This window comes from Epinephelus lanceolatus, chromosome 8 (assembly GCF_041903045.1).
Source record: "Epinephelus lanceolatus isolate andai-2023 chromosome 8, ASM4190304v1, whole genome shotgun sequence".
In the NCBI taxonomy this organism is placed as follows: domain Eukaryota; kingdom Metazoa; phylum Chordata; class Actinopteri; order Perciformes; family Serranidae; genus Epinephelus; species Epinephelus lanceolatus.
The window spans coordinates 14,761,916-15,050,273 of record NC_135741.1 but is presented as its reverse complement, the minus strand read 5'-3'; the positions used below and the strand labels follow the sequence as shown (position 1 = coordinate 15,050,273).

General features: G+C 41.4%; 11 protein-coding genes, 3 non-coding genes and 1 pseudogene across 32 annotated transcripts in view; 4 read left to right on the top strand and 11 right to left on the bottom strand.

Annotated features, from left to right (window-relative positions):
- The window catches only part of LOC117258019 (MYND-type zinc finger-containing chromatin reader ZMYND8-like), a 26,055-nt gene extending 6,502 nt beyond the window's left edge, over window positions 1–19,553 (bottom strand). The window contains exons 1-17 of one of the 9 annotated variants that reach the window (XM_078169893.1): window positions 19,387–19,553; window positions 17,316–17,559; window positions 16,987–17,222; window positions 16,535–16,749; window positions 11,767–11,837; window positions 11,042–11,196; window positions 6,682–6,903; window positions 6,125–6,238; window positions 5,886–5,978; window positions 5,438–5,525; window positions 5,301–5,356; window positions 5,139–5,216; window positions 4,927–5,042; window positions 4,341–4,816; window positions 3,350–3,490; window positions 2,761–2,922; window positions 2,007–2,519 (exon numbers count right to left, since the gene is read on the bottom strand). In XM_078169893.1, the coding sequence (XP_078026019.1) occupies window positions 2,007–2,519; window positions 2,761–2,922; window positions 3,350–3,490; window positions 4,341–4,816; window positions 4,927–5,042; window positions 5,139–5,216; window positions 5,301–5,356; window positions 5,438–5,525; window positions 5,886–5,978; window positions 6,125–6,238; window positions 6,682–6,903; window positions 11,042–11,196; window positions 11,767–11,837; window positions 16,535–16,584 (2,335 nt within the window). In that variant the 5' untranslated portion in view covers window positions 16,585–16,749; window positions 16,987–17,222; window positions 17,316–17,559; window positions 19,387–19,553. Of the gene's footprint in view, window positions 1–2,006; window positions 2,520–2,760; window positions 2,923–3,349; window positions 3,491–4,340; window positions 4,817–4,926; window positions 5,043–5,138; window positions 5,217–5,300; window positions 5,357–5,437; window positions 5,526–5,885; window positions 5,979–6,124; window positions 6,239–6,681; window positions 6,904–11,041; window positions 11,197–11,766; window positions 11,838–14,050; window positions 14,176–14,987; window positions 15,857–16,003; window positions 16,461–16,534; window positions 16,750–16,986; window positions 17,223–17,315; window positions 17,560–19,386 lie in introns of those variants that run through there. The other 8 variants (XM_078169894.1, XM_078169892.1, XM_078169895.1 and 5 more) reach the window with 8 other exon arrangements.
- trnak-cuu (transfer RNA lysine (anticodon CUU)) lies at window positions 18,757–18,829 on the bottom strand. Its single transcript has one exon. It is a non-coding gene; the product is annotated as a tRNA-Lys (tRNA).
- A 2,848-nt stretch (window positions 19,554–22,401) lies between the features above and the next one.
- On the top strand, window positions 22,402–35,241 carry LOC117258464 (translocating chain-associated membrane protein 1-like 1). The gene is made up of 11 exons (XM_033629411.2): window positions 22,402–22,665; window positions 23,573–23,633; window positions 24,742–24,860; window positions 26,990–27,106; window positions 27,191–27,249; window positions 27,525–27,609; window positions 28,968–29,038; window positions 32,855–32,959; window positions 33,049–33,192; window positions 33,365–33,525; window positions 35,025–35,241. The coding sequence occupies exons 1-11, from the start codon at window positions 22,546–22,548 to the stop codon at window positions 35,096–35,098; spliced, it is 1,116 nt and encodes a 371-aa protein (XP_033485302.2). The 5' UTR covers window positions 22,402–22,545; the 3' UTR covers window positions 35,099–35,241.
- Window positions 35,242–54,791: 19,550 nt separating this feature from the next.
- On the top strand, window positions 54,792–149,526 carry LOC117258217 (nuclear receptor coactivator 3-like). 2 transcript variants are annotated; one of them, XM_033628861.2, is made up of 23 exons: window positions 54,792–54,949; window positions 110,927–111,016; window positions 125,527–125,634; window positions 127,861–128,021; window positions 129,924–130,024; window positions 130,116–130,290; window positions 132,167–132,343; window positions 133,856–133,942; window positions 134,104–134,244; window positions 136,005–136,152; window positions 136,452–136,981; window positions 137,069–138,189; window positions 138,331–138,463; window positions 139,022–139,180; window positions 139,467–139,697; window positions 140,760–140,865; window positions 140,978–141,149; window positions 141,467–141,793; window positions 142,969–143,067; window positions 143,973–144,225; window positions 144,542–144,719; window positions 144,849–145,053; window positions 146,856–149,526. In XM_033628861.2, the coding sequence occupies exons 3-23, from the start codon at window positions 125,546–125,548 to the stop codon at window positions 146,865–146,867; spliced, it is 4,605 nt and encodes a 1,534-aa protein (XP_033484752.2). In that variant the 5' UTR covers window positions 54,792–54,949; window positions 110,927–111,016; window positions 125,527–125,545; the 3' UTR covers window positions 146,868–149,526. The 2 variants fall into 2 exon arrangements, with proteins under 2 accessions (XP_033484752.2, XP_078026017.1); XM_078169891.1 differs by lacking the exon at window positions 54,792–54,949 and adding an exon at window positions 78,072–78,263.
- A 3,727-nt stretch (window positions 149,527–153,253) lies between these two features.
- rbm38 (RNA binding motif protein 38) lies at window positions 153,254–182,533 on the top strand. Of its 2 annotated transcripts, XM_033627988.2 has the most exons (4): window positions 153,254–153,760; window positions 155,156–155,279; window positions 158,641–158,695; window positions 180,940–182,533. In XM_033627988.2, exons 1-4 carry the CDS (start codon window positions 153,539–153,541, stop codon window positions 181,289–181,291), a joined length of 753 nt encoding a protein of 250 aa, XP_033483879.1. In that variant the 5' UTR covers window positions 153,254–153,538; the 3' UTR covers window positions 181,292–182,533. The 2 variants fall into 2 exon arrangements, with proteins under 2 accessions (XP_033483879.1, XP_033483880.2); XM_033627989.2 differs by lacking the exon at window positions 158,641–158,695 and having other exon boundaries at window positions 153,268–153,760.
- Window positions 182,534–186,277: 3,744 nt separating this feature from the next.
- On the bottom strand, window positions 186,278–188,255 carry LOC117258064 (lens fiber major intrinsic protein-like; annotated as a pseudogene).
- A 6-nt stretch (window positions 188,256–188,261) lies between these two features.
- LOC117258929 (lens fiber major intrinsic protein-like) lies at window positions 188,262–191,273 on the bottom strand. Its single transcript, XM_033630173.2, has 4 exons — window positions 190,449–191,273; window positions 189,978–190,142; window positions 189,816–189,896; window positions 188,262–189,733 (listed from the first exon to the last, which is right to left on the bottom strand). The coding sequence occupies exons 1-4, from the start codon at window positions 190,806–190,808 to the stop codon at window positions 189,548–189,550; spliced, it is 792 nt and encodes a 263-aa protein (XP_033486064.2). The 5' UTR covers window positions 190,809–191,273; the 3' UTR covers window positions 188,262–189,547.
- A 6,338-nt stretch (window positions 191,274–197,611) lies between these two features.
- On the bottom strand, window positions 197,612–207,736 carry LOC117258043 (aquaporin AQPAe.a). 2 transcript variants are annotated; one of them, XM_033628508.2, is made up of 6 exons: window positions 207,605–207,736; window positions 207,095–207,286; window positions 205,248–205,409; window positions 204,993–205,157; window positions 200,679–200,759; window positions 197,612–199,226 (listed from the first exon to the last, which is right to left on the bottom strand). In XM_033628508.2, exons 1-6 carry the CDS (start codon window positions 207,617–207,619, stop codon window positions 199,011–199,013), a joined length of 831 nt encoding a protein of 276 aa, XP_033484399.1. In that variant the 5' UTR covers window positions 207,620–207,736; the 3' UTR covers window positions 197,612–199,010. The 2 variants fall into 2 exon arrangements, with proteins under 2 accessions (XP_033484399.1, XP_033484398.1); XM_033628507.2 differs by having other exon boundaries at window positions 207,095–207,289; window positions 207,605–207,714.
- Window positions 207,737–214,310: 6,574 nt separating this feature from the next.
- baz2a (bromodomain adjacent to zinc finger domain, 2A) lies at window positions 214,311–233,527 on the bottom strand. Of its 4 annotated transcripts, none has more exons than XM_078169888.1 (30): window positions 233,440–233,527; window positions 231,980–232,103; window positions 230,975–231,862; window positions 227,599–229,665; window positions 227,159–227,434; window positions 226,702–227,076; window positions 226,508–226,571; window positions 224,920–225,028; window positions 224,666–224,767; window positions 224,302–224,524; window positions 224,096–224,157; window positions 223,939–224,004; window positions 223,453–223,836; window positions 223,110–223,364; window positions 222,202–222,416; window positions 222,021–222,095; window positions 221,735–221,909; window positions 221,588–221,650; window positions 221,358–221,502; window positions 220,537–221,246; window positions 220,101–220,431; window positions 219,761–219,916; window positions 219,483–219,643; window positions 219,199–219,264; window positions 218,780–219,063; window positions 218,560–218,695; window positions 218,275–218,421; window positions 217,815–218,047; window positions 217,546–217,689; window positions 214,311–216,185 (listed from the first exon to the last, which is right to left on the bottom strand). In XM_078169888.1, exons 2-30 carry the CDS (start codon window positions 232,101–232,103, stop codon window positions 216,026–216,028), a joined length of 8,196 nt encoding a protein of 2,731 aa, XP_078026014.1. In that variant the 5' UTR covers window positions 233,440–233,527; the 3' UTR covers window positions 214,311–216,025. The 4 variants fall into 4 exon arrangements, with proteins under 4 accessions (XP_078026014.1, XP_033484298.2, XP_033484299.2 ...); XM_033628407.2 differs by having other exon boundaries at window positions 233,333–233,496; XM_033628408.2 differs by lacking the exon at window positions 233,440–233,527 and adding an exon at window positions 233,043–233,176.
- Window positions 233,528–235,189: 1,662 nt separating this feature from the next.
- LOC117258911 (prostaglandin E synthase 3-like) lies at window positions 235,190–242,659 on the bottom strand. The gene is made up of 8 exons (XM_033630141.2): window positions 242,484–242,659; window positions 240,456–240,569; window positions 240,217–240,286; window positions 240,002–240,100; window positions 239,791–239,880; window positions 238,068–238,124; window positions 237,851–237,878; window positions 235,190–236,249 (listed from the first exon to the last, which is right to left on the bottom strand). Coding segments are annotated over exons 1-8 (480 nt in total). The 5' UTR covers window positions 242,486–242,659; the 3' UTR covers window positions 235,190–236,229.
- Window positions 242,660–246,769: 4,110 nt separating this feature from the next.
- naca (nascent polypeptide associated complex subunit alpha) lies at window positions 246,770–255,313 on the bottom strand. Of its 5 annotated transcripts, none has more exons than XM_078169887.1 (10): window positions 255,218–255,313; window positions 253,619–253,693; window positions 249,281–250,866; window positions 248,956–249,238; window positions 248,344–248,429; window positions 248,017–248,094; window positions 247,776–247,922; window positions 247,310–247,438; window positions 247,085–247,207; window positions 246,770–246,889 (listed from the first exon to the last, which is right to left on the bottom strand). In XM_078169887.1, exons 2-10 carry the CDS (start codon window positions 253,686–253,688, stop codon window positions 246,875–246,877), a joined length of 2,517 nt encoding a protein of 838 aa, XP_078026013.1. In that variant the 5' UTR covers window positions 253,689–253,693; window positions 255,218–255,313; the 3' UTR covers window positions 246,770–246,874. The 5 variants fall into 5 exon arrangements, with proteins under 5 accessions (XP_078026013.1, XP_078026012.1, XP_033484760.1 ...); XM_078169886.1 differs by having other exon boundaries at window positions 248,956–249,844; window positions 249,884–250,866; XM_033628869.1 differs by lacking the exons at window positions 248,956–249,238; window positions 249,281–250,866 and adding an exon at window positions 251,652–252,443.
- Window positions 246,960–247,033, bottom strand: LOC117259001 (small nucleolar RNA SNORD59). Its single transcript, XR_004501803.1, has one exon. It is a non-coding gene; the product is annotated as a small nucleolar RNA SNORD59 (small nucleolar RNA).
- Window positions 248,199–248,272, bottom strand: LOC117259002 (small nucleolar RNA SNORD59). Its single transcript, XR_004501804.1, has one exon. It is a non-coding gene; the product is annotated as a small nucleolar RNA SNORD59 (small nucleolar RNA).
- Window positions 255,314–257,260: 1,947 nt separating the features above from the next.
- Window positions 257,261–262,942, bottom strand: prim1 (DNA primase subunit 1). The gene is made up of 13 exons (XM_033629667.2): window positions 262,621–262,942; window positions 262,237–262,394; window positions 262,037–262,143; window positions 261,879–261,952; window positions 261,647–261,783; window positions 260,103–260,161; window positions 259,842–259,951; window positions 259,623–259,714; window positions 259,376–259,508; window positions 259,217–259,286; window positions 258,045–258,157; window positions 257,632–257,730; window positions 257,261–257,539 (listed from the first exon to the last, which is right to left on the bottom strand). Exons 1-13 carry the CDS (start codon window positions 262,727–262,729, stop codon window positions 257,520–257,522), a joined length of 1,281 nt encoding a protein of 426 aa, XP_033485558.1. The 5' UTR covers window positions 262,730–262,942; the 3' UTR covers window positions 257,261–257,519.
- Window positions 262,943–269,593: 6,651 nt separating this feature from the next.
- On the top strand, window positions 269,594–283,558 carry LOC117257826 (rho-related GTP-binding protein Rho6-like). The gene is made up of 5 exons (XM_033628160.2): window positions 269,594–269,849; window positions 271,835–271,922; window positions 278,289–278,398; window positions 278,983–279,117; window positions 280,378–283,558. The coding sequence occupies exons 1-5, from the start codon at window positions 269,730–269,732 to the stop codon at window positions 280,621–280,623; spliced, it is 699 nt and encodes a 232-aa protein (XP_033484051.1). The 5' UTR covers window positions 269,594–269,729; the 3' UTR covers window positions 280,624–283,558.
- Window positions 283,559–288,358: the final 4,800 nt, after the last annotated feature.

Here is a 288,358-nt window from a genome sequence, read left to right as displayed (position 1 = left end):
GCATTTGAGCCAATGCGTTCTGCCTCTCCACTCAAGACTGTTTACCTGCTGCTCAAACATGATTGGTGAAATTCCCATTTACCTAAATTTCCAAAGTCTGTTCACTGAATATGTGAATATGTGAAATTGTCTGCACCAAGTTTTGACAAGGAAGAAAAATGCAGGAAGTTAGACAATATCTCTGGGTCTGCTGCAGCAACTTCAATCATTTTTAAAAATTGTCCATCGTACAGAAAAGACGTATGCATTCCAGTAGGCCTCTATGTATCCTTACTTTCTGTACAAGAAAAAAATATATTGCTGAAATAGATGGTCTGCAAACCTCCAACAATAGCTGGGTGGCATAGGGTTATTTTTGATAAGATACCTACAAAATGTCTGACACACAGGTCTAAATGTATGATTAAGATATTGTATAAGATTTGGCCCCTGTTATTGGAGTTTATTGGTAGTAGCCTGGCAGTACCTGTGCTGAAAGGTATGGTGAATCACAGGAAACCACACAATGTACTAATGCATAACTGATTTGCTATGGGGTTACAACAGATTACAAGACTTGGATTCCGTCTCAAATCTGCCTTTTTGTTACTGGTTGATTTGTGGGTTTATCTTTTTATATGTTTGAACCGATTTATGTTTGTTTCTGATGTTGTACTGCATATATAGGAGAGTGCAACTATGATGCTGTCTTACATCTCCCTTTCTATTACTGGTTGATTTGGTGGTTATTTGATCGTGTCTGTTTCTGGTACTGTACTGCATATAGGGAGCTACAAAACTGTGACACTCTCTTGATAGGAATGTGATCTGCCCACTAAGTTTCTTAGTGTGCGACATAGCCTTCCTCTTTGATACAGTATGGTCTGTTGGCCTCTTTTGTACATGTCTGTGCATTAGAAAGTTCAATAAAGATACTGAACAGCAAAACTGTCCACCATAATTCTTAAGGGAGTGACGTGGTCAGGTGCAGACACTGAAATTAATACGGGTTATCCATTAATGTTTAGACACTTAAGGGATTTCAGTATATTGTGTTTATGAACAGAAAATCCAGCACACTGCACACTTTTTCTGTTCAGAGACTTAAGTGATATTTTCCAACACACCTGCATCTGAGACTACTGGATGTGCAAATACCTTTCCTCAAACTAGTTTACCATGTTTGAGAAATGTTTTTAAATAAAAATTTGAATAAAATGTGTCACATTGTACTGAAAAGTTGACATTTGATGGGTTAAGATGAAAACTTGTATATGATAACTTCTTTAAAAAGCAGTTGTAATTTTCTTTTTAAGTTTTATGTAAGTTTTGTATCTATGGTACTAATCATTCATTCATTTATTTATTTTCCATAACTTCTTATCCTGTTAAGGGTCGTGGGGGAGCTGGAGCCTATCCCAGCTGTCATTGGGCAAGAGGCAGGGTACACCCTGAACAGGTCACTAGACTATCACAGGGCTGACACATAGAGACAGACAACCATTCACACTCACATTCACACCTACGGACAATTAAGAGTCACCAATTAACCTGCATGTCATTGGACTGTGGGAGGTAGCTGGAGTACCTGGAGAAAGCCCACGCTGACATGAGGAGAACATGTAAAATCCACACGGAGGGGCTCCCCCACCCTGGGTTCGAACCAGGAACCCTCTTGCTGTGGGGCCACAATACTAACCACTGTAACACCATGCCACTATACATTTCCAATAATAACTTTTGTAATATTAATTTTTAAGTAGTACTTTTAAGGAAAGGGTGAAGATAATGTTTGTGTGCGTTTATGGTAATATATCTCACACATGACTGAAATGACATTGATAACAAATACTGGAGAAGAGTGATGTGTTCTATTTCTGACTGAAGCTCACACTGGCCTGTAGTTTGCTGTGTGTATGTTCTAACATCATAAGGATATTATTTCCTTCCAGTTTTCCTTCTGAGACACAAGTCATTACAGGAGACAACCACAGGAGAAAATGGATACAGTAAATCAAAGGCCTCACCTTCCAACTTGGCAGCATTAGGCTCTTTGAGAGTTTTGGCGGCAGAAGCCCCCGGCTCTCTTCTCACCCTCTTTGAGTCACGGCCTCCATGTTCGTCTCCCAGGTCGATCACCAGCTCCCTCTCAGAATCAGAGTCTTGCTCAGTCACTGATGTGGCAGCAGCTGTTCTGCCCTCCTCTGCAGCTTTAGGTTTGTCAGTGACGGACTGAGACTGGGGCGTTCTGGGCTTGTCCTGCAGGTCCCTATCTGGTCCATTGGTGGTCTGCTTGTCTTTGAGCGGGGGTTCAGAGGTGGCTTTATCCGCTGTCCCCGCAACTCCCTCCTTATTCTCTCCCTCTGTGCTTGCTTTGGGCCTTTTTCTCTCTGCTTTGTCCTTGTCGTCCTGGGCGGAGCTCTTTGGCTTGTGTTCGTCGTCGCTGAGATACTCGCTATCACTTGAGTCTGATTTCTCAGAGTCCTCAGAGTCGCTGTGATCCACACCTTTATACACGTCTTCAGAGATCTCATCTATCCCTGTGTGGAGAAATATAAATCCTTGTTTACATGTTTTTTAAGAGTTTAAATGCTTTTTGTCTTACAGAGCTGAATAAAAAAAACATGATAATTTACTATATCAAAATATAACATGTAATCTTCTTGCAAACTGGCTACACAAAAAGTAAAACATTCTTGAAATGCCTAAAAGATTTTTTTGTACAGTTCAAGAATAAAGATCTATGACAAGTCAAATAGCCCAGGGTGATTGTGTACATACCGAGCTGTGCCTTGCAGCTTTCAATAGTCTTGTCCAGGCTCCTGATGGGTCTCTTTGGGGTGGGGACTGAAGCGGACGCTCCCTGTTGTTGCTGTTGTTGCTGCTGCTGTTGTTGCACGGTCTCACTCAGCTCTTTCAGATCCATCTCAGCTTTCACCCGATCTGAAAGGAACATGTAAATGTGTCAAGTATAAGTCAACCTTATAATGATAATGATGGTGTGGAATTTTTTTTGTTTCACTAAGTTTGCAGGCGTACAACTTCTTTCAGTAACATAACATCCTGCCATACCATTATGACCAAGACAGCAAAAGATACAGAAAAGTAAAAGACTTTTAACCTGCAACTTTGACCATCCTCGAACTGTCTCTGAATTCCAACCAACAGTGTGTTGCAAAGTAAAAAAAGGAAACAAAATAAAAATAAAAAACTATTAATGAGTAATGCAGCTGATGAATAGAAAGAGTGTGTGGTGGTAGCCCATTGACCGGCAACATCTTTTTAGCAGCAGTGCACGCTCTCTTCTTGTCTTCTGTTATTAGACATCATGACAACATCTTTACAGTGTATCTGTGCTGTTGGCACTGACCAAGGTTGAGGTTAAGGATGCCACCCGTGGCTGCGGTCCTCTCCTGCTTGAGCACTAGTCCAGGGCTAAAGGGCTTTGGGCTGCCTGCCATGCTGCCTGCCACGCTGCCTGCAGGACCCATCTTCCCTGAGACAGGAGATGCTGTAATCACAATACCAACAAAAAGTTTAGGGATTTAAGCCTTGTTATGTTTTGTTTTACATGTCAAGATAAAACAGTTTTAAAGATGGCATCACTCCACTCATGGCTACATTGCCTGAGTACTGCTAAGTTTAAACCTGCAATAAGTGATTTGTTTGGTCGCTTTGGGGCAGCAGAAACAAGTTGTGAACACAACATTGATTTATAGTCACCTTTTAAGTTGATAGACTTTTACTTCTATCTTTCTTGATTGTATAATTTAACAGTTGTTCCATTTAATGATTTTATGATTTCATGATTTATAGTTTTGCTGATATTAACTATGATGCCGTCCATTTACTCTATTTTCATCTTATTTTTTTGTTTTTAAATTGTATTTAAATGCCTTTTTAATTGCCTTGTTGGCCTGTTTTATGACCATTCTGTCTATTTTCACGTACAGCACATATGATTCCCTTATTGTCAAGCACTTAGTGCTGTATTTCTTGTACGAAAGGTGCTATAACGTTTTTTCATTGTTAATATATGGTAAAATTCTTAGTACACAGTTGCCTATTTATACATTCAGCCGTTATAAGCAACATTATCATTCTTTTAAAGTTGTGTTTTTGCCCATCTGATGAATGTAAGTCCAATTTTCACCCTTCTTTTAGCTCTTGTTTGGTCTCCACCAACTTCTGAACAAGCTGGACAGCTAAACAAGAGCTGAAACTCACTGTAAAGCTCCATAAAGACAGACAGTTGTAGATTCAGGTGTAGGTTCATCTGTATAAGCGACACCCTTTCATACGGTTTCAACATCATTTGATACGCCGCTTTTATAAAAATATTGATTATATCGTTTATTTACCGGTACAGTCCATAGATTCCTCTCCAGTGCTGTAGTGGAAGGCAGGATTCCTGCTGGCCTTCTCCATATCCTGCTCCCCATCAGACCCCGTGTGAACTGAGGAGTTGGTGCTCATGGGAGACCGAGGCATGTCTGTCATCGAGACCCTCCGACTCATGCCGCTGGGTGTGGAACTCTTGCTGAGGACCATCTTAGGAGATGCAGTTATATCGAAATTGAAGCGAAGTTTATCCGGTTTTTCTGTTTTCACTGTCCCAGCGCTGGGGTTGGAGGGGTCCACTAGCATCTGTAGCTGGTTGTTGGGTGTGTAGGGAGTGCGGAAGGGTGCATAGTTAAAGACCCCGAATTTCTTGCGAATGTTTTCCACGTAGACTTCCATCTCTTGCATGGCACTGTTGAAAATGCTCTTTGTCTTCTTCACAGAGAAAGGGATCTCTTTGGACATGAGGTAGCAGTTGTTGATGGGGACCCAAGCCCTACATAAAATCACAATGAAACCAAATCAGAATAGGCTAGATAGATTAGGAGATTAATCTTGGTTTAGTTTTGGTAAACAACGTCTACAATGCTCACAAGCTTTTCTCACCTGTCATGTTGCCCAAAGAAGCGCGCGTCTACCTGCCCATCCTTTTCCCGAAGTGCTTTTGCTGGCCAGAAGGGAAAACCCTTGAGCTTAGCCCAGACCAGGGGGTGGGGTTGACTCTATCAGGGACAAAGCAAATCAATTCAGTGCCTCACAAATTTAAAATCTAAACCAAAATGCATAAATTCAGTATTTAAGATCATGTAAGGACCTACACATGGCTCACAAAACCAGTTGTCCCTTTTTTGACATGACGACAGGTAACACTCTGGACACACCTCAATCTCATTCATCTACAAATACATGACCAAGATGTTATTAATTTAGAAATCAGACACAGGATATTTGCCATTTTTAAGTTAGCAGAGCACCTTTACCTCATGTTCACAGATCTTGACGATGACTTTCGCAGTTGCTGTTAATTTGTGATTACCTGGAATAAAGCCACAAGCTTCTTTAGATTTCTTTTAGAGTACAGCGATTATTGATAGTATTGTATGTGAACGTGGCCTACCTCCATTGTAGATGATGCAGTTGTGTAAGATCCATTTCATGTCAGCAAGAAAGGCTTCAGTGCAGCCGTACATTTTCTTTTTGATATTCTGTGAGAAAGTGAAAACAACAAAATCAAAGATAATTTAGAGAAATCTGTTGACAATAAAGCTGTATTCTATTCTGAATATATATGGTAATACCCATATTAGTTTCCTGCAGCCTCACTAGTGTTTAGATCTGTTAATTTTTTCAGCAAATCCCATACTTAATGTGTCCTTAAAGTTGCTAATCTGACACTCAGAGGGCCATTAAATAAGACATTGTGGGTGTTTGTTGTCTTCTCCTGCCCGTTCCAAAATGTTTTTGTCTACATTTAGCATCTTAAAGACTTAATTTCTTTTATTTGACTTTGTGCATTCTGTTTTAATTTTTCTTATGTGCAAATCAAAGCAAATAAACAGTGTTACCTTCTCTAAAGTACACAGGTCCATGGGGTGGAAAATGTACTCTGCATAATCTGGGTGCTGTTCCAGAGACACAGGCTTCTGAAAAGGCTCAGTCTGCTCAGTTTAGACAAATATGAGAAAAAAGAAACAGATGCATTAGCCAAAATGTGGATGTCTTTTGTTGTATACATATTTCCTGGTTATATAAGATTATACGACGCCTATTAAATCAACATACAAAAGGTCTTTGCAAGTCTTACCCCAGGCTGTTTAATCTTTTGGAGTGCGAATTTGAGCAAGTAGGACAATTGGTCTATTGTCAGCATTGTCATAGCCTTGCTCTGGGTTTCAATGCATTCAGCAACTGTTATTTTCTGCAAGAACAATGAAAAGTTTAATAATAATTAATGAGATTAATGAACATGCGATGAAAACAACACACAGGACACTGATGCTTATATAAACTTAGATTTTGTTAAGTTCACATTACTTTTAGCTTGTACATACAATTAAAATTGTGCCAATTAAGAAAACAAAATTTCTCTAAATGTTAAGACACAAATCAAAACTTCTTCTCTATCGTTTAACATCTCTCAAACTTGCAGTGTGAGCAATTAGCTTGCTGGGGTGTCACACCATGTGTCATCAGGAGCCAAGAGGTCTGCAGGTGATTTCACTAAACAGTTCTTTCTTTCTGGCTGACGCTGCTCATGGCACAGAGTCTGACACCCCCTTTGTCAACTAAGCAAGCCAGATTGTGCCTTGCCACACAATCACTTGTCTACAGCCACACACATACACGTCTTCAGCGAGATACCTCACACTCTGGACAGAACCAGTCGCCCTCGGGCTCGGCTGGTAGTTTGAGGCACTTGGCGTGGTACACCCTGGGGCAGAGCTCACAGCAGAGCACCTGGCCCTCGCGGTGGCACAGCCAGCAGTAGAAGTCATTCCTGCCGTCCTGCGGTACAACATCAACAGGGTCTGTGGTGAGTGCTGGCTGCTTCATATAGTAAAAGGGACCATGTCTTAGCTCTGACTGAAATGCAGGCAAGAGAAACAGGGGGGCAGGTTTCAAAAAACACGCAGGAACACAAAAAGGTGCAGTGCAACAGAAACAAGACACCAATAAGGTGGGGTAAGCAGGGTAAGCATAGAGGGCAGTTAAGTCTATAAACCCAACACAGCACAAAAGCAAATAAGTAAACCGAACTGGTCATGTGACTGTTTCAACTGTGAGTCTAACCAGACTGAACCAACAGGTTTAAGGGTGTGACCTTGAGGATAACTGCTGTTTTTAATGTTATAATTAAACAGCTCATCTTTCACTTGAGAGTAAACAAAATGCATGATATGGTTCTATGGTAAGTACCCAACTGGTACATAGCTGATGGACACTTTAATGGATGAATAGAAGCTGATGCATCTGCTTTCACGGCTCGAGGCGATGTTTCACAGTCCAAATCAGTGTTAGGTATTAATTCACACGTTGTGATAGCATTCAATTGCAGCTTATTTGCCAATCAAAGCATATATAACACCGGTCCATATATTACACAAAAATGCTAGAATTATCTTTTAATGTCATGCAAGTTTGACAGGGGACAAAAGGGCAAAAGGGAATCAGTCAGCACCACATTTAGTTGGCAAGCACAAACTGAAACCATATGCATCAGAGTCATACATCAAAAAAATGCATAACACTTGGATTCAGCCAATCAACAGAACATGACCAGAATTTAGGCCTGTCACGATAACTACTTTCGTTGGACCACATTCTGTTCCAGAAATTATTGTAATGAACAATATTACTGTCATTTTGAGATTTTATGCCACTGATATGACTATATAATAACATAATGATGCAAGTACACCCTTTTTATGAGCAACAAACTTTGAATTCTAAAGAAATAAAGACGTGAATTTATACGAGAAAATATATATAAAATTGGCACTAACCACAGCATGGTGGTGCCGTGGTTAGCATTGTCGCCCTTCTGTACGGAGTTTGTCTGTGTCAGCGTGGACTTAATTTGGGTACTCCAGCTTCCTCCCACAGTCCAAAGACATGCAGGTTAATTGGTGAGTCTAGTTCACATTACAAGATTTTCACCGCAATTTTGACGTCGCAGAGGATCTTGAGAGCCACTTTGGGTTGGAGGTGAGTCGGCAGATAGTCTGCCATGACGAGTCCTCATGTGTGAACAAGCCTACGAGCAAGTCGCCCCCTCATCTGTGACTGGGACTGGATATCTGGCATGCTAGAAAACTAGAGAAGTCTGACACGACTGACAAAGAGCATCAGCCAATGAGAGGCGGGATATGTCCCATGTCAGCACGCAGGAGGACGGAAGAAATGTGAGGAGGACAAGCTGCAGGGTTGCCACTTGTCAGGTCTGCTTATTAGCCGCGACTTTGAGCTTGTTTCTAAAGTGGAGCTGCTTATTTGGGCTTGCTCTCTAAACGGCATCTTCCTCTACATATATCTGTCTAATAAGTTATTTAAACGCATGATAGTATGTCGGACAGCAGTCGCTTCTTTTGGGCTTGTTTTCATAGCCCTCTCCCAAGATCTGGCAACACTGACAAGCCGGCCGGCAAGCAACAACAACAATGGCCGCATCCACAGGATCATGGGGAGCGCATTGTGTTTGGACCCAGGATAATAAAGAATATCCATGCCTTTACAATGTGTTGTCTCCAAGTTTGGTGACGTAACCGCATTTTCTGGGGCTCTGTCGGCGAGGGCTCACACAGGTCGTAACGCAGTTGGTGAGACTCCCGCTGACAGAAACACACGTCGCCAGGTATGAAAACTCAAAAGATTACGATAGTCTCCGTAATGCAAAATCAGGGTGAAAATCATGTAATGTGAACTAGGCTTAAATTATCCGTAGGTGTGAATGTGAGCATGAATGGTTGTCTGTCTCTATGTGTCAGCCCTGTAACAGTCTGGTGACCTGTCCAGGGTGTACTCTGCCTCTCGCCCAGTGTCAGCTGGGATAGGCTCCAGCACACCCGCGACCCCTAACAGGATAAACAGTTACGGAAAGTGAATAAATGAATACATAAAATTGTAGCACTTATATATGAGTAGCCTACAATTTGGCCAACAAAAACAAAACCAAGTGATGCCTCTTACAATTAGTAGACAAGCTCAGCTATTAGCAGGTGTGCTGCAGTCGGCTACCGGGGATGGATGGTCTTGGACCCGGGTGGTTTACTGGTGGATTTACGGAGTGGAGGATTAAATTGTTTGAGGGTAAAACCCCAAACTACAGGCTTTTTGGCTCATTGCCAGGTATTGGCAAACTAACAGGATTATGTCTCTTTCAATCCAAAAGTGCTGCTGCCGGCTACCAGTAAGCTATGCTGTGTTGTCTATGAAGTTTTCAGACTCGCAATTCAGCGGGGTTGGAGAGAGGAAAAAAAAAAAGAGAGAAATGCTGCACCCAATCAGGTAATGGTCGGGAAAACCCTGCTGTTTATTCTGGTATCATGTTGGCTACAATGTTGGAGACATTCTTATATAGGTAAACATGCATGTAAACACAGTGGCAGTAACAAGGTCAACAAAATGATCAAGGTTGTGTCCATATATTGTGCGAAAAGTTAACGTAATTATCGTGACAGGCCTACTGGGGGTGTTTGATAAATATATGCAAAACATCTAAAAATAAAGTAACTGTGAGCTGAACATGCTCCAAACCTACACAACATTACAACAAGACAGAGCAGGAAACATCCATACATGTTTGCCCATCTTTATGCTGACAGTATAATACAGACAAAATCAAAAGTGGCGTGCTCTCACAGGCAATGTGGCGTCTCTTTTGACCAAGAAAGAAGTCCTGCATTGAGTTTTCATCTCAGCGGTGTGTGGATGCCTCCAGTCAGTTTGTTCCAAAATATTGTCAGTCTCGTTCAACAATGTTTTAACAGTTTCTACAATCAGGCTTCCACCTCACCATCTGCATCGCCAATATCCCATCTCCAGAATGTTCGTAAGCATGGTCACTACATAGTATTACTACCTTTCAGGCAGTCTAGGTTAGAAAAAGACTAAATGTGCCAGTAGAGCCCCACCAGAACCGTTTATTGGATGGCTGTATAAACAGTTTGTTATTTTATGAAACCAACAGTCTGACATTCACACCCACTTCACGCCATGATCGGCCAGTTATGTGGAGATGAGAAAGAAGCCACAGTTTAGCTCCTCTCTCAAGCACTCATTTTTCTCTTTTAGCACAACTATTTGTGGCACTTAACAGGTGTAAAAAAGGAGACACCATCTGAGAATGAGCAGTTATCCCCATATAAAACATCTATCATGTCTCCCCCTTCTCCATGACAACAGGCTTTTCACTCCACCTTTAATGCAGCCATTCAGAACAGCTATACACATTTTTTCCGCAGAGGACAGACAAGTCAAACTAACTACTCTTTTTCAAGCATAACCTGGCCCTTAACATTTTGTTTAAAAATGTACTGTTTATTGCCCTTTTAATGTGATGAATAGCTTTGCAACGTGGGTGGAAGACGAGGCAGTCCAAACTCATGTCGCATTATTTTTCCTTCTTTGCCTGATGGCCCTCTGATCATTTTCTAATTAAATGTGAAATTACACTGATGCACAATGGAATTTTTGTTTTGTCCTCTGACTGTAAACAAGGATCCTTTTCCTTTTGTGGAGTGCATGAAAAAACATCAAAGAAACGCTTGGTTATCCAAAAGAAAGTGCCAGGGGAGGAAACCCTGAACCCCGCAACAGAGATCTGGGCTAATTCCCAAATGTCCTCAATCCCTAGAAACATCCCTGCATGCACCTGACCTGTGGGGGGCTGCTGCGATTGGATTTGCCTCTTGGCAAAGACAAGTGAGGACAGCAAACGTTGAAATGAAAAATGGATTGATGAATTTCCCTTAATTTTGCTACTACAGCCAATTGTAAACCACTTAAAATGAAGATAAAGAATTTCAAAGAAAGATGAGTTATGGACCTTTTAATGTTGATTCATTTTGTCCGATAAATGTTATCAATGTTGTTTATTAATTGTCCCTAGCCTCCTGTTATTTTGCAAAACAGGCCCCTGGGCATAGCTCGTTGATTATCCCTGGAGCACACCACACGCCACCAGCCTTTGAGGGCACGCCTATCTTAAAATTATTACACTTACCTGGTCTTTGTTGTTGCAGTTGACGGCCCCAGGCTTCTTCTTTTTCTTGAGAGGGCTGGGTGAGGTGTCTGGGGGAGAGTGTCCATTGGAGGAATGAGTGGGACTGGACACCTTTCGCTTCACTGGTCGTTCCGCTGACCCCGGTGGATCAGGGACTGGAAGCAGAAAGACAATCAGGTCATCACACGATGGGAGACAGACTCGTATTGTTCACTGCACTCAAGACGTTGCACAAGCTTAAAGGAGATTAAACATGGGTGCCATGACAGCCATGGATGGAAACAGCCACAATACATCATCCCCATCTTCCTACATGCTTAGAGCTTAGGGAGACCGAGGAAGTTAAAATGAGGTCAGTGTCAGCTGAGACATTCAATGGTCAGATGTAGGATTTTGTCATCATGATAGTGTAATCCTGACAGCAATTCTACTGATGTAAAAAGCAATTATTGAAGAAGGCACTTCTACATATTAAATTACCACTTTATAGTAACAAATAGCTCGAGGGCTCCCTCTGAACTAACAAGACCCTGTGTTAAGACTTGACACAAATGCTACACAGGCAGGCAGCCAGGCATGATGGATTATCTTTGCAGTCCTGAGAGACCAACAAAATGCATCACACTGCTCTCAAAACTTACAGTAAATAACCTCTACATTTTCTCAAACTAAGATGCCTTAGATGTTAAACTCTTAACGCGAGGTGCTCGGCCTTAGAGACTTACCTTTGGATCGTACAGATGCATCCATCCCCTCTACCACATCAGACTCTGTCTTTATCTCCTCCTCAGCCAGACTGCAGAGCACCGAACAAGAGCACACAGAAACACGGAAAGAGAGGCAAACACAAAGTCAGAAAGGGTGTTCAGAAACCACATCAGCATAACAGTAAACAAGTGGAACACCACCTAAGGCACCCGGGTCCCAGAGGATCTGTCAATAGGGATTCTGTAGGTTTCCATTGTTACTGTTTTCATCTAATTTCAGCATGTCTCTGACACTGTGCAACCAAGTTCAAATCCTTTCCATATCATCAGTGACAAACGAGTCTGAATATGTTCTTTATGTTCCAAGAGGAAGAATGGTAACAATCACCATGGCAACGCTCCTCTCCGCTCAGCACAAGTTGATATTCACAACAACACATAGGGCCATTTTAGTACCCTGCACCTCTGTCCTTCAGGAGACATTGCAGCTATAGATTGTAGTCTGATAAGGTCGTGATAATTGCTGTGCTTTCTTTATAACACATGCTGAACAGACCTGTATTAAGGAGATAGTCAGAGGGAGTTGGTCTCTACTACGAAAGGGACAGAGTCTCATGACGATTAACAGTATACCTTTCTGCAACCTCTTAAGCCCCTTCAGTAACAACAGGGTGACCCCGAAGGATTTGAGCCCATTCTTGGAGACCAATAAAAAGAGATCTATCTAAACAGCTTTAACAAAGGTTTGTGTAAATATTGTTGGTCCTAATCTTCACAGCATGTATATTTAAAGCAGCTTTCTTGGCCAAATTCGTGTTTATATCACTATCCATCGCCCAAAATGTAAATTTGGCAGCATCATATTTTCTATTTAGGAAATATTCACATACATAGTTGTTTGATTACATAAAAATACATTACATACATACATACATACATACATACATACATACATTAAAATCAAGCCTTTTCTACAGCTCTGTTTACGAAGCTGATATAAACAGACCAATATCATAGATTATTAAATCCATAAATTATGGATCAATCCAAAAGTGAAAAACAGTATCTCTACAGTATACAGCAGGGGAAAGCCTGATTTCCCAGGTCTCCAGTCCCACTCTCATCTCATTTCCTCTGAAGAAAAAAAAAAGGTTGAGAATAATAGGGATCTGGCAATAAATGAAAGTCTTTGGAGTATTTGGTTCCTCTTTTGTCAAAGCAACAGAGGGCCTCGTCCCAAGGATGTAGCCTTTATTCCCAAGCCCTGAGAAGAAAACCCTCCCAAGGACCCCTGACAGGTCACACACTTGACCAGTTCATAGCTCTGGCCACAGCTCTGGTTTCTAGCTAGGATGATGGGTTTACAGGCTACGACTCAAAGGTCAACCACATTTGTGGGATAAGCTTTTCTTTCTCTGGTGAAAGTAAAGGAATGTTCTTCGTGTCCCCTCCTCCACCCTTAAAAGACACATTCCGACCAAAGTTGATCAAATGTCACGTCTCATGATAGACACAGGGAGGTTAAAACACATATCCTTAAGGGTTTAGGCGATCAGATACAACAAAAAGATAAGATGTGATCACATCAGCTATTAAACCTATACTCATTTAAACATCAGTCAGCTTAGATGTTTGCTTTACAACTAAGTTTTAACAATGATCTTCTTTCTACCGGACAAAATACCAGATAATGTGACCAAGCAACCACTTACAATCAACAAGGGTACACCAAATACATTCCCTGTTATCTCAGACTGGAAATCACAGACAGCTCAAACTGAAACTGAAGAGAAAAAAATGCATCCTAACCTGGGCTGTGAGGAAAATGCCAAACATGGGCTGAGCAGAGTTTCTTTAGAATTATGGCATATGAGTATCTTGTTTCAGCTTGCCAACAGTCACACGCACGCACACACATACACACACCCAACCCCTCCGGGGCCTTCCTGTTCCGGACTGAGTGAACAAACGAGGCCCACATGAAAATAAGACAATGTTAGCCAAGCCGCTCTGCTACGTGTACCACAGCCCTGAAAAGAGAGAACACGGCATCACTAGGCAGAGCTGCTCAACAAAGTGCCACAACCCTATTTTATATACACACTCAATTGCAAGACACTGCTGCAACTACCAGGAAAACAGGATGACCAATAGTAAAAAAGTATGCTGATCCAAAGGACATTTTCATGATCCATCACACAAGAAGAGTTAAGCAAATAAATCCTCAGCAGGTTCTGGGATATATTCCAGAGAGACGCGGGTTCAAGAAAACACTGACAGCATTCCCCTCTGCAAGTAGTACCTGATGGACAAAAAGGAAACAACACTGACTCAATGCCTTTAGATTCCACTCCTGTGAGAGACGAGCAGGGTTCTCTCGTCACAGAAAATGGAGGCCACAGCTTGCTCCCCTCCCCCCTCTCCCCCATCCCCCACTCCGAGGCTCAGACTCAGGCACTGGCACATCCATGCAGGAGGACCAGAGAGATCTGTGGAGATTACAGTCCAACATTTTAAAAAACACGGCTGTGTCAAGACAAACCTCCACAGCCGATCGCAGAGATAGAGGAGCAAACACAGAGAGAAGGAGAAGCGAGAAAATCCTGTAAAAATGAGAAGCAGTCAACTCTCTCTTTTTTTTTTATGTCTTCGATCTTGGCTTCCCTCCTTCCCTGAACACTGCTGTCATAGAATAATTAGATTTCATTTTGAAGAGAGACCATCACTGTGAAGCCACCTTGAGATCCTGGCAGAGCTGGTGTCTATACTTAAAAAGAATGTGTGGTTTTTACACATCAATCAGACAAATATCTGAATAAATGGCCTCTCTGTGTGGCAGCCCAGGAAAAATATTCGATGCAAACATTATTGTACTCTGTGCACTGGAGCTGCCATTAAAGACAGTCGGGATTAATACCATTGAGTGCAAAACATCCTACTCACCCTGCTACACAAAACCCCAGAGACATTATTAGGATTTAGAAAATGACAAGAGACATTTAGCTTTCACAAGACCAACAACCACATGCAGAGAAATTCAGAAATGCATACCATTAGCTTTTCTTGACATCAACAAAAACATAATTAAAAACACAAGGTTAAAATGTCTCAGTTTAAATTTAATAAAATGATTTTAAGAAGCCTGTTTTAGCATGACTGCTTTACAATGTTAAAACAACATGTCAACACCAAACTACAATACAAGTACACACAGAAACTGTATTAAAGAAAGATTTGACCTGGATTTTATATAAGGCTGTAAAGGGTGAATCAAAGATGGCTGTGGAATTTTCCAGAAGGCCCTTGCACTCCCTGCTGCTCTCCCTCTGATTGTCAATCTTTAACCTCAACTGCAGCTGCAATTGGCTGTAGGGCCAACAGGGTGGAACATTATTGGTCGGCTGTGCCATGCCACACGGATCACAGTGTGCAGGCTCCCCTCTTCCTCTTAAAAAGCATTTTTTGCTGCAATGCAGAGATTTCCCCCCTGCATAAGACGGTTTATATTCCTTCAGTTTAGCTTGCCCTTCTTGACTGTGACAGTAGAAACCAGAGGGGATTTGAAAAAAAGCCTTTTGGGAGATTATATTTGTGGTTGTGATGCATAACTCAGTGGCTCTGCTATTCAACCTCTGCCGTCCTGTTTAGCAGCTACGTTGCCTCAGAAGCAGGCCCACGCAATTTCTCCCAACACCACGTCGTTACACATTGCTGACATTTCTAACTGGCGGTGTAGCATGTATGTTACAGACTCAGTCAAGCACTGTGCGGTAACTCATTACTATTCAGAGATAAAACTTATCTCCTGGTTTTTGGTTTTACACAGAGAGGGAATTAGCCTACGAAGAAACACTGATTGTACTGTTACTATTTTCTGGCTGTCGTGTAGATGAAACATGCCTCGTGTCAGGCCACAGGAGGAAAAAAAATATTCTTTGCTTCCCCCACGCAGTTGAGGCTGCTAAAACGGAGATATATTATGTAACACAATGTACAGTCAGCGCTGCTCTGAGAGATATATAATGGCATCAAACAGTGAAGCGTTTCCTCATACGTCTTTGTGTAGATTCCTCATAAAATATCTTGATAGAAAAACTGCTTTTGTTAAAAAATCTGTATCTCATGTACATGTACATGTACATGTGTCACTTGACATTCCTGTTATGTGTAAAACAGAAAAGTACCATAGAGAAAAAGGAGAAAATATCGCATTGCATGCAGACAACATGTACAAACACACACGTCATGTAAAAACCTGTTAGGTCTTGTGTTGTTTCTGTATCCCTGCTGTCTGATCTGTGAAGAGAGGACTGGAGTTCTCCTGAGAAGGGCTCTCTAAACACAAAATGGCCACTGTGTGTCTGAGGATCAGAGTGGAGGAAGCAGTTTCACAATAGTGCTGCAGAGAGGACGAAGCCCCGGGCTGTAAACTCATGGCCTGTGGCTTTAAATAGAAGTAATATGTGTCTTATTTTTGAAGATTTGACAAGAGAAGACTTGGAAGAATAGGATCACCCTCCAACAAAAGGTTAGTTTCATATGAGCTCTTCCTCTCATCAATATGGAGTGCAGAAACCCCAGTAGTGTTGCCTTGAACATGTACCACGTCATGCAGTTTGCAGTTTCTGAGAACATATTTTTATGTACAATACTGAAACTGAAAACCAGCACTGAGTTATGCCCTGCACTCCTTGTCCTCCTTACAAGCACATCTGTTGCCCCCCACGTCTCTTCCCCGGCCTGGCATGACACACACAAGAAAACAGCACAGAGCCAATCCACTTACAAAGGGTACATAATACCCCCCCTCCTCTTCCTCCATTGCCCATCCCCCATTCTTTCTCTGCCAGGCTACAACACAGGACTGCCACAGCAGAAAGGAGATGTGGGTGCCATTTTTAAATCTAACTCTCCTTTGCATTATAAAAAAGGAAAAGGATTTGCCATGGTCCACTCTGCCTCCTGTATGGCAGCCTGGTTGTCTGGGGCACCCATGTGACCCTGAGACACAGAGAGAGAGCAAGGGTGAGAGTCGTTACCCAACCCCCCACCCTCAGCACTGTGGAGCAGAGAGGCCTGGTGAGGCCTCCAATCCACCCCAGCTCCTCCTCCTCCTCCTGCACACTAAACTGATTTTTAAGGTGTGCACATTCATCATGAGAAACCAACAGTCACCACAACGACAAGAAGGAAGCCATGTTGTTATCAGAGAGTTGAGATAAAAAAGACAGAGCTTACCTCTGTGGATGCATGGCTGCCTGACACACTGTTATGTCAACACTTATAAAACATGGAGGACACTCTCAGCCCTCAGCCGGGGAAGGCTCCGCTCTTCAGGCAAGGCGATCAGGCCCCAGTGTTGTTAGCCAGATCCTGACTGGTCGCTTTCCTCACAGGCAGGATACAAGGCCGCGTCTGATTGGCCGAAATGTTTCCTGAGTAATTATCTTTGTTCAGTGCAGGCAGGGGCAGCACTGTGAGTGTCAGAGACAGGGGAAGAAAAATAAGCAGAGTGCTAGGCCTACAACCACAAAATAACATGATTAATATGAGTATTTTTGACATACAAACCCCGTGTGACAACCTTTTGAAGCTTCCAAGTGTAGAAACTGTCGGTAGTTGTCTTATTTGAAGGCTTGAGAAGTAGAAATAGCAGCATGTAGACTGTGAGGAGCAGGACACCATGGCTTCTCTGCACAAGCCTCCATTTTTTTTATGTGGAGAGGGCCTTTGTTTAAACTCCTCCCTCCCTCTTGGCTGTTTCTAGAGAAAAGAGAGGCTGTAGCTCCTCACCTATTTGGGCAATTCTGTCTGCAAACAAAGGAAGAAAATTAGGCAGATAAAATGAGAAATCATACAGTCAAAACACTTTTATTGTGTGTTGTAAAAGACAGGGGAAAAGACAGAGTTTTGAGGAAGTTATGCCTTTCTATGTCACACATTACTGTTGTTACTGTACTTAACCTTAATGTATAATGCCCCAGTGAATGTTAACCAAACACACAAACATATTTCCAAGCCTAAGTTCAGCAAAATGTAGAAAATACAAATAAAATAAAATAAAATAAATATGTATCTTGCCATCTCCCCCTCCATGAGAAGGACTACCAAAACTGAAATCTGAAAAACACTGGAAGACCTTAGTATAAAAAGTACGCAGGGGTTTGTTTGTTTGTCTGTGCTGTTACAGTAATCATTAATAATGAAACACAGCTGGATAGAGCACCTGTTTTTGTTGACATTTTAAAATCAGCAGCAGTGAAATATCGGGTGATAAAACACAAAATTAAAATAATGTGGCATAATGGAGTCCTATATAACAACCCTACTATGAATACAATTTTTGGTAAACTAATAATGTTCTTTAATTACTGAGACAAAATCATTTGCTAACTCAACTCCTTGGTAAATTTTAAGGGTGTAACTCATGGTGTTAAACTGGGCTCCATGGTATTTAAAGGGGTTTACTCCTACAAACATGTAGGAAAAATGTGTAATATAATGCAATTCATTACAACACTAACATGAACCACTGTCTCTAAAATTGCCATAGTGTTAAGTCAACTTTGTAACACACTTTACATGCAATTACTGTGTTAGATTATTTTTCTAACGCAGCACATCTGTGTTAGAGTTTTTTATTTTTCAAACAAACATGACTGTCCTGTTTTTTCCAACACAAACTATAGTCCCAACGTTGTAACACACTTTACATGCAATTACTGTTTTAGACTATTTTCCGACACACATGGTTTGCAGCCCTTGTGGTTTGCAGATGAGACTGAGTCACTGACAGTTGTTCCCAGTGTCTCATGTAAGCAGGGGGTTCAAAATATTGAGGGAAAACATGGATAAAACACAATGTAATTAGCTTGTGTTTTTTGTTGAGCACTCCTGCTTAGATAACACAGTCACTGAGTGGCGCTTAATCGTGATACTATTGTAGAGAATGCATATGAGAGCCATGTAGCTCTCATGAGGTTGTGGCAGAGAGGAAAAAAAGTTGATCGCCCAACGTGGGGCTCGAACCCACGACCCTGAGATTAAGAGTCTCATGCTCTACCGACTGAGCTAGCCGGGCGGTGTTTTCATGCACGATCACTATCCTTTTTATAACTGAGTCGGCATATTATCATTGATAACATTTTATGAATGTTGCGTCATGTTGTAGACCGACTGGTATGAAAAGGGGAGGGTTACCTCAGGTCCTGTCGTCCCGCTTCTGTCTCATACTGACCTCTAGCGGCAAAGAGCAGGGAATATTTTATTTAACTACAGTCAGCTGAAGGTCTTCAAATTAACGTTTGACTACTAATACTCGAGTACATCTTTCAAACTGTCATCGTGTTAAACGGCCAAATTAAAGCCACAAAACACTACTACTACCACTTACACAACAACTAACTAAATTTCCTGCAGTTCGCTCATGTATTTTGTAAAAGCTTTAGACAGTTAAACGGATAGCACCGCCCCTACAGCCCCCCAAAATACTTCTAATAACGGTTAATAACGGTTAGCCCAATTAGCTAGCTTAGCTTCAGTGGCTTCAGTGAAAACGTTAGTTAACGTTAACGTTCGATAAGTCGTGTCAAAGCAATGACGGGACCGTGTATCTTGAACACTGTAAACGTTAGTTACCTGACGGTTGGTTTCCTCCGTTAATTTTTCCGTGACTCACTGTTAAATTAGGGTAAATGAGTTAAAGCTGCCGTCATAATGACATGTCACCGCTTATTAACAGTTAATTTACTTGGTTTGCCTTTTAAACGGCATCGAATGAAGCACAAAAGGGGCTACTTCCGGTCTTCTTCTTCTTTCTTTTCTTTCAAAATAAAATGCACCTACGAGAAAGCAGCACTGTTTCCGGTATTTCTGTCTAAGTGGTGAAAGACGGCATATTTACCTAAATACGGGTTGTGAGTTCGATTCCCAGCTCCTTCATTCTTGCAATCTTACTTTGGTACAAAAGCACGGTTAGAAAAATGCACTTAGCATATCCTCCTGAGACCCTGTGTTCTCATATGAGGACATCACATTTTGGGTTTACTGCACCTTAAACTTCATTCTGCTTAACCTAGATTGTTGTCCTTGTTTGTGGACACTTTTTTGTGCAATCTAGTGGTAGTAAGAGCACAACACACTAATCCAAGTGAAAACAAGATGGCAGCCGTCTCTGCCAAGTCAGTCTACAGCTGTTCCCAACTCAAAACTGTGTTGTCCAGTTCCATGTTAAGTTTTGCCAAGACTACCGTCATTCCCTGCATCGTTAGGTCCTTCAAAGAATCAATCTTAGTGGTTCCCACTTCACTGGACACAAGCGTCAGTGTAAAATTGTCCTGTGTCATGGGGCTCTTCAGTCTTCTACCAGCATCAACACTCTCCTGCTGAATAGAGTCCACACTGAGTTTGAATTGTGGGATCTGGGTACCATTTAATACATTATTCCATTGCACAAACTACCTTTTAATTTTTAAAATATCCAAACAGACTTTCAAGATCACTTTGTCTTTTCAACACTAACTTTGGGGGCTTTTGGTGATGCCAGCCTACAACAAAATTTTATAAGTGATTAAAAAATCCAATAAACAATCTTTATTTTTCTTTCAAGACAGAACAGATTTCCCTGGAACAAAAGCATTTTAAATCCTTAAGTGTTCACACATTAAAGCAAAAGAGAAAGTAATAGAAATACTTTATTTCCTGCTATGTTGCATGGCCAGATGCCTGTTTGTCAGGTCCCATAATTCCTATGCTGGTATCAATGCGTCAAATAGTCTGTGGTCTTTTAATGAAACACTTTATTCAGCGGATCTGAGGATAAAAACTACACAATAAATACACATTGCAGCTGAAAGGATTCATTGATAAATTAGTAAATTAATTGGCAATTATTCTTATAACTGTATAAGTAGTTTTTCACACAAAAATACTTAATTATTCCAGCTTTTCAAATTTGTGGACTTGTTGCTTGTCTTTTAGATCATTTAATTATTTTTGATTTAGTAAACTGATGTAAGTAGTTCTACATTAAGTACTTTTATGTTTTGTACTTAAACATATGTTCCTGATTGTACTTACATACGTGTACTTAATTACAAATTCAAGGTATGTTTACTTTACTGGATTATTTTAGTCTCATGCCACTTACTACTTCTACTCCACTACACCGCAGAAGGAAATATTGTAATTTTTTCTCCTCTGCTTTTATCTGATAAGTTTAGATACTAGTTATTTTACATATTTAGACTAATGCATCTAAACCAAAACATACACTGCAGCTGAAATGATTAGTTGATTAATTAGTAGATACATTGGCAACTACTTTGATAATTGTTTAAGTCATGCTTTTCAAATATGAGAACTTGTTGTTCTTCCTTTTGACTTGTTGCTTTTCTTTTTGATGGTGGTGATGATGATGATGATGATGATGATGATGATGATGATGATGATGATGATGATGATGATATTGACGGTTGTTGTTGACGACCACTATTGTTTCAGTTCACTGTATTTGGGCTCTCAAATATGAGGACTTGCTTCTTCTTTTTTTGATTACTTTTGATTTATTAAATTAACATTTCTGCATTGAGTACTTTTACTTTAACACTTAAACACATTTTCCTGATTGTACTTACATACCTGTACTAAAGTAACATTTACAATGCAGGACTTTGACTATTAACAGAATATATTTTTACACTGTGGTATTTGTAGTTTTAATTAGTAAAGGATCTGAATACTTTGTCCTCCACAGCATCTAAATTCGCTGCTACTATTAATCCAAGTAAATATAGGAAATCTATATTTACAAACAAACTGGTTTGAGAGAAAAATAAAAGAGAAATAATGTATGCCATGTTAAGGCAGTATTATCAAATCTACTTACTGAATAGTGTAACTTATGTGACAGGAGATGTTACAACAAGTTATATAGTACTATCTTGAAATCTAGAGTGTTGCATGATTCTTACAGAGGGTCACATACACTGGTCCCAGGATCAATGACCTTATCTACAATGGATAAAGCATATTCTAAATTTATCAAGTGGCCTGTTGCCCCAAAAGGATCTGAATACTTCCTCCACCACAGCATCTAAATCCACTCCTGTTTGTAATCTAGGAAACTTGGGTGCGTGAGTGGAGTTCGTGAAAGCACCACGGGTCTGCAGGACTATTTTCACACTGAGGTATTTGTACTTTCAATAAGTAAAAGATGTGCACACTTCCTCCACCACAGCATCTAAATCCACTCCTGTTTGTAATCTAGGAAACTTGGGTGCGTGAGTGGAGTTCGTGAAAACACCACGGGTCTGCAGGACTATTTTTACACTGAGGTATTTGTACTTTCAATAAGTAAAAGATGTGCACACTTCCTCCACCATAGCTTCTAAATTAATTTAGTAATTTAGGAGACGTGGGCGCTTTAGTGGAGTCCGTGAAGGCAGCACGGGCCTGGGTTCTCCTTCTACGTCAATGACACTGGGCGGTTCATGAATGGGGTTCTGGAGTGGGAGGGCCCGTCATCTGACTTTACCAGGCAGTAAAAAAGTGGGTGTTGTGCTGTAGTGTTTGGTTTGGTGCGATGCATCTTCATGACTGTTTTTAAACCCACGGGCAGCGGTTCACGGTGCGTACGGACTGCAGCGGAGCCATCAGCCGACATCCATCCGTTGAGACGCGCAGGCCAACGGCAGGCGTGCAGCGGGTGCAGCGGGGGGGAAAGCTAGCTCCGACCCAGCGAGACTCAGTGACACGGCAGCCCCGGAGCCAGAGGAGGCAGAGCCGCGTCGGTGAGCCATGGGGTTCCGCAAGAAGAACAAGAGCCCGCCGGTGCTGAGCCACGAGTTTGTGATCCAGAATCACGCCGACATGGTGTCGTGTTTGGCCATGATTATCCTCCTCGGCCTGATGTTCGAGGTACTGTGTGATTGGACAGGAGCTAGTGATGTTAGCCGCTGCTGCTAGCTGTCGTTAGCTGACATGACAGCAGCACTCCAGGGGCAGGGCGCTAGCGTGTCTCTCTCCTTCCCTTCTCATGTGTCTCACTGATTGCCAAAGAAGATGGCGAGGAGGCCCACTGGCACAGCTAACAGGTCATTTTACCAGTCGGCTAATCCACTGCCTCCATAGGGAATGAAAACATGTATATGGCCTTTGGCAGCAGGATAGTCAGGCTATATGTCTGCAGCATGCTACACCTCTCATAGCTGACTAGCCATGACTGAATGAAACAATATACTGACCTGTCCCCACCCACACCAAGCCATCAGACTTAAAATATTATAATAACTGATCAGATTTTGTCTCTATCAACCTCTACACGTGTAGATAAAGCTGGTTTCATAAGCTTGATATTGAATCTTCAATGCCTACACTCAGGGGGAAACTGAAGCCCATGATACCCACTCATCCGGACACAATGAGAGGCATTGTAGCACTGATAGTGAACTTAAAATATACCTCAGTTTTGCTAGAGACCCCTGAGAGCCCCTGCAGGCAGCCCCTGGAAGTCCCCAGACCCCAGTTATGGGACTCACTGAAATTAGGATATAACAGTGACACAGCAGTCCTCATTAATAGCATGTGCATGAAATGATGACTGAATCTCTCACAGTTGTTTGGCACCTGTTGTAAAAATTTGTCTGAGAGTAAGGTTCACTTCCATGGGGACAATCCAAGAGGATTATACACATTTATTGTAGTGTTTGTTTATTAACTCAAAGGCTTGTCTTCCTTTGTACGAAATATGCCAGTGGTCAGTGACCAGCTCTTTCCTCTGACTCAGAATCAATCCATTGATCCTGCTTCTTTCTCTGTGTTCCAGGTCACAGCCAAGTTTGCCATCATGTTCATCACAGTCCAGTACAATGTCACACAAGTTCTTGGTGAGCTGAAGTTTATAGGTTTAGTAATGCTTTCAGCGTCTTTAAAGTAACAAGTGTGCAAGATTAAGGGGGAAATAGTGGCATCTACTGGTGAGGATTGCAAATTGCAACCACTTGAAACTTCTGGTTAGAAATGGTTAGAAATCCTTAAGGGTGCTTTCAGACCTAGAGTTGTCTCCTTTGGTCCGAATCAGGGACTCATTTTGTTGCAAAGTCAAATAATTGCCAAAGTCGACGTTCTAACGGCACCATTTACAAGCAGACCAGATAAAATGCCCTGCACCAGAAAGCTGCTCTTGATTGGTCAGAATTTCCATGTGGGAAAAATCCAGCAAGTAAACAAAACATTGAAGAAGAGTACACTTGCAAGATAAATGCGACACTTTCTAATGTCACAATGGAGGGACAACTACGCAGGTTGATTTTAGCGCTGGTCATCGTGGACTATATTGCTGTCATTGTTCATTTTAGTCAAACCATACAGTTTGAAAACGAGGCGCAGCTCCAACTAGAAAACAATGTTGTGATGCATTGGATGTGCTGAATGTGCATATTAAGGCAGTACAGGAGGAGGTGCACATTAATAATCCTCCAGGACTGTAACATGCTCATGTTTAACCCAAACAATGTGTCATATGACTGCAGTTGGTTCGGACCCAGATCGGAACACGTCCCCACAAACGAACCACACCAGAGTTAGTTTGTAACCTCACCGAGGCCACCTTTAAGAAGGTCTCGGTCCGGTTGTTTTGGTGCACCAGTACTTGGTTTGTCCATTTTGGGCTACTGTAGAAACATGGTGGCGCAACATGGCAATCTCCTTGGATGAGGTTTAGCTCCCTATGGCGATATAACCCGCTCATTCTAAGGTAACAAAAAGACAACAATTTTTTTTCAGGTGATTATACACTAAAGAAAACATACTTATTATATGATTTTCTATTTCAGCCAATATATCCCCCTAAACCACACACTGAACTTTAAAGATAACTCAACTTAACTTCAATTCCTGCATCGAATTACTAAATAAATGCTTGTTTGCTTATTCTGCCTTGTAAGCCATTGTTCAGGCATTTATGTTTAACTTTATGTTTCTCTGCTGCTACAGATGAGAAGAGTGATCCAGTGAACCTTTACCAGTATGGCCCTAAGGATGTGGCCACTGTGTTTTTCTACCTGCTCATTGCGGTCATCCTTCATGCCTTGATACAAGAATACATTCTCGATGTGAGTACATCAATGTCCAAACTCAGCAGCTGTCATATTAGGTCACATTGTTACCAGTTGTTTGCACATAGCAGTATATTATTTTCATCTCTTTACTTACGTGTACAAACACGGCATGCAGCAAACAGAAACTGTGCTGAAGAACGTCTCCACCCTTAATGTGTCAGCTTGAATGCGATCAGATGCGTCTGTGTGGTGTTTGATTTCCAAAGCATCAGATAATGCCTCATGTGTTGGCTCTGTTCTGGTCCATGATGACTAAGGTTTGGATGGCTGCTTGTAGATAATCGGGTCCAATCCTTCCAGCTGCATGTGCACTAAATCACGATGACTGAAAAGATGTTTCTTCTGGCATGTTTTGCCTTTGATGTCCCGCTGAGGTATCATTAATAGAAAAAATATTTTGATATATTTTCATTCCAAAAATAAAAAGCTTTTGGGGATCACGCTCAACCAGGATTTTTTTAAAGGTATCTGTCACTCTTAAAAGATATTACCCACTTTATCATGTCTGTCTGAAAGCATTGAAACAGGTTTGCTTGCTGTAATTCTCCTGCTGTTCATACTTCTCATTACTAATGCACTTACAGTTTAAGAGATGGGCGATGAAATCCTCAGTCCTTGTTCTGTGTACTGAATTTGTACTTCAGTGTCTTGTTCAAAGGGAACTTGGACGTTTGAAACACCATCTCTGCTATTATCAAACGAGCTGCTTTGCTCCCTGAGCCGCTCAGACTAAAGATAGACTTAGAAAAAATGTGTAACCATCCTTTAAAAACTGCAACATTTGTGCAAGAAGGAAAAAGTAGAAACTTGCACAGCGGCCCTGTTTATGCTGATTATAATTTATGTTAAAGACGTGACAGTTACAACTCAGTAACAGGCAGGGTTATATGCTTAAAAGGACAGTTCATCCCACAATCAAATACACATATTTTTTCTATTACCTGTGTTGCTGTTAATCGGTCCAGATTGTTTTGGTGTGTATTGTACAGTGTTGGAGATATCGGCCATATAGATGTCTGCCTTCTCTCAAATATAATGAAACTAGATGGCACTCGGCTTGTGGTGCTCAAAGCGCCAAGAACAATAAATTTAAAAACTCAACAGCAATGTCTCATTCCAGAAATCATGACATGGTTACTCAAGATAATCCACAGACCTTGTTGTGAACAGTTTCATGTAGAAACTATTTTCTTTCTACCAAACTTCACCCTCCAACTGTATCACCTCACAGAAGGAAGATTGTATCTGTAAGTACTCTTGAGTTGTGTAGATAAAACGATGACCCACTCTCAGTCACTGTCCGGCTTGAGCACACATTTATTTCGGCACTGGTGGATATAAAACAAGAGCCACAGCCAGCTCTCATTAACGGTCCAGAGACAGCAGACTGTAACAGAGGATGGGGCTCATCTGTGAAATCTGTAGGGGCTCATCAGTGTGGCGTTCAAGTACATACACAAAAAAAGTATCTCTATGGTAACTTATACATCTCAACAAACAACATAATAATGACACAGTTTAACAATAAATTTGAAATCAGTGCATCTTCCCTAATGGGAGAAAGACAGCTTGTAATGGTAAGTTTGATCACCAACTTATTAACTCTGTTACACATCTCCTGCTAGCTCACCTAGCACCACTGATCTAGCTCACGTCACAGCTCAGCCAAGGAGGGCGCTTTTAATGTTTACATCTCGCGGTGTCACAAGCACAAACGTCTCATCTATTAGTAAGAGCACGCCTCCCTCTGCGGGGTGATACAGTTGGCAGGTGTAGTTCAACAAAAAGAAAATAGTTCCTACATGAAACTGCTCACAACAAGGTCTGTGGATTATCTTGAGTAACTGAGTCATGATTTCTGTAAAGAGACATTGCTGCTGAGTTTTTCAGCTGTATTTTTTTGTCACTTTGAGCACCACAAGCTGAGTGCCATCTAGTTCCTTTATATTGGAGAGAAGCCAGACATCTCTACGGCTAATATCTCCCAAACTCACACCAAAAAAATGTGTGTGTGTTTGAATTGGAGGTGAACTGTCCCTTTAACCTCATAAATCAAGTAGTGAACATTTATCTGCAAATATCACATCTGAGTTCTCTCTGTGTAATATTTTGTTCAATTTCAGAAAATGAACAGGAGGTTGCACCTGTCGAAAACCAAACACAGCAAGTTCAACGAGTCGGGACAGCTCGCGGTGTTCTACCTGTTCTCCTTCATCTGGGGCTGCAGCATCCTGACAGCGGTACGAGGGTCAGGGGTCACAGAGACACACTGTCCTAACCTGCATTAGGCTTTATCTTACGCCATGTCTTTCTGTATCTCACAGGAGGACTTTGCAACAAATCCTACCTTCTTATGGGAGGGTTACCCACACACTCACATGGTGTAAGTAAAGTTTATAGACTCCTGTGCATCAGATGCTCATATTTTACATTTTGGTTTTTTAATCCCAGAAAAATTGAAACAAAACACTTAATTACAAGTTCCAAAATCAGGCTAATAATGTGTGGTTATCACAAAATCCCACAGCACACCTGGATTGACATCACGGCACACCATTTCAGAACCACAGATCTGTTGTATATTAACATTATATATCTTCTGTCCACGTTGAAATATCACCCAGGCTCTCACCTCTGCACAACCTGTCCTCTGTCTAGTTTTCAGGTCAAGTTCTTCTACATTTGCCAAATTGCCTATTGGCTCCATGCACTTCCTGAGCTGTACTTCCAAAAAGTACGGAAGGTAAGGATCATTTCTTAAATGTCGTACTTGAAAGCAGCTTATATATGTTCACCAGTGGTGTTGCATTGCAGATGAGAGGTGGCACATTGGCTCAAGTGAAAAAAGCTTTAATTTGGGTTTTACAACAATGTACAGTGGAGCAGTGCAGGAATGAATCCTAAAACGCAAATATGAGTTAGCATGTTAGCGCATCTGGTTCTCTTGTCTCAAAGTCAGTGGGTTTTTTGGTTAGATACCTGAAATAAGGTATGTTGTTAGAGGTTTACATTTTGTTCTACAACATAAAATACATCAGGAAATACCCCACTTGTGAATTTTGAAGCTTTTACGTGTCTTAAAAAAGATGGTTGCTAACAAGTGGCTAAATGAGACTACAGAAGACAGCTTTACAGCCTCATTGTGGTAGGCTATGAACGAACTACACAACATTTGCATGACTTAAATGTCAGTAACGTTAGCCTTTTAATACTGGCGCTTGCATTTATGCTTTAGAAATCATAAATGTGGTTCATTTTTTCGGATTATTTGCTGTCCAAAATAAATTTTAGTTTGCCACAGAGCATATTTTCTGCAACAATCCAAAATCTACTGGTAAAATCCCACTGGCTTTTTGTCAAGGGAAACAGGGGGATGCTTACTTCAGAGTTGGCCTCCAAAAAATGTCATCTGTAACCTCAACAGATGAAGTGGTGAAGAGGTTGTTGTGTTTTGGCCTCTGCATATGATAAATGCGGTGTTTGTACCTTAAAGTCCTCTCTGACCACTGCTAACGCCTGCCGGTGTTTTCACGTGTCTCATGAGGAATCAGCTGTCAGTATGGAGCACATACAAACACCTTAAACAATCACACCTTTGTTGCTGCACTTACACATAAGCAGGACTCACATGTTTTCTCTTGGTTGAATCAGCATGAAGAAGCTACCACACATTATCACCCCCTTTTTACACTCCATTGAAAAAGCATTTTCATTTGCGCTTTGCTGAGTTAATGCATGTGTGTGTGTAGCTGGTTTGTTGATATGTTTTGCGCACATACATTATTTTAGAGCCAAGCAGATGGCGAGACTTAATTTGCATAGAAAATGTATCACAGTTTCAAAGCTAAAAGCTGGTTAATGAGTGCTGGCTGCGTTTTAACGGTTGTTGAGTTTAAGGAAAATAATTGCTCCTCAAGAATCTTAAACTATACAGTAAACAAAACAACTAAAATCTACAGGACACATAAAATACTTAATGTCCAGACTTAAAAATACAAAGAGCCTTCATGATACCTTTCCAGCAAACTGTTGTTTGTGGTCATTAAAGCTGCTGCTGTTATTAACACAGTCTTTCTTTCCTGCTTTGTTTTATTTCCACAGGAGGACATCCCCCGCCAGCTCTATTACATTTGCCTTTACGTTGTCCACATCACTGGTGCCTATGTCTTAAAGTGAGTGAAATAATTCATTTTTCTGAGCATATCCTCTGAGGATGAAGTAAAGAGGCATATTCTTGTTATATCTCTCTCAGAGATCGAAGCTAACCAGTGCCTGATAAAATGGTTTGAACTTTTTACTGCAGAGACTACTTATAAATAACAACTCCTTCAAAATTTTCCCCTTTTTAGTGTAAAGAAAATCATTCTGAAAACATTCATCCATTTACAAAACAAATGATGAACGACCCACGATATCCTTAGAAAAATTATTTGCAAATTCAACAGTATGTCTCAATTTTTCCACATTCAGTCAGTCTACTACTCACTCTCATGTGACGTTTTTCATAATCTTTTACTAAAGTGGAAGCTGTTGAAGAAGCAGGTTTATTCATTCCCTGCCTTACAAACCATTTACAATCTGAAGTTTTATCAGTGTCTCAGCAGCAGGGTTCCACCCATATTGTTTTAAGATAGAAGTCTGATACAGATTCTTTTGTACTGAAGCTGCTGATTGACAATATTTTGCACAATGTTTGATATCTTTAAATGTGACCACAGAAAGTATGTATTGTTATTTAAATCGCCCCTAAAACCTCTCAGCCTTCACATGTGCATCAATTTTAGGTGTGCAGAGTCATGTAGTGGGCCGGATTGGACCCTTTGGTGGGCTGGTTCTGCCCCCTGGGCCGTATGTTTGACACCCCTGCTTTACTGGGTAAAGCTATCTCAGGAAAGTGCATAGAAGTAAACTCAGTACACGATTATACAACAAATAACTCAGATCTGACACTAACCTACTGCACAGTATCTGTGTTATGGAGTGTGAGTAGTTGTTACTTGCGCAGTGTGGTGTGACGTATATCTGTTGTACGAATTTCACTTCCTGTCAGCTCTACAGTCCAAGGAAACTATAAAAGATGATGATGATTATATGGGGAATAGTGGGACTTGCCATGACTGCCCTATTAAAGGCGCAGTATGTAAGAATGTGGCCAAAATGATTACTGCACTCAAATTCAAAATACTGCCGCGAGTTGTGTCCGCCCCCTGTTTGAGCAAGTTGGGCTTCTCTGCTGCTAACGCTGCAGCTGGGATACAGCGGAGGAGGAGCCGGCTGCTGATGCTATATGCCGGGACACTGCTAATGCTGCTTCCCGTGCTGCTAACGTCTGTTTCTCAAAAAAATCAGTCGGGTCGATGACCCACCTGCACATGGGCTACAATGTATGATCGAAAATTAATAACAGTTGAAAGTATTCGAATTGTCCATCCCCGTCTAGCTATGATGCTAGTTAGCCAACTTTGGCTAACGTTAAAGCTTACCTGTTGAGGAGAAGAGTAGCCACTTCGACATCCGATTTCAAACTCTTCTCCGCTTTAAACCGTCTCCACCGTTCAAAAGCATGTCCTATATAGACCCTTGCTTTGCCTCGAGTTTTGTCTTGGCGTTTTTGGGAATCATAACGAGGTCGTTTGGGTTTAGTCGCACCATCAGCCATTGTAGCTCAGTCGTAACTGGCAACCCGGATGCTGAGACTCTACTGACTGCGTGACTGGTAGATGGCGGTGGGTGGCGCAACAGGCCAAAACACAAATTCAAAACATAAACATGATTTGCGGACCGTAATTTTTTTTTTTTAATGCGAATATTCTGGCTATACTATTGTTGTCAGTGAGATCAGTATGTTATATTAACATTATTCCTTAGTCTCTGTGACATATAAGGATGATTTTACAACTATTTGCTTTATATTTCTTACATATAGCTCCTTTAACTTAAACAGAAGTGGAACCAATGCAAAATCTCAATGCTGTCGCTGATGATGGGCTTTCTTCTTTTATAATTTCCTTGCTACAGTCATGTTATTTTCGCCCCTGACCTTAGAGACCAAAGTGCCTTTTAGTTTAGTTTAGTTTAGTTTATTATTAGCTACTGCATTGTAGCAGCTGTTCTTCCTGAGGTCCACAACAACTTAACATTTGTGACAGTTTACAAAACAGTTCCATTGAAGACTAGAACATTGACACAAACAAGACAGTTCCTGGTAATACAATAATAAAGATATATGCTTTTTCATGATTTAATTTGGAAAATAGACGGCCAGTTTGGGCTAAATTTTGTTGCGATTTCCTGATGATGCTCCATTATTGTAATATTAGACCATGTATTTACATGATACTATACAATCACATTAGTATGTTTACATACACACATTACATGTGCATTAAATGGAATAGTTCCCAGGGAAACAATATTTTACCATGCAAGTTAATCACAGAGTATGAATCATATTATATAGGTCACCTTGTCTTGTAGTCTCCTTATAGTCCTTAATTCACATTACCTCTCACAGTTAGCTTTGTGCGTGTTGTTGATTGTATTTACTGTTCATGTTTGTATGTAGTGTTATTGATCATTTTCATAATCACCTTTGTCTTTAAATAGAAAAGTTAGCCTGTCTGCAAGTTTATGAGAAGGAAGGTCACCTTACAGAGCTTTACTGCTAGCTTTCGAAAGACTGTGTATGTCAGTCGATTTAATATTTTTTGCAGCATTTCCATGCACTGGGTGTAAAAACAAAAAACTCTAGCAACCTAACGTTAGCTAAGCTCTAAAAATCAGGCTAATGTTAGTGCTACACTGAATGACTGACGTTAGCTAACGGCTATCTTCTAAAACTCTAAGGTGAATATAGGAATGATTTAAAACACGACACATATTTGAATGGTAAGTACTATTGAAATATAAGTTACAAAGCTGACTCTTGGGCTGTTGATCAAACAACAGATTGTACTTTAACATTTTCGTATGCTCACCACCACGGACACGAGTATAGAAGAGAAAGACTCTCTTTCAAATTCAAAACAAATTTAGATCAAACTGTAAAAACAGGCAGTGCTGATCAAATACAAACCAAAAATATGTCACTGTGTTGTGTATTTCTGTCCCTAAAATGTCAGAAACATATTTTAGTGCACTGTTTGGCTGTAATATGAGAATTAGTGAACAAGAGGCTGGTGCTGGTAAAAAAAAAAAAAAGTGAGCTCAAATGCTAAAACTTGGCAACACTGATCAAATATGAACCAACATTCTGTAACTGCGTCATCTATTTTTGTTTAAAATATTTTCAGACACATACTTTAGCTCAGTCTTTAACTGCCAGAGATTATTATTTGTTATGATCCGGCTGCCATATTGTTTCTTGTGTCAAAACAGCCAAGCTCACATTACATCACCCACCAGCGGGAGCGTTTATCAGTCCGGTGCGTCACAGTGCATTCTTGTAGTTAGAGGTTTTTCATCTCTTAAGCAAAAGTAAGTGCTTCAGAGCTTTTTCTCCGTTTTCTCTGGTCATATTACACCAATTTAAAAAGTATTTGCAAGGAGTCTTTCTACTGCTTAGACATCCTAGTTTTATGAAAAGCAGTGAAATACTTCTTTAAGGATGAAAAAGCTCTGGGATTACCAAGGCTGGAGGCGAAGGTAACTGTAGAGGCTGAGCCAATGCTTTAAACCACTGAGGTGCTGCACTGAGATGACTTAATTGACGCCCTGATTGTTACTGTGTCTGATGAATCAAAGTCTGATTCAAACTTGCCAATTGAAGTGTCTATTAAACTTGAACATGTTTCCAATAATACTCAAAAACATCCACACGTCTGACTTCCGCAGCAACAAGCTGTTAAGTTCAAAGGTGTTATCTCCTGGTTCACAGTCAGAAGAGAACATGTGATAGTGTTCAGTGTTGTCTCCTCTCTTTCTTCATATGCTAAGTTGTCCTTAGTTAACTCTGTGTTGCCGTCTCGCTCTGCGTCCCGTCTGTTCAGCCTCCACCGACTGGGCCTGGTGTTGCTGGTCCCTCACTACCTGGTGGAGCTTCTGTTCCACGCTTCACGCCTCTTCTACTTCAGCGACGAGAACAAGCAGAAGGGGTATTGCTTTCATTCATAAACAAGTTTGCGTGTAGCGTTTGTGCCTCCCTGATCCCAACAACCTGACGCAATCTGTTTTTCCTTTACAGTTTTACTCTGTGGGCGCTACTTTTTGTCATCGCCCGCCTCCTCACCCTCACACTCTCAGTTCTGACGTTTGGCTTCGGGCTGCCCCGTACAGAAAACCAGGGCTTTTCCCTAGCAGAAGGCAACTTCAATGTGCTCACCATAAGGCAAGTCCAGATGGCAACTGACAGGAAAAGCCTTTAATGTCTCCAACCGAGCTAATTTACCAACAGCATTAAACCTAAAAACAACCAAATGGCCAAAGTTTTGTTTTCCTGTTCACAAGTTAAATCACTTAAACGGTTATTGTTCCTTAAACGTGTCCTCCCAACCTCTCAGGATGACTTGTCTGGCAGCTATTTGCCTGACACAGGCTTGGATGATGTGGAAATTCATTAACTTCCAGTTGAAAAAGTGGAGGGAGCACAGCCAGAACCAGGCCTCAAAGAAGAAGGCAGTCAGCCCAAAGAGCAAGCCTCACAAAAGGGAGCCTGCGAGGGGTGAGTGTTCATCAACCACAGCATCTGGTCATTTAACCAAAGAGACATAAAAGGCGTTTTCGGGCTGCAGGGACTTTTTCATAGTTCTCAGAACGCTGTTTTGGGGGACTTTTTAGCTCCTATGTCAGAGTAGGTGCTCTCCCAGCACAGGAGGAAACATGAGTGACTAAAGTGTATGTTTATTGGTCCACACATTGTAAGTGTACATTGATTGATTGAACACAGCAGTAGGGCTACTCCCTTTATGGTCGAACACACATAAGTCGACCATAAAGGTTATATATACCATAATGGTTGCTTAGTCACAGAAAAAACCCACACTTATTTACACACCTCTAAACAGCTCCTGGAAGAAGATCAGCTCTGCACTCAGGATTTCAGGTAAATAGGCTATACAATGCTTGTTAAATTTGCTTAACAACCTCAGACGCAACCTGCCGCAGCGCTCTTGAAAGCTGGCAAATAAAGGCACATGAGTAGCGCCCAGTGCCTGACCTCATGTTTTCCAGGCGGTTAAAGACGCAGCATGTGTACGGCCCCTAATTTCCAGGGCTGGTACCTGTGGTTATTCCACAGGCTAGTTAATAACATGTCGGGCAGGAAATCCAAAGTGTGGGATCATTTTGAGAAGGTGAAGAACAAACCCAAGGCGATATGTAAACTCATCTTCATTGGTCGACTACAAATATGACATATCATCTGAAACATGGAAGTTGCTACATGCCCATTAACCACTTAGCACGTGATGCTCTGTAGCCCTAAAAGGCTTTTTCCCATAGACTTGCATGGCAAAAGAGATGTATTAGTGTAAATGTATCAGTGGATGCATTTTTTTGAGAGTCACAACCCCTCAGAATGACTCGATTTGCTATCGGAATATTGACCCATTTGGTACGATGACACTGCAGAGTCTAGGAGAGCCACACGATTGAATCAGTCTGCTTGCCTGCTCCATGGGTGGCACAATATGTAATCAGTGCCAATCATTCAGGTAATTTTATATGTTGCAGTTGAACTTTTTAGGCTTCATGTACCACTGAGCAACTTTCCTATGAATGAACAGGGTACCACCTCCAACACTGTATCCAGTTCTCTTTATACATCCATGGAAGACAGCTAATGCAACACAGACAACTGCCATTTTAAAAACCCGTCAACCGTGTAAACAACAGACAACACAAACAACAGCTTGTAACGACAGAAATGGAAGAAAACACGAACAAATGAACCGACAGTGAAGTCACGATTTTTACTTGTCACAGCGAACGTACGTCATTTTGGTGTTCCTATTGCTAGTGTGAATGAAAACAGAGATAAAGCACTAGAAGGTAGTCGTGGGCAGTTCTCTCAGGGATTCCCCAGAACTGTTTGGTCTGAAAACGCCTACTGTAGTGTTTCAGTTAATGTCTCATTTCAGATTTTTTGCAGTATTTCTCACTGTTGAACGCACACCTGAAATCACCTTCATCAGTATTGTCTCTAACCACTTGTCTCGTCAGGAGGTGCTGTCAACGGGGTCGTGAAGTCCGAGGACAAAACATCACCACGGGCGAGAAAAGCCAAAGCTTCATAAAGACGGAAGAACTGGGTGGAGAAAAGAAAAAACTGAGTGAGGGAGTTCTGACAGTGTGACATAATGTCTTTACACAACTTCAAATTTTGTCTACTGCTCTCCAAAACAAGCGTTTTAAGCGCACTAAGAAACCTTACCTTACAACTGTCCCTTCGGGGGTTGAAACTCCTTTTTGAACAAGTTCAGTGTTACTGTCTGCTAGACATGTTTATTGTTAATTTGGGTTCTCGGCAGATGGGATGTTGGCGGGATGAGTTTGATGCTTTAACAGGATAGATTTCAAAGTGTCCTTTTGTGTAAAACTACGATCACTCACCGGGTACTTTTAAACTGGGCTGTTCTTCACTAATCTGAAACAGTAAACGTCACAGTAAGTTCAAAAGCAGAAGAATTTTTGACTTCAGGGCAAGTTAATATAAAGTGTTAATGTACAGAATAACTTTACGGGGTGTCATTTTAAGTTTGGGCCTTATTTAGTTCACCTTACAAACAGGCCACTGGCTCATGTCCTCCAGATAAAGCCTTTTTTCTCTGCGAGACAGCACTCGGATATTCTGCTGTCGTCAGGAAAAGATCCTAAATGAATCGCTCCAGAGGAATATTTGTGCTATTTAGGTCTTTGGCATAGCTGCAGCCAGAAAACTGAAGCTTGTACTTAACTCCTTGATCATTTACTGCCATTATTTGACAGCCTCTGCCTTTGAAATCCAACACGTTAACAGGATTGAGGCACTTTTGTATTATTGTTTGCTTTTATCACTCAGCCTGGTAATCGGCTTCACCCTGTTTCTGGGGCTCGTCCAGGTTTGGGTGACCTACCAAGAGGAAGCTGCACTGTAACCTGTGATGCTGTACTGTATGCATACAGTTAAATCTTTATATCGGCATGATCGGAAACTTGAGCAAGAAACTGTGTTCGAGGCTGCGATTCAGTCTTTTCTATGGTAATGTCAATGCATGATGGTTTAAGGCTAGTTATGGCTAGTTTCCTACCTGTGCTGTTGAGTTTGCATCTCTCTCACACACACAAACACACACACACACAAGCATTCAGTGGCCTTTTTACAACTGCTGCAAGAGGTTTGAGTTATTTATTTTTGCCATATACTACAGATAGTTATTATTTTCTATGCTTTTGACGAGCTATAACCAGCAAACACAGCGGTACATAGCAACTGCGTTTAGTTAATCCAAACAATACAATCTTTCTTCAAGTGTCCTTATAATGTCTGTGGTTTGTTCTGCTCGTTTTGCGTTCTGTTTGCCTTCTCCGTTTGCTTTTTTTTATTCTCGGGTATCAGGGGACAAGCTACCCACCACTTACACTATAAGATGCATCCCATGGTGCAATGGGAGGTGTGTTTGTAAGGGGATGTGTTTTGTATGCCTGTGCACTTACTCGTGCGTGTGCAGTATTGTTTTGCCTACTGTGTATGTGAATTAACTGGGCGTGAATGATGGTGATGATGGTGATGACAACGATGTTTATTGCTTGTCTCGTAAAATAATTATTGCCTGTGTGCAGAGCATGAAATGTGACAATCTGTTCATTGACTCCTGCCCCGTTTGTTGGATTTCACGATCTTATCCTTTAGTTCACTTCGGTTGGGCCCCGTCTCAGCTCCCCAACACGCTTCTGTGTGTGTGTGAAACACTGAGTCGTGGATCGGTGTGTGTTCTATAGGTTTACTAAATGCTTATGTGTTCACTGTCTCCGCCCCTCAGATGCCCCTTTTTTTCCCCGTGTGAGAGAGATTCTGTGATTTGCGTTTGCCAAATGTGGCATGTTTCGTCCTCCCTGCTTCACCTTTTCAATGATCCTGACATTGCTATGGAGTGCCTGTATTTTACTGTTGGCCACACTCGTTCCTTGCCTGGACGTGGAGTCCTACTCTGCTACTAAAGCACTGTGCATGTGACGCTCCGTGCAGAAAAAAGACTGTACTACCTGTCTGCAGACAGATGGAGTTTGGAATCTAAGTCCAGAGCAGGGATGAGATGAAGATGCCATTCATTTTTGCTCCCTTTAGCGCTCCTTATTGGGACTTTGGCGTTCTTTAAAGCCCAATGTCTGTGTATGGCAGTGTCATAGGAGGGAAGGAGGAGCAGAGGACTTACGTACCAGCCTGTTATTAAACTGTCTCAGATGTAAAAGAGAAAAAAACTGACTAACCCTACACTGTACTAAAATATGTGTCAGATTTTTAAGCTATTTTTATAGAGGGGGAAACTGTTGAAATTCACTGTTGTTCAGTACACACGTGTGAATATTTGTTTTGCATCCATATTGATATGAATTGTTTTTTATATAAGAATGAAGCTTGCCGAACTGTTAGCGTGGATATACATTGTGGTATGAGTGTAAACATTTATTTAGCCTAACGGTTTATTTAACTTCATGGCCTTATTAGAGCAAAGTGAACTCAATTGTATAACAGTGCTCAGTTAACACTACGCTGCAGGTGTACGCTGCAGCTTTCACAACTACATGTCTCATGATAGTGAAGTACACCGTCATACCGACACTACTCATCCACACACACAAGTTTAAATATATAATGAGAGGAGCAAATGGTCAGTATGGTGTTTTATTTGTTCCAGTCCTGCAGGTGTTTTTCAATACTTGTGATCGCAGGACGAACATTTCTGCAGAGTGAAGCCATCTGTAAGCGTTTCTTGCTCATCAGATGTCATCCTGTGCAACAATCAGCGGCCGTTTTAGGCTCTGAAACATGAGCCGCTCTTGCAGTTCACAGCCCCCCTCGCTTTGAGACACAATAGCCTGTATAATCCCACAGGAATGCACTTTTTTCTTTTTGCATAATATGCATTATGTCAGAGCACCATAACACTGCTCACTTAGGCTGTTTTCTGCATCGATTCTCGGTGAATTACAAATTAAGAGTTGCTCGATTTCAAACTGTGTGCATTTTGTAATTGTTGAAAACTTAAAAAAAAAAAGGCTGCAATGATTTAACTGTATGAGCAACCTCTAGGTGGCAACAATCATTAATGCATCTGACCATAAGAACACTAAAAAAAAAAAAAGACCTGCACAGCAAAGACACACGTTTATTGTATTGTATTAATTCATTCTGCATTTGTTCTTGATTTGTTCTTATGTTGCTGCTTGTTTATAAATGTTGCGGTATATTTCCTTTACCAATATGTTGTCTCTGAACTGCTCTGATGGTATATATTTATGCAAATTTCTCGTGAGTTCTGATCATTTCTCTCCGTCACTATTTTTTTATTTCATGTTTGAATAAAGCTTTTATTCATTACACGCAACTTGTTGAACATATTTTTTTTAACGTACTGCCCACAGGTTGAGTTGCAGGACTGTTGCCATGGAAACTCCTTGTTTAAAAAAAAAAAAATCATGTGAAAACATTGCACTTTCAAAGTGCACTGTGAATTATGAGAGCTGTAGATAATTACCCACTCCTGAGGTGAACCAGCAGTTAAAATGTCGTTGACAAAGCAGATTCATGCATCAGATATTGTTTTTTTGTCCTCTACCTCCTGCTCATTACACCTTTCCACCTATTTCACTTAAGGATATATTTGGAAACCTGCTGGATTTAAACATTTTTCATCTGTACTACCCATTGGGGGTGTTGTCAGGAGACATGAGGAAATATTGGACAAATCCAACTTTGTGGCTAATTACCACCAGGGGGCAACGCTGAGCTTTTTGCCTGAGGGACAGAAGCAGTCTGCAGGGGCATAGCTGCATACAGACCTGCATTAATAAATCACCAGTCAGAGTGAGAAAGACAGAAACATTGTCTTATCACACAGTGTGCAGCTCAAAACTCTCAAACAGACTTGAATGTGAAGCAACTGATGGGTGTGTTTATCCAGATATGGGAGTGTGTTTCACATAAGAGACCGCCTGAGCTTTACTGTTGTGCAATTTGACTGGCAGGGCACTGTAAACATGACATCTGCAATCCACGGATGGTGAGGTACGAGCACAATACGGAGGAGAGACACCTGCAGCTCACGGCTAATGCGATGTGTTGTTTCAGAGTAATGGGTTTTCTCTGGGCAATCAGACAGCATGATGGATCAGAGGGAACTAGGGAGGCAGGCTGGAGCTCTGCAGGGTCAGCACAAGGACAGGAGTTCACACACACACTCTCCATCACACACACACACACACTCACACTCACTGATGGCTGTATCCCCAAACCAAACATATACATGACCTGAATCCTCGGAGGGGGTGCTTCAAAAGCAAACTTGCAGAAAGAGTCCAACAGCAGGGACCAGCTAAGGCGAGGAGGGGGGGGAAAAAAAAAATCACTATCCCTCTCTTTTTTTTTCTTTAATTCCTCCCCTTCATCCAATGAGGATAAATCTCTCGCTGAATCGTCAGTATTATGTGTAATTTCCATATAAATTAGCTTCATTAAAAGGGGAGTACTTTCTTATTTAACGAAGCTCATTTGAAATTCTGTATTTAATAAGACATGCAATCCCAGACTTGCAGACTAATAGCCAACAATTAGCAGGACTGGAGCATGTATGAGTGTGTGTGTGAGTGTGTGTGTCCGTGTAATCTCTCTGAAGTATTGTCGTCCCTCTGTGTTATTTTCATTGATTGTCTCAAATGAGCAAATTGGGCAGCAGCTGCTCTCCCAGCCAGGTTTACTTGCATTGACCCATGAAGCACGTTGGAGATCTGAGACGCTCGTGACCTCACGGCTATTTGTGAGCGAGCACACGAGAGGGGAGTGTGCAGTGAGCGGGGTGAGCAATAGAGCAGGTGTAGACCAATGAAGGGCAGAGTGTAGCAGGGGTGGAAACATCTGGAGGGATCAGAGGCATGGGAATGAAAAGCAGACGGAGGGAGTGAAGACAAAACGGTGAAGGAAGGGAGAGGCAGAGGAACAGACAGATGGAGAGCGATGTCGAGCAGAGGGCTGTGATTTACAGTAGAACCAGGCAGGATAATGGAGGGACGAGTGTGTGTGAGTTGGGTGGAGGAGAGTGGTGCCCTATCAGTGTCCATCAGAGCCTGCTAATGCAAATTAGAGTAGACTCCTAAATCCTACAGATGAAGAGAGCAAAGGAGGGAAAGGGGCTATGGATAGCAGTGAGATAAACAAGAGACTAAATGACTGGATGGGAGGAGAAAGAGATAGGAAAAGGCAAAAAAGGAGATGTTAGAAGATATATTTTCATCCAGCATTACCCCTCATTAAAGGTCCAGTTAATCCTTCCAGTCCTTCAGTGTATAATCACCTGAAAATAAGAATAGTTGTGTTTTTGTTACCTTAGAATGAGCCGTTTATATCTACATGGGGTGCAGGTCTTCATCTGAGATCGCCATGTTACACTGCCATGTTTCTACAGTAGCCCAGAATGGACAAACCAAACACTGACTGTAGATAGGGCCATTTGCTTTTTCTTGTTGGCCACCAAGGTTAGCAGCCCCTCCATGATGAGCAGTGTTGGAAAAACACTGATTTGTTACATGAAACTTCTTTATTCAGTGTTTTAATAACCTTGTCTGTTTGCTTTGTAGAGGAAGAGACCTCTGCAGATAATTTAGCTCACAGTAAAAACCTCCTGAACGTATGGATTATAAGTTTTCAGAGAAAAAAGGTGAGCACACATGGGCTAGCAGCCCATCTCTGACATGCCAAAAGGTGTTGGAGAGCACTGATTAGTAACGTGAAACTGCTTAATGCAGTGTTTTTGCCGGTTTAAATCACCGGGTATGTTTGTTTTGGAGAGAAGGAGACAGGTACCAATAAAAACCTCCTGAACTTCTAGATCAGAAATAAGGTGGGCATATATAAAGTTACCAGAAAAAATAGGTGAGTACAGATTAGCAGGTTCTAGCCTAGCGGCCATCTGCAACATATCAGAGAAACACTGATTTGGAGCATGACATTGCTTTATTCAACGTTTTTACCAGTTTAAATCACCTGGATCGTTTGTTTTTGAGACGGAGAGACATCTGCAGACAAATCGGCTCCCAGTAAAAACCTGTTGAACATCTGGATCTTAAGTTATCAGAGATATAAGGTGAGCACGTCAGTGTGCTAAGCTAACAGCCCATCTGCGACATGCTAAACAGTGTGGAAGAAACACTGATTTGTAATGTGACACTGCCTTATTCAGTATTTTTTTTAATCAGTTTTAATCACCTGATCTGGTTGTTTTGGAAAGGAAGAGACAACTGGGGATGATTTGGCTCCCAGTAAAATCCTCCTTGAACAATAAACATTGAAGGAATTCTAACTGGGAGAAGTTTCAGCTGGTTGCAATCTGCAGTCCTCACCACTAGATGCCACTAAAACCCCTGAATCTTACACACTGGACCTTTAAATGGATTTCCCCACCTTACTTAATATCGAGCTTTCTGCTACTTAGTGTGTGCATGTTAATGTTTGTGTGACTGTTTTATTCAAGTCAGTTGAGAACAAATTGTTTTTGGTAATAGCTCTGGCAAAAAAAAAAAAAAACACTTGATGTGCAATTGAGGGAAAGTTGAAAAGAAGATTAACAATAGGAGACAAAAAATCAAAAGGCTGTGAGGTTAAACATTGCTGCTTGTGTGTGGAAGTTCATTAATGGCAAAACAACTGAAACTACATAACACAAATTTAAATGGAAATCAGTCTTCAAGCCAAGATTTGAGTGAGCACAGAACAGGTTGTGAGAAAAAGCTGGGACAGAAATGAGTGTAATAAATGTTTGGCAGACAAATGCTGTCACAGGACTAAAGAAGCAGGGACTTGTTTGTTTGGTATCCTGTCGTACACTCTCAGTTTTGGAAGTTTGTGTCCCTTTAAGCAATTTCAACCTGAGAGCAAAATAAAATCCAGTGGACTTGATATGAATGTAAAGTGTAAAGGCTCACTCACACCAGCATTTAAAGGTCCAGTGTGTAAGATTTTGGGGGCAAAGATAGCATATAATATTAATATCTATGTTTTCATTAGTTTATAATCACCTAAGATAAGAATAATTGTGTTTTCGTTACCTTAGAATGAGCCATTTATATCTGTATAGGGAGCAGGTCTTCGTGGAATTTTTCCCATTTAGTTCAACTCTAATGAACAAAACCTTCAAAAAAAAAAAAAAAGGTGGAAAATGTTTATTTTCTGTGTTACTGTTATCTACTTTGAATGTGGACTATGTGAGGGTTTATGCTATGGTTCCATTGTGTTTTCCAGCTAATACCTCCTTCTTTTTTCAAGAATATATTCAGGCGATGATTAAAAAACAACTTTTATATCAGTGTGTTTAAACTTATATAGCTCAAAGACAGAAGCACTTACAGTGATACTGACTGTTGGATAAAGAACTTCAGTATTACCTTTAAAATGAGGTCATGCATGTACATGTACTAAAGATGAATCAAAAACAGCTTTCAGTTTACTTCAGTTCTGTCAGGAACACTTTAGTCAAAGAAAACTTCATTGCCATTTGCAGTATTAGGGGCCGTTCAGATGTAGCGTCTTTTGCGCACACAAATCCATTAGTTTCAATGTAGACGCGCGTCAAGCATGCTCACAATCCAAAGCGACACCATAGCGGTGCGCATTCGGTGCGATGTGCCTGTTTTTTCGTGCGCGTCTGTGGAGCACAGAGATGGAAAAATCTCAACTTTTTTGAATGCAGCAAGCGCACTGCACGTCATGTGATAAGAATTAACCCATCAGCTCCACGGACCTGCTTCTTCCTTTCCGTCCAACGGACTTCACAACATCCGGTGGTGTGAAAGGCAGCAAGCAATGGAGGAGCGACTGATCATTCTTGTCCAGGGATACCCAGAGTTATATGACCTGTCTTCTTCGTACTACTTTTACTCCAACAGAAGGAACAATGCCTGGAGAATTATCAGCTCGGAACTTGGGATAACTGGTGAGCATGATGATACGCTATTTCTGTGTCACTTTTTACTCCCCCTGTGAGTGACAGGCGGTTTTGGTTGCTTAGTAACAGCAGGCGCGACAGTAGCGCAACCTCCGAAGCACCTTGGATAAAAGGATGGAAACGGCACAGCTGGCATTTTCCATGCGCTTTTAGACGCTACATCTGAACGGGGCCTTATATTTGGTGGTATGGCTCTGTTCTGGGGCCTCTCTGCCCTTCCTTGGGCCAACACAGAAAGCCTAAAGTGGAGAGAGCACACCTCTCCACCCTTCCATACACCTACATGGAAAGCCTTAAGACAGAAAGCACATCTCTCTGCCCTTCCACGTGCCTCAGTGGAAAGCCTAAGGTGGAGAAAGCACACCTCTCTGCCCTCCCAAGTGTGCTTGTGTGGAAAGTCTAAGGTGGAGAGAGCAAACCTCTCTGCCCTTCCACGTGCCTCTGTGAAGCCTAAGGCAGAGAGAGCACACCTCTCTGCCCTTCCATGTGCCAACATGGAGAGCCAAAGGCATAGAGAGCACACCTCTCTGCCCTTCCGCTTGCCTACGTGGAAAGCCTAAGGTGGAGAGAGCACACCTCCCTGCCCTTCCACGTGCAAACGAGGAAAGCCTAAGGCAGGAAGAGCAGCAGCAAAGACCCGCCCCCAGGAACAGAGCAGCATCAATGACAAACAGAAATTACATCGATAAGTCAGACACAGCATCCAAAGGAGGAGCTGGGGTGGAGGCGGGTTGCAAAGCAGCTTGGAGGGGAAGCAGCAACAGTAGGCAGGCCAGAGCAGTTTAAATAGGGTGTCCTGAATGACACTCGCCAATTGGTTGCATAGAAAGGAATCATGTGATCTATCAGCTGACTCCCTTCATCAATCAGCTGCTCCATCAGTTGATTGGGCTGTTTGAGATCAGCTGATGTAGCTGGGATGTGATTTGAGCTTGACAAAATGTCCTGCCTGAACTAACACTATGCTCAGTGTATGCCTTGGATAAGCGTTTTAGGTGAATTTGGATACATTTTACAGGATACTTCACCTGTGCACAGACATGTTCTCCTAAAGAATTAGACTGCCTAAACTAGTGGGTAAAATCATGAGATCACATGTTGAACTAAGTGCACACAAAATCAGGATGTTGTGCTTAAATCTGTCCCCACGTGTTCTAAAACCTAGACTGATTGGAGCTTTTCCTGAGCTTACTCAATAGCTTTGCAATTAATAAACTGACCTACATATGGACATTATGTGTTTTTGTACTGCTGTGGCCAGTCCATGCTGGCTGTTTGCAGGACCAAACCAAATCACTGTGAGGCGTGTTGCAGTGTGAGCTAGTGAGGACCTCTGTTATGGAGTCAGAACGTGTCGTTCTCGCCTCGGGGCGTTCACATTGAGCAACACAGAAATCAACAAGAATGTAGAGAAAATATGATTTATGCTCGTCCTCTAGACAGCATGGAATGTCTTCTGTGTGTGTGTGTGTGTGTGTTTGAATGCGGCCCGACACCAACAGGCTGTGCATCTGGAACATGAATCTTTGCACACCTACACGCATGTGCATGCACATACACACATGGCCCAGCCAGTAACTGGGACAGCTGACAGCACTAGCAGGGTCACGTGTGTTTATACAGTCTCATCTGTTCCTCCGTTGCCTGAACTCTCTCGGTAACACTCAGTCTGTGCACTCTTCCACGGTGACGGTAAACACACAATGCCAGGCTCCATCTTTTCTCTCTCTCACTTATTCCTCTGCCGCCTTTGAGGGTTTTGTTTTTCCAAACAGCAACTTTATCATCCCTTGAGGCCTTCCAGTCAGTGATTCTACAACTGCCCCCGTTTTTGCTTTATCTGTTCAATCATGTTGTATTGATTTTGCATTGGATGATGCTGAGGTAGGTTTCACAAGCTAAATGGGACAGGAGCATATGGTGGATTCATAAATGTATGACAAACTAATTGTTTCCCACAGCTCCACCTTTATTTTTCCTACTTTGTTGGTAGCCAGATCTCCCCATCTCTATTTTTTCTTAATTTCTTCTGTGTAATTTCCCTTCACCTTGAGTACAGTTTGACACATTATGTGTGTCCAAACTACATCATTGAGGTCACCTTTTAACCTTCCTCACCTCGGCTTTAGAGTCCAAACTGGTCAGATGCTGGTTGATGCTGCAAACTAGCATGAAGAATGATATATCATATGCAAACATTAAATCTTAAAGGAGCAGTGTGTAAGATATAGGGGGATTAGCGGCATCTAGTAGTGACAAATGCAGATTGCAGCCAACTGAAACTTCTCCCAGTTAGAATTCCTTCAGTGTTTATTGATCAGGAGGTTTTCATGTTAAGTCCACTACAGAAGAGACTTGATGATCGCTGAAATTAGGAGGGGACAGAAGTGGATATATCAGTTTTGTTATTGGTTATCGGCCAAATAAGTTGTTATATATTCCCATATTGGATATTGGAAATAATTGAATATCCTGCATTCCTCGTGCTCACCTTATTTTTGATCCAGATGTTAAGGCAGTTTTAACCATGAACCAAATTATCCGCAGAGGTCTCGTCCTGCATAAGACAGTTTCACAGTGCAAATTTCTGTGGCGATGTTTGGCATGTTGGAAATGGGACCCTAGCCTTGCACCTGCTAATGTGTGCTCACCTTTTATGCCTGATAACTTAAGATCCAGAAGTTAAGGAGGTTTTTACCGGGAGCCGAATTATCTGCAGAGGTCTCTCACTCTTGAAAACGAAGGGACGGGTTAAACCTGTAAAACCACTGAATAAAGTAGTTTCAAGTTATAAAAAAAATCTGTGTTTTTCCAACGCTCTCATCGTGCAAGGGCTGCAAACTATGGTGGCTGACGTGAAAACGCAAATGGCCCTATTCAGAGCCAGTGTTTGGTTTGTCCATTCTGGGGCACTGTAGAAACATGGCAGTACAACGTGCCGATCTCTGTAGACAAGGACCCCCACACCCTATGTAGATAAAATCAACTCTCTCAAGGTTACATGAACACAGTGATTTAATTTTCGGATGATTATAAACTAAAGAAACATACTTATTATCCATCCATCAATATGGGTCTGCCCTGAGGCCTCCTACCAGTGGGACGTGCCTGGAGCACCTCCAACAGGAGGCGTCCTGATCTGATGCCTGAACCATCTCAACTGACCCCTTTTGACGTGAAGGAGCAGCAACTCTACTCCAAGCTCCCTCCAGATGTCCAAGCTCCTTACCCTATCTCTAAGGCTGAGCCCAGCCACCCCACAGAGGAAACTCATTTTGGCCACTTGTATCTGTGACCTCCTTCTTGCGGTCTTTACCCAGAGCTCATGACCATAGGTGAGGGTTGGGACGTAGATGGACCATCAAATTGAAAGCTTTGCCTTCTGGCTCAGCTCCCTCTTCACCACGACAGACCACCGATCCATCTCATGCTCCATTCTACCCTCACTCGTGAACAAGACCCCGAGACACTTGAACTCCCTCACTTGAGGCAGTAACTCACTCCCAACCCATACTTATATTATATCATAATTTGCCAATATATCCCCTTAAATCCTACACACTGGACCTTTAAAGGTGTACAGCAAATTATCCACCTGCTCCAATATACATAGTGTGTCAATTCACATACAGCACATACAACTAGGGCTGCAACTAACAACTGTTTTAATTATTGACTTATCTACCAGTTATTTTAAGACAAAGCTGGAACCAGGAAATGTTTGTTACGATTATTAATGTGCACAAAATAGTTGCTGGTTTATTTCCTGAAATGATTAATTGACTTATCATTTCAGCTCTACATACAAATGCAGCATTTTCTGCATATGGGTTGCCTCTTTTCCCACCGCATGTCTCACATCTGTGAGTGTGTGTGTGTGTGCGTGTGTGTGCGTGTGTGTGTGTGTGTGTGTGTGTGTGTGTGTGTGCATGCTGCTAGCTGTTCCACTACCCTCCTGAAGCCTCATCCCTACCTGTTTGGAATTTTAAACAGCTTCCCTGTTCCTCTCACCTTCCCACAACTCTCTCCGCAGTCCCCCAAATTCTCACTCAACAATAAACTGCGTGCTGGTAAATAAAACCTGATCATCTCCCATCTGCATCTGTAAGCATCTAACGGATTGATATTAGGCAGTAATTGTGCTTTATTGTATCTTTGAAGATTACGGTCAAGTCGAATTGTGAAGACACAGTTTGATGCTAAAGCGTGTCTGTTGGATGTGAGTGTGTACGTGCATGTGTTTCTTCACATTACATTTCATTTCTGCCATTTCCGTTTTCTTTTAGCCTCAGGCAACTCTATGGAATTTCCCAAATGATGGACAATAAGTACCATAATAATGTGGTTTTAAATATTGTGGAACTGCAACCTGAAGCCATCTGGCTATAGAAAAACAATTCTCCACTGTTTCACTCTATCAGGAAAAGGACTAATGACTTTAAGTGTTTCACTCCAAAATGCAATAACAGCATAACCACTTAAAAGAATGCAAGCAGATATTCTTGGGAGCCGTTAATATTTCCAAAGAATATATTCAAATTAAATGATTTTGTAAGCAAAGGTCTGAAACAACTTTGGGTTCCAGTAATAATACAACTGCAGCTTTGCCCTTCATGCAGCACTCATTTTGGTAATACTAAAAATAATCCAAGAATAACTGGTGTCTGTTAGAGGATCGTGTCAGTGGTTTTGCCTGCTTTAGCCCATTTATTACGAATGAACCTCACATTACTGCCAACCATTGTCCAAAGCAGAGAGCTGAACGCCTTTTCTCTACCCTCCAGGCAGCCATTGGTTTCCTCTAATTTTCATATAGAATGAAAATAAACTTTTGCTTTAAAGTAGCTAAAATATGCAATAAATAAATAAAATAAAAATAACCAGTGCTATGGTGCTCTAACAACTAGAAGACATTAATAAAATAAATTATTTCTTAATTGTTTTTAAATCTAAGATCATTTTGATTTCAAATGGCCGTCATGTTAACCATTTGACTCACTGGTATTAAGCCTTAAAAACCACCAGTAAGGTGAGGTTGGGTGTGGTCAGAAGTCTGCTCTATTGCACATGTAATAACATATTTTCCATCAAAATAAGCGCGTGTATGCGGGTCTTTAAAATGCGAGAACACCCGGTTAAAGTAGGTAATAGACTCCTTTCCCATTGCCAGTAGACGAGAGCTGTGTACACGGCTGTGCAGTAAAAGAGTATGCCTTTCTTATTTCTTTACTGGTGCATCACATTCAATGTCACAAACAGGCCAGAAAACAGGTTAGGAAACAGTAGGAAGCAGCATGGAGACCTGTGAAAATGTTACCGTGGTTACTCTTGTTTTATATCTGTTAGTTATTCAGTGTCTCTTTCAAACTTGGTGCTGACTAAATTTGGATTGATATTTGAATGCTGCATGGGAGGAGACGGCACTTTGGGCGGCCCATCATTGCATCTCATCAGTAAAGGGGCTTAAATTAGTGCTTCCGCCCAGGTGTTGTCTTCCCATCACTACTGATTGGAGCTAATCTAAAACGAAGACCGAAGACACAGCAAATACCAGCTAAAGACAAAACTGGACGAAGAAGATGGAAATGGATAGGGCACACTCTTCGAAAACCAATGTCGCTACAACCTGCCATCCATTCATCCATCCATTTTCATAACCGCTTATCCTCTTGAGGGTCGGGGGGGGGGCTGGAGCCTATCCCAACTGACATTGGGCAAGTGGCGGGGTACACCCTGGACAGGTCGCCAGACTATCACAGGGCTGACACATAGAGACAGACAACCATTCACACTCACATTCACAACTACGGGCAGTTTAGAGTCACCAGTTAACCTGCATTTCTTTGGACTGTGGGAGGAAGCTGGAGTACCTGGAGAAAACCCACAGTGACACAGGGAGAACATGCAAGCTCCGCACTGAAGGGCTCCCTCCTGGGATCGAACCAGGAACCCTTGCGAAAGTGCTAACCACCACACCACCGTGCCGCCCTTACAACCTGCCAGTGGACCACAAATGTGCTCCAAGTCTAATTTATTTTAATGGAGGCTTAAAATGTCTCTAAATCCTCTGGCTGGGACTTCTCCCTGTACATGTGTCTCTGAGTGTGTGAATGTGTAATACAGGGTTATACTGCAACATGAAGCGTAAACATTAGTTTGATTGGTTATTTTTTGTGAAATGAGCAGCTGTTTGTGTCTGTATCTAAACTTTGATAAAACTTATGCTCATCTAAACGTGCTTCACATTCTCTAAGAAACAGAAACTTCACTGAAATTACATTCTAGGGATCTTACTAATGTAATCGTTGCTTTCCAGGAGCATTCACATTTTTGCATCTCTCTCCGAGTTATATTCTAATCACATTTTCCTTCTCCTTGGTGGCTCTTTTAGTTTTGCCTGATGAATTACGCCTGACCCATGAGGCTAATTGCTTTAAGCCTTCTCCACAACCCTATTTCAACGTCTGCGTACTCTCCGTAGTCTCTTACACTTTCCTCCGTCGCGTATGCCCTTCTTTCCCTCACTTTCAGAGTCAAACTGCTGTACTCCTACCTTATTTTCACTCCCTCTGTGTTCCTCCGAGCTACAACACTTCCTTTCCTCCATCACACTGACAACTCCACGCTCGCTTCTTCTCTCCTCTCTTCATACTTTATGTTTCTTTAACACCTATAGGTTTTCCCAGCTACCCCTCTCTTCAGGCAATAGGCACCATTTATCATTATCTGTGATCTTGTCTCTGCGTCCCCTTAAACTGCCTTAAACTAAACTCGACTATCTCATCATCTTGTCTCACTTCTCTCCCACCTTCCTGTTCTCATCTTCTTTCATTCCCACTGTCATTGACACAACAGGAGCCTCACTCACTTTGTGTGTGTGCGTCTGTGTCTATCTGTCTATCTATGCTCTTGTCCGCCTCGCATCTCCATAGTGACGGATTTTTGGTGCTTTCAGTCCCTATTTCTATATCTTGGCAGCAGTTGGGCCGCTGTGTCGATGGGTCCCAGTTCATAGGCCACCCGGCTCCGACGTCACCGCTCCACGCCGACCCTGCCAGCTCACATATGGAGCCCACATATGGGCCTCATCTATAAGAGATAGGCGGCCTGGAGGAGCCACGGTCCCTCCAGTGAAACAAACCGAGTTCACAGAAGGCTGGCTCCTGTGAAAACGCCTGCAGGAAGTGAAGTGACATTTTAGTGTTTGTCTATTTCATGAGGGAGAAAAATCAGTGTTTATATAAGAACAACAAGATACTGACACACATGAAACTATAAAATGTCCCCTACATTTTCATTTTAGTAGACAAAGAAACCCTAGAATTCATTATCAAGATTTTTTTCCTGTCATCTCATTTACAGAGTTTTCCATATGAACTGATATTAATTAGTTAATGTAAATGTTTATATCTGACTTTGGGGACTTTTGTCATAAAGTGAATCAGTAGAGGGTTTCTGTTTCACAAACATAAAAATATGACATTTCTCACCCTTGACACTAAAATGTGAGTACTCACACAGCCATATGATCTACAACATATTCCATAAAATACCACCACATTACACATGTTACACATATTACTACAGAACAGAAATTATGATTACTCACCCTCATATATCACAATATTCTCACAGCTGCATGGTGTTCAAAATAAAATATTTTAGATTATTTGCACATACATGAAAAAGAAATTAAAAGTTAAAACATTGTGCAGGAGAGGTTAGAAGCCAAAAAGTGCCTATTAAATAACAACAACCATACATAAAAAGAAAAAGATAGAAACAAAGATTGCAAAACTGAACGAGAGTTCCAGACTAAGAAGTAATACAAAATTGTTAAAGATGTACAATTTACAACAGCAACAACAAAAACAAATTACAAATGAATCAATGAAGTGTTCAGAGTCTTTGCAAACTAGAGTCCTTTCCGGATGTTTTTTGAATAACGATAATGTAGATGATGATTGTAGAGATGGAATAAGGTTCTTCTAAAGACATGGTCGTCTGTATTTGAATGAATATTTATTAAGAGATTTTATTGACTTTAATTTGTACAATGAGTTTCTTTTGCACCTTGTCTTGATGCCTTCGATGTTTCATGCAGAGCACTCTGAATCCTCTTGCTGCATTCCTTGTAACCAGTAGTGGGGCCAGTTGCACAAAACACATTAGGTTAAGATTTTCCTTAAAGTCCTTGTTAAGGTTTCCACAGAATATACTCACAAAACACCCTTCAGTCTTCTCCTTAAGATTTCCTTAAAATGTTTCTTAAGTATTTAGGGTGGTCTTATACTTAAGGATTTCTTAGACTGTACCATAATAGACCTTAGCAGGTACCCCCCCCCCCAAAAAAAAACCCAAAAAACTTAAGGTACCTCTGACTCTATCTTCACTGCAACATGACTGAGTTGATAGTGATAAATGAAAAAAACTAACACACCCTGAGAAGAGTGTTCTACGTCCAGGAGAACCCAATATATACACTTTTGATTTTACACTGTAGATTTGACTTAATTAATTTTCATTGCAATTTCTTTCTACAGTTGTTTCCAGTATTTGGGGATCAAATTTACTTTGTAGTTTGTGCTTTCTATGATTGTATCCCTCAAGGAGTATAATATTTTCCTCCTCTGACCATTTTGTTTTCCTGTCTTGTTTTCTTCTGCAATTTTTTCACTATGTAAATAAGTGTCTTATTATTATCATTATAATGTAGGCTAATATAATAAGGCAACTTTGTGAGATGATAACAGGCATCACAAGTGTGAGTCCAAGCAAACAAACAATTTTTATGGAAACTTTTACCGCAGTAAATGAATTAACATTTTTCCTTAACTAAGGAAACCTCTTCAGGGATTCTGTGCAACTGTGTCGGTCCCTCAGCTAAGGAGAAACTAAGCCTTAAGTGTCATACTTAAGGAGAAAACAAACTTTTTTTTAAACTTTTAACTCAACTTTTTTTTTTTTAAATTTCTTTATTTTAACCTATTACACTTATTTATTGTCTATTATTTATTAGTGTGAGGTTGAATGTATGAAGGATTTTGTTGTAACTGTCGGCATCTTACAGGAGAATGATGTGAGAACGATAAAAAGGTTTCTGGAATTCTGAAAAACTTCAGTAAAAGTAGCAAAACCACAGTGCAGAAATAATAGATGCAATTTTACGTAAAAGTGCAAAAGTATTACCATCATAATACCCCAAGTACCAAAAATCAAATTACTGATTTTTCAGAAATAGCCTGTTTCAGAATAATGTGTATTATGTTTTTGTATTATAATTATTATTATTATGCATAACATTTGCCCGTCGCTTCTCTTTGGTATTTTCTTCTGAAATATTGGACCATTTTACCTCGTAAAATCAAACAACTATCTGAGACTCACTCTTTCTTCACATGATTGAAGCTTCTAATATTAGGCTACATAACCTGTTATGCAAATTAACTTTTCAAAATTTTAGAGTCACCAGCCACAAAGATGGAGAACCACTGCTGCAGATTACAATAAAAATCGGCCCATATTGAAAGATCATAAATCAGAGATAAAATACCAGACAAGAAGTTATCAGGCAATAAATAAGACACTTAAAGATGATCTTAGAAATAATTTAACCCACCCCACCCCCTATAGGAGTTAATTTAAAGGCCCAGTGTTTTTGCACTTTAGTTCCTTAAAGGGATAGTGCACCCAAAAATGAAAATTCAGCCATTATCTACTCACCCATATGCCGAGGGAGGCTCTGGTGAAGTTTTAGAGTCCTCACAACACTTACGGAGATCCGATGGGGAAGTGGGTAGCAGCACAACTGCACACCTAATGGCTGACGGCGACCCAAATTAAAACGTCCAAGAACACAGAATTGAAATCATAAAATATCTCCATACTGCTCATCCGTAGTGATCCAAGTGTCCTGAAGCCCTGACATAAAAAGTTGTTTGGAAAAACGTCATCTGAACTCTACACTGCCATGACGTGTGTGCGCTTGCGCGAGACGGTGAGACATGGGCACTGCCTTCATGTGTGTTCGGGTGCTTTCGTTTTTTCCAAACAACGTATTTAGGGTTATCGGTATCTGTGATTTTTTTTAATTTTTTTTATCAGATATGCCGATATACAGTTTTGTTTTCCTTAGCTGCACTGTTTGCCCCTGGTGTGCTTCTCACTGCCTGCACGTACCACTCTAGGCTCTTAAAAGCAAACGCAAGACCTAACTTTTTAGCGTGGCTTTTAATTGAGCTCTCCTTTATTTTATTTTATTTTATTATTATTATTATTATTTTATTGTTTTTCCATTTTATTTTTTAAATTTTGCATTTCTGATTATTGTGTATCTATTTTTTTAATTTTATTAATCTGTTTTTATTTAGCTGGCATATTCTTCAACGTCGTTACTGTTAGTTAATTAACATTCTCAGAACCCATCGGCTGTATTCAGCATCTGACTTCCGGCAGACGGCGAATACAGCCTCTGGGGGCAGACCCCTGATTTTTTGGCATTCCGGTTTGATTTGGGCGGAGGAGGCGAATTTCCGTTTCCGACTTCCGTTCATCTATAAGTAAATATGCTGAACCATTGTGATGGATTCAGAGTTTGCAGTGACGCCAATTATGTTCCGCCTCGCTAGTTCACCGCACGGACCGTTTAACCTGGCAACAACTACAGCCGGCTCAAACGTGATTGGTCAATATCACGCGGACTACAAACAGCCTACAACCGGAAACCAGGGCTCTTCCGCTCTTCTTCCAGAGGCAAGATCTCCAGGGTTTGCCTACAGACTCTACATTCTCTGAATGTAGAGTCTGTATATAGAGACTAGTTACTTAATTACTGTTAATTCTGTGTCAACTACGATTTTCACAGCAGACATATATCGGTTGTAAATATCGGCATCTCTGTTTCATAATAATCGGTATCGGCATCGGCTCTGAAAAAACCATATCGGTCGATCCCTAATATGTATGCGTGCTTACAGGCATATGTGCTTAAGTGTATATGTTGGTGCATATGTTCTTTAAGTATCACTTTTGTTTTGTATTTTTGTCCTCTTGGAAAGCGCTTTGTGCTTTCAGCTCGAAAAGTGCTCTATGAATAAAGTTATTGTTATTACGTTAATTATTTCACTATGAACCGTTGCATGAGACAATGCACTGTCTTTGTTGTCTTGGTGCGAGTTGGGTTCAGACTAGTTATGTAAGGAAATGAATTGTGTCAGGATTGGTAGAGGTGTAGTCTACATCTAAATTTCAAAACAGATAAGCATGTTTTACAAAATGGTTAGAAAGGTAAAGTGGAAGATTTGTTATGAATTCGTTAAGACATGTAAAACCACTGGTGTGGTCCTTTAAAGTGTTTAAAGATCTAATCCCACTGGCACATAAACGAGACTTTTATTTATCCAAACAGACCAACTCGTCTCCACCAGACAAGGATTAGACGTCCGCGTCCTAATTTGCTCTCAAGTTTAGTCTGCCCACTTCAGTGTCAGCCCCTCCAGCCAAACGCCTTCTCTGAGGGTGGAAAGTCTGGAAATTGTGCTTTTCAACCTCGGGGCCTCGTGCAGCAAACAATTCAGTGTTTGCTCTTCGTTTAGCTGGAAACACACACCGTGTCATCTCCTCTCGCTCCTGTATCGTCGCTGACATCCGTCTGTAGGCTGCTAGACAGACAGTGCCTGTTTCCCCACCTCCGCCACCACCTCTACCTCCTCACCCCTGCGGTGGTGGAGTCTGCGTGTAGTCCGCTTCCGGGTTGGACGACGCTGCATAAAAGCGCGGCGCTCCGCTCACACACACTACGCTACCCAGAATCCCACGCGACACCTCAACTTACAGAACTGGCTTCTTGGGCTTCGGGAGTGTTTCCCATTTAAACAAACAGTGCCGAAGATGGCGGAGAGTTAATGGTGTAAAGAAGAAATTATCGATCCGGTAGAGAGACACGTCCACAAGGTAAGCTCGCGCTACGTGTTTGCTCACCTTCCGCTAATTCAACGCGACTTTGCGTTTGGTTTGCATTTCGATAGAGGACGGAAATGTACTGACTTGTGTTCCCAGCGTCAGTGCACACACGCAAGCATCGCTACGGTGCGGAGGGCACAGTGCATGGTCATTTAGTACATGACAGCAAAGATTTACTAACCTGTTCATGACGGCGATGGAGTGCACGCGGGGTTTGCTGCTTGTTTGTCAGCGTTGTGCTGCAAAATGAACCATGCAGATATTTTTGATAAACTTCGCTTGATCACGCCAAGCTGACCAGTTTACGCACGAGCTGGAGGCATCACAGAAGTGTGAACAGATAGATACACACAGGGAGAGCATCGGGAAGTTTCACACACGCTTTCACACACACAAACAGGGGGATAGTGAACTATTGTCACCAGCTGGGCATGACGCTGTCGCAACATGAGGGGATCTGGAAATGTTTGCTGATCAAGTGCACGCAGAGCTGCTCAGTTGTGTGTCATGTGCATCATGTTTTAAAGAGGCTGCTGGATGGTTTTGTTGCTGAAACGATGCGGGCAGAGGCAGACGATGCTGACTGTCAGTCACACACACACACAGCCATCCTGCCCGGTCCCGACTGCTGAGCGATAAAAAGTGCACTGACTCCACTGTATGTCTCCAATGTGCCAGTCTTTGCACTGCACGGGGCATGCGTTGCCTATAAATGCATGAGGTGAAAGAGTGAACGATCGCTGTGCTCGTGTTTAAGGTCTGCTTCCTACACCCCTCCTGTCATCCACCTCATCCTTATGTCTCACTGTATATCTGCAGGGGGCAGCAGCGTGGCCCCTTTACATACACACCGTCCTGTAACCCTGAAGCTCCACGCTTTGATCCCTCCAACACTCAGCCCATGTTGTGTGTTTGTGTGTGCATGCATGGAAAGCAAACGTGTCCTTGAGCGTGACACCAGAGCCCTACAATACCTGCTCGCACTGGTTAATAGCAGTCTGCTCTTTAGTGTGTGTGTAAACAGTGGTTGAATGGGAGAGATGTGGATGGTGTTTGTGTGTCAGTGTGAGCAGGTGAGAGATGTGAGGCTGAGTTAATTACACCGAGGTCAGGGTTTAAATTTAGATTCTGTTTGCTTTGTTTTGTTGCTGAATATAGCTTATAATTAGTCTGGCATCATTTTTTATCTGTGACGTGAGAAAAATAGTAAAGTAAACTAGAAGGGCACTCTGATGCCCCCTTTCCACCGAATTAGCTCTGGTTCTTGAACCAGTATCCTTGGACCCTTGGTGCCATCTAGAAAAACAGCCAGGGTTCCAGTTTTGCACATTATCATTGAAATCAAGGATGTGTCATCAACAGAGGGCGTTGCAATGCACAACAGAGGTAAACTGTAGTAGCCAAGGGTGATTTCACACCTGCCCTGTTTGATTAGGTTCAATCAAACCTGAAAGACCCTGATCACACAGAAAGTGTTCTAGCAGCTGGAGGCGCCATTTTTACAGAATTGTATTAAATGAGAATGAAGCTTTTTGCTCACGGTCTTTGCGTTGCAACAAGCATTTTTGCCCGGGTGCTCTGAACACCTCAAGCGGAAAAACGCCCCATGTCGTCTCTTTCTTCAGCATCTTTTTTCTCATTGTCCAATCAGATGATTTGAGAGGCGGGCCTTCTGTGGTGGTCACGACAACAAGTTTACAGTTTGTAAACAATGGAGGAGAAACTGGTGGTAGTGGTTGTTGGATACCCAGAGCTATACAGCATGTGAATAGACAGCAGGTTGTCATACTGCCCCTGCATCATCCTAAACTATGCCTTGAAACGTCCATCATGGAGGCGAAGCTCCTGGACCAACTGGTGATACTCGTTGTGATCCACCCTCTTTTTAGGGGTCTCATGTGCCCACACCTCACCCTCAGCCAGAGCTACAGCAAGTACCCTCTGCCTGAACATTTTAGGAACTAGAGACTAATTACCAAATTGAACTCTGGTGCGGTTCGTTTGTGGTGAGAACGTGTTGTGACGTCGATCGGAACCAACTGCAGTCACATGACACATTGTTTGGGTTAAACATGAGCATGTTACAGTTCTGGAGGATTATTAATGTGCACCTCCTCCTGTACTGCCTTAATATGCACATTTGGTGCTTTTCGTTTTCTACTCGGAGCTGCACCTTGTTTTCAAACTGTATGGTTTGACTAAAATGAACAGTGACAGCAATATAGTCCATGATGAGCAGCGCTAAAATCAACCTAGTTGTCCCTCCATTGTGACATTAGAAAGTGTCACATTTATCTAGCAAGTGTACTCTTCTTCAACGTTTTGTTTACTTCCTGGATTTTTCCCACATGGAAATTCTGACCAATCAGGAGCAGCTTTCTTGATGAGGCATTTTGTCTGGTCCGCTTGTAAATGCGCCGTGAGAACATGAACCAACTCTAGGCAATTATGCAACTTTATAACAAAATTAGTTCCTGATTTGGACCAAAGCAAGAGAACTTTAGGTCTGAAAGCACCCCAAGTGGCAGATCACATTGATTACCCGCAAACTTTTATTCTGTTATTACAGATATTTGTTTTTATACTAACTAACAAGCATGAACCAACTATTAATGAGAGCACTGCACGCTTTTTTTTTTGTCTAATAATTTCTCATCTGACTTCCCTGTTGTTGCCTTCTCCATCGTCTCTTTCCAACCTGTACAATATGACACACCCACTAATGTCATCATGGCTCACACTTCAGGTCAAGGAAAATCTGCTGTTTTCTGGTTCCAGCTGTGAACCAGCTTTTCAAGTTCTGCACCATTTTTTTTGTGTCAAAATGCTCTAACAGTTCAAAATTAGGTGCGGGAACCAGAATGGAACCAGTTCCATGTTGGTAGAAAATGAGAGGACAGACCTTCACCAAGGCCAAATGTCCTGTCTCGCAGTGTTCACGGAAATGAAAAATAATAAGTGCATCCACCCTGTGATATGGATCTGCTGTAAAATGTAACGATTTCTTCCTTGGCCCATGCTATACCTTTCCACCAAGTTCCATAAAAATTGAGTGAGTAGTTTTCCATAATCCTGCTAACAAACAGACAGACAAACCAAACCAAGAACATGACCCCCTTGGCAGATGTAATAAAAATGTCCATCTCAGGCTGCCAGGAAGTGCACCAGACTCTGAGGCTGATTTGACATAGAGGCCAAACAATTTAACCACAACTTCCTGTTTGTCATGGGATGCCATTTGGCCCAACAAGACTTTTTCCCATAGACTCAGATCAGGAAAGAGGCGTCTGTTTATCAGTGGATACATTTTTGAGTGTCTCAGCCCTGCAAAATGACCGATCCATTTGGTCCAATAATATTATTAAAGTCTAGAAGAGCCACATGATTAAATCATTTTATCCCCATTCATTTCAGCGGGTGGCTAAACTGGAAGTAGCCAGCTCGATCAGCAGAAGTCTCCAGTGCGCCCGCTCTATGGGGCCAATTATGCGTTATTATTGGCTTTGTGTGTCACTGAGCAACTTTCATAGGAATGAAAAGGGCCCCACCTCTAATGCTGTATCCAGTTCTCTCTATACATCCATGGTTCACCCCAGGTCCCCAAAGTCCAAGTTGACATGTCCAAACGTTGTATTTTGTCCAACCAACAGTCCAGCACCCAAAGATACTCAGTTCACAATGATATAAATTAGAGAAAAGCAGCTGATATCCTTGTGGAGAAGCTGCAACCAGAGAATGGTTTGAGTTTTTGCGCCTTCTTCTTTGTTCACAAGCCAAAAAATGACACACATTCACCCTTTCCTCGTCTATTTTCTGTTGAAAGGTTTACAATCAAAAAGTCAGAATGAGCCAAGGTGTTACCGTACAAAATCTACAGAGGTAAGAAGATGGTAAAAAAAGTACTGTGAGGTCTTTTATCTTGCTCTGTTTTGTATGCGTTCCTGATACAAAATGTTGTTGCAGCTATATTAGGTTCTTGTCTCACTGTTCTTCCTGATTTAAATTGATTTATAGTTTGTCAACTCAGTGAGGATTTAACCAGCTGCTGCTTGTTGAGGGTTTAAACAGTGAATCAGTCATCAAAATTGTTGGCAGTTCATTTTTTGTTAAATGAGTTATCAGCTAATCGACCAGCCATTTCAGTTCTGTGTCCGAACTGTCTGTCTGCCGCCCATGTGAAGGGGTGTGGTGACAAGAAGCCCTCGTCTCTGCTGACAGATTTACAGTCAGCTCTGTGGCCGAGTCTCTGCGCACGTGCAGGCCGACACGCGCCCACAACCTGCTCGTAGGGAACCGAGGGGAACGCGGACTAGGGAGGGGTGTGGGCAAGCTGCTCGGACCCGCGAGGGGTCTTCGCTGAGCTGATGGTGCGATGAATGCGCGGACGAGGAGGAGGGTGACAGTGATGCATGATGTTTGCTGAATGGGGAAAAAGGGGACAGAGGTTAGCAGGGGATGCTGGTGACTGGGTCAGGCGCTGGGGGCAGGGCTCACGAGGCTGAGCGGGAGAGAGACAGGACATCACACACCAGCCTGGGAGCATGGGAATATCTATGTGTGTGTGTGTGTGTGTGTGTGTGTGTGTGTGTGTGTGTGTGTGTGTGTAGGAGGAGGAGGAGGAGGGGCTCAGGTGGCGCCTCTTGCTGGAATTCTACCTGGCATTTTTGTCTTTTGTGTCTGTTTCTTGATGTTGTTCCTGCCCTCCTCAGCTCTGTCATTTTCACCTCTTGTGTGGAATCAGGAAGTTTACTGATTTAAACGGACCACATTCTTTGCCCTCTCCTTTCTCTGTGGTATGTCTCTGTCGTTGTCTCTTGCCTCCCCCCAACTGCAGTGAAGTGAAGTGAACTGTTGTCCTGTTGTTGTTGGGGCCCCTCTCCCATGTGTCAGGATGTGTTAAATAGGAATTAATCTTCACCAGCTCGCATTGATTTCACTCTGTGGAGGAGGGGTCTTTTTTTTATCTCACGCATTATTGTCCTTCACTTAGACATCTCCAGTCAGAGTGGTGGAGAGCCCCCGTCTTACAAGATCTGTCCAATGACGAGGGCTGGGTGTCCTCTGATACTATTGAAAGAAGACAGTAGTTTTTCCAATACCTTGGCTTGAGGAATAGAAACATGATTTCCCAAATTTCAACAAATGAAACTTCTCAATTGTTCAATGTTGTTCAATTAAGCATAAAATTGGCAAATTTATGATGTAAACCAGGACCTGATTAAGATAGCATCTTAACATTTGACCTCTTACATCGGTGCACTGTTCAGATGGAGGGCAAGCAACTTTAAGCAAACAACATCAACACTACATGAATGCCTATAATTTGCACTGTTTACATCTGAAAACGGGCGGCACGGTGGTGCAGTGGTTAGCATTTTCGCCTCTCAGCATGTGAGGAAAGCTCAACAGCCCAAGCAATGGTAACGAATGTGAGCGTGAATGGATGTCTCTATGTGTCAGCCCTGTGATAGTCTGGTGACCTGTCCAGGGTATACCCCCTCACCCAGTGTCAGCAGAGATAGAATCCAGCCCCCCTGCGACCCCTAACAGGATAAGCAGTTATGGAAAATGAATGAAGGAATGACTATGACAACGTCTCCATGTTTTTAACCATGACCCAGATTTTAACAGCGTTTCACTTGACCAAGCAAGCAGAAATCAGTAGCTAAAGTTTGCTGATGTTTCCTAGTGACGTTAGCCTGACAGCGGTGAATCCATGTATAGTGCTGAAACATAAAAAATAGTTATACTCAAGCACATTTGATCACCTGGCCAAAACAAGACAGCAGTTGTTTAAGTTGTGGATCCAACGCACACAAAATAGCTATCATCCATTAGACTCTTGTACGCTTTCATTGGCTTGCTGTGTAACGTTACTACTGTAACAACGATTGTGTCCACTCCACACTGGGCAGTTCTGGGGTAAAATCACTTTTATTTGTTTTGTATGAATTAGATCCAACATGAGTATCAGTGTGCTGAAGATACCTGCTGCCTGCAGGTTCATCCAACCCTTTTATGCTGTCACTTCTCTCTGTATCCAGTTCACACTGTATGCGTAGTGGCCGTTTCAACACATCACAGTTCCTAGGCCACTTAGTTTGTGTGTTGTCTCGGTTTTGATTTGTGTTTCTGTTCCTTTTCTGGAGATCTGCAGTTCTCACATGAGGCAGGGAAAAAGTTCAACAAGGTTTATTGAGAATCCAAAGAAGGTAAACAGAACGACAGGCCAAGTCCTTCCAAAATTACTGCACAATCTTGCACAGTCCACGAACGTCTCAATGTCCTATTTCTGTATATTCTTATCGTATTCCAATTATTATACTTCAATGCTGCATAACACAAACTTCACGTCCTCTTTACACCTGACATTGTCCAAAATCTCCTACTATCATGCACACTGTACTGTCTAACGACACCACACCTGGTGTAAATATCTTGTGCCTGCATTCTAACACATAAATGAAGTACATATAAACGTAACCTCAGTGTAGTCCACTACCATACACTGTTCAAAATATACAGTTGTGTGTAAACTTAAATATGGTCAGAACCTATATGATATGTCATATCAACACAGATATTCTTACTAAATATCAGTATGTACTTACGTAGGTCTTACAATATGGATTTATCACTTCCTGCCCTCCATCTGAAGTTTGCGCATCATAAGAGTCATGTGAAGGTTAGGTGGATGGGGGTTTACCTCTCAAAAGTTATATAAAATTAATAATATAGGCCTATAAATGGCCTTTTTATTGTGAAACAATGGGTTTTTGACTCGTAAAATGAGAATCTTGAAAATGGGTCTAAAAATATGAACTTGATATCTACATACATGAAATAATGCTAAAAGCCCGAGGCTAGAGCTGCACGTCCCCGGGCAAAAACTCAGCATCCTAACCAGTTGACGATCCGCATGGAGGATGTGCAAACAGAGAAACAGCATTGTTCTTGCATCACAGCACAGAGCCAGTTAGTCGTAAAAGTGTGATAGGAAAATGGTGTTTAGCTGCCAAGCTCACATATGTGTTTGTATTTTGAAACTGCTTTCACTTGTGACATTACAAGAAGCTTGAAGAAGGGACTACGTAGCAGCCTAACTCATGTGTTAGTGTGTTAGTGACGTGCTTCTTGGCCTTGGTAGTAAAGCAGTAGACCAGCATTTGGATCCCTGTGTCAGTCCTCTATATGCTCAAAGGCGAAACACAAAAACAGAATTGTAACTTGTATGATTTTGCATATGTCAGGTCAATATCTGCCAACATTTATGGCTCTCGTCTGAAGCCAGAAACCACAGAGTCAACATTCCCGCCTGTAAAGTTATCAAGAGACACTTTTTGGTGTTGCTCTTCTGATAATGAATTGGAGATAGGCAGGGGATTTATGTGTTGGCTTTAGCTTTGACACCCAAATGAGCTCTATTTTATCGCACAGCTAACAGTTTGAAACCAGAAATACTACCCACATCCCAGAAAAACATCCTGGCTGCTTTCAAGGCTCATAAGGACACTCTCCACTTAACTATCAATGAAAGCCCTTCACAGAGTGTCTTTTTAAAGCTTTGAGTTTTATTTGTTTAACATTAGAGATGTAGGATTATCCGTTCAAGTGTTAAAGATGATCTTAATTACTTTTGTTATAGATAGCTTTCCGCTCTGTCTCTCCCTCCTGTAAGTACACTCAGATAAACTGAAGAAATTTATATTTATACTTCTTATCATACAAATGCAACTTCCTTTGTTTATTCCTTAGTATGTGCCGCTGATGTCACTGTCAGTAGTGGTGTGTATGCTGCCTCTGTGTGTGTTGGAGTCGATGCTCCAGAAGCTCGTATGCTGTCCCGAGTCAAGACGATACAGAAAGAAATGTTGGTGCCACAGATAATTTCTCAGTGTCGACACCACCTGCAATATCTTTTCTTTTACAGAGCAGCCCAAAATAAATACATAAATAAAAACAAAGTTCTATGCTAAGTGCCTACTTATGATTATGATTGCTAACACTGCAGCTTGATTTTTTTTGGCCGCAGCACTGACATATTATCACCGTATAAAGTTGATGCGGTGGATGTATTAGCCAACAGTGGCCTGTTTATAGGTAGAACAGATTCAGATTCAGTTTTATTAGTCATGCTTCAGGCCACCTGAGGAAAGGAATTCCAGTATTCCCTTTCCTTTTAGCTCTTTTTTTCGTCTCTAGGCCAACTCCTGACTGTTATTTTGGGTACCGAACGCAGTGCTTTAAAGGGCACCGACCAAATAACACTGGCACTACCGAGTACCAATTCATGTTAAATGCATTGATGCCAGGTTCCAGTACCACCATCTGGTTGAGAACGCCGGGTTTAGACAAGAGGCTGAAGTGCCAGCCAAGGAGCTCTGGGGCCAGCAAGGCGGGCAACAGGGCTCTGCAGAGCTGCCAGGTTCAAATTCCAATAGGAGGCGGAAGTACCCAAAAGTCAGGAAGCCGGTCACAGTACCAGCTCCGTCGGCTTCCCAGCAAGCCAAAACTATCGCTGCATCAATAGTTAGCTCTACTATAAAACTCAAGTAAAAAGCCTTGTCCCTATTAAAGGCCCAGTCCCGTTTACTAGCCTGGTGTGGCTACACATATTGACAAGTGAATACTTGTCTCAATTAGAGGCCTGGTCTGGTTGCCAAGCAGTTCATTGTATTTTTATAGAAGTTCTTTGGATGTATAAAACCAGGTTGTTGGCTACCTGAAATTATGTGTTATGTCATTTACCCTGTAGGTTATTCATATTCCTTTAGTCCGCAAGGGTCCTCAGATCAAAAGAATCAAAATAGTTTCTCATAAAAATTAGGATAAAGTGGTGTTGTTTCGGTATGCCGAGTGCCGTAACCTACTCTCTCTTTGATGTGCTGTCTGTTGGTGCTAGATCAAATTAATGATTAATAATTGATATGTTATCTTGAGTCTAATTTTTATACAAGTAATATTTATACTGGTTTAAATAATTTGATAGTATTTCCCACCTTTGCTGAGCAACAGTTTTGTGTGAAAGGAATTAAAGGCCTGTCCCAAATATAGGCCCTGTTGATTTCAATAATTCAAGCAAATAAGCAAATTGCTTTCCTATAATATTTTTGTATTGGTGTGCTAGACGAGCAGACACACACATACGCACAAAGAGGCAGACAGACAGCGACAAAAGATTAGCTGTATGTGTCATCAGAAAAGAGCAGATGAGCAGAAATGCTTTTTAGTCCACTTTGTCCTCCTGCAGCTTGTTCAAAAATTACATTTTCATTATTTCAGAGAAGGTTAAGTACAGTAAAAGGGTACAATTGAGTACCAATACTAAATTCCAGGTACTGGGAATGGTACCGGTTGAAATGAGAATGGTACCCAACCCTGCTCCTGAGGGAAGTATCAGACTTTTTAGCTGCTAAATGCTTCACTATGTTCGCCAGATAAAGTACAGTTAGTTTATCAGAGCATTCAGTGACAGCTGCCTGCTGCTAGTTGCAGAGTGAATCAAAATAGTAAAGTTATGCGTCGTAAAACCTAAACAGTGAGTTGAAAGATACTAACTATGGGCTTGTCAGTATGAGCGGCACCTTTCACATTACACATTAAAGTCATCTGACCATTGTTATTATAAAAATATTGATTACAGAAGCTTTAAGTTTCTTTTTATGTTTTTTGCATGTATCTGGATAAACAACATATATTTAGTTTTTGTTATTTCCACACTCATATTCTGACAGCCACTTCCCCTCCGGGGTTTAGGGTTAGAGCTCCACTATGAAAACAAAACACACCCAAAACCAACTCATCCCTCACAGCCAGGGAAACCCGAGTCACGATTTAATGTGTGAAAGGAAAACAGAGCCCTAAAGAATAATTACAAAAGTAACTTTTTAAAAAATCTTTGGGGGATTGACTCATTTCTCATCTGTCACTGATGTACTAGCAGAGAGATGACACTTAAGTGGCGAGCCAAACAGTTATTAAGAGTGGAGAACATTGAGTAAAAGCGTAAATAAGCGGTCTCTGCTTTGATTTGCATTTTTATTGGTTTATGCAATTAGAAGAAATCAGTAGAAAATATTAAGTGAAACATTTCATGAAAGAAATGTCAGCAGAAATTTAATTAAAGAAGAAATTCTTTTAAGGAGGCTTCAGTTTGGGTTGTCTGTACTCCTCAAGAGAAAGACATGTGAAAGTAAGACATGTGACACGCACAAACCATGTGTATAATGTGGGACACTAAAGGTACATTAAACTGCCTTCATCACCACACTGTTCACGGTGGCCATTGTCCGATCACACATGATGTCATGGGTTACACGGAGCTTCAATTAATTTCAAACGTCAGTTTTTGTTTACATTTGAGAGTATAAATTTAAGATGGTATGACATTTAATTTATTTTCTTGAAAAAATATTTGAACCAACTCACATTCCGCAACTGTGTTTGCATATATATGTAAGATTTAACGACATGCAGCAACGGTTGTGCTGAAATCGGGGACATTGCAGTTCATTGTCGGTACCTGTATACAAAGATGGACTACATGCCAGCTCCCTAAAAGTGAATCAAAGGTCATAAACCCCGCCCCCTCCATGTTAGCAGATGTGGGCCAAACTACATGTGACACAAGATGGTTTCTGTCATTTTAGATTGTTCTTATCACATTTAAGTAGCTGTTAGATGCTATAAAAGGGGTTTGACATCCTGATTGACAACTGTAATTGTCTCATAATTACTGGGTCAGACGGGTGTATGAGCGGGACCTCCATATCGGGTTCCACCCACTGACACTATTGCAGACTCTGGCTCCAAATGATGTCACCAGTGCAAGATGGCAGCACCCATGTCCGGGATATTTTGGCTTCATTTTTGTACAGTGGGACGAAGTGGAGACACGTGGTCCATATTTGTATAATAAATATCCACATGGTGATGCTAATTCTTTATTAAAGAAACCTGAGATCACTCTTGTTTTCCAAAGCCAAGCAGTTTCAAACCTAAAGCTGTTAAGTGAAGTTGATTCTAAACACACATTAAACACACATTAAACATGGCTTAATAGCGACAGTTTCAAACATAAGTACACAAATCGGCTTCACTATAACTCGCAGCATTCAGACAAAGCAATTGTCTTTATCTGGACACATTTTCCCCACAAATTCAATATGCTAATGTTATTAGCACAAGCCTATGGCATTTTACATTGTATAAATTAGGGCTGTCCTGAATACCATTTTGTAACATTTGGACCTTCGACAGAATTTACAATGAATATTCGAATATTCGTTCACAGCGGCGGAGGGGGGGTTGGGGGGAGTGTACTCCGGGGTTTTTTTCGGACCTAATTGTATTGCGGAGTTTTGCACAGTGGGGACCGGATCTTTGCTCTCAAACCACAAAAAAATGTGATGGCACAACAGTCTCCTTCAGTACATTATTTTATGCTTTCTTTTGATTTTCACATTGGCTATTCATCCTGTTTAATTTGTCTTCTGATCAAATCGGAACCGTTGAAACAAGTTGTAGGAAGCCTCTGCAAGTAATTGGTTGCTGGCAGACACTCTGTGCTGCAATAAAATGGTTAATCAGCAGTGCCGTGCACTGTAGAGCCGATGTGCTGCTGGTTCTGCCGGACTGAATAGAATATAATGTCTATAGCCTTACTGTTGTGTGTACAGCCTTTATAGACTGAGCTGAGTAGTGATGCGCGGGTCAACCCGTAACCCGCGGGACCCGCAAATGGACCTGCGGGTCGGGCAGAAGTCGTCTGTTAAATCGGTCTGTAAATGATAATTTGACATTATTGGCTATTACTGTCATGGCATCCGAAGGTACTGATGCGTTGAGCAGGTGACAGTCCGCGTGTGTTTTCAAAACACACTTGTGTCACACACTCCAAAAGACACTTGTTGAAACTTTAAACAATAATTTAATGTACAAAACGGGGGAAACAAACGTTGACAAAAACGGTTCCATAATTCATATTAAATTCAAAAGATAACGAAAAACAGCTACAAGTTAGAGGGAATAGTGATAAAGTGGTAAAACTTGGCATTGATCCACAGCCTCAGACGGATGCGCTCAAGCGTGCCGTGCACACAAGCTCAGTTGGTATACTATATTTTCACATTTTTAACAATGCAATTTAAATGTTTTGGTTTTTATTGATAACCTACATTTACCAACAACAAAAAGATTACATTTAGCACCATCGAATACCAAATTTTCAAATACTTTTAATAATTTAGAATAATTTTCGAACGAATACCTACCCATAGAAACGAATATTTGAATATCCGAATATTCGGGTACAGCCCTAGTATAAATTAGCCTAGTGGCTAGCGGAGATTTCCTCTACTTGTATGTAGCCAGGGACAACAGCAACATTTAACAAAGATAATGCTATAAAATTCATCTCCATCATAATTTTAAAGGTTCACCAACCAAAACAACTGTCTTATACTAAACACGTTTTCCAATCAAATACAACATGCTAACATCATTAGCACAAGCCTATGGCATTTTACATTGTATAAATGAACCTAGTGACCAGCAGAGATTTCCAGTACTTGTATGAAGCCAGGATAAATCACACACACTTAAATGCAATTTTGTGGGGTTTTATTGTCTTCACAATTTATTGTTTCTTATCTGTGAAATAAAAGTAAAAAAAAGCTTTGTTTCCACTGAGGGAAATGGTTTCAGTGCACAAAAATAGACAGGATGTCTGCAATGCCGTGATGTTCAGTTATATTTCTGGGGAGGTGCACGTCAGGCTACAGCCTAGGCTATGGTGTAGGCATTGATTCGACGCAGAAATAAATCCTGCTTAAGGTGGCTGATGTGAAAAACGCAAATGGCCTTTTTTTAGTGCTGGTGTTTGATTTGTTCTGAGCTACCGTAGAACAACATGGTGCACTCCGCAGGCCAGGACCTGCTCTGTATGTAGAGATAAACAGCTCGTTTAAAGGTAATGAAAACACAATTATTCTTAGTTTCAGGTTTTAAACTTATATTAAATTATAAATTATAATTATAATTATAAACTAATGAAAACTTAGTCATAAATATTCAATTTCTGCCAATACATGCCCCTCAACCTTTAACTGTTTTAAGGAAATGTATCCAGTGAAATACTCGAAATGTTGCTTGGCTTCAGCTTCTCAAATTTTTATATTATTGTAATTGAATATTTTTAAGTTTCAGACTGTTGTTGGTCAAACCAAGCCGTTTAAAGACATAATCTTGATGCCTAATGATGAGCATTTTTTCACCATTTTTTTTTTACACTACAGATTAACTGATGCTAAAAATACATCCTAAAATGTGTAAATGGTTACATGTTACTGTGATAGAGGTAATGTTGATATCGTCCTGCTCCAATCAGGCCTTTGTTAAACACTGATCTGGAGCGAGTCATGAAACTAGGTCACATAACAGGCTTTGACCCATTCAGTCCAACAGCACGTGCAGGTCATGTCCTTGCTTTGGTCTGAAATTGATCTAAGAGTTGCGTCGGTAATTTCAACTATTTGGACGTGTCAGGAACTCCAGTCGGTCTTTGTTTGTTCAGTTCAGTAGAAAAATGTGTTTTGGGTTTATAAACATTTTTTATGGAGTTATGGAGCTGAAAAGTATTTTATGCTTTTGTCTGTGGAATGACTAAGTATCAAAGAGTTTGAGGGATGATGATGCACCTTCAGAACAGCTGTCGACTGTGCTTCCTCGCTCTCTGTTTCCTTTCTTTCCCCCAGAATGCCTCAGTGCAGCTCATGTCCTCTGCTGCTTTATTTTTCTGAGAGCTTTTTCTTCTGTGAGAGGAATGTCAAGTGCCCATCTCTGTGCATTTCTCCCCATTCTGTGTTTTGTTTTTTTTTAACTTGTGGTTCACTCTTGATTTCTGTCTTTTTCTCCTCCTCCAGTCTTTGTCTTCTTCGTTGTGTTTGTCTCGCGGCGTGCAGTCAGCCGGCACCTGGGACTTTATGTTATTTTACGTGTGAATCGTAGCACTGAAGCTAAACAAGTTTATGTGTTAATATTAAACATATTGTCTTTGTACGAGTGTGGCTTTCTTTTGTGTTAGCACAGGTAAATGTGTGTGTGTGTGTGAGTGTGAGAGAGATGAAGGAGGGTGGGGGGGCAGAGAGCGAGGAGGAGGAGGAGGAGGAGGAGGAGGAGGGGGGAGGAGACGTGGAGAGTCGTTTTATTAACGTGGCGACTCCCGCTAAAATTCAGGGAGTGCTGTTGCATCCAGCTGTTACTGGTTGCGCGAGGCTTCGTTGCCATGGCAACACAGCCCTGTGCGCCTGCTCAAGGTCGTTCATCCAGTTCTGAACTGAGCAGCGTGCTGCACATAGGATGCACACGGAGGGAGAGAGAGAGAGAGAGAGAGAGAGATGGAGAGACGGAGAGACAGAGAGAGGGAAGAGAGAGAAACAGAAAAACTACTTCAAAGTGACCAATCAAAAGCACTTCTGTGACGTCGAGCGCACACACACACACACACACACGCAGACATACATGCACACACTTACTTTCTTCAATAAAGAAACAAACAAAAAAGAACCCCTGGCCTTGGGGCTTGTAGGTTCTTTTGCCAGCTGATAAAATATTTAGCTGGTCAGTGGGAGACAGAGAGGGATACGGTGGCTGGAGAAGAAGCGAGCAGCAGAGCTTGGCTTTGTGTTTTCCTTTCTCTAATGGTGCATTGCTGTGAGGCTACCTGGGGCTTCTTCCACCTCCTCTCCTCTCCTCCTCTCCTCCTCTCCTCTCGCTTCTTCTCCTCTCCTCTGCTCTCCTCTCGTCTCCTCAGAGGGCTGCAGCATCCCTCAGGGGCTCTGCTGCATGTTTGCTGGCGCTGACTGGACTCAGTACATCACACATTGTACCTTAAAGGCCCCAATACATTGTGTGATAACCAGGGCTGCAGCTTTTGATTGTTTTATTAATCAAATATTCTCCTGATTATTTCAATCAATTAATCATTTTATCTGATAAGAAATACTTTTGTTTTATGGTAAATATACAAAAAAAAAAAAATAAAGCTGTTTTCTCATATGAACTCCACACAGTGTCTGCAGAAACATGCCGGTACATTTGAGTTTCTCACATGCAGCACACAACAGGAGATTGTTTGTGTCAGAAGCGTTCTCACCTGCTAGAAATACTCTGTTAGGTTTAGGTGAGGGTGGTGCCTGGGTAGCGCATGCAGGAGGCAGGACACAACGTGGATCACGCCGTGGTCACGTAGCTGGTTCATTATTTGATCACAGACGACGGAGTATTTTCTTATTTGTCTGACAATTTCAGCTTTGGCCACTGGTGACAGAAATCTATGAATCTAATCATCTGTGATTCAGTTGTGGATAAAAACACATTTGAGGCGGTCATCTTGGTCTCTGGGAAACACTGATCACCATTTTTCATCATCTTTTGTCATTTTATAAACCAAAAAACTAAATGATTAGTCAAGAAATAATCGACACATTAATGGACAATATTATTTGGGATCAAATTTAACTGAAGCAGCAGTGATTGATCGATCATATTGTCACGTTCACGTAGCAGTAATTAATCAGAGACATTGCTGGGATAAAAAGGAAGTTTTAAACAAGTTTTTAGTAAAGTAAAATGGCTCAATCAGTAATTTTTAGGACGTCGTAGCAGCTGTGACAGTGTGAGAGTTTTTGGTGAGGATGCACCAATCTGGCTCTTTCAGTCCCAATACCAACACTTTGGATATTGAAAGATACCAAGCACTGATCAGGGTACCAGTGTTTAATAAATAAGCTATATGCGTCACTGTGTGGAAGTGACTGGGATTATTCTTTTACATGTAAGGCAACATCAGGCTTGACTTAAGCATTGCTTTCTGAACTTTGTGAAACTATATGTAACAAATAAATATAAATGTACTGAATTGGTATTTATTTATTATTATTATTATTATTATTATTATTATTATTATTATTATTATTATTATTATATCTTTAGAATTAATAGGAACTACAATTTAAGAGTAAACCTTGTAAATGCAGCAACAAATTGGTCAAAACTTAGGAACTAAAATTTCAGAATAAAGAATACAACTGCATAAATTGAGATCAAAATGTAAACTTTATTGCTCATAGTTTATTAAAGTTTATAGTTTATTTTTAGCACAATTAAAGCACAAAAAGGCAAGAATGATTAATAATGACTAATAAAATACAGTGCAGAGAGAGGCAAAAAACCCGGAGGGCTTATTTGAAGCCTCCACCTGATAAAATTTTCACAAAGTTAATAAGAACTCAAAAGTAAAGAAAGATAAAGAACAATACATAACAATAAAATATGATTTATATAATAATAACAATATATAATAATGTATATAATAATATATAGTAATAAAATATCTGTAATTTCAACAACAAAACCCAGCAATAATAGTATTCCTTTCAGAGCAGAAAATGTGAGTGTGTGATTAAACCACATTTAAGTCACAAACTAGTACAAACAAACTTAGATAAAAAAAATACTACCGAGCAAAATAAACTGGTATCTAAATTCTTTGTAAATGCTTAGTGCAAATAGGAATTTAAATCACAATAAAAAAAAATAACAGCTGAAACTGTGAAGCAAATTTAATTGAATATATCACTCCGAAATCCAATATCAGTATCAGATCTCTAATTTTGAGATAAATCAACATCTCTCAGTGCAGTTTAAGGCCGTTACTTTGACTAGACATACAAATATTTTACCTAATTTGTCGACTTTCATCTATAACATCGGTGATCACACAGCGTCGTGGTCTGAAGAAACCTCACCTACATTGCTGCTGTGTAAACACGTGAAGGTGCAATAGCAGAAGAGCGCTGTCAGCGAGTGTTACAGATAAGCACTTGCCTACATATTCCTGAATCTGCCACAGCATCAAGTAAAGGCAACATGTGCTGGTGCCTAATATGGAGGTGGGTTTTCTTCCTCTGCTCCTGTTTTTCTCTTTTTGTTCTTCGCAGGGTGCACGCAGAGTTCAGCGGGACTTTCACAAACCAACTTTTCAGGGAGAGGAATTGTGTCGTTGCTTTGTACGGTCAGTGACGTGATGGTTGAGGGCCGACGTGTGTGTGCGTGGATCGTTGTTTAACAGAGAGTTGAAATAACCACAATCTGTCACCTTTCTGTGAGCCCCGAGCAGAGGAGCGCTGGATGTTAGGGAGAGGAGGGGGTTAGTTTCACGTTTCTCCTCGCTGTAAGGTAATAGATGCTTATTAAAGAGGTCCTCACAGGGGTGTGTGTGTTGGTCTCAGAAGGGGAGTTCTGTTTTTTTACTTATTTTCCATTGTAAAAATCCAGACCTAGTTTATGTGTTTTAGAGCTCCTTTAGGTGCCCGTGCACACACACACACACACACACACACACACACACACACACACACACACTCACAAACATTTATGGGCTAGGAGTTGAGGTAAATGTTACCAGCTGCAGCACAGCGAGCAAGTGGCTTCAACTCTGCCTGAACCCGGTTGTTACGTGACCACCTCCTCAACTTAATTCACTCCCATCCTGCCGTCCCCTCAGCCGCCACACCTCCTATATCACTCTATCCCCACCACACACACACACACACACATACACACACACACCGCCATCTCCATCCACCCGCTCCTCTCTCTCCAGTGTCACTAGCAGCAGCATCACTCATCTCAGGATAGTGGGAGAGCACTCCAAGGTCCGCTACCCCCACCTCGTCACCTTGGTGTGGAGCAGCGGGCCGGCCAAGCGGGCTTCGTGTGATTGGCTACCCCTCCGCCTCCCCTCCAAGTTCACGCTGTTGGTGCTGTGATGTCACAGAGGCTTGTTTATTCGTACCTCCTGTCAAGCTCAGTTGCAACATACTGTACACAACAGCACCTTGCATGAGCAACAACAATGTAGTGATTGCTTTATTCTGTTATATGGATCTTATTAGATAGCTGCTCGTCTTCACACAAAAACAACACCAAAAACTAATTTTGAATCAAACATTATCAATTAAACAGGCTATACGCCAAGTCAACAAGCCGCTTACAATATTATTGAAACATGAGGATTCAATAAAAATGGAAAAGTGGAAACTTGATTTCAGGAGCAGAAACTTAATAGCTTTTACGTTCTGTGAAGTCTCAGTTTGTTGTTGGAGTAGCTGATAAGAGCACACAACATAAAAGAAACCAAGTCGTCTGGTAAAATTTGATTTAGTTCCACTGAAGTGTTTTGTAGATTAAGTTAAGTTTGATGATCGTATTTTCAACATATGACAGGTTCTACAGGATCTCCCCGACAGATTAGTGCTTACTTACATAACAGTCAAATAATAAAGGTCCTCTGTGGGCATCAGTTAAACCCCTACAACAGATAGAGCTATAGAGCTATAAGTTTGTCCCCTTTCTGACATGATGATATAACACAAGCAGCTTCACCTATCCAATCTGCACCATCCCACCAGCAATAATATCAGTTAATCAACCTCCTGACCCTCAATCCGCCAGCTTCATGCATTACAGTAGCACAACTGTCAGGACTGTGGACAGAGACACAAACTGAGTGAGTGAGTGGAATAGAAGGTGGAAGGTGGACTATTGCACGCAACATTTTAGTAAGTTATTAACAAATAACCTGTGATAATTTAGATCCAGCATTAGGCAGCATCTAAGGCATTTCCGATACTGATATTGGTATCAGAACAACTCGACAGCCACAGTAAAGGCAACTTGTCCACTTACGCAAACAACCTGGGTTTGTCAAGTGATCAGTTCTCATCATATGGTTTGTTTACAGATATGACACAACCAGATGACCAGTGCTCACTGGTATGACAAAAACAATATGCGCTAGTTTTTCCACAAAAAAACTGTGTGTTATTTAGTGCTGTCAAGTGATTAAAAAAAATCAAATTAATTACATGCTCTGTGATTAATAATCTAAATTAATGGCATCAACTTTCAGTTCAAATGAATTATGGCAGATGTGTGGTCACAGGTGGACTTACTCAGTTTGTGTCTGAACGCCTGGTCGAGTGTGGCTTATCGAGGCTGCCTATTAGCACTAGCATCAGAGGCTGTGCTAGCTTGGACCTCTGGGATTGCTGCGAAATGCTTTGCATTGAGGTGATATCTCAGGCTTGATGTTCTCCGATGGTATGTAAATTCTGTACTGCAGAAGTAGCAGACAACAGTGCTCCTATCAACACTTCCACTGGGCGTTTTTTTAAGTATAATTGTTGCATTCATGGGGCCAAGCAGCGTCATCTTGTCTGCCTCCATCATGTGACAAAGCCACTGTGGTCTTCAATGACACACCGGGTCAAAGGGCACCAAGGAACACGATTAATCAGGGTTAATTTTTCTAACGAGTATTTTAACAGCCCTAGTGTTATTCCAAATAACAGAGGACTGGATTTTTATTTACCCTCCACCATTAGCGCTAATCTTGCTAACACATTCAGTTTTGGAAATGTTCATTACTAATTAGTTCATTCTCACCCGTTTAGTGACTGTATGAAACTCAACATCTCTCTGTGTCTCTGCTCTCTACAGCTCCTCAGCACATTATTGATTGATCCCATTTTGGTTCAGTAGGTGATATCAGCGCCTTTAACCCCATGAAACCGTTGTGTAAGAGACGTGCTCAGTGAAACATATGACTAAGGAGATTTTGAAAGCGTGCGCATGCCATGCAGAGAGGACGCAGTCTCAGGCTTCAGTCAAACTGCTGAATTTCACATTCTGCTGTAGACGGGGGACGATGCAGAGTTACTACCTTCACCCGTCTGTTTCTGCAGAGCCGGGAAGAGGAAAAGAAGCTCTCCGTGCATCAGCCTCGGCTCAGGCAGAGGGGAGGGAGCGTCTTTGGTTGAATCAGCTTTTCCTCTCTAACCCCCACCCCTCTCATTTTCTTTTACCGCCTCCCTCCCTCACAATGAATCTGTTAGTCCTGTGAGATCCGAGTTGTAGTAAACAGGCAGTGACATCTGCATGCTCTCTTCAGAGGAAAAAAGGGGCCAGAATTTAAATATTGATTTGATGCAATGTGAGACAAAGATTCCGGTTCCTCTCGTGTTCCTCTTTCTGGGAGCTTTTTATAGCTGTTGTTTGTGTATTTTTAGGTGTTGTCCAGCATATCAGACTTTATCTAAAAAGAAGGCTTCGCTTGTGTTAAGACTCTTCCTCTGCCTCTCTCTGTGTATTCGTGCATGTTCCCGTGTCTCAGTTAGACACGATGCCCAGGATGAAATATCATCTCTTGTTGGACTCGGCTGCCCACTCAGGTAACCGTCAGGTGAACAGCCTCAGCTTGCCTGCAGATCTAGAAAGCTGCTGGTGATGTTTATTGAACTGATCAAGCCTGACTAATGGAAGACTGACTGACTAATAGACATCACTGGTAGATTCAGGTGTAGTGTGGTGGAGGAAATGTTGCAGAGTCCTCTCCAACTGTTGGCTACCTGACTCCATCTACTGTGAAATCTGCACGGATGCAAAAAGTCACCCTTATAACTCTTATTTAGGCCTCTTTCTTGATGAGCAGTGTAGTGTGTTCATAGCCAGGTAAAAATTCCATCCAGTAAAACCAACACAGATTTCTGACGATAACTTATCCTTTAGTCTCTACAGCTGATCTCTCGTTGGATCATATTGCTTTTCCTCTCTGTCCCATCCACAATATCCTGTTCAGATTCCTTGACAGGAAGCACAACAAGTTAAAGAGGTGAAATGGTCTCAAAATGCTGCGTCATGGTGAGTTTAATGACATGCCATGCCACTGCAAATCAACCAAAGTGTCTCTGACCAAGGCAGCAGCTGCCTCTCGGTTTTTAAACTCTATTAACACTCCAGCAGCATCTGCTCGTAACAATATATTCACACTGCTAAGGAAACTAAAGGAAGAGGGCTGACATGTAACCTGCGGTTCAGGATGTCTTTACATTGGAATTGTACTCTCCTGTATTTTCATATATATTTTAGGGCTGCATAAAAAAAGATAGAATAGTGATAGTTTTAAATATTGCGATTTGGAGTGAGATTTTAGTGGGAATGGTAATTTTTGCATAAAAACAGTGACAGAGTAAAACTCGAGGGCTGTCTATCAGCTGCCTGCAGTCTCTGCCCTCGGAGAATTCACGTAATGACAGTAAATACGTCACACTACGCACAACCGAATCATTTGGATTCAGCCTCCGACTTGACCGCAGCTTGTTGTCACCGTCTCCTGCTGCAGCTGCCTGCTCTCGTTCACTTTCCAGGCGAGGCGCAGTTCATCTCAAAGAAGCCTATTGATGAGTGTAGATGATGTGATCCACGCAGTTGTTAACTAATCTCTAGCCCCTTTTACACTGCCAGATTTTCTGTGAATGTTGGGCCGTTTTGCCAGGAGGCTGCGAGCGTTTAGACACACAGAGCCAGATTGGCGAGTTGATCCGAGGTGCCCAATTTTCCACCTCGTAGGGTAGTCACATTGGCGAAACCCTTTTAGTTTAAACAGACCGAGGCAGCCTTCTGCAACAGGAGGCGCTGTTGAAGACTTGTGGGAGGAGTTGTTGATGACGCCGCACGTGCGAGCCACTGGTGGTGGATAAACAGGAAACAGCTGATAGCAGGAATGAGCAGCTAGTAGCAAGAGGGAAACGCAAACCTGACAGACACTGTAAAGATGAGCAACTGGGGAGACAAGGAATTGTGCAGCCTCCTTGCCCTCGCAAACGAAGAGGCCATTAACCGTCACATGACAGGAACGGTGAAGAACGGGCCGCTGAAGGACTGACCAGCCGTGGCTTCCCTCCCACGTCACTGTTTACGTCACACGCTGAGCTACACGTTTTGTTACTTGCTCACGCCCCCCATTGCCCCGAAAAAGGTGCATTCTGTATAAACAAAAGTAGGTAGGCAGCATTTTGCTGCACTCTCCGATTTTGTTTTTATACCACCAATGCTGAAAAAAGACTGATTGGGCTTTCCTGCAAATTTGCACAATTCCTATTTAAAAAGGGCTACTTACTTCCGGACTCTCCTCCTCTCACACATATGAGCCTACAGTGGTGGACTTGCTCCCTCCTTTTACAACATGGGAAAAAAAAAATTGCACACGAGCGAGTAGTTGTAAAAAATACTCGCACTCCAAAAATGGTCGCAAAATGCCACCATTTGGTCGCAGTCTGGAGCCCTGCATTCAAGTAATGCTGGAACTCAACTCTCTCCATTGTATGAGCTGGTTCAAGAACCTGTACGCTCACCAATATAACATCAGAAGCTCTGGCAGCTGCGTATATAATTCAGAAGAGCAAATTGCATGTGTGAAAGATGAAGCTGATGATGTTGAAAATCAAAGCAGGAGATGAAACCTTTTGACCCCAATCAAACTGTAGAGGCCTCATCGCACCGGCAAAATCTCCACCTGGACATTTCATCTCTATCTTAATTTGAGCCTCAAACTAGTGTCAGCCTGTCATTATTTTATAATTCAGCCTGTTTTCCCATGTGAACATTACTGATTTAATCCTGTTTTGACTTTTGGTGGCGGTGCCGCCCTTTTGTTTACATTTGCATCACGGATTGTACCTTTAACAGGGTGGATGTGTGTTTTCACAGGGACTTTTCTGTCTATTTGAATGGAAGCAGCTTAGTAAGGTCTTTGGGATACTACAGTAAACACACATTCATGGCGGAAACACACTCTACGTGTGAACTGAAAGCCGGTCTTTGCTCACACGTCTGTGACAGGCCTCTAGTAAAGGCCTTGTGGAGAGTACGTGTTAGCCCAGCACGATCTCTCTCCGTATCTCACCAGGGCTAAAAATAACACCATCTCCACACTAGACTTGCACAGAGAGAAGGAGGGAGGGAGAACACAGAGAGGGTGGAGGGAAGGGAGAAGGTGGGGATGAGAGGGAGGCAGAGTGAGAAAACAACAATCAAAGCAAGAGAAAGGGGATAGGAGACGGACGGACGGGGGGAGGTGGGGGGGGTAAATTAATAATTTACCTGGAGGACACTTCTGGTGCGACCTTTAGTTCTGATCAGTGGTGTTCAGCAAAGAACAAAGTGTTATGTAGTGTTGGGAAACTCTTTTACATGATCTGACTGGTGTTGTGTCCACAGCAGCCGGCCAGGTGTGCTCAGGTGCTTAGTGGGCGTTCAGACCCAAAATAGCACTGTGATAAAAATGCAGGTACAAGTGAGAAGATGAAATATTATCCAGGAAGGACAATTTAAGTAAAAGATTCATGCGTTTCACTGCACAGCAGGATTTGACAATTCTGGGAAGTTTTCCTGACAAAATAAGGTAATTTATAGAATTTCCTTCCTTGTGACAGATCGGAGGTAACCAGCACAGTTACCATGTTAAACAGTAATCTACCTGGCATGTGTGCTTGCATTTATTTGCTTTGCCTTCACAGTGTGACATCATTTTGCAGAAGTTAAACCAGGTCAACATTTTGTTCTTGTATTCTTATCTTTAGGGTTAAGTTGTAGAAAACCGCCATCAGGGACGACACATAGAGGGAAGCAGCTTTATCAGGGTTCCTACAGGTTAAGGCGAGTTAGATTTAAGACTTTTTAATGCCACTGGGAATAAAATTAAAGGCCAATTTTACAGTTACCAAAACTGACTGCCATATTTCAGAGTCCAGGGTAGTGCCGAATAGGTCCTCTCCTTCGTCAGTTGACCTGTATGATTGGTGTTTTGTCACTGTGTTCAGACACCACAGTATCTATGCTTCCTGTGTGGGCCTACACCTGAATGTGACCCTGCTGCTGGTATCATAGATGGGATGGAGGCGTGGTGGACACAAGGGTAGAAGAGAACAGGGAAGTACCTGGAATTTGTTGGCTGGTTTTAATGGCAGTTTGGTGTTTCTGACTTTGCATGAGGCATTCCACTGCCTTAAATCCCACAGTGGAAAGCTAAAAATACACCAAGCCTCGTGTTATGGATGTCAGCGGTTAACTGTAGAGAATATTTTTGACCGGTGACGCATGTAGGTCTGTAGGTTAATTTTGCTACTCTTCAGTTTAGTAGCACTGCTAGAACTGTTGCTGTACCACAACAAAGGTAATAAGATATTCATGCTACACTGGTTGGCCAGCCGCCGCTGTTCTGTATTGCGCACCATCCGGCTTGGCTGATAGCTAGCTAGCATCGCCGCTCATGCTATGATTATCACTGGCAACACAATACGACCCATGGTGGTCAGCATTACTAAGCCGCTTAAGCCCTGTTTCCACCGAGCAGTACAGTACAGTTCAGTTCTGTACACTTTTTTCCACTGTGAAAAGTTGTGGATGGTACCAATGGAACCGTTCCATACCGTCCCCATTTTTGGTCCCCACTCTGTTGGGGTACCTAGCACACACATCTGGTACTAAAAGGTGGCGCTGTGAACACTGGAGTCTGTTTGGTCAATAGAGGACGGTCACTCTGCTCAGAGCTGAGTTGTGGCTGGTTTTGAAGCTCATGTGACCACTGTTCATACTGTGGAGCGTTATATATATTCGTAAACTGTAACTAGGAAAGATACGGTACCGAAAGTGTTCGGTGGAAAAGGGCTTTTCTCACTGGGGCGACCTGGGGAGAGACTGAAGGGTGGTGTTACCTGCAGTACTTGCCGAATGAGTGGTGCCACTATCCAGCTCCTGCCTGCTTACTGCAAAGTGGGCAAGGCTAGGTAACCAATGGAGACTGAAGGCTGGGCAGTGGGCACTGTGTTCCCACATGTTAACGCAGCTAGCTAGCCGTATGTCAGCAAAGCCAACAGAAAATGAAATAAAAGGCAAAACATTTACATCACAAAATGTTATGGATAGCACTTTGAAATGCAGTGCTAAAGCTCAGTGAGTCAATGAAGCACCGGACTAAAGGAAAGTGCCTCTTGTATTCATTATATAATCTTATGTATTGACTTGTATCGGTTTCAGCCATGTCGCGAAAAGCTTGGATCGTGGCCGGAAACAATATGAGTTTTGTTGGTTACACTCTCTATTTGGTCAATTATTTTAAAAAACTGATGTTTTACATTCAGATTTTACCACACAACACCAGAAAAAAACTATAGAAAAATCCAACTTCCCATGTCTTAGAGTTTTTAAGACTTTTAAAAGATTGATTTCACACATTTGAATACCAATTAAGGCCTTACGTTGAGGTTAATGAATTTAATGCCCTTTCAGGACTTTTTAAGGATCCTCAGGAACCCTGTTCATATAACTGCCAGTCTTAAATAAGTCATCACTTTAGTTTATGTTATTTTCAAAGACTTTGATACAGTACAAAAGAATATGAAAATAAAGGAGAAATGAAAGGGACGTGGATGTATAATTATTTTATAGCTACTTATAAAAAATAAGCGAGGAACGTTGTTAACGTCTATCATACTCTTAAGTTTTCTCAGACCGAAAGGAGCTTCACTGTTTCCTGATCACCTCTCCTCACCTTCTGATCTCACTTCCTGCAGCGGCTCCACATTGAAAGCCTTTAGGTGTTTTAATCATCTTGTCTTAGTCAAAGAACTTTTTTGTTGTTTGCTTTTTTGCTGTAGAAGTCCGGTGCACAACACTCACTGGTTTTCCTTTTCATTTTGCTGGCTTTTACTGTGACGCAGCTGCAGGAAGTGTTGAATTAGCTGTCGGGCTAAAGGACTCAGTGTGCTTCAAATGAAGTACTTGTTGCATTGTCTCCCCCTCACACCTTTCCTGCGTCTGCTTTGGGCTGCGTCCCACAGTTTTTGGAGCTTTCCCGAAACAATTGGATGAGCGCACCCACTTCATGCAGTAATGGGCCAGGTGTGTGGAGGTGTGAAAGCATGCAGGATCTGAACTTCTCTCTCAAGCCGCCTTTTTTACTTCCCTCACTTTTCCTGTGTACAAATTAGTGTGACACCATGAACATCTCTGAGAAGGGACGATTTGTTGCTTCTCTCTGTGAGGGCAGGTTATACTCTACCTTCAGACAAGAGCTGCAACAATTAATCGATCAGTTGCCAACTAAGTTCCTTCACAGTAAGTCTCACACAACTTTCCCAACATAAATCACAATATTATAAGAATAAATATATAAAAGTAATAAGATATACGGCAGGTTATTTATACTTTTCACCATCACAATATGTTTACTGTCCCAAATACAATATAACAGAATACCATTATTCTAAATAAATGTGTCCATCTGGAGTTGCAGTCTCGCGGTTATATTTTCCATACAGTTAACTGCATTGCGTCTTTGGGTCCATTGATCCAAGAAAAGTGGGTGGGGCTTAAGCCAATTTAATGTAAGTATTTTGTGGGCAATTAACACAAGAGCCCTGAGCATATATCAATTGTTTTTCTCCAACCTCCTTAGGGATACATTGCCTTAAATTAACTGATGTGGTTCAGTTGGTCAGTCTAAAGCCCCTTTTACACAGCCTCTTCAAGGCAGAAATTTCGCGCCATTATGCTACCTCGCCTTTCTGTATATAAAGTACAATCATATAATGGGGTGACAGAGTTGTCTCGCCTCCTAGCTGGCAGCAGAAGAAGTAAGTGAGCTGAAACAATGTCTGTATAAAAAGGACAGCCAGCAGGACAGCATAGATGTGACATTTTGACCGGGGTTGGAAATTAGCACCAGCAACCAGCCAAATGCTATTAAAATACGCAATTGTATGCTAGATTTTCTTCATTTACCAGCCAAAAAAAAAAAAGTCTCCCGTTAAGCCAACAGAGAGAATTAGATTTACTGTCGTATAACCCATTCACACAGGACTAGTTGTGCCTGTGGACCTCTGGTCATTTTTAATAATTGTAATAATAAAACATAATGTAATAAGTAAAAATTCCACTTCAAAATAACAACCATATTTTGCTAAACAACAAAGTCGTGTTCGTTCAAGTCCCATGCGAATTGGCATCTTAATTGGGTCGTATTTAGGCTTTTTTTGTTTTTCTTTTCATTAATGCATCTTTTCCAGTAAAGAATTATGGAGGCTGCAATTATAAAGAAAAGCTCTGACAGCATTTTGAGTGCAGGAGGTTCATGTTGCTACACAGCATAGAGACCTGTTCACCGAAAAAGCAAATTCAAATAAATCGGAAGAGCGAAATATCAAAAGATGATAAGATGGATAATGTGACAGTGTGCGGCAAACTCAGTTGTCTTTGTTTGAAAGAAAAAGGGAGATTAACTCTGAACATCTCCGTAAGTGGTGCTGTATAGTTTTTCTGTCTTGAGTGTGCGCATCATATCCAGCGGAAAATGTCAGCAAATTCAAGTAAAATACAGACTTATCCTGTGCGAATGTGGAGCATGAAATACAGACGTGGGAGGGTTATTTCCGACACACATAACATTCCCAGGTGATATTAATCCCATGCAAGTAGGGCTTAAACTAGATTTTACAATTGAAAAAATTAATTCTCAACTTCCAAACCTTTCAAAGTTTGGCTTCTTCAGCATTTATGCCAAGATATCCAAGACTCTTCCCACTCATCATCTTCAATGATTTGAGTAATTTTTTAAAGGAAAAAAAGTCAAACTTTTCTGATTCCAGCTTCTTAAATGTGAATACTCTCTCATTTCTTTACTACTCTATAAAAGTCAACTGAATATTTTATGCTTTGAGAAACACTGATCTACACTTTTCACCATTTTATGACATTTTATCAATGAATCCACTGAACGATTAATCAAGAAAATAAACAACAGCTTAATCGACAATGAAGATCATCAGTTGAAGCCCTACTTGGGAGGTGGAAGGATAAGATTTGTAAGAACAAATTATGTCAAGCCTCAAAGAAACATTTTTACCACTTTTTTTTTTTTTTTTTTTTTTAAATCAGTTTAAATTATTGCTTACAGGAGTTGACGTTAGGATGACAAAGCAAAGCAAAGAATGTAAAACAGGAAATGACAAAGCTTAAACTGTCCTGAGAAAGTTGAATCTGTATCACTAAACTGGACTTTGAACGAAGACTTCTTGTGTCAAAAACAACATTACACAGGAGCTCACGTGTAGCACAAAGTTTATAACCCTGCCTGTTTCTCTGTCTCTCCTTGAGTTTCATCATTTCAGCTAACACGCTGACACGTCTGTTTGTTGTCACAGAGTTTATTCCTTGCTTTGCTGCTGTATGTGTTCTGTCGCTTTACTTGTCCTTTAACACCACATTGCTCAGAAACACACACATATATTCAGCTCTTGACTAGTTGGTACTAATTTGTGACTGCTATGCATTTAACCTTTGTCCTGTCACACTTCAGCTGCACAAAAGAACAGAAATATAGCCGGAGGAGTTGAGGGGAGGGGTTGGGCAACTTGTTGCTGTGTGATTACGCTGCTGTGACAAACACTGTGCAGGGTGTGTTTGTTTTTCAGTGCTTTTAGAGTTTGTATTTACCAACAAAAGAAACCCAGGTCTTGGCCGAGGGTTAGGGATACGCTGATGCTGATTTTTCCACGAGCTTTCCTCTGCCTCGAAGCTTTAGTTTGCTTCTTTGGCACAAAAGGGAGGAAGAAGAAGGCAGGGAGGAGAGAAAGGTTTTTGGTTTTAGTGCCACAGGGGGGCTGGGGGGATTTCAAGCAGCAGAAGAATGGGCAATGCAGTAGACATTGTTAAATTTCAAGTGTTTCTCAAACAGTCCATTTACTGTGTAACCTTAAACCCTGGGGTAACACTGAGACCTCTCTCCCTCAGTCAAGGTGCTACAGACCACTTCACTATTGCAGCTTAGTCAGGTTAAAGTGCTTGTGCTTATTCTGGGATGTTTTACAGATTGTTAAACTCCCATTTTTGTGGGAATACAAGACTTTTACACAGATTAAAGCCTAACCACACATGCAAGGCTTTGAGCTGTATCTGCTTTTTCATGCCTTCATACTGGAAATAGATGGCACTGGATTTCTTTCCTTCCTTTATACCTTTCAGAAATGACACCAGTGTACATGTTATATGACAGTATTTGTGTGGCGCTACATAACCCCCCCACCCCCCCCCCCCACCCCCCTCAATTTGAACCATCTTAGTTAGTCTTGTTAAGCTAGATTTATACTTCTACGGTGTAGGGTCTCCATTGACGCAATGCCTACGCTGTAGCCTGACGTGCAGCTCCCCAGAAATGTAACTACACGCTGTTGCATCGCAGACTTCCTGTTTATTTTTGTACGCTGAAACTATTTCCCTCAGGGGAAACAAATACTTTATTTACTTTAATGCCACAAATAAGAAACAATAAATTGTGAAGACAATAAAGCCTCCACAAAAATAACATTTTAAGTCTCCTGTGTGATTTTTCCTGGCTTCATATAAGCAGAGGAAGTCTTCGGTAGTTGCTAGGCTAATTTAGACAATAGAAAATGCCATAGGCTTGTGCTAATAATGTTAGCATGTTGTATTTGTTTGGAAAATGTGTTTAGTATAAGACAGTTGTTTTTTTTAAGATATGTTTTTGGGCATTTTGCCTTTAATGGATAGGACAGCCAAGTGTGAAAGGGGGGGGGGGGGGGGGGGGGGGGGTGACATGCAGCAAAGGGCCAGAGGCTGGACTCGATCCCGGGCCACTGCAGCAACAGCCTTGTATATGGGGCGCCTGCTCTACCACCAAGCCACCGACACCCCATAAGACAGTTGTTTTGTTGATGAATGTTGTCAGTTGTAATGGAGCCAAATTTTGTAACATTACCTTTGTTAAATGTTTCTGTTGTTCCTGGCTTCATGTGAGCAGAGGAAATCTCCGCTAGTTGCTAGGTTAATTTATACAATGTAAAATGCCATAGGCTTGTGCTAAAAACATTAGCATGTTGTACTTGTGGGGAAAATGTGTCCAGATAAAGACAAGTGTTTGTCTGTGAATGCTATGAGTTATAGTGAAGCTGATTTGTGTACTTGTGTTTGAAATTGTCGCTATTAATCCATGTTTAATGTGTGTTTGAATCAACTAAACTTTACAGCACTTCACAGAAACCCTACCGCCAGAGGTGTAACTGCAGAGTGACACAGACACACCAATGCATAAGTAGAAATGCTCGCAACAGTATAGGCCATGTGCGGAGGCTATGGTGCCTTTAGTCATTTAATTAGTTAGTCCACTGTCCAAACCATCTCTTGGTTGGTTCAAATTAACCCTCGATTCACCAAGTTAAATGTGAATATACACTGTTTATCCCTGCCGTCTCTCTCTACTGCTGTGGGACGGCTTTCCTATAACGTGATCCCCACCACTTGCGGTCGCCATTTTTGTTAGTTGTTCCATCAGTAGAGACTGACCTCTGGTGGCGTGTGATGTGCTCTACATACAATACGTCCTCAATAAGGCATCTTCATATGAATTTCTGTATTTTTGATGGTACTGAAAATCACACTGTGTGGATTCCTAAATACCATGGTGTACTGTAATACATACCCCCCAAGCTGGACTAGTATTCTTTAAAACATAGCTTTTTCTATTTGTTTTGGCCTTAAATCAACATGCAAACTGTGTTTTAGGTCACTGAAAATGGACCTTTTGTAAAACTCCTTACAGGGGGAAGATTTTCATTGTTGACTCATTGGCTTTTTGTTTATAACGTCAGAGTGTCTGCCATTTTCTTCTTTCGTGCCATAGTAACATGGACAACACAGTGTTGGTTCTGACCTTGCTAACAGGACTTTTTAGATGTCCACACAGATGTACAGTTGCTCTTTCACTATACTGAGGAACAGAGGCTTCAGAATGAGCTACAGAGGTCACTGCTCCAGATAGCCTTCCAGTAAAAGCTCTTTTTCAGGCTTGTGATTGGACATCTTCTTCTTTGCGTGATTGTCCAACATGGCTTTAGGGTTTGGGTTATTTTGCTGCCTGTTGATTTGTCATGCTGTTGACAAGGCTTCAACTGCAGTTTTGTGTTTTCATTTGGAGAAAGGTTTTTTAATACAATGCTTGTGTAGATGGCTTTTTTTTTTTTTTTTTTTAAGAACAAAGGAGGAATCCTCGTTTTTAAAAAAAAATACCCCGTATGTGTGGACTGTGCCTAAGTGTATCTGTTTTTCTCAAAAGGTAACAAATAAAATAGAAAACAAATAACTTTAGCAAATCAAAAGACTGCTCCTGCGTCCACCCTGAGAATGGGTCAAAAATGACAAAAAGCAAAATAAAAAGGCGTTGAGATAAGTGATGGATGAGACACCACTTGAGATGTAAGGTGATCTGTTTAGACACTGAAGGTGTTTTAATGACTCGTGGTTGTGAAAAGATAAGTCTCAGTGAAGAGGCGATTCTCTACTTGTTGGTTGGCTGTCGGTAGCTGGATTTTTATCCAAGTACTTTTTTGGCAAAGCTTGCGTCACTGAATAGTTTGAAAGGTTTGAGTTCTGTTGGACATCCTGCAAATATCATGAATGACATGTCTTTTAACAACAACAAAAAAGCAAAAATTGAATCTGTTGTCCTCTCTCTACTTTATTATTTATCTCAGAAGTATCTTACACAGGTCACAGCTGTGATGTGAGCTCTAAGAAAAATGCCTGTTTCCTGTTTTTACCTTGAATACAATTCTCCTTCAGAAAACTGTCCTTCACAAAGAGATAGGAATCCATTTGTTAAACAAAATTCAGAAGTCGTTCATGAGAAAAGAAGCCAAACATTGTCTATTTTCAGCTTCTCAAATGTGAGAATTTGCTGCTTTGTTTTATATCTTTAGGGTTGGACATGTTTGGTCTTGTCTGGTTCGACAAAAGCAATTTAAAGACATCACCTTTAACTGATGTGAATTATCACCATTACTATTAGAAGCAGCAGCATCAGCACTGATTGCAGATCTACTTTGTAGTTCACTTTTCGCATGTTAGTTAAAAATCTAATAATATTTATATAGCCCAATAATGTAGCCTATAGACAGCATTTAGTTGGATTCTCTTAGTCCTACAGATTCATTCAGATTCAGATTCAGATTCAGAATACTTTATTAATCCCCGGGGGGAAATTGTTTTGGTTCCAATGCTCCGTGCAAAGTAGAAATAGAAATACAGCATGAATGGAAACAAGAGATAAAGATGAAGATATAAATAAGATACTAAAATAGACAATGAAATAAATAAAATAAAATATTAAAGTAGACATTAAAATAAAATGAAATAAAATATTAAAGTAGACAATAAAATAAAATAAATAATAAAATAGTAAAGTAGACAATCTGAAATATATACAATATACAATGAAATGGTTGTAGCGTTATAAATGAAATAAGAATGAGTAATTATATTGTGTGTTTTATTTTATAAATAGCCAAATGAGTCCGATCATCAGAGGGAGGAGTTGTACAGTTTAATGGCCACAGGTAAGAATGACTTCCTGTGGTGCTCAGTGGTGCATTTAGGAGCAGTTGTCAATTGTTAACTTCTTCGACTAACTTCGACTGTTTCCGTTTGTGGTCTGTTGTACTTTGTGTACTTGTGGTTGAGTAGCAGTGGAAGCGAGGTTTATTTTTCCTAGAATGGCAAAGGCATGACCTACCCCACTCTGCCTTAGGGGCTATAAACATGCCGCATTTTTCTACGCGCGCATTCCCAAGTGCCTGTTTTTCAGGCTGTGACGGCTACGCCCTGAGATAAACCAAATTTTGGAACGCAGCACTGTGCACCGCATGTCATGTGATGAGGACCGACCAATCACAGCCGACGAATATCTTTCCGTAAATATCAGTTTATGGCAAATATGGAGAAGCTGATGATTTTCTTGCAGGGCTGCCGGAGCTTTTCATCTGTTCTTATAAACAGTGCCTGGAAGAAGGATGTAGGATTAGAACATAGGATTTCAGGTTAGTAGGCTATGATACGGTGCTTGTTGAGGATGCGTAGAAACCTCAGACGCAACCTGCCGCTGTGCTCTTGAAAGCTGGACCAGAACAGGCACAAGAGTAGCATTTAGCGCCTGACCTCACGTTTTCCAGGCGGTTAAAGATGCGGCATTTACGCTGCCTCTCTATTCTGACCCTAACCAATCTCACTCCTCTCGCCTAAATCTAATCAACCCAATATACAGCAACAAGTACAAGCAAGTCAGAGGGTAGGTAGGCCGGGTTACACCTTTGCCAGTCTATTGTGTGATGTCAATTTCACTTTTAAAAAAACAAACAAACAAAACAAACGAACAAAAAACAAAGATCTGCACATGCAGATATCTGCTTTTAGTGAATAAATGAAATGACGGGTGTACAGAAGAGGAAGTCTTGGCTCCGATATCCTTTGCTAGAATGGATCTCCTAAATTACTGGCCCTTGCCCCCAGAGACTAATCATTGTCAGACCAATGAGCTGATGGTCTCCAAGATTAATATAATGTCAAATCCTGAAAGACTTCTTGCACATTCATCATAGATAAACGTAATAAACATCTAGAAAACTTAAAGGAAACGATAGCGATCTTTTGTGTCTTTGTTATGTCCCAGCAAAAAAACCTGTCCATCTCTGTCAAGCATCTATCAGTCTATTAGTTTCTATTGAAGACTTGAATCTTTAAAAGTGGTTCACATGTATGTGACTCCATTTCCAAGGGCTAAATAGTCAGGAGTACACAGTGCATTTGTTGGGGACTATTTCCAGCCGCGTCTTTGGTGCTCTACTGTGTGTTTACAGCAGCAGGACGGTGTGTGTGGGATTGACTGAAAATAAACTAAAGTGCCCGTGTTTATGATAATGAAGGAACATGTCACTCAGTGCAACAATTCGCCTCATTTGTGTACTTTTAATAGTATAATAATGCAACTCTGTGGCACAGATGATAAGATATTATCTCAGGCTTCGGATACACAGACAATACCTGATACATTTAGTGTTGTTGGCTTTTTTTTTGTATTTTAATGGGATTTGTTGACAGTAAGATAAGATAGACAATATCACCAAGCTTGTCTTTTAAGTGCAGCTGATTGTAACAGACATATTTTATTTTCTGGGTGGAGAGCAGGACGGAAACGCAGTGTCTGTGACCAGAGAGTCAGCTACAGGTGGAAGGTGGCTGTACATTTCGACATGTCTCGGAGTCTGTCCACACTCCTTCTTCTTCTTGTGATATTCACAGCCTGCTGGTCTCATGAGGGTGTGTGTTCTTGCGTGTGTGTGTGTGTGTGTGTGTGTGTGTGTGTGTGTGTGTGTGTGCCTTATTATCGCAGTCAGGTGGATGGAGGAGGAGGAGGATGAGGAGGGTGGGGGCAATTGTGCAGTTGATGTGGGGAGAATAGAACAACAGGGAGCTTCTTCAGTGACCGTGGCTGTTAATTAATCAAACACGCACATACACTCACAGACAGTGATGAAGAGGCTATGGGAACACACACACACACACACACACACACACACACACACACACACACACATATATATATACCCGGCCTCATCTTCTTACAAGAAGCTTGAAGCCATTCTACTTACCGTCGCCAGCCATGCCGACTCTGCTCGCTCTATTTGCAGAGCCGCCCCTCCCCTCTCTGATGCTATGATCTAACTGCAGCCTCCTCCCCCTTCATAGACACACACTTACACTCTCTCCACGCTCACATGCCTGCACACACACACAAACACACACATAGGGGTGCTTATACACCCATCGTTCAGCACACTGTGGGGCATGTCTCCGCACTTGGTCTGCGAGTATTTACGTGTATGTTGTTTTGATCAAGTGACGCCAACATGGACTGTGTGCTCGTGTGTCAGTGCCATGGCATCCATTGTTCATCCTCGAGGAGAGGCTGTTGATCTTGTGGTTTTCGACCCACATCGTCGTCTAGGTGGCGGGGAAAGCAGAGGAAAAGTACTGAAATGCAAAAGAACAACACAAAAAAGCTTTTTTTCCATCCACCTTCTCACTTTACCTTTTAGATCAACAACTCTGTTTTGTTTTTTTGTCCTCTGTGATGGGGGACAAATAAACATGAAGAGGGGGACGTCTGCTTAGAAAAGGTGGGAAGAAAAACAAAAAAATCAAGTAGAAAGAGGAAAGGAGTTGGTGAAGAAGCAGAGGCGAGCTTCAGATCTTTACAGTCAAATTCTCCGAGTGGGTCAAAGTTCCCCCAGCAGCCGGAGACGCGCTCTGATTGGCTGCGGAAAGGTGAAATTAAAACCACGGTAAACTTTTGACCTCGCAGGAACAGGGAGAGGAACGCCCATCACTGTAGTGAGAGCGAGCTTCTCCCTCCTTCTCCTCCTCCTCCTTCTCCTCCTCCTCGCCGCTCTCCCACCAACCCCTCCCTCCTCCTTCCTGCTTTCCCCTCTGCCTTCCTTCCCCGTTACTTTGTCATTCGCTCTTGTTTTGCTCTCTTTCAGTCAGAACCATCTCTCCGTTTCAAACCCCCCCTCCTCTCTATCTCCAGCTCTCCTTTGCTGTCTCTCTTTCCCCCCGATGAATTTGCGCCTTGCTGCATATAGCCTGATGAGACGGAGGGAGGCAGGGAGGGGAGGCACAGAGCAGGAAAGAGCTGGGGGAAGGGTATGGAGAGGGAGGAGACAGCCAGAGAGGGGGGGATGGGAGTAGAGACAGAGGGAGAGGAGCAGCAGCAGAAGAAGAAGACACAGGGAGAGAAGGGCAGGAGGCAGGAGGAATGCAGCCTTCTTGGCTGTGTGCTGCACAAACTGCTCCCTGTAAGAGAGGAAGAAAATCTAAAGAGGAGTGAATGTATAAATAGACATGTAACTGTGGCTCTGACTAAGATCTGCTGAGCGGCAGGGCGGGGAGAGCCCATTTTTACTGCTAATGGTTTCTCTCATTACACATCAAACGGCTGGGGGGGAGTGTGTTTATGTGTGTGTGTGTGTGTGTGTGTGCGGAGTGGGCTGATATTAAATGATTTCATGAGCCAACTAAAAGAGCAGCCCTCTCGCTCGCTGCTTTGATGCCGCGTGCATGTACGCAGACACACGGGCGCGCAGCTGCATGCAGCCATTAGCAATTTCTTAACTACACAGTGAGGTGAAGGACTGGGCGCTGTAATTGTTGCTGCTGTTCACAAGTAGACAATCTGGTGGAGATGGCTCGAGCCGATCCTAAGTATCGGTATCGGGGCAGATCTGGTCTTATCTCAATGGCTTGGTATCGACTAACGTGATCAAAATCTGATGCTTTGTGTAACTAACTCAGCTGCACGAAAGGGGTGGGCAGTATGGCTAAAATCCTCTCTCACATTATATATGCAGTTTTATATAACGGTAATGTTATAAATCATGATGCAGTAATTGTTATGTACTGTTTCGTCATTAAACTACTGTATTTTAACTAGATTGTGCATATGTGAAAAATTATTTCACAGGCGAGGGACTCGAGTTCAGACACTGAGGTTGCAAAAATGCATGGATATTTAATTAGCTACGAAGCTAACGAATCTGTTAGCCTGTAGTCTCTTTCTCATTTGCAAAAGCTTGGCGTCAGACCGCCACTTTGCCGGTCCGGTTAAAACGACAAGTGTTATCGGTGGAAGTTCATCACCTGTCGTGAATTAATGATACTTCGGTGAGTTACTTGACGTCAGGCCATCATTAATGTGCTCGTTGCAGCTGGCATCCGTACTCAGCTAGTTTGGCTCACAGGATGTAGACTGTGACTATAAAGCCTCTCATTGGTCGCCTGTTTCAGATGGTAATTTCCTGCATGTTACCATGTTCAGAATCCCCTTCACTACGTGAAACTAGTCTTGCTTCACCAGACCTGTCTTCACACTTAGTTTTAGTGCTGTGCATGAAACACAAGCAATAAGCTTCGAGCTAGCAACATACACGCTAAAATGTCTTGTATTGTTTTATAGTTGCGTTTCATTTAACCTGGAAGTCAGACGCTGGAGTTGGGAATGACTTCACGTCTAAGTTGACTGTATTCCAGTACAAGACGTCCGGCAACCAAGATGTTGTTAGCAATTCCTGTACTAGCCATTGTCAGTTACTAAAAATGTATTACACTTTATACAACAGTTTGTTCCGACCAAGCGATCTGATTGGGCAAGAGGCATTCCGTAAGTGCTGATATACAGTATAGCAGCACAGGGACTTAAACTCTGCATGTATCACTTCACATTACAGGTGTTCTGAATCGTTAATTACGTTAACTGTTAATTAGCCTACATTTAAGGTAGTGGTAACAAACCTTGCATTACAAATAACATTTGGGTTAAATAATGAATGGTAGCCAGAAAAGGACGAAGAGACGGAAAGAAGCCTGGACACCTGGTAAATCTCCAGATATGCTTATATGACAGCAAAAGACGACGCAACGTGCTGATCAAGCCGTTACACATACGCCACAAAAGCGACTGTCAGCAACACTGATTTCACTGGTTGCAAAAAATAAATGAAAGCGCACTGATTTAGCCCACACAATACAAAGTAGCTGGTCTTTGGTGAAGTGTTAACCTACACAGAGCAACAAGTTAGTGTGCAGGGATGTTTACGTGTTGCTTGGCAACAGTCCAGTCCCAAATTATTTAAGTATGTTATGTAGCTCTGCGAAAAGAAAAAAAAATAGTTCCGCCAGTCTGTTGCCAGGCAACGCAGCACACACGCCAGGAACTCACAAGCTAGCCTACTTTGTATTTCCATTGATCTGCAGCTGTGTAACTTCATCCAGTTCGGCTGATGAAACGTTGGCAAACCTGGATGTTGGTACGGCCAGATTCAGCTTCCACTCTCCCTCATCCTCATCAGTACCTCATCAGATGATCACTGATAATTACTGACCATGTTCGCTTAATTTTTGCTCCTCTCCAGTTTGTCGAGGTCGGCTGATGTTACACAAACACGCCTGGAGGTCTGCACAGAAGAGTCCTGGCTTTCCTTTTCCTCGTCCTCTCCTGAAGACCACTCATAATTTAATTCAAATGTAATTTGGGGGAAAATATCCATCTTCTTGGTGTAACGCTAGTATCAGTTTGCGTCAATGTAGCGAGTGTGACAGTTGGTTAATTAATGGTTGTATTTATATTTATAACACCTGTGAGCGGAGTGATTTTACTGTTACAAGTCCCAGTGATATTATACTCTATATCAGCACTCATGGAATGCCTCTCGTCCAATCAAATTACTCGGTCGGAACTAACTGTTGTATAATAGTGCTTGTAGAACTGTTGTATTAAAGCAATATCACACTCAAGGTTGTGCCGTTGTGCTGAATAGCAGCATGGCTGGGATTATCTTCGGCACTTGGTCTGTGGCCTCGTGCCTACGACCGAATCACAGCTGTGCTGATGTGCAGTATAACAGCACAACCTTGAATGAGATATTGCTTAAATATTTTACTTACGCAAACAATGTTGCAGCATGTCCAGAGGCAAAAGTTGGACAGGACTGTGCGCACAACTACTTTAATGAGACGGAATAAGACAGAAGTGCTAATAAACATTGTATTAATACAGCTTTCACAAGTGTTGACATGCGGCCATATTTGATTTTAAAATCGGGGTTAGTGAAGCTCTTCCGACTATCTAAATCGTAAATCCGACTTCAGGGAGTTTTCCAGTCAAAATTTTGGACCAGAAACTCGGAAATTCCTACTTGCCAGTGCAAATGGAACGCACTGTAAGTGGCATTTTCTTTTGCAAGGATTTAGCCATTTAAATGCTAGGGCTCGCCTCTCCACAAGCAAATGTTCCACAAAAATAGTTACCACCTTATTTACGAGTGTTGTTGTTGCATTCAGGGCTTAGCACCGCCCAAGACAATTGTGATTGGTTTCAAGAAATAAACAACCCAGAGCATATTTTCCCCCTTAGTGCAGTATTACGACGGGTTCAGCCAGCGCCAGAGAAAGGTCTTCTGCCAGTTAATTTCTTGTTCATATCATATAAATAATATAAACTTATCAACTTAATATTTTTTAACCACGGCCCTCAGTATTTGGATCCAGTAGCATGTAAAAATAAGGTATACCAGATTTAGTGGTCTACACAGTTATTCCAGTGTGTCTGATACATTTTAAGTAAATAAAATTATTGGAGCAGACTCAATATCAGCAGATGCCAAATATCAAAAGACTCAGATCGAGGCCAAAAAACACTCAAACGGGGACCTTCCTTCCTGGAATCTAGAAAGGATGTTTGTTATTTTAGTGTCTTCCTCGTCTTGTGCTGCACACGTGCATGTGTAAAAACAGCGTCAATGCCTGTCATCAACGAGATGGCACATAAGAGAGGGCCGTCAGTTTTCAGATTTTAATGCGATTGAAATAATCCTTTTTGGTTCAGATTAAGCTCTTCGATGAGTGCACAGCATCTAGCGGGGAGGAAAGGTGTGGAGGAGACAAGAGCCAGAGCCAGTTGTCTGCGATGAGAGGAAGCAAGAGGAGAAATAAGGCTGAGATTTTTTTTCTTCTTCTTTGCTTTCTCTGCCAGTAAAAAGAAAAAGCAGTGAGTTAAGAGAGGAGGCTGTGGATGTTATTGAGTTAACAAGACAGAGAGGGAGGGAGAACAGTGGGAGCTGAGAGACTGGCTCGATAGACGAGTGGATGAGGGTTGCGCTGCTGCACAGTGGGCACCATATGGTCTCATAATGTATAGAGCACACATCAAGTCCGTCCTGCCTCCCAAAACCTTCTCTTCTCTCCTCCTTCTTCTTCTTCTCCCCCTACATCTTGCCAGCCAATTACGTCACTCAAAACAGGCCATTAGATAAAACACACACACAATCACCGTGCACCTCATTAGGTAAGAAGCACCCCACTGACATGCACCCAGCACCATCTTCAAGATAAGAGGCACCTCCAACAAACATTTGGGTCTACACACACACACACACACACACACACACACACACAAACACACAAACACACAGTTAGATAAGGGCCCCATCCCCCTCTAATGGGAAAGAAGATTGATACCGACAGAAAAAAACAAGATTTCTCAAGATGTCGCTCTGCTCCTGCTTAGCTCCTTCCGCTTTAAATATTTAAAGCAGCCATGGTATGTTTTTCCCCCCCATTGTGTTATCATGGAATTGTTGATTTTCTGTGATGTTAATGCAAGTTTGTCGAGCGCGCCGAGCAGCAGCAGCAGCAGAGCACAGAGGCGAATGAGTGGATCCCCGAACGTACGGTTGATGTGCGCTGACAGTGATGTGCGTGCAAGTGAATGCAAGTTGATTTCTGATTGGGGAATATAGTGTGTAAGGAGGGGATTGCTTTCTCCTGCACGCTGTCGTCTGGTTTCAAGGTGTGTCGGCTGCTCTGTGACCGTGTTTGTTTGTGGGTGGTTATGCATGTTGCCATGCAGTTTCCCTTCCTCTCCGGCATGTGCTTTTGTCTGTGGGAGTGATGGATGTCAGGCAGGCAGCTAATGTGATTTAGATGCTCCACCAGGAGTGTGTGCATGTGTGTGTGTTTGTGTGTGTGTGTGCATGCGTGCGTGTCCCATCCACGTGTGTGCAGCTGAATCTGCAGTGTGTGTTTGTGTATCTACCTCCCTCTCTCCCTCCCTCCCCTCTTCTTCTCTCTTCTTCCTCCACCCCCCATCATTTTTTCCCTGTGCTGTGCAGTTTTTGGACTCTGAGCAAATAAATAGAGGGAGGAGGGGGAGGGAAGAGGGGGGTGTTTATGTGGTGAGTCTGCTCCCTCACTGTCACCGCGGAGAACGAAAGCGTGAGGAAGGAAGCGAGCAGGAAAGTAGAGGTGGAGGAGAAGATGGTGTTCTCTCGCTAAGACCACACTGATGGGTCATTGTGAGCCAATTATGTCCCATTCCCACTAAAGAAAGTCTTGCAGCTTATTCACTCAGACACACTCAGTCATCATCACACACATGCATCAGGAAAAAAAAGTGCTCTTTCTCCCGGCAGCTCGAGCAGCGAGGAGCTGGAGTTTTATCTGCATGCAATTATTTTTGGGAGAAAAACACCTTTACACTGACATACTGTTCTTTCACACTGACTCCACCCTCCTTCTTTAAAACTCTTTTTTTTAACTTCACGTTTAATTTATTTATATCGACCTGTCAATCCTACACCAACTCTGCATTTTATACAGGATACTGAACATGTTCGGCCAGTCACACCTGACCTTTGGCACAGGTTAATTCCTGGTTGTCACCATTTGTTTCATACATACAGTGATGGAGGAATTCCTCACCTCCTTAACAAAACCCTTACTTAAGTGAAAGCAAAGTCTATTTAAAGCATCAAAAGTAAAAGTAATCATTTTGCAGAACAATTTCCCATGTGAATGTTATATTTATACTAATTAAATAAGTTGCAAACACCACTTTACCGCTGTAGTTAGTTGGCATGGAGCTGATTTTAACTACTTTATAGACTGTTGGTTTAAGAAGTGGGTGATATGGTTTAAATCTATCACGTTATAGCACGATACAAGACACGGTGTAAAGGTAGTCTATGCAGGATGAACACACTCGCCAGTCAAGTGAAAGTAAAAGCCAACTGAAGATTCGCTAAACGTGCTGAACACAGAAAATAAGAAGACTATAAGAGAATACAGGCAAAGGTCAGAGTCTCTGCAGATAAATACACCACCACACACTTCAGTGGGTCATATGTGATGATTACCACTGTACAAGTCTATACTTTGTCATTTAGGGAAATCCTGCACAGTTTATCCTTAAATTAACCACACCCTGTATGTAAAGTATAACTGCTAGTCTGCAATTAAAAACAGATATATTTCAAACTAAACAGGCACCTGTTATTTCATACCTTTTTAAATGATGTGATCCGCTGGACTCTTTGACCTCCCATTCAGACACTATTAATATTAACTCATAGTTCACCTTTAGACTGTTATAATTTTTTTGTTGTTTCTGTGTGCTCTTTTTTTACCCATTGTGTGTTTTCCATACACCTGAGGATGGTGGGAATCATAAATGGACGTTGAAAAGATCCCAAGCTCTGACTGTTTTGCAAGACATTTATGCATGGGCTGTGTCTGTGGACATAATGACTACACTGTGAGGCTGCATTTAAGTAAAAAAAAAAATATAATAATCATACCGTACGTCATTACATTAGATAATTCTCTCCTCTCTTTTTTTATTTAGAACTTCCATACAAACAAAATAACAGCTGCCTCAAATGAGACAAAACCTGAGTTAAAAACACATAAATCAAAACAGTAAAACTATCGTTCTTTGAAAATGGAAGATATAAGTTTCTTGAGAGCAATAACTTCAACCCTCTCAAGTTTCTGCATTTACAACTTCACTCTCCTTCTCTTTATGCCCACATCATTTTACCTTCCGTGGCAGCTAGATGCACAAGATCACACGAGAACATTTCTACCATTGCACAGTTGTTGTTTTTTTAACTTTATTGCCATGAATAGCAACGAACAGGCAATTAACACTGCAGAACCAAATCGCCTCGATAGTTGGGTTTTACCTGACATAAATGCGCATATGGATGAGTCATCTCACAGCATTAGAAGACACACTGCTAGTCATGTGTGCACCCTCCATGGACATAATTATACACATCCATACCTACATATACACATGCATACATACATATTACACATAAGAATACCTACGTGTACGTACACATTTATATGCTTGAATCTAAAAAAATAAAAAATTAAAAAAATGAAAATATGAGTTTAAGTTGTAGCTGAGCTGTCATGTGTTCCATCATGTAAACTTGTTTGACTTTTTGCAGCCACTGAACAGTCGCAGGAGGGTTAACCACAGCACAGTTTATACCGTCCTATCACCCAGCCATAGTTTGTTGATTTAATCTATAATAGTGTATCTTTTGATTAGCTTATTAGCTTAGCTTATTACAGTAACTCAACTCAGTGTAACAGTGTAAAGTAGGATTGGAAATGGAAATGGAAAAAAATATAGTCAAGTCAAGTACTTCAACTTGTACCCAAGTACATTTAATGACTAAATGCACCACTGCATCTCAGTATCTTTGCTTTAACTCAATGAATTATACAACAGATATTTTTTGAGGCTGTCATAGTTTACACAGGAGATTCAACATGATGGTGATTCATAAAAAAGATGTATTTTCTCTGTTTGATCATCTTATAAAAAGTTAATAAAACAACCTGCTGTTCTTCTCAGTATTTCTGAGCAGAGTTTGAAGTTTAGAAATTGGCAGCAACAACAACAACAACGACAACAACAACAACGACAACAACGACAACAACAACAACGACAACAACGACAACAACAACAACAGTAGAGCAATCACATATTATATTGTGTTATTATAGGAATTAAATATAAAAGCAGGACAGTATAAAGACCAGGGTTAAGCTGAACTCAGAAGGTCAGACTTGTTGACTGATTCACTTCAGCCTCAGACGTGGGTTTATACCAGGACTCAGCATCAGACTGAAAGAGGGGTGATGTAATTGTAACTTTATTTCAGACTCTGTGGTCCATATCAGTATAACTGTGTGATAACTGTGTGCTGTGCATGACATCAGCAGACCTGTTGATACCACTGTGTATTTGATAGTCTGAATTATTTTGCATACGGTGCTTTGCATCTGTATGAGTTGTCAAGTTACTGTAACTGTTTATCACTTTCTCAACTAAACAATAAGACAAGATGATATTTCCAGCTCAGTTTATGCAAGTATTATAGAATAAAAATATTTGTTTATTTAGGCTGTACCGAATACTTCAAAGCTTTAACTGTTCATTCATAACATTGAAATTCTCTTCTTTTACTAGTGTTTGTAGAATAACATTCCAGTGGTGCAGCGTAGGATTGTTGCCAACTTGTGTGATCCAAACATTTCCAGTAACTCCAGAGCGCTGTAAAGTCCAAAAGTCAAAACTTATTATAAAAAGATGGATGTAATCATTTCTAAAATTCCTACCATATTTCTACCTAACAAAATGTTCTTCTGCACTCAATATTTTTTGGCATTTAGCTTTAAAAAACAACCATTTTTACTGCAGTCAAAAAACTGTTTGCTCCTACAAAGGAAGACACACAGGAGGTAAAGCAGCAGTCAAATTATTATTAATTTATTTATTAAAGGATGTTGGTTTAATAAAAAAAAAAAGACCAGTGCATGTAATTTGATGAAGCACTTTATTCAAATTGAGGATTTTGTTCGAGTATTTATTTATTTTTAGGATGATGACGCAATAAAATATGACCACAGATGTTTGAAGCTTCATTTTAAAACTTCAATAGAACCGTCACATGTAAAAAAAGACATTTGGCAAAGCTCTAATTTGTATATTAAACCGTTCAGCAGCAGGTTGTCGGCACCACAGCATGAAAAAGCAAAACACTTGTAGAGACCCGCCATTTGTCTTCTGTCTCAGTCATACAGGAAGTATTTAATGGTCGCAGAGATGCCTATCTCTTCACCAGCTGCAGCCTCAGGAGCCCATAATGCATTGCAGCAAAGACCCAGTGGTGTTTACACGTTTTGTACAAGCTGAGATGGTCACGTACACACACACACATTTGCACAGCAACAATCACTTACTGCAGAGCAAATATGTGTGAGAAATTAAATAAGATATTTTATTGGTATTTGCACCTTTCATAAATAAAAAGCAGTGTTCCACATAAATATGAAAAAACAGTCAAGACAAATAAACAAATGCAAATAGTGCCGTTTGCTAAGTGGTCGTAAAGAAAGCAGCCTTTTTTTTTTGTTTGTTTAAAAGAAAAAAGATTCTCTCCAGACGTGTTTTAAGACAAATAAAATAATACAATAAAAGTCTGTCTCGTTGGAAAACCAAGAATCTTTGAAAAAGACCTTTTCTGAGCACAAAGAAACTTCAGACTTCAGCAGATGAATTTAAAAACAAACTACATGAATCATTCTGCAGTCAAACATCAAAGTGAAGTAACAAATACATTTTTGAGTAGAGTTGGACTTTATATTGTGCCATCAATTTTATATTTTGAGTGAGGAGGTGGAAAACATCTCCGTCTCATGCTGCTGGCTGGTTTCATGTATATTGAATTAGCATGCTAAGCTCACACAGTAACAGCATTTACAGTAATTCACTTATCCGTTATTATGGCACTAGGGATGTCAGTTTCGGTTAATTTTGCTTTCAGTGGCCTGACACGCATTGACCAGTAACTAACCAGTTAATTTGTTAGAAGAAGAAAACTCAAAATGACATGAAATACAAGAGGCCTTTCTTTTTAGTCAGGCGCTCCACTGACTCTTTAGCTCTTTAGCAATAGCTCTGCTTTTCAAAGTGCTGTCCATTTAAATGTGATTGACATTTTATTGTCTGAGTAACATATGTCTTGCCTTTATTTTATTTTATGTTATTTTCTATTTTTTTGTGGATAGACGGCGGGCTAGCTGTGGTGACATTCAGAAACATAGTGTCCACGGCACACCCTCCAGTCTCCAATAGACAACTAACATTAGCCTTGGCTGCTCTGCACTGCACATCCCCTTGGTCGGTGCTAGCTAGCAGTGCAGTTTTTTTAGAGTCTCCAGTGCGGGACTGTGTTGCTGTAGGAACATTGTAGCCACCCTCTGGTCTCCCTCCAGACAGCCCTGGTGAGTAAGTGACTTTATTTTGAGCTGCAAAACCCCTTTAGCACTGTTTGCTATGGTAGCATCACTAGCCGCGCTATCACTGCTAATGTTGCTAACAGAGCTAAGAGTGATAACAGCAATGTTAAAAGGGGTGTGCGGTTAAAAAAAGGGGCAATTATTCACCGGACGACTCAGAGGGAGACCAGAGGGTGTGCTAAATGTTTCCACAGCAATGGTGTTGGGTCGGGACGGCGTAAATAGCGGTAAATCGTTGAAGGAGTGGCGCTGCTAGCTAGCTTCCATCAGACCCAGGTGGTGCACAGTGCAGTCAACTGAAGAGTAGCAAAATGAACCCAACGTGATAACTGATCCAAAAGTATTCTTGGCGGTTAACCAATTAACAGTTAACAGTTGATATCCCTAGTTTAGACTAAAGAATTTTTTGTGCTGTTTGTTGTCATGGTAGCAGATTGACCAGGTTGAAAGGCATGTCTTATTGACTGATCTGTTCACTGGGCATGAAAAGATCAGAAAACGACCCACTTCCTCAGCCTTATTGACAACTCATTAGTGCTAAATCGTAGGTAACTGGACTTGCTTGAGTTCTTGAAGACGTTTCACCTCTTCAGTTGCTGAAGAAGCTTCTTGGATAAGAGGCGAAACGTCTTCAAGAAACCCCAGCAAGTCCAGTTGTCTATAGCACTTTTGATTACCATGACCTGGATGACTGAGAATCTTCACCGACTTGTTGACTATGTTAACATGCACAAAATAATCGCTTTTTGCCCTTATTGCTACTAAGCTGTTTATATGTCTAATGAAAATGAATATTCCAGTATAGCCTACCGTCGTGCTTACTCCGATTAACATGCCCTAACGTGTCGTTTATTTCGTCAAAATATAGAAAAGTGAAACAGCTGCTTCTTTGCATCAAAGTAGGATTTTTTTCCTATAGGTGGCGGACATGTTGGACCGTGCGAACACAGCCTTCCTCTTTCATTCCTCCCTCATTCCTGTGGGCTTTTCCTTTGAGCATGCATCTTTACCCCAGCCTTACAAACTGTGTGTGAGTTGTTTTGTGTACAGTGCATCCATGACGATGCACAGAGCTGACCGTAAACAGACACGAGGCTGTGTGTGGCAAACTCTGGAAAAAACCCACAACTGAGATGTATATTCTGAATGTGCTGTGTACATGTCCAAAGAATGCGATTAAAACCCCAAACCTGCATATCCCACGTCTTAATTGGAAAATGCTAAATTTGGAAAAAGGCCTGCTTTCAAAGATTGAAACAGAATACGCTGTTAACGTGACCCGTGTCAAATTCAGAGTACTGCAATGTTTGGTATAATGGTGTAAAATTAGTGTGAATGTAAACGTAGTCATTTCTAATTCATCTCACAAGCGGTAACTCAAAGCAGGTGACAACTGTTTTCCTGCAGTCTCATTGCATTTCTCTCTCTACCCCATGAGGCCTGTAACTAGGTAATTTACTCTTTGTGATGACAAGAATGTTTTAAGTATTTACCAAAGCTCCAGTCATTCATCGCTCTCAGATATGACAGCCTTGCCTCTCGGTTCATTGTTAATTAACTCACAGAAATGTTCCCCTATGTTATGATAATGTACAGCTCCTGCATAATTGATGGCTTCCAATGAGGCGTTTTATTTAACCCAGTTCTCTGCTTGACTATGCAGGCATGTTTAGACTGTGACTTTGATACATGTTGCACTGGAAACCCTCCCTGTATGCGATCTGACCCTGAGGTTTCTTCACACCTTGCATCACACACATTCACAAAACGAGTCCATGTGTGACTGTTTTCGTCCTGGTGCAGCTGAGAGAGACACATGAGGACGTGTGGTTTACTGTCCTTATCTTATCAGGGCTGTTTGTTTGCTCAGCAACACCACTGTCCTCACTTAACACACCACGAAGTGTCCATCCCTTCATATAGTTTCTCTCCTCTCTACATGTTCGGCACGTGGATGGGTTCACACGATGTAGCGGGAGCTGTTGTTAATAACATGCACGTTTATGCTTGTCAGGGTTTGACTTAAATGGGAGATTACAGTTCAGTAAAGCTATTTAATGACCTCTGTCAGCCCTCGTTTACAGTGATACTGTGCAGCTTACGTTAATGGGGAATGTTCATGAAGGTAACACAGAGACTTTCTTCTGTTGCAGGACGTCAAACTGTCGAAACACTAATTTACTGTACACACAAACACAGTGTCAATGTTAACACTGTTACACTCTGCACTTGTGATGCAGGTTAACGTAGTTTTGACAAAGAAAAATGAGCAATGTGTTTTATGTGTATCGTGTTACTGACAGGTGACAAATTAAAGGAAAAACTTAGGGAATGTCGAACATATTAAAAGCAGATGCTTGTCTTAGTCCGACTTTGAGAAATTCAATTTAATACAATTTCAGTCAGGCTAACATGTTAATATGTATTTCAAAAGTCCAGGACTAACACAATAAATCAGTTTCTTTTATGTCATATAAATGTACTGAGTGTCCCCAGTACAAGACAATAAAGGACAAGGTGTCGTTGATGATGTGAGGCGGAGTGGTGTTTCCTCCTGCAGGTCCTTATTTCTATTTCAGGACACCTCAGAATGAATCATGGGACTGACACCGTGATCACTAATCAAAGGAAAGCAATAGAAGCTGTTTTTTAATCCTCATATTCTATTTATAAAAGTTTGTAGTCAGTTTAGCTCATATTTAGGTCAGTTCTCAGCGGTGAGGGAGGTGGTAATGGAGTATTGTTGTTGCACTGAAAAATCAATGACAATGATGTTAATAACAAAATACTTTTAAAGTAAACATGTTAATTTTTTCTGGTGTGAATTACAACAGGCAAAACTCTTCATACATATTAAGCAACACATAATTTGAGGTAGCCAACAACCTGTTTTATACATCCAACCAGACCAGGCATCTAATTGAGACAGGCCTTTATTTGTCAAAATGTATAGCCACACCAGGCTAGTAAAAGAGACTAGGCGTTTAATTGGGACAAGGCTTTTAACTGAGTTGTTTTACTTGATGATTGGGTCATATGGAAAGTTAAATGATCCCTTAAGTGATTAAAATCCAATGTTAAGGGAGCATGAAATGGCAATCCATCCAAAAGCTGCTGATATATTTCAGCCAAAACCACAAATGTGAGCCTCATGATGGCGGTAGAGGTCAGATTCATCCTCTGGGGATGATGAATGTTGGTACAAAATTAAATGGCTATCCATAAAATAGCTTTTGAGATATTTTATTGTGGTACAAAGTGGTGGACGGACAGACCGACAAACACCAAGATGCAAGATGCAAAAACCTGCTCTATCCTCTGTTACACTCCACTAGTTTATGTAAATGTAATTAATAAGCGTAACTTCCACTACTGTGACTTTGCTCTTTATACTGTGTCCATACTATCCATATATTTGCTCAACACTGGACCCAATAACAGGGATAAATGAGCTTTACAGACTCACAAAGCTGCAGATAATCCCAGTCTGGTAGCACAAGTTTTGTCACTTCAGTCGCAGACAAACTAAGTTCATCAGGAGGAGTAAGAATACAAACAGAAATGAAGCTGTGTTGAGGAGTAGCGGTGCGTGTGTGCAGTGATCCCCTCATTTTTTGATCTTCAAAAGTGGTCTTACAGTATTTGATACTCTGTGAATTCTAAGAGAAGAAAATTGCCTGTTTTATTACATTGAGTGTCAGCCCGTACTCAAAACAGATGTTGCACTGTAAAGTCATTTTAAAGTAGCCTTGAGCTATTATTACAAAAAACCCTAATACAATAATTTTTCTTTCATTTCTCTTTACAGCTCGTCCTCTGTGAGTTTAGTTAGCTGCTCGTGTGACTGCAGATTCATTGTTGTGTACTTTTACGCTGCAGCGTGGTGCATCTGTGCTGTGAGTCTGGTTTCCTCTACCTTCTTGGAAAGGATGACTCATGCAAACGCCTGTTTCCTTTTTTGAATATGTAGATGCATGTTTGATGGCAGCCTACAGCAGACACACCCTGGATGGCTGGATGAGCTTTAGTTTTTAGACCTGCCTGGCCTATTTCTGCCCTGAGCCAGACGCTTTCCCACTGCTTTTCTTCATCCTCCTCCCCCTCTTATCCCTCTGCTCTGAAGTGTGAAGTTTGAAGCAGCAGGCTGTGTGCTATGATAGTGGTAATTGGTCTAAAGATGGAAAGTTCACGCTCACTTTGTCACTGAACTAAGAAGCAATTTGTTTTCAATGAGTGTTTTTTTTTTTAAGCGAGGCTAGTTAAGAACAATATAACATCAAAGCGCCATTTAACGGCAAAGAAAAGGGGGTCGGGATGATGGAGACAGTGGAGAGACTGGCACTTTTTGTCCGAGCTGAAAAGCGGCGCTCTGTCTTGTACGAGTTCATTTGAGACGGAGCGGGGTAGCTGAGAATGGCTCCCCTCTTTGGTACCCCCTCGTCTGAGGAGGCGAGCTTTGGACTTGGAGTTTTTTATTAGCCTCTGTGGTCTGATTTGTTTAAGGGGAGGCGAGGTGCCAAGATGTGGCTTGGCTCCTATTTTGCTCCAGTGTGAGTGCTGGATTTGTTGGAGGGGTCTGGGCGAGAGCAAAACTAAAGCGGAGTTACCCAGAGTACACACACACTCACACACAATGTACTTTTATGCGTTCTTCACTGTGCCGTTGTGTATGCTGGCCGGCGCACACAATTTCCCTTATTCATAGTCATTACAGAAGATGGACACATGGAGAGAAAAATCCTGTTATGAAAAAGAGAGACAGTGAGAAGAAGAGGGAAAAGATTAAAGCTCACAAAGACACAACTGGTGGATGTGCCTGAATTTCATTTGCCTATCTATCAGTCGCCTGAAGATGTTTCTTAAAGGCACAGATCCTTTTGGCTGGACATGAATTCTTATTTAAAGGGTGTGTTTAAGGCTTCATCCACACTGATATGTTTTTGTTTTGAAATGTCCACACTGTTCAGTCGATTTCGAACCCCTACACAGAGACTTTTGTTCACACTGGTGACCCCAGTTTAGTTTAAAAACTCCAGGACTGCATTTCAATTTGGATTTTTAAAAATGATGATGCAGACACACATGTTGGCTTCCTGATTGAGTTTTATATGTCACAACATGTCAAGTCAAAACATTACATCTAGGTCTACGTACCTTTTGTAATACACCTAAGTAAGCCGACAAATCTGCACATCTGCGTGATGCTGTCATGTCAGTATTGACCACAATCTCTGAGGAATGTTTCCAGCACCTTGTTGAATCTGTGCAACAAAGAATTAAAGGGGGTCCAACCTGGTTCTACCAAGGTGTACCTAATAAAGTGTCTGGTGAGTGTACATATACACATAGTATATGTCAAGTACACATATGTTGTTTGTACAAACCATTATAAACAAGCATATACATACATGCAAACACTTGAGGCCATTCTCGATAAATAGGACATGAATGGTTGCCATAGCTAAGAGATACGCTGTCCTCGTGTTACTTTCTGAAACAGTTCCACCTCGTTGTCAGTCCAAGCCAAGAAATCTCTGGTCATACTTTTCAGTTTTTGCTGCTCTTCCTCCGTAGTGTAACACATCCATGGGACCTAAGCATAAGTTACTCCTCCAGTCTCCAAATTCATATTTACCAGACCGATACCAGCATGGCCTCTATCTCCTCATCTTACACTCGGAAAGAAAGCGGATTGCTCACAGTGTTGAATTATTCCTGCAACTGATTGTTCAGCAGTCTGTGTTGGATCAGACCCAGTGTTACTCCATTAGCACAAATAATTAGACGCAAATAAAACTTATTTTAGCGTTCACTGGGCTGGCGACCCAAACAAAACCTCTTGTTGAAACTTTTTCTCTCTTTTTTTTAATGAACAAAGAGCAAACAACTTAAACTGAATGTTTTGAGGCAGATACCGATATCGATATTTGGGAGTTTAAAAAAATCTGATAAACTGATCTATCGACTGATAGGATTGTTTAACAGACAAATGATGGCCTAGACACATTGACATTGTACAGTAAACGAGAAACTCGTTCTTAGTAACCTCAAATCTAGTTTTGGTATTTCTGTGTGGCAGACATACGCACTGGTTCGATATATCTGCAATGAGCTAATATCAGTCTATCCTTGGGTTTTATTTATGTGTAACTTAAGTTAATAGCAAATGGTGCAGGCTAAACCTAATCAGATTTGATAAGAGATTTAAAAGGATTTGGGTTCAATAAGAGGATTTGATACTGGATTCAAAGAGCCATGTTTGGTTTTGGTTGAAGCAGTGTCCTGTGCTGTGCCTTGCTTACCATCCTACAATAAAGTTTTATTCACCACTGTTGAGCAGCAATTTGCCGCCATAAAAGGACTCACTTTCTTTTATTACCAATGTTGTTATTGTTTTTGTTTTCGTGCTAGCAAGCTAAAGGTCTTCACGAGGCCTCTTGTTTCTTAGAAACCAAAATCAACCAAAGTAAATTGTGTTCAGACCAACCAAATATCGCAGTCTGCTCACTTATTTAATCGAGCAGAAAATCCTCAACTTTTTCTGCAACACGTCACCTGGGAAGGCACTACGTTTGCCAAGCACACATTTCTGGTAAGATTAGTTTGCAACACGAACACCGTATTTCAATCATTTACCTCACAATCGCAGCAATGAAAGATAAAATGATTGCTCAGTGATAACTTAGCCGCAGTTTTTTAGATCCCGTGTCATACTTTTATAAACCACTACGCAGCATTTTTAAGTCTGAGAAGCCTTTGTACTCTAGGATTTATATCTCCAACTGGACTTTTTTAACACAGGGCGACTTAGCTTCATTCTAACAGGGTCCAGTTAGGATCCCATTTTGTCAACACAGGTATGAAGTCTTGAATGGATTCTGAGAAACATCACACGCTGACTGATAAGTCTGAAACAGTTTGAAATGGACTGTCACCAGAAGAAAGAACATTGTTGTCTCTCTCTCTCTCTCATAGTTGTTGCACGTGGCTCTCAGTTGTCTTCCTGGTTCAGCCGAAGGTGACAGATGAGGACATGTGTGTGTGTTTTTACCATCTTTATCTTATCAGGGCTGTTTCTCAGCTGTGTGCAACTTTACACTCATCACTAACACGTTGAGAAAGTGTCTTTTCCTTCGTATTCAGTTCCTGCTGCATTCAGATTAAGTGACAGAAACACCTCACAACACAAAAGGTTTTTCTTTAATTCTTGTTGAATCAGTTCACAGGCTTGTCGACACCGTAGTTTGGTGGTTTGTTAAACAAATAGTTCCTCAAGTCCCTTTTTAGTCAATGTGTGATGCAGTTTTTCCTGTTTGTTACGTGTGTTATTATGACTTCTGACACTATATCCCTCCAAACAATTAAATCCAAACATTAAATTAAATTGAATTATCAGCTTCAACAGAGGTCTAAAAATCCTCAATTTTAAGGTAGTTATTATAAAGGGGCAACTCAGTGACTTAGAGGCCCAGCAGAGGTGAGGGACTCAAGTCACGTATATCGACTAGAATCAAACTTTAGTTGTAAAATTGAGGACTTGCAGTACACGCAAATCTGGCAACATATTTGGATGTGACAGACCAGCAGAGGCAACATATAAGGCAGCTGTCATTGAGGAGGCTAGTGAAATTTGATTTCAAGGATAATGTTGTTGATGAAGTTAGTCAGAGGAGAACAGTAGTGTGCAAAATCTGCAGAAAGGTCCAGGAATGTGTCTTTTTTTAGCTTACTTATGAGCTGATTGGTTTATTGGCTGATCATCAGGACCCAGAACACACTGGAGGGATTATATATCTCATCTGGCCTGGGAACACCTTGGGGTCCCCCAGGAGGAGCTGGAAAGCGTTGCTGGGGAGAGGGACGTCTGGGGTGCTTCATTCTGCCTGCTGCCCCCATGACCCAGCTTTGGATTAGGGGTTGAAAATGGATGGATTGATGCATTGATGTATGTACAGTACAATGATACGCCATGCTGTTTTCTGTCTCTGCAATGAAAACCCTTAAAATGACCCCACGTTGGCTCCTCCACCTGTTGTTCTTTACGTAGCTTGTGGCTACATTGTGATATGTTGTCCCAGTTAAAGCACTGGTTGTCCAGATTTTGTTAGCTTGAAAAGTTTGTATCTAGATCAGAGGGATCCATCCCAGTGTTGTTCTAAATAAATGGCACAAACGTAAGATGGATTATATTAGGTGATGCAAACATGGGATTTTCAAACCCTCATCACTTCAGACTTGTTTTGTCTTGCTTAAGGGACTTGACTTGACTTGCTTGATTCGTACCACAGTAACTTGAAGGACATGAAGGTTAAGACTTTGTCATGACTCACACCCACCTCTGAGGCCCAGTAAACATTGATTCATCAGCAGTGAGTTCTGCAATATTGTTACATGGAAAGAGGAAGAAATCTCCCACAAGACACAACAACAAACTGACCATGTAGTGAAATCTGCTTTTACGCCTGTGCGATTTTGAAATGCAGAATTGTCACTGCGATGGGATCTCTGCCACTTCATCAGCTCCTCTCCACTGTTGATGATATACTGAGCAGCTCAAGTTCATGAAGTTAATGGCTTCTGTATGAGCATCCACAGTAAAATGTGAACTCTGGCTGCATCTTTATCGCATCCTTTAAAGTGTGCTGCTTTAACAAGAGGAAGACGCTGCGGTGTGAGATATTTATTGTGTTGCTCAAGTGCATCAAGCACACGCACTGTAAAAGGTTGTTTCGCTCTCTGGTGTCGAGTAATTGAGGAGCACAACAGACGTGTGTTGAGAGTTGGAGAGCGGACTGTGAAAAGGCCTCCGCCGCGACTGCGAGCTTAACATTTCTCCATAGACTCAACCTCTGCATCTTGAGCTCATTCACACTGCTTTTAAATTCAAGGCTTTATGGTAGTATGAGCAACGCCACATGCCGTTAACTACCATTTTTATTCACTTCGGTTTTCACGGCTGTGTCAAAGTGAGCACAAAGAGCAGTAATGATCGCACTGAAGGCTCTCTTGTTCCGGCTCGTGCACAGAGAGGAGAACTACTTTTTTTTTTCACTCTCAACTTTTGCACAAAAAAAAATGGAGTCAGTTACTCTTTGTCACAGTGGAGCTATAAATTCTTCCCTCTTAAGCAGCCGTTCTCTGGCTCTATTTTTCTCCCCTTTCAATTAATAGGAAACACATCGGTTGAAGGAGGGTCTTTGTTGGTGTGTGAGAGTCCATACATCACCTAAACTAGAGCACCCCCCCCCCCCCCCCCCCCCCTCCTCCTTCTCCTCCTCCTCCTCTTTCCTCCTAACACACACACACACACACACACACACACCCACCGACAGCCCCCATCTGCTCCCAATCATGGGTGCAGCCAGCGGTCAGGTCGCTGATGGTGAATGGCGCACCAACACACACACACATGTAAACATACACAGCTAAGGCACTCTGGGCATGAGGTCAGCCATATGAACACACACACACACATGCTCGTGTAGGCGTGTCCAGATATTTGGTTGTAAACGTGCGCTGTGACACGACGACGCTCTCACACATCCCGGTAATAAAAAGGGAAACTAACCTAAATTTTACCTTTATCTCACACACACACACACACACACACACACACACACACACACACACACAAATTGAGGCACAGTGACAGATGAACATGAGACATCCTGGCGGCGTGCTTCACTGATGACAGGGTGTCATGGAAACGCCCAGCATTCTCCATGGTTACACACTCTTTACCCCCACGGGATACACTCTTATGATTGTTCAGACAGAACACTTGAGCTACTACAACAACTCAGTGTGGTCAAAACACACACACACACACACACACACACTCACACACTCACACCCACACACACACACACACACACACACGTACACACACATTGTTTCTTATCAGGATCTAAATGGACACAAATTAGCCTATTATGTGCTTTTGGGATTAGAGTGGTGATTTAGCCTAATAGTCTGTTTTCGTAATCTTGCTCAGAGTCCACAAAGCATGAGAGATATTTGCCAATAAAGGCTTTAAATCCAGTTGCGTGGATCAGGAGTGCACGTTCAGTGGAAAAGCGCTCTCTTTTACCTTTTATAGTTAGAGCAAGCGGCTGAATTGTGGATCACATGTCGTCACTTTCAGGTTTCGGCGGTTTGGCTTCCTGTAAAACTTGTGTCTCAACATCCCTTTTCGTGTGTGTGTGCGTGCGTGCGTGTGTGGTTGGTCGGTCTGGCTGTGGGAGCGGTCTGTGTGTTAATGCAAATGCGCAGGAGCAATGGTGTGGGGTTTTTTTCTGTACGCGTGCAGCCGTAATGAAGACAAAAGCACATAGCGAAAGGCACGGCTCCCTCACAGTTCCTCCTGCTCATTAAGCTGTTAATGCAGCTTCCTGTGCATGTGTCTCCAGGCCGCTGATTAATAATGCTGCTTTGTTATTCATTAATATCTCCATGATGAACATGCACTGTTGAACATAAACTTTTTTTTGTCTTTTTTTTCCCCTGCAGACTCCATTGACCAGCTCACATTAGGACCACACCCCCCAGAGTGAGGGGAGGGGGGATCTGATCGTCCATCATCTCGGGCGCCGTCACAAGGTGGGCTAACATCCCATATGGTTGGCATGGTAACGGCCTGCTGGGTTTAGGTTGAGCGGTTTGCCAGAGACAGTTTCTTGTTGTTGCCACATTCTTGCAACATCCTCCTGACCTGAACACTGAAACGCGGAGAGCAGTGTGCGTTCTCTGTTGCAAATGTTTTATGGAGGTGTTTTGTGTTTGAGGTTCGGATTTTTTTGGGAAGGTGGAAGAGTTTTTGGGGAAGGAGTGGTGGCGATGGTGGTAACAAGAGGGAAACAAAGAGGGTCGAGCCGGATGATTTTCAGGCAGATGAGAAAATGAAGAGTGGGAAGGCAGCAGGGAGACAGGAGGAGAAATCAAATTATTCTTTGTGCTCTACCTGCCACAGAGGCTGAAAGAGAGCATTAATCTTTTACCTCCGGCTGCAGGTGACAACAACACACACACATACACACACACACATATATATAAATGTGCCCAGACTTAACCAAACCGCACTCGCTCTGTCGTTCACGTGCAGTGTCACACATGCTTTTGCAAAGCGTTGCACAGATAGCAGGAGTGACAGTGTGCAGAGTGAGGTAGGTGTGAGAGGGGAGGAGGCAGAGGAGGTAGTGGACATGAACAGGAGGATGACTAGAGAGGAGGAAGATGAGGAGGAAGCAGTTGGCCCCTGGATTTTTCCACAAATAGTTAAAGTAAAAAAGTAAGAAGTCCATGCTCACCACACATACACTCACTGGCCACTTTATTAGGTACACCTTGCTAGTACTGGGTCGGGCCCCTTTTGCCTTCTGAACTGCTTTAATTCTTCGTGGCATAGATTCAACAAGGTGCTGGAAACATTCCACAGAGATTCTGGTCCATATTGACATGATAGCATCACACAGTTGCTGCAGATTTATCGGCTACACATCCATGCGTGAAAATCCCAGTAGATGAGCAGTTTCTGACAGACCAGCCCGTCTGGCACCAACAACCATGCCACGTTCAAAGTCACTTAAATCACCTTTCTCCCCTTTTCTGATGCTCGGTTTGAACTTCAGCAGGTCGTCTTGACCATGTCTACATGCCTGCATGCATTGTGTTGCTGCCACGTGATTGGCTGATTAACTGTTTGTGTTAACGAGCAGTTGAACAGGTGTAACTAATAAAACGGCCGATGAGTGTATATTAAAGTGTTGTCAGCTCTGCCTTTCTGCTGCTTTCAATATACTGTTAAAATACAGCAAATGGCTTGTTGAATTATAAAAAATAGAAAATTACTTCCAGCATTTTTTCATTGAACAAACTGAACATAGAGCTAAACACAAAAGGCACCAATAAAAGAATGATAGTCACATTTTAAAGAGCCTTTTTTACTGATACTCTCTTTCAACTAAGTCAAAAAAATCCCTTAGTGCCATTTTGCACTCTTTCACAGTGTGTTTATCAAGCAAGTTGACATCATGATGACAATAAGAAAAGTGATATACTGTGCAGCCCCAATGAAAGTGTCTGTTTCTGTTAATTAAAAGTTAAAGGTACAAGCTTGTGTATATCAAACGTGGAGAGTCTCAGCATTTTGGTGTGAAATAGTCACAGAACTCAGTAGAGTGCAGATCTCCACCAGGCTGCCATGTTCTGGCTCGGCCACTGGAGCTGATGGCAGCCACTCTAGACAATGCACACAGTACAGGTGGGCCCGATGGGGTTGTCCCTTCTGGCTTCCTTATAGTCAAGATGGTGGCAAGGATTTTTTTAATCATCCTGTATCGTGCCTAACTTTAGTGGATCGTAACATATCAGCAGATGCTCTGGTTCAGAATGAGATCAAACTTTTCCGTGGGTGTCAGTTTTTGAACCATTATTAAGGCCAAAATGTGGCCTGTAACAAACTAGGAAAGGCTAGTTGTTTTGGCCAAGACAATTTCCTGAAACGTTTTTTGCTCTTTGCTTTGCTACGTGATTTTGTTGAGGACTTGGGGCCCCTATCCACTGGTAAAGAACAGTGAGAAGTCAGCAGTCAGTGATGGCATAAGACAGTCAAACACAACCATGAGAGGTCCTTGAGCATACGGTCAAAAATGTGCTATTATGAGGCTGATTGGTCCAGTAGTTTGTGAAATTAGCTGCGGACAGACAAATACACACACTCACACATGTGCACACACACAAATATGACCAAATGTTTATACCTAGCGGAGATAAAAGTTCAGTTGCAGCTGAACCCGACGATCACACTTTGTAGGAACCTGATGAGACATTCAACAGGTTACATCACATTTACTTTTGGGTTCGGGGTCAGTTTGGGATGAACTCAGCAACGGTGGTGCAGCATTCTAGTGTTTTGTCCCCAGTTGAAACAGTGAATCATTTTGACTTTTCTTTTGCTCTGGTTTATGCTTCTGACTGGCATGAATCAGTCTCTCTGTACACAGTACTCAGTATAATGGGAACAAAACTGCTTTCTTTCTGTGCCATGCTGCACAAATTGAGAACAGGTACAGTTTATTTACAAATTAAGAGACTAAAGACCAAGTAGTTTCATCACACATGTGCGTTGTTTCATTACAAACAGTAAAATGTTCTAATGGATAAAAATATACATAAAATTATAACAATAATACTTGCAACTATAAAATTAGAAGACAAAAATGGCAACCAGAATAGTGCCATTAGCAATTGATTGACAGAAACTAAATCCATAACAACTTTGATCATTTATTAATTATTTAAGTCACTTTTAAGCTAAAATGCCATTAAAATTCTTTTGTTTCTGTTTCTAAAATGTGAATATCTGCTGGTTTTCTTTGTTGTCTGTGATAGAAAACTGAATATTTATAAGATAAAACAAGCTATTCATAATGTGTCAACTTGGCCTCTGGGTTTAGATATTATCTGACATATTGAAGACCAAACAGTTAATGGAATAAAGCAGCCCAACCATCAACAATGCCAAAGTCGCTCAGAGAGGAAGTTGAATTAATTCAAACTGTTGGCCATAATATAAACAAATAGTATCGTTAACTTATCTAGAAGTTCATATATCATACTACTATTGTAATCCTAGGTATTCTTCTTCTTCTTCCCAGGAAATCATACTTCCCATGGGTGAAAACTCACCAAACTTTGCACACAGGTCCAGTCTCATGCCAGATATCCTCAGCTGTAAACTCAAGCCAATAGTCCTGATGGTGGTGCTACAGCAAGCGTCTTAAGTTCAAAACTTTGAAAATTCATAACAAATCAACCATACTTGCTACAACTTCACAACTTTCATCAAACTGTAGCCCCAATACTGAAGAAACTTTTGTACACCTATTAAAAATTATGAAGTTCATCACTCTTTTTCAAAAACTGTAAAACTTATTAAACCTATCTCCTCCCACAATTTTTGCTCAATTGACACCAAACTTGCTACAGAGCATCTTCAGACTGTCCTACAAAAACTACGTTTCTCAGATTTTTGATTTATCAAAAATTGAGCCTACAGTGCATCAAAATGTTTGATTGTAAATGATACTGTAAACATATACATGCAGATTCTTGCTAAATAAATCTTCAATGTTCATGAAAAAATGACAAAATTCTAGAGTCATGGTAGATGATGTGTAGTAAATTTCAGAATTTTATCTCAAAAACTGAATTTTTGACAGCATTTTGAATTTTGCTCTAATGTGAACAATTGGAGTCAATGCAAAAATTGCAATTTTAAACATCAGTTTTTCACTTATGCAGCAAATCAATCATTGTTACAAACAAATTACCAACATCTCCATGCTGTCTAGATGCAGTATGTGTATTTTCAGAGTTTTGTTTCGATAACTGAATTTTTTACAGTGGTTTGAAATCTGCTTTTCCATGCATGGACAGCTGCTAAACCTGCATGTTTGGCTTAGTCAATTTGTGAAGCTACACATGAATTGTCACTGACTAATTAGCTCAGTGAGATAGAAAGTGATTCTTAGTCTCAGAGGTTGTGAGTTCAAGCCTCAGCTGATGCAAAAGGCAGATTGTGTTGCTAAATTCCTAAATGTCTTCCAATTCTTCTGCTTGGTGCTCAGAATTGCCTAAAAATGCCCGGACCCGAACCATCGCTACGCAGCAGCTATAATTTTAGATTGTATATTTAGTACTTTTCATATTGATATTTTTATTGAAGAAAACAGTGAATTCTTCAGTGAAGACACATCTCTTCTGCGTTGATCTGTTTAAAAATGTGTTGATCTTACGTTAAAAGGACCTCTCCCAAGACATTAATCAATCATAAAGTCACACGATGTTTAGTGACAGTCTATAATTGCATGAGATTCCATAGCTGTGTCACAGGTTGATGCACATTCAAAATCTTTTGACATTATAAAAAAGCATTTTATAGGGTCAGTGGTAACTACATGTAAGACACGGCCCAAGTATACACACAAATGCCGGTCCCATAAACCTAGATTCATCCATATAAATACACAAAATATTTATACACCACAATGAATTTTTGCTGATATGTTTACAGCATTTTATTAAACATTAATTCATATCTTTGACAAAAACATTGCAGTTGTTTCTTCGATGAAGTGCAAAGTCACTCAGAATCAGCGACAATAAAGCTCTTCTGAATCTCAAATCTTAAGGGCCATCCATAATATCATGAAACGAAACAGTGAAATGGGAATATACAGAAGGGAAAAATATTCCCGAATTCTATTCTACTGGGTTAGAGCAACATAAATCAGCAGAATCAGATCAGACGTCGAGCTGGGAGCCAGTTTCTTCTTTATCCTTCATGAAGACGTGAAGACAGTCTGTGGTTTGAGCAGCTCTTGTGACATCATTAATGTGAGTTTACATGGCCCGAGCTGGGTCGCATGCCTCTGTTTTGTCAACAGAGATTATGAAACAGCTGCTGGCAGGCAGGTAGGCAGGAGGGGAGGCGACAGTGGGGTTATTTGCATCATCCAGCCTGAGCATGTCCGCCCTGCTAACTTTGTCACCTTCCCTCCCCCTTCGCCCCTTTCACCCCCTCCCTCTGCCTTCCTATCTGCTAAAAATGAAAGCATGGAGCCGCTCGTCAAACAAACACACAGGAAGTTTTATGGCAGCCAGCGCCACAGTTCTGCCACCTCAGCATTTGAGAGGCAATGAATGAACGTACTCAGCCAACCACTGTTTTACACAGACAACGCTCCCATTTTTTTTTTAGCTTTTAATAAATGTACAAAACTTTCTTTGTAACCTTGAAGCTCTCGCGTGCACAATGTACACTAAGAGTTTCAGTTCGACCCTGAATGAAGCTTGACTGAATCCACTCTGGGGACCTGAGATGCTTCTGATGATGCTCAGACAGAAATAAACCCGCCTGTGTACAGACTAAGTACATCACAGATTAAAGATAAATCTAGATTGTGTCTGTTCTTGCCAGTTTTTCCCGTGCACTCGTCGTCTGCTCTCAGTAACTCTTTCCGACACATTCTTGTTTGTTGCCTTGCTTTTTCTTTTTTTTTCTGCTGTGACTCACTCTGTCGTGGGAAGTCTGTCGTCTCTCCACTTTGTCTTCCAAAACTGCCTTTTCTTTTTTTTTTTTCTTTTTTTTTTTTTTGCTTTCAGTTTTTAGATGCTGTTCATCATTTTTATTCTGCTCCCCTGGAGTCCATGACTGTAACAGTGTTATTGAAGCACCGCTCTTCTTATTGCATCTTATTATTATTGTGTACACTAAGGTACACGAAAAATACACACACGTAGAGTGAAAAACAACCATTCAGTGCAAAGTCATATTCCTAAAGGGTGTCAGGAATATATCAAGTCACAGCTGTCTGAAAATGTTCTCCCTCCTCACAGGAACTAAAAACAGAACGAATTCAGTTTTCAGATTTTAGAGAACAAATGTTATCTGATTGATATCCATGAAATGAATAGTTAATATTTAATGTTTAATCCACAAACTCTTCATAACTTTTTCAGAGTTATTGTTGGAAACAATAAAATCTCTTTGCAAACTTCATTTTCTTTTGCTACAATAAAACATTTTGTGATACATCCGAAAGAAAACTGAACTGAAAGCAGAAACCGTAGAGGCTGAAATGTCACACAAACACATCTTTATACGCAACATGCCAGCGGCTTGGAGGAAATGAATCTGACTCAGTAAAATGCTTTACATAAAACATGTTAACAAAAGTATGCTAAACTTTATGCCGCTTTTTGTGTTGTAGATCCGTCCTGTGATGTCTGTAGGAACATTTATGTAAGAGAAACTTTTATCTGAATGACAGAAAGCCATTACTTTAAAGCTGCTGTTGGTAATATTTATTTTTAAAAAATGACTCTTGCTGAAACTGTCACTACATCCATACAAACGTACATGAGACAGAAAAAAAAATCTGGTTCATCCTTCAGCTTCTTGTGCCTCAGATGTTATAGAGAGCCGAAGTGTTGCCCTGGTTTCCACGTCAGAAAGCCAATGGAATTTTTCCACAGGTTTTTTGGATTATTGTAGAAATAAGCTCTGTGGCAAACAAACTTTTATGATACTTACACCTTTTGTTCAGCAAGATAATCTTCACAAATTAACACCACCTGTACGATTTTTGAAGCATAAATGAGATCACCAGAAGTAAAAAGCTAACATTAGGTTATAAACGAACCACAGTGCGGTTACATGTCACTAAAATGCATGAATATGAAAAATAGATTGCTGTACTCACTGATAGTTTTCATTAGGAATGTCATAACAACAAATACTCCTTTTATTTTTTTACCAAAAAACTGTCATTTAGCACACATACACACAGTTATTTAACAAGGCACGCTGTTGGAGGCTGTTTCACGACCAAAATCGAAAACCACATCAGTCCAATGCACAGTAAGATACTGAGCAATGCAAGAATTGAATTCACCTCCAAATTATATTATACAACAAAATGATATATGTGGTTTAATAAATTACTTAAAAAGAAACTTTACTGATTAATAGTGTTCTTTGGTTTGTAAATGTTTCATGGGCATTCTTTTCTGTTGTATGTAAAATGATGACATTTATCCGATTTATTTATTATTTATTTAATTATTTGTGTGTGTGCATGTGTGTTATTTAGTGTATTGTGTTGTGTAATGTGAGTGTATGTTTTGTATTGTCACTAAAAGCTAACGGGGATCTTAATAAACAAAACAAAACATGACTTAAACGTTACCATTACAATGAGGGTGTATAGTCGTATTCTGCGTGATGACATTCTGTAGTCTCATCTAACCACTTGTTATCAACCTCTGTTTTTGAAACCCATCAAAGCTTAAAAATATATCTGTGTCTTAAGTTTGTGTTAACCACAGACCTTATTTCAGGTGTCTAACCAAAACCTATTCAAAAAACCCACTGACTTTAAGACGAGAGAACCAGGAGTGCAAAAATGCCAACTTATTTAGAGGTTTCAAGACGCACCACTTCATTTGCTAGAATCTACTGTGGCTCATAAAAAGAGCCGAGAAGCCTTGAACACAGCTGTCAATTGAAGCTAATAAACTGCAGTCAAAGCAGGCAGCGCTGATTAAATATGAGTCAAGATTCTGATATTGCATCGCCTTTTTCTTGAGTCAAATGTTTTCATAAACATGTTTTAGTGCACTCACTGGCAGGTGGGCAGTGTTTCACTTTAGCTCGACTGTTTCCAGCAGGTCTTTAATAAGTCTTAAAATGTCTTGAATTAAGTTTTCTTAATATAAGACCTTTAAAAAGTCTTCAATTTAACTTGGTTATATCTGTAGACACCCTGTCTTATTTCACTATCGTCATATGCTACTGTTTGGTCATAGTGACAGTTTCAGCAAATATAACAAAAAGTTATTTTTATAAAAGTTACCAACTTTAGTTGTACAGATAGATGAGACCAGCATTGTTATCTATTCCATGTCTGAAACAGGCTTTAGATAAACATTGATACTTCCTGTATGCGAGAGGAAACTTTGGCCTGACCGCGGGGCGAGCAGGAAGGTCAGAGGGTCGACAAGAAATCTTCTGGGAACTATGAAAATCTACAGTAAATGTCATAGAAACCTGGCTTTCAAGTGTTCGAGGCACCTTGTCGTGGAAACAAAGTGTTGATTAAGGGGATATTTGTTTGTCCTGAAGCATGTGAACTTTACTGGGATTGGATTGCATGCTTTCTAGTTTATGAGTGGAGCTGTTTCCTCTGGTTTTGTCATAAAGCCTGTGGTTCCCAGTGAGCTGTGCTCCCAATGGGCTTCAACCTCCGGGGTCACTGGCAGGCCGCTGTCCTGTAGCAGACCCGAGGAGTTTAGCTTCACCCCAGGTGATGCCACAGCACTGTTGACCTGAGTGATCCTCCTTTCACGCCCGTCTAATGACCCGGAAAATATGTGGGTCAGCTGTCAGCGTGAAGACGGTGACCCCTTGAAATCGCTCGGGTCAAGATCAGGGATGAGACCCAGGTCAAACTTAGTGTGAAAGTTCCAGAGCTGTTTACCTGCATGGGTGCACTCACCTGTACATGACAGCAGAACAGAAGACTCAGCCATGAGTCTTTGTCCTGTTCTTATTTGTTCCTCCAGCCGAGCCACAAGCAGCTGCCACTTAATAAGCACTCTGATTAACAGCTTCCCACTATTACCTCTGGCCCTGATTAATGCCTTCGAGTCATGTTCAACTCTATGATTTAGTCTAAAGGCTTAAATGAACATGCAGCTGATCAGGAGCAGTATGTTTGTTTCTGTCTCAACTGTAGCTGTGGTGTCATGAATTCCAAATGATTTTACACTCAGATGTTTCCATCTTAATTCTCTTTTTAGCTCCTTGTTATCATGCTAGATGTGCTTCCGTCTCAGCAGGGTGCAGTTTAAACTCCCCCGCCACACGAGTTTTAAAGTATGTAAAAAATACTCTGTTCTGATTAATATTTTGTTTAACATGGTTTTTCCATATAAAAGTGATTTTTTTAAACTCTGAAAAGGGGCTGGAAGCAGCTCTGCTCTTACTCCCTTATTGAGAAATTCTGGATCTGGCCTTCGTCCTGCCCACCACCACTGCTTGCAGTAGGTTTTGCTTTCTCCAGTTCTTTCACATAAGCCTGGCTATGCTAGCGCTAGGTCAGGGGTGACCTTTACTATTGAAAGAGCCATTTTTGACCAAGAAAAAAAAATCTGTCTGGAGCCTTCAAATGGAGGTAACAGCCTGTTAAGTCTAAACTGGGCTGTCAGCTTTACTAGTTGGTCTAAATGAGCAATCATTAATAGGTTTTACCTCAATGTGGCTACTCCGCAATGGACTATTTATGATTATTTGGTATTTTAACTTTGGAGTGTTTGTGGTGAAAGTGAGCAAATCTGTCAGCGTACTATAAAATTCTTGTTATTCCTCCAAGACTTTTCCTTTTGTGAATTTGGAATCCAAAGCCGGCCTTGCCAGGCAAACTAAAGGCTAGTCACTGCTATTAAGGTTCAGCAAAATTTAGAGGAAAAGGCACCAGGCTGTAGATGTATAACACACGTTTCAGTTGCCAAAATATTAAAACATTTTCAGTCAGGACCACTTTATTAAAAGAAAACTTCATTTCCATTTGTAGTATTATATTTGACGGTATGGCTCTGTTCTGGGGCCTCTCTGCCTTTCATAGGCCTGCATAGAAAGCCCAAGTCAGAGAGAGCAAACTTCCCTGCCCTTCCATGTGCCTATATGGAAAGCTTAAGGCAGAGAGGGCAAACCTCCCTGCCCTTCCATGCGCCTGCATGGAAAGTCTAGGGCAGGAAGAGTAGCAGCAACCTTTCGGTAAAGCAGGCAGTGATTTGTCCTGTAAGAATCCCCTGTTATGAACCTAAGAGCTGAGTGGTAGACAACATCAGTGATTTCTGTGTAGAGGCAGCAGCTACTCCATACCATCCCCATAATCCAAAACGGACAAAATACAGATTCTAGCCTACAGATTCTTGTAGGCTCGCTGGCAGTGGCTGACACTGTGTTGGTGTTTGGGTAACACACAATAATATCTGCTGCAGTGGGGTTTATGGTAGATAGTGGGAGGAGACTTCAGCGTCAGGTTTAAATCCAGAAACTGCACACTCTACCATGTTGGCTTTACTTTGCCTACAAGTGCGCTTCACCCTGGAAGTTTAAGCTTTCTTTCCCGATGATGTGTAGAAGTCTGTTCCCCAGTCAATATTTGTGTCCTTTGTTAGACAGCAATCGGCTTTTGTATTAGTGAGGTACCTAATCTAGCCTGTGGGGGTACCTTTTGAATCTAAGATTTTAGGTTAATTCACAGACATTGGCCCCTTCAGCAGAAGAATGTGAAAACACTGCTCTAGTTACAAACTTTTTACTGATACAAGTCACTGAAGTGAAGGTCAGACATTTCAGGGGAAATAAACAGAAAAAACAACACATATCTAAGTAGTGTATTAAAGGTTCATGAGAATTCTGAAGAGCAGCTGTAAGACCAGGGTTATATCAGGGTTCCTACACAAGTATGGAAAGTATGGAAAAGTATGGAAATAAATTTGATCAATTTCCAGGTATTAAAAAGTATGGAAAATGAAAAATAAAGTATGGAAAAATATTTATGTTTCCAGACTATTACCACTGTTCTAAAATACTGTTTTCTAAAATAGAAAATTATGTATTTCCAAAAATAATTTAATCAATCCGGATCGTGTTTTAGGCCATGCCAAGCACAGTTTGTGTGAGAGCAAACGTCTCAGAAAACATCCCGCCCCTTTTACCTGATTGACAAGTGGTATGTTCAGTCCCCTGCCCCATGACCCTCCTCCAGCCCCCCAGGGATCAAGTTTCACTCCAACACTGCACCTTCGACAAAAAAACGAGTTTCACGTGGTTCACAATGGGTAGATGCAAGTTTTTGGATGGATGGCTTGACAATACCGTATATAAATACTGGTTGGCCAAGGATTCCCAATTCACACACAGAGCTAGATGCAAGCTTTTTGTGAAATCGTTTGACATCGCCAACATGGGGGAGAAAGGAAAAAACACAGATGTCTCGTTACTGCATCACTTGCACCCAGAGTCCCAATCTTTTTGCCTCAGCCCAGACATTGAACTTACCTGAGTTTTTATTTGCATGCCTTTATGGTACTTGGCTACAATTGCCTATTAAGAATAATTAAATATGATGTGAAATATGATACACTGATATATTTACTCAGATGGCGCATGTTCTCTGAAGAAAAAAAAAAAAAACGCAGAGAAGTCTGGAAATTAGGGTATGGAAAAGTATGGAATTTTGAAATTCCAAATGTGTAGGAACCCAGTTATATTGGAAAAGAAGTGGTTAGTACCATCATATTCATCCAGGCGTTCATGGTGACACTGTGCTGATACACTCATATCAGTGACGTTTGCTGTCGTAGCTCTCTTCACCACCCTCCTCCTCCTCCTCTCTATTAGATGTTGGTATTATTAGTATACAGGCGGAGTTAGGGTTTGTCGGTTGTGGTTTGTAAACACAACGTTCAAAGTCGGCCCCTCCTCTCCAGATTAATGGCTTCTTTTGGCTGTGTGCCTGTGATCAGGCACCTGGTCGCGACGCTCTCACACCCTGCACGCAGTTTTTGGCTGGGGGCTACACCCCCCCCTCATTCTTTCTGCCCAAAGGTTGATGCCCAGATACATCACGAACACAGCAAAATAAGAAAATATAGGCAGAGGGCAGAGTCCCTGCAGGAAGAGACACCACCACACACTTCATATATGATGATTGAGAGGGACTATTTTTGTATGAGCCCATATATCTACTCATTCTGCCCTTAACTAATATTTAATGTTCTGTGTGTAGTTTGCATGTTCTTCCCATGTGTGGGTTTTCTCCGGGTACTCCGGCTTCCTCCCACAGTCCAAAGACATAAATTCCCCATAGGTGTGAATGTGAGCGTGAATGGTTGTCTGTCTCTATGTGTCAGCCCTGCGATAGTCTGGCGACTTGTCCAGGGTGTACCCAGCCTCTCGCCCAGAGTCTTTTCTTTCAACGCTAACTGTATAACTGTATCAATATGTGATTAATGGTCAATTTCCTGTATTTAGTTATGTATAAATACAAGGAACAAAGGATTTTATTATTTTTCAGAAACCGCTGTCCTTCCTCTGTCGAAATATGTGTTGTATTCTTCTGCTTTCCTCTTCGTTTTGCATGTCAGCCAAGGCTTCTTTTTAATTTCCAGTTTCTATTCAGACGTTCTCAATGCTCTGATTCAAAATGTGCACTAACACAGGTGCAGAGAAATTGACTTGGTGTCTACTTTCTGCTCTACACTCTCTCACGTCCACTTCACCTCATTCTTTCTTCCTCAAATTACCATCTTCATGCCCATCTCTCCTCTGCCTCTTGCTGCCCTTCATATTGCCATCACCCTCTCCCATTTCCCTCTTTTACGTGTCTCATTCCCACTGCCCCCTGCTGCTATATTGTACCCACCGCAGCCCTGCTGCCTCTCTGCCACCAGGCCCCACACTGCCTGTGGCGTGTAATTGACTTTCTCCCTGCACTGGAAAAGCGGGCGGCCCGCGCCAGGCTGGAGGTGACCCATTTCCCTGGGGCATTCAGCAGCCTCCTAATCAACCATTCTCTGGGGCCGCCTCATTCACTCCGCAATTAGAGCAACTCCCCCTTTGAGAACTCCATCAATAGGCTGCCAGGCAGGCGGGCGGGCTGGATCGTCGGAGGAGCAAAGACGGAGTTTCACTCAAACACTTTGCTTTGGCTCTTCGAGTTCTGAGCCCTCCGACTTTGTACCTCCCCCTCTCTGCTTTTTGCCTCCCCTGCTCCTCGTCTCCCTCGTGGTAGGTTTCATCAGACAACAGCAAGCGGGGGTTTTGTCTAACGATGAGGCAGGTAGACAGGCAAGCAAGGAGGCAGACAGGAGGAGGATAGGCAAGAAGAGACGCAGGTAGGCAAGCAGACAAAGGCAACGAGACAGTCAGACAGACAGTCAGATGGGAGGTACTCAAGGGAGAGATTAAAAGAGAAATTTGAAAGAAACCCAAAGCGGGACGGATTGAGCAAGAGGATCGGCGCGTCTTCAGAGCCTCTCTTGCTTTTAGAAGAAGATTCACGAGTATTCCCCGTTGTTGTCTTGCAAGGGAATACACTTGTGTTTCACCTGGTCTTGAAGACGTGCATGAAAGCGAGCCCCTCACATTGATTCTGTCTCAACAAGAAGGTGTGTTCATGGCTTGTTTCAGCCGGATCTTGTTTTGCGAGCCAAGAGCGCACGACTGAAGATTTAAAACAGTCTCTACCCAGGAAAAAAAAAAGAAACTGAACGCAATCAGACGTTTTCATGAACCGCTCTGAACCCACAAGAAGGAGCATGAGATGATGGTGCATGGTGATTAAATAACAGGCCCGGCATCTCTCCCCTGCCGTTGGCCTGATTTGCTATGCAGGAGAGGCAGTGCTCTGGTCAGAGGATAACCATGTAATCAATGGAATGAAAAAGCTGCTCTGGCTGTGAAGGTTAAGAGGGGTACTGGAAGCTTTCAGCCCACTCTGTGCGCCACACATGCATTCAAAACACACACCAGACAGTCTGAACGTTACATCTCCTCCTCTGATTCCTCCCCCTCTCACCTGTTCTCCTTCCCTCCTGTCTTTCTTTGACATGCCGTTATCTCTCTTTCTCTCGGCTCGCTCCCTCCTCCTGCCGCCACCTCTTTTCGCTCTGATTCCCCCCCTCTGTATTTTTTCTTCCTCTGCATTTTCCCTGTATATCCTTCCACTATATTTGTGCTCTCTCTCTCCCTTTCATTTACTTTCCTCTTTTCTCTCCCTTCCTCCATCCTCTTTTTTCCTCCCTCCCTCCCTCCTACCTTTCCCCAGTGTCAGCTGCTGTCACTGTGGCAAAGAAAGTGACCAATCAGAGCTCACTTCACAGCACCGGCTTCTCCCTCCCTCTCTTATTTCTTCCGTTCCTTCCCTTCCCTTCCCTTCTCCTCCTCCTCCTCCTCCTCCTCCTCCTCGCCTCCTTTCGTCCCATCTGCCTCTCTTCCCCACAACCTTTATCAGCTCACTTCCTGGAGACGAAATGTGATGCATTATGGGAGACAGACGGCTGTCTAACGGGGTTAGTTGTGCAGCGTGGCTTATCATCAGAGACACTGCTAATCCTGTGTGTGTGTGTGTGTGTGTGTGTGGATGCACCATATGAGCTGATGAACTCATACATGCACAGGCCCACACACACAAACAAACACAACCTCACATGCTTACTCTCTTTTTCTGAGGAGGAGGAGGAGGAGGCAGACGAGACATGTTTATGTTCGTCAGTCTCTGCCAGGAGAATACGATTTGCATGATATAAGCATATTTTACTCTGCTGTGTTACTCTGTTTCGCACTGTATCCACTTTACACGCTGCGTCTGTATTGGTTTATTTTTGCTGAGTTCAAAAGGACGATTCCCATGTCTTCTCCCCTTCACAATTAGGTATATAATAAGAGCTAAAGGGCTAAAAGGGACTATATAATCCCTCCTCTGTCTGAATTAAAGCCTTATTTACACCTGTGTATGTGTGTTCCTCCCTCTCAGGTGCTGATATGTGTGCACGATGAGCGGACTGGGGGAAAACTCCATGGAGCCTCTGAGCTCAGAAAACCGGAAACGCAAGCTCTCCACTTGCGACACGCCTGGTCTGGGGTGAGTGTGTCTGATCAGCACAAGAGAGGAGAAAGTGGGCTACTGGGTCAGTGGCTTCTTGAGGCTGGGCCATGTGGCTCCTTTGTGTGCTGTAATGACTAAGAACCTAAATGTGTGCTAAAATGTAAGAAGATTTTGTTTGTAGTTTTGGTAAGAAAAGCACCTTTTAAACCTTTGTTAAAAAAACTGACTTCCTTTTTGACGTGATTTAACCCCCTAAAAGTCTCGTTGAGTTAAAATCTTCTCTCCCCAGGAAAGTAGGGATATAAATAAAATGCACTTGCACACCGACTCCAAATCCACACAGATCTTTGTCAGGTCAGAAAAGTTGGACTGAAACGTAAATAGACAACATAAAAGACATAGACATATTGAGAAAAATGCTTATTCTCTTTCATGCCAAGAGTTGGAGGTGAAGACGTCTGGTCCGGGAGCCAATCATGACCTGCAGACAGCTTTTAAACAGCCCGTGGCTTTACTTTCAAAATATAAGCTACTATATGTGACACGCCACTTAGAATTGCTTAATCAAGCAGGATCACTTTGCATTTTCTGTTCACCTCACAATTTTAGATATGCACCAAGTAGGACTTAGGTGGGCAAAACTAGTGTGTTTTCATTAACAGACAGTAAACAAGTCAACAAATGAAGAAAGACGCTTAAAGTCAGCGCCTCCTTCAGGAGCAGTGGACAGTTGAGTAGGCCTACTTTTTTCAGTGGAAGATGAAACACTGGTGTTTGTCTCTTTTTATGTGATTTTTAGCAGCCAGAAGCAAGAAGCAGCTGGCCACCAGGTATTTTTACATGATCTAATCTCGCCGCCATTCAAAAAAAGTTTAGACACCACTGCTGTACACTTATCATGGAGCTACAGCTGATTAGCTTAGCTTAGCATAGAGACTGGAAAGGAGACTGGAACACTATGCAACATTCAGATAATATTTATAGCTTCTTGTACACTGCCTGTTCAAGGTGGGAATGTCAGGCCATTATTCCGCCCCACCATTCTGTATAAACGGTACAATTGTGGAAGTGGGGCGAAGGGGGTTTTGCCTTTAAGCCAGCAGCGAGGGTAGTAACAGAGTGTAAAAGGGAAAACCAGTACAATGGAGCAAGTGTGACATTTAGACAACATGTTATGTATGCGACCCACGGCTAGGAGATGTAAAAAGCAGCTGGCAGCAGTTAGCAGCTAACTCAAAGAAGAACAACATTTAAAAATGTCCACAAACTGGGGAGACAGTGATATTCGGGAGCACCTTAACAGAGCTCCAAACAGGGCACAAGATCAACCGCCACATAACAGCGATGGTAAATGCTTGTTATTGCCATGTTATTCCATTGCTGTTGTTTATAAAGTGCTGCCAACACGTATGTTATTTGTTACAATAGAGGCTGACATGGTTGCATTACACATGACACCCTTCATTCCTCTTTTGCTTCCAGAATGCCGACATGCTAAGGTCACACATTGGGGTGGTCTTATGCCTAAATTGTTTGGTTCTGTATAAAAAAGCAAATCCATCGTACTGAAGTGTCTTTGTTGCAGCCCTATCGTAGTATCTCTGTGTAAAATGAGCTAACGATTCAGACTCCAACTCAAGTTGTCTGCACAGTCCTTAACATGGAGGTGGCTGAGCCAGCGCAACAGCATGAACAGCACCTATGAAGGCAACAATGTTGACAGAGCTCAGAGAGTGTTAACCTGGTGGAGAGCCAGAGAGTGTGAGCTACGCCTCAGTGACAAGGCTGTTCTGCCACTGTGGGTCAGAATGGCATTATCAACGGTTACCTCAGCTAGCCATTGGGATACACACAGGGACTCACATGCACTAACATTGCTAGGTAACCAACAGAGATTCCAGCAAGTCACAAGTCACCCGGCCAGGAGACAGTCTGGCACATAACCCTGCAAAAAACACAACTTGTTACTAGACTAGCTGTTTCCCCCTGCCTCCAGTCTTAATGCTGAGCTGTAGCTTCATATTCAGCGTACAGATTTCAGAGTGGTATCGATCATCTCATTTAAGTCGCGGCAAGAAAGGTGGACATACTGCAAGCTTGTTCCAGTTATGATATAAGTGCATCAGCTACAATAAAAACCACTGCTTACTTGTCACCTAGAAATTTAGTTTTTATGTTTTCAAATATATAAACAGCACCGACATTTGATAGAGGTGGCGTAGCGTTAGCTTAGCTTTAATCTTTGCACATTGCCCCCTGCAGGTGTGAGAGGAAGCGACGGGAGCAGGAGAGCAAATACATAGAGGAGCTGGCGGAGCTGATCTCCGCCAACCTCAGTGACATCGACAGCTTCAACGTCAAACCAGACAAATGTGCCATCCTCAAAGAGACGGTGCGCCAGATTCGCCAGATCAAAGAGCAGGGTGAGTGGACACAGTCGTCTGAAATCACTGAAGGCTCCTGAGAGCTGGAGCCGGACAGGTGCATCGCAAGTCAGATGGACTGTTGAGAAGTGTGTGTAGGAAACATGGGGAAAAGGTGTTGAGGAGAGAAAGAGAGAAAGGGGAAGAGGAGACAGCTGGACACACACAAATACACACACACACAGACACACACACACACACACACACACACACACACACTCACACACATGTGACTCCTCAGAGCCCAGGTGCAAGGACGAATCAGTCATTCATCTCCCACAAATTTCACAGCCTCAACTGTTTATGTTTGGGAGGAAACATTGGCAATGCTTTGTGAACCTGTCATTCATGTGTGTGTGTCTGTGTGTGTGTGAGTGTGTGTGTGTTATGGGCATGCACAGCTGTGTGCTGCCCTCGCCAGGGGCTGTTTAATTGGACGTTTGCAGGTAATCACATGCCCATCCATTCTGCTGAACTGCCAAATTATTAGTTCTGTTACAGCTGCCGTTGTCATACTTCTATCTCCATTATGCAGCGGTCATTTCCACTGAGAACAATTTAAAAAGCTTCAGGCTGAGATTTTCGCTTCGCAGACGCACCAGCCGGCGCAGAACAAACATATTTTAACTCTCACATTCGGACCGGCGCATCAGTCTTTCCATTCAAGGTGAATTTCTCGAGATCAGGGGTTGAATTTTGTTCTCGTGTCTCTGCTCGGCTCAGTCAGCGTCTGCCACCTCGACAGGAAGGGGAAGAGGCTACAGCTGGCCCTGACTGGCTGCTGACAGGTTGCCATAGTTACAGGAAGTGAAGACAGAAATGACACGGGCGTTTAGACTCGTCTCTCGCTCTCTACCTGTTCCTCTTCTCCTCCTCTCACTTTCAGTTGCTCTTTCTGCCAGTCTTCATTTTTGCTCTTTTCTCCATCAATCACTCGTTTTTCATCTCACTTAACGTACTCTGCTTTCGTCTTTCTCCTCTCCTGCTCCCTTGTTTTTTTTTTCCCGCCCTCTCATCTGTATTGCAGCACAATGAGTTGCAGCATCTTCAGGTTTGCTCCCAGCATCTTAAAGATATTGAGTGAACTGATGGAGTGCAGCCTCTCTCTTTCTGTCTCACGCTCACTCTGTTTATGTCTCGTTTTCTTTCAGTCCTTCTCCACCTTAACTTCACAGTGCCTGGATGTAGGCAGCAGTGGCTTTTTTTCTCTTTTGTGTGGGTATCTGTGCCCCTTGGGAGCTAATCAGATAGAATGATTCCTGTAGCCGAGCAGCCCCCGCCTCTTTCTCAGACCAAGCCCTGCATTAATACAACAACCCAAACAGCAGCCGTTCTCTGTCAGCGTCGTCTCCGTCCGCATCCCTCTGGTTCAGCTCCAGTCCTTCCTGTCTCTCCTTTCCCTCTCTCCATCTTTCTTTCTCTCTCTCAGCCTCAGCCCCTCCATTAATTCAGGTGCCTCAGCTCCTGCCCCTGCACCATTACAGCTTCCAGAGCCTCTCTAGCTCTCTCCCGCGCTCTCTCTCTCTCAGCCCCAGCCTACCAGACAGTCCCTCAGAGTCTGACACTGAATATAAAGCAAGAGGACGGCTGCTACCTGCTCCACATGCACCCAGCCCTCTACTCCTCCTGACGAGCTCCTCAGAGAAACCTGCCTCCGTCCGTCTCCCTCCTCACCTGTAGTTTTAAATTAAAAAAAAAAAAAAAATTAAAGTGAAGATTGAGAAACGCTGCCCCCTGCTGGTGCAGCTGTAGTAGTGAATGACTGGCTGTTTCCTCCACTCTCAGGTAGCTCTCCTTGTGTTTCTCCTTTGCTCTTTTTTTAGCTTCTTTGTAAGCAGCTAGGCTTGAAATGGTTGTTCGTATTTTTTCTCTAATGCATTTCATCTCTTTCCTCTCCCACAGGAAAAGCTTCATCTAACGACGACGACGTCCAGAAGTCAGACGTGTCCTCGACAGGTCAGGGGGTCATCGATAAGGACCACCTGGGGCCGCTCCTGCTGCAGGTGAGTCCAGCGCTCCACCCAAGTCAAATCGGATGATATTTATTCATCAGCCAGCTGAGCCGGTGGTGACTTCCTGTCACTGTGCCCTCAGGCTCTGGACGGCTTCCTGTTTGTGGTGAACCGGGAGGGCAGCATCGTGTTTGTGTCGGACAACGTGACGCAGTACCTGCAGTACAAACAGGAGGAGCTCATCAACACCAGCGTGTACAATATTCTCCATGAGGACGACAGGGAGGAGTTCCACAAGAACCTACCCAAAACCAACAGTGAGAAACACACACACACACACGCTTACACACACTCACAGGGAAGCTGCACATCTGCTCAGAAGCAAACCCTGCTTGACATCTTCCACAGGGCCGAGGTATAAAACAAACTTTGAGAGGTTACAACAACTCCGAGCACACACGCACGTCAACGTAAACTCGCTCGGTTATTTATTCATGCTCCTCCGCTCTTAACTCCTTCTCTTGTTATAATGAGGAGCTCCTGGGAAGCCTGTTGGTGTGCATGAGAGCTTTTCAGAAAGACACACACACACACACACACCTGACAAAACACACATGTGCATGGGAGCACCCACCCACTCGGTGCTAAGCAGGCAGAGCGTAGCGCAGCTGTCAGTCACACTCAGTGGTCCAGACAGTGTAAAACAGGCCTGAGCTCTATTCAGATCCCATGGCAGCCATCTGGAAACTACTTACTGCTGAATAATGCACCTCCACACTTTCCTACTACTTAATTCAGTTCGTGTTTGCATGTGCATGTGAATTATTGTGTATATTTACATGCCTATGTCAGCAATAGGACTGCATTTTTTAAAGGCAATGCCTGTGTGTGTGTGTGTGTGTGTGTGTGTGTGTGTGTGTGCGCCCACAAGTGTGTGCACAGAGCACTATTTATAAAGCTGATTAATTATGGATATGTGTGCTCGACTGAACCTGCTACTCGATTAACTCCGCAGTAATGTTCCTAAGCAGCGGCTGCTCCGACATGTCATTGACACGTTCTCTCACTTATTCCTCCCGTTCCCCCTGCACGCTCCTTTATTCATTCACTCTCTTTATCTTTTAAGACTCATCTTTATCTACTTTTCCTCCGAGCGTCCCTCGTGCTTCTCTCGACTCACTCTTTCGCAGCCTCATTCATACTTGATACGGCTGCCTGCTAAGACGAAATATTGTCTGTTTCTCAACCTGCTTCCCTCTCTGCTCTCTCCCGCCCCTCATTGTGTCTCGCTCTGCTGCTCTGCCCCTTCATTATCTTTTGGGCCCATGAATGAAATACGCTCTCGCTGCACATTCCTGCGGGATGACCGCTGACCACGCCAGCTACAGTTAAATACACACACACTAACAAAAACAGACACTCGTGCACAAAACATGTTTGAGCTTTTGTTTGAGTGTGTTTTTTGACCCCTCTGTCTTGCCTCGCTGTCGGCTAATTGTGTCTGAGGGGAGAGATGTCGGCCCCAGCGCCTGCGCTGCATTCTCTGTCCCAAGGCCTTGTTAAATCACCTCTCACTATCAGTTAGCCCCTCCCCGCCCCCCTCCGACATGTCTCGCTCTCCTGGGTCTTCTCTTGTATCCTCCCCGCACCTGCCAGACAGAAACCTCCGGCCAACTCAAGGCCCCTGTTAAGGCTTCACGCAGACCTTGGAGGACAGTTAGATGTCTCTCTGAAGTTTGCTTCCCCTTTCTGTCTCTTTTCCTCCCTCTCCTATGTGAAGGTGACCCCATCTAAATGTGTGTGTGTGTGTGCGTGCTGTGATGAGAAGTCAGGGCCTAAATGAGGATAGATGGCTGAGTGTCCCTGGCCTCTGCCCGCTGCAGAGCAGACTGAGAGGGAGAGATATTGGAAATCGACACCTTGGCTACATTAATCCCATGGTCCATTTAGCCAGGCATCCGGACAGCAGGAGAGTCTTCTGCTACTCAGTTTAAGAGGGAAAAATACATGTTGCATTGTGGTTTGTTTGTTTTTTCTGTGTTTGTGTGAGGCAGGAAAAGGGTGTGAGTTGCTGTGACATCTGATTACAGGCGATCCATTCATAGCTACATTTAGTTTTCAGTCCCAGGAATTTCTCCGTCCAATTTTAGTCATGAATGTAAATTTCTTTGTGTTTGTGTTTCCTTTTTTTAGTAAATGGAGTGTCGTGGGGAAGCGAGGCAGCCCGACAGAAGAGTCACACCTTCACTTGCCGGATGCTGGTCAAGTTTGGCCACGGCCCCATGGAAGAGGGGCCAGGAGGGCCACGCTACGAGACCATGCAGTGTTTTGCTCTCACTCAGCCCAAGGCCATGATCGAGGAGGGCGAAGGTACGCTGGGACAGTCACAAGTTTACACACTTTGTAGAGTTTTATTTTAGGATTTTATTGTGTTGGGATTCATCTGTGTTAACCTGCAGTTGCTCTCCACTTAAAAATGCTTTTGGTGGAAAGTTTCTTAGTGGTTACCTCAAATCTAAAAAGCTTTTTGTGACATCACAGCTAGAGATATATCGATATTCGATATAATTTTTGATACCACAGGGAAAATTTGACATTGAGGGCACTCAGTAAAAAAGTGTATCAAAAGATTGATATAACAAGGCTATAACATGACAATGCCAACTTCTTTTCTTGGTTAGAGAACAACAGATTGACTGTAGTAAACACTAACAATAAGACAGAGTGAGAAAGCACAGCTGGTACAGGTGCATCAGTACTGCGGAAAATGACTATCAAAGCCATTTCAAATATTCAAAATCAGTATGTATCGATAAATCAATATTTCTGCAACACTAGGGTGACATTGAAATTAAAAACCTCCAGTGCACATATACAGTAAGACTGGACTTTTCAGTGAACTTTTGAAACTATGGATGTTTAGATAGATTATTATGTCAAGCAGACCACTTTAAAATTGTCTGGAGGGGATCTTTAAAAGAAAGTAAAAATCAAATTAAAAACACAAACTCTGCTTGACAATCTGATTTAAAAAATACAATTCACAAAGCAAATGCTTTGTAGTTAAAAAATGTTTGTTTCTCACTCAGAAGGACTTTGGTTCATAATTAGAAGCTTCTCTGAATTCCCATTTTTCTCTCTACTTTCTATTACTGGAGCTTTTTTAGCCATGTGCATCTCAAATGTTAGATATGATTCATTCTGCAAAAGGGAAGTTTTGAATGCAGATGAAATAAAATAAAATAAAATAAAATGACATAAAAACTGTGCAAAATTGGTTAAATATTATATACATTTATAAAATAAATATGTCAGCTCACTAGAAGAAAATAAAATGTTGCACATGTATTTAATTAATTAAATTTTTCAACTATATTTTTATTGAATTTCACATTCACACATACAAATTCATGTATTTCATTTTTTTAACAAAAAAATAGAATAAAAAATAAAAATAGAATAAAAGACATGTCATTAAAGAAAAACAAAAGAACAACAAAATGAAACAGCAAAAGTTTAGAAACACTCAACAACACATGCACTGGGTACCTTGACGTTGGAGATATTTCAAAAAAGATTTCCGCACTTTTTCAAATTCCAGAGTCCAAAGTCAGTTAAAGTCAGCTGTTTTGAACTAACAATTATGTTTTTTAGCTATATGCCCAGTACATATATGTTTGCTGAGTGTGCTACACACACCTGATTCTACTTCAAGAAAGTCCTGGGGTCAGTAAAGAGTGCAAATCTCTTCTCTCATTTTAATTAATCTGCAGGAGGGAGCTAGAGAAGCATTTTTTTAGTGAAAGTCATTAAAAACCCAAAACGATGAGTCTTGAGCACATTAATGAAACATTACTGACTCCTCTCTCCTTTCACCTGCAGACCTCCAGTCATGTATGATCTGTGTGGCCCGTCGGGTGACAGCCATGGAGAGAACAGAGTGCTTCAACACCCGACATGAGCTCTCAGGTGAGGAGCTGCGTCACCCTAAATGCTCACTGAAAAAACACAGAAGGCTCTAACAGGCCGTGACGTAACTTTGTTATACATGAACAGGTTTGACTCATCTCCTCATGCATCTCCCTGTTTCCTTCCCTCCCCACTCGTCCTCCTTCTGTCCTCCCCGGCAGGCAAACTGATCCAAATCGACCAGAACTCTCTGCGAGCGTCGATGCGTCCAGGCTGGGAGGATTTGTTGAGGCGTTGCATTCAGATGTTCCTTCAGCACAGTGATGGGCAGCCATGGTCGCACAAACGCCACTACCATGAGGGTGGGTCACACACACCAGGAATCAACTGCTGACGTACTTTAAACTCAGAGGATTCATTTTGTAAAGCACTTTTAAAGGAATACTTCACTCTCCAAATGACCATTTTTATATCGGTTACTCACTCTGTGTTACGTTGAATTTGTGAAAAAAACTTTGTTTTTCTCGCATGCCTCCACATTGACCAAAGAATCCAAAATCAAGTAAATTTTTGATGAATTGAAGTCACTGGGGTCCACATTTACCAACAGCAAAACTACATCAAAACATCTGTTTACACACTCTCACTCAGCTTGTGCAGTATAAAGTCTCATTTATCCAATCGTATGCTCAGTATCTCCCAAACAGACAAAGCTATACCTATTCTCTTCTCAAAGCCAGACTCCATTGACAAAAACAGTGATTTTACCTTGCTTTAAATGGGAGTTGCTGGTCTACCTCTGCCGCATTTGGTTAGTTTGTTTGTGTTATTTTTGTGACGTCGCTGAATCTGAACTCACCCTTTAAAATGCCAAAGTCACACAACAACACAAACAAACTACAGATTGTGGTAGTGGTAGACCAGCAGCTCCTGTGTTCAGCAATGTAAAATTACTGTTTTTGTCAATGGAGTTTGGCTTTGAGGAGAGAATAGATACACTTTTGGTTCAGTTCCCCATTGGAAAGGGCTGTGTGTTTGGGATGTACTGAGCATATGACTGGATAAATAATACTTGGATTATACTGCAGGAGTTGTGTGAGAGTCTGTAACAGGAATGGTTTGATAAAACTAACTTTTTTTCCGTTTTTGGATTCTTCGTTCACTGTGGGGGCATGTGAGAGAAACGCTTCCTTCAAACATTCAATGTAGACTGAGGGTCATTATTTCCTGCCTTAATCTTGGAAAGATACACTACTCAATTTGTAACTCAGATGAAAAGAATCCAAAAGGTTTGGGGTCCTTTCTCTAGAATACTTCCAGAGCTTACACTTACATGTAAACTGAAGATTTTGTGTTTGTTTCTCGTTCTTGTTGCTCTCTGATAAAGTACCCCATCATTCTGACCCTGCCTTTTACACAGGCATCTCTCCCCCTCTCTTTTAATATTGAGCCTGACTTTCAGCTCATTTGTCATTTTTTGTATGGTTCAGGAGATGGCGGACCGTCCTATTGACGATATTCCGGCTGTTATTTGGGGTCAGTGGAATAGGGAGGATCGTGATTGGATTTTATGCTTTTTTCCTCATCTTATAGGAGCTATAAGTTTGAAACCTGTTGTGAAATCCTGTTAAAATTGAATATAAATATTCTTAGTACCAAAACAATTCAATGTAACACAGGGTGAGTAATTGATGTGCAAATGGTTGTTCAAGAGTTGAAGTATTCCTTTACATCCACAATGAAAGAGCTGGAGGCAAATTCATCAGGATGTTGCTGTGTTTAATTAACTGTTTGCTTAGTTGTGTATTTAATCTCCTCTCTTACAGTGCTGTAGTTAAATTAAATTTTTTGTTTTTAATTTGTTGTTGCTACCAATCTCGGCCAGGCCTCACTTCAGAAAGGAATTTCAATGAGACCTACTGGTTGGATATATAAACATGCATACACACCTCATGCGTCAGTGTATCAATATTGATCTCATGAATACAAATGTGTGAGCGCTACAACATTGATCCACACTGTAATCACAGAGTTGGTTTTAACATGACGGCAGTGATTGATGACATCTGTTAACAGATCAGTGTTTCAGGGTGTTGATTTGTCCTTTATTCCGTGTGCGCAGCCTTCCTACAGGGTCACGCTGAGACACCCTTGTACCGCTTCTCCCTGTCCGACGGCACTCCAGTCACCGCCCAGACCAAGAGCAAACTGTACCGTCACCCCATGAGCAACGAGCCGCAAGGTTTCATCTCAACTCACCTCCTGCAGAGGTCAGAACCTGACAATACAAACACTCTATTCAGACACAGATAAAGGATTTTTTCATTTTACTGTTGGGACAAAAAAAAGCACTTCAGTTATATCTATGCGCAGCAAGTAGCAGCTGAAGTAGCTTTTATACACTGACACACTGTGAACAGTGAGAAGACACCGTACATGAGCTAGTATTTTAGTCGCATTCATACTGAGCATCTACAGTCTGAGAGTGGTTATTGTGGGCAATACATTATGTTCAAGGTTCCTGCATCTTTTCAAACCTTGCGCTTGTTTTCCATCTCTTTCCACACAGAGAACCGAACGGCTACCGCTCAGCTCAGGGTGGGAACATGATGCCAAACACTATGAGACAACAGGGCATGGGAGGCCCCAACCCCAATGCCCAAATGAACATGAACACCGGTGGAGGGATGGGCATGGGGGGCATGGGCGGCATGAACAGGGGCTTCGGCATGAACGAGCAGGGCCACATGGGTCACATGGGTCCGATGGGAGGCGGCTCCATGTATGGAGGGAGCAGTGGAGGGGGAAGTGGAGGTGGAGGCATGGGCAACCGCATGATGCAGATGAATCAGATGGGGCAGATGAATCAGGTGGGGCACATGAATCAGATGAATCAGATGGGTCCCATGAATCACCCAGGCCAAGGCATGCAGCAGCACCCACAACAGCCCCCGTTTCAGAGCAGCGGAGGGTTTGGGCTGAGTGGCATGAACAGTCCTTCGGGAAGCCCCAGAATGGGCGGCCCCCAGCAGGGACTACTGATGTCACCCCGTAATCGAGGGAGCCCAAAGATGGGGGCCAACCAGTTCTCACCTGGAGGTTAGTCGATTGATGTCTAATTCAACATCAGATATTTATGAATTGATTGAGTTGTTTGTTTGATGTGAGGTTTTTTTTTTTTCTCAGGCATACACTCTCCTATGAGTGGCATCGTCAGTGGTGGAGGAAGTGGAGGGAGCACCACCACCTTCTCCAGCAGCTCCCTAAACGCCCTACAAGCGATCAGTGAAGGAGTAGGGAGCTCCCTCCCCTCAACCCTAACGTCGCCCTCGCCAGCCCACAAAGCTGACAGCTCTCCCAGTGTGCACTCCTCCTCCGCTTCCTCTCAGCCCAGTCAGCCGGTCAAACCAGGCCAAGATGGCTCCAAAAGCCCAGCGGGAGGCTTAGGGCCGGGGCCCAGCGACCATCACCACCCCATGCACCATCACCACCATCATCAGCATCCTCCGGCTGAGAGTTCTGGAGACAGACCAGACAGCCAGGCAACTGCAGCGACTAAAGAGTCGGGAGAGGGAAGTAATGAGGCGGGGGTGGCGAGCTCTGAACCCCCTCGGAGGGTGCCAGACAGTAAGGGGCATAAGAAGTTGCTGCAATTGCTGACTTCCCCGACTGAGGAGCTGGGAATAGGTGGAAGCGGGCCAACAGGGCCCCCAGTGCCACCCCCATCAACCAACAGTGGCACTCCTGCAGGCTCAGACAGCAAGGACCCCACTGGAGGCATGACTAGCCCTTCATCTACTGGAGTCTCCTCCTCTTCTTCAGCTGGTGCCAATGCCGGCCAGGCGACAGGGCCAGGGGGCGTGTCAACATCAATATCGTCAGCCCACTACACAGGCACGCTGCAAGAAAAGCACAAGATCCTCCACAAGCTTCTTCAAAACGGAAACACCCCCGATGAAGTAGCTAAGATCACAGCCGAGGCTACAGGAAAGGTGACGCTGGGAGGCCAGGAGAGCGGTGAGGCTGGAACAGGAGGATCAGGGGCCGGGGCCGGGCCGGGGATGGTCACGGAGCCCAAGCAGGAGCAGCACAGCCCGAAGAAGGAGAAGACCCACGCCCTCCTTCACTACCTCCTCAATAAGGATGATCCCAAAGAGCCAGTGGATGTCAAGCCTAAACTCGAAGAGCTGGATGGAAAGGGAGCTCCGGGGGCTGCTGGCGGCCCTGCACGGGGCGGACCTGGATCTGGACCCGGCCCTGCACCTGAACATCCTGAGAGCAAGATCAAGTCAGAGCCACCTGATGACGTAAGACTTCCTCTCTGTCATGACATGATACAACTATAATATTGTTATTGGCATTTAGCTGACACCAACCGCACTCTGTCCTTTGAGTTTGAATCTTAACATTTACGTAATAACTAAATCTGGCCTTTTTTTAATGTTCAGTTGCACAACCTGGAGTCTATTCTCGGAGATCTGAGGGGTTCAAGCTCTGACTTTTACCCGGATCAGGCTGGAGGTGGAGGAGCAAACGACACAGGAAGCAAACCACAGGGTTGCCTTGACGACAGCCTGCAGGGTAAGTGATTCAAGGGTCAAAGCCTATGAGAAGTGACAGTCACATGCAGGGTGGGCGTCATGACATCATATCCGATGACATCAGTATAAAATGCCAGTGAAACGACATCTGGCATCATCGTGTGCTGAGTTTTGTTTAACTCCTACAGCTCAGAAATACATGCCTCATTATTTTCTGACCCTTTTTTTTGGGATAACACTTTTTAATTTAATTTAATGTGTAAAATTAAAAGATCTGTTTGCAAATGCTTGATAGTGAAGGCTATTTGAAAATGTGTTTCTCACATTGTTTCTCACAGCATCAAGAGATGAATGTGAGTGTACATGATGCAGTGTTTTATGAAAAGTATTGTTTATTATTTGTGGTTGGTGACTGGTATGTGAAGTTTATAAACACTGAAAATCTCATAAGATATCAATATTTTCAGAACGCCAGAGGATACTGAGATATTACTTTCCCCCATATCACCCACCCACAGTTTCACACAACACAGACATAATTCTCCTTATTTCTGAGGACTACGTATGTGACCAATGAGTTTATACTTTCTGTTGACAGGGAGTCCAGGAATGGGTCCAGGGCCTCGGGGGCCCTTCCAGAGGGCCATGTCCATGGAGGGTAAGCCTCCTGGGGGGCCTGGAGGAGCAGGTCGGCGCCCCATGCTCATCAAGCAGGAGAACATGATGGGCAGTCCGGATGGCTACCCAGGAAACATGGGTGAGTTTGTGTGTTAAGTGTAAAAGTGTTCAACACATTTTTATCTCACACCTCTCTGTGTGCCCCTCTCATTATCATAAGAGTATGTTGTATCCAAATTAGGGTACCCAATTATGAGATAGCCTTTAAACTTTTAAGGGACAGGTAAGGGAGATGATTATGGGATGAACTGTCTTTTTAAAAACACATATTTAAGATGGTAAATGTTGAGGACTATGAATGTGCCACACTGCTCTCCTTAAACATGATACTGACATGTGCACATCTGTTGTTTATGTATCACCAGGACCAATGAACAGGGGCATGGTTCCCCAGAGGTCTCCCATGGGAGGGTCAGCAGACTGGGGCATGTCCCGCTCCAGTGGCAGCCCAGTGGGCTCAGCAGGACACCCCTCCATGATGCGCCCAGGCATGGAGTATAACAACAGCAAGGGCATGATGTCAGGACCGATGGTCGGCCGCTCCAACAGCGTACCGGGCACCAGGTCTATGCTGCAGCAACAGCTCATGGATATGGGTACGTCCGTCTTACTATTGCCAGGTGTTGATGGTGCTGGAAAAAATATCATAGGTGGTTTAATGGGAAGATATGTACCAAAGATCAGGGAGAAGTGTAAAGAATAAAGTACAGTAGAAGCTGATGCACAGGTATGTGGTTATAAATCAAATAAAAATTCTGACCTGACAGTGCAGAGTAAAAAGTTTAGGGGTCGCCAAAGCTGCAACAATTCATCCAGAGGGAAACACAAATGTCTGAACTAGATTTTGTGGCAGTCCATCTAATAGTTGTTGAGATGTTTCAGTCTTTACTGACAGACCAATATTGAAGGCCTTTGATTCAGGCTGTTAGCTGGCCAAAAATGTGTGGACACCCATCCAAATTATCCCGTCACTCCCCAGCAGAATAACGCACCTTGCCACACTGCAAAAACTGCTCAGGAATGGCTCGAGAAACGTGACATAAAGTCCCAGATGTCAACCTGGCCTCCAGATTCCCCACATCCCAATCCGGTTGAGCATCTGTGTGACATGCTGGTGCCCCACCTCACAACCCACAGCACCGCCAACGCCCTGGTGCCAGACACCACAGGACACCCCCAGAAGTCCTGCATCGATACCTTGACAGGTCAGAGTAAAGTCTGGTCCAAGGAAGACCCACCGTGGATCAGGGTACCTCTGGTGTACCAGCATGTCCCACAAATCCTTGAGCACGTTGGGATCAGGGGAATTTGGAGGCCAGGTTGACGCCTTGAGCTTTTTGTCACGTTCCATGGGCCACTCCTGAGCAGTTTTTGTGGTGTGGCATGGTTCCTTGTTCTGCTGGGGGGCACTACCATTGGGGAGTGATGTTGCCATGAGAGAAGGAGTACTTGCTCTGCAATGGTGTTTGGGTGCGTGGAGTGTGTCAGGTGGCATTCACATGGATGCCAGTACCTAAGGTTTCCCAGCAGAACATTACATTGTAGCAAGATGGTTAATGTTGTCTTAATGTTGTGGCTGATTGTTAGCGAAAGACGTATATAGTTTATTTATCTTATTTTCTATGTGTAGAAATTAAATGAATGTATTTGTGGTTTAGGAGGCTCCGCTGACATGGGCATGGGTATGAGCCCCTTCAGCCAGCAGGGCCAGCCCAACCAGTCCCCCTCCTGGCCAGACACTATAATGGGCATGGAGGGTAACAGGTCAGTGCAACATCCATTATTGTCTGTATTTATTCCTGATAAACTGCATTGAGTTCAGGAGGCAGTTTATACTGACCCTCATAGTGAGTGTGTGTGTGTCTTTGCCTTGTAGACGCCAGTTTGGCAACACCTTAGATGATCTGCTGGTGCCTCCCACCACCAGTGAGGGTCAGAGCGATGAACGGGCACTTCTGGACCAGCTGGACTCTCTGCTGAATAACACGGATGGCATCGCTCTGGAGGAGATAGATCGAGCCCTGGGCATCCCAGACCTCGTCAGCCAGGTAGGCCATCAGGAAAACATCGCTCTCATCTCAGTGCTCCTCTCGATCCCTCTAGAAGTAAAGTGAAAGGAGAAATAATCAGTCTGCATGTCATGACTCATAAGTGAGCCGTACGTTCATCTTTGCATTAGATATTTCAGTCATGACTCACCGTGTTCAGACTGTTCTCTCACTGAAGGGAGATAGATGAGCCCGGAGGGATCTGTCTGTGCTGCTTAGAAAAAGACAATTACAGAGCCAACCAATTGGAAATTAATCAATTAGATGGAGAGGTTTGACAAAGTTCTCTTTTTGTCCTCTTGTCCTGTCTGCTCCAGAACCAGGGAAGTGAGCAGCAGATGGAGCCTTTCCCTGGGCAGGACCCGGCCATGGTGCTGGACCAGAAGCCTCTGTATGGACAGGGCTATCCCGGACCTCCCGCCATGCCTATGCAGTCTGGCTACGGAGGGAACCCCATGCAGGGACAGGCCCAGCAGGGAGGGTTTGGGCCCATGCTCTCTCAGATGGGCCAAGGTGGCAGCTTCCCTGGGATGGGTGGAATGGGCGGCATGGGTCACCCTCGCGCCAACATGATGAGACCCAGGATGATGACTGCAAACAAGCCCATGAGACTCCAGCTGCAACAGAGGCTGCAGGGACAGCAGGTATGAACACAGGAAGCTCACTAAATCATCAGCTTACATGCAAACATTCAGCTTGTTTCCCAGTTGTCCCAGTATGTTATATATTCTGATCTAACCATGTTAGTATGTGGAAGAATTACAAATGTAGGTGTATTTATAGATGCAATTTTGCACATCAAAATTGATGGAATATTTCACATCTGGGAGAAACTAAAAATAAATTAACAAGAACATTTTTTACCTGCTATTGATGCTTTTTAACTTTGAAATTGATGACATTATTCTGGAGCTGCATATTATTCTATTATTACAAAAATGTTATTCACTTAACAGAGCTGCATGAAACATTCAGAGCTTTAATACAGCAGCAAACCACTTGCTATGAAAAGATTTAGTGGATTAATGGCGTCCTGAGCAGAGAATGAAGTCACGCTCCCTCTGTGTGTATTCTGTGTGTGTAATCTGAGCTTCACTGTTTGTTGTTGTGGTAGACAGTTGATCAGTCCCTGTGTGTGTATCCCACTGGCTAGCTAATCGCCACCACTCTGCAAATGGTAAATAGTGAATGGACTGCACTTGTGTAGCGCCTTTCTAGTCTTCCACCCACTCAAAGTACTTTCACACTACGTCACATTCTCACACTGGTGGCTGAGTCTGTCATACATGGTGCTACCTGCTACTCAATAACCATTCATAAGCTCCCACACACCAATGAAACAGCCATCAGGAGCAGTTTGGGGTTCACTATGCACAAGGATACTTTGATGTGCGGACTAGAGGAGCTGGGGATTGAACCGCTGATCTTCCAATTAGTGGATGACCTGCTCTTCCTCTGAGCAACAGCTGCCCAAAGCTGCACTGTGCTCATATGGCGATACCTCTGATAACAACATCCCGACCCACAGCATCATCCAGTCCATCCGGTTCCCCTCCAATTAACACAGTTCACTTCGTCAGCACTGTTGGCGTTGTTTATAGAGTTAACACCGTTAGCTGCCGGCTCCGCCACCTTCATGTGGAACCCTCTGCAGACATAGATAGATATGCTCTGAAATGTTTTTAACAATTCCTTTAAACCTATTTCTTATTTTGCTAACTGCCAAAGAGTGCTGTAAGTGTACGGTATTCAAGTTGGACAAGGTCAGAGTAACATTTGCTCCTCCGTCTTATCTTGAATGTTTTTTTTCCTTCCTCAGTTCATGAATCAGACGCGACAGGGCATGGGCATGAAGATGGAGAACCCTGGAGGAAACCCTGGCATGAGGCCCGGCATGCAGCCCGGCATGGGCGGACAGGTAGATGACCAAAACTCCTTTGGTTAGAGCATATCTTCTAGATTAATCACTGTAATACTGATTTTGTTGTATGAGATTAATGTCACAGATTTTGCTTTAATATCAGAATCATGTTTGTCAAGTATGTCCACACATACAAAGAATGTGGCTCTGGTCCTGTCTGCAGACCTGATTGTCCTCTTGTCCTGTTTGCTAGTCAGTTTAAACCAGACAGTGATTGACGTACAGGAGCGGACTGATTGCCGTGGAGAACTGTTCTCATCAGATCCCTTGGCAGGTTGAACTTCCTCAGCGATTGCAGGAACTATACATCACCTGCTGAGCCTTTTTAGGAGACTATTTTGCAGTCGTACTTCAGGTCCTGAGAGATTATAGATCCCAGACATCTCAAGGTTGCCATGGCTACCATAGTCCCATTGAAATTTGTATTTTTCTTTTCTTATATGTATATTGATATTATTTTTGGGGGGCATTTTCTAGCCCACAGTGAACAGTATATAGTCAAGAGGCAGACGGGAGCTAAAGTGATCAGCTCCAAGTTATTATGACCTCTTGTCTGTGTGTGGAGTCACCTTCATATCAGATGATGATGATGATGGCCGACGTGTTATCTGTTGACCGTGATTTGTTGGAGAGAAGCTTGTCATTGGTCTAAAATTGAGCTTAATTGCTATTTTGTCGTTATCTTAAAGAAATATTTGATTCATCCTTTTAGTAATAAAACTTCCTGAAATTATTTGACTGTCTACATTAACAAATTATCATCCAAGAGACATTATCACCCACCCATGTTTAACATTACATACTGCATAGTCTATATTGTATATATTTTATTAAAGCTCCAGAGATATTTATACCGTGTGCCAACCTTCCTCAAACTCTCTGTTTGTGTTTGTTTTGTGCAGCCTGGCTTCCTCAATGCTCAGATGATGGCTCAGCGCAGCAGGGAGATGGTCACCATGCAGATGAGGAGGCAGCGCATGATGATGCTAATGCAGCAGCAACAACAGCAGCAGGCGGCAGCCGCAGCAGCTGCAGCCGCGGGAGGGTTCAGTCCCCCTCCAAATGTCACCGCTCCTGGTGGCATGGAGAACCCTATGGGAGGGCCAAACATGGGCCAACCGGGCCCCCAACAGTTTGGCTATGGTGGGAACTATGGTGAGTACACTGAGCCGGGCGCCCAACAGAATACTGCTGCTCCCTGGTGGTGAGTCGGTGCACTGCAGAGTTCTGCTCTCGCATTTGTCCTTTAAAGAGGCAGATTTATGTAAAAGAAAATGTCAGAAGACACTGCATGTATGTCTCCCCTGTTTTTTTTTTATAGTCAGACATATATTGGATTTGAAGGGATAGTAAATATGAGAACACACTCCCAGGCAACAGGTCATCATCTTGCTTTATTTATCACCATGTATCAATTATCTGTTTCCTGTGAAGCGAGGAGTGAGCTGAGGCTGGTGATTTATCTCCACAGGGATGGGCCAGCAGGGAGACCCCTCGTTCGGCCCATCAGGTGGCAGTCCTCCTAATGCCATGATGCCCGGCCGCCTGGGGCCTCAAAACCCCATGATGCAACAACACCCGCAGGGTGGTCCCATGTACCAGGGGGCAGAGATGAAAGGCTGGTCGCAGGGAGGCATGGGGCGCAACAGGTATGAAATCAAACACATATACGACAGGTACCACAACACTGCACTAAGATAAGGAATAAATGTAGGCTTCTTGTCTTGAGTGTGCACAGTCATAAACCCGTCTTCCCTCCTGTTGCTGTCTTTCACCAGTTCATACCCTCAGCAGCAGTTTGGGCAGCAGGGACCTCCAGGGCAGCAGCAGTTTGGGCAGCAGGGGAATCCAGGCCAGTATGGGGGCATGATGATGAATGGGGGCATGCCAGCCAGTGGAGGAGGAGGTCACATGGGCCAGATGGGAGGGCAGATGGGTATGAACCCCATGGTGATGGGGCGCATGCCGATGGGGCCTGATCAGGTAGGTGCAGAGGGGAGGAGAGTCTGAGTGCTTAAAGGACAGGTTCACTTTTATTCAAGGTTATCTTGAAACGATACTGACATGCCCACATTGAAAGGGTTTCTCCTGTCTGTAGTGGGCACAAAGAAATCTTTGATCCTGAATCTCTAGATAAAATGTGCACTTCCTCTTTCTCACTTTTTTCTCTCTAACCAAATTTACAGTCTACTAAGTACCAAATTTCTGCTTTTTGTTACCATCCTCTGCTGCTGCTCAGCAAGGAAACACTGAATGTGTCCATCCACTTGTTGTAATGTAGCTTTTCAATGTTGGGTGAGGTAGAAAAGTTGGTGTATCAATAAAAGTAAAATGTGGCAAAATGCGATGGAAACAAACATTATCCTGATGCATGTGACTTAAAGGAATATTTCATCTCCAAATGACCATTTTAACATCCTTTACTCACCCTGTGTTACATTGAAATTGTGAACAAAGCTTTGTTTTTCTCACATGCCTCCGCAGTGAACAAAGAATCCAAAAGCGGAGATTAATTGAAGTTATAGTTATATCAAAACATTTGTTGACAAACTCTCACACAAGTCATGCAGTATAATCCAAGTCTCATTTACCAATTTGTATGCTCAATATTTCCCAAACAGACAGACCTTTCTGACAGGGAAATGAACTAAAAGTTAAATTTATCAATGCTCTCCTCAAAGCCAGACCCCATTGACAAAAACAGTAATTTTACCTAGCTGAACACAGGAGCTGCTGGTCTACTGCCTCAAATGGTAGTTGGTGTGTGTTATTATGTGACTTTGGTGAATCTAAACTATCCCTTTTTAAACAACAAAATCACACATTAACACTAACTAATTAACTGATCAAGGCAGTGGTCGACCAGCAGCTAGCGTGCTCAGTGAGGTAAAATTACTGCTTTTGTCAATGGAGTCTGGCTTTGAAGAGAGCATTGTTATGTTTCACTTTCAATTCAGTTCCTCGTCAGAAAGGGCTGTCTGTTTAGAGAGTACAGATAGAGAGTACATATAGACTTACAAATGAGGATTATACTGCACGTTGGCACAGTGGTGCAGTGATTAGCATTGTCGTCTCACAGCAAGAGGGTTCCTAGTTCGAACCTGAGTGTGGGGGAGCCCTTCTGTGCAGAGTTTGCATGTTCTCCCCGTGTCATTGTGGGTTTTCTCCAGGTACTCTGGCTTCCTCCTACAGTCCAAAGACATGCAGGTTAATTGGTGACTCTAAATTGCTCGTAGGTGTGAATGGTTGTCTGTCTCTATGTGTCAGCCCTGTGATAGTCTGGTGACATGTCCAGGGTGTACCCTGTCTCTCACCCAATGTCAGCTGGGATAGACTCCAGCCCCCTCTCGACCCCTAAAATGAAAATGAATGAATGAATTACACTGCTTGAGTGGTGTGACTATATAATCAAGAGTTTTCTCCATTTTTGGATTCTTCGTTCACCGGAGGCATGCGAGACAAACAAAGTTTTCTTCACAGATTCAACGTAACATGGTAATCTATATACAAATGGCCATTTTGGGGATGAAGTATTCCTTTAAATTTAAATTGCTTTAAGAAGATATTTTTTGTGGCCTCTATGGACAGGAGCAATAATGAAAATTACTAACCATCTCAATGAATATATCAACTTGTCAGTATCGTTTTAAGATAGTGAGCATATCCTGTCTGACTCTGTTAGCTGTTCTGAGAACAGGCAAAGCTTTCAGCCAACACATTTCATTACACTTTAATTGTGCACTTCCTCTTCCTCACTTTTTTCTCTTTGTCTCCTCTCAATCTAGAAATACTGCTGAGCATCGTGACAGCAGCATTTGTCTCACTGTGATCTCCATTCAGAGATAGGACACGGCTGCAGCACTGGAGTGTGTGTGGAGGACCTGGCGATGTGTGTGTGTCTGTGTGTAGTGCTGCACTCCCACCAGACGGGGGAGTGAACTTCCTTTGGACTCTCAGCCAGTAACGGCAGTCTGGCAACTGTGGAGGAAAACAGACAGACTGTCACACACATACATGAGACCACACAGCGTTCATAAAAATCAGAAACACTGTGACACATTTACACACACACACACAAATCCTAAAGACAGCTCGGTGGTTCCTCTCGTAGACTGTAGTTTAATATTCCTCTCTTTATGAGCAGCGTGCGTGCCTCAGTGAACACACGCCGCTCGCTGGACCAAACAGTGAAGGTGGACAGACACTTGCACGACCGTGTTTAAAGACATCCTCTCCTCTGTCGAATGTACCATGAAGCTGTGTTCAGATTTGAAACGTGGGACTCCTCTCTTTGTCTCTGAACTTCGTGGGATTTGTTTTTTACCCGCCGTCTCTCTGCTGCTCCTGGAGGATCTCTGCATACATAGAGTGAACGCGGTTCTAGACGACGAGCCATCAGATTGTGACACTCAGATGAATGTCATTAAAGCAGTAGCACATTGTTTCGTCCCTCCAGGACGCCGCTGGGCTAAAGTACGAGTGAATTACTTGTTGGCTGATTGCACTTTAAGGAAAGGCCAACATCAAAAGGATCGTGGCAATATAGAGGCCTTTACCCAAGAATTAATGCATAGCAGCAGTTGTTTATTTTAGTTTATTTGTGTGTATGTGTGTTCTCCAACTTTTCCTCTCTGGGTAACGGGGGCTGTTGATTGGAAATGGGTCTTTGTTCTATAGTGGGAACCAGTAGAAAGGCGGCAAGCACAGATTTTATCCAACTCATCTGCAGTGGTACCGATTTTACTACAACGAGAAATTTTTAAGTCATTTTAAAATCACTCTTGACGCATACACACTTCTATTAATGCTCAAAACTCCACTTATATTTATACAGATTCATTCATCATTCCAGAGGTGATTTTTAAATCCAGGTATTTTGGTTACCTCATGCCAATTTACAGTGTTACAAGTGCAGAAATGAGAAATTGCCAATTGAGAAATTATGTCTATATTAGCTCCCACTGTAAGAGAAAAGTGTATGTTAGATTTCTAGCAATAATCCTTCCTCCTGGTTTTCCTCTGAGGACAAAGCTGAAGCATCATTGACTCAAGGCGACGGCACTGCAGTATTAGACATGATGTCTTGTTTGGAGCTTTCCCCACCCTTCTTTTGTCTGTGAATATGAATTGTAAATACGCTTCAAATGTACGATATATAAATATATATATGCTTTTGTAGGTCACATACTGTTTTTGCACAGATTGTAAGGCTTGATATTTAAAAGTGTAATTTTCTTAATCTGTCATAGGTCAGCTTTTATTTTCCGTACGTTAACCATCGGTTGGAAGAGGAAGGGCCTCCTTGTTTTGTAAGCAGTCCGTGTAGATTTTCTTTCATACTGCCACTTTCTTTCTCTCGGAGAGCAGCCTTTGTTTTCTGGATACAGTCTTAGCTAAAGAGGTGCTAGTGTGTAATTTTTTTCTAAATAAATTATTTTTCTTTTGACTAAAAAAACAACAAAAAAACACAAAATATGCCTATATGAAAAGAGTTGACACATGATTGTGTTAGGCTTCTAGAGGCCCGGATGTCTTACCAGTATGTGAGGCTGATGGTTCCTGAACCGAACCTCATGCTTCCATGTGTGACTTAAAGTTTCACTCCTGAGATTTTATGTGCTTTGAATTTTGCAGATATGATCGTTCGGCCTCAGACTTTGGAAACCAGTCCCGCCGTGTAACTGTCCTTAAGTCCTTTTGGTTCATTCGCAGATGTTAAACCCAGATGGAAGCAACACATGAGGAAGTATGAATCCCTGATTACCCGTCAATCTCTTCTCCATTTAGGTTTGCCTTTATTTTCGTTGTATTTCCTGTCGTGGAGAAATCTACCTTTGAAAACACGCTCAATCCAAAGATTTTTGTTTGTCATTCTGCAGTGCGTAGAAACAGTTCCTGACGTAGATCGTGCAAGTACTCATGTGTGCTTTTACCGTTGCACATAACCTATAATATACATTGAACTAAATATGTTTAATTGCATATATTATATCCCCATCCGTATGACATAGAGTAGAGATGAGTCTGGTTCTGCTGAGGTGGTTTGAGTTTTTGTTTGTGATTGTTTCTTCCTTTCTGTAGAACTTATGGCCAGTTGAATTGTGGTGCTGCAAACAGTTATTTTACAAGAGAATGTCGAGGTTTTCTAAGCCAGAAAGGAGGTTTCATGATTGATGTCATTATGTCTCAGCTTGGAGTTTTTTTTTTTTGTTGTTGTTTTTTTAAACCCCAGTCTCAATGAAGAATATGAATCTACAAATATAAACAAAAAATGTCTGTGTTTTGCTTTAAAGGAAAGAAACTCCTCTCAGTGCATCGTTGGCACTAGAGAAAAGAGAAAACACATCTGGGAAACATACCGTCATTATTACAGGATGTAAAATACTATTGCATTTTTTTTCTTACCTTGTTTCTTGATGTTAATATCGATGTAAATACAAATTTATATTTAAACATTACAATGTCTCTGGTGTCTTTCTGCACATGCAAACATTTTGTACATGTCAGCATGCAGCAAACAAGTACAGTAAGTGTGTTTTACTACAATAACAGGACCTTGCAAGTTAGAAGTCGAGGTTCCCCTCATCATTTATGATGACTGGAGTCTGCCAGTCTGCATGGTGGGAGGTGAGTGAGTGTTTGTGTGGATGGGAGGCATAGACATGAGGAGGGAGTTTAGAGTGTGAAGGACGCCTGTGTGGCAAATCCTCAGAAGTGAGATGAAAAAGACGAGAGATTCCTCTCAGACTGGCTGTTGTCAGTGACATTGAGATTCGTGCCGCCGTCTGCAGCCTCGCTTTTATCTGCTGTTTGTTTCCTGCAACTGGTCACCTCCCTAGACCTTGAGCTTTTGTCATCAATCATCCCACTTTCCTCCGCTTCTCTTAATGATTTTGCACCCCACAGAAACATCTCACACCTCCAGGCTGTCCCAGCCCTGCTGCTGCTGTCACTGTAACCAAAACCTACAGAAGTCTGTCAGCCTGATCAGAGCTTTAAATAACTAACTTTTCCTTTTGAGACTTGAGTGTCATTTGTATTACAATTACAGAGTCTGTCAGATCAAGATTGGCTGCCAGGTTACTGCTGCCTGACTCACTCAACCCTTTGTAGCTGGAGAAATGGTTTGACATTCAGAGGCAATTTTTGTTTCACCTGAGTTTTAATGCTGTGATGATTTTATGTCTTTTAATGTGGAAATAAAATTGTAGTGTCTCATTTTTTGATGTTATAACTATTCATTCTTTTTAGCCTTGCCTGAAGCAACAGCTACTGGATAGACTGCCATGGAATTTTTGCACAGATTTCTACTGATTGTGGTAATCCCCCATCGTTTCCTCTGGCACCACTAGCAGGAGCACATATGTGTCTTTTGAGTGACATTACTCAGCTACTGAATGCATTGTCATGTAATTTGGTCCATACATTCATGCTCCCCTCAGGATGACTTGAAATAAAAAGGCTCAGATTTTAGTCTCTTTAGTTTTGCAGGCATTTGGCCATGAAGCGCATTCACGCGGTGTCGAAATAATCGGAAAAATGAGTTCCAGACTGAGAAGTCAAGTCGGTACAACAAGGAAAGTCAGCGAAAATTTTGGTATATGACGCAGAAGCATGGCAGACAAAAGTAAATGTTTGGTTGTTGGTAAGAAACCTCTAAGTAATTAACGTATAGTATGTCGGTTTCTACTCGCGTAATTTGTAATGTGGTATCAAATTAGCTCAGTTGTAACCGTTAGTTGCTGTCCACAGTAATTTAGAGTGTCGGAGATTAACGTTAGCTTGAGAGTTAGCCTGTTTATTAGCGTTGACGCTGATAACGAGTAAAGTAAATATATATTTAAGTTGGTTTAAGGAATGCATGAAGATATATGAATTGCCACGCTAATCCTGGAAACAAAGCTATGAACGTGGAGGTAAAACGGTCTGTGTTTTCACATTACTACTTAAGTTCATGGACACACCGAAGCGCACGTGAATGCAATGACACGCCCATTAGCCTCTGCTGTATAGACGCTAAAGTTAGCGGCTAACATGGTTAAATGCTAATGTTAGCATTAGTTCAGTGCAGCCCTGCAGCTCTTGTTTGTAGTAGTAGTAGGGTAAAACGGGGGGAAGATCCCCCCCACCTCCTTAATTCCTGTCCTTATCAATGTAAGTCTACACAAATACATAAATTGAATGGCTATTTGATTTATTTTTGATTTATTTTTATTTTTGATGATGACGGATTTGTTGGGAGAGTCAATTTATTAATTTTAAAGAAAACCCTCTCATTTAAAGTCAGATACAGTCAGACACTTTGGGGCAAAACTCCCCCTGGGACATCTTGCCTCCAAATATTATTTAGTTAGATAGCTAGTGTATAGTCATATGTGACTTTCTGTAGTTCATTATTACATATAATAATAGCATTGTAGTTACAACAGCTTGCTAGCGTCATTACCTAGCTAGCCCGCGATCATTAGCATTACTAGCTAGCTAGAATTAGCTAACATATTTAGCAAGCTTGCTGGAGGAAGACATCCTGAAATGAAAAATAGTTAGCCTGAAGGAAAGGCTGAAAGGCTTCAATATAATACATTAGAGGGTCAGAATTAGGATTTTATTATTATTATTATTAAGTTACATAGCTAGTTTTGAGCTCAGGGGCTCAAGTGCTACTCTACCAATATAATTCTCTTAACAGTGAGTTGATATATGTATCATCATCCTGCACATGCTAAAATAATATCCACATATATTTTTTTTAATTTTACAGTAAATTGACTTTGTTCTTGAGGGGTGGCGCCTTACCCCATCTTACCCCACATCCCATACAGTAACACCAAGGTTGCCAGGTGCTGCCAACAGTGACATTTTACATGATGCTAACGTTAGCTCACTGTCTTCTCTAGTCTGGACTGATGTATTTCTTTGTCTGCTCCCAATAGACCTTGACACTTCTTATAAAATAGTAGCACATAGGGCAGAAATAAAAAACAACATTTTTTTTATGAATAGGTAACATTCTTAATGTTTTGTTTGAGGCTGTATCATGTAAGACTCTTGAAAAAAGAGTCGACCATATGCCCTGATTACCCTGTCAGGTCAAACTTGGAGGTTTCAGTTTTAGGGAGTAGAGAACTACGTGTATTTAAACGGAATTAAACTAGTGGATTAACTACATTTTGCAGCATCCTGTTGGTAGTTCAGCTATATTCACACGTTCATAGTGATTCTATTAGTTGAATTACTTTAATCTTCTTTGTTGTGTAGGTAGTCACAGAAACTACAACCAATTTGGGACCATTTAAGTAAAGGACTTCTTCTCTACTGTAATTAAACCCTTTTCAATCATTGTTATTTAAATGTCAAGAGAAGTTGTTGCATACTATTTTAGAAGTTACCTGGCTAACTCTGCTTGGTGCAATCTCCCGTCTGGACTGTAGTTTCTGGAAGGCAGGTGTCTGAGTGATGGACATTTTATACAAAACCAAAGCTGAAATTCATTCCTGTACTTTCCCATCAACAGTGGGGTATTTTATTTATTTGGTTTATGACCTGTGAACAAGAGGGCACGTTTTGCAATAAACTCAGTTAAGTGGCATTTTATGCTGAAATGTGATTTTTCGTATCACATGTAGGCTTCCCCAACACTGGAGGTTTTACTGTTCTACAAAATCATAAATTAACCATGGTGTCTAATTTTAACTGTTATCTTGGCTCAAATTGAGTCCTGGAATTTTAAGACATGTCAGTTTCTCTTTCTGTTAGCTGCAGCTGTCAGTCAGTAGGCTTATATATATATATATATATATATATATATATATATATATATATATATATATATAGATATATATATATAGATATATATATATATATATATATATATATATATATATATAGATATATATAGATATATATAGATATATATATATATATAGATATATAGATATATAGATAGATAGATAGATAAGTATATGAAGATGATCTTATGAATCATATCTTGGCAGTCTTAGCAGTGGCATTTGGTGCAGGCTCATTAGTATATGAAATTATTCAACCGTTTCAGCTGCCGTGTGGGGGTTTCCTGTGTGTGTGTGTGTGTGTGTGTGTGTGTGTGTGTGTGCGTGTGCGCGCGCGCGCAGGGTGGAGCAGGAGGCGGGATGCGCCAATAAAAAAGACGCACCGCTCCTCTATTGGACCAGACGCGGAGTGGGCGCACACAAGACGCGCCTACCGAGGCTTCAAGTCCTCGTTTTTTTTCTTCTTCTCCGAGACAGGAGACATGAGGTTCCGAGACACCTGTCAGGAGGACTACACATCCACAAGCTGTGTGTGATGCAACTGGAGGCTGTGTGTTTAACCATGGACGCGCTGTCATCGTTATCATAGCCTCTCGGTGACCAAGGAGCGTAAAGTTATTCTGCTGCTTTCTTGCTTTGCTTTGTGTTATTCCTCTTTTTTTAGCCCTCTCTCAAGCCGCATGAGTTCACCGCTGTTTTTAGGTCAGCTGGTCGGGGTCCCGTTAGAAATAATGCACCCCACCATGGAGAAAGACACGACTTACACCAAGATCTTTGTCGGCGGGTTGCCGTATCACACCAACGACGCTTCACTTCGGAAATATTTCGAGACTTTCGGAGACATCGACGAGGCGGTGGTTATCACAGACAAGCAGACGGGCAAGTCCAGAGGATACGGCTTTGTGAGTTCATTTAAGTAGTTGTTTTCTTGGTAGAATAAATGAGGAGTTAAACACATGCATGTGGAGTGAAATATGGGCTTTAATTAAGGTTTTATCAGCCGCTCTGACTTTAATTGGGCAGTCAGGGAGGCTGGAGACACAGTAGATCATGTCTGTGGCAGCCAGTAATGAGTTAGAAGTGACTTTATCTTTTGTGGTTAATTGTATTTTCTTTTATTATTGCCTCAGAGGCTGCACATACTGCCACTGTGTTCCAGCAAGCTGCAGACATGTGCAGTGTGTCTGGTGGTGGCAGTCACATGCTTGAAGCATGAGTAGCAGATTATTTCTTACAAGTGTGTCATCAATTATCTCTGCGGTCCCAAAGTGAGCAACAAATGAGCTCACAGACAGACACACAGTAGAAGTGTACAGTGTGAGGAGAACCTGTGCAGAGAGGAGACACACAGACACACAAGTTGAGTTAAGCTGTGGACAGATGTCTTTCTGCTGTGTGTTTGTGTGCGACAGAGAGAGAGGGGAGGGGGGTCCTTGGTCACAGAGGTGTGACATGTCAGTTGGCTCTGCAAGATAAGGCTGCAGTAGTTTCATTTTGACTTCCTCCCGTGCAGCCCTTCCCCCCCCCCCCCTCCTCCAGGATGTGTTTGGTTGTTTCTGTAAGTGACTGAGTTTGTGTGTGAAAGAGAAAGAGATGAGATGTGAAATCAAAGATAAGCCTCTGCATCAGCTGAGGTGACCAGTGCCGTGTTGACTTCTGTAAGGACAGCAATGCTCATTTCATCCCTGATTTCCTTTCAGCACTCTTAATTCCCTGCAGCAGCTTCTTGAACCCCCGGTGATCTCAAACCATCCACCGGCTCTGTTTGCATAAGAGTCCAGAGTCTGACGCTGCGAAATGAAAGAAAGCGGGGGCAGTTTTACTTTCACTGTCCCATTTATTGGCACTGGAGCTGTAGTTTACCTCACATATTAAGTGTAACTGCACTGTGTGTGTCTTAACCTTCAGCACCCCCTTCCCACTGCTATCTGCCCACTCCTCAACTCACTCCCTCAAGGTAGATTCCTGTATCTCATCCTTGGCAGCCCAGTCTGAAATAACAGATCTGCCTCCCACATAAGCTCCACTGGAAGCATTAAAACACACTGATGGATGTCTTCATGTGGTGGAGTCAGTGTCTCCTCATGCATTTAGCAAAAAGATTGAATCATTCGAGGAGAGACAAGGACAGCAGCTACCTCAGGGCCAGCCCCCTCCTCTCTCTGCCCGCTCTGGGTCTGCTGCTTCATCATGTTGGAATCACTCCTTCAACACTGGGTAGAGAAGCTTTCACATGCAATCATGCAGCTGTAAAGAGTGATTATTATTTATCAGTAATGCTTTGACTCTGTCAACAGGTGACCATGATGGACAGGGGAGCAGCAGAGCGGGCATGCAAAGATGCAAACCCCATCATCGACGGCAGGAAGGCCAATGTGAACCTGGCGTACCTGGGAGCGAAGCCTCGCAGCTCGCAGTCAAGTAAGTGTGTTAGATCGCTGCTGAACAAACAGGATGTACAGGGTCGTATCAGTAGGGCTTTTTTTGCCGTGTTGTAACCAAGCAGCGACCTCCAGGGCTGAAAAATGAATCCAACATGAAGTGCCAAAAACTGCAGTTCCTCTAATGGCCACTTGAGGCTGGCTTTAAAAGCAAGTCAATCCACATAGACCTTCATGTTAAAATGCCCAACTCTACATAGAAATAAACATGTTTACAGCCTGGGACAAAAACAGTTTTGCTGACAACTGAATGGGAGGTTAATTTTTAAATAACTCACCCGTTTACATTTTAGTTAGGCTGAAAGTTACACATATTTGCATATTGCAATACATAATGACAGTCGCACAGTCTGTAGCCCCCTTTACTCAGACTGCTTAAGGTGAGAATATTGCACCACTATTCCGCCTCGACATTCTGTATGAAAGGTAAAATTGTGGAATGGGGGGACAGAGTTGTTTGACCGTTAAGCCAGCATAGGTAGTAACAGCACCATATCGATATCTGTGGTTAAGGGATAGCTAGTAGGACGGACAAAAATGTCCACAAACTGGGGATCCCGGAGCTCCAAGTAGAGGAGGGATAAGCTGCCATATAACAGGGATGGCAAATGATTGTTACTGCCATGTTATGCTATTGTTATGGTTTAGAAAGTGCTCCCGATGCCTATGTTATATGTCACACTACAGGCTGATGCCGTTGTGTTACATGTTATGCACATCACGCCTCTTTTGCTTCCAGAATGCCAGCACGCCATGTGAAATCACACACTGGGGAGGCATGATGCCGCCACTGTTTGATTCTGTATAAAAAAGGCAAAGCCGGTGTAATGAAGGGTCTTTGTCGTGGCAGTGTTGTGGGATTTCTGGGTAAAAAGGGCTTTTGAGTCAGATCCACCGTTCGCTCCTTCCCCGCTCCACCTTCTTGTCCAAATGTAGTCACTTCTGGCTCAAAAATTCAAGATGGTGATGGCCAAAATGCCAGACTAGAGGCTTCAGAATGGGATTCCACAAAGTAACGTCATGGTAGCCACATTTATTATCTTTATACAGTCTATTATTTTACCAAAAAAAAAAAACCCCTACAAACCATGTAATGGATAAAGCTGGTAAGAGATCACAGCCAGCAATGTGTTGGTACTTCTCTGAATACTTTCTCACTACTGTACTCTCTGTGGCACTCAGTCCTAAGCCCAAATGATTCCTACTGAAGAAATCTTTAAAAACAGGTCACACATATGTAGTTTCACTTCTAGAAAAGGCTGAGAACTGCAGTTTTGTAAATTGATGTCCTAACTTCCAGGTAGTCTATGGCTTGCAGGGAGTTGAAGTTCTTACTCAAGAACTGCAGTCAACTGCAGTAAACATTAGGGCTGTTCAGAAACCATGGGGCTTCGAAGCTTCAGTGATAATTATCTGCAAATATTTGAGGCTTCAACTGGACATGACAGGAGCAGGGAGTGGGGGTTGGGGTAATAGTAAGCAATCGTATTTATTTAGGCTAATCAACCACCTAAACCCAACCTAGCTTTGGTCACACTTAGCTCTGCTGTGTGTGTGTGAGACAGAGAGGGTCAAGAGAAAGTGAAGAGAAGGTAGACCATTGCATGAAATGTTTCTTTAAGTTAATAACTCGAACGCTGTGGGTCGGGCCTCATCACTAGGTGCAAAGCAAGCACTTCTCTGCAGTTGCCAACCACACATATCCATCCACAATTCATTACATCTGTTCCTTTTCCTCATCAAACAGCCAACAGAATATCTTGAAGCGGGGGTCTGTGACTGCGCTGAGGATACTGACCTCATCCATGTCTGACACTTGCCGCCCCCTTTCAGCTTCCTCCACCAGCTAACTGATGAAAAAACAACAACAAAGCATTCGAATACTGATTTAGACGTCAGTTACCGTGGCAACGATTGAGGTTTCTGTGCTTCGAAACATTCAAGTCACCCCAGTAAACATGAAGGTTTCTGTATTTTTAGGTCACAGATACTGTTTGCTCCTGTCTAATGGGAAAGCTTTTGCATTCACAAACTACTGCATGTTCTGGGGAGATTAAACCTGGAAGGACAACCTGGAACATCTGGATGTTTTTGGATGAATTAAGTAGTTTCCTGCATGAAAAGGTTTGGTGTTCAGAAGCTGGCTGTCACATCTCAAATATCACAGCATCCCACACCTGCAGCAAAGGAAATGACATCCAAATATTCCTTGCTTGCGACGACATTACCAAATGATGATAGCCTAACTTTGATGAAAGAATACAAGCGGTTAAATGGTCACAGTTGACAAATCTCGCCAAGTTTCAAGTCTCTACATGTTGGTTTCCGGGCTGCACTGAAATGAATGGAAACCCACAGCTGCATTGGAGAGCGGAAATCGATTTAAAAACCAGTACAAATGTGTACAAATGTTGAGGTTAGCGGGATAAAACATGCAAAACAACCTGTATCCTCCTTTTATCCAGCTGTCTCTGCTCATTCCCACCATACATTCACTCTTTGTGTACTTGATTTAACGCACAGCTTTCATGCCGCCGGGCTTTTTCAGTGTTAACCACCAGCACACACGCTCCGCGCTTCCCCTCCAACATCTCGCTGCACACCAGACCTTGACAGCAGCACTTCCCTCGCTGCTTCATTTAAAGCTCGCTGGCTGAAATACCGTCGAGTGTAGGTGTGATTGACAAACAGCAGCGCCAACAACAACTGACTGTGTGTCCTTATTCCGGGGCCGCCGCTCGCGACGCAATTCCCCAAGCATGCAGCTGATGGGAGATGGCAGTGCTTGGTATTTTGTTGTTTTGTGTGAGAGAGAGAGAATAGGAGAGGGAGAGAATAAGAAGAGCAGGAGGGGATGGGACTGTTAAGAGCAAGAAATAACAACGTGTCTGTGTCCTCTTTGTGCTACTGAAGAAAGAAAGTGTGCATTTAGATATAGGTTTTAACAAAAAAAGGGTGCTGATGGAGTCATGGCTGTGCTGTGAAAGGAGGAAGAACAGAATAGCTGCAGGAATGTTGACATGAAGTCAGAGGAGGGGCAGAGAGGAGGAGGAGAGGTTTCTCCTTTCTTACTCAGCCTCAGCTGATTCCTCGTGAACTCTGGAGGCAGAGAGGTCACAGATGTTTGTGTTCAATAGAGTGCATTATTATTTGTGTGAGTGTGTCGAACATGTGTGTACGCTGAGGGAATAACAGATACCCCTGTATACATGCAAACATCTGAGACAAACAAGCAGAGGCAGAGAGGCAGAGAAGCGGCTCTGTCCTTGTCTGCCCGTCTTTCTCGTTGTCTGTGCAGCCGGTAGCGAAAATATCCCTCCTCTCTTTCTCTTTGTCTGCAGGTCTCTCTGTTGGAGTTCAGCAAGTCCATCCTACGTGGGCTCAGAGGCAATATGGGTAAGACGGAGAAGAATCAATACCTCTATTTCCACCTCTCTCTCTCTCTCACCTGCCTCCTCCTCCTCAACACAATACATCTCACTCCTCCGTCCTTGACATTTGTGAGCGCTCGCTCCTGTTCTCCACTCAGGTTGTGGTAGTTAATGCCACTCTGTAATGTGAAAGAAAGGAAGGGAAAAAAGCCATCACATCCAGCACAAATGATGCTTCAAAGATGTGTTGAGCCCCTGCGCCCCTATCTGTATCTCTACATCGTATTTGGATTTGTCTTCTGTTGTCTCTCTCTCTCTTTCTGGGCCATTAAACACGCGAGAAGCTCAATTCTGAATTTCTCTCTCGCATGACTTGGGCTTTACTGAGGCAACAAGCCATTTAGTCAAACTTCCCCGCATCCCTTCTCTCTTTCCTCTCCATACAGACACACACGCACAACTGCCATTATCTTCTCTCTTTTCCCCTCATGTTTGTGCGTGCAGAGACATGCTCTTCATATCTATTTAATATCTGCGGGTGTACTGGACCAGTGGTTCCCAACCTAGGGATCAGCAATCCCACAAGAGGTCACGAGCTGAATTCATAGTCCTGCGTTAAGGGGTTACAGATGTAGGCCTAATAAATGTTACTATACGCCAGGGCTACAGTGGCCACTGAGGTACAGTACCACACGGAGACGACGAGAACTGTGATTGGCCAGCTTTTGTTTTCTCCATGGATTATGCTAATTGTAAAGAAAACATTAAGGAGGTTGAAGGAAGACTCTAACATTGTCTTCTCCTTTCCAATAACACACAGTTGGCAAAGACAGACACACTGCAAACCTTCTTCTTAAAGGGAACCTGTTGTGCTTTTCCTTATTTTCTGTCATATGTATAAGGTTACAGTGTTGGATCCTCATATAAAACGTGGTCAGTTATGTAAATGTATGTATAAATAATCCCTTTGAGCAAAAACCTCAGGCCTCAAACAGCTCTGAATACTCTGTTTCAACAGGTTTTTCTACTTTGGCTACAAGCTGATGTCAGCTGGACAGATTTTTCTATCTGCTCCATGCACGTTACTGCAAGTGTTTACGTTACATACACTGCTACATATAGTGACATGCTAATGTCAGGGAAACAAGTCATCTGGTTGCTGGTGTTGTTAATTTCTCCCAGACCTCGTATCGTATTCCTTCTGGAACATGTGCGATTGTGCTGAGAAGCTTTTATTGGTGATTTTTCATGGTAGAAAGTGCCGCTATACTCTGTTACAATCATTCTCCGGCTGAAGGAACACTGCTACATGTAGCTACATGCTAATGTCAGGAAAACATGTCATCTTAGTTGATGATGTTGTTAAGTTCTCCCATATTTCATATCATATTCGTCCTGGAACATGTCCGGTTGTGTTTAGAAGCTTTTATTGGCGTTTTTCATGGTAGAAAGTTAATTAAAGTTAATTAAACCATTAAACTCCCCAGCTACAATGATGGTGCTGAGAGAACGCAGATACAAAAGACCTGTAAATGCTGACCAATCAAAGCAGACTTGGCTTTTTTGAGAGAGGGGTTTAAAGAGACAAAATGGAGTGTTTGAGACAGAAGGTGAATGCAGGTGTTCCAGCACAGACAATATGAGAAAAAATAATGTTTTTTGTCCATTAATGCATGTAAACATGCTCTAATAGAAACCCAAAATACAAGTATGAACCTGAAAATGAGCATAGTACATGATGCATGTGTCTGTAGCATTACAGTGGTACAATTAAGAGGTCAAATCCATCTGGCAGGACTTAAATTAACAGCTTGCATCAAACAAGGGGACACAAGATGAGCAGGATAACTGAATAAAATATTTCTGTAACAGAATTATTTATATTGGTTTAATCTCCAGCTGTTTTTTGTGAAATACTGTATAGTTTTATCCTTTTAGACTTCTAAAGATGGTTTAAATCAAACAGAGAAGAGAAAATCGGTCATCATCGACAACCTGTGATGAGGGCTCATAGACCTGTATGACATTGTGTTAAGGACTCAGAAGCAAAAATGGTCGGGCATCAGTGTATTCCACTGTAGGCAATATTGAAAATCACTGATCACGGCTGCTTTATGGCCATATTGGATTTTTATCTAAGTTTTGCAGCAATGTAATCAGAGCTGCAACAATTAGTCAGCCAATCAGCAACCGTTTTTCAAGCAGAAACATCAAACACACTATTGTCATATATGTTAGTAAAATGACTCTTTGAGTTTCAGCCTTTTGGTAAGATAATAGAAGCAATCTGAATACATCTCCTTGGGCTGTGGGGAATTATAACAGGCAACACTCAATAAACAAAACAATTAACTGAGAAAATAATCAGCAGATTAATCGGTGATGAAAATAATTATCTGTTGCAGCTGTTATTGTAATAAGGTAGCTTCACTTGTCAGGTGTTTAGTTTACTGGATAGTCAAAAACAGACTCTCCTGTCGGGTTGTTTAATCCAAAACCGTTCATTTGTCGATTTCCAGAAAATTTCCAGTATCTCAAAGTCTATCAGTGTCGCAGTATAAAATTACACCCACCCTAATGAAGGATTGTTCCTCCTAATGTTCTGGAAAGCTGAACAGTGTCATCATGGGAGCCGCCAGTGGTTTTTCAGAAACTTGACCAGCCCGGAAACTCGCTGTAATCCACATGTGACGGGCGTTCAGCCTCCTCATCCAGTTTCTCGATGTCAATGTGAACTCAAAAGGAAACCTTAATGACTCAGTTCCTGAGTGAAGCATCATGCAGGGATGATTAATACCCAGGGCTGTTACAGACAGCAGAGTGACGCTGCAGGTTGAACACCTACAACACCTACTGAGACTTGACTCAGATATTTGGTGTATGAGTGTTGTTTAGGTGATCTTAGACGAGGATACTGTCAACCAGTGTCGCAGCTGTTCTGTACGTGTGGGCGTGTTGTTGACTTTAACAATGAAATATCTGCTCTTTGGAGAAAAGATTGCAAAACATGTTTTGGTCTTTGGTTGATGAAGTTTTACAGACTGGATCTTCTATATTTTAGAGGTGTTTTTTTTTTTTTTTTTTTAAATAATATGCATGATGTGGTGTCTTCACGCCGACTTTCTGGAGGATGACAAGTTTTGATCCTGCGGCTACAGAGAGTCCATTAAAAACCTCAACTGTTCTGAGTGCTATTAATATTGCAGTCCTCAATTTCTGAATGAGTGATGAGGGAATTGAAGCTGACCCAGATGAGTCTATGAATGAGTGATGATGGGTTGATTGAAAGCCTCCCACAGTGAAATCGGACGTTTTAAAGCAGAGGGAGTTTTAATCTCTGCTTCCAGGAAGAGTCGCAGAGCTTTGACACCTCACAAACCGAAACAAAAGAAGTAGACACATCACCTGGCACATTAACTAACTAACACGCCCAGAAGGCAAACACACAGAGAAGGCACTTTGTTTATCAGCTTAGAAACACCTGCAACTCCAAGCATTAAAGGGACAGTGTGTAAATGCATGGGTTCTTGACCTTTATGTCACATTTGTTTGGAGGATTATTCTCCTTTTTTGTGTCTGTGTACAATCTGTTGATTCAGGTCCCATTTATACGACAACAATTTCAACTGAAAACAGTAAACTTTAGTTGCGTTTTAGCCGGTCGTTTACAGGACAGCGGTGTTTTGGGTGCCTGAAAATGCAACGTTTTGAAAACGGGTTCCAGAGTGCAACTTATTGGAAATGGCAGTGTCTCCGTTGTCATGTAAACTTGCAATATGCAGTACCTCTGAAAACGGAGACTTTTCACACATGCGCATTATGGTTCCAGTCACTAGGCATGCGCAAGAAAGTCGACCGTCACAACAACAATGCCGAGCTCTGTTTGTGCTGCTCACCCTGTTGATTTGAAGTGAAGTGTAGATCTGTTACTGTAGCAATTCCACCTCGTCGTCCATCCAGACAAAGTTATCTGTGCATGCTTTCTCCATTGTCTCATCTTTGTTTTGGTTTGTAATCACTGCGTTGTAGAGGAAGGCACTTCAGCGCAGGCGCATGGCGTCATGCCGTGGTGTTGCTTTGCAAATTTACACTTAGGGCTGGGCGGTATGACCTAAAATTTATATCACGGTATAAATCGAATCCCTTCACGGTAACGGTATATATCGCGGTATAAATTTAAGTGTAAAAGTTATAATAGAAGTGTTTCTGAATGGGTTTTGTAGTCCCTTAGCAAAGCTAAATTGATAAAAAAAAAAAAACAAAACAACAAAAGCAAAGATATAATGTATTTTTTAGAGCATTTATTGTGCAGAATGCAGATCTCAAAACTCAAAATTAAAACCCAGTACTCTATGGTGCAAAATGTCCCCTGGGATCTATATCAAAAGGTAATTTCCTTCTTTTAGCAAAATCCTAAATGACTGAGTTGTGTTTTTTCCACCTGGACCTTTATGCTCTGCCATTTCTCCTCTAATCATCACGCTGTAACCTGTGACAGGCTGCTATGATACCACAACTATCACACATTCACATATGGTGTTTTTGGTGGAGCCCCTAGCGTCACATAGGTTTACATTACCAAAGGTTTATGACAAACTCTCTTGCCGAAAACCAACTCCCGTGTGCGCACGGCGAGAGAGGAGAGGGAGAGACGCTGTGCTGCTGCCAGAGGAGACACTGAATGAGTTCCCTCTGAGCGGTAAGTCGCTAAAAGAGTCTGAGAAGTCCGGGGCTGTTCATAAAACATTAACTCACTCACTCACAAGTTCTCCAGCAACACATGTTGCACGTGCTACGCTAAATCACGGACGTGAACCAGTTCCTCTTGCTCCGCTGTCTCTGTGCTTGCAGCCATTTTCACACTGAGGCAGGTGCGATGACGTCATCGACGATAGGATGGTAGAGCGCAAATCTCTACCGTGGGCCAAATTTATATTATTTCTACCGTCTACCGCATATACTGCGCAGCCCTATTTACACTGTCATCCATTGGCCTGGCGTGCATACTACAGCGTTTCCAGTAGATTTTGTGGCTCTGTGTGAACAGGGATCGTTTCAATAACATCGTCATATAAACGCAGAAGTTTTTTAAAACGCAAAAGACAGACTTCTCCGTTTTTAGAGAAACAGTTGTTGTCTAAACAGGGCCTCAGTCAAAGGTACAGTTCACCCCCAAATCAAAATGTTTCCTCTCTCCTGTAGTGTTGTTTATCAGATTGTTATGGAGTGAGTTGCTGAGTGTTAGAGATATCAGCTGTAGAGATGTCTGCCTTCTCTCTAATATAATGGAACTAGATGGCACTCAGCTTGTGGTGCTCAAAGTGCCAAAATTTAATTTGAAAAACTCAACAGCAATGTCTCCTCCAGGAAATCATGACTTGGTTACTCAAGATAATCCACAGACCTTGTTGTGAGCAGTTTCATGAAGGACTATTTCCTTTCTACTAAACTACACCCGTCAACTGTATCGTTGCACAGAAGGAAGTGTGCATCTACTGCTAGCTCGCCTAGCACCACTGAGCTAGCTGACGTTACAGCTCAACCGAGGAGGACGCCATTAATGTATACATCTCACGCTGTCACGAGCACAAGTCTCTTGTCCATGAGTAGATAATTGCTTCCTTCTGCACATTGTTATGGTTGGCGGGTGTAGTTTGGAGCTTTGAGCACCTCAAACAAAGTGCCATCTAGTTCCATTATGTGGTAGAGAAGGCAGACATCTCTGTGGCTGATATCTTCAACATTCTGCATCTCACACTAAAGCAATCTAGGCTGATAAACAGCACTACAGGTGAGAGGGAATATATGAATTTTTGGGTGAACTGTCCTTTTAAGATGCTTGTAACAGATGTGTGTTTAAGCTCTTCTGTCCCATATTATCGTAAAGTGGATATCTTTGGACTGTTGGTTGGACAATGCAAGACTTTTCTACGAGTGATGGGCATTTTTCATATTTTTTTTAAATTTTCACAACTCAAAAAAAAAATCTGTAAATTGAGGAAATAATCAGCAGATTGACTGATAAAGAAAATAATCAGCTTGTCGTCTGCTAAACAGCACAGTAACACAATTCATTCAGACTGTTGATGAGGAGATACAGAAGACCTGAACTTAAAATTCTCACCAATTCTCCAAAAGCTGCTCCCACTTCACAACCTGGAATGCTGTGAGTAATTGTATCAGTGATAAAAAATTAATTTAGTGCTTCACAGAGCAATAATATGCTGTTATGAAAAATAAAAAAACACAGAACTTGGTCCAGATTTACTTCATGTCACTTATTTTTTAAGTGCAAAGAACTTCGTTGATAAAGAGTTGAGGATTTGTTTTCCAACCATCATCTTACTGTTATTTATTTATTTATTGAAGCAATACCAAAGATGAATTTCTTACTACCAATTAATATGTCCATTTTGATTAACTGATTAATCTTTTAGTCTATGAAACATCAGGACACTGTAAAAAACAAGCTAAAACCTGAAGTGACATTTTTAAACAACCGTTGAAAACACAAAGATGTTTAATTTATATTAATGCTAAAAAGAGAAAAGAAGCAAATCCTCAAAACAAATCACTAACACACAAAAAAGAGACAGAGCTCATGTATTGTATTGTGTTTTTTTCAGTGTGTTTTGGGAGCTAGCAGTTTTGATTTTGACCTATATTAAAGAAGGAAAGTCAGAATATCTTGTCCTCTGCTGCCCTGATTTGGACAGTTTCTTTTTTTATGTATATATATTTCTCAAAAGTCGAACAACTTCGTGGAAGTGCATTGCATAACAACTTAAGTTCCCCTTTAATCAACTAATTATTTCTGTGGCTTTCTTTTTCAACACAACACACTCTGAGGGAGAAATCTGTTTGTGATGTATCTTGTGAACCTGAGTCGGTTTCGTTGTTTGTCGGCCTATTTGGGGGAAAATCTGTTGTGGAAGAAGAAGCGATACCAGTTTTTGCAACAAGTTTAACCTCAAGAGATCTCAGTACTGCACAGCTGCAAAATGTGTGGCACTTTGAGTAAATGGCAGATTCACCTTTTCTGGCAACAGGAAACTCTCTTATTGAAGTCACTGTTTTTATTTGTCTCTCCACCTACACGTAAATTGAACAGCCAACTAATGAAGGTGTCTTCCATTTCTGAGGGTTGAGGTAATATTGACTCTTTAAATGAATTTGCGACTCTTTGGTTGAATTCCTCTTGATAACAAAGGATACACACGTTGCATGTTTAAGTAAAGGATAAATAAACTGTACAGCGTCCCAAATCTTTATATTCCTCAGTGTTTTATACATGCAAAGGGCGCATCTGTCCAGCTCTGATCTCTCTGCTCTGAGGCTAGATGTGTTTTTGACATGATCAGTATGACTGCAGTCAGATTCAAACATTTCTTGACGAAGTGAAGGACTTTTATTTTGGGAGCAAGCTTAGGTTTTAAACAGGCCTGTGCAGCTGATAAAGAGCAGGAGCCTTTTTAGTCCTTCACAAAATTACCAAGGACACATGATACAGATAACAAATCTGATACCAGTGCTCTCTTTTGCCTAATGTAAAATCTTTATACAGTAGAGATTTCTGTGGTGTTAAAGTGGAGGCACTTTTTCTGTTTACATTCATTAACATCTACATGTTTGATCTATTATTGACGTACGTTGTCGGATTTAATTATGGTATAAGACAGAGTAAAAACATTTCAAGGACAACAAAAACAAACAGGCACATACTGAGGCATTAACATTAAACTATATTTAATGTACCAGGAACCCTCTTGCTACTCAGGTTAAGGGGTTCGAACCCCAGGGTGGGGTAGCCCCTCTGTGGAGTTTGCATGCTCTCCCATGTCAGCGTGGGTTTTCTCTGGGTACTCCAGCTTCCTCCCACAGTCCAAAGACATGCAGGTTAATTGGTTTACGAAAAATGAATGAATGAATATTTAATGTGGTTGTGTCACATCTGATAATTTACTACCAATTACAGTGAGATTTTGACTATAGATAATTGTCCATTTAACAAAATATGTCTTCAAATTTTGCTCCTAACTTTACACAGTTATGCAGTAATAGCACTCAGTCCAGTGGTATGGCTTAAAAAAGCAGACAATAATCCATCACTGTTTTAGATTTATAGGAATATTTTGACATTTTGGTGAATATTCTTCCTTGTTTTTTTATTGCTTCGAGTTAGAGGAGACACTATTGTCATATCTGTCTGTTAAAGGGGCTATTCATTAATTGATTCATTTTTTTGTAAACACTTATCCTGTTAGGGGTCGCTGGAGCCTATCCCAGTTGACATTGGGTGAGAGGTGGAGTACACCCTGGCTGCCTGACTATTGCTGGGCTAACACACAGAGACAGACAACCTTTCGCACTCACATTCACACCTATAGCCCATTTAGAGTCTTTGGACTGTGGGAGGAAGCTGGAGTACCTGGAGAAAACCCACGCTGACGCAGGGAGATCATGCAGACTCCGCACCCCCACCCTGGGGTTGGGACCAGGAACCCTCTTGCTGTGAGGTGACAATGCTAACCATGGGGGCTGTATGTGAAAATCCAGGTGTATAAATTTACTGATCAAGGTTCTCAGCATGGAGGTGGCTGAGCCTGCAGCCAGCAGCTAACGGTCCATATGTAGCACTGAGCAGAGGGGAACCGGAAGGTTGCCGTAACATTTTCACAAGGTCGTTGTCCCTATCGATGCAGTAACTGCCATATTAGCACAGTGCAGAATGGTGGCAGTGAGCCAACCAGTGGAAAACCCATGCACTATCATGTACAAGCAGCCGGACCTGCTTAACATGTCAACAAACAGAGAAGCTTGGATCACAACACCTACATTGGTAGCGTGACTTCTGCTCAGGATGCCATTACTCCGCTATATCTTAACATAGCAAATACTGGTTAGCTGTTATATTGATGTAGCATACTGAACCTTTAAACATGAAGCTACAGCCAGCAGCTGGTTAGCTTAGTTAGCAAAACAACTGGAAACAGGGGCAAACAGCAAACCTGCCTCTGTCGAAAGGTGAAATCCACCAACCAGCTCCTCTAAAGCGCGCTGTTTAACACACTGTACATACATTATACGCCATGTGTTAATAAGAGAGCATTAAAATTGTGGTTAGGAGGATTTAGGAAACATTTGACAATCATGCTAGCAGTTTCCTACTGTTCCCACTGTTTGTGCTAAGCTAACCAGCTGCTGGCTGTAGGCTGGACTTTACTATACAGACATGAGAGTGGTGTCGATCTTCTTGTCAAAAACTAAGCAAGTACTTCCCAAAATGTTGAACTATCCCCGTATGGTTTATATAGCCTGCTTGTGTTTCTGCATGTACTGGTAAGAGTTTCAGTTTTGTATTTGTCTTGTAAACATGAGAACTGAAAGGTGCGACCGATTTAAATATGTCTGCAGGTCTGTTGTTGCCCTCCGTCTTCATCGCTGAGGGGCTCCCGGGGGGGTTCAGGGTCTGACACTCACACAGTAAACAGCAAAACTCAAACAAAGCACAGCTCTGTCTGCTGCTTCCGTGTATTTGCTTTAAGTTTTAAGAGGACAGAGGACGGGCTGATGCCAAATGTGGCTTTGAGGTACAGCTGAGTCGTAGGGGGAGGAAGGGAGGGCTGTTCTCGTTCGAGGGGGGGGGACATCTGTCGCCCATGGCTGCTGCGTGCTGTCTGCCTTTAGCACCCAACGTCGGTTCTTGGCAGAAGTGAAATTTATTTTTTCTCAAAAAAAAAAAAAAAGAATTCTGGTGTTTATTTTTGAGAGAAGAAAGGAGATGGATGTGTGCTGAGGCTGTTAAAGGTGGAGGCGTGGTAGTACTTCCTGTTGAAGCAGTGGAACAGAGAGGGGGAGGAAGAGGAGGAGGAGGAGGAGGGGGGGGTGACACATACTAACAGCACACCTGTGGCCGGGTGTAGTTGTGGCTGGGTGCAGTGAAGCTTTAGGGTCGGTGGTGGATGTGACGCCGGAGCTTGTTTCTGTGTGTAAAATGGATTTATGGTCGAGTGAAAAATGAATCATAAAACAGTGCCGACGTGTTTGACTCCTTTGATACGTTCACATCCTCAACTGTTCTCTCTTCACATCTCTGTGATTTTTTTTTTTCACTCTTCCCCTGGTTTCCTCTTTGGCTGCCTTCCTCCCCCTCTAAATTATCTTCCTCTCTCTGCCTGTAGTTATCACTTTTATCTGTCTGTCAAGGGGGTTTTAGGGAGACGGTGAATCCTCAAGTGTATATTTCTCTTATCCAGGGACCCAATTAGGAGAGGCACTTCTGTCGGATGAAAAACCTAATTTGAAAAACAAAAAGAAAAAAGGTCATGTTGAAAGCTTCGCATGGCGCAGAAAGCTCCCATTTTGTTCACTTGTCTGTTTGAGATGACACATTTTCATCTGCGTTTTGAGCTTGTGTTGTTTCTGACACTTAAATCAGCTCCTGCTTCTCAATTTAAAGCTTTGTTGCAGCAGTAAACTGATGTTGACAAAAAATATGTACAATTAATCCAGATTAAGGCCGCATAGCTTCGGTATATTTCAACCTGGACCCTATTTTCCCATGTTTGTGTCTGAGTGATTAATAGGAATAACAATTTATTTTTTTAAATTGGTCCAGTATTGAGTGACTGGGCTGCAGACAACAATGATGAAACAGGCTGCAGTGTTTGAGGCAATTATGCACCATCAATTCACATCCACTAAAAGTGTTTGTTTTTGCCACTGACAGGCTCAGATGGTTACTGTTAGTGTCTGACAACATTATGGAAAAGATCCCTACAGAGATAGACCTTTTGTTGAAGAGTAAGAGTAAGATCATTTTTGTTAAATCAGAAACATCTCCAAAACCACCAGACTCCATTTAAATAAATCATGATTGTAGCGTGTATAAAAACAGCATATTGTCCCATCTAACTGGGTGAACCTGATTTGTTAACATTCAAACATTCAAAAATCCAAATTTCTCCAAGTGTAAGATAGTTTAGCTCGAGTGTCAAGGAAGGTGGTAGGTAGGCATACTCAGCAGACTTCTTGGCTCCACAAAAGTGTAAATTTATTTACAGTGCTTGCCATTACACATGCAAATTAGGCAAAAACAAACAAAAACCCAAACAAAATGCCAAGCACATAACTGAGGAAAATTAACTCATAATAAATCAAACAAAAGGGCACGTGTTCACAGCAGCATGGCCTCTCCTCTCAGCCTCAAGCTCAAACCTCAACTGCCTTTATAGAGAGGGACTGACTAACACTTAGACTGCCTCAGCCCCTACCAAAACAAAAGGAGGTTGCAATACACAGTAACCTTAACAAAAGGAAATCAAATAAACACCTAGGATTAATTTACAAGCACATTTACATTACTAATCCTGGTTAATCCTAACCAGTTACTTTAAACTGCACTAAACAAACAAAAGAAATATTCCTACAAATGAAAACCCCTCCACTTAGTTCAGCCCAATGATGTCATTGATGACATCACTAAAACTATAAAAGACAGGAAGTGCTGAGCGGCAGCCTTTCAAACAATCCTGCATGGTGGGTCTGAACAAAGGAACAAACAGAGGTAAGTACAGACAAAGGAACAAACAATTCGACTAAGTTCAAACCTGAAACACAATAAAAGTAAATGAAACCAACTTATGACTGTGTGTGTTTGTTTTAATTTACTCATGTGCATTGATGTTTAACAAAACAAGAACACAAACAAACCCGGGATAGTAAGTGGTGTAATGTTACAAAAGCAATGGTAAATTATAGCAAAATAAACGTATGTATAAGTAACATGGTATACTGTGTACAATGAGCATGTAAGGGACAAGTGGTGAGTGAAGGTGCATTCTCACCCACTTCGTCACACCAAGAATGAACAATATATAATTAATTTTCTTGTTATCTTAGCTAGATTTTATATTCATAAAACAAAATACTTAAAGAAATTGCCCTCATATCCTACTTTCAAGAATTCAGATCTAGACACATATCAAACTAAAATATGTAATAAAAAACAAACCAAACCTATTGATTTATGCAAATCTTACAACTTTATAACCAAATCCCTGTGTGTGTTCATTGTCTGTTTTATTTATTTATTTGTCTGGTTTTGTACGATAACATCTATTACTGTCACATTATTTTCATTTGTGGTTTTTGTTCATTGCTTTCCACTTTGTGTGCAGACTAGATTTGACCACTGGATGCATTGTGTTGAAACCATTAATACAAAGTTTAAAATGATACAAGAAAAAAAAAATGGGTGAATTAGGGTCTATTTGAATCAAACCAGAGTTGGTGATTGTTAGAAAAATGGAAAGACGAACCAAGATGGTTTTTGTGGGATTCATTTTGTTTCTGTTGACTTTGAATGAAGTGTTTTGGAATGATAAAATAGCTGTTTATTTAAATGGAGTCTGGTGCGTTTGGCGATGGGGATTTCAGGGCTGTTTCTAGTTAAACAAAAAGGATATTACTCTTTAACAAAAAGGTTGACCTCTGCAGGGATCTTTCTCATAATGTTGTCAGGCACTCGGAATAACAATCTGAGCCTGTCAGTGGCAAAAACATGCACTTCTAGTGGACATAAATTGATAGTGCATAACTGCTTAATACTGAAACAGTTTGAAAACTGTTGCTCCCTTTCGTCACAGAAAAACAACATGGTAAAACATGGTCCAGGTTGAAAACTACTGTAATTACCCTTTAACAAGCTGTGAATACTTAGTATTTAAGGCTAATTTCATGTGCACATCACGTGCCTGCAGGTGCTTCACAGCAAAAACCTCAACTGCCAGTAAAGAGTAAACATTTAGCATTAACATGCAGTATATTAATATGTCAAACCTTTTTTACACACATTAAAATGTAGTTACAAGCAGATATAAGGATGTTTCTGGGTGTTCATAAACGTAGTTGTCAGCTATAAACAGTTACTGAATTATAACACTATAATATTGCTGCAGTCACATAGAATAATTTATAGTTATGCACGATCAAATCCTGTGTTATTAAAAATGTTAACTGTATTTCACATGTACAAATCATTCACAACCAGGTTTAAATGCCTAATTATGTCTACGATATTTATAAGTTTAGTTTATTAGTTTAGTTGACAGGGACCATGTACAGAACAGGTTCTGTACCAGAGTTAGCTAAATAGCTAATTTGCATCTGTGGTCCCTGGAAATCAATATGATAAATATAAATGATAAATACTAGGACGTATGTCCTATGAAAACAACTGCACACCAATATATTGTCCAATAATAATAAATGTTTATACTTAATTTACAGAGGCTTTATTAGCAGGAGTTTGACAAACACATTAATAAATGTCGTTAAAACTGCTTACAATAACAGTATAGTGCATTATAAACTGTTTTATAAACTGCTTGGAAAATGTCAATAAAGGAAGTTAACATGAAGTGTTACTGACTTACTGTGAAGCAGCTGCAGACACGTGATGTCTGACAAACAGCTGCTTACTCATACCTCGATTAGTTGATCTAAATTTGAGATCAGATTTGTTTTGGTGGTTAGGTTCTTGTTGGTGGATGTTTTTAAATTCTTGTTGATGTGCAACAAGTGAAACTGAGATTATTAAGATTATGTTACACTACAACCACAAATCTCTTTGTTCGTCGGGTTTACACTTTTAGCACGCACAATCTGAGACATGTTGAAATGATCATATTACACCATAATGATAATATTCAGTAAATATGCCGCGTATTTTCCTCCGATCACGCAGCCCTGTGTGTTGATTCAAATGTCTTTGTTGCTTGCTGACATGAGAGCTGAGTGTCCAGCGCTGATGCTGGCCTTTCTGTCTCTCACCCTCCCTCAAGCCGTGTGTGTGTGTTTATCGAGATGGTCATGTGCGTGCGCCTCCATGAGTGTGTGTTTGTCTCTTTGACTGACTCACCCTCCTCACATCCCTGATCTGAACTATTAAAAGCATGGCTGTCCTACGGCATGAGGGATATGATGGCTGATCCTTCACCTCTCAGCATCTCTCCCTCCCGCTTGCTCCTCCTCGCCAAAGGAGTCCCAGCCTCGACCCTTCTTTTTTATTCAACGCGTCCTATCTCTGTTAGGCTGCTGCTGCCTGGTTTTGAGGAAGGACAGTGAGGGGGAGTGCAGAGGAAGCTGGCTGTGAGGGAGTAAACCCAGCGAGGGGAGGGAGAGCGGAGTCGGTGGAGGTTATTCTGCTCTCGTGGGTATGTTAGTGAGCGTACACCCATGCAGCTGCGCTAATTAGCCCTGCTATGCCTGAGCCCCCCACTCACCACACACACACACACACACACACACACACACCCACACACATCCACATCCTCTTCTAAGCTGCTTATCTGACGACAGCAACCTTTTAAGTGTTCATTATACTTGTTTCTTTCACACTTGCATGTTCTCTTTTTCTGCATGTCTGCTCTGTAACTGATTGCGTGCATGTACATCTACACCCCGTGTGTGTGCGTATATATATAAATGTGTGTTTGACAGCCAGCGATGATGCCAGGCACTGTGAGGAGAGAGGCGAGGCGCAGCTCCCTCTCGTACGATGCCGCTGTCACATTGAATCAGTCAGACCGGTGCACAAGCAGGCAGCGGCACACAGCCGTGGGAATGACACTGCACTTCTGCTCTAGGAGAGACTGACGGAGTTCGAGTGAGGAGGGATGAGATACAGAGGGGTCGAGGAGGGCGCCAATATTAGCTTCAGCTGTGTTTTGAGTCAGTGTGCTGCTCTAGTTCATTAGTCTGCAGGTTTTTACCTGCCTTGAAGACCCTGGAAGCGTTGTTCCTCAGTCAGCGTCTTACTCTGACTGATGGGGTTTCACTTAAAAATGGAATTTTCTGCCAGAAAGTTTTGGTTATTTCACACAAGAGGTTTCTGAATGTTTGTGTTTGTGTGTGTTTTTTCTGCTCAGTTGGAAAAAGGTGATGTTAACATATCTCTGAACAACATTTGAACCAAAATGTGATAACAGTTGTGGGGTTGTTTGCTAATGTTGCCAGGCCCTTATCAGCCCCCTGCCTCACCCCCAAACAGCCGGTGTGTTCAGCCTAAAGGCTGAGCCAAAATCCAGATTGCAGATTTAGCACAACACAACATTTCTCACTGGGCTTAAACACAGTCCAATAAGGCAGTAAAATATCACAGTCAATCTTTTTATCAAAAACTGGAAGCCATCGTACTGTGGCTACCAATAAAAAGTGGCACAGGCATATTTCTGACTGACTATTGCACGACTCTTAGAAGCTAAATGATTGTGTGCAACCTTATTGTCTTCTTGAACACACAGACGTGTCCGAATTTACTGAGAGTTTCAAAAAAGAGAATCTACATCTTCAGTCATTTACACTCAGTTTATAAAAATAGACATTTTTGGAAATACACTTGTTTGCTTTCTTGTGGGGAGTTAGGTCAAGTCCACATGTTTGTCCACACAAACTGTGTTCTAGGTCACTGAAAACTGGCCTTTTGTAAAAATCCTTCCAGGGTGAAGATGTTCAAAAACTCCATTTTTAGTGGTGACTTGTAGACGCAGAAAACTGAGTTTTGGGCTTTTTTTTTTTTCAGGCTTCTTATTGACCACCATCGTATTCTTTTTCTTTGCGTGACTGGCTGACATAGTTCTAGGGTTAGGGCACGGTCACACAAGACAATTAACACCGGTGAATATTCACTTCCTGTTCACTTCCATTCAGTGCGAGCACAGGGACGAATAAAACATTCAGGTGACAAAGCAGATTTATATCTCTGCATCACATGGAGTTCAACTTTTGTGGACTTGGACCGGCAAGGCCGCAGTTTTAACTAGCAGCAAAGACGTGTGTGTGTGTGGAGGAGACATCCCTTTCTACACACAGATTGTGTTATAGAGGCGCCACAAAGTCCCTTCTTCATGCTACCTTTGCATTTTTAAACAGAAACAAATGGCTGCAGCATCACGCTGTTCTTGTGTGTGATTGTAGACTGCATCCTGGCATTGTGAGATCAAAAAAGGTGTGAAAGGCATGACATGAAACGCAACAAGGCAACCCAGGATTGTTTTGCCAACTTGCTGACATTTTCAGCTGCTGTTCCTCTTTGTTGAGTTAGGCGCTAGCTGTTACCAGCTACTTTTTAAATCTCCTGCAGTGGGTTGCATATCTAAAACATTGTCAAAATGTCACACCCATGCCACCCATGATCCCATCCTGCTGGCTGTGCCATTCATACAGTCATGGTTTTGGCGCTGTTACTGACTCTGTTGCCGGCTCAGAGATGAGACAACTCTGCCCCCCCATTACGTGGTCATACCTTATATACACAACGGTGAGGTGGCATAACTGTGATATTCCCGCCTTGAACAGGCAGTATGAAAGGGGCTTTTGATAGTTGCCTTGCCTTACCAGCCAATATTGTATGATACTGGCCATGAAAATTAGAGAATACCCCATGTGAGAGATGCTGGCTGGCTGGCAGTGAGTCGAGAGACCTAAGAAAATGGAACATGTGCCGAAAAACATTGAAAGCGGAGATTTATCTTCATGGAGCCGTATCAAGTAGATTGTTTTCCTCTGTTCATTTTTTTGCAGCTGCATGATTTATTGTTCACTACATTCATATATTGTATTGAAGATGTCATATAATGTTTACTATTTTATTTTGCTCCTCACATTATATTTGGGAACTATTAAATATCCCGCAACTTACGTGCACGTAATAAGAGTTGTGTTGAAGTTTGGCGGAGTGATACATGGGATGTGAGATGTCACTCTTGTTGTCGATTTTCAGTTTTCCTACGTTCTTTTGGGAGATTAAAGTGGATCAAGTCACTCCCGATAAGCATTGCCCGTGCTCTTACTTGACCCACAGCCCTTTGATAGAAAATTCAGTAACTAGTAAGTTTATAGATAACACAGGAGGAAGAAACCTGCCTTACAATATTTTGCTGTATTTGTATGTATTTCACTGTATCTAGCTAATATTAGCTAGCAAGCTAGCTTTATGTGTCCTACATTCAGCATGAATATTGCCTCGGCATGTGATGGTCACTCACCTGCAGTTGCTCATGTGGGACCGTACCATTAGGGTTTAATTGCTGCCTGTTGGTTTGGCATGCCCTTGACAGCACTTTTTGCTTGTGTGGACAGGATTTTGGTTTTATTTAGGGAGGAAAAAAAAAACAGTTTTCAAAAATACCCATATATGGGAGGACCAGGCCTTAGACGAGAAGATAGATACTGCAGATAATTGTATAATTGTATTCCCCAAAATTATCTGCTCTAACTATTCTTTAATTTGGAGACGAGAGATGAGACCTTTTATTTGAAATTCCTGCTTCAAAAATACCATCTGCATAAGAATTATATCTACAATTAATCAGTTTTCTGTGATAGTGCAGCAGTAATTCTCTTGAATAAAGTATGACTTAGTTTGGCTTAAATGAAAACAGGCTGACACATAAATCATCATCAGGCAAGCATTTAAGGAGAATTTTAGGATTCCTCAGTCTGACAGAGTAGGGTTAAATAAGTCCATAGAAGAGCCAAGTAGGGTTGAATAACTTTAAAACTAAAATATGGGTCGGAGAATATTAGCAGACAATCTGTACATACTGGTGTGTGCCTGTGTGTGTTGTGTACACAGCAGAGTGGGTGTGAACAGGCCCAGTCCCAATATATTTGTTGTGTAAGCACACCTGATCCCTGCTCTGGCTCTGTTTAGGGGTAAGCAGCAGCAGCAGGCCACCTCCCGCTGCTCCGCTCACCTGTTAAGACTCTGTGACAATGTTAGTGTCAGGTTAGTGCATCTGACTGATCACAGGAGCGTAAGTGTTAAATACTGTCATGTTCTGTTGTTTTTACTTAAGCAGCATGACCCACTTCCTCTGATATGATTGCTGTAGCTGTTGCCAGATGTAACTGAGGCAGTTCAGGTTAAGTGGGCAGCCCGAGGCAAGGGCATGAGTGAATACAGGAGGACAGCCGAGCACTTTTTTCTCTCATTACTGCCGTGGCTCGGAGTATCAACAGTCTCATGCACTGCATCTGTTGTGGCAGCTTGTGTGAGTGAGTGTGAATGAGTGTGCAGGCGTTCAGCTCAGAGACCACGGTTCTGATTATTCATTTCAGAAATACAACTCGTGATTAAAAGTTATCGCTTGTTATTTGGTGTTTTTGAATGGGTGATATTTCATTTGGAACAAAGCGTTTCTTTTTGAGCATTTCTCTGGCAGTGTGCTAATTAAACTTAAACACAAGGGAGGAGGTCTATTTTGAGGCAACAGTGCTGATAATTGCTCTTAAAGGAAGACGTCATTATAGGACTCAAGTTGGGATATAAAGAAAAGGAGCTGTTACTGAATAAACTGCAGTATGTTTATGTTTAAACATGCGACTCAAAGTGAGCGTGTGTCTCTGGTTACTGATGTTCTTGTTACAATGACACTCGATAATCAGATCTCACTCAGAGTGGCAGCTCTGAACACATTAATTATATTTTCTTACTCATCATCGGATACTCAAACAGATATGAATGTGGTCAGGCCTGTTTGTGTCATTTTTATCTTCTCTATCACACTTATTTTATTCTTCAGGCTTCGCTTGGCATGAAGATGTTTTTGTTGTTGCTTTGCTTTTGTACATTCTAAGGGACAGTTCACCCCCAAATTAAAAATACATTTTTCCTCTTACCTATAGTGCTGTTTATCAGTCTAGATTGTTTTGAGTTGAGATGCAGTGTTGGAGATATCAGCCGTAGAGATGTCTGCCTTCTCTCTAATATAATGGAACTAGATGGCACTCAGCTTGTGGTGCTCAAACTGCCAAAAAATGCATTGGAAAAACTCAACAGCAATGTCTCCTTCCAGAAATCACGACCTGGTTACTCAAGATAATCCACAGACCTTCTTGTGATCAGTTTATGTAGGAACTATTTTCTTTCCACCAAACTACACTCGCCAACTGTATCACTCCGCAGAGGAAGGCGTGCATCTACTGCTAGCTCACCTAGCACGACTGAGCTAGCTAACATTACAGCTAATCTGAGAAAGATGCCATTAACCCTTTGGGAACTGAGCAAATTGGCTTGATCTCTTTTAAAAACACAGTATGAAGGCATTGAGCAACAAAAGAAGAAGTGACCCCCCAAAAAATAGCAAGAAATTATTAAACTGAGATAATTAAAAACAAGACAATTAGTTAAAAAAAAAGCAAGTAAGAAAGAAAGTTAAAAATAAACAAACAAAAAAATGACCTGGAAAGAGTGCTTACAAAATTATAATAATTCTGTAACATAACTTTAAAATGTAATAACAATAATTATGAATATAGTTTTTTCCCCAGTTTTTTAAAAGTATTAAATAATTTAATAATAATTCCATATTTTTACATATTTTTTGCAATTTATGTGACATGTCTTACGAAGTTGCTCATTGCCTTTTTCCCCATGAAGAAATAACACCAAAAAAAAAAAAAGAAATCACACCGATTTCCTCAGGCTTCAAAGGTTTAAATACTTACGAAAGGTGTCTGAAAGCAGCACAAGAAAAGTGACGTTGCTCCAGGTTTCAGATGGTTAATTTTTACATCTCAGGCTGTCACAAGTATGAGCCTCTTGTCTGTGTGTAGATGCACACTTACTTCTGCACTGTGATACAGTTGGCAGGTGTTATTCAGTAAAGAGAAAATAGTTTCTCATGAAACGGCTCTCAACAAGGTCTGTGGATTATCTAGAGATCCCGGGTCATGTTTTATGGAAAGAGACATTGCTATTGAGTTTTTCAAATGTATTTTCGGCGCTTTGAGCACCACAAGCTGAGTGCCATCTAGTTCCCATTATATCGGAGAGAAGGCAGACATCTGTACGGCCGATATCTCCAACACTCTGCAACTCACACCAAAACAATCCAGACTGATGAACAGCACTGTAGAGGAAATATATTTGTTTTTGATTTGGGGGTGAACTGTCCCTTTAACTGTACCAACAGAGGAGAGCAATCCTCCAAACAAATGTGACATAAAGGTCAGGAACCCACAGGTTTACACAGTGGCCTATCAGCTGAAAATGCAATAAAAAGAACATAAATAACATCATATATAGAAACAAGAAATGAAAATATGAAGCACACAAAATGAGAATGCAACTTGAACATTCAAAAGAGCTTCATTGTCATGATCTCAACAACAGAATTGTAGTTCAGTCACCTGCCAACAAGCCATTAAGAGATCTAAAAATAACAATATAGAAGTGCCAGAATATCCAATATAAAACATGCAGGCCAATAACAACATGACAAAGTGTCTTAATGTATTTTAGGTTCTGGTTTTACAAAACAGAAAGTGATTGTCCTGCAGTCTAATTCAAAAGTGAAAGTTAAAAGAAGTCACTAAGAGATGATAAGACAATGGTAAGAAGACATAGGCCTACAGTATATTTATATATAAACATACAAAGACTGCTGCCACGCAGGTTTGTCCAGTTTTATGTGGAGCTGTGAGCGTGCAGTATAATTCCCAAACTAGGGCTGTAGTTAATGATTATTTTCTCTACTCATCTGCTCATTATTTTTTTAGCTTCTCACAATTTCTTTGTCCAAGCTGTCAGATATACACAGAGCGAAAATAAAAATGCAACACTTTTGTTTTTGCTTCAGTTTTTAATGAGTTGAAATAAAATATCTGAGACTTTTTCTATGCACACAAAAAAACCCTATCGCTCTCAGATTTTGTGCATGATTTTGTTAAAATCTGTTAGTGAGCAGTTAGTCAGCATGATTATAATCCATCCACCTTACAGCTGATGCAACAGTTGGTTTGCACAAACAAACTCCTTCTGCACAAACTGTCAGAAACTATCTGAGGGACGCTTGTGTCAGCGGCTGGTCTTAAATGAACTTGAAAATGAAGTAGACAGATGTGGAGGTCCTGGGCTGACTCACTGGCTCCCTGTCCTGACAGAAAAACAGGAAATATAATAACATTACTCCAGCTCTAATATATTAACACAGGTTACTTGTCGCTCAGAGAATTGATCTCAAAATCTCGCTGCTTGTGTATAAATCACTCTGTGGCTGTACACCCAAAAATCTCTCAGACATGCTTGTGACATGAAACATTTAGGACCCTGAGGACATCTGGGGCCGTCCCAAGAGTCAGAACAAAACATGGTGAAGCAGTATTTTGTTATCATGCAGCACAAACCTGGAATAACCTCCCAGATGATGTCAGGCCCTGACTCTGACTCTGCCTGCTCCACCCTGTGTGCCTGCTAAATTATTTTTAAACTCTGTTTTAAGTCATTTTAAATAATCGTTTTATCTTTGCACCTCTTGTCTGCACTTTTGCTTTTTAATTGTGATTTAATACTCAAGATCAACATGCCAACCTAACCCTGTCTGCATCTACAAGATCACAGTCCAAAATGTATGTACCAACACTGTTACATCTCCACACATAGTAGTGCTCATGGTAATTTTTTTCAGTCAAATAATTTAGTAATTAATTTTATCCTTTATATCTTTTTCTTTACTGTTTTACTGTAAATGTGTATCCTTTATTATGCTCTGTAAAGCACTTTGAAGTTCCTGGTGTATGAAATGTGCAATACAAATAAAGCTGCATTGCCTTGCTTTGCTGAGATCATTTGGATACACTGCTAAATTCTTGGAGACATATTATGGTAGTGAAATGAACTTTTAATTCACGGGAAAAACATCTGGTGGACATTCCTGCAGTCAGCGAGACAACGACACGCTCCCTCAAAACTTGGGACTGTTGCAATGTGTTTCGTGATCAGACTGCTCATTTTAGACGGGCCTTTATTGTGACCATGCCCAGGAACACCTGTGTAGTAATGATGCTGTTTAATCAGCTTGATATGCCACACCTGTCAGGTGGATGGGTTATCTTGGAGAGGCGCTGATTAATGCAGATTTACAAATTTGTGATCAGAATTTCAAAAACAGTCTTTTGTGTGCATAGAAAAAGAATCAGATCTTTTATTTTAACTCATGGAAAATGTGAGCCAAAGTGTTGTGTTTTTATTTTTGTAAAGTGTACAGAGCTTGTTTTGTTCGACCAAATGTCCAAACCTCAAATCTGTTCACTTTACTGTCCATCAAATATTCACATTTGAAGAGCTGGTGGACTTTTTTGTGAAGAAATGACTGAAATTATTAATCTGTTATTCAAATTGTTGCTGATGAATTCTCTTTTGCTCAGCTAATCAGTTAATTGGCTGATCATTTAACCTCTGGCCCCGTGTCCCTCTGTCTGCAGGCTCGCCCAGCAGTACGTCTACCCCCAGGCGTTTCTCCAGCCCAGCCTGGTGCTGCAGTCCCAGCTCAACCCCACAGCCGCAGCCCTCGCCTCCCCTTACCTGGACTACAGCTCTGCCTACAGCCACTACGCCCCCACAGGACTGGAGCAGTACCCCTACACCCCTTCGCCGTCGCCTTCCGCTGGCTACCTCAGCTACAGCTTCTCCCCCGGCACGCCGGCGCCAGCCCTCACTGCATCCCCGACCCCTCCAGCCGCCATCCATCCTCCTCTGGCTGCACTCACCACCATGTCTGCCGCCCCGCAGGCCTTCCTCCACTACCCTCTGCACCAGCCCGACCGCATGCAGTGAGCCGCTCTGGGTGGAGCTGCAGCTGCTAAACTGATGATTTAAAGCAGCGTGACTGTTGACCTGTGACATCATCGGGAAAAGACTAACCAGGGAGAGAGTGTGATGTAATCAAAAGGGCTTTTAGAAAGCACTCTCATTCCTGTTTTTTATATATATTATTGTTGTTGTAATAGTTGATGAAAATGTTCTACTGCTACTGTCATCAGCACACGACCTGAATGTTTTTCATACATGAGGACGTCAGGGACCGGAGTGAGACGACTGGTAATCTTCTGGACGCTTCTGTCATACCGCTGACCCCTCAGCGCAGAGGCTGGAGGCAGGCCGACTGCTGGAGAGTGGACAGGTAAAGACAACAAGAAATATGTCTGCTTGACATGATGCTGCGGCTGCAGTTTCTCCAAAGGTACTGAGCTGAACGCTGGATATAAGCCAAGCTGGGAGCCAGTTCCTCTTTCAGAAACCAAGGTCCAATTACCTCCTCTTCAAGGTTACCTTTCTGTCTATGGCCTTAGAGATCTCTCTCTCTGTCTCTCTCTCTGCACCTGGTTCAGTTTGTCATTTTTATTAGCCTCTCATCTCAAATGAACAAAATGTTTATTGTGCTCCCTTTTGTTCCTTTTATCTGCCGCTGGCAAGTCATTACATGGTGATAATCAACAGTTAAACAGAATATGCAAATGTGGTGATAATGGATGAGCATGAATAAGGTAGACAACACTGGTATTTTGTTTTTGTATTGCAACTGCTAGAACATTACTGAGACTTTGTTAACACTTCAAACACAATAGTCATCACATGAAATTCCTGCAGCGGCTCATTAGGCTATTTCTGACCTGTAACTTTTGGAGCAGTGTCTGGATTTGGGGACTGTTTGGTTTTCTGATACCTAAATTACAAAGTTGTCAATACATATCAAGTCAATGTGTCTGGGTGTAGGTGATGTTGTTCCTGAATGTGTGTGAGTGTATTTGGTGTCTTCTCAGTGTATGAGTTGAGTGAGAGAGAAATAGAGCGATGCAGTATACGCCAGTGTCAGGACCGAGCTCCATTTCCAGCCCATTGTACTGCTCAGTTGTTTCTTTGTTTTCTTTTTTTCCTCCAGCTGCAGAATACAGACAGATGCTTTAGCGATGATACTGGAGTCTCACGGTGCTGTGGCGCCAACTTAGTAAAGTCATGAACCAAGCCATACGTCACATTTAAAACAAATATGCAAAATAAAATGAATATTTCTAAGTATGACATGCTATTGTTCTCTGAGTGTGGTCGAATTATAGTAACTGTGGTTAAAGATCTGGTGGGAAGACTGTAAGACTGTCTCATACAGTCACACATGAGTCATGGAGGACATTTCATTGTGTCTGTGAGATACTTCTCTGATGGACTGGTAAAAGTGTTGACGTGAAGCCGCACTGGTTATAGGACTAGTTCAACATGTTGGCTTTTTTGTTGAGTATCAAATAAGAAGATCATTCCCAGTCTCATGTCTGTATAGTAAATATAAGTCTACAGCCAGCGGCCAGTCCGCCCACTAATCACCTAAGTTGTGGTTTTACGCTGGTTACCTCCAGTCGCTGGGTAGCAGCCAAGAAAGTCTGGCACATAACCCCCTATTAAACAGTGAATTGTTGCTTTTACGCTTTGGTGTTTGTACAGATTAAACAAACAAGACATACAGAAAAATGGTAAAGCTGTGGTAGGCAGAAATCTGGAAAAGGCACAAAAACAATAAAACAGTCAACTCTGAAAATACACCCTCCTCCTGCAGCTCTCCCCTCTGTCCTAAGCCCCTCCCACCAGACAACCACAGGCATATGTTTACACTCCATACAGAAACCCAGTGTTTCCTATTTGTTCATTTACAGCTCATCTGCTATGCCTCTCTTTGTCCTGCTCACTCTCTCTGTTTATCAGACCACAAGTGAGACAAGAATTAGCTAGTCACCCCACAGTCCCTCCACCTCATTCCCCACCACTGTGGACTATATCACCGGGAGGAGATCAGGCAGCAACTCCAGAGACAGGCTGTAGTGGCTCAAATCCACCCAGTGCAAACGCCCCAGTGCCAGGTGTCACAGCGGGCTAGTAGCCAGCGGAAGAACTGGGTTTTACCTGTGTAAAGGCAGCAACAGAAAGTTTGCTGAGTGTAGTCCCCTGGAGTTTTGCACTGGGTGGATTTTGGTTGCTGCAGGCGCTGACTAGGGGTTTTGTGTTTGGTTTTATGTTTGCACAATTTAAAATACATAAAATGACAGTGATGAATGTTATAAATAACGAACACTATATAGCGCAGGATTTTATGAAGAACAGAAAACTTAACACACACACACAAAAAAAATAAGGACAACGTTAAAGTGAAAGCAAACTAATAACGCGGGGTCTGTCTGTGGAGCCTCTGCCCACTCTCCTTCCAGTGAGGTGGTCTGTAGCGGCGGGGAGTGAGGTGGAGGACACCCTGCGATTTGAAGTTCTACCCAACATAAGCTACATAAATGTAAATTTGAGGCTGCAGTCATGAGCCTCTAGCTTCGGTTAGCAGAAGGCTAAACTATTAGCGACATTTTCTCTTAATCTGTAAAATGCCTCATTGATATTGCCACGTTCTCTGGACACTCTCTTTTTGATAATTCCATCCTCCTTTTTGGGGTTGCTTTGCAGTGTAGGGAGTTGTTGCAAAACACTAGAAGAGCAACTTTCACCTTCTCTCTGAAATGACCCAATCTCCCTTCACAGGCTGGACTTTCTAAAGTCTGAAAACAGAAGTCTCATTGCCTCTCAAACCACTTGAATAACAATGTGCTAAAAGTTCATTATGGAGTTTTTAACCTAATGACGCCAAATTTAAACTGCCTACCCCAGCTTTAATTTGTGAGCTTCATTGATGCTGGTAACCAGATTCTGTTTCATCTGTACGGAGCCATGTTGCTTCCCTGTTCTCAGGCTTTATGCCAAATTAAGCTAACCAGCTTCCGCTTCATGTTTACTGTATGGTTAATATTACTGCTATCAATCTTCCCATTTAACTCTTGGCAAGAAAGCAAATAACTGTACTTCCTCAAATGTTAAACTATTCTTTAAACTAGGTCCAGCAGACAACGACTTTTTACAAAGCTTTGGTTTATGTGATTCCATGCCGGTGATGGTGGCCATTGGCACGTTTTCTGGTTGTCCATTCTCATGAACGTAATATCTTAAGAATGCCTCGAGGGACTTTATTTAAATTTGGCAAAAAAAAAGCCCACTTGGACTCAACAATGACCTGATTAGAATTTGGTGGTCAAAGGTCAAAGGTCACTGTGACTTCACCAAACATGTTTTTGTCTGTAACTCAATCCACACACTAATTATGACAAAACTACACACAGATGTCTAATAGGATGAAATGATGAAGTGGTGACATTTCACATCCAAAACGTCCAAGGTCAGTTTCACTGTGACATCATAATGGTCTACAAAAACACTTTTCTTGTCATTACTCAACACCATAACTCAGGAGCAGAAGGGGAGACATTTGGTCAGATAATGACTTGGTGACGTTAATCTCGGGTGTCCACCTTGAAACTGTGCTGATTGTATAAATCTTATGTGCTGCTGGGTTGAAGATGTGTGTGAAGCATCCATGTTTTAGGATATGATTTTGCAGCAACATCTGAAGCATTATCTTCGGTCATGGCTACATACAGTATGAGTCTGGACAGACGTGGGTGTAAACTACAACTTGACTGGTTGAATGGCATTTTTTGGGGCATCATTTACTGTACATTATGGCTTGTAATCGCCAATTTGACTGCACTGGAGACAACATCTCTTTCTCACCTGCCATGAAACTTGAAGGATAAGGCCAGTGATATTCCATATTTTTGTTGATGTCAAAAAAGCCTTCAATTCAATAGACCAAAACCTACAATGCATTATTTTATTTTGTTTTATTTTATTTTATTTTATTTCATTTCATTTCATTTCATTTCATTTCATTTTTCTTAACCAACTTCCAGTGGGTAAAGTAGGCGTCACGTACAAAAGCAATGTGCTTGTCACAGTGGCTGAAGGCTCAATTCCAGCCTGTGGTCCCTTGCTGCATGTCATCCCCTCTTTCTCCTCCCCTTCATACTAACACTGTCCTATCAATTAAAGCCAAAAAAATAATATTAAAAAACATATGTAAATATTTTCCCAAAGTTGAGTAAATATTGTATTTGTTGGAAACTATTTTCAGATGTGGATTGATTCACATTTCCCAGCAGCAGGATGGTCAGTGGTGTAGTGGTGGGTTTACGCGGGCATACGGGTACACCCACCTCTTTTCATGGCACTTTACAGTATACCCACCTATCAGACAAAAAGTCATTGGAATATATATTCACCTTGGTAACCTACCCATCGACCTAGTCGCACACTTACCTCATCAACAACCGCTACACCACTGAGGACGGTGTATGTGGGAGCTACTCAAAATAAACTACAGCGCTCAGGTTCATTTTAATGCAGGGACAAGTCACCCAGTGTGGCTCATTGATGTGTTTTATTTATAGGTCTTATGCAACATTAGAGCTCCAGAGCACAGATGAATAAGATAAGAGACAAATCATTGTTGTTTTGATGGTTTTGTAGGCTTTGTTGACCATAAGAAAAACGTAGAATATCACCAGACCTGTGCTTTAACTGTCTTTGTTTGTCAGGGCTGTAGAGGTGGAGTCATGCTGTAGTTTATCAGCTGTGATGCACAGGAACAGAAGAGGGAAGATAAATGAATGTGTTGCTTATCAGACATGAGCAAAAGTCCCCTTTGGGTGAAGCCTGTCTTTCTCAAATAACCCCTCCCTGAACTACACCTCCAAATGTACCTCAAACATAATCTATTACAGCATTATGTCTCTTAAAGCAGACACACCGCAGTGAGCAATCACCTTTCATGATTAATTTTTGCCTTCAAGTAATTTAAATTTAAATGTGAGAGTCGCCCTCTTCTGGCTGAAACGATTAAATGCAGCTGAAAATTTTCCTCCATGTTCAACTCAACAAAATGCAAACTTTAAAGAAACAAAAACGACCCAAACCTTGTATCAAGTTTTTATGTTTATTATCATTGAAATATTTATTGAAATGCTTTGTGTAGTGGGGTGAAGGGGACAGGGGCAGGTTTATAGGGTTTGTGTCTTGAGCTCGATTGGCTCCGTCTCAGGGGGCCGGCTGCCCTTCAGTGTGGCCAGGCGCTCGGACAGACCTCTCATGCGTGGGAACAGCATGAAATCGTACAGAAGGGTGCCCATTGCACCTCCTATCATAGGCCCGACCCAGTACACCTGCCGAAAGCAAACATCACTTAACACAGTGTTCTGACAGTCCTACTCAGATTGATGTGGACAGTGTGACTGCAGGTCTTACCCAGTGGTTGATGAAGTTTCTGAAGAGCACAGCAGGGGCGAAGGACCTAGCAGGGTTCATTCCAGCACCAGTGTAGTACATCTAAAACACAAGACACTTATTGTTGTGTCTTTAAAGATAATTATTTGTCATTTGATATCTGTGTTTTTGAGTGTCTCACCCCCATGAGGTGTCCAATGGTGACGGAGAAGCTGATGGATAGGGTGGCAGATCCCAGGCGTCCATTTCTCCTCTCATCAGTCACGGTGAAGATGCACACCACCAGCTGCATGGTGAGGAAAACCTCCACAGTGGTGGCCATTCCCAGACTGATGCCCGGCTGCAGCTGGAGGTTCACAGACAGACAAAAAAACATTTGCATAAGTCAAAGAAATCTCAGAGCTGCACTGAACATATACAACTGAATTTCACTTTTATTTCAGAAAAACTGTGTCACTTTAAACAAGTACACTTACAGCATTTGTTTTTGGTGTTTTATTCCCTGGTTTTGATAGATGGCCTTCAATGAACTGAACCTAAAACTCTACATTTTTTGCCATGTTTTCCATGGATGGAAAAACTTCTACCTCACCCCTCTCAACATTGCTGCACTTGTTTCCTAATCCCCTATGTTGGGGCCTTAACGTGTTCATTGCCATGTTGCCTCTCATGTTGCCAGGTGTGACCCCCTATAGCACAACAGCCCCAGCTACAGCACCCAGGCACTGGGTGGCCATGTAGAAAATGGCGCGGAAAAGAGACATCTGTGAGCCGACAAGGTAGGCAAAGGTGACGGCAGGGTTAATGTGGCCGCCGCTGATGTGGCCGATGGACTGGACGAGAGTGGCAGCTGCCAGCCCGAAGCACAGGTCCACATGGAGGACATGATAAGGCCCGGTGGTCCATAGCATGGCAGCACTAATGCCAAAAAATACAAAGAACATGGTCCCGAAGAACTCTGCGAAGACCGCCCGCCAAAAATTCATGGACCGGAACTCCCACATGGTGACTGTTCACTCGAAGATTCTTTAAAAAATAAATCATCCTCTTCAAACACCCCAAAATAGCAAAAGAGGATCTTCCTTTAGTAGTCAGCTAACTCTGGAGCTCCAGAGCACAGATGAATAAGATAAGAGACAAATAGTTGTTCTGATGGTTTCATAGGATTTGTTGACCCCAAGAAAATGCACAATATCACCAGACCTGTCTTTTAACTGCCTTTATTGGTCAGGGCTGTAGAGGTGGAGTCATGTTGTAGTCATGTTGTGATGCACAGAAACAGAAAAAGGAAGATAAATGAATGTGTTTCTTATGAAACATGAGCAATAGTCGCCCTTTAAGTGAAGCCTGTCTTACTCAAACAACCCCTCCCTGAAACACACCTCCCAATGTACCTAAAATATACTCTATTACAGCATTGTGTTTCTTAAAGCACGCTCACCTCAGTGAACTATCACCTTTAATGATTCTTTTATGATACTAATTCAAATTTCAATGTGAGTCGTCCTCTTCTGACTGAAATGATTTAATGCAGCTGACAATTTGTCCTCCATGTTCAACTCAACAAAATGCAAAATTTAAAGGAAGAAAAACGACCCAGAACTTGTATCAAGTTTTTATGTTTATTATCATTGAAATGTTTAATGAAACACCTTGTGCTCCCAGTAAGGATCAAATAATAAAAGGAGACTCAATGTAAAGCTTGCACAGCCGATCTGCAGTGAACAGACCTACTATCAAAGTCTGGGATACAACATTTCCTTTGGATTGCGCTGGTTCAGAACAAAAAAAGCAGATGGTTTATGTAAAAATGAATATCATAGCAAATACCACAGTGAGGGGAGGAGAAATGATCATGTCTTAAAAATTGATGACAAAATGAAACACACTTAATGGTACGAAACAGGAGAGCGGTAATGAAAATAAAACGAAATAAAAAGTACTGTATCTGCAATCTTGATCACATGTACACACATATACACACTCACTTGCAAACACACTCGTACGCACATGGGCAGGCGCACACACATGCACACGCTCACTCTCACACACACACTTGCACGCACACACACACATGCTGCAGAGGTATCCACACACACACAAACACAAACCCACAGATAAAATGTAGTGATTGAAAATAGTGAAACCCTGGTAAAATCTAATGGTATCATACATCCACGTCTTGTGTCTGAAGTGCAGAAAACAAAATGAACCTAAAAATTAAAAAAAAAAAAAAAAAAACTAAACTAAAATGGAGATAAATTCAGATGAATAATGAAAAGCATGCCCATCTTCACTGGTCTAACCCAACTTGAAACGACCACAAACCCAGAGTGTTGCCCTCTCTACCCTACCCAAACTCCAACCCCCACCCCTTTACTCCACCCTCACCTGCCCCATGCCCTCTTACCCTTCTCATATCATACCCACATCCCCGCCTCACCCTCATCCTGCTCTCGCCCCCTCCCCTCCCTCCAGAGCACCTCAACTTCTCTGCTCAATTTCAGCATTTCCTCTGAGTTGCAGATTAGAGCCCGTCTGAGAGGAGGAAGCAGGCAGATCGGCGGAGAGACGAGGCGGCTGCTGGTTCAAGCTCTGGTCACCATTTATCAAAAACACAATGTCCAGTTCAGAATACAGAGTGAGGACTGGGGAGTAGAGGAGTCTTGTTGTGTGTTGAGGTTGAAGGTTGTGAACCTGTTTGTGTTTTTACAGTGGAAAAAATAATCTTATCGTGTGTTAGTCTAGATGTGAGTATTTGGGTTAGTCTTGTGCGGTGTTGTGTGTGAAGGCATGTTGTGGGGGGTGGCAGTGGAGGTGGGGTTGGCGTAGCTCAGGGCCTTGTCCCTCATCCCTCGGCCCCAGTCGGAGAAGGGGGCAGAGGCAGGTTTATAGGGCTTGCGTCTTGAGCTCGATGGGCTCTCCGCGGGTGTCCTGCTGGGTCTCACTCTCGGGGGGCCGGCTGCCCTTCAGTGTGGCCAGGCGCTCGGACAGACCTCTCATGCGTGGGAACAGCATGAAATCGTACAGAAGGGCGCCCATTGCACCTCCTATCATAGGCCCGACCCAGTACACCTGCCGAAAGCAAACATCACTTAACACAGTGTTCTGACAGTCCTACTCAGATTGATGTGGACAGTGTGACTGCAGGTCTTACCCAGTGGTTGATGAAGTTCCTGAAGAGCACAGCAGGGGCGAAGGACCTAGCAGGGTTCATTCCAGCACCAGTGTAGTACATCTAAAACACAAGACACTCATCGTTGTGTGTGTTCTAAAATATTTAATTGTCATTTGATATCTGTGTTTTTGAGTGTCTCACCCCCATGAGGTGTCCAATGGTGACAGAGAAGCCGATGGATAGGGCGGCAGATCCCAGGCGTCCATTTCTCCTCTCATCAGTCACGGCGAAGATGCACACCACCAGCTGCATGGTGAGGAAAACCTCCACAGTGGTGGCCATTCCCAGACTGATGCCCGGCTGCAGCTGGAGGTTCACAGACAGACAAAAAAACATTTGCATAAGTCAAAGAAATCTCCGAGCTGCACTGAACATATACGACTGAATTTCACTTTTATTTCAGAAAAACTGTGTCACTTAATAATTATAATAATTACACATACAGCATTTGTTTTTGGTATTTTAATCCATGGTTTTGTTAGATGGCCGTCAGTGACCTGAACCTAAAGCTCTAAAAAATTTTACCACGTGTTCCATGGATGGAAAAACTTCTGCCTCACCCCTCTCAACATTGCTGCACTTGTTTCCTAAACCCCCGTGTTGCGGCCTTACCGTGTTCATTGCCATGTTGCCTCTCATGTTGCCAGGTGTGACCCCGTATAGCACAGCAGCCCCGGCTACAGCACCCAGGCACTGGGCGGCCATGTAGAAAATGGCGCGGAAAAGAGACATCTGTGAGCCGACAAGGTAGGCAAAGGTGACGGCAGGGTTAATGTGGCCGCCGCTGATGTGGCCGATGGACTGGATGAGAGTGGCAGCTGCCAGCCCGAAGCACAGGGCCACATGGAGGACATGATGAGGCCCGGTGGTCCAACGCAGGGCGGCACCCATGCCGAAAAATACAAAGAACATGGTCCCGAAGAACTCTGCGAAGACCGCCCGCCAAAAATTCATGGACCGGAACTCCCACATGGTGACTGTTCACTTGAGGCTCTCCACCAGATGAAGAAGGTTCTTTAAAAATAAATCAAGGTCTAGAAAAGGTAAACGCGTACCTTTCCGGTCCTCTTCAAACACCCAAAAATAACAAAAAAAGGATCTCCCTTTAGTAGTCAGCTAACTCAGCTGACCAAAAACACTCAGAGAGTCAGTTCAAAGACGAAACAGGATTTCAGAACGTCAACAGACGAATCCACTCAACGGATCTTTACCAAGCCGTGAACCGGGTTGGTAAAGTCAACTCAGCTGCTTGCCACCTCTGTCCACCTGTCGCAAAGACATAGGTGTGAGATAATGTGGGAGTGTGGGTGGAGATCTCAGGTGGGATGAGTTGTCAAGAGGAGGTGGGCATCAATGCTAAAGGGGTGTTTCTAAAGTAGAGACGGGGATAGACAGAGTGTCCGGTGGACCTTTTAGCCTCTCTGACGGAGGGGAGAGGGCCAGACAGGGGCTTTATAATACCCCCCCAGGGGCCCCAGGTGACGCCATAATCCCCCTGTAGGGCCAAGGGCGGGGGGCGGCAGTGCTGGACATCCTAAATCAAACAAACTTAACCCCTCTGTCGCCCCCCTTTAACAGAACCAAAGAGAGGCAGTGTATCCGAGGAGAGAAACAGATAAAGCGAGAATGAGTGAAACCCATGAAAAGCATTTTGTGGGCCGTAGAGACATTTTCGAATAAAGAGACAACAGGAAGTGTAGTGTCTTATATTCAGGGGGGTGGGAGTGGAAAACAAGGAGAAACAGCCATGTTGAAGAGCAGCTGGAGCTGCGAGGAGAAAGTTTTCTTTGGGGCGTATGTCATCTGTTGACATATCATAACTGTCATAATCAGGGGACACAAATGCTGATGGACAAGGACAGAAAATACACACATGCATGCACAAAGACACACACACGCACATACACATATACACACGTGCAGATAATACAGTTGGGGCCCCGGACGGAAGTGCCCAAAGCTAACAGCGCTGAACTGACCCATACACTGAAATGCCTGACCCTGTGAAACCATTGTCTGTATGCAGCATGTGGGCCACATATGGACAGAGACAGAAATACATATTAAACTAAAGCACAGAAGCAACAGCTAACTAAGCTTTGCCGTAAATTTGCAAAGCCACGGCTAAAGTTGGTGATGATATTTATTGCTTTTGTGCACAATTATGCCGCCAAGCCCTGCCAATGATAATCAGTCATGTTTAAGAGGAGGACAAAGTGGCAGCAGTCATCGCAGAGGCCTGTGATTGTGAACACTAAGACCTGAACTTGACATTGCCTCAGAGCTCAGAGCCGTCACTGGCACTGCTCCACAGCCAACGGCAACAAAGTGGAGACAACAGAAGGTGGGGAAAAAAAACGTTAGAGGGGGTAAACTGTGAATATGGAGGAGTGGAAAAACATCAAGCAACGAACCAATAATAATTCACACAACACAGCGGATTGTATCTTCTGTTGTTGCTTCCAGGAGGTGCTCGGCACAGGTTTGCATTATGTGAGAGTTTGTGTGTGCTGCAGGAGGATGTACGACCAAAGCCCTGAAAGTTCTGTGTGTGTGTGTGTAGGGAGCTAGGGTAAAGGGAGAGGTGCAGCAGGGCAGCAGGGATGTGTGGGGGGACGGTGGGGTTACTGAGCAGCACCGGGGGCATCGCGCTGACCAGTCAAGAGCCATCACTGTTGGGGGGGGGGTTTGCGGTGAGGGGGGTGAGAGGGTGATGAATGCAGAATGCTGAGGTTGCCGTTTTGACTCCCTTTTATACATGTTAGAAAGAACACACACAAAGCAAAATGCTGGCGGCACTGTGGCAGTTATAGCTATTGTGCACATTGTGTGTGTGTGTAAATAGTTTATGTATATATGTGTGAGTGTGTGTTCAAATAACACTGCTACATTGATACTGAGTGTTAACATGGTTTTATTTCATTTTATTTTGCTGTCAAATCCAGATCATACAGTGTACAGTACATATATCTCAATTATGAATATGAATACATAATAAATATACTTTGTATTATATTCATTTTAAAGGAATGATTCATTAAAATTACAAAAGAGACAAATATCACAAACCAAATTTACCTGCGTGTCTATACACCACTAACATTACTGAGAAGCTGTGATGGGTGAAGTGACCCTCTAAATTACATGCAAAACATATTTTAAAGGGTAACTCTGCTATTTTTTCGACCTTGACCCTATTTTCTGACATTTTTGTGTCTAAGTGTCTATTGGAAATAAATATTTTTAAACTGGTCCAGTGCTGAGTGAGAGGGTCGCAGCAAAACAGGCCACATTTTTGTCAATTTACCTCCACTAAAGGTGCTTGTTTTTGCCACTGATAGACTCGGACTGTTAGTAACATCTCAATGCTGACACGCTCACCTCTAGACAGGATTATGGTAGCCTGGAAAGATAATCTGGGACTTATATCTGAGGACTAATTGGTCTCTATATGCTTATTGCAGTTTAAGGTGGTCAAACAGACCCACATGTCCAAGTTTAAGCTGTCTAGCATCTACCCTGATACAACCCCCACCTGTGACAAATGCAAAAACAATGATGCCACCCTGATACATATATACTGGCTGTGCCCTCACTCACAAACATTTTTTAAAGATATCTTCCATACCCTTTCTAAAAAAATTAGACCTAGACCCTATTGTTGCCCTGTTTGGCTTTGCTGATGGAGACAACCCTAACCTGACATCTGCAGAGCACCTTATGGTGACTTTTGCTCTGCTCTTGCACAGGCCATCTTGCTCAAATGAAAGGAGGCTGCCCTGCTGATATCTGGCCAGTGGCTTCGAGACATAATGTCCCAAACAAAATCAGCTCTGAATGCATTTTGATTTAGCCCTTGATATAAAAAAAAGTAAAACTCAACTCCATGGATGTTGTTACTCTAGACATTGTGGCTTAGAGATAAATAGATAGATAGATATTTAAAGGAAGGAAAACTTATATATGAGGATGGGTGGCGGGTGGGAGGGAAGAGCTATTGTGTCATATAGGGTATTACTGTAATTGCCTCAGAGTCATGTCTATTTCTGTTTGTTCTGCACACTGGTATATACTGTGTGGCGTTGTGGAATGTGTCTGCCCAACCCTGACATTTTTTGTGTTAGAATTGTCTGACAACATTATGAAAAAGATCCTTAAAGAGGATCCTTTTTGTTTACCAGAAATAGCCCTGAAATTGCCATCACCAAACCCACCAGACTCCATTTAAATAAACACTAATTTTATCACTGTAAAACACACTTCATTCTAAGTCACCAGAAACAAAATAGAACTCACTAAAGCCCTCTTGCTTTGTCTTTACACTGTTCTAACAATCACCATGGAGATGGCTGAATAAAACCCTTAACTCACTGAGTCAGATGTGAAAACATGCTGAATCAATACACACTAAATTACTGTTTATTTAAATGGAGTCTGGTGGGTTAGGTGATGGCGATTTCAGGGCTGTTCCGGGTTAAACAAAACGGATCTTACTCTTAAAACATAAAGGTCTATCTCTGTAGGGATCCTTCCCATAATGTTGTCAGACACTTAAAATAATAATCTGAGCCGGTCAGTAGCAAAAGACGGACTTTTAGTGGATGTAAATGATGAGCTGAGTAGTTACATTGCAGCCTGTTTCATGGTTGCTGGCTGCAGTGCTCTCGCATAATGCTGGACCAGTTTCAAAAACAAAATTTCAAAAGAAAAATAGCAAAATTACCCCTTAAGACAAGACAAAAGCACAAGTACAAGCACACATTTACACACATTTATTGTATCCACGTTATGTTACAAAGCTGTCATATTACAAACTGTGTTCTTTCTTTAGAGCCATTACAGGTATGAAGGTCCATTTGATTGTGAATAGGACTCCTAAGAAAAGAGGCGGCCGCTGACAGCCACAGACATGAGAGACGCGCTGGACTAATTGAGAACATCACTGAACCCATGATGCAGGGCGAGGACCTCTTTAGCATTTCAAAGCATTCACAGACACAAGATGAAAATGAAAATAGCACACATGAGGCTGTTTTTCAGCAGGGTTTCAATGAGTCTCCATTGTACAGTTTAATGATGTGCAAATTTGAAAGTGACAATACAGAATCTCACACTATTGGCTACACCTTTACACACACTGATGACAGCCGACTAAGACCTCAAAGGTCACATTAAGCTCCTTTAAAATGCAGCATTCTCTCCACATGTGCAACAAAAAGCAACAGGCAAAGACTTGTTTCAATGTGTTGGTGATGTTTTAGTGGAGGGACGCTGAAAGGATAACTGAACTGAAATGTGCCAGGTGGACACGGTGATGGTTTGAAAGTAACCTTCGCTTTGTTAGTTAATTTATTGTCACGTGAGCAACATGATTTTTTTTACAATTACTTAAGTCTCTTGAAAAGAAAAAAGAAATACACCTTTAAACACATAATGCTTCAGCTTATTGGAAGCCAGCTACTCTTAATCAAGCCAAATTAGTTAAAGGAGCTCTGTGATATTCAGCGCGTATCTTCAGCAGTTGTCTGCACATGGTTCTCAACATGGTCGTGGCTTAGCTGGCAGCTAGCAGCTAACAATGCTAACAGCACAAACAGTGCTAACAACAGCAACAGTGCTGACTGGCTGATGATATTAGCTGTGCTGGAACCAGAGGCTGGGCGCTATGCTTCTGTAATGACGCCGTCCCAATGTCAGCTGTAACTGTTGTTTGAGTGCGGTGTAGAGCGGTGGCATTAGCAAGCCAGTGGGATACCTGCATGTGCACACATGGTCAAGAAGGTATAACTGCAGCTGGAGCAGCTACATGACCCACCCTCAAGCTATACTACAAGACTCGCCCGCTTTAACCTACACTCCATCCATGATCAGCCCCCTTCGCTCCTTGGCCCAGATGCGGAGATCCTGACGGAATTCTTTAGTTGGCAATTGGCTAGCCATGACATTTTACGTTAAAAGAGAGGTGGTTGAGGTTAGGATACGAACAGGATGTCTACATCTTGTTATTTATGTTAATGCTCATTAGCAATTAGCTCACGTTAGCTATGCAGTATAATGTTAAAATTGAGGCGTTTAAGGTCAGGATAAGGGTAATGGAAAGGCCACATCTCATTACATATGAAGTGAATCACTTCTTCATGTATTGTGAATTATACAGTGGATTATTGTAACATTTGGTGTCATTTGGGCGGCTGTGGCTCAGAGGAAGAGCGGGTCTTCCATCAATCGGAAGATCGGCGGTTCGATCTCAGGCTCCTCCAGCCTGCATGTCGAAGCATCCTTGAGCAAAATACTGAACCCAAAATTGCTCCCGATGTATGGGGTGCCGTTTGTAAAGTGGCTCACGCTGAAAATAACATCAACATTTTGCCACATTTAGCTTCAAACAATGTTTAAAAAAGTGTTGTGAATTTTTTAACGTCACCTTTTACCACATTTACAGCAATATTTGTTAACTTAGAAACATATTAAATAGTTAAATCTAAATATTAAATGTGGCACCTAAATGTTAAATGTTAAATCTAAATCTAAATCTAAATGTTAAATCTAAATGCTAAATATAAATATAAATATAAATGTTAAATCTAAATATTAAATATAAATATAAATATAAATGTTAAATCTAAATGCTAAATATAAATCTAAATGTTAAATGTTAAATCCAAATGTTCTGGGTGAAACTAAATATTTAGCTAATATGCAAATTCACACTGCCGGTCACCGGAAGTACCAAAATAAAAGCTCAAGATGGTCAGACTGTGTTTATAGAATCAAATAACGAATTAAAACCAACTTCTCGGGGGAAATGAACACTTGAACATACATTAGCGTGAGAATAACTACCTAAAATAACAAGAAACGTGTTTGGAGAGAATCACCTTGTTGTTTATAAATACTTCCAGGTAGAAAACCAGCGGAGTTTAGCTACATATATATATGCATATCTCACATTTTTCACCTCACTATATCACCGTTTAGACTAATCTGGTGTTTGTGAAGTCTATAAATACAATGATTGAACAAACATTACTATCACATTCTGAAATTAATAACATCGTTATCGTAGATTAGCGGGGCTAACCATTAGCTGTTAGCCCCGTTAGCAGTGTCTGTAATGACTCATTAACTCTAAACGGTCCGTGAAAAAAAATATTTTTTTCCAGCGGGTGCTAAGAGCTAACGGTTGTTAGCTTAGTTTATGTTGTTAATCCCTCCGAAGGGACTCAAAGTACACGTCAAATAAAATTTCTCCAAACATGTTTCTTGTTATTTTAGGTAGTTATTACCACGCTTATGTATGTTCAAGTGTTCATTTCCCCTGATAAGTTGGTTTTAATTCGTTATTTGATTCTATAAACACAGTCTGACCATCTCGAGCTTTTATTTTGGTACTTCCGGTGACCGGCAGTGTGAATTTGCATATTAGCTAAAAATTTAGTTTCACCCAGAACATTTAGATTTAACATTTAACATTTAGATTTATATTTAGCATTTAGATTTAACATTTAGATTTATATTTAGATTTAATATTTAGATTTAACATTTATATTTATATTTAGCATTTAGATTTAACATTTAGATTTATATTTATATTTAGCATTTAGATTTAACATTTAGATTTATATTTAGATTTAATATTTAGATTTAACATTTAACACTTAGGTGCCACATTTAATATTTAGATTTAACTATTTAATATATTTCTAAGTTAACAAATATTGCTGTAAATGTGGTAAAAGGTGACGTTAAAAAATTCACAACACTTTTTTAAACATTGTTTGAAGCTAAATGTTGACGTTATTTTCAGCGTGAGACACTTTACAAACGGCACCCCATACCGATGGCTGTTCCACCAGTGTGTGAGTGAGTTAAAAACTGAGTAGCAGGTGGCACCTTGTATGGCAGCCTCGGCCACCAGTGTGTGAATGTGTGTGAATGTGACGTCATTACTCCACCTAATCTTTACAAAGGCCAAGCAAATAGTTGTTCACTGCTATATTAATGGTCTGAATCTCATATAGAGTTCCTTTGAAACATAACTTTGAAATAAGAAATAACACACTATTTTCTTACAAACAAACAAACAAACAAAAAAATCATGATCAGTAACACATACTCAACTAAATACACTCAGGGATTTAGGGTACTTAGTCTGATATAACCAGTATCTTTTGTTAGCTCATGCTGGCAAACTTTATAACTCTTCTCTGCTTGTGCCACTGGTATTCATTTTAGCAGATATCAGCATCACTTAAAGACCAGTTGTGGCCACAGTGACCAGCATTTTGAATTATTTGTGTTTACTCCCATAAGTAACGGATCAATTTTAACCAAGTTTTCAGGTACGTTTATTTGGTAAAGTATTTCCATTTTGTGTGACCTTCTGCATCTTCTCCACTAATCCACAATATCTAAAGCAGAGGATGCAATGTTTCAGCACTGAACATATCTGGTTTTTCATCAGGTGTAAAATCTGGTGTCTCCAATTTTGGGGATTTTCATTATGGATATTACTGCATCAATAATATAATTCTGTAGGCTATTAACTGCAACTCTTTTAATTATTAATTATTGATAAATGGCCAAACAGCCTCTAAAATGTGTTTTATATCATAAACTGGATATTCTTGTGACTTTAAAGTGTTAGTCATCCAAAAAAAGACATTTAAATACTTCATCTGTGGCTCTAGGAAATTATAACAGCCCTTTCTCACAACTTTCTGACCTATAGAAACAATACATTAATTTATGACATACACATTAGATTAATCACATTGGGATGCATTTGGGGTTCAGTGTTTTGCTCTAAGACACTTCAACAGGTAGAGCTGGGGAATCAAACCTTCAGTCTTACCATTAAGAGACAACTGCTCAACTGCTCTCCCACCTGTTAAATTTTCTCTTGAGGTGTTTCTACTTTCAGTTACGTAAAGGATTTTTAGTTTTTCTTTATCACTGGAGAGATTTCATATTAACGTGCTTTAAAAATTGAAACAATAACACTGAATAATGTATGTGATCCATTTTCACATAAGACCTTTGGCAGCTACTGTATAAGCCTGTCTCTGTCGAGCCTGATCTACACGACTGATGAGCTGCATACTATGCGCGTCCATAACAATCACTGTGATGCTGCAGAATGAGTTTCTATGTGTTTTTTTCATGCACGTGTCCTCAGTTGTTTTCTTGTTTGTTGGCCTGCTTGGCTCTCATGGCGTTCTGTGTGACCGTGGACAGAGATGATCCCGTCATGCTGGCCGTCTCCACAATCCCAATGTCCCTACAGGTCAGACACGCCACCAGCTTCTGACGAGAGGCGCTGCGAGCGAAGAAGAACTCGTGGGACACTCCAGCCAGTATAGCACCTATCGCTGGGCCGAGCCAGTAAACCTGAGGGTGGGGATAGGAGAAACAGGATATTAATGTAGGTTCAGGAGCAGGGCCATGCCTCAAACACACCTCAACCCATCCTGCTCTGTGTGTCTCAGATGTCTCAATCCTCCCTATCTTGTCCCTACCCACCCTCCTTCATCCTCTCTTCCCTTCTCCCTTCTTCTCTTCCTATTCATTCTGGTGCATACCTCTCCCATGTCTCATTCTAGGTACCGTCTGGGGTCCTGTAATCAGCTCGGGTGGAAAAACACCTGAGACAGATCCCCCACACTGACTCTCCCTCTGCCTGATCTTCAGTTCATCCTCCCAGACCAACCTAATGGAAGACATCCCTCTTCCACCTTCACCCTCACTTACATCCATTCATCAGTCCTCAACAACTAACACTTCCTGAATTACAAGTAAACCTTTAAACAACAGGTTGTGGCGTGGTCCTTTCTAGTGAAATAAGATTTAAGAGATGTGTAGACAGAGAAATGCTTTCATTTTATCTGGATGACAAATAGACAACAAAATAAAATCACCGGAATAACAGTTGAGCTCTGCAACTGTGGTCATTATAATACTTGTGCTGGAACAATATTCAGACACTTCATTTAAGTAAAATGCAATACTTTAAATGTACTTCATTACAAATAAAAAGTCTTACACTCAAAATGAAATGTGAATACGTATTAGCAGCTATTAAAGTATCTCGTTCTGCACCTGTGACTGACATTTATCACATTTGATGCTGATGCTTCTGTGTGTGAGCAGCATTTAACTATTGTTGCTGCTCAAGGTGGAGATGATTCATATCTCTTGATACACAGATTAGTTCAGTGGATCCAAACCTAGGGGTCGGGCCCCTCCAAAGGGTCACAAGATCATCTGAGAGGTGGTGAGATGATTGATGGCCGAAGAAAGAAGAAAAAACTAATTTCTGCAACACTATGTATATACATTTATGAGACTTTTCTCTAATCTCCACCTCAAAAAATTACATAATTAGAACACTTTGAGCCTTGACAAGTTATTTAAATGAAACCATCTGGGAAGTTTAAAATAAAAAGGTCTGTTTGATGGAACTTTGAATAACTTATAGACGTCTTAAATATGCGACAAGGGACCCCAAAGGTCACTAGCCAAAAAGGTAATGTCATACTTAAGTAAATTAGCACCAAATGTAAATAGCTAAAGCATAACTGCCTCAAAATGATGATTAATTACAGAACTGCTGTAAATGTACTTAATTATTTTCCGTTATTCAATCAAAGTCAAATATCCACTGAATCTGATTATTCAGTAACTGATATTGCTTTGATAATGATGATGATGATGATGATGGTGATGATGATGATTATATGAACTCTATCTGTAATTGGACAACAAATATAAAAGTGCATTATTAAAATCAGCTGGACAAGTGTTTCCATGGAGACAAATTTGGATTTTGAGGCGTTCTTTCACCCAGTGGTGTTCCCAGAAGCCAGTGATGATGGCCGGACCCAGAGTACGTGCAGGGTTCATGCTAGCACTGGAAAACCGCGCCTGGCAGGAAGAACAGCACACACACACACGCACGCACACACATGAACACATACACATTTGTATGTCATAAAAATATTATAAGTCATAGCATAGTGTGTAGTAAAAATCTATATTAAAAAAATATCAGTATAACTTATCCGGAAAAATATTATACGATGCCATGTAACATAATAAGAATTCATAGTACAGTATGTCAGAAAATAATTTTAAAAAATCATAGTATAGCATGTCAAAAAAAGAAAAAAGAGAAAAGTCATAGAAAAAAGAAAATCATGAAAAAAACGTTATAGTATAGTATGTCGTCAAGAATAACAAAAAACATGATATTAAAGAATGTACTCAGCAGTCACAAAAAAGAAGTCATAATATAGTGTGACTTCAAAAATAATGAAAAAAAAAATTCATAGTATAGTATGTCGTCAAAAATCATGAATAAAAGTCACAGAATAGTATGTCATCAGAAATCATGAAAAAACGTCATAGTATAATATGTCATCAAAACTAATGAAAAAATGTCAGTAAAGTATGTCGTCAATAACATCTATTAAAATAATCATGGTATAGAATGTGGTCAAAAATCATGAAGAAAACTCATAGTATAGCATGTCGTCGAATATAATGAAAAACAGTCACGGTATAGCATGTCATCAAAAATCACAAAGATAAGAATAATATAGTATGTCGTCAAAAATCATGAAAAAACGTTATAGTATAGCATGTTGTCAAAAATATCATTCAAGATAATCATAGTATAGTATGTGGTCAAAAATCATGAAAAAATGTCATAGTACAGCATGTCGTTAAAAATCATGAAAACAAGTCATAGTATAGAATGTCGTCAAAAATCACAAAAAACGTCATAGTATAGTATGTTGTCAAAAATCATGAAAAAATGTCATAGTATAGTATGTCGTCAATAATATCATTCAAAATAATCATAGTATAGTATATCGTCAAAAATCATGAAAAAACGTTATAGTATAGCATGTTGTCAAAAATATCATTCAAAATAATCATAGTATAGTATATGGTAAAAAATCATGAAAAAATGTCATAGTATAGTATGTCGTCAAAAATCACAAAAAACGTCATAGTATAGTATGTCCTCAGAAATCATGAAAAAACGTCATAGTATAGTGTGACGTCAAAAATGATGAAAAAATGTCATGGTATATTATGTCGTCAATAATATCTTTCAAAATAATCATAGTATAGTATGTTGTCAAAATTCATGAATAAAAGTCATAGTATAGTATGTCATCAGAAATCATGAAAAAACGTCAAAACTACTGAAAAAATGTCATGGTATGTTATGGCGTCAATAATATTGATTAAAATGATCACAGTACAGTATGTGGTCAAAAATCACGAAAAGAAGTCATAGTATAGTATGTCGTCAAAAATAATGAAAAAATGTCATAGTATAGTATGTTGTCAGAAATCATGAAAAAAACGTCATAGTATAGTGTGACGTCAAAAATCATGAAATAAAGTCATAGTATAGTATGTTGTCAAAAATAATTAAAAACGTCATAGTATAGTATGTCTTCAGAAATCATAAAAAAACATCAGAGGTTCGTGTACCGCTGCACTTTGGTTCATAGAGGATAGTGTGTAGTCAAAAGTCACACAAAATGTCACAGTACAGTATGTCGTCAAAAATGGTATAGTATAAAAGTATAGTATGTCAGTATGTCATGTGTAGTATGTCATTAAAAATAATGAAAAAATGTCATAGTATGTCGTCAAAAATAACAAAAAACGTGATACTGCAGTATGTTGTCATAAATCATGTCAAAACATCATAGTATAGTATGACATCAAAATTCATGAAAAGTAAGTCATGTTGTCAAAAATAATAAAAAAAACGTCATAGTGTAGTATGTCGTCAGAAATCATAAAAAAGGTAAGAATATAGTATGTCGTCAGAAATTATGAAAAAAAGTCAAAGTTTAGTATGTCGTCAAAAATAACAAAAAATGTGATATTTCAGTATGTCGTCAAAAATGATTTGAAAACATCATAGTATAGAACGTCCTCAGAAATCATGAATAAATGTCATAGTATAGTGTGACATCAAAAATAATGAAAAACAGTCAAAGTATAGCATGTCGTCGAAAATCACAAAAAATGTGATATTTAAGTGTCGTCAGAAATCATGAAAAAAGTTCATTGTACAGTATATTATCGAAAATAAGGAAAAGAATTCCTAGTATAGTATGTCATCAAAAAAAGAGAAAAAAATCATAGTATGTCATCAAAAATTAAAAAAAAACGTCATCTGATGGTTTATCTTCAGAAATCAGGAAATAACGTCACAGTATAGTGTGACGTCAAAAATCATGAAAAAATTTCATAGTATAATATTTTGTCAAAAACCAGTAAAAAACGTCATAATATAGTATGTCATCAAAAATCATTTAAAACATGATTTGTCTTTGAAAATGATGAAAAAACCTTCCATTATAGTATGTTGTGAAAAATCATGGATATAAAGTGATATAGTATGTCATCAGAAATCATGAAAACACGTCAGTATAGTATGTCATCAATAATATATATATTTTTTTTAAATTATAGCGTAGTATCTGGTCAAAAATCATGAAACAAAAGTCATAGTACAGTATGTAATCATTAACACTTAAAAAAAAGTCAAAGTTAAGTATGGCACAAAAAATGATGAAAAAACGGAATAGTAAAGTATGTCATCCAAAATCATGAAAAACATCAAAGTATAGTATGTTGTCAAAAACCGTGAAAAAATGTCATAGTATAGTATGTTGTCAAAAATCATGAAAAATGTAATAGAATAGTATGTTGCCAAAAAGGATGAAAAAAAGTCATAGTATAGTATGTGGCCAAAAGTCATGAAAGAAAGTCATAGTATAGTATGTTGTAAAAAATTATGAAAAAACCTCATAGTATATTATGTTGTCAAAAATCATGAAAAAAAAGTCATAGTATAGTATGTCGTCAAAAATTCTGAAAAAAAGTCATAGTATTGCACGTTGTCAAAAATCATGAAAAAACGTAATATTAAAGTATGTCATCCAAAATCATGAAAAAATTTATAGTATAGTGTTTTCAAAAACCATGAAAAAAGTCATAGTATAGTATGTTGTCAAAAGTCATGAAAAAAAGTCATAGTATAGTATATCGCCAAAAATCATGAAAAAACGTAATATTAAAGTATGTCATCCAAAATCATGAAAAAAGTTATAGTATAGTGTTTTCAAAAACCATGAAAAAAAGTCATAGTATAGTATGTCGTCAAGAATCATGAAAAAACGTCATTGTATAGTATGTTGTCAAAAGTCATGAAAAAAAGTCATAGTATAGTATGTTGTCAAAAATCATGAAAAACAACATATTATACTATGACATATCATGAAAATAGTAAAAAAAAAGTCATAGTATAGTATGTTGCCAAAAATCATGAAAAAGAGTCATAGTATAGTATGTTGTCAAAAATCATGAAAAACAACATATTATACTATGACATATCATGAAAATAGTAAAAAGAAAAGTCACAGTATAGTATGTTGTCAAAATCATGAAAAAACGTCATAGTATAGTATGTTGTCAAAAATCATGAAAAAAGTCATAGTATAGTATGTTGTCAAAAATCATGAAAAAAGTCATAGTATAGTATGTTGTCAAAAATCATGAAAAACAACATATTATACTATGACATATCATGAAAATAGTAAAAAACGTGTAGTGAAGTATAGTATTTCACCAGATGACATACTATACCTTTACTTAACCGTAATAGTATAGAATATCAAGTCATTTTATAGTATATCATAAAATATATCCTAAAATCATTATAAGCGTCATGGTATAGTGTACATTAAAAATATATATAGAATGTTATGTAAGAATGAATGTGTCCACTTTTCCTGCTCAGGCCTATGATGGCTCCCTGATATGGCACTGAGTTATCAAAACATTAAGACTCCTTGATGTAGGATTTTTGGTTCAGAACATTTTAAAATGGTCAGTTTAGCTGGGTTTTTTTTTTATTTTTTAAATAAAATTGGCTACAGAAAGCGACCATTCAAAATGTTTCCCTTCAACGTATAATTGTTTATTACAGCCCTGTATACATTAGAAAGTGAGAAAGTTCTGTTAATTTGTCTTTATTTTATTCATGAAACCATCTTAGAACCAATACAAAATCTGAGTTGAATAAATGTGACACTAATTGTTCTGTATGAAAGCTCCTCTTACCCCTATCAGCACTCCAGCAGTGTGTGCTAATCCAATGGCCAGGTTTCCTGGTTCTGGGCTTTCCCTCCGCCGCTGATCCTCCACTGAGAACACAGTGAAGACCAGCTGGAAGGTGCACAACACCTCGATGCCCAAAGCCTGAGCTGCATTCAGCTCCATGGGAACCTGAGTGAGGTAAAACAGGAGTAAGAAGACAGAGAGAGGGGCAGGATAAGAAGGAATATTTTGTTGTAATGTGTTTATCAATAATCTGACCTTGTTGACGAAGTGGTCTGCAGTGCTTTTGACCGGCAGGGCCAGGTAGAGGGCCCCGGCTCCTAAAGAGGCCCCCAAACACTGTGCAGCCACATAAAGAGCGGCCCTGAGGACATCCAGCCTCCGAGTGGTCAACAGAGCCAGAGTCACTGCAGGGTTCACCTGATCAGAGGGCAAACACATATTTACTTTTGAACAAAGTGACAAATACTGAAAAACAATTTAACAACAGGAAAACTCAATGCCAGTGGTGAAAGGTAACTAAGTATATTCACTCAGGTACTTGTACTGTTGTACACTTGGCTACTTATAATTATTTATTACTTTTAACTTTTCAGTGTTTGTGGTGAAAGCAAATACCGTAAAACTCAGAATATAAGTCACACTGGCATATAAGTCGCAGTCTATTTTTTAAGGTCTCAAACAGGGGAAACAAGGTTTTATATTACTATTTGTTAATAAAAACGTTATACAAGTTATTCCTACACTGTTTCCCTTTATTTTTAATTTGAAACACATTCAAAACACAATAACCTCTTAAGCAGCTTTGGTTACTTTTCAGATTGCAATTTTCCAAACAACCTCTCCAGGAAATAAAATTACGGTATAACAACATCTGAGCCATAAAAATGAGTTTAAATTAACGTTAAACTTCTTTCGTGTGGGTCAAATTACCTATGCCAGCATTTACCTTGGTCTGTAGGTCGCACCGGTCTATAACCCGCACCCAACTTTTTAGATGAAAAAAAAGGGAAAAAAGTGCGACTTATACACCAAGTTTTACGGTAAATCTGTCCACACACTAATAAGTCCTCTATTTTCCTCCAAGACTTTTGCATGGAGCCCACACTGTAACTAACTGCACTCCCTGAAGACATATGATCATTATCATATTTTTGGAAAAATGAAAGAGTGATTCCAGAGAGAAGCAGACAGAGGGGTCTACAGTCTGTGTTTGAAGGATATATCCAGGATGTCAAACTGACTCAGCAGCAACAACAGGTTAAAAAGACAAAGATAGTTAGAAGCTAAAGCTGAACTATAGGCTACAGATCACAGTGTCAAAGTGAACCACCACATCACTGCTGATCGACACACAAGACAATGAATATAAAGGGAAACTTTGCTGATATTGAACCAGCTGTGTGGCATCACAGTGCGTGCAGATGAACTGGTTCCTGTACAGCAGGGTCGGCCTTTGTTTCACTGTTATAATCAATAAAAAGCAAAAGCAGCATGTGTATACATTCAGTAGGCTATATCTTCAGTAGCTAGCTAGCTAACCCTACACTTTTCAGGGTTTGATTTTGGTTTTGGAACAGGGAAGAAACGTATATCTTTTTCCAACCTCTCCAGGTAACGAGTGTCATTAATACACGACGTGCCCCAGACACAACATTTAGCTCCAAATCCACAAAACCAGTCTGAAAATCAATGGAGCACAGCTGTGTTGTTGTTGGACCTTGGTCTGAGCCGGCCCGATGCTATGCTATGATTGGCCAGTCTGCTTTAAAGGGGTGGGACTTAGTGAAGGTCAGTTGTAGAATGCAATCTAAAAATCTACATCTACAGCATGACAAATGAAAATCTGAATGTTGGAGCCACATGGAGCCAGTGGAGAAGGTCTAAAGAGCTGCAGGTGAGCCATCAGTGGTGATATATGAGTCTATACACTGTTTTTTAGGAAAATACTGCACTGTATACCTTTAAGTAATATCTTAAATGCAGGACTATTACTTGAAATTAATTGTTACTCAAGTAAAAGATCTGAGAACTACCTTGTTACCACCAGCAAAGAGTTTCAAAGATTCAATAAGAGGAAGAAAAATAAAGTGAATGTGTGTCACCTGTGCCCCGCTTATTTCTCCAAAACAGTGTCCCAGTGCAACAACCACCACCCCCACTGCCACTGCAGGGTACAGGGGTCCCATGGGGCCCTCTCCAGGGCCTGGCACAGAGGCACCCAGCACAGCGCTCACTAAAATCAGGGTGCCGAGCAACTCTGCAACTATGGCGAGCCAGAACTGCCGACTGCGTAGCTCCTCAGAGAAAGGGGATATAAACAAAGGTGGCCTACATTTAGTTCACCAAAACAAAATTATTCAAAGCCTGATAAGTGCTGGGATCTGTTTTAAAAACATGATAAACTTATTAATATGATCACATGTGGACAATATGCTGAAGAGTATCAATCTGTTTGTTAAGACAGTCCAAAAACGGACAGAATTGACTCAAGAAACAAACAGAATATTCTTCTATCACTGTATCTGACACAAACAAGTCAAACTGAAATAAAAAATTAACACCTACATATCCTGTGAAATGTCAACACACAGGAAATTAAATAAGATGCTCACCTCACGCCACGTCATTTCAAACTCTGTGTTATTCCTCTGTATGTCGTCTGTTTCTCTGCCCGTCTGTCCGTCTGTGTGTAGCTGTCGGGGTCTGAGGGCTTCAGGGTCTCTGCTTCATCCCTCATTACCTTGTAGAGTCTGAGAGCTCCTTTGATGAGAGCAGCCTCCCCCCTCCCTCCCTGTCTCCTCACCCTCTCCTTACCCCACACCTCAGGCCCTATCACCTCCTCCTGTGCACAAACACTAGTCAGTGGAAGCCCTTGAAACGATGTCTCTCTTCAAGGTTGCATGCGTAACACGCTGAACCCTGCCAGTTTGCAGCTGACACATTCTGCCGACCTTGAGCAATTTAATGCATCTTCAGGAGCCTTTCACTTATCTCCGGACTGAAGTGATTGTGGCCACTTCAGAAGGGGCAGTCAGGACATAAAGTATTATAACCACTTATGAAAAAGGCCTGAAATCACAAATATAAGCACTCCAGTGAAAGTAGGTCATATAAAGTTGAGGTTGAACACCTGTTAGTAGCTTCAGACGACGTCTGTCAGTTGGTGTTTTACAGTAATACTCACAATTCAAAGCTCAAAAGAGGCCGAACCGTCTCTCAAAATCTGACCAAGTTTCCAAAATACAGAAATTTGTCAGATGGGATTGAGTATTGTGTCCGAACTAGTGTTTCCCAGTGCTGGCAGCTATTTACTCGACATCTTCCTGTGCAGTTTTTTCTGTTTCTGGTGTACCATCATCATATTATTGCCTGTTTGTCATGTTTTTGGACATGTATCATTGAGGGTGATTTATTATTCTTACATTATACCTTCCTCTCAGTGTTGTTGTCATGTTTTTGAACTAGTATCAGAGAGGTTGAACCCTTGAGCGTTTTATACACTCTCTTTTTAGTGTACAATATTAGTGATGACATGTTTTTACACATGTATTGTTGGGGGTGATCCTTTGTAAGCCCTATGAAGTTTTTCCTGCCATTGAATATTTAGGTTTAACTTTATCCCTTCTGTCAAATGACCTCGGTCTCACTCCGAAGTCATCGAAAATCAAGCAAGTGGGCATCACAAACCAACGAAAAAAGGCGTCCTTTAACGTCGGCATGATACATGGATGACAAGGATGAAAGTTAAGGCAGCAAAAGTCCAAATAGGGTGGATGAGAGGGGTGGTGGATGGGTCAAACGAACACCAACTTTCACCCGAGAGAGTGGTGTTTGTGTCCTATAAGATTCTAAAACGAAACTCTATTCTTTTTCCTAAACCCAACCATGTATGTTTGTTGTTGAAGGAAAAAAAACATAATTTTGCGGTGTTTTACTGATGTAGTGCTTTTATTTTGAAAGAGACTGTATGTTAACTTTACATTTCTGGTGATAACAGTGTATTTTAAGTTAGTGTATTTTGAAAGAAGACAATGCATGTAACAGGCAGAACTTGACACGGAGCCCCAGAACGTCGTCAACCAACGCACCCAGGGTACCTTGCACGCCTTATCTGGACGTGGAAAGTCCATGACCAAATGTCAACATGTGACGAGGTCGGAGTGAGAACGTGTTGGTCAAATTCTTTTGTTAGTTATCATGAGTTAGTTAGTGACTTTATACACGTTATGAGTTTGCTGTCCAAACACACGTATTGTTGTTTGTCCTCGTCATGCATATCTTGTGTGTCACAATATATAACAATTCTTATTTTATTTCATTGTTGTTTTCTCTCTGTTTATTTGGCATTGAACCTTTTTCTCTTGTCACTAAGTATGTTAATAATTAATAGTTAACATTTATGTCATTTTCATTTGCATTTTCTGTCAATGTGTTTTATTGTCTAGTAGGGCTACACTAATAAATCATGTGACCTGTGTCACATGACTCACATGAGCTCTTAAATTGCACACTTGTTTCCAATGCATTTTACACCCTGATGAAGACTCTCAATGCACTGGTTTAACCATCTATTAATAAAGGATTTTAATTGGATGTTTTTTAGGACTGTCTGCCTGTACTATGGACTCCTGCACTGAGTGAGCTGGCCAGTTGTTGTTTTCTTTATCTGCCAGCTATTTGTTTGTTCTGTTATTTGAAGGACCCCCATTAGGTGATGCCAATGCAATCAGCTAATCTTTCTGTTGTCCAAACCTGTGTGTACAGTACGTAACACATTACATCATGGGAAGGTCTGGTTGTATAAGCCTGTGGCTTCTTGACCTCTCCTGACACATTTCTTATTTTTTTCTTTTTTTAACTATTTGGATTTAATGCAGTTTAATGTGTGTGCAAATAAAAAAACACCCCAGACATTACTTATAACAATAATAATGTATTTTATTCATAGACACCTTTCCAAGCACTCAAGGACACTTTACGAGACACAGTTAAAAATAAACAAGCAGCAATGTATCCATAGATCATAAAGTCAAACAAAACAGCTGAAGGCTCTGTAACCCATGGAAGTCAAGCGGGCATTATTGCATTAATACACATGAAATTACATTCATACACAAATCAAAGCCAGTTAAGCCCTGAATGTCCTCAAAATCTTAAAAACACCCCTGCGACACCTGGTCTGTGCAGGGCTGCTGGATCTGGATTTGCCTCTTGGCAAAGATGAGTAAGGACATGTGAGCAAATGCCAAAAGGTTGAAAGAAGGCAATTCATTTATTACACATAAATACCATTATTGTTCATTTATTACTGACCCCTGACCTCCTGTCACTTTGCAAAAGTGGATTATCTCTGCACTAAAGCAACAAATGCTTCACAGCTGAACATATATCCTCACATATCTATGATTTACTCCTTTTTAAGTAATGTTCAATAAAAACTACAGTGCCCAGCTGTAGGACAAACTATCTGAGAAATAATGACATTGAAATAACTAACATGGTTAACATTATGCCTCTAAAAATAAGCATGTTTTGGTAATATGAGCATGAACATAAAAAATTATCTCACTAGCTTTAGTTTGTGTTTGAGGGTTATAGATTGGGTGGTGAAATGGAGACCTTTGTGTGGAATTTGTTGACAATGCCAAAATTATAGACCACATACTTGAGTATATCATTAACATAACATTAAGGTGTTTGTGGCGTGTTCTGAGCATCTGGCGCCCATCACTGCTCCTCAGCCTGATTTTCATATTAATTATAGGACAAAAGGATGATAAGTGAGCAGAGAGGACCAGAGCAACAAAAACAGACCATGTCCTCTGCTTTGAATTGATGCATTCCAGCATCAGATTCTCTCTCGTCATGTCTCTTGTGTCCTCAAATGTTTTATCTCCTGCTTTTCAGACCTGAAGGTTTTCCTTGTTCGACAGGAAAATAAATACAATAAGAAGAGCAGTGTAAAAGCCTTATGTGACTGTCGTGTTATGTTGACACTAAACCCAGTGATCTCAAATATGATGTCCTCCCACCCTCCTTGTGCTCTGATCACCATGGGGACAAACTCTTTCATGATGCTGTTGCCATAGAGCCTATTGTGATGCTGCGTCTGTGCAGGCTTTTCATTTTCACTCTTTGAATATCAAACACACACGCACACGCACACACACACACACACACACACACACACACACACACACCTTGTGAAGACGTTTTGTGACACAGACAGAACTCCTCTAACTTAAAAACTAAGAACATTCACCTTAGCGGTGTCGGCGATGCAACAAGTCACGGCTGCTTTGCAACATCTGAACACTGACATTTTAAATGTGTTTTTATAATCTGTGTGTTTTAGTGGCAGCTGACATGATGCTGAGATGTTTGGAGTCCGATCTGATTCTCCTGACCCTCCAGGCATCAGGGGCCCTCAATCTGGAACTGGAGTCCAGAATGAACTGGTTGGTTGGTTGGTGGAAGAGGGGGGTTGGGGGTGCTGCTGGCGTGCCCCATTATGCCATGGATTACCCCCTCCTCTCCACAGCAACTGTTAAACTGTTATCCCCCCTTTTGTGGGGCTAAGCCCAACTGTGTGAAGCGGGACGGGCGGGGGGCACACTGGAACCCGCTGGCGTGGGGAGTTTTCAGCCCCCTCCGCCCAGAGTGCTGACACTGACACAATTTCACACACACACAAATATACACACACTCGTACAAAGTGCCAGCTAAGGGATTTGAGGGAGCGACAGAGGGCAAAGAGAGATGCGCTAAAACATTATACACTTTTTATTTTATTCTGAGTGTGTACTTTTTGCTGTTGTCTTTACATGCTTTGATTTAAGTGTTGGATTAGCCTGTAAGTGTGTGAATGTGTTGCACTTGAGTCTCCGTCACTGTAGAGCAGCTGGCAGTGATGGCAGGATGTTCCCAGCAGCATGTGCCTCAGACAGGACTTTCCACGGAGCTGCGGAGCCCCGCCCAAACACTTCAGCATATTTCCATCATGGTCAAGGGCTCTTTTTTCACTCTTAAAGGAGCTGCATACAACATTCACAGCACATCTATGATTCAGAGTCTGGAGTGGAATTGTCTGCACATGGCTCTCAACATGGAGGTGGCTGAGCTGGCAGCTAGCAGCAATGATGCTAACAGCACAAACTGAGCTAACAGCAGCAACAGTGCTGACACAGCTAACGGTGTTAACTTGGGGGGAACCAGAGGGTAGGTGTAAGGCTTTGGTGATGACACTGTTGCCGTTAACAACAGCAACTTCCCGTAATCACCGTATGATCACAGTACAGAGCAGCGGCAATTAGCTAGCCAGCGGGAAACACACACAGAAGGACTCATATGCACTCACAGACACGCATGGCCAGACTGTCTACCAAAACACGTCACAGCTTGGATTACAACCACAGACTGTATATAAAGATGGACAACTTAACAGCTCCCCAGAAATGAAGCCAACCTCTTGATCTCCCCCTGGTGGCTGGTTGCAGTATAGGTCATAACCCCCTCCCCCTCCAAAGTACAGTCTCTCTCATGTTAAGTAGTTCTAATCATGCATGATGTATGTTTAAGTGTTAACTCCTCTGATAAGTTTGGTTTTAACTAGTCATTTGATGCTATAAAAAGGGGGTGTGGCATCATGATTGACAGCTGTATGTCAGTCAGTGTGGTCTCAACTAAGTCAGGTAGGTGTACAAGTGGGACCTTGATACTACAGCTCCACTGCCTGATCACTACTGCGCAGACTCTGGCTCCAAATTATGTCATCAGCACAAGATGGCGGTGCCCATATCCTGAGTATTCTGGCTTCATTTTTGTGCAGTGGGAGGAAGAGGAGACACATGGTCCATCTTTATTTACAGAGTCTATGTTATTACACTACACACAGAGGTAGGATGCCATCACTTCACTGTATCTTTACATATCAAATAGTTGTTTGCTGTTATATTAATTAAAGCTCTGAATGTCATTTACAGCTCCTTTAAATGTGCCATACTGCAGTGTGCTTATCTTGTGATGTACAGTGAGATTTAATAGAGGTAAGCAGGTAGCATGTAAAGAGGGTGTTTGTGGCTATTTGAAAAAAGTTCATCTGCCAATAAGTCCAGAGATGTTTAAACAGCGTGAACTTCTTTTCAGGTATGCTGCTGTTGAATCTAATGCAATTACATAATTAGCAGGAATATTAAAGAACCTGTCAGCCTGCTGTGAATACATAAACTTCACTCTCATAAAGGGTTTACAAATGCAAGTGTTAAATTTAAATCAGTAAATGGCACTGTTTCTCTACTTGAACATGATGTTGGAGGTTCTCATCCATTTCCATATCTAGGGCTGCATTTTCATTATTCACTAATCTTATTTTCTCAGTTGATTGTTTATGCTGCGTTCACATGCCTTTTGGATGGCAAAAAAAAAAAAAACCACAGTCCGACTTAATGGCAGGACAGTAAAATTAAACACGCATGACAATATGTTGCGATGATGATGTTCACAAAGAATGGCATAAAATATATTAAATAAAATTATAACTGTCCAGATCACCTGTCTTTTCCCTTGACAGTGGAGACAATCAAATTTGGTGTTAGCTCTGAAAACAAGGACTTTGTTCTTAATACTGTCTTATTACTGGGGACATTTTTTCATTTATAAATGTATTTACTTTAAGACTGAACCCAATTTGAACCATTGGAAGAATGAGGAAGAAGTGAATAATGCTTGACACCATATTTCTCAGAGTCTATCTTGATGCCTTTAAACATTTTCTGGTTTTGTCGGTCTGACTGTCCAAAACCAGAAAATGTTTAATTTACAATCATGTGTCTCAAAAAAAGATACAGATAATCACATAGAATAGCTAGTTTTTAGCAATTTTGCTTGAGAAATTACATAATTTCAAAGTGATTAATCGACTAATATGTAAAAAAAAAAATAAAAAATGTAGATTTAGCCATTGTCCATGATATTCCATAACCTCAATTGTACCGTTATTTATACCAAAGATCATAATGGCTCTAAAATCTGCTCCTGATAGCTTACTGGCCATGTGCAGTGAATTTGTGCAATCTTGTCGTGTTTAAAGTCAGGAAGTCAGGAGGGACTGAAACCAGCATGCACTACACAGATAAATCCACAATTTGGTCGCCATATAATCAAACCTGCATGTCTCTAGACTGTGGCAGGAAACGAGAACACTCAGTGTAGGAGTCCATAGTACAGGCAGACAGTCCAAAAATGTATCTAGTTAAAATCCTTAATTAGTACATGGTTGAACACAAAATATTCAGATATAAGACCAGAGGAAAAAAATACTCTCTACTAGATGTGGTTTTTATTCAACTCACAGTACATTCTACAGATGCACACGTGTTACATCACCTTAATACAACAGAGTCTTGTAATACCTCCTCTTAAAAATGATGAATTGGTCCTAAAAATATAAAGGAACAAATTTAAAGTCACCAAAACTGTACATTATTAAAAATTCACTTAACACCACATTTGGTTTTCATGTCTTTTTTTTTTCTTTTTTGAAAAAACGTCTTGTCCCTTTAAGTGTAACAAGGAACATCAAAGTTTATTTTCCTATCAACGGATTTGAGTTCAGTGTAAGAAACACGTTTAAATAAAACCAAGACTGTGGAGTCATCCTGTCGCCTTCATAGTACACCGACCATGCCGCGCAACATCGTACATTGGCCCTTGTTCAGCAAAAATAAAAAGGAATGTAAGACAGAAAACCGGGCGGGAACGCGCCCAGTACCTCACTATCAGAGCTCCTTTGCAGTTCTAGTCTTTAAAATAGGAGGAGGATGTTCGCCTCACACATAACCACCTTTCGATGTTTTCATCTGGTCAGACGAGCTACAGACAAACAGTACATTTTCAACATGGATCAGTTGCTGCAAACACCATGTTGTCTTAGAGCAATTTCATAGTGTAAAAGAGAAACATTGCAGCCATGTGTTGCAGTAGCATCCTTTCAGTCGTACACAGATCAGGTGAAACTAGCTGATAATTTACTTGTAACAAGAGGGACAGTGAACTATAAGAGTCTAAGCCCAGACTGACTGACCAACGCTAAAAAATCCCCCAGTTTCAGAACCCAGTGTCTTTCACACAGCAGCAGGAGGTGGGTATGTGTGTGAAACTGTGTGCATGTTAATGTGTGTGTCAGTGAGTGAGAAGTGTGTGTGTGGCGTGCAAGACTTTAAGTGGAGGTTATACAACGTCTACTCGTGACAGTCCAAGAACAGATTCCTTTGAGTTTAACTGGCCTTTTCGGAAATCGTCTAGACATCTCTATAAGGTAATCTGTACACATTCACTACAAGCTATTGCTATTAAATAATCCCAGCTATTGTAATCTTTATATATATTTATATATAGAATATATAATAAAAATATATTGAGCAAAAAAATTACTTCTAGGCATAAGACCACGTTACATTACATTTCCATTGAACAGGTAAGAAATGGCCCAAGCTCAGTGAAGAGTTTTGATCCATTTAGTTGTCAAGCGGCGCTAAGCAGGTCCAGTATGCAGCAGTTAGGCTGCGATAGTGTGATCAGTCCCTGACCTTCAGTACGAGTCCGAGAGCCAAAATACTCAGGGCCTGAGACCGTGTCATCACCCCACAAGCAGGGCTTGACCGAAGGCCTCGCTACGACATGGGGCTCGTGAGAGGACGTGACAGGAGAACGCCAACAGGAGATGAGGTGCTGAGGTGAAGATGAGGAGACATAAAGGGAGGAAGGAAAAGTGAAGAGAGATGTGTTCTCACTCTGTGAGGGGAATGGGCACGAGTTCAAGCCAGTTCAGCTGTGGGCCTGGAAAAGAGTCGGCCGGTAGAGGAAACAATAACAGACAAATAGCCAAAATCTATACATATATACCTATACATGAGAGAGTACGCAGAGCTGGAGGAAACTCCAGACAGTCTTAGCAGTAATGGAAAGAGTGTGACTGGGACGGTGACAGCACCAACAGTTTACAGCCCCACTACCAGGGGGAACGGTGTAGGCTCCTATTTGTCCTTGTTTGAGTAGAACTCCGCCCAGCGGCTCTCAAAGAAATGCCTCATGGCGTGTCCAGCCATTCCCACCTCCGACGTGTCCTCGTTGAACAGCTCACAGTTGTTGAAGACGAGCTGAGCATCTGCCGCAAACTCCTCACAGCTGCAGTACCTGAGACAAGGAAACGACAGGAAGGAAAAAATAATGTCAGAACGCACAAGAGACAGAATAAATACTACTGGAGAGGACTAAATGACCGAAAATTCTCTTGGGTGGGGCATGTGTATTTCTTTTACAAGATAACTAAATACAGAACAGTCTGGCATAGGGGAGTTGAGGCAAATTCTCCTTAACTTAGTCAATCAAATAAGTGGATTGTAGATAAAGGTCAGACTAACAACTGACTCAATTAACATACTTTAGATCCAAGTCCTGCACAGGTCTGATTTTCAAGACCTGCTCCTGAACCAGAACCAGAACTGTGACATACATTATAACACCTGCCCCACTACCTGTAGATAAGATGAATAAATAACATAACCGACCCAACCCATCAACACAAGATCCTGATTCAAAACCACTATAATAACTCTGCGCAATTTAAATAATTTGGTTGTGATCAGGAGCGGTCATTTTGGGCCATTTCATTCAAGTGAAACTGAGGTAACATATTTTGAAACAAAGGTAATTCAGGAAATACAATTCAAAAGAACATTTTTTGCCTATTCTTATCATATAGAGCATCACATCTTCACAGTTAACCTTGACTCTCATATGCCAGAGCTGTTACACAATGTCAGCAGACTTTAAATTAAATCATGATTACTTTCATTTTATTTTTATATATCTATTATCCCACACTTGTAATCCGACCTGCATGTTCTTTGTTTAACCCAGAACCAAATGCTGAAATAAAATTTAGAGGGAAAAAAGCTCCCGAAAAATTTGCGTTTCTGTGTGTTACCTGTCGGGTACTCGCCCTAAATAAGGACTTAGCTTTAGGTTATTCTGGCTATCCATAGCCTTTTTATATATTTAGCTTAAATGCTTTATTAAAATACAATAGCGGAAAAATACACAACATCACATGATTTTAATGATAGCCTTTTAATATAATTGACTTTAAAAAGATTTTGTGGGTCTGGTTATGAAAGCATTTTCTATCATTCTTCTTTACTTGCATTGATTTGTTCTAGTAAGTTGTGTTGAGATTGTAATTGTGTACTTAACTTTGTCCTATTTATTATCATTATTTTAGAATTAATGTTTCCTTTTTATTCTGCAGTTATACAGACCCTTTTAGGGCTGCCAGCTAGCATCTAGATAATGTCCATGGAGAATTGTTTTGCCTTCAGCTAAGCCCCACCCACCAAAAACCATCATACTGTTTACCAACAGTAAAAGGGTCTATAGTCAATATCACCCTCTATTCTGTGGACTATTTGTTTTGTGCAAGCTTAGTGTTAGGCCCACTGTTTCCTGTTTGCCCAGTAATAACTGTTTTATTGAGTATAGTCTGATCCGGCCTTACCCTCCCTGTAGCAGTCTTTCTCTCATGGTGAGGAAGTCCATGGGGTTTTTGATGATGCGGCGGTAGCCCGGCACCAGTCTGGGGTTGACGGGTTCAAGGAATGGCCAGGCGTCTGCGTGAGCCTCCATCTCCATTAGAATGATCCTGGCAGGAAAAAACAATTAATCATCACTCAAAATGAACGTCACTCTGTAGACTTAAAAATGAGTTAAAATCCTGTAGTGGAACATTTATAACAACACTGTGCATGTGATGGAGGCAGGACTCACTCGCAGAAGGTGAGGTCAGGCTGGTTGCGGGTTGTCATGCGACGACGTTTAGCGCCACTTCCTTCTCCAGAGTAGCGGGAAGATGAGGGGGGTGTCACCGACTCCTTGTACCGCGTCGCCATGCCGCCAGTACTACGTCGTGCTGGCTTCTCATCTTCAGAGCTGTCGTCTTCATATCTTCTCTTCTTCACCCTGGTCCTCTTTTTGCACGCGCGCGGTGACTCGCCCTCCTCCTGAGAGACAGAGCGTATAAGAAGGCAGGTTGAGCTGTAAATTACTATATTTTTAAGTTTGTGATTCTTGACTTTTCTAGGACAGACACCAAAACACTGAGTGTATGTGAAACCCTACTTGGCAATAAACCTGTTTCTGATGCTCTTAGATTCGAAACAGCCCTAATTTCTTTCTGTACATTTTCTGAAGTTGTTTCTTAGTCAAGAATCACAGGACGGGTTCTGACCTGGATGATGCAGGCAGGACAAAACCAGTCTCCCTCTGGAACCTGGGTGATTTTGGGCCTCAGACAGTACATGTGGCAGCCTCGATCACAGCTATCACACAGCAACAGGCAATCATCATTGTCTCCCTTCCTGCAAACCTGGCAAGTCTGCGATCACAGAGAGGAAACCCTCATGGTTAAAATGACAACAAATTTGAATTTGGTGTCGTTTTTTGTGTGACTTTGTGCAGCATGCTCCCAAAAAGTGAGCCCATCAGAGCGCAACAACAATCTGAAGTTACTTACCACTTTAGTCACTGATCTCTCCCAAGCGATGGCCTTCTCCAGCTGAAGTAAACACAGACAGACCTGGGGAGCGCTGCGGCAGCGATCCAAAGCCTGTCGCCATGTTCGTAGTCGAGATGTGATCTCACTTTCCAAACTGGAATGCAAGAAAATTTCTAATAAGCATAAAATATAAAACAAATTCATCCTCTGCATTTTAAAGAAAGCCTGTTCTTCTCACCTGATGACATCCATAGGATGCTCTTCTCCTGGGGTCGGGGTGAGAGGAGCGAGGCGCATCACTTCAGCCGGGTTCCACAGCGGCTCCTTCAGGTAGCGCCTCTCAATGTTTCGCTCAAGGTTGGCCAGCCGCAACACAGCCAAGTCCAGCGGGTGCGTGGCGATACGTGGAAGGCCAGACCACTCCTTCTTGGTTCGCACAATCCAGTCATCACGTGGGTCGGCATCATGTTCGTAGTACTGGAGGTCTTCACGTGTGGAGTCTGGATCTGGGATCGTGTAGGGCTGTAAGGGGAGGCAGAGTTGAGAGAGGGATGGTTAAAGTATCAGCGAGGGAGATAATGAAACAGGAGTCGTGTATTTATAACTAAAGACTGAAGTATTGTGACGAAACATTTTATCAAGAGTTTTAATGGTTACCTGAAATTCTGCCATAGGTGTCTCTGTGTTAGACTCAGTCTCATTCACTGCACTCTGAGGAGGCGCCTGGAGGAAACACAAAAAGCAGATGTTCAAATAGTGTTTTAAATGGAAATGGGGGAAAAAAGAAGGGATGATAAAAAATACATTTTTGGGACAGTCATGAGATAAAAGCGATATCTTAAAATAATAAAAAAATAATAAAATAGAATACAACTGCAAAAAATACAGCGTTATTCTCTTATAAAGTTGTCAGAGTGAGGTAGTGTGAGGTGACGTCTCACCTTGAGAAGCAGATCAGCTGCAATGACCCGCTGCTCCAGGTCCTCCACCCACTGTAGGGAACTGATGTCAGTCTCCATTGCTTTTTCCTGTACTTGCCAGGGCTGCTGCAGAGCCTCCATTAGCACGTCCTTCACCTCCACCTTCGACTCAAAAATAGGGTCTAACCGACAAGAACGCAAGTGTGAGGAGAACATGGGGCCACAGGGGAAACATACACATAAGCTGAGTGACAAATCCCACTATCAACAGAGATGATCTGTTTACCAACAAGACTCACCGTCGATTGGTTTGGTGCACATCTCGGCTAAACTCTCCATGTGTTTGGCTAAATGCTTATGGAGCACCTTCTCCCTGACGCCCCTTGGATGGAGGGCCTGTAAGGTGCTGTACAGCTCCTCTGGATCCTTGATCCACCACCAGCCACGCACCATCGCTGGAAAAGAAACATGTATTACTCATCACAAATAAATAAGACACAGATGCTACTTGTGTTGTTCATGAAGAATAATTAATGACCTGTTTCCTGTTCATCCTAGTCCTAAACATTTAGATCAACTGTCTTATACTTCAGGACTTGTTAAATGTGACAGCAGTCAAACGAACCTGACACTACTTACATGCTGGTATGGGCTTGACCACCAGTTGTGTGAAGTACTGCTGCTCAAGCTCCTGGAACACAGAGTTGGGAGGGCGGCCACGGCGCTTGGCTGCAACTCCTCTTGACCCCCTGCGGGCGGGACTGCTCCCTCTGCTACCTCTCCTCCGCCTGCGACCCGGCCTGGCGGGAGTGGTGAGAGCAGGTGCGGCAAGAGGCAGAGGAGCTGGAAGAAGTTGTGGGAGAGGTGGTACTAGGGCACTGTCAGGAGCAGGTAGCATGGAGGGAATGTCCTGTGGTGGTGCTGGGGTCGCTGGGTCAGCTGGAGTCAGGCCAGGCAAGAGCGGGTCAGGCTGAGAGGAGGGGAGAGATTATTTATTTATTTATTTAACCACCACACAAACTGCATTATTACAGCATGATTTGATCTATTTATAGTTGTGATTGTGGTGACAAACCTGCATGAGTGGAGCAGCGAGTGCAGGCAGGGCGCTCGGGATCTGAGGGAGGAGTTTAGGGGGCGAGCTGGGTAAGGTGGGCGTCTGGGGTTCGGTCAGAGAGTTATCATCACACGGCTGTTTGGGGAGCAGGTTGAACCACTGTCCTTGTTTCTCTGCCATCTCCTTCACACTCTCCTCTGGTCGATTACCCTCTGGAGCATCCCCCGCTGCTGAGCATGTGCCGTTGGTCACCGCTTCCTGTGATTGGCTGAGCCAGCTCTGGAAAGCAGCCTGTGTGAGGTCGTGCATGCCACCGTTCGGCGATCCTGGCCCTTCTTCACCTGCTGACCTGGCACTACTTCGACGCCGGCGGCGAATTTTTGCGGTGCGGAGGTGAAGCTCCACTTCTGGTTTGATTTTTCGGGGGCGTCCTCGTCCTCTTGGCCTGCTCATGAGGGACGCAGTGCCGGGGAGGGGATCCTCCTCTAGAGGCAAAGTCTCGGGCTGGGGCTGTGGCTGGGGCTGTGGCTGTGGCTGTGGCTGGGGCTGGGGCTGTGGCTGTGGCTGTGGCTGGGGCTGTGGCTGTGGCTGGGCAGGGGTAGCAGAGGAAGGAGAGGACGGGACAGTAGAAGGGGGAGGAGGAGTGGTGGGCATGGTGGTCTCCTCGACTTTGGGCTCCTTTTTGAGAAAGGTGACAGGAACCTCAGCTACAAGGACTTCTCCAGAAGCTGCATGATAGAAACATGAGGAAAATTTAGATGAAGACAGACGAACCAGGGCTTTGTAAAGTCTACAAATGCAAGTGATAACATTTCTTCAAGACTTATTTTCAGACTCACTCAGCAGCTCCTCTGGCCCTTCAACCAGAACTCCTCCGAGGTGAGGTAGAGCCAAGTATCTGCGCTGGTAACGGTCCTGGCCGAGCAATACGGCCCGCATGGAATGAGACGACTGTAGCAGCTTTTTACGGAAAAACGCTTGGCGCTGTGGAGATCCGAAAAGAGAGGAATATTTGATATAAAGCAACATAAATGTATAAAGAACTGTGTCTGTGTAGCATCAAGCTTACCTTAGTTAGCTTATCTATCTGCCTTTCAAGCTCTGGAATGCTGGCATTGGTAGGACTTTCACTCTGTAACACAAAAGATCAAAATTAAAATAAAGGAACGATCTCTTTCTGATCCTGAAAACACACAACAGCAGATACAGTACGTACATCACTGAGTTTAGGCTCTTCTTTGCGTGCACGGCGGTTGCCTCTCTCCGGGATGAGGCCACTTTCCTCCAGACTGAGGTTCTCTTCCTCGGCCACTCTGGCACTGCGCCTCCTCTCCTCAAAACACAGCTCTTCCTCTGAGCGTCCTGTACGACGCGCTAGTGCCGCCTTCAGTCTGCATGGGAGTAAAACAGTCAGGGTCAACATGTTGTGCAGCTCTGTGCTACACTGACACAAAAGATCTGATTGACGTGATTTTTCTGTATTTAAAGAGAGAAAATCTTACTTGCGTAGCTTCCCCTCAATGATCCACTTGTTCTTCCTGTAAGTTGCCATGTTTTCTAATGTGTTGTCAATGTCACTGAAATATAAAATGCATACGTTAATAAAGTAACAGAAATGAAGTGGTAACAAACTTTTAGGATCAAGAGCATCCCACAGATTAAGTAATACGTCCTTGTTCTGACCTTGTGACAACGTTGCTGCTGTTAAGCTCGTCCACGACGAAACCCAAGATGGCTGCCTTGGTGTCAGGAGGCAGGGCGTGAAATGTTTTGGTCCTCAGCGTGTTGCACACTTCTGCCTCGTAACCATGGCATTCCAAGAAGATGCGGAGGACTTCAGAGACCGTGCTGCGGTTCAGCTCCAACTCCACCAGCTTGTCCCCGAGGATCTTTACTGACTGAAGGTTGGGGTGGAGAGGAAAACGTAGATTGCAATGTTAATGTTGTTCCATCTTTTTATTAAAAAAAAAAAAAAAGGTCACTAACCAGGGTTGGATATCAGCACCAGCCACCAGCCAAATACTTACAAAATAAGCATATGACTCTAGATTTGCTTCACTTACCAGCCAGAAATTAATGGTAATCTATTGAGTGGGGGGGGGGTAGATTGATAAACAACCAAATGAAGAACAGTATATGTTTGAGATCACCCAGCGGATGGGACACTTGATAGTCACAGAACGAGGCTAGCCACAACAGCTAGTGTTGGCATCAAATTTGGTTTCTGATTAGTTTATGTACTGTGTAGTTTTTATTAACTCCCTTAGACATTCTTTGCCAGGTGAGATTTTTGTTGTGTGGAGTGGACATGGACGCTATTTAGGAGGGAATGCATTGGACTACATTCACATTACCTATTTTTTTTTTTTTTTTTTTGAAGAAAACATGGGAACATGGGAATGCTGATAATTCACACCAGACCTGTTTTTTCAGATGTCATGTGGTGCAGGGATACGGAAAGTCTGCACACCGAATCTCCATATATCTACACCACACACGCATGTTTGCATCACACTGGTGACAAACAGCTTTCATGATTCTTTATCAGGAACTGTATTCATGGAGAAAAATGCTCTCACTGTGTCACACACCTGATAGAATGATGGCAGGCCTGGATCATGGAGTGCAGCCTCCATCAGCTTTATCAGTAGATCCTGGACCTCTCCTTGGCTGTCGCCCAGGCCCAAGAGGCCCTCCTGCAGGGTAGCAAGGCTGGGGATGTCCTTGGGTATATTGAGACCGATGATCTTTCCATAGCCATGCAGGAACTCGACCACAGCCAGGCAGTGTGCAAACGCTTTGCCAGAGAGAACCAAACCAGGGATGCGGGACAGCTCTGGCAGCGGCTGATGGAGACAAAGTTTAAAGGTCACGATTAAAATCCTCTACAATCACAGTGCTAATGAAGTAGACTTAAGGAATTACAAAACTCACTTTGTGGTCAGTGAGACACATGTCCTCTGTCGGCTTCTTCAGCTCCTCTGCGATCAACTGCTGCCTCTTCCGCTCCTCCAGACGTCTCTGGGCCTGCACTCTCCTCTCTGCTGTCCTTTTAGCTGCCAGAGCAGCCCGAGCTGCCGCCTCCGCCTCGGCCTGGGCTTTAGCCAGAGCCTTGGCTTTACTCCGAGCACCCAGCACCCTCTTACCCTGTGCAATCCGCTCCTCGTCGGTCTGCTGTACAGGTGGAGGAGCCTCGACCTTGACTGCCCTCCTGCGGCCAGGCTTTTTGGGCTCTGCAGCGGACCCTGATGTTGGCTGTGTGGCGTGAGGGGCTGTCGGGTCAGCCTGTTCAGCCTGGGCCTTGGCCTCTTGTTCAAGCTGAACCCACAGAGGAAAGAAAGAACAGGTGGAGGTGAGGAAGAGGTGGCGCTGCGGAGGAAAATGCTGATAGATCATGTTGTGTTGAGAGTTTGTCTGTACCTTGGCTTTCTTCTTTTCGTCTCTAATCTTCTTGAGCTTGGCATTCTCCCTTCTCTTCATTCTTGCCTAAATAATAAACAGCAGCAACAAAATCAGGATGAAATGTCGACAGGATCAACAGCTCAATATTACAAACCACATTCACTCAGCTACGTACCTTTCTCTTCATTTTCTTTTTAATTTTTGCAAGTTTCTCCTTTTCCTCCTCCGTGAGAGCTTCTAAAAATGGGAATACAAACAGTTAGCTACAGGACAAACTTCTTCACGTTATGTGCTGAGAGAGTCATCTGGCTTTAAGACTAAACTACTAGCTATAAACAAATCCCTGTACACTCATGCCTCCTCCGGTCTACATCCACTTACCCTTTGCTTCAAGTCGCTTCAACAGCTTGGCGTCCACTTTGCTAAGGAGGTCAATCATCTTGGGTTTGGGAGGTCTACCAGGGCGGCGGCCTTGCCCACCCCTCACGCCGCGAACCCTGCGAGGTTTCTCTTTATCAGGGTTTGGAGGTCGACCTCGCCGGCCAGTGATGGCCATGATCATTGAAGGAACCTCCTCATTGGCCAAGAGGACCCACTGCTTACCCTGTGACATATTGTAGAGAATGATGAGTCTTCAAAAATGTCTTCTACACATTTCTGTTTAACTGTGCATCAGTTTTGATCTTGTTTCCCCTTCTTGCTCTTTGTACTGAAGAGTACTCAGTAAGAAGATCAATATACAGACCTCAGAGGTTTCTCTTTCTTCATAAAAATCTCCAACAGGCATGCGTGGGCTGAAGCTGAAGTGTTCTCTGCTGACCACACTGTCCGTGTGTCTCTTCAAGTACTGGAAGGAGCAATTGGAACAGGCAAGAGAGTAGGAAAATAATCAGTGTTGACGTTATCAATACATCATCTGTTTTTGATTTGCCTTAAGAAACTATGATTTTAATAAATTAAGACATTTATAATGTTGTTGGATAGCCAGATAAAAGTTACCTTGACTATTTCTGGGAACTGCTTCATCCGCCTTCCACAAGGTGTGTAGTACCAGGTTTCGCCCTTCATGCGGTTCTCCATTTTCCTCACACGAATCTCCCTCCTCCAACTACAGTGAAGAGAGTTCATTATTAAAACAGGACCATAGCAAACAAACTTCTCAAAGCTAAATAAAAAACACACAGCTCAGAGACGTCAAACAAGATGTGTTAAAGTGCGAAGCCCAACTTCTCTTTGGTGTCATCTAGTGGTGAGGTTGCACATTGCAATCAAATGAATACCCATCCTCTCACCTCTCCTTTTCCAAGCACGTAGTAGAACCTACTGTAACTTCCAGGTAATGTAAACAATGCAAATGGCCCTCCATAGAGCCAGTGTTAGGTTTGTCTGTTCTAGGCTACTGTAGGACAACATGGCAGACTCTCCACACTAGAATATGATTTGGCAACTCCTTATATCACACCTTGCATAAAGAATTCTCGAATTGTACCCTATACTTTTACACTGTTTCACCATAATCATGAGTTCATAAGTGAGAGAGGGGTAGGGGACAGGGGAACAGAAGAGGTTTAGGTAGATAAGGAAGACTAAGGGGAAGGATCAAGAAAGGGAATCACTGTTTCCAGGCTCACTTACCTGAGTTAGGCTTAATATTCGATACTATTCTAATCCCAAAATACAACCCTGTCTTCTACGTCATCTTTTATTTTTGTGAACTTATTGTTTCAGAACTCTCTTATGTGAATTGAAATGAGCGTTGAAATTATATGATGTACTTAAATTTCCTCTTTGGATCAATAAAAATATTTGGAAAAAATAAAATTTTTTATATTAAATCAGGCTTGAAGAAAAAAAAATTCAACAGTGTAGATGCTGAAATTTTATGACAGTCCTCGAACACCTCGGTTTGCACACACTTTGCTTTACAAAAATATTTTTACATCTTTAGGGGCCGTACACATGCCGCGTCTTTAACTGCCTGGAAAACTTGAGGTCAGGCGCTGGGACATACTCTTGTGCGTTTTCTGTGCCAGCTTTCACAAGCGCGGTGGCAGGTTGCATCTAAGGTTGCTAAGCAACTTCAATAAGTACCATATGATAGCCTATTCACCTGAAATCCTGAGTGCAGAGCTGATCTTCTTCCAGGCACTGTTTGTGTGTAGGCCCATTGTCTTTGAGACATATATAAAGCTCTGACAGCCCTGCACTAACATGATCATCATCTTCTCCATATTTACCACAGAGTGATATTAATGGAAGAAGGGAAAGATGTCTGTCGGCTGTGATTGGTTGTTCCTCATCACATGACATGTGGTGCATTCTGTTGTGCTCCAAAAGTTGAACTTTGTTTATGTCAGGGCGCAGCTGTTGCTCACTGAAAAATAGGAGTTTTCGGGAACGCGTGCACGCATTGACAGCATCGCTCTGGCGTTTGAGTGTGTCTGCTGTGAGTCTACACTGAAAAAAATTATTTGCCACGCAAAAAACGCGGCATGTGTACGTCCCCTTAGTCAACAGTGATTTTTATTTGAAGTGTAAAATGATGGAATAATGGTAGGATGAACAAAACTCCACGAGGGAACATTACCCATGGCGCATTGGGAATTGAACCTGCTCTTCAGTTGCAACCCTCCTCTGTCTGCCGGATTCACCTGTTCAAGAAAAATGCACACAACCACATTTAGCATTAGACTGTTAGATTGTGATATCATGTCTCGACAAAACACCATTACATTATGTGGAACAGCCCCTCACAAAAAAATTACTAAACCTCTTCATTACCTGCCATGGAGCTGTCATCATCATTTTCTTCAGCATCATCAGCAGCAGCTGTTTCGCCATCTTGTTTAGGTGTTTTTGCCACATTTCCGTCTTGGTCTTGTTTCCTGGACCTTCTTGCCTTCTTGGGTTTTTCCACTGCAGCCTTAATAGCTGAAGCCAGAACAGCTTCAATTGTGGCAGTGATGGGATCAACCTCCTCTGTGGGAGGCCCAGCCTCTCCACATGCATCTGACGCTTCTTTAGCATCCACCTTAAGAGGCTTCTTCCTCTTCCTGCCCCTGGTTACCTCCTCTTTATTGCCTCCTTCTTCTTCAGTCTTAGGCTTCTCCACTTTAGGGGTTCGAACCCGAGGCTTCCGCTGGGCCTCGTCAGGAGCTTAAAAGACAAACAGAAATGTTTTGAATTAAACTCAATAATTTAACATTTACATTTTGTTGAATTCAGAATGTTTAAATACCTGGGGTTTTAATCCATATTGCCTTTGGAGTTCGAGGTTTGCGTGGTTTCCCTGGGGTTTTCAGAGGTCTACCAGCAGCTGGCACAGGTGGATCAGTTACTGGTTGGAGTGGGTGTACAGCAGGGCTCTCTGCTGGGGTACTGAAAGCGATGAAGTTCTTATCTCTCATCTTGAAACTTGGGGGGGTCATTGCTTCATTAACAGTGGTCTTAATGCTAATGCGTCCAGCTGAGTCTGGTGTGTCGTGTCCTCTGGGCTCCCACTCTGCTTCAGGTTCTGAGATGAAACAACAAGAAAATTAATTTGTGTAGGAATAATTCAGAAATAAAGAATGACATACAACACAGAAAGACGAGTAATCTGTTTTGGAAATACATCTATCTGTATTTGGTGACAATGAAAGCAATGTCTATCCATGATCATGAACTTTAAGAATGTACCTTGAGGACCTGGCTGAGATGGCACAAAGGAGCGTGAGTTGGACACATCACTTGAGTCGACAGATGGCTCCTCCATCTGAGAAGTGTTGTTCAGAGAAGACTCCGGCATGGATTCTTCTGTGATATGACAGCTGTCCTTTGTCTCTTCTGCCTCAGACGTTTCTCCTTCCCTGGTGGAGTCCAGCGTGTCATCTCTGGAGTCCTCCACAGAATAGTTGCTATCTCTAGTGGTCTCAAATGCAGTCGATGGTTCCTCATCTGCATGGGAAGTGCTGTCAAACTGAGAAGTGTCCTTTCTCAGGTGAAAGCTGCTGTCAAAGTGAGTGGAGTCGTCTACGCTTGAGCTGTCACCATCTAGAAGAGAGGTCTTTTCAAAGACAGAGCTGGCATCGATTCTAGAGGGGGTGTCGAATGTTGAATTGCCATCAATGCGAGAAGCTGTATGTGAAGAGTTAGCGAAACTTTCTTCATCAGTCAGATGTTCTTCCCTTGTGCTGTGAAGATGTGAAGACTTTCCAAGTGGAGACTGCTCCACCATAGTGTCCTTAGCTTCACAGCTTTGCATGTGGTGCTTTTCAGAAGCTGTCTGTTTATTCTTGGGCTTTTGATCAGGAGCGACTGTGGTCTGCAAAGGTTTCTCAGGAAGATCAGTGAGGGGTTTGAGCGAGCAAATGTCAGACTTATTAGTATCAGTAGCGTCCACCCTCTGCGATGTCCTTATTGTGCCCGAATCAAGCTGAGGGAGGTGTTCCTGTGGTTCCCCATTTCTTTTATTGGCCAAGGCTTTCCTATCCTCACTATGACCATGGTGCTCTGGCTTGGGAGACAAAGGCTTCAGCGCATGAGGAGTGGTGGTGTCCGGAGGATGCTGCCCAGAGTCAAAATGTTGGACCACTCCAGAGGACGTACCCTTTGCAGAGGGCACAGACACCAAGGCAGGAGGGGTGGACAAGGGTGCAGTCCTGGAGGCTTGAGTGGTTAGAAGAGGTAGGGTAGACAGAGGTCGAACTGTAAGACTTTCACGGGCTGCTAGGGAGGGTAAGTTCACCGCCCCTGGTGGTGATGATGATGCAGAAGCAGTGGAAAGACCACGGTCAGCAGGCGGAGGAGTGTATGTCTGACGCTGGGGTGTGGGGTCGCAAAGTTTACTGACAACTGAGGGAGTTTTGGACACAGACATGAGAGAAGCAGATGTTGATATACAAGAGCCAGGTGGTGTTAAGGTTGAGGATATTAGAGGTGGAGCCACACCAGCAGATGAGGATTTTGCACCCACTGACGAAGCGGAAAACATTAATTTTGGGGGTCCAGGCTTTTCATGCTGAGCTCCAGAAGTATCAGGAAAGCAAGACTTCATCAGAGGTGGCTTGGACCCTTGAACCATCTGCTGAAGGGATGAGATGGGTGCAGTTGTAACAGTTAAAGGAGGCAATGAAGACTTGGTCTGATGAGCTACAGACTGCAATGAAGAAGAGACTGGAGGGACTGAAGAATATGCTGCAGGTCTAGACACAATATCAGCTGAAGCAAGAGGTGTAGACAACTTCTGAGGTGATGCAGGCAGGGGGGAGGAAGAGGACCCCACTGACAGATGCTTGGATACAGCAGGGGACGTCTCAGTCACAGCAGAAGTGGGAGGCCTGAGGCCTTGCTTCATTAGAGGAGGTGAGGAAAGTCTTGGAGGAGCAGCTGGAGAATGAGCAGAGGACACATTGGGGGGCGTTGAGACTTGTGGTGGAGCAGATTCTACGTCAGGGGATGATACTATAGGTGGCCCAGGGGCGGATGTGGAAAACTCAGAGACAGCAGGAGCCGCAGAGACCCGAGGAGGTGTTGAGGCCTTGCTGGACTCAGAGAGCTGAGATGACACAGACTGGGGAGGTGTATTAACGGCTGTCTCTCTAACAGGGGTAGCCATTTCTGGACGCTGAGGTGCTGGCTGTTCAGAATGCTGACGGTAATCAGGTCCCACGTGAGCTGCACTTTTGGGTAGCCTGTGAGCAACAGGTGCCCTTTCCATGCCATTGTAGCTTGTGTCTACCTCCTTTACAGACTCTCTCGTGTGCCCTGAAAGAAAGAGAAAACACACAAAAAAAATCAATAAAAAATAAGGCTGTTTACTGTTTTTATAAGCTGAATTTGCAGTGAGTGTATTATGCATTGAAGCATTTGGTCACTGTTTTTCTTAATCAAACAGTGGCACCTGCTGGCTGAATCTCGGCACTATCCCACAGCTGTGCACCGGCAGTAAGACCGGCCCAACACCAGACATTCATGTGCAAGAAATAACTAGCAGAGCTGCAACTTAACAGTATCTTTCATTCTGATTCATTTGCTGAATATGTTCTCAACTAAAAGTGGCCTTCACAGTTTCCCAGAGCCAAAAGTGGCCCATTTAAGCGTCTGTTTTCGTCTGACCAAAAGTACAAAACCCTAAAATGTTCAGTTTTGTATTAAGTAAGATAAATAGATGATATTATAACATAATGTGTAGGAGCCACTGAAGCACATGTATAGATTTGGTGACAATCTGTATTGATGTAGCATATTATAAAGCTTCTGATGTTATTTAAGTTTACACAACAGTTTTTGTATATTTTAGTGCACACGACAAAAAGATTGTTACAACGTCCGCGTAGGTTTGGATTGTAAAAGGTTTTTGACCGTGTTATGCAATGTTTTAGTGTGTAATGACGTGTATCAAGTCTGTAGTGTAGTAGACAAGAAGTGATTTTGGAAGGACTCTGCCTGCATTTTTTGTTTGTTTTGTTTCTCTATCCTCAAATAAACCTGGTTTAAGTTTTTCCTGCCTCATGTGAGTATCTTAGTTCTTCACAAAGGGAACTGGAACATGAGTCAAAACTGAGATACCTTGCAAACTAAGTGGAACTTAAAATGGCCACTATATGATGGAAATGATACTAAAATTGAATGAAAAAACAAACAAATCTTCACATGCAGGAAGCAGGAGCCAGAAATTATTGGCATTTCTGCTTGAAAAATGACTAAAATGGTTAACCAGTAATGGAAAATAGTACTGTTATATACAGATGTATGTCATAGGAAACTAACGCAAGCAGGGAGTGTCATGTTTTAATATGATCAGCAGCTGGGATAGCTAGGCCAAGCATTGCCAAAGAGGAAGAAGACCATATGACTGTACAAGTATCACTCAACTGGTGGCATTAAAGCAGGAAATGCAAAGCAAAGGAGACATTTTAATTAATGGGGAAATAAAAGTTTGACAGATACCACAAATACACAGTAGCACCAAAATTCCAGGCACAAATGTGAAAGTAATTACTTTTTATGGGAACTAAAGAAACATAGACTACTATATATATATAACTGTAAGGAAAAAGTGTAAAGTGGTCACCTTGCATGACGGTAGACAATCCCACATTGCTCGCATGAGGGCTCCGCTCCCTGCTGTGGCTCTTGGGTGATCCACTATCCTGCACTGTTGACGGTGACATCATTGGTGTTGAGGACATCCCCACAGGGAGAGGGCTGCCAGTGCCCCCTCTGCCTAAACTGTGGTGCTGTGGGCTGCCACGTGGAGGAGTAAAATTCTGGGCAGCTGGGGGCATCATCTGAGCCTGACCCTGGGGCTGAGACTGCTGTGACGGCTGCTGCTGGGGAGACGGCAGGGGCGGGTGCTGGGGTTGATGCTGGTAGTAGGGCATCCCATTAGGCATGAGGCCATAATGCTGTGGTTGCTGGTGCTGCTGGTGGTGGTGGTGTGGGTGACGATGGGAGTGGAGGTGCTGCTGTGACGGTTGATGTGGGGCCGGTTGTAAGGACTGCTGCTGGTGATGCTGTGACGGTGTAATTCCAGGATGTGCCTGACTCTGGTAGGTCCCATACATACTGTGGGAATTATAACTAATCTGCTGTGGGCCAGGGTTACTCCTGTTCCAGTACTGACTCCCAGTAAGAGGCATGTTCGGTGGGCCTGACACAGGGGGCTGGTGGGAGCTTTCAATGCCCCCGTTCAGCTGGTACTGTCCGTGACCCTGGAAGTGGTGCTGTGACTGAGGCTGCACCATGCCAGGTGTAGGCTGCTTCTGGTGCATCCCGTGCCCAGGAGAGGTGCCCATGGCTGGACTATACTGAGGGTGTCCTCCCCACAAGTAGTCGTAGCCCATGCTGCTCTGGTGGTGGTTGCTCATGTGTGGGTAAGGAGCTGTTGGTGGGTGGGAGCCAGGCACACCGGACCCGAGTACAGTAGTGACGCCATTCACATTCATTTCGCCATTCATATCTGTTACACACAAGAACATCAGTTGAGTTAAAAAATGAAAGAGAAAGTGAAGTGTTGCTCTTTAAAGTGATACAAATTTTCAAAATAAAGCTCAGTGCAATGGCTGAAAATACTCACTCTTCCCCTGCTGAGGAAAACTCATGGAGGACCCGTTAGTATAAAGAGAATCCCCTGAGGAGAGTTTCAGTCCTGAGTTTGCTGAGGAGTGGGTGCCATAGTTGAAATGATTATTTGACTCCATCTGGAAACCAAAGAGCATAAAGAATAAACACACAGATTTACAATCTACTACCCAATGTTCATTCAGTAAAATGTGTAGAAGACTGCTTAACGTGGCTTAAGTGCACGCCACGCATCGCCATATGAATCACAATTTTATTCTTTAATTCATCCCCGTGCAGCTTTGAAGACGCTACGTAATATGTACGACATTTCTTTCCCAAATGATTTTGGCAACTGCATCTTGTGACAGCACCATTTCGCTCCAACAACAACAACCGTCAAAATGTCGCAGCCAGCAACAGCAGATGCCAGGCCTCAGCGAGCCGTAATGGACAAACGGAATATTACGATAGAAGCTCATCACTGCCGCTGATGAGGCGCTGCTAATGTGAGCACATCCTCCTCGATCTACCATGATACGTTCACGGCCCAGGCAGCCACAGCCACACAGACTGTACCCAACACCCGGCGGCCTCGGCCAAGTAACAATGGAGATTAGCGGCGATATTTTACAGTCACTCCGAGGCCTGAAGCACTCTTACCACACCACTCGCTGTTCAACACTTCCACACCATTGTAACACCAAAGTAGCCCTCAATGGATACTTGATTTCCTAATTCAACAAGGCCGTCGCAAAAGCAGGCGCCGCGTTAGCTAAGTCGCGCTAGCTGCGTTCTCAAATGAACAATTCACTTTAAAGCGCTGCTAGCCGGGCTAACAACTCGTACTGTAAACGTTAAATATACGTTAAACTCATTAATAGGTTGGACATAAATGTTTACTTTACCGTGAAACATCGGGTAAAAATACCCCCCGCTCCTGCTCCAAGGTTATTTAGCTAAATCATCACAATAGAACCTAGCTAACACACGCTAGCTATGTAGCTAACTGATAGCATCATCTACGTTAAGTACGGTACAGAAGCTGCGATGTTAGCTAACAGCCAGGTAGAAGGTACCGCAGCCACGCTGCTGTGGATCCATGATGCCCATCAGCGATAGAGAGCCCCGCGGATGGGAATAAATATCAGCCGGTGTCTTGATAACGACTCACGTTAACTCAGTCAGACTCGCTTGTTAACAGATGGGAGGCGTGCTCCCTTTTGTTCACGGGCTAACGTTAGCTAGCAGCCAGATGAAGTTACATTGTTTACGCTGCACGCACACAGATAATTTTTTTGCAGAGCATCATCCTCCCACACTGCCACCATCAAAAGTTTCTCTCGTAATTCAGTCAAAGCTATCCAACCTTTCAGTCCTTGGATTTCGGAGGCGCAGGTGCCTCTAAACCTTCGTGTAAGCGGTTATGCGGGTGAAGATGGCACAGCGGTAAATAATAAACAACTATTCCCTAACCTTTGGGTTTTAAATTAGCAAACATGGCTGGTGTGGTCCAGTGCAGCCATGATCACAGAACAGAGCGAACAGTAGGAGTGTAAACGTCCCAACAACAAGCACACACACTTCCGGTCACATTACTTCACGAGACTTCACAAGAAAATACACAACAACAACAACAACAACAATAAGAAACACGTACTTTAAATATATATATATATATATATATATATATATATATATATATATATATATATATATATATATATATAGTATAGAAAATGTTTTTAAAATACCAAAATAAAAATGCCTCTGTCAGTTTTTAATCATACAATATTGCATTATTAATACTGATGCATTAATATAACTTATTGTGGTACTTGTTTATATATGTGTGTGTATTTACAGTGTTAGTTTGTAATAACGCATCGTATTTTCAGTGGTCGGTTACTTTTGACATGTAATAGGATACAGATTACTAGTTACCCTGTTGAAAATGTAATGTTACTGTAGCTATTTTCATTTCTTTATCAAAGTAAAGTCACTTATTAAGATGAAAAAAGTCCAGAAATAGGCCATGCCAAAAAAGAGACATTCCTGCACGGCGAAAAAATGCAAAGTAAAATAATGAATGTTATATTCTACATATAAATTTCACTTTTATTTACTTTTATTTTATTTTTTTTACCATAGAGAATATATTAAGATGTAACCCCTTTGTAATCACCAAACTTTTAATTAGCAACTGGATTTTTTTTCCCCATTTTTTTTGTAATTTAATTACATGTAACTATTTATATGTAACTAGTTACTCCCCAACACTGTGTATTATGCTTATTATATATTAACATAAGTAGGTAACAACAGTCAAATTAATATACAAATAAATAATAGAGTTGAGTACAATCTCAAATGCAGCATTGAATATAAATACTCAAGTAATGTAGTCTACAAAACCTTAGAACTGTATTTAAGTACTTGAGTACTTCCACCACTGTTACACACTTGCTAAAGTGGTTAATTGTTTATGGCTATTCAACTAAGTTCAAGTGTGTATGTGGTGTACCTTTTTTTAATTAAATTTGTCAAAATTATTTTTTTTAAATTAGTTGTTTGACCAAGTAAGAGTATCATTAAAGAAGCTGGTTTTAATAAAAAGTTTAAAGTTTAAAGTATGTAATTATGATCCAATCATCAGTTTTCCTCTTCCAGGTATAAAATGCCCGTCAAATTCCGCTTTTATTTTAATGTACTTCATAGTGAGAACAGGAAACTAGTAGTGCAAATTACAGTCGCCTTCTCGGAAATGACAGTGAGGAAATCAGGCCTGTAGAGGAAGTATGCTAATATTCTGGGCCAAGGAGCCTGCAGGTTTCTGGGTCCTAGCACCGAAACACGAGTTACAGTAACATAAAAATCATACTCTAGTAAATACTGTATTATAAATATTAATAAATACTATAAATACAAAAGGCTAACTATGTTTCAAAACTTACTTTTGGTTTTGGACAACATAAATATGGGCTGTATTGCATCTTTAAATCAATTTCATTATTAATATGTAATATCAAACAATCCCTCCACAATATGATGATTCCCTCTAAAGGTCACCAAAAAAGTTGCTCAGTTGCTTCCACAATATGCCAAGTAATTATGTATTCTGTCCATTCTGTCCAAAATTAACAATTACAACAAAAAAAAAACACTTTGTATTAAAGGAAAATTAATAAAAAAAAAAACAAGTCAAATATCATTTAAGAACAAAGCATTTAAATGATTCTTAAACAGTTTATTAGAAAGATGTAGACAATAAAAAAAGAATTTCCACTGTAATTCAACATCATTTGTCTCCCCTTACATTTTATTGACAGTGCAAATATAATTTGGTCATTACATGTCGCCATTTCGTTCCGACACGCGCTCACTGAGAAGGGAGGATCATTCTTAATGAACAAACGGAAAGAACCTGGAGAATAGCAACAAACCACATGACGCTGAGGCCCCATCAAGCTTCGAGCCTCGCCATCAGCTGTGAAACATTTCACCTTGCTTCTGCAGTCTAACATAAGTGTGTGTGTGTGTGTGTTAGTTGGGTATGGAGAGAGGAGCTGTTAAGATACTAAACATGTGGAACCCGTTCAGATTGCCAAAGTGGGTGATAAACTGGGAAGATGCTGCAATGATTTCAGAATATTCCAATTTTACGAACATTAAACAAGGAGTAAAGGGAAACATGTAAGCTGGAAGGTTAAGCCACAGAAACATAAGACTGGCTTCTGGATATCTAATTCACGGCACATGGAAGGCTTTAGAGGAACCCAATCAGTAAATTTATCTAATTCTCATGATGTACATAGCTAGCGTCTTTAAAATCAAGAGATTAACTACACTGGTCGACTTAATTAAAACCACGACATTGGGAATGGGTGGGCCTAATCCGTTTAAACCACATTTTATTTGAAAACAAATTGTAAATCTGTTAACACATATTGCTCAGTTGAGGACAACTATACAGCTTTTCCAACAAATAATGTGTGCTTACTTGTAATATTTAACAGTAAAACAAGATACCCAAAAAGTGCAGTACAGCAAATGGAAGTGGAGATAGCTGCTCTGTACAATACCATGCATATCAACCTTCAGTGTACTGATCGGTCAAGAGTTTTGGAGCTGAGGCTATGGATTTAAATATGGCTACTGACTCATATGTACAGTTGTTTGTCACTGCCTTCAATTTCAAGATATACATTTGTTATGATTCCTCTTGCCCTCTGTTCTTCCATTTTCTGTCCAGAGTCTTACAGTCTTCTATTCCAAGTCTGGCAATTCTGAAAGACAAAAGGAGCAGAACTTTAACATGCTCCATACAGATTAAGGCATTTATTTATTTATTTATTTATTTAATGTTTACTTGTATGGGGACAAGTACGTAGAATACATAAATGCCACACACCAGCATTTATAGCCTAAGCTAATTTGCAATGCCCGTCCCTAGCTGGGCCTTAAAATACAAAAGACTCAGCAACAAGAACACAAGTGACAGTGCAAGGTACAAACAGGAATAAGTACACACAGAACAATACAAGACAAAAACTGCAATACAAAATTAGCACCATAAAATAGGAAGCACCAAATTAGTAATGGCTGCATAACTGATTCCTCTTCAAAAACAGTTTCAGTTTGAGCTTAAAGTGATCGAAATCAGGATCCAGTTTAAGTTCTGTAGGTAAAGAATTCCACGTGTTAACTCCAAGGACAGAAAAAGCTGTTAGTCCAAATGAGGATTTACAAAGTGACCAACGTTGAAGGAAACCAACATACTTTGGGTTAGGGCCATATTTGGCCCAAACTTCTTATATGTAACATAAAACATTTTTGATCAAGTTAGGTGATCTACTTTTAATGCTGACAATTATATTTTTATTACTTGTATATCTCATATTAGTATAAATGTATCCATGTAGGTTGCCTTGGAAAAATAAAAAACAAAAAAAAAAGCCTGTAATTTGTCATTTGAAGGGATGTAATGTATGAGTGTTGTTGGCTCCTCCATCCTAAGGGTGGGCAACCTGCAGCTCAGGAGCCACATGCGTCTCTTGAGTCCCTCTCTAGTGGCTCCCTGTGACTTTGACAAAACATTATATGGAAATGAACAAACAGTTATATTTCAACATTTTATTTTTTATTCATCATTGTTGCAGCCCTAAAGTGATTCTTACATTTTTCAACTGTATAAATGTGTAACCTATACACTCTTAAAAAAAAAAAGTTTTAACATCTTGTCAGCTATGTGCATTAGACGTCTACAGCCTGGCGCTTTTTCCTAAATTTGCCAAATCTTAATAGCGATGGCTGAGCTCGAGTCTTCTGAGTGAGGCTAGCTATTGATTTCTAATCCAAAAAAGAAAATGTCTCAGAGGAAAACAGAGAATTTCATAGTCAGTGGACAGATTTGTTTGCTTTCACTACTACTAGCCCACTGCAGAGCAGGTATTTTGTTGTGAGACATATTAATGAATGGTCATTTAGACCTATTAGGAATGTTTAAAGGCTAATTTAGATTAAATAGGCTGCGTTGCCATCACTATAAAGGCACAAATATGTATTGTGGCTCCAGACAGATTTTTAGTAAATTATTAAAAAAATAGATATTACCAATTTTTTGAGATTCTACAATGCAACTTAAGAAGAAAAACATTCATAATATCCTACTTCCCATGTCTTAGAATTTTTAAGATGATTAAAAGATCGATTTAAGACATTTTAATACCAATTAAGGCCTTATTTTTAGATTAATAATTTCACTGCCTTTCAAAACTTTTTAGGGACCCACGGGACCGTGATGAAACCTCAAATTACAACAAAGGTATTATCCAAAAATCCCTCATAAACAGATATAATGTTGTTACAAAGGCTCATGGATACTTACTCTCATCATCGCTATCTGCAGAATCATCCTACAAAGACAAAAGGATATAAGGTTAAATAACGTTACATATTAATCCTGATTTATTAGTTCTCTACAGTGAGACAACAGCCTTCATCCTACAGACACTCATTAAAATCTGCTCAATGATCAGTTTTTATTTCTGCAAACAAACTTTTATAACGCTTAGAAATGAAGTCAAAGAAAAAAATATTCTTACATCATCTGCACCATCTAGATCATGCAGGTCATCCTCACCCCCCATGTTGTTCATCATCTGTAAATATATCAAACCACAATCATCAACTATTAAAGTACTCATTGTTAAATGAGTGGAGAACAATATAACATTTGTTAAATCCCCCCTCAGTTTAAGTTTGGTTTATACATCAGTCTAATTTTTCAAAGTGGTACCAGAAATGATTCAATCACACAACTGTAGAGTTTAATTTTCCTACAGCACTTAGAGGAACACCACTTAAATTAAGAATTCCAATACCATATTTCCACGGCCTAGGAAAGTTCAATGTTTTTATACTAACAGAATGTATGTTTTCCTTTTTCTACCTAAATGAGCTTTATTCTATTGTAGTGTTCTCAGTTATAAATCAGAAAATAAACTCATATACTCAGAACATTCCCCCTCAGTGTCATCTGTAACATCTTTCCCAATTTATAGTCTAAAGAGTAGTTCCAGACTTAATCTCATGACATCACAAATTTGAGTTTTAGCACTCTAGTTTTTGGATTTTGGAGAGAGTTGTTCATGTTTACATATATTCTTGGACTGTTTAGACCATAGGAATAATATGTATGAATTCTGAAAATGGGCGACAACTGACAAACATTGTAGAGATGCAATGCTCCTACAACGCCACAGTTTACCATATTCCAGCCAGTGTGCGGCAGTTGGCTCCTGGGGATGGACGGTGTGGGAGGCGGGCAGTATGTTGGTGGATTAATGGAGTGGAGGATGAAGTTGTTGGAGGGTAAAAACTACACACGACAGGCTTTTTGGTTCGTTGCCAGGGGCTGACAAGCTAATGACTATCAGGGCTGTGCCTCCTTCACTCAAAAAGCGCAGCTGCAGGCTACTGGTAAACTATTCTATACTGTCTTTCAAGTGTAGCTGCTTTTTTCTTCAGACTAGCAAGAAGGCGGGTGTGGAGAGGAAAAAGAAGAATCACTGCCCCCAAGCCTTATAATTGTTGGGAAAACCCTGCTGTTTGTTCTGGCATCATGTTGACTAAAATCTCTGACATATATATATATATATATATATATATATATATATATATATATATATATATATATATATATATATATATATATATAACATACATCTAAACACAGTGGGCCATATATCACATAATTATCGTGACAGGCCTAACTCAAGGTATTGGCAAAAATCAAGTGCCAATTAAACACCAGTGCCATTTTCTTTTCTCTTTATTTTCTCTAATAATATTTTTTCATGCCATCAGATAGAGATAGAGAAAATGAGGTGAGAGAAAGGTGGGAAACTACGTGCAACTATTATTCTTGGTTGGACATCGATCCATTTTTACTTAAATTCTCTATCTAACTAGAGTTGTATACCAAGTGTAAAATATTCATGTGTTATATTGGAAAAAAAAATACAAATATCTTATTGCTTCTCTGTATCAGCAGATTATATTAAATGATCTATTCAAAAACACATTCCTAGGAGCAAAGACGTATAAAAATTCTTCAAACTCATTTTTTAAATAGACAATGTATTCATTATGTCATCTTCTACCCATGTTCTTTTAAGCATACATTTTGGATAGGCTGATTTGACTCTGACTGATAGTATTTTAAGCTGATACAACAATTTGGGAAAAGCTTTTAATTGTTCCAGACACTGACCTCTTAAGGCCAGTCATGACTCACCCATACTAATCAATGCACAACGTACTGACCTCTGAGAATTGATCGAAGTTGCCCATCTCCTCATCTGAGTCATCCTCCCAGTCCTTCCAGTTGTTGAAGTCAACACTGAGCCAACTCAGCTGTGAACACACAGGAAAGTGATTTCTCATTTATGACGTTCTGATGCTGTTAACTGTTTCAGACCCTTGACGTACACTGTCTTTTACGTTTAATGACTGTGTTTGTTTGTGTGAGACTGACCTTAGTCTTCTCTTTTGTTAGCCTCGGCCATGGCTTCCCTGGCTGTGCTTTTCTTAAATAGCACAACACTGAACGATCTGTGCGTTTATGTTTGGATTCCTGCGTTGAGGTGGGAAGAAAATAAAGAAATATACAGTCAGTTTTAGTCTGCATTTTGTACAATGCAATCTGCAATACAGTTCTAATATTCTTAAGTAACATCCAGTGTGACTTACATTTTCATCGATGGCTTCAAAAAGGTCTATTTCATTCTCATGTTTGACATTGTCAGTTCCTCCAAGACAACTGTGCAAAAAAGGGAAATAACACTTAACTCATTTCTGGGAAAAATAAAACAAACACATTATCAAAAATATATATTAAAAGCACAACCAAGAACAATATATTTAAAATGAATTCATGGTTAAAATACAACTTAAGGTTTTTACTGACAACCAACATGAGACAAACATACCTGAAACCACACTTTGTTTTATCAAAATTGATTTTAACATCTTTGCTGTCAGCTACACAGAACTCTATAAAAACGGAGTCCCTCCTATCGTACCACTTGGCAGTTGCTGGATGCCTGTGAAAAAACAGAGGACATCAAAACATCAACACCTGCAAACAGTTTAAATAGGGAATAGTTTCTATACATATTAAGTAGACAATTGTATTTCACCATGGCTATTGAGAGTACAGCTCTTGCTACCTTCAGACAGAGCTTTCAACAAAATGTTAAGATCCAGGCGATAAAAATCGCAAACTTTTCCAACTTGTTGTTTAGTAGTACAACTCATCAGACCCACAACTTGCATAAAAAATACATAATACAGGGTACAAGTGCTGGGACAGGTGGGTAAGACTTCAGGCATCAAAAAGCCTATGTATCAGGTTTCCTCACAGCATCTAATTACACAGTGAGCTCTTGTATCAAGAGGCCGCCAAAGCCAACGTTAAACACCTGTGCATGCAAGACATTAACAGTAAGATTAAAAAGATGTTTGGGATTGGATAATGGCAGGTTTCTCTATGTAACCAGTGGACTCTAGTGTTGTCTGCGTTGTGTTGGTATGAGGAGGCCCAGACCGTGGGTATCTTTGGAGGCGATCTCCATTTATTCCTGACAACTCTGACAGCAAGAGGTAAAAACAAAGTCATATCAACTCCCCTCTCCCACAGCAACAGCAAAAGGGCGGCCATGTTGCATTCAATTCACTACAATAAAACACAGAAATTATACCTGACGGGAAGAGAGGGGAAGAGGGGAGAGATAAGGCAGGAGACACCATTTTAAAGGTGGGGTATCCCCAAAGGTGAACATAGGGGTACAGGATCTGAGTATCAAACCTTCCACATATTAACTATGGAGGCCTAAGCGTGTCTAGGAATAACACTTTTTGTGGACACATATTACTGCTGTATAATTGACGCTATTACATCTATACACTATTGTAACCCCTTTGCCTTGTAGCTGTAAAGGTTATAACCATGCGCAATTAATTTCAAGAAGTCCTGGATTAGACTAATATCTCATGTTTACCATTATATAATTAGTGATGCTTAATTTAATCCAGTTTAATCTTTACAAGTGTAGTTGCAAGAGAAGAAGATGGAGGGATACGTTGCGTTTTACCACATTAGACACCAAAAACGTATTAAATGATGTGTAACTGTCCCCAACTATTACATATGTACCGTGAACTACTCGTGTGGGACATGGACTTGGACTACAGATAACCGTTACATGCCAGTGGTTACCACTAACGTTAATGAATAACGACCTGTGTTTATCAGTTCATATATTTTCTACATGATCTACAGGAGTGTTAACGTTGGTGATTTCTTCATCTACATGTTTACAGACACGATATTGCTCTTGGCACTAAACTGATGCACTCATTAGACAAATCCTCTTACACATTAACGTGGACCAACCGGGGCAGTGCTCGGGAGCTAGCGTTAAATACAAACGTTGATTAATCGTTGCTCACTCTTTTTTTGCGATTAAGCCGCCGCCTATACGTGTGGCTGGTTTGTGGATTTAACACACAAATCTCAGATTTTCATTTCAGTGCTTGAATCATGCCTCCCACCACAGAGCTGATGCTAATCTAACGGTAGCCTCTTCACGGAGTCGTTCAATGACCACTCAGCTAGCCAGGCTAACACCGCTGACGTTAGCCACTACGTTAGTTAAGCCATGCGGTGCACCTGGTGTCATGCTAACAGCAAAAGTAACCGTTATTTTCAGCAAATGCCGGGACATCGCTTTCAGCTGTATTAACTGTCAATGTATATTTCCTTCTTTTGCTCAAGTCTACAAGGTTCAAGCTAGGTCACGAGTCACGGTTAGCTCACAGTTCATGGAGGCAAGGCCAACCTCCCGCCTTTGCAAAAGCATGTTGTCAGACGGCTAACGTTAGCTAGCTAAGCAGGTTGTACGTTGCTATCGCACTTTCCCTCCGCCGCACCCTCACGTTTACTTTACACAACTTACATGTCTCGACGTGAATTGAGTTTCTTCTTCGCGGATAAAACAGCCTCCTCAGAAGAAAGGTAATGCCTGCAGAAAGAAGGAGTGCTGCCCACAAACAAGCAGTGCAAACGCCTCTAGCCTTTGGACTCTACTCCGGATCTTCTTGCGTATCCCAGGACGAGAATGGCAGTAGTGACGCAGATGCAGCGTAGTAGACGTTTCTAGAGTTTTCAGCCACAGCTGCGGGTGATGTGAAGGAGGCACCGTGAAATCTGATGTGGATCTAGTTTAATGTGATTTGCTTTGGTTTCCGTACCACCCAGTACGATCACCCAAAATATCCGTGATCATGAGTGAAGAATTTACAGATGGAAATGGTAGGATATAAGGTTAGAGGGAAATACGCATATTTACACGGTAGTTTGCAGGCACTATCTGAATAGGTGCGGTTACACATAGCACAAATAATAACACAAAAGAATGGAGGACAGAATATTAAAGATGAGATAAGCCTTTATTGATCCCCAGAAGGAAAAAATAGGTACAGCAACACAGGGACAGAAATAAATTCAGATATATTGAGGAGATAAAAACAACAAGAGCACATAAAACTAAATTAAGAATAGAAATAAAATTTTAAAAAAATAAATAAAGAAGAGGGCAGTACAACAAATCAAGCACATTTATGTTAACATAATTTTATTTACTTGTTTACCATAAAACTTCAATTAGTAGCCTGGGCTATTATTTGCTTAAGTCATTAAACTCAACAGCCTTATATTAAGAACAGGTGTCTATATGGGACAGGCCTTTAATTCAGGAAATACAATCAAATTGTTTATTTAAACCAGTACGAATATTACTTGTATAAAAATGATGCTTTGAATAACATGGCAGTTATCTTATGACATTTGTTTCACAGCACCTGAGGAGGCCACCATTTTAATTCTGTTATAACAATATTCATAACTCTGACTAATTGTTATGAAAACACCTTTGATTTTATGACAGCTTCAGAGTAAGGAAGTCACCAAGTATTTTTTCATCATGCCAGTAAATCTGAATGAATTAGTCTTCTCTAGCGCTCATGGTTTCAGTAAAATTAAATCAACCGAGCTAATAATGTGTAGCATCTTCACATTGACAAAAGTTTTAAAATTTATAATTGTATGTGTGGTCAAAGCAGCTAACCAATGTCAGCTCAAGTGGGTAGTCAACAATCCAGTTTTATACATCCAAAAAACTTCAATAAAAATAATCTGCATGGCAAGCAGACCAGGCATCTAATTGAGACAGGCCTTTATTTGTTAAAATGTGTAGCCACCTGGGGCTAGTAAAGGGGACTGGGTGTTTAATTGGGACTAGGCTTTTAATTGAAGTTTTACAGTATCTGACGTGGACAAATCCATAAGACATAACTTCATATGAAAAATACAAAGTAGATGCAATGCATACAGGCTTTAAGATTACTTAGCATGGAGTAATTTCATGCAATTATACAACACAACATATACAGTAAAATACGAGCAAAGACCAAGTCAAAGAAAAGACCACAAGACAAAAAATAAATAAATAATTAAAAGCATCAATGATGAAAAGAAACTGTTAAAATATAGAACACTAATCAGGTAAAACAGGGAGACCTAAAAGTAAAATATGACACAGTTAAAAATTTAAACGTTCCTATGGATAAAAATGAGAGTGTAATCCAATCACTAGACCGAGTTTGGTACGAGCCCATACTAAAAAAAGGTATTGAACGTTTAGCATACAAATTACAGTGATGGGTGTTATAGATATTGCCAGTGATGTGAAAACAGCCCTCTAGTGTCAAACATCTGAGTCAACAATAAGCGAACATGTTTTTGGGTGGAGGGTGGCTATAAACTTTGTCCTCAGATTTATGGTGTTTATGCTTTTCATTCTCTCAGCAGTTGTGGCGGTCACATTTTAAAAGTGTATGTGTCTTTACAGTCACTGTTGTAGCTCCATTATCCATCTGTTCAAAACCAGGTAATGCCACAATAAAAAGGACAGGTGGGCAGAGAGGTATTTAGTTAGTTGCAATCTACAACGTCACCACTAGATGCTGCTAAATCCTCCACACTGCTGTTTCAACTTATTCAATTAGAAATTAAGTTATATTTTTTGTTCTCCCCTGACAACATGTGTCCAGCTGCGGGTGAGCACAGACTGTGACTGCTTGCATACCTGTGGCATCTCCAAAGAGGCCAGGTTTTGCTAGGGTGTGGCATGTAGCAGCTCCCTACACAACCACACAGGTGTTTTCAGTTTTTTTTACTTTCTGATTGGGTGGACGTTCAGTGGCGCCATGCTGGGAGTTTGACGAGGTAATTAAACTCCAAACAACAGTAGTTATAAAACTCATAACCATACAAGCTGTCACACCTTAACAAGTGCAACAAAACCACATTCAAAGAGGCAACCAACATAATAAGGATGGGCGTGTAGGGCCTCTGAAGTGTCTTTAAAGGGCTTATATGAGTCATCAGCCTGCCAAAACAGTGGGAGTGTCTTCTGTAGGTCTCGAAGGAGCTTTGTCAAACCTGATAGAGCAACTTAAGTAATATCACCTTGGTTCTGTTTATTTCCTGTCAGTTACTGTATTAACAACCTTTCCAACAGGATGTACAAAGGGACCAAATTAGAATGTTCATGTTGTCACCTCAGTAAAGGTCTATCTTAACATGGACTTAGGGATTGCAAATTCTAACTGAAAGCCAGTTGGGGGTGTGGAGGTTGAAATGGTTGCATCATAGGAAGTGTAGGATCCGATTTCTTTAATTAGCTCAACCCATACTATGGACCAAAAGTCAGGGGATTTTGGGCCCTGCTGCATCACTGCTGGAAATATGTTTCTATGTCTCACTGAGTGACTCAACATCAGAGAATTGTGATACAAAATGGAGTTCTGAGTATTCATTCATACAGTCTGCTTACAATGCAGCCAACACTGAAATGGCTGACCATCCTCATTCCTTCCTCTTAATTAGGTAATTGAGCTTTGGCATTTATTTGGGTCTTGATAGAGGGGCAAATTGGCATCTTTTTGTGAACAAAGTTTGGTTTACATTCAGTTAACTCACCAGAATGCATTAATTATATATACTTGATTAATTTTTGTGGTTAAAAGGACATGCTGAATTGCAGCAGCCCGGGTTCGACTCAGGCCTGTGGCCCTTTGCCGCATGTCAATCCCTCTCTCCCCCCTTCTCGCTTGGCTTTCCTATCAATTAAAGGCAAAAATGCCCCCCAAAAAATCTTTAAAAAAAAAAGCTGAATCTTATTTCCTTCCTCATAAATATATTTTAAAACCAGCACTTTTTACATGCTTGTTCACCAGCTTGTAGTCCTCTTCTTCACTGTCTTTACTGACACATGGCTGCCTATCATGGGGTGTTGCAGCCACCTAGTGATCAGTGGAGTATTGTGACACCATGGATAGGACTGTGTAAGTGTCAAACACGTGCATACACGCCCAGAAAGTAAACCAGACAGACCAACTCATAAAAACAGCTGAATAGGCCACTGGAGGTCAAACTCCACAGGAAACCCTTAAGTACAACTTTGAGGTATTCATACTTTAGTTGAGTATTTCCATTCAATGCTACTTTATATTTCTTCTGCACTATATTTCAGGGGTAAATCTTGTTCCTCCACTATTTATCTGACAACTGTAGTTACCAATTACTTTTCAGATAAAGACTGACATAAAAAAACCCATATATAATACAACAGAATAAATTATTGGGTCTCATTCCCAACCCTTATTAGCTTGTGACCTCTGAAAAACTGTCTAGCTGAAGCTGCTCAACACATTTCAGGTTTGTCTTAAAGCAGCTTTAACAATGATCTCTCCTAAAAACTTTAGTTTTATATTTTGACAAAAAACTAATCAACTCTGGATGAGAAAAACGTCTATTTACCTCTGCCCAGTGCGCTTATGGTCAAGTTTAATTCAACGCAATAAGCCTTGTCACCCACATGCAGTTTTAAATTTATATTTGACACAGTTAAGCACTGTCACAGACTTAAATCTCAGTTTTAGTCTGAACCCTTGGTCTTCGTATGAGCTGTTGATCCAGTTCTGCGACCAGTTATTAGAAATATGTGAGAACAGAAAATAGATGGAATTATTTATATTAGAAATCAACATTTCTAGTGATTTCAGTCTCTCGTTTACAGATACCTGCCGTACTCCAGCCTGGACCAGGCTTCAAATAAATCCCAAACCAAACCATAACAACATGCCCCCCATTTTCCCAATGAAGTGCAGAAACATCAAATTTTCATTTTATCAAGCCACAACTTTATTTCCATCTTGGGTATAAATTGTATAAATGAGCTTAAATCAGCAACCTTTCTTCAACCCTTTGTTGCCAGGGTCCCCCTTACATTGTCAACTCCTGCAAAAAGGAAGAAAATATATTGTCAACATGTGTTTTAATTAGTTTTTCCCACACTTAAAAGCATTTCTCTTCTCAGGACAGAAATGTTGGCTTCAGTGAACTCAGAAGAACGAAAGTCACTGTGTTAATCATCACTGAAGAGTTTATCTACAGAGATCTGAGCAAACATTTAGAAAATTACTGAAAACTTACCATAATAGCATTGACAATGTCGTTGTTGTTGTTTTTCAGGGCGCGTACAGCCTTCGCCCGCGACACGTTGGCTTGTGACATGACGAGTTCAATATCCTTGACCTCAACTCCGGTCTCATCAACCTATAAAAGTAGTAAGGGCAATAGTTTGTTATATGATACGATAAAACAAAGAGTGCATATCCATTATGTGTCCATCTTCACTTGAACAGAACTGCATCTTACCTCTTCTTCTTCGCTCTCCTCCTGTACTGTTGGCGTCTGTGTGTTTTCCTGGATGTTTGATACGGCTTCTCCCTGTACCTTGAACTTTTCTGCGGCAGCCAGCTGGGCTTGCTGGGACAGATCTTCGATCTAGAGAACAAAGAGTGAAATGAGATATCAATACAACTGTATTAGGCAGAAAATTGTCAGACAGGAGCCTTTAAACCAGCAGGACAAGTGTAATCATTAGACTTGAAGACTAAGGCCCCATCCACACTACATTTCTGTTTTGTCTGGTGTCCACACCATGGGTATTTAGAAGCCCTAATATGGAGACCTTTTAAAATGCCAATATAGTTTAAAAACTCTGGGGCTGTGTTTTACTTTGGACAGGCGGAAACAGACACTTTTGAGAACAAAGGCAAAGAAACCCTCATTTGCTTCTGGATTGGGTTTTATCAGTCAGTACGCATCCAGTACTACATACCTTAGCTTCACCGAAGACGATGTATGTGTCTGATGCAGGGCTCTTGTAGACGTCTGGTTTGGTGATGACAAACAGGATGTTCTTTGACTTGCGAATGGTGACCCTGGTGACCCCTGTTACCTGCCTGAGACCAAGCTTTGACATTGCCTGCAAGAAAGAAGTCATTTTTAAATAAATGTGGCCTTCACAAAGAAAGCAGAAAAGTGCCAGTTACATAAATCAAACACTGTGGGGTCATTACCTTTCGTGCCTTTTTTTCACTGCGGCTCTGTTTGGCTTTGCTGACAGGTTCCTCGTCTATTTCGGCAGCTGCTGCAAGCTGTGACGGACAGAATATCCATCCACAATTAATATCAAGTAGTAAATGTAAACCGAGGAATTAGGCGAGTTTTATGTAATGGTAGTCATTGTGTTAACACTTTCTCTTCTCAGGACAGAAAGAATGGCTTCAGGAGGCTCAGAAGAACGAAAGTCACTGTATTAATCATCACCGAAGAGTCAAGGACAGTATCTGTTCAAAGTGTTTTACATTATGGACACAATATTAAAGACCAGACTGAACTCTCACCTGAGCTTGCTGTGTCTGTGTCTGTGCAGAGTCCTGTTCCTCCAGCTCAGGGACTGAGTCATCGCTGTCTGACTCAGTACCGGATCCTACAGAGACCACCGACAGAGACCAAAATTTAGTTACAACATTCCAACTATGAATATAAGCAACAATACTTGCAAGTCATTGTGCATCAATCCTGGGGAATAAAATAGGAAGGTTAATAATTATCCAGAATACAGAATACATTTGTTGTTATCTGAAATGAACAGACACCCACCTAACATACTGAAAATATTCATGAACTTGATTTTGCAAGTGTCACTGTGATTGGAGCTACTTGACTTTAAATATTAAATAATGTGTACTCTTCAGTTTGTTAGACGTTGCCTTCCTATCCAATACCACATCTTCACTGACGAAATAAAACATGACTGATGGTATGCAACAACAGAACTGACTGTCTCCAATAAGAAAAGCATCCAAGCCAACAACTAGGTAGCATCTTTAAGAAAGGATAGTTGAAAGTTTTTAATAGAACGACATATCTAAGCATCTGAGCAGTTCCCAAACAACCCAGTGACAGTTGGAAAAATAGATGATACAAAAAGAAAGAAAGAAAGAAGAAAATACCCTTGTCGTTCTTGATCACAGGCTCCACCTTGACTGGGGTTTTAGCGGGCGTGGGGGCAGGTTTGGGTGGTGAGATGGGCTCAGAGGGAGCTGTGCTGATTACTACAGGTTTAACAGGAGCTGGTTTTGCGACTGCCTCAGCAAATGTGAGTTTGTGGGGAGGTGGGGCAGGAACAGCAGACTCAACTGGAGCGGGTTTTAAGGGAGTAGATGAGGGCTCAGCTGCTGGTTTGGCAGGCTTGGGGACCTCAGCAGGTGCCTCCTTAACCTCAGCCAATTTGGCCTCAGCAGCTGGTTTAGCAGGTTCAACTGGAGGAAGTGTGGCCTCAACAGCTGGCGGTTTGGCCTCAGCAGCTGGCTTAGCAGCTTCAACTGGAGCAGGCTTGGCCTCAGCAGCTGGCTTAGCAGCTTCAACTGGAGCAGGCTTGGCAGCCTCAACAGGAGCAGGCTTGGCCTCAGCAGCTGGTTTAGCAGCCTCAACAGGAGCAGGTGTGGCCTCAATAACTGGTTTAGCAGCCTCAACTGGAGCAGGTTTGGCCTCAGTGGCTGGCTTAGCAGCCTCAACAGGAGCAGGTTTGGCCTCAGTGGCTGGCTTAGCAGCCTCAACAGGAGCAGGTTCGGCCTTAGTGGCTGGCTTAGCAGCCTCAACAGGAGCAGGTTCGGCCTCAGTGGCTGGCTTAGCAGCCTCAACAGGAGCAGGTCTGGCCTCAGCAGCTGGCTTAGCAGCCTCAACAGGAGCAGGTTTGGCCTCAGCAGCTGGCTTAGCAGCCTCAACAGGAGCAGGTTTGGACTCTACAGCTAGCTTAACTTCAACAGGAGCAGGTTTGGCCTCAGCAGCAGGTTTAGCAGCCTCAACAGGAGCAGGTTTGGCTTCAGCAGCTGGCTTAACCTCAATAGGAGCAGGTTTGGCCTCAGCAGCTAGCTTAACTTCAACCGGAGCAGGCTTGGCCTCAACAGCTTCAACTGGTGTAGGTTTGGCTTCAGCAGCAGGCTTGATAATCTCAATGGGAGCAGGTTTGCTTGGGGGGGCCTCCATAATGGCCTCAATTTTGGCTGGGGACATTTTAGGAGCTTCAATGGGAGCTGGTTTAGCGGCCTCAACAGGCACAGACTTGGGCTCTACAGAGGGTACTGGTTCTGGCATTTTAACTGGTTTCTCAGGTGGGATGAGGGGAGGCAGATCATCATCAGTAGCTGCAATAACAGGAGCAGCTTTCGGTGAAGATGCCTTAAATTCAAATGACGAGGGAGGGCTGGAGGCAAGAGTATCTGAAAATGAAACTGGAGCTGCCACAGCAGGTTTTGAGGTAACTTTAAAAGCAGCTGGAGCTGCAATAGGCTTTGCAGCGGCTGGGAAGGGTTTGCTTGGCTCAACTGGAGCTGGTTTAGCTTCAACTACAGCTTGCTTGGGGATGGCCTCTACTGGTTTTATATTTTCAGGTGTGACCTGGCACTCCACAGGAGCAGGCACAAATGCAACAGGTTTGGCTTCAACTACAGTTTGAATGGGGACAGCCTCTATTGGTTTTTCGTGTTCTGGTATGACCTTGCACTCAACAGGGGCAGGGGCAGGCACAAATGCCTCTCCTTTCTTAACTTTTCCCTGTTTGCCAGCCTTGACAACTTTTGGGGTGAAGCGGTGAGCATGACCAGGAGAACTGCCAGGTGAGGCAGCTAGGGGAGATGGCACAGGGGATACAGGCGACAAAGGCGACATGGGGGTATTGGAGGAAGCAGATTTAGGTGAGGTGGGAGAAGCGGAGGAGGCAGACATTGAGGATCGTTTTCTTCTGCCAGGGACAGCCTTTGGGGCAGAGGCACCCTGTGCACTCTTGGCATCTTTGCCTTTAGGCTTTGCAGGGCCAGAAGCTGCCTGAGGTTTCTGGGAGGTAGCTGGGGCAGGAGGTGTAGCTGAACAGAGAAATCGATCTTTAAAATCATTTGTTGGGAAGAGGGGATGTCTCACTCATGCGGGTTAAATGATCACAAACCGAGACGCATTCTTCTTGCTTTGGTTAGGAAAAGGACACACCTGCCTAACTTGAGTTTGATTCAAAATGCCACTCAGAAGTACTCACTTCCACACAGAAAACCACTCTATATTTAGTAAGGATGCACTTAGGACAAAAAAGGAAAACCATATTTGCAATGCACATCACATCACCACACCATGATGAAATACTGCACTTGCACATAGCAAGTGTATAAACACATCTAAATAAACAAGCTATTGCACCACCCAACTGGTGCTTCAAGGTAGATTTAACCAATACCTGGCCTATTAAATGATTTAAGTAGATAGTGAATCCTATGCACTTAAACACAAATACAATTAGGCATTTCCTCTTAAGTACTGTCTAAATCAAAATGTATGAGAATGGATGAAAGTTAAATTTTGTCAAAGTAGTTCCTGGCCTTGTTTTATTAGTGTGAAATGCAGAGAGCAAATAGCTACCCCTTTAGCAACAAATTTAGCATTTCTGATGTTCAATATAGAGCTTTCAATGAGCCATGACCCACCCTTGCAAAAACCACTGTCACAGAGGACGCAGAAGAATTGAACCTTTGTTCATTTGTAGTTTTAACACTCATATTACCCCCTGAGAGAAAAATATGCTCAACCCGATCACAAAGGTCATTTCAAAAGATCGCAACATCAAGCCGGGGGAAGGGCCTGCTTTTCATGATAAACCAACCTGACAGGTGGCGAGTGGAAAGAGATGGGCCTTCACATTTGGAGGACTCCTTTGACTGAATGGCTTTGGAGACGAGTGTAACAGCTTCTTTAATATCAGGATCTTCATTTTGAGTGGCCACGTCTACGTTCACGTCACCAGGCAATGCTTCCTCTTGAGGTGCATCCTGGCTAAGATTCTTCGAGTCTTCTTCCTCAGTCTTTGGGGCATCGGTTGTTGTGACATCTTCACTGTTTACACTGACGTCTTCAGGAGCAGATGGCTTCAGATCACTGGGAATTTCTTCTGCCACTGCATCGGGCTTGTCTCCAGAGACCTCTGCTTCAACAGAAATCTGCTCCACCTCTTGGCTGACCGTTTCTTCAGCACAAACAACAGCCTCCTGACTAAGGACCTCTGCAGTTAGAGCCGCTTCTTCAAGAGCATGTGGCTCTTCTGAGGGAGCACTGGGAGTCTCAGCAGAAGGCACAGATTCTTCAGGAACTGGTAAGTCAGCTGGTGCCTCTGTTGCAGCCTCTGCTGGGTCAGCAGTCGCCTCTTGCTGCGTGACAGGTGTTTCCGCCAAACCAGTCTCGTCAGTTTGCTCGGTCACTTTTTGAGTTTCTTGAGTTGCAGCTACGCCATTTGCTTGATCAACAGTAGTCTGAATGCTAGCTTCTTCTGGGGAGCCTGTCTCTGGATCGGGAACAGAGGTTTCTGGAGCATTCTCCAGTGGGACTGGCTTGCCCACAGGGATGGCCATCTCAGGAACGGCCGTCTCAGGGGGAGCAGAAGAATTCAATACTCCAGCAGCTGATTAAGGAAAGGCAACAGGAGTGACGGGAGGGAAAGCAATCACAGTAGTTGTTTCGGGAGCCATTTAACTTCAACGCAAATTTCAAGAGCCTCATGAAGACACCGTGAAGTGAAAAAGAAATGTGCCCAACACGTGAACAAGAACGATGAGATTTGTGAGAAGTTAATTGACGTGTTATTGGCTCTTGGTTTGCCAAAGTATAAAAAAGGGAGGTGTTAGGTGCAGTAGGTTAAAAGAAAAAAAATATTCCCATGTCCCAAACTCCATGCAGAGTTTAAATGTGAGACAAAAACACCAGACGATCTATGCACAACTATGCATGAAAATAAGCTGAATTCTGAACAGTTAACATTTTACTGCAGTGAAGACATAACACTAATGCAAACACAACCAGCGTGACAGTCTTCAACTAACATGAACAACAGACAAAGTAATTACTCGCTTTATTAACCAGTTATTTTTATCAAAAGAGCACCATGTACAGTATTATGACTTAAACCTAATCTGTTATAACATAACTATATTTTGATACCAATATAACAATGCAAACTGTTTAACACATTTACTGCCCTGAAAACAATATGTTTAGTTTTTATTAATTAGCTACAAAGGGAAATAACTATGCTACATAAAGTTTTAAAGTCAGACAAAAATAAATATGCAACAAAGAATGATCCGTGCCATCGCTAACATGGTTACTTTCAATCTACAAAGTTGATTTTCAAGGCATTTATTGTGCACAGGGAGAACTACACACAACACCATGCATTGTGTGCTAAATCCAGTTGTCAGTGCAAGTCACCACACACCATTGTGAGTTTGTGTAAATAAAAAGAGGGGTCCTGGATTACACTTTTCAAACTGAGCTCGGCAATATCCCCACAGCCGATCCATCAGTGGGAAAACTGTTACAAATGTCCCAACACATGGCCAGTGACAGCCAAAATAACCACCTGTCAGCTGTTACATCAACTCAGTGTCCAACCAGCTGAGTCAACTCCCTTGACAAAATAAACATCCAATGATGAAATATTGTTCCCGTGACCTATTCCATGTACCTCCCATACATGGCCATTTGGTAAACAATTCACCCAGTCTGTGAGTTCCAGGACCCCATTGTTAAATATGCATTCTTGCATGCACATTTATAGAACAGTTAAAGTATACAAACCGGTCTCCACTTGAGGCTGCTGCATCTCCTGCTCGGTGACTGGGACCGTTTCTGTGGCTTCACCAGGCATGGTTGCTGGGGAGGAAATGAAACTTCATTAGCTCAAACCAAGTCTTAATAACTGGGTCACTCATGTTATGTGTGTATATATATATAAATATATATATATAAATATATATATATAAATATATAAATATATATATATAAATATATAAATATATATATATATATATATATAAATATATATATATAAATATATATATATATATATATATATATATATATATATATATATATATATATATATATATATACATATATATATACACACACACACACACACACACACACACATACACACACACATATATATATATACATATATATATATATATATATATATATATATATATATATATATATATATATATATATGCACTTTTTTTCATGTTTAATAGTTTTAATATACTGGCAATGAATGTATTGCTTACCATAACACAACTTGGGACAGATGCAATGTTTTTTTGTTTGTTTGTTTTTTTTAAATCAGTGACAACCAGATCAACATTGTGAAAAGTGAGACAGAAAATATTTGTAAAATTTTATGTTCTATTATAGTTTTTTTCCCACTGACAGGGTGGAAATAACTTTAGGGACAAACAAAAATGATAAAAAAAACAACAACTATAGTATACATCATTATATGGTTTATGGTTGACATTATACTTTACAGAAATCGATTGCTATGCATTTAGGACACAGACATGCATGAAGCACATATAACACTACAAAAGCGTGCTTAAGGTTTTCTTATTTTAATATATTATTCTGTGTTGTGTCAAAGAAGACACTGATCTATAATTAAAGATATTTATTATAAATGTCACATTTGAGGAAAATATGAGGAAGTCATTGTTGCGGACGAATCACAGTTTCCCCTCAGGGATCAATAACGTATTGGCGATTATGGGACAGAAATGTTGCTGCATAACTAACAGAAAAAACAAAGCTACTAACGTCACTGGTGTAATACTTATGTAGGTAAGATAACCTCAATTCGGTGGCACATATTGGCTCACTAACGTTAGCACGGACTAGTTAGCCTGTTCAGACCCTGACTTGCAGTTGTCACTACTGGTTGAACAGGTGACGGAGCCCATGCTTTAGCTCAGTCTACATTACTATCAATTGAAGCAACATTAGCTAACGTTAGCTTCGGTTAGCTAACTGCTACCAACAGTCCCAACAGGAGGAAAGCTAACGGCAGGTAACTGAAGTCTACAGTCTCTTTTCACAATAATTCAAACTAACTACAGTGACCAGCTGGTTGTCACACACATAAACCTCACACCACTTGTCACACAGCTCCCCGCGGCCCTGACAGGCTGCTAGTAAACTGACTGTCATGATGTCCCCCCATTTTGAGCCGGTAACCGTTGGTACAACGGGACGTATATCACTGAACAGAAGGATGAAACAGGACAAATACCTCTACCGGCCTGACGACACGACTTTACTTAAACATATAAAACCTCCAGTACAGACGAGATTAGGTTAAAAATGACTAGATGATGTTGGATTATCAGCAGAGACACTCACCGACTTGGGACGCTATATCCAAGATGGCTGTGAGAGAGAACTTCTGACCTCAGTTTCACGGTAATATCCGGTTTAGAGGAGCGGTTTCTACTTCCGGGTTATTTAAAGGCACAATAAGTCATTTTTTTAAAATAACATTTTATAGACGATAATCACATCCACACTAAATAATGGAGTTTAACGTAAATAAAAAATATTTTACCAAAATAACCCACAATACTACGTGACAATTTTGAGTATTTGTAGCCTATTCTCATTTAATGCTAATGCTGCTACTTTTACTGTTAGCCTACAAATATCTGTCAAAATAACCTCATGTATACTTTAAGTACAATTATGAATATTTTTTACTTGTGCATTTTAATTTTATACTACTTTATATTTCTACTTTTATGAATGTTGGTCAAAATAACTGTCAGCTGTTACTAAAAAACAGAATTTACTCAAGTACAATTTTGAGTGTTTGTACTTGAGTATTTTTATTTTATGGCACTTTATATTTTCACGTCAGTCAAAATAACTGCCACCTGTTACTGAAAAAAAACAGCATTTTACGCAAGTATAATTTTGAGTACTCCTATCTGTAGTTGCCCATTTTTATTTTATAGCCCACTACTTTATACTTTTACTTTTTTGACCGTCAGTCTAAATGACAGTTGCCTGTTAATAGAAGAAAAAGCATTTTACTGAAGTACAGTTTTAGTATTTGTACTCATGTATTTTTATTGTACGCCACTTTATACTTCTTGTATGAGTGTCACTCAGAAGAACTGTAACCATTCACTAGGAAAAAAACTGTATTTCACACAAGTACCTGAAGTACAATATTTGTATTTGTTCTTGCCTATTTTACATTTTGTGCTACTTTATACTCCTTCTTTTTTACAAATGTCAGTCAAAAGAAACTGTCACCTATTACTAGCAAAAAACAAACAAACATAATTTTACTCAGGTATAATTTGAGTATTTGTGAGCTACTTTTAGTTTTGTTTTTTTCATTTTATGCTACTTTTGTAAATCTCGGTCAAAAGAGCTGCCACATCTCTCTACAAAAAGGAGCATTTTACTTAAATATGATTTTCAGTATTTGCACCTGTCTATTTTTGTTTTATGTTTCATTTAAAGTAACTGTTAGCTGTTACTAGAAAAAAGCATAATTTTACTCAAGTACAATTTTGAGTATTTGTACTTGGGTTTTCTAATTTTACACTTCTACTTTTGTGAATGTTAGTCATAAAAATGTTCCATTCTAAGAAAAAGACAAGCCTTTTCTCAGCATTTCACTCCAGTATAATTTTGAGTATTTATACTTTAATTCATGCCACTTCATAATTCTACTTTTATGAATGTCAGTCTAAATAACTATCACCAGCTAAGTCAACTTCAGTCTCAATTCAACAAATTACTGGCCATAATTGTAAATATCTAAGTTTTAGTTTATTATTACTCCACTACTTTTATCTGACAGATGTCATTATTAGTTACCTTGCAGATAAGGATGTAAGAAACATATGATCAGCTTATTAAATGTAATGAAGTGTTATAGATTAAAACGATGAGCCAGTCTACAAAGTAGTTAGTAAAGTAATAATATAATTATAAATGTGTGTAATTAATAATTTCACTTTGATACTTGATATTTTTCTTGTAATATTTCTGTGCTTTTGCAAAAAAAAACAAAAAAGGGGATGAAACTTCAAAAGCAGCATTAACAGGCCTGCTACACACAGTATACAGTGGGGACATCAACAAAACCTGGACAATTGAACGCTACAGAATTAAAAATGTTGAAAAGATATTACAAAGTGCTACAGCTATGAACAGCGTGCATATCCTACATAATCTTTATTAGTGAAAATGTAGGCTTTTTTTTTTAAACTTGGTTAAGACATTTTTTTCAAACTTGTGCAACAGTGTTGGTATATATTTCTCATGCTGACTCACAATAAATTTAAAATGAACTAACCTACCTGCTTGCAATTTCAGATAGAAAAACTGAATCTGCAAAACTTACTAAAAGTAACTTGAATACAAAACTTTGAAAAAGTTGAAATACCAAATTTATTTTCATAAATGACTGTACAATAGAAAAATGTAGGAACGAGCAGAAAACAACATAAAATTGTCACTGTAGTATGAACATCCTGCTGTGTTTTGGTTATAAATGTATCATTACTGAGTTTCATCAGAGGGTGATAAAACTGATTGGGATGAAACTGACAGTTTGTATCATCACCCACATTAAGAAACGGGAGCTATAAACAGTTTGTCTTCTGTCTCACTTCCTGGTTGCTGATCCAGCTCAGAAGTCTTTCTGAAGATCTAAAAGAATAAAAGAAAAAATTATTACACGAAAACACAAACTCCTTAAAAGTCGCTCTGCTCTCATTTCATCTACTGAGAATAAAACGCACCACTTTTCTTGAGAAGTTCTCCTTTCCATGAGCGAGCCATCCCATCCAGAAACCGATCAAAGTATTTCACGTACTTCGCCAGACTTGTTCTCTTGTAATCTGTCAAGAAAAATAATCATTGAGCTAAAACTATCTTCAGTTGTTCAGATCATTTAGAATAAACCAAAACTCCATCCTGCTATTGATGATACAATTGTAGAATAAATACAGTGATTTCTATTTTAAGAGAGGCAGATGAGGCCTTACACATCTGCTCCGTGCCTGCCACGTGTCTGAATTTATTTTGAGGTTCACTATGTCATAGTTTATGTTCCACATTTTCTTTATTTAGCGCAAAAAAAGTAGCCAGATTACAGTTTTGGCCCACCTGTGTTTGACATAATATGCCTGAAATTCAGATTTGAGTATTTCACCTCTGATCTTTCGCCTCTCTGTTGCATCCATCTCGTTTTGCTTCTCCTTCGTGTCCTCTGTCTTCTCTTCCTCCTCACCCGGCCTGGGTTGATCCAACTCCTCACAGATTTGACTAAAGAAAAATATCAATAAAAATAAACGTGACAACATCAGCTCTGATGAATGCCAAACAGTGCACACAACAGAGCACGACATACTAAAGGGTAAGTTCACTAATTTTACAACCTGGGCCCTATTTTCTTGGACTGATGGTAACAATTTTTGAAATTGGTCCAGTATTGAGCGAGAGTGCACCCAGACTGCAGCCAGCAGCAGTGAAACAGGCTGCAATGTTACATTAATGGGCAACTGAGCATCAGCCATTTACATTCACTAAACGTGCTTGTTTTGCCACTGACAGGCTCGGATAGTTATTCTAAGGGTCTGACAACACTATAGAAAGGATCCCTACAAAGACAGATTTTTTTTTTTTTTTAAAGAGTAAGATTCTTTTTGTTTAACCAGAAACAGCCTGAAAATCACTTTCAACAAACTCACCAGACTCCATTTAAATAAACAGTAATTTTATCAACGTAAAACACAAGTCATTCAAAGTCAAAAGTAACAAAAAACCATGATGGTTTGTCTTTCCACTGTTCCAACAATCACCAACTCTGGTTTGGTTGTAAGATACCCTTAATGCTCCCAGTTAGATGTGAAAATTTGCTGCCTCTATACACGCTAAAATCACCATTTATTTAAATGGAGTCTGGTGGGTTTGGCAATGGGGATTTCAGGGCTGTTTCTGATTAAACAAAAAGGTCTATCTCTGTTGGGATCCTTTCCATAATGTTGTCAGACACTTATAATAACAATCTGAGCCTGACAGTGGCAGAACAAGGCAAGGCAAGGCAAGGCAAGGCAAGTTTATTTGTAGAGCACAATTCGTACACAAAGTAATTCAAAGTGCTTTACAGAACAAGAAAATGCATTAAACAACACTTTAAGTGGACATAAATTGGCGGTGCAAACAGACCACCAGTGGTTATATGCTGCCAGCTGCAGAGCTCTCACTCAATACTGAACCAATTTCAAAAACTGTTAATTTCATTAATGACGTAGTAACAAAAACATGAGCAAATAGGGTCCAGTTTAAAAAAAGTACCAAAGTTCTCTTTACGTGATTGCATACCTGATTGTGGGCACAGCGAAAGGATCGAACGTCTCCAACTCTTTGAGGTCGATGGGAACAGAAATGCGCCCTGGTCAGAGTTCAGAAGAGAGTCAATCACAGTGAGATTGTGCCATTCATGATGCCATCTTGATTAAATCTCATTAGATCTTTGCTCACCTGTTTTGGGATGGACGCTGAAGGGGCTCTTAAGCAAATGGTTCACCCCTTTACTGACGTTTACATCGAGCCGTGGGTAACAATACTGCAGCATGATTTCTTTCTCAAAGTGCTGGCCCTTTTTGGCAGTGGCCTGGAGGAAGACAGATCATATCATTGTGTATGTGTTTATTAAAGGCTCTCATGCTGTAGTATCTAAAAATCAATTCAAGGTTAAACATCTGTCATCACGAGCAGAATTACAAACCTGTTTCCTGGTGGCTTGATCCCTCAGCAGTTTCCAACGGGTCTCTGGTTTCCTCTCGTTTTGGAAGTGCTGCTGTAATTCTTTTCTCACATGTGAGGGCTGAGTTAAGGTCAAGGTCGGTTATTTTCACAAAGGTTTTAACCAAACAGAAAAAAGATCATTCTCTCGCATCTGAATCCCATTTGAGAGAAAGAAAATGCAGTTTTGTAAAAAGGATATCTTCAGGCACGAGTGCCAGCACTTTGTCTACAGATTCCTTGCGGCCCAGTACGTCCTGTTCCTGTAGTGCGTACCGAGGGAAGTATCGCTCCACCACCACCAAAGACTCTCTGTTGAGATCACAGGTACAGACTCTTACTCAAGTCACAACATGGACGACCTCAGTAACAGTCAGTGTAACTACACATAAACATAACAACAGAACAAACACATCCACAGCTTCAAACTGTGACTTCACTCAGAAAATGATCTGATTCTTACCTGATGAAAGGATGAATTGGATCTGTGAGCACAACCTTCTTCACCGTCTCGTCACCTCCCTATAAAACAGCAGTAAGTTGAACATCACAAAAGTTCACTTATTGGTTTCATACATGCAAATCATTCAATAAAAATAAAAAAATTAAGTTGCAGCAAGTTGTTAACTGATGTATTGTTGATTCCCTAGGTGGGGGGAAAGAAGACTTAGCAGTTCAATCATTATTAATTAATTTTCTTTTTGCAATTTATCAATCAACAGCTTATAACATGTCACAAGAGTGAAAATGCCTGTTTTTATTCTTCTCAGTCCGAGGTGATGCATTCATAATGGTTGACCAAATGCCCAAAACATCTAAGATATTCACCTTATTATCATCATATATGACAAAGAAGCCTCAGATCCTCACATCTGAGAAGCTTAATCTTATTTTAATTATTCAAAAGTCTGCCAATAAAATGTCTGTTATTCTAATCAACTACTTAACTAACTGTTGCGGTGACTAACTACCTGCCATTCTAAACACTGTACTAATGACTAACAAACCAATACAGTTGAATACATTTTCTTTTTTTTTGCAGCTGAGGCAGTCGACAACAGCAATCTGAAGCTGTGCACATCCAACATTTTGTTAGTTCATAGCTTTAAAAAATTCATTCATTCATCTTCTGTAAGCTCTTATCCTGTTGGGGGTCGCGGGGGGGCTGGAGCCTATCCCAGCTGACACTGGGTGAGAGGCAGGGTACACCCTGGACAGGTCACCAGACTATCACAGGGCTGACACATAGAGACAGACAACCATTCACACTCACATTCACACCTACGGACAATTAGAGTCACCAATTGACCTGCATGTCTTTGGACTGTGGGAGGAAGCTGGAGTACCCAGAGAAAACCCACACTGACATGGTTCAAGTGTGCTTGACTGATACTGGATTTATTGAAGGCTGAAATCAATCTCTATATTTGCAGGTTACGATCCGATGATGATACACAGGCCGTACCATTTTATAATTTATACATAAACAATTTTAATAAGGATCTCTGACATTTGGTTATTAAAGAATTTTGCACTATTTATCTGGGCCGTACATGCTGATTAGGGATGCAGCAATATAGCAGTTTCAAAGTAGACCATGATATAAAAGTTGACAGTTATCATACTGTGCACATTTGCTTATCTACGATACCAAAGAAAAAAAAGCAACTGGACGGGGACGGGAGACTTTTTACACATAGTTCCTATTATAGAAATAAAGTGTTTGTTCAATCAAATATAACTCTTACGTTTTTATTCATATAAGAGTAAGTGTGATTGATAGTAATATAAATTCTGTTATACTGTGATACCATGAAACTACAAAAATTTCTGAGACGGTACGGTGAAAATCTTACACCGTTGCAACCCTAATATATCTGAGACAACACAGATGATTCATTGGTTGGAGACTAGCCTGGATTACCTCACTGATTACACACTGATACACAAACACTATAATGAACACGAAACTATTACTAAAGTAAAATACAATTAAATCACTGTTACCTTAACCAGGCTGAGGTACTCTGCAACAGCAGAGCGAGCTGCCACAGAGAGCTTCCTGGCAGCCTCATCACACACCCAGCAATGCACTCCTCTTCTGCCAGAATAAACCCAGAGCAGGTGCTGGAAGCCAAAGTCATCTAGAGGATCACATATCAGAAAAAAAGTGTTGGATGTTAATTCTGCAGAAGATGACGTGAGCAAAGGCTTGACTCAAAATCCACGTCAGACAAACCTCGAAGAGCTCTATCCAGGATGCGAATGGCGATGGTCATCAAGGTCCAGCACTTGCAGCAAATGTCTGCAGCACTAAAATTAGAGTTTGTGTATTCTTAGTGACATGACTGAGGGGATGTACTGAATTGGAAAACATGAACTACATAATTATTTTACCTGCAACAGCTTCTGACATCATCATAATCTGTCATATCGATATCAAACACCAGCTCCTTCTCCAGGGCCTGGAAGGTTCCTGACTTCACTGTGTTGTGTTGATTCGGCTGTGGGTGACAAGCAGGAGAAACTTAACCCATCCATATCTGTCTATCTGTCTGTCTCAGTGAGAGGGAAAAAACAGGTGCATGCAGTCTCACCCTGTGACTGTATATGGCTCCAATGTCAATCTTGTAAGGGTTCATCTTCTGCATTTCCTTCTCCAGCTCGGACTGAGTGCTGAAGGACTGGTAGCGGACATAGATGTCATCTTTGAGTGTGAAGGAGAACTCTCGGTTCTGAAAGTAGTTCTTCTGCACTGAGGTTGAAGAAGAAACAAGTAACAACACATTGATTCATCAGTGTTTTGGCTCTTTGACTCAGGCATGGAGGAGAATTTGACCGTTTGTACAAGACAAACAATATGGTACAGTGTCACCAACACAACAGCTAGCTAAATCGCTAATAACATAACACTGGTTGACAAAACTTGCTAACGTAACTGTAACGTTAGCTCTCCCGGCCTGTGTAATCAGGACACTCACCTCCTCCATAGTTCAGCCAGCGATAGTACTGTGAGAAGGGGAACAGCCGTCGGTAGTACAGCGGCAGTAAATCCGGCAGACAGGCCGAGTCATAATCTGAGGACGGCATTACCTGACGGTACACCAACAGCTCCGGTACCGATGTAAAAGCACGTTAAACTGTCACAAAGACGTTAGCTTGCTAAAGCTACAGGCTGACAGCTCGGTGTGTTGTTTTACACTGAGTAGCGCGGGAAATCGCTTGAGCGGAGGAGAAAACCAATGGAACAAGGAAGAGTCAGTGACGTCACTGAAATGCGGAAATTGTTTTTGTAAGTAATCAATACTTTCCCAAATTATCGTTTCTGTTAGATGAGCCTAAAGAAAATTAAAGAAGAACATTAGCAACGAGAGAGACGGAGGAGACTGACTGCTGAGCACAAAAAGACGTTCTCAAAGCTTTACTCAACCTTGTGATTCTCGTCCTACAACGGAAGTGAAGGCGGAAGTGTCGCCAGGTGGGGAGAGGATCATGGGACGTGTAGTCATTTAACTCAGCCCAAGGTTTAACTTTAATTTTTTTAATCAACCAATAAAATAAATACAAGAAAGAAAGATAAAAGAAAATACAGCAAAAAAATAAAAAAATAAAAAAAAATAAACAAGGCTAAAATAATAAATAACTTTTAATAAATTATTAATTTTAATAATGCAGCATATGAAAGAGAAAAAATGAAAAAATTGGGGAGGGGGGTTACATAGTTACACTTTAGTTTTCTTATAGATTTAGTCTCAATTAATTCAAGTCTCAATTAATTTTCTAAATGGGGAAAAAATAAGTTTTTGAATCTTAAAAATTACATTTTTGGTGGTTTTAATCTTTGTAATCTCCCCTGGATGATTTGAATGGCAATATATGTGTAAAACAATTAATGTTTGAGTTTTAATGTCTTCTTTACAGAATGTACATTCATTAGGCTATTATTCACCTCGTCCCTCCTGTAAAGAGACAGCAAATACATTTTTATTTCTGAAACTCTACTGAAGTTTAATTTACAAACAATTATGATATATCAGAAAAGAACAGGAGACATTTGTTTTCTTGCACCTAAATAACACCTAGGAACACTGAACAAAATGCAAAAATCTTTGTCTTTATAAAGAAACAAGATAATTATGTACATTTTTTGTGTTTAAAAAAATTCATACGTTATTGAAACTCAAATGGATTTCTGCTGTAAATTTAAGGAAAATTGTCAAGACTTTTACTTTATGTTATAAACGCAGAGTTCCTGACATCTGCTAATCACCAGCCGCATCAATACGTTTGTTTTAGAAATCTGTTGTTTAGGAGAAGGATGCACGGAAGAGGATTAGGGCCACTGTGGAAAAAAAGGTGAATTCTGACATTTTTCTCAAAATTCTGAGAAAAAAGTCAGAATTCTGAGAAAAAAGTCAGAACTCACTTTTTTTCCCCACAGTGGCCCTAATCCTCTTCCATAAGAATGTCTAAATCCCTCCAGCAAAAAGTTTGTTGTATCCTAAATGTCTTGGAGTAGTTCAGACTGTAATTCTTTTCGTGCACCTTTAGAGGGCAGTGCAGTTTAATGAGAATATTTACAGGCTTGCCACACTGAGCTCTATTCCAGGGAATGTGATGGTAATTTTCCTCATCACGGATAAATTGTACTGAAACACTCATGAAGATTACTATGAGAAGAGTCAAAATAGAACTGAGGACACAAAGATACTCTCAGAAAAGAGGCAAAAAACAAAAAGGACATTTGCCCTGGTTTTACAGATGGTCTGGGATGCAGGGTCCAGGTGTGTTCATATTTACACACAACTGTCTTTTTTGTTTATTTTGTTTTGTTTTGGATACATTTCTGTAATATATGCCATCCCCTCCACAGTCAGACACAGTTGTAGGTACATGCAGTGTGCAAGGACAACCTTTGCTTTGACATTTGAAAAGGGCACCTTTGCTTTCAAGACAAAAGGAGCAGTGGTGGCGGTGCCCCTTTTTGTCTTACCTACTAGTCACACAGTCTAGTGGCAGCACTGATTGCTTCATAACAATGTGGCTTCACTGCTGAATTTCCAGCCAAAGAGTCTCAAACTCCATCTGACTGAAGTGGCGCTGTTCACACTGAAGGTTGAGGGCTGTGCAGCGATAAGAGCTCTTCTCAGTTATTGTACTTCTGATATAAAATACCAGTCGCCCCTTTCTGCTGTGGCTGTACATTAAATATGAGTTGCTCTACAATTTTATTCACTCTGTCTCATCTCTTGACTTGTCTATTGTTGTCATTAAAACCTCTCTGTATAATTTCCCTCCATGCTTCTGTCATTCTGTCTTCTTCTGTAGGAAAGTTGACAGAATGTAAATGGAAAGACATTTTGCATATAAACCTTTTTAAATACAGTGCAGCAGCCGTCAGATGTATTCAATTCTACACTGCTCAGATCTTAACTTGCAGCATGTGAAATAAAAGAATGATGCTTTTAAGACGCAAAATAAATATATTAATGTCGCACATCAATATTTTTTTCTGCACAACTGACTAACCAAGACACCTCCATTGTTACGCACTCCATTTAATCCATTTACTTGTTTCACAGTTGTCAGACAGGTAGCTGCTGACAGTGAGTGCTACCGTCCACCACTGCAATTACCCATCCGTTAGCATAATATGCTACAGCATGTGAAATACATGTGCACTGGATTAATGGTAATGAACTACTTTCTCCTTTGCAGCATCACTGAACTGTGTCACGTTCAAGAGCAATTATTAGACAAGCATGCCAATACATTTCCACTTGATGATTGCACTTGTTTTTATGGTAATATTCTTTAATCATACCCTGATTTACATAATGCAAAAGCTCTCAACCACGTCTTACTTGAATTATGCAAATGATTGCGCTTCAAGCCATAGGGATGTGATTGGTTTTTCTTTTCTGAGTCCTTTCTTAGAAATTATTTTAAATGGATTTGGGATTAATGCTGACTGTGTCCACCAAAACTACCGCTGTATGTTCACACTTTGGCTGCAAATGAATGCACATTGCATACAGCAGCTCCTAACCTAAAATATTATTGGCTATCTCTAAGCTGATATATTTGGGCTTTCCTGAGGCTCATTGTGCAGATGTAAGCAGACAAATTTCCACTGACAGACACGCACACGGAGACACAACACTAAATGTCAGTGGGTCGAGCTAGGTAAGGTGAAACACTGGGTGAATATGTAACTTTCAGCAGTGTCCACAACAAATCTAGGTCAGACAGTCGTCAGGTGGCCATGGATTTTTTTAGGTCATTGTGTCAGCTGTACACGGAGAGTCAAAGTTTGGGAATAATATAAAAGTCACTGCATCTTCAGATGACCAAAGTGTTGTCACCTTTCATCAGGACACGTCGCCTCGGTCAGTAGACATCCTCTCAAACACAGTCTGCAGTGATCATATGACAAAACATTGTATTCGGTGTCTAAACTCTGTTATTCCCATCACCAGGAATGTCCTTGACGTGAGATTATCCTTAGTAAAGGAGTAGTTTGACATTTTGGAACATGAGATGACATGATTATAATACTGATACCGCTCTCATGTCTGTGCATTAACTATGGGGCTGTAGCCATAGTCTATTAGGTTAGGCTTAAATCAACATAAAGACCAGAAGCAGACAGAAACAGGAAGCACAGCTCAATCCAACAATCTAAAACACGCCAAAAAAAGATTTGCTTCCAAGGTTACTTTCACGGTATGCGTCCCACCCAATATGCACAGTAGTGTTTCTCCTGCTGGCCCCGCCTGCACCCATAGACTTTACATTGTGATGACGTCACAGATTTTTATATTGCGTTTCTCGGGGGCGCCTACTGGCTCACCTGGTAGAGCAGGCAACCCGTGTACAAAGGCTACGTCCTCACTGCAGCAGCCATAGGCTCGATTTGAACCCATGAACTTTACTGCATGTCATCCCCCTCTCTCTCTTCCTTTCACTCTAATAGGTGTCCTGTCTTATACAGGCAAAATAACAAAAAAAATCTTTAAAAAAAAATTGCGTTTCTCAGCTTGAGGAAAGTTTTAAATATAAAACCTCAATGGATTAAAAATGAATAATAAAAAGAGTCATAACTGATCTTGTTTGCAGTTCGAGGTGCCCTGTCAACAGTTTTACAAACTGGTCTATGGGGAAAATGCTTTTTGAGCTTTAGGGGATTTTGTTGATGCAATACTACGAGTGGCCAGTGGGAAAAATTTAAGCCAGAACTGAGTGGTGATCCTGGGTGCCTGATCTTAGTTCAGTATGCAACCATGCTAACATTCTCTAATCAGCAGTAAACATAAAGTACAGCTGAATCTGATGGGAATGCCAATATTTTTGCAGGTATTTAATCAAAAACAAAGTATTGGACAATTTAAAAATATTACCTGACGATGATGGCGTTTGATAGCACGTTAAAGGATCACCAGAGTTACATACCATCTGTGACTCAGTGTTTGGAAAGCCACACAGAGATTTACAGTGAGACCAGTAAAGGGGGGAAATGGAGCATGAGGGAGTCAAGCATTAAGTGCAAGTTAATGTTTGCATGCTATCAGTGTGTGTGCTGTAGTACATATGTGTAATAGCAGGAAGATAGAAATTTCAATGAATCAAGACAGAGAGGGACATGGTTTACTTTGTTTCTCTCTGCACCAGGCAGCAGGTGCAATTCATGTCCCCATACACAGTTTATACATCAATGGCATCAAAGAGCCGTCTGTGACAGTTGTTTCCATTTACGTTCTGCACAACTAGCCACGCTCCACTTCCTCTCCAAATGGCTGACACTCCTGAATTCTCTGTTATACTTCAGATTGATGAAGCCATCTGTCATCTGTTTGAGGTTAGGAGGCAGCGCCCGGCCCTGTACGCTACACGCTACGTGTTATATAAACATATAGTATGTGCACATACATTCACACATACAGTATGTTTCATGTAAAAAAATAATTGCATGCATACTCACATGGCTGTGTCCCAGAGCTGGTTGCAAGCACATACACAAAACACACTGAAACAGACATCAGATAGACATTTAGACAACATCTGACGTAAATCCCGTGTTTGATTTCTGTGAATTGTCCTCCTTCAAACCTTTACTGTCATTTTCAACCATTTTATTTTATTAAAATCACATGTTGTTGAAGCACTGACCTCTGAACTGACACACTAAAATACTGTAAAACTCCATAAACATTTGTTAATGTAAAAGAGATACTGCCAGAGCAAACTGCTAACACAAGTCAGATTAAAGATGAGATCCTTTCTGATGACTTCTGGTCATGTGACTTAACATAAGCTACATGCACATGCCTGCACAAAAAATGCTCACAAAAAAGGAAAACAGTATTTAGATTAATCAGATTTAAATATATCTTTGTGAGTATTTGTTTCTGTTGCAGTTGTGAACAAAATTAGATTTCAGGCCTATAAACAGAGACTCATCAGGTTTTCCACAGAGAGGACACGAGAGGACAAAAATCCCCTTCAGCTGTCATCAGGTTCTTAGAGTTTACTTAACAGAAACTAAAAAGTACAATATCTCTATGAGAAAATGTGGAGTAAAAGTATAAGCATAAGCATAAACGTAACTGTCACAAAACCATTTAAGCCCCGTTCCCGACAAACATTTTCGGTATGGACCCTTATGTTTCCACCTCAAACAGTACACTTAAATGTGGGCGAGGTTGTTGTCAGTCACTGCTCCGTTCAGCACTCACTCATCACCTCATCACTGGTGACACATAGAAATATCTGCACCGCTTTATCGTCCACAGAACGAGGCTACACACCAATATTTTCAGAACAAAATAGAACAGGCTGCAGTGAGAGTCTCTCTCCATGGGATATTTAAAAATAGCAGGTTTATGCATTTAGTCCTTCTCAGGCAAGCTCAGGGGTTTAGTGTTGCTGGAGCCCACAGGAACGACGCTCCACAATGAGGTTTTTTTTTTTCTCCAAGTGAGGATTAGTATATATGGAGTTCACATAACCTGGCTGAAATTAATATATATTAATGCATGAAAATCCACTCATTACTAAAAGTGTATGTCATATAAAAACTAAAGTGATTGTCAAAGTTGTCACAGTGAAATTTAAGGTGTGTTGATTGATTCATGTCATCAACTCATACACTGAGTAACATTACAAGTTAACGCTCCATCTTAAAAGTTGCAGGCAGTCGGCCCAGTGAATTAAGTTAATCTATCTCCGACTCCAGCTGCTGTCAGAGGCAGGAAAACATCCTTTCATTTTATAGCTACAGTAATAAAACTCTCCACAGTATGAATAGTGGCTACATGAGCCTCAAAACCAGCCACAACTCAGCTCTGAGCAGAGTGACCGTCCGCTATTGACCAATCAACAGACTGCAGTGTTCACAGCTCCACCTTTTAGTACCAGATGTGTGTGCTAGGTACCCCAACAGAGGGGGGAGCAAAAATGGCAACGGTATGAAACGGTTGCATTGGTACCATCCACAACTTTTCACAGTGGAAACAGGAAAAGTGTACTGAACGGAACTGTACTGTACTGTTTGGTGGAAACAGGGCCATAGTGATAAGAATTATTCCAACAATAATTGGTATTTTCAGGCAGCTATATAACTATACTATTTGCCAATAGATGTCCCTAAACCCTCCACACTGGACCTTTAAGTAAATGATCTGAGGACTTCTTCCATCATACTGCCAGTATTGGTAAAAACAAGTTCAGGGTGGTGTAGGTGGTGCATTGAGGGGCCATCAGTATCTCTTAAACCATATGGTGTAGCCCAGCAGTTCACCATCCACCATTACCACAAGATACCAAGATGAGACCACGTGCACTGCCCTCCTCCTCCTCCTCCTCTTCCTCCGGCTCGCGCACTGCGCAGCGCTCATTGGTTGGCGCGACAATATAAAGTTCCGCAGTGATTCCCTCACTGACCGCTGCTGCTGTGCTTCACTCACTCACTGACTGTCTGAGGAAGAGGAGCAGGGAGAACACAGCAACACAGTCACTGAGAGGATTTACAAAACTTTATCGTTATTATTCCCCCTCGTGTTTCTGTCTAACAGTCTGATCCACCGTCACCATGAAGGAAAGGAGACTCACACAGCCGTTTGTAGCGAGGTGTAAACTCGTGCTGGTCGGAGACGTCCAATGCGGTAAAACTGCGATGTTACAGGTCCTGGCCAAAGACTGCTACCCCGAGGTACGACATATCTGTTATAATAAGGGCAACAGTTATTTTTCTTATGTATTCTGATAATGGAAATGGATGATTTAAAAGTACAGGTTTGTGCAATGAATTTCCCCCTGAAGAAGAATAAATATCAGGCTACTTAAATATCCTCAAGGACCACAAGACTAGACAAGAGTTTTACTTGACTGTAATATAAGATCCCTTTAAGAAATGTTCAGCACTGTATACAGTAAATATATAGTAATCTTATTCATCACTGAAGGTCTATTATTATTATTATTATTATTATTATTATTATTATCAGTCTCACCACTGTCACTTTACATCATCATAATTTTATCTTCATTTATTGCTCTTGTATTGTTCCCATTTTTCTACTTTTGTTCTTTCTTATAAACCTCTTATTATTTGTTTTTACATCCTCTGTGGATTTGTAGCCTACTTATTTCTGTCCTTGCACTGCTGCAACTACCACATTTCCCCTCTGGGGATCAATAAAGGCCAACCTTTTCTTTTCTTATCTTATTATAGTTACAAAACTCCCATGGTGTCACAGAGCTGGTAGTGCTGCTGGATTGACACACATGTGGTGAAGGATATCTGACTGTGGGCTATATCTTCACAGGTTTAGCTCAGTAGTTTAGACAGGTCTAGTGATGGTGTAAGATCACTGATATACTGCAGGTTAATGTTTGAACACTGCTGACCTTGTAAATTGATTTTAAAGGAATGTTAGTCACTGCAAATTTTCCCAAATGATTGTTAGTCGATTAAACACAGTAGTGTTTTACAAATATGGAGATTTGTGTTTTATTCAACATTTGATGGACATTAATTCTTGTTTTGACATTTTACACTCTAAATCCTGGGTCTTCAACAGGGTGCCCGCAACCCCTAGGGGTCGTCATAGGTACTGCAGGGGGGGCTGCCAAATTATTGTTTGATTTTTTTCTCCCAAATATTCAAATATGGCTAAAAATATCAACATGAATCCAACTTATTACAAGCCAAGATTAAAAAAACATTTAATTTAGTTCATAACATTGATGATAGGCTAACTATTGCATGAATCTTTATGCAATCATGTTAGCTAGCTAATGCTAAATCACTGTGCGGCACCTGTCCTTAACACAGAGGCAAACTAGTGAGCTAGCAGTTAGGTACTACTGAAACATATTGACCAATTCACCCTTCACTAAGTCCCACCCCCGGATGCAGACTGACTAATCATACTGTAGCATCAGGCCGGCTTAGACCAGGGTCCGACAACAACACAGCTGTGCTCCATTGATTCAGATTTCCTTCATTTTCAGGCCGGTTTTGTGGATTTGGTGCTAAATGTTGTGCCTGGGGCACGTCGTGTATTAATGATACTCGTTACCTGGAGAGGTTGGAAAAAGATATACGTTTCTTCTCTATAATCTAATGATTATAACAGTGAAACAAAGGCCGACCCTGCTGTACAGGAACCAGTTCATCTGCACGCACTGTGATGCCACACAGCTGGTTCAATATCAGCAGTTTCCCTTTATATTCATTGTCTTGTGTGCCGATCAGCAGTGATGTGGTGGTTCACTTTGACACTGTGATCTGTAGCCTATAGTTCGGCTTTAGCTTCTAACTATCTTTGTCTTTTTAACCTGTTGTTGCTGCTGAGTCAGTTTGACATCCTGGATATATCCTTCAAACACAGACTGTAGACCCCTCTGTCTGCTTCTCTCTGGAATCACTCTTTCATTTTTCCAACAGTATGATTATCTTTCTTCAGGGAGTGCAGTTAGTCCAGTTTAATATGCAACTCAATTTTAAACAACATATACAGCAGGGGGTTCCAGCTCCGTTTCTCTTTCATCTAAGGGGTCATTGGCCTGGAAAACATTAAGATTCCCTGCTCAACATGATGATATATTCGACTTTGACATCTTCACGTGAATAAATGCTAATGAATTTGTGATCGATGCTCCTGAACCCGCTCTTTAATTGTCCATTTGCAGACTTATGTCCCCACTGTGTTTGAGAACTACACGGCCTGTCTGGAGCTTGAAGACCAGCGTGTTGAGCTCAGCCTCTGGGACACATCAGGTGAGGTTTATGCTCTGATTTTCATTATCACCACAATTTAATAAAACTAGTAAATAACAAGGTTGTGATCTTCTCTCAGCTCCAACGTTGACTCACTGCCAATTTAAAATTCTCCCCAAGCTTTTCTTGTTTGTTGAGTCAAGAGCTCAGTTCCAGTAACTGTATTCATGGGCTGATTTGTGGGACTTGTTTACCCTCCCAGCAACATCACAGTCCGCCTGGATTCAGGTTACTGTTACTGTAAATGAAGCTCCAGCTCAGTCATTGTTTTACAAAGTGTTGTTGCTGTTTACCCAGACGTCACTATCTGCCGATCCTGTTTTGATGCCGTTAAGCAGCTTTTCACTCGTGTTAAATCTGTTGAGAGATCTTCCTTGGTGGATTGGTGCAGGCAGCGAACAATAGACCTGAGTCACAAGGCTGTTTGGGCAAGTGGGGCCCAAAATTCACAGTTTAGCATTAAAAACAAACAAACAGAATAAAAGAGGAACCCACCTCACATACTGCCAGAACAATTTCATAACAGCGAGTTCAAACTGTCACAAACATTTCAGACAGCTTGGATTCAAAAACCAAGAGGCGGAGTGTCACTAGTGGTTCTTTGAGCTGTATGTATGATGGCTGTAAGCAACAAGTAGGGTATTTACATTATTGATGAATCTGCATTTTATTTTCTTGATTAATCAATGAAAAAATGTGAACAACCTGTAAAATGTTTAAAAAATTGTGAAAAATGTCTATCGCCAGTTTCCCAGAGGTCACAGTGACATTTTCAAATGTCTTGTTTTGTTCAACCAACAGTCAAAAGGCAATAGAGCCTCACGTTAAAAAGCTGGAACAGAGCGGCAACCTCCAGGGCTGAAAAATGAAGCCAACGCCAAGTGTGAGAAACTGCAGTTCCTCTAATGGCCACTTGGGGCTGGCTCTGGAAGCGAGTCAATCCACATAGACTCCCATGTTAAAATGTCTAATTTTACAGCAGCAATAAATGTTTACAGCCTGGTACAAAAATCAGTTTGGGCCTCTATAGCTAATTTACCCATTAGATGTAAAGTAAATCCGTAATTTACATTACGGATTTACATTTCATTGTGGCCACAATGCATCAAATAAGGGTGGGGCCGCTTTCAGTTACAGGCTGTCTGCAAGGCGTCGCTGCAGTCTGTGAGTCAGATCCACTCTTTGCTCTTCCACAGCTCCACCCTCTTGTCCAAATATGGCCACTTCTGACTCCAAAAAACCCAAGATTGTTACGGCCAAAATGCTGTCCACAAACCCCTGGGTGACGTTACAGTAGCTATGTCCACCTTTTTTTCAAAGTCTATTGCTGAAACCAGAAAATTGTCTCACAGCATTTCTGCTTGAAAAGTACATCAAAAAATGATTCAGTTGTCAGAAACAGTTGCTAAATTTATGATGCAGGTAACTCATGTGTCCCACATTATTTACCTACTTTTGCTTTTATAACTTTGTTATCAAATGTGTTTGTTAAGTTCTGAAGCCAACTTTCTTGAGCTTCTGGAATGTATGACTTTTTTTTATGATTTTTAACGTCACTTTTTCCACATAGAGCTCAGAGGTCAGAAGCGTTATGTAAATGTTGTCTACTGACTATAAAAAGAAATAGCAACAATCATTTGAGTCATTTTTCAAGCATGTGTCAAGGATTTCTTGGTTCTACCATCTCTAATGTGAGGATTTACTGATTTTCTCTTTTTTTTATCTTTGTAAATTGACTTTCATTGAGTTCTGGACTGTGTATAGATGAAGGAATTTGAAGACGCCACCTTAAATGAAATGATAATTGGTATTTTTTCACAATTTTCTGACATTTCATAAACAAAAAGATTAATCAATGGGTCAAGAAAACACTTTGCCATAACCTTAGTTGCAGCCCTACATGCAGTTCAGAGAACCATATGTGTCCCACTGACATAATGACCTTAAACATATAGAGAACATATGTAAATAGGATCGATGAGAGATCCACTCCAGTATAGATTCATTTCATAACAGCATTGGCCGGGGCATTGTTTTCAGAGGAAGTCGAGCAGTGCCAGTTGGCCTGCAGAGGGGTTGTTTCACAGGGGAGAGGGGGATGCCTCGTCCATGCAGGGGGTGGAAGTGTGCACGTATGTGTGTGCGTCCTGTCTTACTATGTGTGCAACTGTGCGTGTGTGTGAGCGGCGTACAGTCGCTGTGAACAGAAGGCACAAGTGAGGGATACTGAGTGAAAAGCTATGCATGACCTCCCCACTGCCTTATGGTGTGAGCTGCCTAAAAAAAAAGAAGGTGTTATGTAACTGAAACCAGCGCTGAACTGATGTAGGATTGTGTATTTATCTCCCACGGAGTAAAAACTTTCTGGACAGTCACCCTTTCCAGAGGAAACATTGCATAAGACCTATTTACTTTTGCAACACACACAAACACAGTTCCTGCCAGTCTTTACCATAGTTTATTATCTTTATCTATAACATTTAGGACTGTAACTTAAGTATTTTATTATTGATTCATCTGCTAATTTTTAAAGAAAATATCGAAAAGTTGACATCTTCACATCTTTCTGACCAACAGTCCCAAAAAATAGACTGTATATGAAGATGTAAAAAACGTCACCACTTCAAGCTAAAATATCCTGGATATGGGCGCTGCCATCTTGCGCTTTTGGGGCCACAGTCTGCTCAGTGGTGACTGTGATGTGGTGTGGCGGTATCATGTTCCCACCGATATACCTGCCCAACCAAATGGCGAGCAGTGCCGTTGATTGTGAGCAAACTGATTGACACAAGAAAACAAAGACGTGAACATAATTCAGTTTGATAAGAACCACCTAAAACAACAGAAACCACCTTTGGGAAAAATTTATTTGACCTGTACTTTGAGTTTTTAGTTTGGCTCATGTCCCATCTGCTAACATTGAGAGTGTTGGTTTTATGACCTATACTGCAGCCAGCCACCAGGGGGTGACGGAGATGTTTTGGCTTCACTTTTGTGGGGGCTGTCCAGGCCCTGGGCAACAGCACTGAGCTTTGAAGCCAAATTTCATAGTGGCCAAAGGTGGAATTACAACTCTGAGGTCCTTCACATGATGCCATTGGGCCCAAAAAGACTTTATACCATACACATACGTTGTGAAAGAGACGCCCATTACCCCTCGAAATGACATGTTTCACTATCAGGATTTGATCCATTTGGTCCGATAACATTTCTGAAGTCCAGGAGAGCCGCACTATTAAATCGTTTTCATTTCCATTCAGGTGAGCAGAGGGCTAAACCTGAATTTAGCTGTTTAGCCGTCTTAAGTCTCTAGTTCACTTGCTCTGTGGGCCAAATGATGCAGAAGCTCCGGGTCATGTCATGCCATGGAAATTAAGCTTTTTTGGCTTTGCTCCACTGAGTAGCTTTTATAGGAATGAATAGGGCCCTTCCTCCTACGCTGTATCCTGTTCTCTTAATACATCTGTGGAGCTGTCATGTCGTCTATCTTTATCCATCTTTATATACAGTCATTGGTCCAAAATGGAAAGATATTCAGTTTACAATCGCAAAAGATCAAGAAAAATGGCAAATTCTTACAATTTAAAATCAGAAACTAAAGAATGTTTGGTATTTTTGCTTGATAAAAGAAAACACAGTATAAAAATAGTCTGTTAATTTCATGGTGATCTGCTAATTGAATAATTGAATTTCCGTTTCCACTCTAAGAGTATTGCTCCAGGCATCTGACTCTGATATGAAATGATCTTTCACATGCAAAACATGTGAGAGGACACGTCACCACAGCTCCATGTGCACCACATGCACTCTGGCAATAAAAAAAAAACCTCAGAGTATTTTTCCAGTTCACCTTGCATCTTTTGTCGAGACACACACAGTCTTGTCTTTTGAGACCAGATCTTTCCATTCGCTTTCTTTCTTTCTTTGAGAGTAGAGAGGGAAGTTTCATAATTGTATCAACTGTTTGCTCAACAGAAAGGGTTGTGTGTGTTTGGTGTGTGTGTGTTTCTGTGTCCAGGCAGGGGGCTGCTAATGTGTGGGAGGTGGTAGGTGCTAGAAGTTGTGTCCTCTTTAGATCTCTCTGCCTCCTCTTTCTCAAGCCTTACATCACCCTGGATAGTTATGTGATGGGCGCTTTGATTCCCTCTAAAAAAAAAAGTTATTGATAGGTTGTAGTTGTGTAAGTAGGCCAGTCAAATATTCTGATAAACTGAGTAAAGCAGAAGCTCTTTTTGAATGTCAGTGCTTTAATATATTGTTATAAAAACATTTAATTAATGCCTCTGGAGAGAATTCATCCAGGCAACGTGATTGTTGGTTAGTTCCGGTAGAAGCTTATTAGAAGTATCTATTCCTGATATAATTATATCCTCTTTTATTTGCAAGGAAAAGCTTCTGGTGCACATTTGGCCCCTGAGGACAGGAGTAGGAAATTAAATCTCAGCGCTGGTGTGTGGGGAGTGATTAGGTGGCAGAGGGAAGACAATAGAGAGCGGACATCCTGTCAGACCGTTTTTAGCACAGGAGCCTTCCTGCGAGGTAAAGGAAAGGTTCCACATATAGCCGCGCTGTTTATGGAAACGTGTGTTTCCTTCACACCATAACTCACATTCTCATAACTGAGGTGTCGTATATATGAGACAACAATCAGGGTAGACTGTCAGAGTGAGGCGATGAATAGTGCAGCCGATTATATCATTTTGAGGATCGGTTTATTCGTGGCTCAGAAGGGATTTGTTGGAAAGTAAAGTCACTGCTGGTTAATAGAATAGAACAGATAGAATAGAAAGCCTTTATTGTTATTGTACAGAGTATACAACAAGATTAGGAGTGCTACATTTGATCAGGTGCCAACAAGTCATTGAAACAAGAAAGTAAAAAAACAGATGACATTGGAAATAAACAGTGTAAAAAAAAAGGCTATATCAAGCTGTTACACATGTAAAATAAATAGTGGATTGCACTGATTATTTAATATTTTTGCGTGACTTTAAGCTCCTGTATCTCCTATCAGAGGGCAGGAGAAAGAAAAGTTTGTGACCAGGGTGGGAACAGTCTTTAATAAAAGGGCCAAGAGCTGCTGTGACTTTGCGCGCCTCCGCTATCTATTCACCTTCAATAAGGTGCATTTTCTGGTTTTCACATACAAGGAATTTGCCTCAGATATTTGGTGCATAAGTCTCACAATAAAGAAAAAACAAGTCAAGAACATAGATTGTTTAAAGTAATGGACGTAGCCATTGTGACGTCACCCATTGGTTTGTGGACTCCGGTTTTGAAGCCTTGAGTTCAGCATTTTGGTCGTCAGCATCTTGAAGTTTTGGAGTCAGAAGTGACCATATTTGAATAAGAGGTTGGAGTTGTGGAGGAGTGAGGAGCAGATCTGACTGGGAGCACAAGGTGACGCAGACAGCCTGTCAGTGAAAGCATCCACACCCTTAATTTTGTAGAACTTCAAGCCTTGTTAATATGTAACGGGTGAGTTATATAAAAATTCACCAATGGGAAAGGTAGCTCCAGAGACACTAAAATGTTTTTTTTTGTAACAGGCTGTAAACACATTCAAAGTTGGGCGTTCAAACATGGGGGCGTATGGGGATTGACTCACTTCATGAGCCAGCCTCAAGTGGCCATTTGAGGAACTGCAGATTTTGGCACTTCCTTGTTGGCTTCATTTTTCAGCCCCTAAGGTTGCTGCTTGGTCAAGAACAATAAATATAAAATATACATTAACAATAAATATATGTAAAATAGATCTGTCTTAGATCCATCCTTGTACAATTTTCCTATATTCATTCATTATCTGTAAATGTTTAATCGGGACAGCGTTTCAATCCTACTTGGATCTCCATCAGCTGGTTTTTGTTAGCCTTGTACATACGTGATGTACGTATAATTTACTCTCCTTCATCTTGTAATAAGCCTTCAACCATTAATTTAACAACATACGTTTTTTTGTATTCAAAGCAAAGTCTTTTAAATTAAGTTTGTTACTGACTAATAATGGAAAGCTGTGATTGGTGCAGAGTTGCACTGACCGTGACTCAGAGTTATAGTTTACTGGAAAGATTTCTCTCAGTGGGAGGCATCAAGCCTGGTGAAATGATTTGCTCTCTTATCAGTTTGGCAGGCGTGTATGTGACTGTGTTTGTGCGGTGTGAAAGTGAGGAGGACGACTGTGATAGAACATTATAATGGTGTCAGCTGGATTCAGACCATAGAAAGAGATTTTTAGTCTCTGTTTCTGCTGACGAGGGGAAAAACTTCATTAAAGGTTTTCATTTTTAATTATGTTTTGAGCTGTGCCCACCCTCCTAGATCACATTAATAAAATTGTGTTGTCATGTTTTATCTGTGTCTCTTTAGGTTCTCCGTACTACGACAACGTCAGACCCCTCTGCTACAGCGACTCAGATGCAGTGCTCTTATGCTTCGACATCAGCCGACCAGACATAGTAGACAGTGCACTGAAGAAGGTAAGGTTAAGATTTTCAACTTGAATACTTCATTCATCAAGACCTGATATGCGATTTAAATGTTCCCTCATTTTTTTGAGCAGCTTAGTTGCCAACTGTGGAATTACAACTTCTGGGTCCGTCACATGATGACACGGGGCCAAAAAATATTTTTCCCATAGACTTACATTGTGAAAGAAACATCTGTTAACCAGTAGCTACATATTTCTGAGTGTCAAAACCCCCACAAAAAGACTCCTTTCACTGTCAGAATTTGATCTATTCGGTCCCATAACCTTTTTGAAAGTCTACAAGAGCCACATGATTAAATCATTTTATCCCCAGTCAAGTTAGCAGAGCGCTAATCGGAAGTAGCCAGCAAAAGTCTCTAGTGCGCCTGCTCCATGGGCCCAACAATACGGAAGATTCAGGTAATTTTACATCTGGGAAGTTGAACTTTTTCGGCTTCTTGCACCACTGAAAAACTTTCACAGGAATGAACATGGCCCCGCCTCCAACACTTTATCCCTCTCTCCTTACACATCCATTGTTGTATCATTTACTAAAAGACTCTTAAGTGAAACCTGTTTCTCTTCCCCTCGCAGTGGAAAGCAGAGATTCAGGACTTCTGTCCCAGCACACGGATCCTACTAATAGGTTGCAAGACAGACCTGCGCACAGACGTATGCACGCGCATGGAGCTGTCCAATCAGAAACAGACTCCCATCTCTTATGAACAGGTTTGTTCCATGACTTCTCTTTCTTCCTCTGTGTATCTATTTAGGTTTCTGTCTCCTGTCTAGACTGGACAGTCACAGAAATCCCCTTTTTGTTTTTAAGGAATACTTAAACGAATACTACTTAATATAAATTATTCATCCTGTGTTAAAATAAACGTTAAATTTGTGAAGAAAACTGTTTTTCTCACATACCTCTACAGTGAACAGAGAATATGAAAACTGAGAAAATTCTTGATTGATTAAATGATGAAATCATCCATTCACAAACTCTCATACAACTTGTGTAATAAGATAAGATAAGATAAGATAAGATATATTTTATTGATCCTCCAGGGGGGAAATTCAAGTATCACAGCAGCATAAGACAAAATCAAAGGACATTAAATAGAATAAGATTAAAGAGAAAAAATAAAAAGTAAAAATTAAGATAATAGATAAATAAAAGATGAAATAAAATTGCTACATCAGATGAATAAAGTGACTAAAAAATGGCAGACAAAGAGTTGAATGAAATAAAGTGACAGGTGGCAGATAAAGTGTCATATTGGACGGATGCAAGATAAGTCCGTTCAGAGCTGGATGTAGCTTAAGCCAAACCGCAGTTGTACAGTCTGATGGCGGTGGGCACAAAAGAACATCTGAATCGTTCAGTTCTGCACCGGGGTGGGATAATCTGCTGGCTGAATGAGCCGCCCATCAGCCACAGCTCGTGATGCAGGGGGTGAGAAGGATTGTCCAGGATTGCACAGATTTTGTCCTTCACCCTCCTCTCAGCCACTGTCTCCAGACTGTCCAGGTCCAGTCCCACCACAGACAACAACAACAACAAGCAACAACAAGCTTGTTGAGCCTGTTGACCTCACCAGTCTTAACTCCACCCCACCAGCACATTACAGCAACATAAAGAGTCTCACACACAGACCAGTAGTGTGCCTGGGAAGGTGCATGCTTTCACCTCTGCTAGTAAGCTTTTGGCAAAAATGCATGCATTTGGGAAGTACACAGCACACAACTGGATAAATGAGACTTGGATTATACTGCACGAGTTGTGTGGGAGTTTGGAAACAGTTCTGCTCTTGTAAACACGGACCCCAGTGACTTAAATTCATTAGGAATTTTCTGTTTTTTGGATTCTTTGTTCACTGTGGAGGCAATACATAACACAGGATGAGTGCTTGATGTATTAATTATCATTTTGTGGTTTAAGTATTCCTTTAATCTACCTGAGCTCAATGTATATATTTTTCCTTCACATCGCAGGGTTCGTCCTTGGCCAAGCAGCTCGGAGCAGAGGCTTATCTGGAGTGCTCAGCCTTCACATCCGAGAAAAGCATCCACAGTGTTTTCCGTACTGCGGCGCTGGCCTGCATGAACAAACTCCAGGCTGCCAATAAACCCAGCCCTGTCCGCCGCCTCTCCAAGAGACTCCTACACCTGCCCAGCAGGACAGAGCTCCTCTCCTCCACCTTTAGCAAGGACAAGTCCAAGAGCTGCTCCATCATGTGAATACTGCTGAGCTCATGCAAAGCAAGGACACACAGGTGGTTCCAGCAAGGGAAAGAGAGCACTGATCTCTACAAAGCGTCTTTCTCCTTTGCAGCATCATCCCCAAACTTCCTGTCAGCCACTTCAAAAAAAATGTGCTCCACTCTCTATATTCAACTCTGACACTGAAGTTTTGATCATGACATATCACCAGCACACAGTGCAGAGACAGAGTGAAATGTTTGATGTTGAAAATATTTCTGATGTATTAAATATGTACAAAGAGAGATTATAACAGGCACTTTAAAACCTGTTAGATTCATCACATAAAGGTTGCTGTCAGAGCTTAAATAAGGTCATACCTCCTCTTCTCCAAGTGGTTGTAAACGCTGCATTTGACTGCATTACCCTCATTTGAAATTCTGATAGCGGTGCCCTTTCCCATCCATCTCTTTATCTGAATGTCTCTTTAAGGTCACGCTATGGGCTGAGTGACGAGATGAAATGTAAAATCTGACAGTGACAGGAAGTGGTACCTACAGAAATGCGGCTTGGGGAATTTAAAACAGCAGAAATTACTCCCCCGTTGACCCCTCACGGTATTTCGTTTAGAAATTAAAGCTGACAGTGGAGGAAAAAAGGGGTAGAGAAGGGAGGGATTTGGCAAAGCAGAGTGTTCATTTGCAAAGACAGTCGAAGGACGAACCAAGAGCACATCTGAAGGAACGCAGTGTGACTCAGCACTCACATGAGCCACCAAACAGTCAAGGGGTGGACACACTGGGACAAAAACAAACACACAATCCTGGGCCATGTAAAGACCAGCTGAGCATGTTTTTGTCAGATCTCCTTTCATCAACCAGTACCACAGCAGTCTTTAATTTTTCAGTGTTATTAATCCTAAGGCTTGATTTTAGTGATGTTACATTAATGATGCATCATCTCACTGTTCCCTGATACTTTAAGAGCTGTTTAATAGATACCAGCGTTTCATCCAGCATTTTTTTCTTGGTCTTTAAAAGATAAAAACATAAAAGATTTCTTTGCAAAACTGTTTTTATACCAAAATGAGTCAGAAGAAGTCTTTGTTTTTTTTAATCCTCTGCCTCATGGATATATAAAATAGTCCGCAGCTTTTAACTTTGTGGACTGCAAATATGGGCCTTTAAACAAGCTCCACGGTGCTTTGTTAGGCTGATTATTGTTAAAGGGAGAGTTCACTCCTCAATCTAAAATACATTTTTTTCTCCTACATGTAGTCCTATTTATCAGTCTTGATTGTTTTGGTGTGAGTTGCTGAGTGTTGGAGAAATCGGCTGTAGAGATGTCTGCCTTCTCTTGAATATATTGTGCTCAAAGTGGCAAAAAATGCGTTTGAAAAATTCAACAGCAATGTCTCCTTCCAGAATTCATGACCCAGTTAATCCAAAGACCTTATTGTGACCAGTTTCATGTAGGAACTATTTTCTTTTTACCGAACTACACCCAACAACCGTATCACTGCACAGAAGGAAGTGGGCATCTACTCATGAATGAGAGGCTTGTATTTGTGACAGCGCGAGATGTAAACATTAATCAAACATTAGCTAGCTCAGTAGTGCTAGGTGAGCTAGCCTTAACGGTTGATTATCAGCTAATCTCCGGAAGCTAGCAATGTCTGCTCAGTGATACGGTTGGTAAGTGTAGTTTGGTAGAAAGAAAACTGCTCACAACAAGGTCATGATTTCTGGACAAAGACTTGCTGCTGAGTTTTTCACATGTATTTTTTGGCACTTTGAGCACCGCAAGCTAAGTGCCATCTAGTTCCATTGTATTGGAGAGAACGCAGACATCTCTACAGCTGATATCTCCAACACTGTGCAACTCACACCAAAACAATCTAGACTGATAAATAGCACTACAGGTAAGAGGAAAAATATGTATTATTGATTTTGGGGTGAAGTGTCCCTTTAACAGTTATCCAAAATGCACCTGCTGACATTTCCAGCCTGGATAGCTGCATTAACACTAAATGTCCCTGAGATGATCTGTGATTGGTGGGAAAGGTTGAATTGAATCACATGAACAGGCTGGACCTGTTTGGAGAAAGATTTTTCTTCCTTTTTATGCTTTAAAAAATATTTTTATTTTTCAACTTCCCTAAAAAAAAAGTATTCTTGACATTTTCCATTTCTTAAATAGATTTTTTTTCTGGATGTTTCTACTTGCTTGTGGCCGTCTTTGGTGTTTCTAATTTTTTTGTAGCTGTTGATGTTGTTCTTGTATTCACTTGAGTCTTCTGGCATTAGCGGCTGTTGACAGCTCAGCTAATGGAGGACTTGATGATTTGTAGGTCTGCACCGAGAAGCCCGGAGTTCTCTGGATGTACAGAACACTGGAATTTTGCGTGTTGCCTAGCAACAGTGTGAGCAGGGGCAGGCGTGAGCGGGGCTCCTGCCTCACAGAGAGACAGGGAGGGAGGCAGGGAGGGAGGGAGGGATGGCTCTCCGAGAGGGCGCCTCACCTTTTATTTGTAGCATTAGACGAGGAGCCACTGAAAAGGTGACGGCTGGACATTTCAGGGAGTGGCAGACTGCTCGTGATCTCCACATGGTTTTAAAGACCCCACGCTGGTAGCAGCCACGTGTGGGTTGTTGGAAACAACAGGCCGTCTAAAACACGTCTCTGTAGCTTTGCTTCAGTTGTTATTTCAAACAAAGCTCTGTTTGGTTCAATATAAAGCTGTCATTTCACTTTTTCTCTCTTGCTCGTTTTTTTTTAACAGACTTGTTTGGTTGTACATATCCTTCTTAATAAAACTGTTTATTATAAATCACTAAACAGAATGTTACTGAGGCAAAACAAAATGGTTGTGTCAAGTTGCCTATTACGGCTTAAATTATTGACTGGATTCTGTATTTGCTATTGTTATATGCTTTCTTTAAATCTTTATTTAAATAAATATGTCTGAAGATCATTTACAAGTCAGTGTTTATTTCTGCTTAAGTTCAGGGGTGCCTAAAATTTGTGTGGGCCGGACAAGTAAAACCATTGCATAATAACTTGTAAATAACAACACCTCCAAATGTTTCTTTGAAGAAAGTTGTGAAAACAGAAGATGAGCAGCCTGAGGTGTCTTCAGAAAAATGAGTGCAACTTCATTGTCGTTTTTTTAAAAGTCTGTTATTACGTGTGCATTTTTCTACTCATTTCTATTCCTGTGTCATAATGCTGACACCAAACTAAACTTAAACCTACTGAGTAAGCAAGTTAAATGATCTTGGCCACTTACAAATCAAAGGTTTTTTGTATGTAATGTTTGGATGTCTATAATGTAGGCTACATATTTGTTTGTTCAGAGTCCAGTGTATAAGATTTTAGGAAGATTTAGTGGCATCTTGCAGTGAGGACTGCAGATTACAACCAGCTGAAACTTCTCCTGGTTCTAATAATTATTATTATATAAAGTTATAATAATTCCCTCAGTGTTCATTGCTCAGGAGGTTTTTAACAGGAGCTGAAATATCTACAGAGGTCATTTCCTCTCCAAAAGGACAGGATAAGATAGACCTATATCGTCCCAGAAGGAAATCTGCCTTGGACTTCACAGTGTCTGCAGTTAAAAACAGTAAAAACAACAATAAAAACAATAGATACACACCCAGCTTCATCATAATAAAAAATGCACACATATTACAATAACACTCTGTATCATCTGCCTGAGGGGAGGAGCTGATATTCAGGTTGAAGAGCATGAGTTGGATCTGAGATGATTTTTTGTGCCTGTCTGATAATGGTTTGTTAAAAAATATCTTGAAGACTGGGATTGTTGACGGACTCCCATAATCTTCATGGCTGTCTGTATACGTTGGACCTGGGGTCTCATTGATAAAACAGCGTCTAGTATCCATACTAAAAATATAAGTACGGACAAAAGCCAAAAATATTTGACAATTTCTGCAATCAGGCTTCCACCTCATCATCTGTGTCACCTATCTCCCGTCTCCAAAATGTTGGTGAGCATTGGTCAGTTTAGCAGGAGCCATATTATCCGCAGAGATCCCCTTCTCTCTAGAGCACACAGACCTGGTGATTCAAACCAGGAAAAACACTAAAATAAAGCACTGTCACATCTAAGAAACTGTTTTTCCCTCTCTCGACACAGAGGGGTCAAGAACTATGATGGTTGATGGGAAAACGTGAATGGTCCTATCCAGAGCCAGTGTTCGGTTTGTATGTTCTGGGCTACCATAGAAACATGGTGGTGCAACAAGGTGATCTCCATAGACGAAGACCTGCTCTCTTTGTTAATATCAACAGCTCATTTTGAGTTAACTAAAACACAACAACTCTTATTTTCAGGTGATTATACACAAATAAAGAAAACATACTTATTATTTTGTATTTCATTTCTGCCAATATATCCCCCTAAATTCTTAACACTGGACCTTTAAACCACATGTGATTTATGTGTTGGACCCCAGGAAGACTAGCCGATGTCAAGGCATTAGCTGATAGAGTGCCCCAAGAAGGAGTCCTAAAGCCCAGAAATTAGTTAGCATTTTAGTACTCCTGGTTCCCTTCCCTTCTCGAAGTCAGTGGGTTTTTTTTAATGGGTTTTTGGTTAGATGCCTGATATAAGGTCTATAGTTAACATAAGCTGAAGGGACTTTTACGTTTTGTTCTACAATATAAAATATGTTGGTAAATACCCCACTCAGGAATTTTGAAACCTTTATGTGTCTTAAGACAGCAATAGGTTGCTAAAAAGTAGCTTAATGACACTACATAGTGTCATCATTCCAAACACGGCTTTACAGCCTTGTTGTGGTAGCTACCTTGAAGTCATGCGATTGTGGTGTACGTTTTGACTAAGGCTTTTTATTTCCGCTGATTGCATTTAGGCTTAAAAAATCATAAAAGTGTAATATTATCTTGCTCAACAAAACATGTATCATTCCAAGTATCATAATGTTTGTTTGCCACAGAGCTTTACAATTACACTTGTAGCCCTAATTTCACCACCTTACATCGCAACACCTGCACTGTCAACCACCAAAATCTGCACTACCATCATAAGCATATCTACTTTAGTAATAACTCTCTGTAGTTGTCCTGAGACTAACACTAACTTCCACGTGGGCCTAAAGGAAATGTTATCCCTGCAGCACTCTATGGGGATCCTAATAAATGAACTAATCTAAAAGTTTTGGCAGTGCCTTCATAACAGGGTTTCACCAACATTGTTTTAAAATACAAGTCTGATACAGACTTTTGTACTGAAGCCGCTGATTGACAATATTTTGTACCATGTTTAATATTTTTAAATATATCTACAATACTCATGTTTTTTCAGAAAGCTGTGGTCAGAGTGGAAAAGCCTCTGAGGCAGTACTTTACATGAAGAAGGCCCCTCCCTGTTTAACTTGCTCCTGAAACCTGGCACATTTCAGCCTTTGTGAGTGCATCAATATTAGGTATGCAAAGGTATCTAGTGGGCCAGTTGTGGCCTGCAGGTCGTATGTTCGGCATCCCTGCTGTAGGCCATGAATGGATTTCGTGTAGATGAGGTCAAGGAGCTGTATCATATTAAAATAAGATTATTTTGGTAACAATCAAATTCAAGGCTCCCTGAGAGAAAAAAGGACTGATAGCTTGGCAGCACATTGTCTATTTTGTCTTAACAAAGAATGATAACATACTTATTTCTCAGGTCAGGGACACAGCATTTCACTTCACACTAAAAATCCATGATACAGAGAAGACATTATTCTCCTGTATGTGTTAAGGGGAACTGATACTGACTGCTTTAGCTCTGGTTTACAATGAAATGCAGTCAGGTTTGTATTCATAAAGATTTTTGGAGATCAAACTGAACTTTTTTGTTCAGCCTCTATGGACTGTGCGGCCTACAACTAAACGATGACGGCAGCTACACAGTATGGTGTCAAAACAAGCCCGTGGATGTTATACCACTGAGGCGTGAACACAGCCTTAAGGGGTCATCCCTTCCCCCAGCACACATATACACACACCCACATGTCCAATGCCACATGCATACCTCATGTTACATACATGATTACTTTTGAAAACTTGCCACTTTGTGTTGTTTTGTAAAAGGGGGTGTTGTTGTTGGATTTCGATGTTGTCCTACTTGAATAGCCCATTGGAGTCACAACTTCATGAAGTTTGTGTGTAAAGTCCTTCAAGGTCTTATATAGTGATTTACTGAATTGTGTTGGACCTTTAGAAATTTATTGAATTTTTACTCAAAGATCCAGTGTGTGTGATGTAGAGGAAAATATTGGAAGGAGATTCCTTGTGTTTTCGTTACCTTAGAATGAGCTACTGATATCTACATACAGTCCTCTTCATGGATGTATAAAGAGACCTGGATACAGCATGAATGGCGGGGCCCCGTTCACTCCTATGAAGGTTGCTCAGTGGATCATGAAGCTAAAAAGGTTCAACTCCCGCGTATAAAATTGCCCAGATGATTGGCACTACTTCTGCAGTAGAGCAGGCACACTAGAGTCATTTCATTTCACAGGGGTTTTGACATTCAAAAAAATGTATCCACTGATTTGCAGACATCTCTTTCACAATGTTAGTAAATAGAAAAAAAGTATTTTTGGGCCACGCAGCACCATATGCTGATATAATTACAATTTGGCCACTACAGAATTAGCTTCAAAGCCTGAACAAACACCCAAAAAACTTTATAGCTTCCTGTTTTACTTCTGCAGTATGCCGCCAACTGAATATGTACACAGTAGTGTAGTACTGCAAGTCTTCGCTGGGCTCAGTTCGAGGTGTCCTGTCAACAGTGTTACAGACATCTCTCTTATAAATGTGGCCTATGGAGAAAATGCTGTATGGGCTACAGGGGATTTTTTTGCTGCAATACCACGAGTGGCCAAGGCTGAGATGCTTCCCTGGGGGCCTGGCTATAACCCCTTAAAAATATGTTGCAGGAGGACAAATTAAATATAAAAGTATAGGAAGAGATACTGTGTGTGTGCTTCAGAATTAGTTTTATTCATGTGATTTACAGTGAGAGGGAAACTGGATTACGCTAAAGTTATTTGGGAATAATATTAAATCATTTGCAGTGTTAGGAAAGTGTTGACATATTACTACTTCTTTAATCGGTCAATCTAAACCGGTTAATGTGATGTTAGCCTAGCAGCACACTACTGTTTGTGAAAAGTATCATCAGTGAAAGTGAAAACCCACCTCATCTTGTCATGTTGTCTACATTTTACATATAAAGCTTCCTATTGGATGCATGCTGCTGACGTTCTGGCTAGTCGTCGCTACCTTTGTATTAAGTTCTGCCCTCACCTGTGGTCACCTCACCTTCAGGAACCTCCTGAAAACAATTATAAAAGAGGAAAATGTAAAAATACAGGCAGAGGGCAGAGTAACTGCAGATAAATACATCGCCACACACTTCTAGCAGGTCAAATGTAATAACTGAGAGAGATTATTTTTGTTTGAGTCTATATATTATTTTTTTAAGGAAAATCCTGCATAGTATACCTTTAAATTCCTCTTATTAAATACCTGCTTTGGTCTAATTTGAACAAAGTACACCTAATAGATTTATTAAAACTCAAGCATTTCCTTTTCTCTCCACTGTCACTGCTGTTTTTGCAGCTTCCTTTTCCCTTGCTTTTTCTTACGTAACCAGCCATCCTCCCTGACCTCCATTACTGTATTTGCTTAGTCTTTCCCTTGACTGATATTGGCTCTTATCAGGATCTCCGTGGCTGCG

Bases quoted from the DNA above. Each gene is read 5' to 3' on its own strand.
- LOC117258929 (XM_033630173.2), bottom strand. From the start codon at position 190,808: ATGTGGGAGTTCCGGTCCATGAATTTTTGGCGGGCGGTCTTCGCAGAG. The intron at 189,897-189,977 runs GTGAGACACTCA...CTTGTGTTTTAG, and splicing joins CCATTGGACACCTCATGGGG to ATGTACTACACTGGTGCTGG. The intron at 189,734-189,815 runs GTAAGACCTGCA...TGCTTTCGGCAG, and splicing joins GGAACTTCATCAACCACTGG to GTGTACTGGGTCGGGCCTAT.
- LOC117258043 (XM_033628507.2), bottom strand. The intron at 205,410-207,094 runs GTGACACACATT...CCCTCTGATCAG, and splicing joins GAGAAATAAGCGGGGCACAG to GTGAACCCTGCAGTGACTCT. The intron at 199,227-200,678 runs GTGAAAGAACGC...CCCCACCCTCAG, and splicing joins GCTTCTGGGAACACCACTGG to GTTTACTGGCTCGGCCCAGC.
- LOC117258217 (XM_033628861.2), top strand. From the start codon at position 125,546: ATGAGCGGACTGGGGGAAAACTCCATGGAGCCTCTGAGCTCAGAAAAC. The intron at 133,943-134,103 runs GTGAGGAGCTGC...CCTCCCCGGCAG, and splicing joins CACCCGACATGAGCTCTCAG to GCAAACTGATCCAAATCGAC. The intron at 144,226-144,541 runs GTGAGTACACTG...TTATCTCCACAG, and splicing joins TGGCTATGGTGGGAACTATG to GGATGGGCCAGCAGGGAGAC.
- baz2a (XM_078169888.1), bottom strand. From the start codon at position 232,103: ATGGAGTCAAATAATCATTTCAACTATGGCACCCACTCCTCAGCAAAC. The intron at 218,696-218,779 runs GTGAGAAGAACA...CTTGCATTCCAG, and splicing joins CATCCTATGGATGTCATCAG to TTTGGAAAGTGAGATCACAT. The intron at 217,690-217,814 runs GTGAGTCCTGCC...TTTTCCTGCCAG, and splicing joins CCTGACCTCACCTTCTGCGA to GATCATTCTAATGGAGATGG.
- LOC117257826 (XM_033628160.2), top strand. From the start codon at position 269,730: ATGAAGGAAAGGAGACTCACACAGCCGTTTGTAGCGAGGTGTAAACTC. The intron at 278,399-278,982 runs GTAAGGTTAAGA...TTCCCCTCGCAG, and splicing joins TAGACAGTGCACTGAAGAAG to TGGAAAGCAGAGATTCAGGA. The intron at 279,118-280,377 runs GTTTGTTCCATG...TTCACATCGCAG, and splicing joins CTCCCATCTCTTATGAACAG to GGTTCGTCCTTGGCCAAGCA.
- LOC117258464 (XM_033629411.2), top strand. From the start codon at position 22,546: ATGGGGTTCCGCAAGAAGAACAAGAGCCCGCCGGTGCTGAGCCACGAG. The intron at 22,666-23,572 runs GTACTGTGTGAT...TCTGTGTTCCAG, and splicing joins TCCTCGGCCTGATGTTCGAG to GTCACAGCCAAGTTTGCCAT. The intron at 32,960-33,048 runs GTATTGCTTTCA...TTTCCTTTACAG, and splicing joins GACGAGAACAAGCAGAAGGG to TTTTACTCTGTGGGCGCTAC.
- LOC117258911 (XM_033630141.2), bottom strand. The intron at 240,287-240,455 runs GTATGTTTGTCT...TTTTTTGCACAG, and splicing joins AAAACAAAGTGTGGTTTCAG to TTGTCTTGGAGGAACTGACA. The intron at 239,881-240,001 runs GTCAGTCTCACA...GTGTGTTCACAG, and splicing joins TAACAAAAGAGAAGACTAAG to CTGAGTTGGCTCAGTGTTGA.
- rbm38 (XM_033627988.2), top strand. From the start codon at position 153,539: ATGAGTTCACCGCTGTTTTTAGGTCAGCTGGTCGGGGTCCCGTTAGAA. The intron at 153,761-155,155 runs GTGAGTTCATTT...CTCTGTCAACAG, and splicing joins AGTCCAGAGGATACGGCTTT to GTGACCATGATGGACAGGGG. The intron at 158,696-180,939 runs GTAAGACGGAGA...CTCTGTCTGCAG, and splicing joins TGGGCTCAGAGGCAATATGG to GCTCGCCCAGCAGTACGTCT.
- prim1 (XM_033629667.2), bottom strand. From the start codon at position 262,729: ATGCCGTCCTCAGATTATGACTCGGCCTGTCTGCCGGATTTACTGCCG. The intron at 262,144-262,236 runs GTGAGACTGCAT...TGTCACCCACAG, and splicing joins GAGCCATATACAGTCACAGG to CCGAATCAACACAACACAGT. The intron at 258,158-259,216 runs GTATGCAATCAC...ATTTTTCTTTAG, and splicing joins TTCGCTGTGCCCACAATCAG to TCAAATCTGTGAGGAGTTGG.
- naca (XM_033628868.2), bottom strand. From the start codon at position 253,688: ATGCCTGGTGAAGCCACAGAAACGGTCCCAGTCACCGAGCAGGAGATG. The intron at 247,439-247,775 runs GTATGTAGTACT...TTTGTTCTCTAG, and splicing joins TCGTCTTCGGTGAAGCTAAG to ATCGAAGATCTGTCCCAGCA. The intron at 247,208-247,309 runs GTAAGATGCAGT...CTACTTTTATAG, and splicing joins AGGAGAGCGAAGAAGAAGAG to GTTGATGAGACCGGAGTTGA.